Genomic DNA, 213,642 nt, shown 5'->3' on the forward strand with positions numbered 1-213,642 from the left:
TGTCAAGCAGCACATCTTCATTTTTTTTAACTGCTCATTAGCATTTGCCTCTTGCTGGAAACTGTCTCCTCCAGGCTGCTGCAATGCCACCCTCCTGCATGGCGTGCCTGCTCACTGGCTGCCCCTTTCAGTCTCTTCTGCCAGCTCCTACTCCTACTCCCTTCTGCACTAGGCTCCTTCTGGGGAAACTCTTTCTTTCTAGATCCTTTGTCTTGTCTAGGCAACCTAATCTGGTCCCCAAGTTTTATTTAAAAAATTTATTATTATTATTATTATTTTATTTTGGAACCAGGGGCAAGCAATTTATCACTGAGCTACATCCCCAGTCCTTTTTTTAAAATATACCTTTATTCACTCATTATTTATTTATCAAAAAATATTTATTTATTTATTAGGCGTAGATGAACACAACACAATGCCTTTATTTTTATGTGGTGCTAAGGATCGAACCCAGGTCCCACCCGTGCCAGGTGAGCGCTCTACCGCTGAGCCACAACCCCAGCCCCCCCACCTTTTTTTTGTGTGTGTGTTTTATTTAGAGGCAGGGTCTCACTGTGTTGCTTAGGTCCTCCCTTAGTTGTTGAGGCTGGCTTTGAACTTCTCCTAATTCAGCCTCCCGAGCTACAAGGATTACAGGCGTGTTCTACCATGCCCAGCTCACAGGTTTTAAATATTAGTCATATCATAACAATCCTAATATGCCATAAAATTCCCTCTGAGCTTCTGACATATCTATCTGTCAAGTTGATATTCACCTCTGGGCACTGTGGTGCATGCCTTTAATCCAGTGACTTTGGAAGATAAGGCAGGAAGATCCCAAGTTCAAGGCCAGCCCTAAGCAACCTAGTGAGAACCTGTCTCAAAATAAAACATAAAAGAGGGCTGGGGATGTAGCTCAGTGGTAAAAAGCCCCTGAATTCAGTCCCCACCTAGTACAGGGAAGAAAAAAAAATGTTGATATCACCCAACTTAAACCTACATTCAAAATATTTTTTAGTTGGGCTGTTGACTTTCTTATAGTAGAGTTTTAAGAGTTCTTTGTATGTTTTCATAACAGTTCAGATCAATGAAGCTAAATTCAGTAGCGTACATCTATAATCTCAGATACTCAGGAAGCTGAGGCCAGAGGATCAAAAATTCAAAGTCAGCCTGGGCAACCTAGTGAGACTCCAGGCTAGGAATGTAGTTCAGTGGTAGAGAATTCCTGGGTTCAATCCTCAGTACTGGGGCAGGACAGTGGGTTGAGGATCATTGACGTAAAGGCAAATTCAAAACTCCTTGAAGATAATAAAGGAGAAAACCTAGATGACCTTGAGTTTGGTGATAATTTTTTAAATAAAACATTAAGGCATGATCCTTGAAAGAAAGAATTGGTAAGCTGGACTACACTAAAATTAAAACTTCTTTGTGAAAGACATTATTGGGAGAATAAGAAGACAAGCTGCAGAGTGGGAGAACAGATTTGTCTTGATTACTATAGCTTTATATAAGTCTCAAACTCAGGTAGTGCCTTGGGGGGTGGGGCAGGGATTGAACCCAGGGTCTTGTGCATGTGAGGTAGGCACTCTACCAACTGAGATGTATCCCCAGCCTCAGAAGAGATTCTTGATTCCCACCTCCACACACATTCCACACCTAATTCACCGCCATCTTTTTCCTCTTGCATCCAGTTGCTCAGGTTAAGAACCTGGAAGTCAATTCTTGATTCTTTCTCTCCCAACTTGCATCTAATCTATCAGTATGTCTTGTCAATTCTTCCTCCAGCAAGCAGAGCAAATCAGGCTACTTCTTTCTATGTCTGCATATTCCATGTCAAGAGCCATTTGTGGGGCTGGGATTGTGGCTCAGTGGCAGAGCACTCGCCTATCACGTGATCCTCAGAACCACATAAAAATAAAGGCATTGTGTTGTGTCCATCTACATCTAAAAAATAAATATTAAAAAAAAGAGCTATTTGTGCTACTGTGACTGGTAGCACTTGCCCTCCTCTCCACAATAAGCAGCTCACCTCTTAAAAAACAAAAACAGAAATGAAGATTATTCACACTTCTTACATTCAATCTTAAATGGAAACACAACCAGTCTGAGCAAAATGTTTTATAATAAGGTGTTAAAATGAGATGGGGATAAGAATTGAGGTAAATCCTGGGAGAAAAGGTGGAGCCCTGACAGGGCTCATAGCCATAAGCCACATAAGGTTGTAAAGCCCTGGAAACAGGGCTGATCTGAACGGAGATGTGCTATTGAAACCGGAGTTTTGAGATGAAACCTGACTCTTTCTTTGCTTCTGTTGGAGGGTGAGACTGGAGTTTGTCTGCTTCTGCTGGCAGGTGGGGTGCCCCTGCAGCTGAGAAGTGTCACAGCTCTTAATGGTGGGCCATGCCCCCCAGTGTTGCAGGAGACCCCAGCAGCTCACCATCAACTTTTTGGGTTCTTATTTCCTGAATTTTAAGAATGAAATCCACAGGCCCGGATGAGTGAGAGTAAAAGTAGGATTTATTAAAGAATAGAAAGAGAACACATAGGGGCTGAGATTGTGGCTCAGCGGTAGAGCACTCACCTAGCACCGGTGAGGCCCTGGGTTTGATCCTCAGCAGCACATAAAAATAAATAAAGATATTGAGTTCAACTACAACTAAAAAATAAATATAAAAAATTTAAAAAAGAAAGAGAACACATAGCACAAGAGTAGAAGCACAAGAGTAGACCCCACAGCAGGTTTTCTCCCCCAGAGCCTGCCACTGTAGGGGTTTATATAGTGCTTGGGTCCAGATATGTGCTAATTAGGACTTCTATAGCTATTGGTCCAAATTTATGCTGATTAGGTTTTGGAAATGTACTGATGTTATCGGTCAACTTTCAAGTCCTGACTGCCATTCAGGTCATCCCCATTTCCATTATCTCACCGCAGGTCAGGAAGCAGAAATTTGAGGTCAAAATGTGATAGTCTATGCTTGTAGGTTCTGGGCTGCAGTACTGCTACAGAATGGCTTTTGCAGTAAGGGTCCACACCATGCCCAGGCCTGGTGGTGGAAGGATGACCGGTCTGCATGCCTTGGCTCTCCTCTGTGCTGACTCACTGCACCTTAGGTCCCCCACGCCACGACACCTGTGTGGTTGGCTCCATGCTACTGGGGGTGCTGCCTACCACCTGCTCCCTTCCACCTTGGCCAGTAGGCTCGCTGTGCAGCTGGGGAGCCATATCACTATGAGTATAAAATAACTCCAGATTTCAAAAACTTAGTGCGGGTTCAGTATTCCTTATCTGAAACGCCTGGAACCAGAAATGTTTCAGATTTTAGAGTTTTTCTTTTTCTTTTTTTTCCCTTTTTTTCAGATTTAGGAATATTTGTGTAGACTTCACTGGTGTAGCATCCCTAATCCAAAAATCTGAAATTGTAACGTTTCAAAATCCAAATGACTTTCACTTTGGTGCTCAAAAAGCTTTGGATTTCAGAGCATTTCAGATTTCTGGCTTTTAGATTGGGATGCTCAATTTGTGTGACAGAAAAAAAAAAAAGAAATCTAAAACATGAATTATTTTCAGGTTGATCACACATTAAAAGGGTAAAATTTGGCTGGGATCTTGGCTTCGTGGTGAAGTGTCCCTGGGTTCAATCCCCAGTATAAAAAAAGAAAAAAAAGGTAATATTTGGGGTATGTTGGGTTAAATAAAATACATTATTAAGAGGAATTTTCTTTCTTTTTAAAAATGTGGCTTTTAGAAACATCTAAGCTGCACACCTGACCCCATTGTATTTCTTCGGCAGTTCTGTGCTGGTCAGGGTGCTGTGTCGGCTACAGTGCTTCCGTTACCCTCTTCCTGCTCCTGGGGCCTCTCCACTTCTCTGTACTCCATTTAGCACATTGCTTCTTCTCACTGTTGGCTCTTACTGGTTGGTCTCATGACTAGGATGACTGGACAAGATGAGGAGACCAGGTGACCTTTCAAAATTTACATTAGAATGTATGACTCTGATTTAAAACCTTTTAATGGAAGTAGAATCGAATTGCAGCCCTGTATTACCCAGAACCGATCACCTTTGCTCCTTCCACTTCAGCAACCCAGCCTCCAAAACCTTGCCTCACAGCCTCTGCACTTTCCATCCTTGTGCTTGGGCTGCTTGGCCCGTATTTGCTCTGATGGTCGCACCCCAACTCCTCCAGTCTTAGCTTACATAAATAAAGGTCAGTTCTTCGGCATAATGGAATTCTAGATGGCTTTACATTGCCGTCAAATCTTCAATTCAATACTTTAAGTGAAAAAATTTTTGAAACAATATGTATAGGATGATCTCATTTTTGTGAAAAATGAACGTAGACGTACACATGTGTGTAAACACTTTCATAACTATTCAGAAGGATACATACCAAACAGTTACCAAGGTCACCTCTGGGACCATATTCTACATATTGTTCTGCAACTTCGTTTTTCACAAAGCAATATGAATAAGAAATCTTCCTATTCCAGCTCATATAGATGTGCTTTATTATTTTTAATGGCTGATAGTATTCTTTTATATGGATGTATTATAATTCATTTCACCATTTTCCTATATTGATGGATATTTAAATTGTTTCCAATTGTTTTTGCTGTTACAATTGAATCTTATTACAGCTGATACGGATTTCAATTCCTTGGATCATAGAAAATTACCTTTTCATCTGTGGGAACCAGTCTTTTCTCATAGCTTCTGCAGTAATATGTCCTGTTCAGTTGTGAAATGTGGCCATCCTAAGCATTAACAAATTTTTATGAGTTTATATATTGATATTATCTCCAACTTAACAAACATCTTTAAAATTTTAATGTACATAAGCACTATGTGAAGACTTAACGTTTAAGTAATGTTGTGCAGATAGGGGCTCTACCGACCAACCATTTAACATCTGGATGCAGTTTTTCCCTTTCTTTTTTAAAATTGAGGTATCATTTATATAAAATACACAAATCTTGATTGTACAGTTTGATGAAATGTTTACATATGTATACATCTGAATAACTGCTCTCCAGATAAAAATATTTAACATTTCCTATATCTTAGCAAGGCTGAGAGATAGCACTTTCTTTTTTCTTTTGGGGACTGTGTCTTGCTTTGTTACCTAGAACTCCTGGGCTCCTGGGATTACTCCTACTTTAGTCTCCCAGTCATTGGGACTCCTGGCCAGGGACAGCACATTTCAAGTAGAATGGTTTACAAGCTTTTTTCCCCGCTACAAATTTCCACAATTCTTTGGGATGAATACTTCTTTTTGATTCTTATGGTACTAACAGTTTTAAGAAAGTGTAACATGAAGAAACAGAATCACAAGCCTCTGTTTAGGTATTTTCTTGTTTTTACTTATTTGTTTTTTTTAAAAGAATTGCTCATGAGTAAAGGTTGGAATTAATGGGAAAATAATGATTGCTGAAAACTTTCAAGTTTCTTTGATCAAAGAAGATGGGATTTTAAAATTTTAATCTCCTAAGTTTGTTTACATTCATTAAGGCTAATATGGGTCATTCAATGCAAATGCTATTCTGTGCTGGTTTTTAAATTATAGACTTTTTTTTTTGACACAAAATAATGAGCTGTGCAATTTTGGTTAAGGAAGTTAATTTCTTTTTTTTTTTTTTTTCCTAAAATTTAACCTTTATTTTAGTTGTTGTTGTTTCTTATGTGGTGCTGAAGCAAGCACTCACCAGTGCTAGGCAAGTGCTCTACCACTGAGCCACAACCCCAGCAGCAAGGAATGTAATTTCTATGTCCATACAAGACAAGGAATAATGGGAGAGAGACTTGGAGAAGTAGGCTTTTAGGCTTTGGCTAGATCTCAGATGGTCTCAATTGTCAACTGAGAAGTATGGGCTCCCAAGCCTTTTTTTCTTTTTAAGATACCAGGGGTTAAACTCAGGAGTGTTCTACCTATATCCCCAACCCTTTCTTCTTCTTCTTCTTCTTATTATTTTTTTAATTTTGAGATTGGGTTTTGCTAAATTGCTGAGGCTGGCCTTGAGCTCATGATCCTCCTGCCTCAGCCTCCTGAGTCACTGGATTACAGGCCTGTGTCAATATGCATGGCCCAAGCCTTTCTTTATTGTTTCTTTCGTAGGCCGTCCAAGAGCACCTACAGTACTGCAGTTAATTACATTGAAATAATTATACTTTGAAAATGTAACCACAATTTTCTGTGAGAAAATACCAATTTTCAAATACCTTAAACATTTTAAAATGGTTTATTATGTCAAAACTTGTCATTTTGGTTAGTGTTGCTTATTCTAGTTGTGTGAACTCAGGTAAACCACCTAATCTTCCTGTTGCTCAGTCACTTCTTTTTTTTAATATCTTTATCTATTCATTTGTATGTGGTGCTGAGGATCGAACCCAGGGCCTCACATGTGCTAGGCAAGCACTCTACCGATGAGCTATAGCCCCAGCCCCATCAGTCAGTCACTTCTGATTCACAGAAATATGTAAGTTAAGCAAGATATTCTCAAATGACATTTTTAGTCTGGAAATTCAGTTATTTACAAGAAGTCCTGGCATGTTATTAGCAAAATGCCAACACTCAATCTAAAAATCTTTCAGAATATTCTTCAGCAACATTAAAACATTAACAATGTTTTTGCAGAACAAGTATTTAAATAATCAAAGAATATGCCCCATAATTTTCTTATGTATAGTACAGAAGGATTGAGCCTGTTCATGGTGTTTACTTTTAGGTGATGACAAACTATACAGGAATTGACATTTGTTGAGTGGCTATATATCTGGAAAGACTCTCCTCAGTCCTTTCATAGTAGGACTTTTTTTTTTTTTTTTTGGTACTTCCCAGGGGTGCTTTATCGCTAAGCTACATAACAAGACCTTTTTATTTTCTTATTTTGAGACAGTCTCACTAAGTTGCTGAGGTTGGCCTTCAACTTGCAATCCTCCTGCCTCAGTCTCCTAAATAACTAGGATCACAGGTGTGTACCACTATGCCTGGCTCCTACAAGGCCATTTAATCTACATGTTGATAACATTAGCATTATCTTCATACAGAGACTCTAAGGCCAGAAGAGTGTCTTGTACCAGGTGAAATCTAAGTGGAACCCAGATCTGATCAAAACATTCTTCATGGGGCTAGGGTTGTGGCTCAGTGGTAGAGCACTCATCTAGCATGTGCAAAGCCTTGGGTTCGATCCTCAGCATCACATATAAATAAAGGTATTGTGTGCAACTACAACTAAAACAAATAAATATTTAAAAAAACAGAGAAATGGCATAAAACCAAGCTATTCTTTGGTTTGGGAAGCATAAACTCAGTGAAAGAAAATGCTGGATCAGAGAATATTGATTTATGTGACCAAGTTCTTTTCATGTTTTATTAACAAATTTGTAGCTCACCCTAGAGCTGGAAGTCTGGGATGCTGATAAAGCAAAGAATTATCTCTGTTCTTATAAGAAATACCCAAGCTGAGTGTGGCAGCACATGCCTGTAATCTCAATAATTCAAGAGGCTGAATTGGGAGGATCCATAATTCTAAGGCCAGCCTCAGCAGTTTGGCACAACTCTGTTTCAAAATTAAAAAATAGGGGCTGAAGTTGTAGCTCAATGGTAGAGTACTTGTCTTATAACTGGTGAGACACTGGGTTTGATCCTAGCACCACATAAAAACAAATTAAAAAATAAAGAAGCAAAGGATGTAGCTCCGTGCTAAAGCACCCCAAGATTCAACCTCCAATACAAACAAAAAAACCCCAAACATCCTCCCCTAAAAAACACAAATCTCAAAATTATTTCTGCCCATCTTTCACTGTGACCTTATAGAAGCAAGACTAATAAATTGATATTGATCTGCTTGAAAAAAATATCAATTGGGGATACCCTACATTTTTCTCTTTCTTTCTTTCTTCTTCTTCTTTTTTTTTTTCCATGTGTGGTGTTGGGGATTGAAACTAGGGCCTTGTGCATGTGAGGCAAGCACTTTACCAACTGAGCTCTATCTCCAGCCCCATCCATTTACATTTCTAATTTTATACTTTCCAAGCAATTTTCTATTCTGTAATTGTGAGTAGGTAGATACCAGAAAAAAGTTACAATTGCTAATATTTACTAAGCACTTAATAAGTGCTAAGCAATTTTAGCATTTTAATATGTAAACTTAATCCTCACAAAAATCCTATGAAGGAAAAAGGTCCAGACTCAGAGTGGTTAAGTCACTTGCATAACCAAGACCACACGGTCGGTCAGGTTTCAAACCTGGCTTCCTGACTCCTGTGTGGATCGGCCTTCACCACTACCATCTGCTAAATAAATAATGTAGCATTCTAGTTTACAAATTAAACTTTGAGAAATAAGTTGTAACAGATATGTGTTTTGTGGTGCTGGGAATTGAACCCAGGACTTCACACACATGAGGCAAACACTCTATATTCTACCAGAGTTACATCCCCAAACTTTTACTTACAAGTTTTTGAGACAGGGTCTTGCTCAGTTGCCCAGGATGTCCTTGAACTTGCCATCTTTCTACCTCAGCCTCCAGCATACTTGGGATTATTGGCGTGTGTCACCCCACCCAGCCCAGATGTGTTTGAGAACTGTGCAGTGCTGCCTAGGTGGTCCAGTGGGTCCCTCTGCCTTTTAAAAAAATATTTCCTAATTATAACATGGAACTTTTCACTGTACTAATTTATAAGTGCCTCAGTATATTCGAAGACTATGAAGGTTATTCAAGAACTGTCAATTTTGGGCACCCAGTTGCCTCACCTCTTCCGCTGTGGAGTCTCTGTAATACTTGAGGCTTGAATCTGTCAGCACGAACCAGTGCTTCCTCCACTGTCGGGGAGAGGGGAGGTGAGAAAGGGCTGAGGCTGCGGGAGGGTGGACGGAGGGGGCTGTGCACGCCATCCTGCTGGCTGACCCGGGAAAGCAGCCGGGTCAGAGAGTCAGAGCCTCAAGCACCTCCCAGGTGCAGATGAGGGAGGAAAAAATATCACTCAACAGTCAAACCTCTTTTATTCTACGATTATTCTGTATCTCTACACACTTAAATGCATTGTGATCAACTTTTTTCCTATTTAAGGAAAAAAATCCAACATTTATTTTCTTTTTATTGGGGATTGTGAGCACAGAGGTGCTTGCCATTCCCAGCCCCACCTCCCTTTTGGAGACCATCTCACTAAGTTGTCCAGGATGGCCTCAAATATGTGATCCTCTTGCCTCAGCCTCCAGAGTCACTAGAATTACAGATGTTTACCCGGAAACCTGGCTTTGCTTTTTTTTTTTTTTTTGCAGTACTGGGGATCGAACCCAAGGACATGCGCTTTCCATTGAGCTATTCCCTCACTCTAGCCCTTTTAATTTTTTGTTTTGAAACAGAATAAGTTTTAAATAAGTTGCTGAGGCTATCCTCAAACTTAAGGTTCTCCTGACTCAGCTTCTCAGATAGCCGAGATTAAAGGTATGTGTGTGCCATGGTGCCTGGCAATAACTAACTTTTCTGAAGTCTGGCAAAACAAAGAGAGTATTAAGTGAATTTAAGTAGATTAGTCAGAAAAAACATGAGAGGCTGGAAAAGAGGAGATTTTCTGTCTCTGACTTTGAATGAGAGAAGGCAGAGTTGTGACCAAGCAGCTTTGGAAGTATCAGACAATCAGAGGTGAGAATCAGTGTGGAATTCTAATATAGGAAGTTAATTAATCATGAGTAAGAAGACCTACTCTGTCATGGCGCTGGTGAATAGGGAACAGAAGCTTCACTCCGAACTAAGTGATGTGAAGTATTTGTGCTTCTCCAAGAGACTTGGTTCTGACCTGAGCCATGCCCAAAATGCAAATTATGAAGGCAGTGTGAGAAAACTCAACTTAATGGAGGTCACAAACATTTTTCAAGCTTTGTGCACAAATCAAATGTCCTTTAACAAAAAACAGTTAAGATGGAGCTACTTATGTGCAAAAATATTTATTTATAATCCTAAAAAATATGAACTATCACTAATCTTTTTTCAAATATTTATTTATAAATGGATATCATAACTTTATTTTTATGTTGTGCTGAGGATTGAACTCAGTGCCTCACTTGTGCCAGGCAAGTGCTCTACCACTGAGCCACAACCCCAGCTCATATCACTAATCTTAAAGGAGACACCTTATGGGGCTGGGATTATAGCTCAGTGGTAGAGCACTTGCCTAATATGTGTGAGGCCCTGGGTTCGACCCCCAGAACCACATAAAATAAATAAGCAAAATAAAGCATTGTGTCCATCTACAACTAAAAAATATTTTAAAAAAGGGGAGACACCTTATATATAGGAAGCAGTTCTTGAATGGTTAATTCTGAACATTTGTAGAAAATGCAATTTTGCACATACATATATAGAATGTTGCAGAACTTCCAACCAAATTAAATATTTTTAATATTTTCAGTCCCTAATGAATGCTGTTGCCTCAGAACCAACTCCTTTATCTCTTTAATGGTTTTGTTCTATAATGTGCAATTATCATATCAGAAATTGGATAAATAAAATTACACAAACTTAAAGGTTTCTTAGTGAGGTTTCAGACTTCTTTTAAAAAGTATGCAATTTACTTTGGAGCAGACTCAAAAGTATTTTATTTCTTCTTATACTGCTGAATTACCTAATAATAATCCACTAATCTACCCATTTCTCCAATACAGAAATATAACAAGAATTTTCCACAGCACTCTATATCTGATTTCACTTACTACACTTGGTTTCATTTACGTTTTACTTAGTTCTTATTTTTAATCCCTTGCTTAGTTTTCTTCTTATTTGTTGCCATTTATTCTTTTTTTGTTTTTGGTACTGGGGATTGACCCCAGGGGAGCTTAACCACTGAGCCACATCCTCAGCCCTTTTTCATTGAGATAGGGTCTCACTGAATTGCTAAGTGCCTCGTGAAGTTGCTGAGACTGGTTTTGAATTTATGATCTTCCTGCCTCAGCCTTCCGAGCCACTGGGATTAGAGGTGTGTGCCACTGTGTCCAGCCATTTATTTATTTTTATGTTAGGAAAAGGATATCACTATTTGATACTCAAAAAAATATCCTTTCTTAGGCATAGCCAGCTTTTCCTGAGAAACCACCTATTTTCTTGTCCATTGTGTGATGTAGATTTCTGTATCTTACTGTGACAAAGTAATACAGTGAAGCAAAAAAGCTGGCCTGGGGGCTGGGGATGTGGCTCAAGCAGTAGCACGCTCACCTGGCATGCGTGCGGCCCGGGTTCGATCCTCAGCACCACATACCAACAAAGATGTTGTGTCCGCCAAGAACTAAAAAATAAATATTAAAAATTCTCTCTCTCTCTCCTCTCTTAAAAAAAAAAAAAAAAAAAAGGAGAGCTCAGGGATGAAAGAATTCTAAGACTTTCGTCATCCGAGAAGAAGGCAAATAGTCTCCAAATAACTAATTTGTTATTATTCTTCTTTCTGAATCTTTCTGCTACAATTTAAAAAGTGTTGAATTTATACATACTATAATTTCAACTGGCCCATAGTATTTATTAGCAAGTATGACATTTTAAAATGATAAAAGTCTAATCTTTTAGCAGTTTCACAACCAGTGTATAAACTTTTGTACACACTGCTGTATTGAAACAAAAGTCTAACCCACCAGAAATGAATGGGCCAGTTTTCACAATTTAATAATTTCATAGAAAAGATTAAAAACAAAGACACCCTTTAATATGGTCAGAACAATAATAACAAACAAAATTCCTTAATTTTTGAAACAGATTTTTTTTTTTCTTCTGGTTAGAGTCAACTGTTATAGACTTTGTAATAATATTCCTATCATCTTTCAATAAATGTCCATCTACAAATTAATTAACTTTTTTGAGACAAATCCCTGGTATACTATTCTTCTGATTCCCATGAAAGACTCACTTTTAAGATACAATTGCAGCTGCCCCACACTGCCAGTTACTGTGTCATACACACGCCTTAAAATTCTGTAATCAGCAGCCACCAGGTGCCGTATCGCATTTAGCACACCACAGTCAGTCAATACAGACATCCCCAAACACACCAAGGCTGGTTTTGTCAAATGTTTTATTGAGTGTAGACATCTGGAGTACTGTAAAACATGCATTATCTGTAGATTCAAAAAGGAGCAAGCCACATTGTCCTCACTGTCAAATGTGTCAGGCTTGGCATACATGATGGAGATTAATGAAGTATCATGAGAGTAATATGGTTCCTGAAAAGCTTCTACAATTTGGAGTAGGGTCTTAATCACGTGAAAAGGAAAGCTGTTCACATTTAGTAACTTGCTTTTCATTGGAGGTACACAGTATTTTATAATTTTAAAACAAATAAAAATAATTTGTTTGTAGAAGATTCCCATCCCCCCAACTTTATTTATCTCTTTAGTTTTCAAAAATTAAAAAAAAAAAAAACATGTCTTTTGGAATTTGTGTTTATCTGAGCAATAGCTAAAATTTATTTCTTTTTCGGTTGCTGTGGTGTATTAAATTTGAAGAAGATAATATCTCCATCTTCAACAATATAATTCCTGCCTTGTTGTCTGTACTTTCCAGCAGCCTGCAAACAGGAAATACAGGAGAAATGGATTATTATTTGACAACCAAATACATACAGCAAATGGTAAGAGCAGATGCAAAGATATACTACTTGTGTAATAATTAAAAAACAGAAAAAGGAAAGTAAAAAAATAAATATAGAAGGCATACGAGTTGAAGACTAGACTTGGAGAGAAGCAAAGTATTTCTGACTTGGGCAGAACTAGATTTTCCATATATACATAATCATAATGTATTCTCCACTAAACTGTTGGTACATAAATGTAATTATACCAATATCATTAAGTTTCATTACATGCTGTTTATGGTACATTTCTGATGTGTCTGCAAACATCCAGCAAGTTGCTGTAACAAAACAGATCAAACGAGGCAGAAAAAAGACTATAAGCCATTTTACTTTCTTAAAGAAATTCTTTGGTGACAATGGTGATGCTAAAAAGGTAGTTGCTATATGAGAAAGTATAATTAATTGTATTGCATAGATTTTTGAACTACTTCCTTGTAATTTTTTTTAGTCTTGATAATGACTATTCATAGTGATGTATACTATAATTCATCATTGAAGAAGTTACTGAATAATGGTTCTATTTACAAGCAGACTCTAACAGGTTGGAATCGCAAAAACAGATACTTTTTTTCCATTTCTAAATTAGTCAGCAAAGCAACTGATTCCACCTGCTGGTATGCAGACCCAGACACACAATCTGCCATAACTAATACAAACAAGTGGCAGTTTCAGAAAACCAAGTTCACCCTGTGACACAGCACATACATTTAACCCTAAGCACAACAGGCTCTCTAGTACCCACACTTAACACTGCACACCACTGATATGGTCTCATGTGATCCTGCCACGGACTGCTCAACAATGAGAACTCAAGGATCTTTTGGAAAAAAAATCTCAAAAATGTTTTCCTTCTTTTATATTAAGAATATGAAATCTTTGTTCAATAAGATATGTTCTTATCATTGAAGGTATCAATAAGAATGTTCAAAAGTCAAGTGAAATTATACTAATAAGTAGCAAAAACACTAACAAAGATCATACTTCCAAGGTTAAAATCAACAAACCAAACTTAAGAGTCCTCATGAACATCTTTTCAATTATCTAGACTATATAGAAAATCACCTACTAATAGAATACGCTATTAAAATAAAAGCTTATTTTAAAAAAGAGAATGTACCCTACCATTCTACAAGGCATAAATAAATAAGTATTCACATGATTTTTATAAAGACATGTGATGTACTGAAAACCATATGCTCCTTATTTCTAGACTCTAAAGCCTACTGTTACAAAATTGTATAGACAATCTAAATCAAATACATATTGACATGACATATTAGTGTAAGTTTATATACTTTGTTACCACTCAAGTTTACTATTAATAGTGACAGTGTTCCTTTAAATTCTCCAGAGACCATTTAATCCATTTCCACTGCTATCAGAAACACTGGTTGAAAAAAAAATCAATACCCATTTGTGAATCTTGAGTATGTATTAAACAAGACACGTCTAACCAGTTCATTTGCACTTGAAAGCAGCCATCTGTAGAAGCCAGCTTTGCCTAAGCAGATATGATTGCTAATAATGTGATATCCCTGTAGACTACAAAGCCCACACAGAGCTATTCAGTATATAGTTCACAGCACTGGCATTAAATTAGTTATGCTGCACTGGTGTTAGAAATACATATACATATACACGCATATATATAATTCTGCTCTCAAATCTAAAACCTACTTATGATATGCAAGTAAACAGCTGTTAAATAAGGGAACATAAGGTAATTTATAAATGCTTCATTTTACTCAGAGTTCAAAAATTCAAGTGTTAGTTTTGGACATTAAAACTACATAAAATATTCTAGGTTGAAAAGTCAGAGGTCAACCATTTCCATTTATAATATAAAGCCTCAGTTGGTGTTAAATATTCTTATAAGCAGAAAATGTTTTTCTCTGAATTGTTAAAGTATTCACAATTCATGCTGTTTTCAAGTTTATTATAACCCAGACTTCACCAAGATTGGTAAGATAGACTTATCATGTAAGAATTTAAAAAAGAAGCATCTTACCTCTGAATTCTAGTAATAGAAAATAACCTTTACTCCATGAAAATATACATATGCCAATATTATGTAGCACGTTGACAAATAATTTGAGATTTTTCCTCCTGAAGTCTAATTAGTATTCCTGACAAAGTTCAATCTCAATATTTGCATACCTATCTCTATCAATATACATGACACCACTGGAAAATTAATGACTTTGCTTAGTTGTAAACTGGAACTACTTCTGCTCATTTTAAAAAGCAAAATGGCTCTCATTCAACAGTAAACCAATTATATCAAGATATCCACCCCCACTCCTGGGGTTCCAGCAGTCCTGCTGTCCAATATGATCACTCCAATGATACCAGTGAGAATAAATCAAATTTGAAATAAACTTTTTTGTATGCCTTTCAAATTATGAAATAGTAAACATAAGACAGTTCTCCTAAAATTCTATAACATTTTCTATGGTCGTCTTTAAATATTAAATTAAATTAAAGATAAAGAAGCCTTCCTAGAATTTCAAGTTTAATCAGCTGACCTATCCATTCACTGGAGATTACTAGATTTCTCTAAGTAAAATCTAATAAGAAAAAAGAGAAAAACAAAAGCAAAAATAAAAATTTTGCAACAGAATTTATATTTAAAAAATCATTTATGATTCATCTATTACACTGCTTCATTATTAGTGCATGAAAATCAAATCATGTTTATTAGTTAGAATAAAGCACAATTTTGGACCTGCCCTCTAGTGTTGAGAAAGCAACTCAAATTCTCAAATATCCTGAAATGACAACAAAAAAGTAAACCATAAAGTTTTAGCAATAACAGGTTTTATTTAGCTAAGTGTCTATCTCTTGATTTGAATTAATCATGAGACTTGTATTTCAGATATTCATATTATAATTTCCAAAAAATTCTTTAAAATTATTTACAATGAATTAAAATAGTTCATTTTAATTTTTAGTTAAGGAAAAAAATCTTACACAACTATTGACAACAAATTCACAATCTTTAAAAATTATCTAAAAGCATGTGAACATTTGAAACTCCTGAATCAGTTGGTAAGTAATACTAAATTCTGATAAGCTTATTTTAGACTACACTGTTTAGTGATAACTATCATTCATTCTTATCAGGCTTATCATGGATAGCATCATATTAGTGAAAAAATAGTGAAACATGAAAATTAAAAAAAATGTTCTTTACCTTGACTGCATTTTCAGACCCTTCCTCTTTAAAATCTTCGTATTTCATTACTTCAGCCATAATGAATCCCTTTTCAAAATCTGTGTGAATCTTTCCTGCAGCTTGAGGAGCCTTCGTTCCTTTCTTTGAAATGAAAGACCAGAGAAAACTAATTGCATTAAAGATGACTGAGTGTTAGAATTTCTTTTTTCTGATCTTCAATTGGCGCAACTAAAACTTACTTTAATACCAGTTAGGATGTCAGGTATACAATTAGTACATTTCAACACTGGACACTATCTGTGCAGCAGATATAGCACAGATAGATCAGGAGATATTAAAGAAGTGTAGCTTTGTTTTTCCTAACAGCCGTCTATGGTTTTATTGATTTAGATGCAGTGGTCTGGTTTTGGTGTAGGTTTCATTTCGATTTTCTATTCTTCACAGTAGAAAAAAATAAAGATTTTTAAGTAACTTTCAAGCTGAATTATCAAAGGTATTAAAAAAGATAAAACACTCTCAAAATTTCAGCTCATCTAAAGAACATATATAAAAATCAATATACAAAGGGACATTTTTAAGGCATTTCCAACAAATCAGTAACCTACATTCAGCAGATAATTTCAAAATTCTCAAGAAATTTTAATAAGACTTTTGAACATTTTGGATAATACACCCTGCCTCTAACCAATATGAAGGAAATTCAAGTTAAGATAGGAAGAGAAATATTTTATAATTACCCCCATATGTTAAATTATAAGGGCATACATTCCAGACACACAGAACCATAGAAAGAAATCTGAGAAATAATGGTGACCGAAAGTCTGCTTAATAAAGCATGTTAAAGTGATAAGGAGTCTGACACTATAAAGCACAGTTTTTACAATAAAAGATGTATTGGGTTAATATGGGTACTCACTGATGCTTACCTGACTAAATATCTTAGCACATTAAATCATGGATACTTACAATCAGTCTTAAGATAAACCAGCTTTCACGTTTTTAAGCCCAGAGCATGCTCTTTCTCCTGATTCACATACTTAAGTTGAAGTTTAAAATATATCTTTAAAATATATAATAAAAATAAACACTGGCAATTTGTTTACCAACTCATATTTGCTTTGACACTATTTTTAAAGTCTACATAAAAGGACGTTGGTTAGAAGTCAATCAAACATTTTTTTTTCCCTCCAAAGGGGAAAGGAGATTAAAGAAAAGTGAATCTCATATTCATACAAGGTATTTAACATTATGTTGAACTGCTTCCATATTTCTATGCATATTAAATCAAAACAAATGTAACAATAAATTATAGTAGTCAACTGAAAACAGAAATCAGCACTAAAATTTATTATGTAGCAGATATTTTAAAAAGCATAACAAAGACACTAAGTCTAAAAGTTCTCGCATTATTTTTATATTCTGTAACACATTATTTGGAACTTTATGTATTTCATAATATTTTTCAATAGTAACTACTATATTATAATATATTTACATCTAAAAGCAAACCATTACAGTTCAGTTTCTGTTGTCCTCTGGGAATAAATTAGTCATCCTCTCTGTTCATATTCCGTAGACATCAATATTTAAAATCATATCACATTTTTAAAGAAGATTGAACATATAACACTGAAAATAAATATCACTTTCATGAATTCAAATAAAAAAGGCACGAATTATTGTACACTGAATTTAGCTTTTTTGAGCCCAACTGTGTATCTATGAAGAGCATAATGATGTCATATTGCTTTTATTGCTGAAAATGTAATCCGAGCAAAGCAAAGGAGGAAAGAACCACCCGCAACCCAAACAAACTTAGCGAATACAAAATGAAAAGCAACATCAATTTCACTGCAGACAAACCCAGTCACACAGATTAAGCAAGCACAATACTGGTTCGTCTTATCTCTGACCACAGGAGGAGGGTAGACAGATTCTACAGGATGAAGAAATTCAGACTATGTAATAGGCAGAATCAATTGTTACCTGCCTCAATCAATGCCGCTCCACTTTCACTGTTCAGCAGCTCACAAATAATTAAAGTTATCCTGGACAAAAACCTCATCTGTAATGACTAGCTAACCGCCACCATGACAAACTTCAAAGTCAGTGATATCAATCTGAATTCAATAGTGTGGAACTGGATATAGCTGATGAATAAGTATGAATCTTACCCTGATGGTCCATGCACGCACTTCATCTGGGCCTGCAGTGAAAAAGTATTCTAACTGGAGTGCTGCAAACCCAGCCTTAATGATCTTTGGCAAAGCACTGAAATAAAATGAAACAAATTCACTCAACACATAAGTTGACTGTGCCACAGATCAGAATGAAGCTAAAATTATTCATTTCAAGCAGATAATGTTAAAGATATTAGCAAATGACCATTCATCTTTCATAACATACTTGAAGAGGTCAGAAAGCAGTGACTATTTCTAAAAATGTTCTTTGTAAAATTGGTTTTAATTGTATTAGCTTCAAGATGTCATTTTATATTATTTACTATTAGAAAAAAAGAAAAATTAGTTTAACCCAACCTATGACTATTTTCATCTAATATTAATTTTTTCTAGGACTTGGCATGAAAGCAAAATTATTTGATTGAAATCCAATAGTCTAACAATATATTACTGTTACTCAGAAAAAAATATGGCAACTGATTCACTCTTTCCCCTCCCCCACCGAACATGACGAAAGAGTTTTGGCGATCATCCCTCCTCAAAAATATACATAACTAATACCTATGTTATAATTAAAACACTGTACGGAGATGACAGATGACAGTTAAAAACTTAATTTAAAATAAATCTTTTCACTCTGTCTCATGGTAAAGAAAGGAGAAGATTCCCTCTTTATAATGGTAATTACTCTGTCATTTATTATTCTATCAGCGCAAGCAATTAAATTACTGCAAGGAAATAGTTGATAATAAAGTGTAGGGAAAATGAATGCTAATTAACCTTTGTGTCATGTTCGCTTCCAGATACTTCTGTCTCTCCTCAGCACTCAATTCTTGCAACTTGAGTTCCAAGGCCCCACTAAAAGGAATGACCAAGGCACCTGGGTCATACTTGTCCACCCACTCTTTAATTTTTATCAACCTGTAGACAAAAAAGGGCACAACATTATCTTGTAGTGCATGCATGACTGTACCACATTCATTATTATCAAGTAGCACATACATATTCATAAGAATTGCACGGTTTTATGATGCCATCTTTTTGTGTATAGCTTTCCAAGGTCAAGGCATTAACAGGCAGCAATTGCTTCAGGTGTATGCCATGATATTTTACTGTAATATAGTTTTACTTTAGCACATTATCTGTAGGAGCTGTTTTACAAATATTTTTAAACTTTTTAAAGTTACACTAAATTTGTTCAGCCTTAACATCATATCCTTAAATAAAGCCTCAATGTTATACTTTGTTTTCTTTACAAAGTCAGTTTTTAAAAAGAGAAAATATAAAGTTCGATTTGTATAAGGATCACACCTAAAAACGCCAGATAATTCTGAAGAATCTTTGACAAATAATTTGTTCCATCGAGATATTTATATGCCTGGTTTAGTTCATCCCCCAACTGCCTTACTGGGGATTGAACCCAGGTCCCTGTACATGCCAGGCAAGTGCTCTACCACTGAGCTATACCCTCTAGCCCTGGTTTAGTTCATTGTTGAACTAAAAGAACTCACTGGTTTTGAACTGTTTTTTTTTTTTTTTTGTTGTTGTTGTTGTTTTGTTTTAACTACAAAAAAACAAAACCAAAACAAATAAAAAGCACAGAAATACAGATTTACTAATATAGTCAATCAGGTACAAACTGTTCTTATGAACCAGACTTTTGTAGAATCATAAATAATAGAATTGCATAGGAAATAAATTCCTTTAATCACTAAGGTTTTGGAAAGCCAAATCAGTAGGAAATTGATACTAGTTGTTACCTGAAAAGGCATTATTAAGTAGGTTTTTTTTCCCTTTCAAAGTACAGAGTATTTTGGTAAAGCAGTAATTAGTACATAAATGAAATAAATGTGATAATAACCAAAAGGTTTCACTTCTAAGTTTTTTATTCCTGAGCAGATTTTACTGAGCCTTTTTTTAAAGTCTGTTTCCTCATTTGTAGAAATGGAGATAATAATATTACATATATTACAAAGAACTTAGAAAAATGCCCTATGAATAGTAAACAAATACTATTATTTTCATTCTCAGATAATAACAGTGTATAATCTTGTGCTTCTGGAACTGTGTTTCATACATATCTGACTAAATTCAGTTGACATTTATATTAAAAATTTTAATGTATGCCATAGCCTTACATAATTCTACCCACAGCCTATATTTAGACCAAGCTTTTAAAAGCTATTTCAGCAAAATACTATGCATAAATACTTTAAATGATCAATGTAAATGCCACTTTAGGGGAAAAGAAAAACAAGATCTAAAGCACAAATCTATCAAAACTCAACTATCAAAGAAAATGGCAGGGGATCATAGTTATTAGAAAATTAAGAATATGGCCCACTGGACAGGACTTAAAATAGGAAAAGAAATGAAAAAATTCATAAAAGTTTTTACATATTTGTTATACAACAGTAACTATTTAACATATTATTAGATTTTAAAAATATCTTCATAACTTGTTTCTTTTTGTTCATAACTTAAAAAAATAGATCAATCCCTAAGACTTACTTTGGAATAAAGTATGTAGCCTTAAAAATGAGAGTCAAACCAGATATTTTCTAACCCAAAATTATGAAAGAAAGAATAAAAGAAAAAAGGGGAAAATTTAAATTGGTACTTTCTGTCTAAAACGACATCACTGCATTCTAAGTTACATTAGAGACTTACTACTTTCAAACAAAACTCTATATTAAAATGTTATCAATGGTTTAGTAACACACTTTTATTATAAGTTAGAATGAAATACCTAATTTAAAAAAGCAGATCATAAACTGATTCAATGAAGTGAAATAAAACAAGCCCAGGTATAAAGATAAAATAAAAATGTCACACACATTTTGTTTCACACATACGGTCAACATAACTAATAAAACTAGAACTGTTATGAAACAAGAAAAGAAATAATTACTTTGGCTAAAACATCAATTCAGAATAACAATAGTTCTACCCTGTCATTTTAACAGCCTTTCCTGCAGAGACCTCAGAGGGATTATTTGCATTCCTCAGGTGTTCTATTGTACAATTCAGATGAATAAAGACTTACAAATCATTCCTCTACCGCCAATGTAAGACTTTGATCTGGTGAATACACCATTGTACCTTAACTATAATTGGCAAAAAAACCTGACAGTGTAGAGCATCACAAGCTTAATAACAAAGGAGAATATCTCAAAGTGTTGACAGATGATCTTCATAATGCAGAAGCAGAGCGGGTACATTTTAGCAGTAAATGAGCACTGAGGTCTAAAGGTCTCTAAAGTGACTGACATCAGACCTGCTATCGCCTCACTAAAAGAAAATGGTACCGTAGCACTCTTCGCAGAGTGAGTTGGGCTCTTTGCCTGCAAGCTTCACTTCTGTGACTTTCACTGTCACAGAAAACACAGGGAAGATGAAAAGTGAGTTAGGTTCTTTGGCTGTACGCTTTACTTTTGTGACTTTCACTATCAAACAAAAGTGAGAAATGTCCCCAAATGGTTTTTAATTACATATTTGAAATAAGCCTTGGATAATTGAAAAATGAGATTCAATTTCAAGATTATAGATGAAAATATAAATGCTATGTCTACTGGGTCTGATGGTTACAAAAGTGTGATAATGAGGCCAAGATCACAAGTTTGAACCCCATGAGAACCAGTACCTTTTGCAGAAAAATGTCTATTCTCTTGCTATAAACCAAATCCCAAACTATGGCTAGTCATCTCAAAAATGTATGCTACTAGCACATGAAGGATATAGAAAATTAAAGTTGAGCTCAGTTACCAGCACTGGAAAATCAATTCTAAGCACATTCCATCAAAGCAACTGAATAATAATTTCCACATACAAATGTTAGGAAATGTCTAAAGAAAGCTACTGAATTGCTAGTGAGCAAAATAATAATGATGATATTCACACAAATTTCAAGTTATATGAAGGGAGAGGAAGAGAAGGAATAGTAAAGAAAGTATACTCCCAAAGAGTTAAACTTATAAAATACTTATGTAGTATTCATTTTTCAAATTTATATGAACAGATATTGTAAGGGAATTCATCCTTCTCAATAAGGGTCAAAACTACATTTGGTTTCCTCAAAGTCTTATGAGTAAGAAATGGAGAAAACTGCCATTATTATATTTTTCTCCCTGGCAGTGCAGCAAAAGGACAAAGCAGGGACAACTAGTTTAAAAACTAACAAAGATGATGATACTCTGAGATATACTTTGGCAGGTTGTGAACTCTTAAGATCTTCAGCATTAAATTAAAAAAAAAAAGTCCAAAATTTACCTTTAGTTTTACAATCTAACCTTCTTAGCCAGTCTTGAAATTTTGGATCCCAAAATTTGATTTCCCTAGGGTTAGTTTACATTGTTTATATTTCTTTTCCTACTATTTTTTTTTCAATTAAAAAATTTTTATGGCATTGGGGATCAACTCAGGGTCTCATGTGCTAGGCAAGCAGTCTGCCAACAAGCTACATTCCCAGCCCTAGATACCAATTTTATCACTGAAAATTTTATTTGTTTTCCTTTCAAATCTATTTGCACTTTTTGGTCTATATTTACTTGTTTAATAAATTCTTTGTCCTTCCAACATAATTTAAAACTTCCTTTCAGGTTCTTTTTCTTTTTTGACACTGGGGATTGAACACAGGGCTTTTGTGCGTGTGAGGGAAGCACTCTACCAATTGAGCTTTATCCCCAGCTCTCAGGTTGCTTTTTAATTTAGTTTCACGGGTATAACTCCCTCACTCCTTCATTTGTCATCTGCTAATGACCTCTGGGAACACTGGCTTGTACATGTGCACATGCATATAGTGGGTATCATTCTGGCAGGAGCAGTTATGTTCCAAAGGAGACTGATGGTCCCTGGGTTGAGATCTATCTATGGGATAGTTTTGCCTTTTTTAGAGAAAGGGATATAGAGAGACCCAGGGTTTGGGTGAATTTACACATCATCCCAGTTTTGGGTGAAGGCCATGCACTGTCAATTTCATTCTCCAGTGTTACTGAGATTCCTTCTAATTTGGCACCCTAAGAAGTCCCTATTCTGTTTTCAAGTCCTGTTATGTGGTCTAAAACGATCACACCACCATCAATATAACCCTTTTTTGGTTATTTCATCTAGTGTTTCTATACATTAGGAAAAAGAGGGGAGCTTCCTGTGTTGTTTTATTTTTTAATTTAATTTTATTTTTTTTTAAAGAGAGAGTGAGAGAGGAGGGAGAGAGAGCTAGAGAGAGAGAATCTTTCATATTTATTTTTTAGTTCTCGGCGGACACAACATCTTTGTTGGTATGTGGTGCTGAGGATCGAACCCGGGCTGCATGCATGCCAGGCGAGCGCGCTACCGCTTGAGCCACATCCCCTGCCCCCTGTGTTGTTTTAGTCTACTATCTTGACTGAAATCTCTCAATGTTAAGAGTTAAATCAATATTTTATAGAGTTTTAATACAACAGCTTTCAAACATTTTGACCACAACTAACAGAAAGAGACAAATTTTATACTCTGATTCAAACATGAGTATACATATCATATTCATACACATAATCAAACTCAGAAAGGCATCACAAAACAATATTTACCTTAACAAAGGGAAAAGAACACATTTAACAGTGCTATTTGATATTGTACATAACAACCAAATCCTTGCAACTTAAAATATGTCCCTGAAATAGTACCCTCCCGCACCTTCTTTTCTTGGTATTCTGGATTAATCCCAGTGATGCTCTACCACTGGAGATACATCCCCAGTTCTTTTTATGTTTTATTTTGAGATAGAGACTCACTAACTTGCCCAAGCTGGCCTCCCAAACCTGTGATCTTCTTGCCTCAGCGTCCCAAGTTACATATTGGCATATTACAGGCATATGCCAATGTACCTGACTGAAATAGCTTTTCTAGCATACTTTGGTAAGAACTTTAGTATCATCTTTTCTATATCTTATGCCCTTCCAGCCTTTCCATGACCTCTAGCCACTAAAATTCTGATTATATTTTTAGAAAATTCTTTAAATATGGGTCGAGGGGGTGGGTTTGTGGCTTAGTGGCAGAACGATCACCTCTCATGTGTGAGGCACTAGATTTGATCCTCAGCATCACATAAAAATAAATAAATAAAATGAAGTTACTGTGTCAATCTACAACAACAAAGAAATTTTTATAAAAAATGCTCAGTGGTTGAGTGCCCCTGAGTTCAATCCCTGGTACCTGCCCCCGCAATAAATAAATTAAATTAAATAAAAAATCAGTCCAGGGTTGGAAGTGTAGTTCAGTGGTATAGTTACTGCCTATACCACTGGTACAATCCCCAGCACTATGAAAGATGGCCCCATTCAGTACTAAAGCCAAGGTATATGGTATAAAATTATATAGCACTTAGGGTACCTTTTTTGAAACCTACTTATTCTATTATGGACTTTTAAAAATAAAAGCAAATCAACTGAAAGCATGAAAATGTCTGAGATGACTATACAAACCAACTAATAATGAAATGGATAGATGCTGACTACCTATTCTACTGACATTCAGAAGAACAAGAATGATAGAATAATTCCTGCTATGTCTCCCATGTCCAAAACCAGGAGAAAAATGTCACTAGAATTTTAGGGAGGAAGGAAAATACTTTGTTTGAATCCCCTGCAATGTTAAGGAAGTTTCAAATACACAGTTAAAAAAAATACTTTAGACAACATTACGATTATCAATAGTTTCTTCTTTTTTACTTATTTTATTTTTTTATGTAGTGTTGAGGATCGAACCCAGTGCCTCACACATGCTAGGCAAGTGCTTCAATACTGAGCCACAACCTCAACCCCGCTTCTTACTTTAGAAGACAAAATTATGTTTCTTTTATTCTAATAAGTCCTAATACCTAGAAAAACATCTGTAGAAAGTTAGCTTTGGAGTCCAGATTCAGAATATAAGTAATGATTCCAGCAGAGAGGACTTGGTGAATTTATATCAAGTGAAATATTGCCACGAACTGTTCTCTATAAGAACCTCACAGAACCACTATCTGAAAAATCTCATTCATTCTGCAGTCATTACAAGGCAGCATGTTTTTTGTGTGTGTTCTGATCAATGGAGTCAATGGGGCATGAGGAGAAGTCTGTAAAGGGGTTTGGAACAAGGTTTCAAAAGATTCATTTGGCTCTTAAAAAGAGAAAAAGAAGAGAATCTCTGCTGGACACTGTTTAGATCTTTCCCCTGAAACTCTAGAACTCATTTGTAATGAAAAGAATGGAAGTGGGGAAATATAGAAAAAATCCTTGTTCATGATGATACCATAGGAACTTTGAATTAACCATCCCAGGAGACCAACTACTGGATCTTAGTATGTATTAGGATTTTCCTTGTTATTTATAGCTGAAAGCATCCTGGTACTGATGCATCTTTAGGGTTATCTTTATTTAAGTATGTGATTTCAGCTCTTAGTTCTAATTTCAATTTATTCTTTAAGATTCAAGTGTCTCTAGAGCTTTCTCTGAGCTCCCACATAGGCATTATCATCACTTTAAATTGCCTATTAACCTACACATTACCTATTTTGTGCACTATAAATTGCCTATTTTTATTTTTTTAAAAAAAATCTTCTCCCACCATAGAAAAAACTTCTTGAGGTTAGGACTATGTCTTTGTTCCCTGCTATCTCTACAGAATCCTCCTACCACACACAGGATGAACAAACTTTTCTGAATAGAAAACAAGATAGAAAGAACTCTAGCTAATTCAGATTTAGCACCTTTAATTTGAAAATCTGAAGTGCTCTAAAATCCAAAACTTTTCAGTGCCATGATGCTTGAAAAGTTTCAATTTCAGAGCACTTCAGATTTTGGATTAAAGATGCTCAACTAGTAAAGTTTATGCAAATATTCCAAAATTTAAAAGAACTCTGAAACCTGAAACACTTCTGATCAAAGCATTTTGGATAAGAAATACTCAACCTGTAACTAGCAGAGTGACTCTAGTTGGTTATTTTAATCATCTGCAAATTGGTCTACATTAGTATACTTCAACTTGTTCTGAGTTTTCTATGGGATTTTCCAAGGTGCTAGGAGGAAAAGGGGCGGAGAAAACAATGATGAAGGAAGGAAAATTGAAATAAAATGATTGGGGATGTAGCTTAGTGGTAAAACATTCCTGGGTTCAAATCCCAATACCAGAGGGGAAAAAAAAGATTTCATCTGAAGATAAGAGTTCTGTTGTTTTGAGCCACCTCATTCACTGATTGAATGATCTTCTTCTGAAGTATACACTATTCCATCAGAAGAAGATCAAACAGTGCTAAAATCAAACAGTGGTAAAATCTTTAGGTACTTCATTTAGATTTATTTAAATGCTACTTTCCCCTCCCATCTTCTGCCACTCTCTATTCCCTTATGTTAACTTGTTTTTCTTCACAGGACTTACTACATTATATATTTAATGTTTATTCTTTCTAGCCAGCACTGATAGATCCTTTTTTTTTTTTTAACCCCAGCCCTGATAGGTCCATTTAAAAAAATGTCTTGTCAACTACAGAATCTCCAGCACCTCCTATTAAAGTGCCTATCATAGGCAGATGCTCGATAAATGTTGGGTGATCAATGAATTAATCTGAAATTTTGTCTAAAAAAATTAAGTAAAAGAATATTCAGAAGCACATATGATTCTTACTTTCCTTAACTAGCTAGCTTTTGCCAAAGTCGAACTTTAGAAACTAGTTTCCTTGATCACTTGAGGGAATTCTTTTTTTAAATAGCTAAATGGTGAAGTGAAAATCACAACAGAACCTGGGGATGGGGGGCAGTCACGGGGGGCGGGAGTGGGGGACAGGGGGAGCACATCTAATTGTTGTGAGACTACATCAACAAAAATCCAGGATTTTTGAAGAAGATCAAACAGTGTAGGATTTTTTCATTTCTAAGTTATAACTGTAGCTTGAACTACTACAATTCAAGTATGAACCATCACGCTACTATCTCTAGGTTCATTGTGAATGTACCAAAAGAAGCAAGTAAAACTTTTAGATGCTCCCTGAATCTCTGGCTTCATAACCCCTTTATAATGGCTACTAAGTTAAGATTTGTACTGATACTAAGTGGCCCTAAACAGAGTACATTTCTGAAACTATAGTCCAGTGTTTCTCAAAATACAGTTTGTGGATAACCTGTGAATCCAATAATTTATTTTAAAAACCTAAATTTATGACCTTTAGACGTGAAAGTTTGTACTTAATCCTTCCAACACTTTGCACTCTGATGTCTTACTATTTTTGAATCTGTATCTGTTCTTTGCAATTTTATATTCTGGTCTTAAATATCACACATAGAAATATTCTGCAATTACAGTTATCATGAGTTATGAAGTTATAACTATAAAACACTGTTAACCTGTAAGGAAATTTCCCAACTATATTAATGATCCTAAATGCAATATGAAATTACTAGGCCAGGCAAAGTGATGCATGCTGGTGATTCCAGCTACTTGAATGGCAGAGGCAGGAGGATTACAAGTTTGAGGCCAGCCTCAGCAACTTTGCGAGACCATGTCTCAAAATAAAAACATTAAAGGTCTCAAAAAAGAAATGCTTGGTAAATGTACAGTGTTAAGACAGTAATTTTTTGCGTGGTTCAGTGGCAATGCTTATAATTCCAGCAACTTGGGAGGCCGAAGCAGGAGTTTAAAGCCAGTGTCACCAACCTTATCAAGACCTCTCGGCAACATAGCAAGAAATATAGGTTTCCACTTATGTGAGGTATCTGAAGTAGTCAAACTCATGGACACAGAAAATAGAATAGAGGTACCAGTGTTAAAGAGGGATTTTATTCAATGGGTATAGAATTTCAGATTTGCAAGACGAAAAAGTTCTGGATATTTGTTGCATAGCAATGTGAATATAATTAATACTGAAGTGAATGCTTCTAAGGAAAGACTACTTGTTCCTGTCACAAACACATTTAGCACACATGGAACCACCATAGGCCCTGCTAAGATGTTCTTTCATTTTAGACAATCTTTTCAGGACTTTAGTTCTGGCAGCATGAATCCCAGGAAGTCTGCTTGGGCACACACCACATGCAGATTTTGGTGCTTTCCCAACTCCTTTGTAAAAAGGTAAATTCGATTCCTAGGGGCTCTTGACAGGCTAGTTTTGTCAGAGGCTTTACTGTTGGAAAGCCTACCAAGTTATGACAAAAAGACCATCTGGAGTGCCTCTAGACATCGTCCCAGGAAGAAGAAGAACACCCCTCCCCGTTTTAAACAGGCAGCACACATAGGAACATCTGACCAACACTGGCCAGTCACTCTGTCGACAGTCAAATGTCAGTTCTGCATCACTCTGTAGACAAAGGCAGACTCTCAAATCTTGCAAAGGATTTCGGAAACAGTAAGATGATTTCTCCCTCCAACTCGAAAATCATATATTTCAGTAAATTTCAGTAGATATGTGTCTTGAAAAACTTAGTTGGGAGTCCCTAAGAAGATGGTCTATTGTCAGTCCCTTCTTTACCAGCCTGGGCATCCAAAATTCTTCTGAAGGTAAAATGAATTTTTTTTTTTAAACAGTCTTTCCTGCTGTAAGAACTTTTATAATGGAGACTAGTCCCGCTACAGCTAAGACCTTTCCGTGCCATTGGAGTAATGCTGCACTGCTAATTTCTGTGGGCTTCTCAAACCCTTTATAAGTATACTTCATTAAAAAGTCAATGCCATTTCTGTACAGAGACTATACAGCCTGCTCAACTTCACTGCTCTTACGAGTTTGTCAGTACTTTTAGCACCACACCTTGGGCTTGCTCCTTCACAGCTTGATTTTTGGTGTTGACTGTTGAATTCTACAAGGCTACATGGAAGGCTCGAATCAGGCCCCCTTACCACAGAAGCCCATCCACCTCGCTAGGGCTTAGGGTCTGGGCCTGGCTTTCCTGCTAGCCACGGCTTCCTCTTGCTCCTCAACTGGTTCTCATCAACTCTTTTATGTCCACTGGATGGAATCACGAGGATAGCGTGTTCTGGGCTATGGTGGGAGTTCAAAGCCTGGTTCAGCCGGCTCCCCTCCACTCTGCTTGGCATCCTCTTAGTCTTGGGGATTGGAAGCAGCTGCCCACACCTCCTCTGTGCACAGACGCCAACACCCACTCACTTTCCTGGATTTCCTTCTTCTTGAAGGCTACATATATTCCCTTGTTTGTCTATCCTACATTTTCTTTATCCATTGATCTATGGATGGGCATCTGAACTGCTTCTCCCTCTCAGCTCTTATGAACAACATTGCAGTGAACACGAATGAGCAAATATCTCTTTGAGAATCTACTTCCAATTCTTTTGAAAGTAGGATTGCTGGGTCATAAAGTAATTCTATGTTTAGCCTTTTCAGAAGGTACTAAACTGGACCATTTTTTTTTGGGGGGGGGGGAGTAACCAGGGATTGAACTCAGGGAGACTCAACCACTGAGCCACATCTCCAGCCCTATTTTATATTTTTTTTAGGGACAAGATCTCACTGAGTTGCTTAGTGCCTCACTTTTACTGAGGCTGGCTTTAAACTCACAATCTTCCTAACTCTTGAGCCGCTGAGATTATAGGTGTGTGCCACAATGCCCAGCCCATTTTACGTTCTTACCAGTGATGTACAAGGATTCCAATTTCTTCAAATCTTTACCAGGACTTGTTATCTGCTAGTTTTTTGATAGTGGCCAACTTAAAGAGAATGAGATGATATTTCATTGTGGTTTTGATTTGCATTTCTCCATTGATGAGTGATGTTGAGTATCTTGTCATATGCTTGTTAGCCGTTTGTATAGCTTTTGTGGAGATATGTCTATTCAAGTTCTATGCTGTTTTTCTTTTTTTTTAAATTAGGGATTGAACACAGGGGTGCTTAACCACTGAACTATATTCCTAGACCTTTTTTATGTTTTATTAGAGATAGAGTCTTGCTGAGCTGCTCAGGGCCTCGATAAGTTGCTGAGGCTGGGTTTGAACTTGCAATCTTCATGCTTTAGCCTTCCAAGTTGTTGGGATTATGGGCGTGCACCACTGTACCTGGTTCCCATTTTTTAATTGGGTTACTTCATACCCAGTAGGTTATAAACAAAGGATAATAATAAGTGATTTATCCATACAATGGAATATTAGATATAAAAAGAAATGAAGTACCAACATGTTACAACATGAACACTGAAGCATTATATTAAGTAAAAAAAGTCGTACACAAATGCCACTCAAGAGTATGATTCAATTTATCTGAAATAGCCTTTATAGGCAAATTCAAATAGAAAGTAGATCAGTAGTTGCCAGGGGCTAGATGGAGAAGGCAATGGGGACTGTTTGTTAATGGGCATGAGTTTCTTTTTGAGGTGATAAACATATTCTGGAATTAGTGGTAATGGTGATACAATATTGTGAATATACTAAAACCTACTGAATTGTGCACTTTTGTGTATGAGAATTATATCTAAAAAATAAAAAACCCTGAAACTAAGCTGAGAACTAATTTAAAGATAAAAAACAGGAATATTAATATTACCCACATTATGATCCTATGATGTTCATGTTCCTGAGGAGATATATGGGTCAATACAAAAAGCAGAGATTTTGGAGTAAGGCAGATATCAATTCAAATTACAGTTTAACTGCATTCTAACTACACAATCTTGGGAAAGCTATTTAAGCTTCCTGAGCCTCTTTAATCACCTATAACAAAAATAATATACCTACACTCACAGGTTGATGCTAGGATTAAAGTGCTTTGAATTTAGGAGGCCTTCAAATGTTAGTCCCCAATCTTAGCTGTCTCCTATCAGTGAGTGGGCCATTCTCAATATTTACTGTAGAATTAAAAAATAGTATTAGGGGGCTGGGATGTGGCTCAAGCGGTAGCACGCTCGCCTAGCATGCGTGCGGCCCGGGTTCGATCCTCAGCAGCACCACATACCAACAAAGATGTTGTGTCCGCCGAGAACTAAGAAAAAATAAATAAATGTTAAAATTCTCTCTCTCTCTCTCTCTCTCTCTCTCTCTCTAATAAAAAAAAAAAAAAAAAAAAAAAAAAAAATAGTATTAGATTGCCTATGAGTAAAGAACAAGAACGCCTTTTAAAAGTCAGTTGTCTGTTTCTAAAAAGTCTTGCTTAATTGAATCTTTATAGATAGGAAGGTAATCGAAAGTGAAAGAATTCAATTACAGTGACTATAAAAATATATATTAAGAATAATGTGTGGGGCTGGGGTTGTAGATCAGTGTTAGATCACTTGCCTAGCATGTATGAGGCCCTGGGTTCAATTCCCCAGCACCACATAAAACTAAATAAACAAAATAAAGGTATTATGTCCATCTACAACTAAAAATATTAAAAAAAAGAACTATGTGTGGTGATGCAACTTTGAAAAAGCAGAGTAGGGAGTGGGAAAGAAAGAAAAGGCAAACATTCAATTGCAAAAGAACAGGACATGTTGTAATAGGGCAAATGCAGTGCTCCGAGAAGAGTAAGAAGGGGGTGCACAATCTTAATATTAGAAGATTTTGGCCTCAAAACCAGGAATTTGAAGAAAAGAAACCAAGACATTCAATGACCTTTAAGGACATTTAAAAAATGTTAGTTTATATAAAAAAAACACACACAAAAAGAAAGCTGCAAAGTGAAAATTAATAAATATTTAGTCAAATTTTAATTAAATGTCTACAGATGCATAACCTTATGTCAACTTCATTGTTAAAATTTGAATTCATAAAAAAATTCATTAAAAAAGTTAGTTTAGCTAGAATAAGAAAAGCAGAAAAGGAAAAGTTTTGTTCATAATACAGTTGGATTTTTTAAAAAAAATATTTAATTTTTAGTTGTAGATGGACACAATATCCTTATTTTATTTTATGTGGTGCTGAGGATAGAACCCAGGGCCTCACATGTGCTAGGCGAGCGCTCTACTGCTGAGCCACAACACCAGCCCACAGTTGGAATTTTTTTGCCAGGCACAATGGCGTAAACCTGTAGTCCCATGATTCTGGAAGCTGAGCCACGACAAGTTCAAGGCCAATTTCAGCAACTTAGCAGGATCCTTAGCAATTTAGTGAGACCCTGTCCCAAAATTAAAAATAAAAGGAGCATGAGATGTAGCTCAGTGGTAAGGTGCTTCTGGGTTCCATCCCTAGTACCAAAAACAAAAACAAAATAACCCCCCGAAACAAAACAAACAAAAAAACATTTGGAATTTTGTGGGGCTAATGAGACTGTAATATACTTCCAAGGGAATGATAAGTGATTGTGCACATCAGAATCCATTCACACAGACATCATTTCGCAAGTGGCTCTTTCTTCCTGAAGTTATTCTTAAATCAGTCTCTAGGGATGTTTCCTTATTGTAACCAAAGTGCATTTATGATCCTGTTTATCCACCTCCATTCAGTATTTACCACACGTGGATATACAAGTTTCATTAAGAGTAGACACATTAAAAATGTGGATGTGTAATCGATGTGATTCTGCAATCAGTATTTGGGGTAAAAATGGGAGTTCATAACCCACTTGAATCTAATGTATGAAATATGATATGTCAAGAGCTTTGTAATGTTTTGAACATCCAATAATAATAAAAAAAAGAGTAGACACAGAAGGATCCAAAATCAAGGCCAACAGTCATTGTAAAAAGGGGAAAGTTATTGTTTCTGTAACTTTGGAGAAAAGGGATTTAAGGGCAGGGGAAAAACAAGGATCACTATAAGATAAATGGTAGGTCTTATCCAAACTTCAGTAGGTACAAACAGGTATGAAACCACATTAGTTGAGAAAAGACGTGTCCTGGAAAAACTTTCTATTCTATCAATGGTGCATAACCTGTGGTGCAATTTTCAACTGCTTCTGAAAGATGATGCCTTATTCTTTCTTACATGAATGATAATCTTAATATAATTTTGTGTGTAGTCGTGTACAACATGTCAATTGGCTTAAAGGAATGTTTTGACACAAGAAAAGAAATAATTGGGAAATGTGTGGGATTAGAATCATATCTAACAAAACTGAAAGATGGGGTATAGTTTATCAATAATAAGCAAGAGCCCATCATTTTACTAAAAAGATACTATATGCAAATGAACTTTTGTAAATAAAATACAAAAACTAATTTAATTGAGAAATTCTATAATTAAAGAACTTCCATAGGTGGGAGCATGGAGGAAGGGAGGAGGAAGAATAGAAAGAAGTTCACTGGATTACACAAAGGGGAATGAAGGGGGATGGGAATAAGATAGTAGAATGAACTGGACATGACTTTCCTATGTTCATATATGAATATACGACCATGTAACTCCACATCATGTACAACCACAAGAATGGGAAGTTACATTCCATGTATGTATAATAAGTCAAAATGTACTCTGCAGTCATTACTGTCATGTATATCTAAAAAGAGCAATAACAACAAAAAGAACTCTCATAGGCAATCTGTTTGCAAAGAAGGCAGTATAAACAGTATATTTATAGAATACTGGAGCCAGACAGAGAAGGATCCTGGTGCCATTGTGAAATCTTCTAAAGTCTCAGTTTTTGCATTTGTATATGGAGATAATAATAGTACCCACTTCACAGGGTGGTTGTGAAGATGAAATGAGAAAGTACACATAAAATTGTTAGCATGGTATCTGATACAAGATAATTTCTCGGGGTGGGAGGGAAAGGAAGGGGGAAGGGAATTGGCAAGGATGGTGGAATGTGATGGTCATCATTATACAAAATACATGTATGAAGATTTGAATTTGGTGTCAACATACCTTATATACAAACAGATATAAAAAATTGTGGTATATATGTGTATTAAGAATTATAGGGGCTGGGGATGTGGCTCAAGCGGTAGCGCGCTCGCCTGGCATGCGTGTGGCCCGGGTTCGATCCTCAGCACCACATACCAACAAAGATGTTGTGTCCGCTGAGAACTAAAAAAATAAATATTAAAAAAATTCTCTCTCTCTCTCTTAAAAAAAAAGAATTATAATGTAAAAAAAGAATACATGTATAATGGCATAAATTGGCATGAACATACTTTAAATACAGAGATACAAAAAATTGTTTTCTAGATGTGTAATAAGGATTGTAATGCATTCCACTGTTGTTGTGTATTTAAAAAAGAAAGAAAGAAAAAAGATAACTTCTTAATGTGTATTAGGTATTATTATTATTATTTATAAGTGAAGAATAGCTTTGCCTTTTTGGACTACATCAATATTCCAATGACAATTTCTTACAAAATTGTATTGCATTTACCTATAACCTGCTATTAATCAGATTTATCTGAGAATGCAGGTCTAAGCATTAACCATTTTTTTTCTTCCTCCTTAAATTGTTCTGTCTGCTATGTAGACAGATGGCAAATTTAGCTACTCATTAAAAATCACTGTTTTCAGGATTGGGTTGTGGCTCAGCGGTAGAGTTCTCACCTAGGATGTGTGAGGCCCTGGGTTTGATCCTAAGCACTACATAAAAATAAATAAATAAAGTAAAAACAAACAAACAAACAAACAAGTAATATAAAGGTATTGTGTCCAACTACAACTAAAAAATATTAAAAAATCATTGCTTTCAGAAATAATTTCATGTTGCAAATATCATACAAAGAAATACATTTGAGGCAAACCAGTAGTAAGTGTATTTAACTTTGGTATATGTTCTATTATATCACTTTAAATAGCCAGACTAGGAACAATTTATTACTTGGCTGTGTGTATGAAGGGTGGTTTGACACATCTTATTCTCTGGTCTTTGGGAGAGACAATAACTGATAAAACATCCCTTTGTTTCCTCCCCCAGTATAAAGGTTTCTCTTCACCATCCTGGCAAATTGCCTCTTACACTTATCTACTATTTTCCAATAAATTAATTCATTTGAAAAGTAATTGCCAAAAATAATTTTATTATGAACATATTATAATTAAATGAAGATTCTTAAATGGTTTTTCTTTCTTTATATTAAGATTTCTGCTTATAGCATATATCAAAATAATAATTACAAGAAATCAAATGCTATGCAACTGACTTAAACCCATTTTTATTTTTGTTCTCAGTGCAGACACAGAACAGGTTTTCCATTTTCTAATAATTGATCCAACCGTCATTAAATGTACCCTACCTTTCCATTGTAATCAAAGAATTTGTAAAAGTGAAAATATATTTGTCTATCAAATTGGTAAAGATTAGAAAAAAAAAGAATAACAGTGTTGGCTGAGGCTAAGATAAAGGTAAATGTACTGTCTTGAATGGCTGCATGATGTTCACTATGGTTTTCTTTTTTCTTTTTTTTTGGTAATAGGGATTGATTGAACCAAGCCACATCCCCAGCCCATTTTTTACTTCGAGATGTGGTATTGCTAAATTGCTTAGGGCCTCACTAAGTTGCTGAGGCTGGCTTTGAACTTGTAATCCTCCTGCTTCAGCCACTAGAACCGCTTGGAATAAAAAGGCGTGTGACACAGCACCTGGTAGTATGTTTTTTTTTAAAAAGCAAAAGAGCCAAAAGAAAAAACACTGAGGGACCTGGATAAACATAGTACACTGTTATAATAATATACCACATAATAATTAGAATCAGTCTTCAAAAACATGTGGAATAGCACTCACGATGCATTGAGACCATTCATTCACATAACTATTTATTAAATGTTTATGTGTCAGATATTATGTTCACTAGGTGCTGGGCTGGTGTGAATAAGACAGGCATCGTCACAGCGATTACCAAGTTTGCCTGTTGATCTTTCTAGATTTTTTGTATAGTCATGCAACGCACAATGTTTCAGCCAATAATGGACTGCATATAGAATGGTGGCCCCATGAGACTTTATTGCCTAGAGACATCATAGCCATCTAAGTTTGTGTAAACACATTCCATGATATTTGCATGATGATGAAATCCCCTAATTACACATTTCTCAGAATCTGTCTCCATTGTTATGTGTTGTGTGACTGTGTATTTATACACTCCTGTAGGAAACAAGGGGGCACTGATAGCTTTTTCAAAGTTATTTTTTTAGTGAGGTAGAACTAACAAAGAATTAAAATGCACAGATTTTGGATATTCAGTTTGATTAGTTTTGAAAACTTCATATATACATATAATTACTTCCTACAAAAAGATACAAAGCATGCTCCGTTCTAGTTAATCCCACCTCTTCGACTGATGCTCTGTGTATTTACTGGGGAGGTGTATGATTTCCACCAGATCTACAATTTCCAAGATATCACAATTTATTTATTCATACTCTTATTGATGAACATGTGTATATTTACAGTTTGGGGCTATCTCAAAGCAGCTATTTATACTTTTGTGTAATAAAAACATTTATAACATATGAACATAGTTCCATTTCTTTTGAGTAAATACTGAAAGTTGGAATTACTGGATCACAATGTAGATTTATGCTAATTTATAAGAAATTGCCAGTTTGTGAAAGTTGTTTTACCATTTTCTATTCCAACCAGCAATGCATGACAGTTCTTATTGTCTTACTTCCTTGTCCACATTTGGTGATGTTAGTTATTTTGATTCTAGCCACTTTAGTGAGTATGAAATTGTATCTAATTGTGGTTCTAATTTGGTTTTCCATGATGTATTAAAGATGCTGAGTACCTTTTGATGTTTAACTATATATCTAATTCGTGAAGTTCACGTTCAAGTCGTTAAGCTGATTTTTAAAACTGGGTCATTGGTTTTTATATTGTTCATTTGTAGAAATTTTTTTTTTTTTGTACTAGGGATTGAATCCAGGGCCTTGTGCATGCTAGGCCTGCACTTTGCCAGTAAGGTACATCCCTAGACCTTTTAGATTTTATTTTGAGACATGAACTCACTGAGTTGCCAGGCTGGCCTCAAATTTGCCTCAGTCTCCTAGGTAGCTAGGATTTACAGGTATGTGCCACTGTGCCTGGCTCATTTGTAGAAATTTAAAAAATATATTCTGAATAAAAGTTCTTTATTGGACATACATATAGTAAATATATTTTCCCCAGTCTGTAGCTATTAATTTTCTTAAATTTTTTTATGAACATCCATTATAATGAGGTCTCTTTTTCTTGTTATGGTTAGTGCTTTTTGTGAATCATCCAAGGGATCTTTGCCTATCAAAAGTTGTACAGATATTCTCCTGTTTCAATGAAGGACTATGGAATAAAATGGCAAAGTGAGAATGTTTAAGTCTAAATCAGAATGCACTGCAGATGATAAATTATGAGGCTGTTACCTAAGTCAAATATGAAAAAAGGTTTTAGTATTGGTTGTTATGCAGTGTAACTGAAGAAGATGGAAAGACTATCTGAATAAATACCATCCAGATTTAGAAACAAAACAAAACAAAAAGATGAAACTTAGTGATGAAATAAATATGGCATATAAAAGAAGATATATTAGGGGTTGGAGTTGTGGCTCAGTGGTAGAGCATTTGCCTAGCATGTGTGAGGCACTGGGTTTGATTTTCAGCACCACTTAAAAATAAATAAATAAAATCAAGGCATTGTGTTAATCTATAACTGAAAAAAAAAGAAGACATTAAAATGATTTGAAGAACTTAAGCATAAATAATTCAGAGTGCTGATTTTACTAAAAAAAGATAGGAAAGTTGAAAAGTAGATTCCATTGTGGATATCATTATATGAAAAAAAAAGTTTAGTTTTATACATAGCATGCTTAGTATGATAATGAAATATCCAAATGGAAGTTTCTTGTTAACAATCAAAAACAGTAAAACTTAAAAAGGGAAAAGAGGAGAAAATAAGGCTGTAGATTTGTTAATCATTAGCATAGAGCAGTGCTTTTCAAAGTAGTATCCATGTACCAGCAATGTCAAGTTGGAACTTGTTAGACAACTCTCAGGTCCTATCCTGGAGTCACTGATTCAGAAACTCTGGAGGTAAAGCCATGCAACCTATGTTTTATTTATTTATTTATTTATTTAGCAGTGCCAGATATTAAACTCAGGACCTTGTGCATGCTATGCAAGTGCTCTACCACTGAGCTCTAATCTGTTTTTTAATAAACCCTCCGGATGATCCTGGTGCCTACTTAAGTTTGAGAACCAGTAGCACTGGGTTAGAGTTGAAGCACAAGTGAAAAAAGGTAAGAATCCCTCAATTATAAGTCCCTAGGGAAGAGCCATGGTAGGCAGAGAAAAAAAATCAGTAAAGATTAGATGTGAAAGGCTAATAGACTTGTCACCCAAAGGCCAAGCAGAACACAATGTCACAAAGTTTCTAAGTTCAATTTATTCTGATAGAGAAACAAGAACATGGAAGTGCTTTTTCACCCATTATAGACTTCACCTCAGCCCCAACCCCAAAATGAGAGTTATATTGTTTTGAGGAAAAATATTAATCATAACCTACTTTCCACACTAGCTTTCCTTTAAATAAAGGAAATCTGCAAAATAATAATCAAAAAGATACTGCTATATGATGACATTTCTTTGAAGGAAAAAAGAGAAACTGACAGCCATTTTGCCTATGTAATTTCATTTAATTCTTACTGGATTTAGGATTTAAGACTACTTGAGCTGGGTGTAGTGGCACATACTTGCAATCCCAGCAGCTCAGGAAGGTGAGGCTAGAGGATAGCAAGTTCAAAGCCAGCCTCAGCAACTTAGTGAGGCCCCAAACAACTTATGGAAATACTATTTCAAAATAAAAATAAAAAGGGATAGGCATGTGGCTCAGTGATAAAAGTCCCCTGGGTTCAATCCCTAAAACAAAAACAAACAAACAAAAAAGACTACTAGTCTTTCCACTATGTAAGTAGTGGATTGAGCTACATTTTCCTAATGATATTTATTCTTCATTTGTGCACTTTAGTTCCCAGATGCCACTTAGATACCAATATCTGAGATATAAAGTCTCTTACAAATAATGTAGTATTTGCATATAAACCTACTTGCATCCTCCTTTATACTTTCAATCAACTCAAAATTATTTATAATACCTGACATAATGAAAATGCTATATAAATAGTTATATACTATATTGTTTAGGGAATAATGGTTAGGAAAAAAAGGTCTATACATGATTATACAGATGTAATTTTAAAAAGTATTTTTGGGGCTGGGGGTATAGTTCAGTGGTAGTGCGCTTGCCTAACATGTGAGAGGAATTGGGTTTGATCCTAAGCACCACATAAAAACAAATAAATAAAATAAAGGTATTTTGTCCATTGACAACTAAAAAAAAATTTTTTAAAAGTACTTTTGATCTGTGGTTGGTTGAATTCATGAATGCAGAACCTGCTGATAAGGAAAGCCAGCTATATAACACTTTCAAAAATGAAGGAGAAAAATGAACTGTAGTGTGAAAGGCAAGTAGGGTCACAGTTGCTTTTAAGATAGGACAAGGGGCTGGGGTTGTGGCTTAGCAGTAGAGTGCTCACCTAGCACATGTGAGACCCTGGGTTTGATCCTCAGTACCATATAAAAAATAAATAAATAAAATAAAGGTATTGTGTTAACTACAGCTAAAAAATATTAGAGAGAGAGAGAGAGAGAGAGAGAGAGAGAGAGAGAGAGAGAGATATTGGATAGATAATACCACACTGCTATACTACCTGGGAACATCCACTAAGGAAGGACAAACTGATGATGCAGGAGACAGGAACTACTTGAATAGATGAATGGGATATATAATCTCATGTACAACAGACATGTTGTACTATGGTTAAGTATACTGGGGTCAGCAAGTCACTGCAAATATTTTTGTACAACTTACAGAATGTTTTTCACATTTTAAAATGATTTCTTAAAAATATTTTGTGAGAGTAAAATTATATAAATGTCAAATTTCAGTGTTCACAAATAAAATTTTATTGGAACAACGGCATGTCCATTTGTTTATGTATTGTTTATGGGGGCTTTTGCATTACAACAGCAAAGCTGAATAGCTACAATAGAGACTATGTGGTCCTCAAAGCCAAAAAATGTGATGATTCATAGAAAATTTACTGACCCCTGGCTTAGATAATTCTTCTACCTGTACTCTAAACAACAGATGTATTAACCAGAATAGACTGGCTTCCCATGATCTATATATTTTTATTAATGAAGACTAAAAGTGAGTGTTTAAACAAGTGGGATAAATTCAATGACTTTCATCCACCTAGCCATTCAATCAAGCATCAATATTTACTGAGTCCCCAGTGTCAAGTACTAGAGGTATAAAATAAACAAGAGAGGAATGGTCCTTGTTCTTATGGAAACTAAATTCTTAGAAGACAGAAAAACAAGAGACAAATAAGTGAAATGGTACAGTTTGTGATAAGGACTGGAAGGAAATACACATGATGCTATGATAGAGAAAAAAAAGGAAGTCTGAGGGACTATTCTAGGCAAGATATTTTTGAGGCAAGGGGAGACAACTATGTAGGGGTAAGGCAAATAATTAAATATTCTCATATTTCCACAACATTAGAAACAGGTGAAGATGGAGAAATATACATTGTGAATTGCATAAATGTGGACTATGTTCCCTGATGAACTTTCCAATGGCATGTTTGCTACAAAATATACAGAGTATAATTATATAATGGGTCCAAGTGGTTCATAAACAAAATGCAAAACAAAACAAAACAAAAAAACAAACAAACAAAAAAAACAATATAGTATAATTACTTTATTATCCCAGGAATAGGAATGATTCCAGAAAGTCAGTTCCGCTTATCAGGTATATACAGTAACTGTTATTATTTTTTTTAATGGAGGAAAAATATTCTACACAATGTAAGTCTTACAGGATACTGGCAAATGTAAACATGCCAAAGAAAGTTTACATGGTAGGCACTGCTTAAATAAAATTAAGCTTTTTGTATTCACATTAAAACAATTAAATATAAAAAGTGATCATAAAATGGTAAAAAATTTTAGAAAGAGCAGAATGTTCTTTGATTGTAATTCATACACAGCTAATGCAGCATAAAGTACCAGTTGACGTTTGATAAATGATAAGTAAGCTATGAACTTTGGAAAAAAGCTAGTGTTATGTGGCTCTTAATATTTTTTTTGGCATAACTGTTTTAAACACAACCTATCCATTCTGTGGGATGGCTATGCAGTTTTATGTCTTAAAATAATTTGTTATCTTGTTTCTAGATATAAACAACTTTCCACTTAAAATTTAAGCAGATTGAAGTATCACTAAATAAACTGTTCAGTAATCTTTTAGATATTTACAATTAGGCAATTCTAGTTTATTTCTCCTTATGAAAAAAGGAAAAAAAAATTATTTCCAACCATTTGAAAATCCAGGCACAGGTCTACCGAAATGTAAGGTACAGTTCAATGTAATGATTCATGGTGTCTCTAATAGAAAGATTCAGCAGTTCTCAATCGAGACCTTTATTCTTTCTCTGAATAAATGATGCCTGAAATTTTTATTCTTGTTCTAATGGAATTTCAATGGCCTTCACTGCAAATCTACTGGAAATTTTTGCATATTAAGTGGAAAAAATTAAATGATGTTAACCACATTTTAATGTGATTAAGGCTGACAGGGTCATTATTTCTGCTAATCACTCAGTTTAAAAAGCTCAAACAAAACTTTATAACAGACAAGGTTTTTAATTTTATGTATATTTTGTTGAAATTAAGAAAAAAAAAACTGTAAAAGAAAAAGAAGAGAAAAAAAACTACAGTCCTTGACAAAAACCAATGAGTAGTTCTTACAATTTGCAGATGGGTTTCATTATACTTAATCTGGTGATGTAAAAACAAAAATGCAAAACAATCTTACATTGCACATGCTCCTCTGGTTTCTTTCCTTTTAAACATGAAGAGGGTAAGAAAATGTACTTTGTAGAATTTTGAGTTCTGTGTTTCCTATTTGCTGCTAAATGGAAACAAATATAGTTTTTTCTTTAGATCTTATAGCAAACCAAAAACAGAATTAATGCATAAAACTGCCTTAAACAATTCTTCAGTTTCTATTTTTTAGATTAATCTATGCTATGTACAACAAATATTACAAATATATCAGGATAAACAAAATCTTCACTGATTAAAAAAAAATCTCCCCCAAAAGTGATATTGACATCAGCAGAATAATAGTGATCCTAATCATTAGTAGTACTTACAAATAATTCGTCCTTTCTATTTTCTGATAAGAAATTTACTTTCTTCAATGGTTATTCTATACTAGAAACTTAAATTAACTTATCTATCTATTTATTTATTTATTTTAATGTGGTGCTGAGGATCAAACCCAGGGCCTTGCACATAAGGAGGCAAGCGCTCTAACCCCAGCCCCTTCAATTAACTTTTTAAGCTCATAAGTGTATTTAGTGTAATCTTGGCATTCCATCTGCAAAGCATTATTTTTAAAAGCACACCATTATAATATTCTTAGTGCAAAAATGAGTAGGATACTAGCAAAAAATTTCTAATTTTCTGAGCATTTCAGTATTTTCCATAAAGAGCAATTAAGCTAGATATGTAACATACCAAACTGTAAAAGAATGTATCAAATATCTCCCTATCTCTTTTGGTTGGCTGTCAACTGCTTAATCAATAGTGGTTCTTGAAAATTATCTTTATTATATTTTAGCTACTAAACTGGAAATTTCTAAAAATGACTTGAGGATTGTAATTCATTTTGACACATGAAGGTAATATGACTATTCCTAATTCAGTAGTTATAGGTTTACAGAAACAAAATTAATTAGCTTTTAGAAAAGTATGATGAGCAAATGATTTTTAAAAAGAAACACACCTGAAGTTCAAGCACTCTAATTCATATTGATTCACCCCAATCTAGTAAACTTAAACCAAATTCATTAACCAAAAACAAAACATCTCATACATAAAAAAGATTAAATAAATACATTTTGCATTGTAGTTTTCTAAGGCAACATGAAACTATGATCATTGCAAATAAGAGACAAACGGAACAATTATAAAACTTAAGCTACAGGTGCAGTACCTTTATCCAAAACAGGATCATCCTTTTCATGGTAAATTACTCAATTGCATGCAAATAGATAAATGAGTTTACCTCGCTGATCACAATCTAAGCAGCTAACAAAAGCAGAGCACCTGGCCATAAACAAGTCCTTTGAAATGCAATTTAGTACTATAAAGTTTGAGAAATTGCTGTTCTGCTTTCATATTAAAAAGCATAACCAAACTACTTTTCAGCAAGAAGCTCAGCCTTTTGTGAAAAGAAAGAGATTAGAGTCTGTAGTAGATTATATAAATAAAGAAAAAAAGTCAATATTAACACTGTTTTGTGGCCATAATCCTTCTTGTCCATGGAAAAAATTAATACTATTGAACTTTTTTTTATTTAGTGTGATGCTATGCACTGGTGCATCAGCTAATAACCCTCCAGAATTTCTATGCTCATCTAAAAAGAGTCCCTGCTGAATGTTCTAATGCATCTTATTGTGAATCTTCAGCAAATAAAACTTCATGTATGAGCTCATGATGTGCTTTGCTGCCGGAAAGTCACAGACTCTGTGGGAAGCTCTTTATCTTCCCAGCAGTCAGTTCTCTGAGAACATCAGTGCAGCTACTGTAGTTACCTGTAGATTACTTGTATTTTCTCACATCTGTGTCCAGCAATCTAAACCATGATGATAAAGGGTCATTAGGTTTTGAGTGAGGAAGGGGATGGACTAGACAATTTGCTCTGATAAGCTCCTTGTTGGGAACTCCAGTTTAGAATGTGAAATGTCAGATATGTACAGTTTTATACTAAAAGGAAAAAGGAAATTCACTTTTTTGTACTAACAATTAAAAATGATGAAGTTAAATGTATCAATATGGTCTGCTGATTCACATTTTATTTGGGGGCTTTATAATTAAAAGTACTTAAGACAAATAATTTTCTGCTTGTAAAATAGATGTCCACGCTCTATTAGCCACAAAGAATTCAGGTACAATTACTAAGATAACTGCTGTTTGGTGCACAGCAAAGCAATTTCCCACAGTGGGACTTACAGTTCAATTTACCAGTTGGGCAAATATTTTGTGCTCTGTAGTGGCCTAGAGAGTTAAAAGCTGTAGGTAACATTCGAGTAGTGTTATACTTGGAGAAAACTTTCTTCAATCCAAATGGGTGGTTTAGATTTCAAAGTACAGATGATATACTAAAAACATTTCCCCAAATTAACAATATAAATTTTAAATGTAATGTACAAAATACTATTGTCACAGCAAGCCCTCTGACTTCTCATCACCCCAAAACAGAGGCTCAGAATTTAGAACTCAACGCTGTCATGTTATTTTCATATTTGTGTTGGTTACTAAATCGTTCTGATATATTTCTTTAGCAATTAGCTGATAGACTATGTTATATTCTTGATTATAGAATGGGGATGCTAATTAATTTTAAATGGCATAGAATAATTGTTTCAGATCATAGAAATATATTTACAATTTTTTGGTCATTCTTCAGATATTATACACCATATAAACAGGATGCAAAGGGGAAGTTAGTGAAAGATAGAAGGGTTTAATACACTCTCTAAATTTATATTGGGAATTTACCTCTTTATTTAGGTATGCTTATTCTAGCACTATTATGTCCTCTCAAATATCTACCTATCTTCCCATAAAAGGCATTTTTAAGAGAAACCAGTGACTGACACAAATAAAATACTGCCTTGCCTCAAATAACTATATTAAAATAACAAAAGTATGTGAATAAAAGCATATAATATCTTAAAATGAAACATCAAGCAGGGATTTGGTTTTTTTGAAATATATTTTTAAATGGTTGTTATTCATTTGAGCTGTCTGAAGGCTTTCCAATGTTTCTAGAGAAGAAAAAATAAAAATACTTATTTTCAAAGTTGTCTGCTAGCCTTAAACATAAGCAAGCATTATTTTCCAACAGATTAAAGTAAGCATTTAAAAACTCTTTCTTTTAAATACATGAATTATCTACAATTCTCTTATGAAACTCTGTAGGATGGAAGATATGTCACTATTATCATTGTAGACACATTTCCTAAAATAAAAATTATCATAAAATACAACATTTTCATAACCAATATTAACACCCTAAGGCAATATGAGAACAGAAATCCATAATAATTATTCATACACCAAGCCACTGTAAACCTAAATCATTTCTGAAGACCTGAATGTGTCAAGAACTTTGACAATTATGACTGGAGCCAGGAAACTGTAGCACTGCAGAATTTCTTATGAATTTCTCCAGTTACTTTTTATAAATGCTGTCTTGGATGACAGCTTAATGTGTACCACATGCAATATTTATTCTTCTTCAGTGTCAGACTGTCTAGCCATCCAAGGGAATACAAAGAATGTCACTTATTAGGATAAAAGCACAAGGAAAGTAATCAAGGACATATGTAACATCAGCCAATCATGCCCTATTTCAACATCCTATTCCATTCATAACAGTTCAACAATTATTTGCTTACTGATAACTTGCTTTCAGGCTGTTTGTGTTCACCATAATGGTGGTTTGCATTTATTTTGCTCTTTAGAATTGGACACTTGCTGTGCCATACGTGTTTGTCAAAACTTTATATCTTCTGTCAGAAATGGCTTAGAATATCAAATAATTTCTATTTGTCAGGAACTACTAACACAACAATCAGTAACCCTTGATGTCAACAGGGCACTGAAATAAACAATAAAACAACAAATGCCTAACTATTAAACATTTCACTGCAAAAAAAAATTCCATAAGTGATACATTTAAGAAAGACGGTATTGTTAGCTCAGCCACATTCACACACCTTTTCCTGCATAAGAATGCTTAATAGGCATGCTTTGTCTTTTGTTTCAGTTTTCCATGATTTATCTAAGAGAATTTCTCAATCTAATCTGGTGGTCTTGAAACTATATACTTCCAATGTCCAAAAAACAGAAAGTCACATTAAAACATATACTTTGGCCACTCATTCATATTTTACTTAATAATGGATTTTAAATAATATAATATTTCATCACATACCATAATCATGTACTGTGTAACTGCAGAAACATATATGGATTTAATTCTGTATTTTAGTAACATTTAAAAGCTTTGGATCCAGACAACTAAGATGGCTAACCTCTGAATACAGAAAAGAAACAAATATTTGATATTCTCCGTATTCCCTCTCTTGGTCTCTTCTGTTTCAGATTTGGCCTAAAGTAGAGTAAGTTCTACACATCAAGAAACAGCTTGCCATACAAACTATCTTATAAAATTTCTTAATATAAGATGTCAGAGAAAAAAACAACACTTTTTTTTTAAGAGAGAGAGAGAGAGAAAATTTTTTAATATTTATTTTTCAGTTCTTGACGGACACAATATCTTTGTTTGTATGTGGTGCTGAGGATCAAACCCTGGCCGCACGCATGCCAGGCGAGCGCGCTACCTCTTGAGCCACATCCCAGCCCCCCCCCAAAAAACAACACTTTTTTTTTTAAATAAAAGTATTATTGTAGATTTTTCTAAGCCTACATCTAAATACTATCTTATAAACCAGTCAACTTATAAGTGATATATATAGATATATATATTAACTTATAATTTTTTTAAATGTTTATTTTTTAGTTGTTTTATTTTTTATTTATATATTTTTATATGGTATTGAGGATTGAACCCAGGCCCTTGCACATGCTAGGTGAGCACTCTACTGCTGAGCCACTACCCCAGCCCTTAACTTGTAATTATTAATTGCTTAATCTACTAAGCAATTTTCTTGGTTATATAGTATTATGACTTAGCTGCTGGCTTGCAAGCATGCAGGACTGGGGTTGAAAATCCATTTGAATAGTATTGAAAAGGTAAATTTGATTAATGAAAAAAGAAGCACAGTAGGATTTTTCTAAGAATTGCTATTCTTATTTAAAAATCTGAAGTATCTACAAAACAGTAAGATATAGCTGCCATATTCTAATATAAGCAAGAACTCAAGTTAGTTAACTTATTATGTAATTTATTATGTAATTACAATGACAGACACTAACCAACTGACCATCAATCTACATCTATATGTATATATACATCATATACATATGCTCTTAGAATTAAGTAAAATTAGACTTCAAGCCAAAAGGACCTATTTTGGTCACGGAATTATTTCACTTAATATATGTAAAATATTTAAATTCTCACAATATATAAATATTTTAATTCTCACTTTTCTTTAAGAAAAGTATTATTCAATCTGGTAGGCAAAGAAATCAAGGGTTTTAACAAACACTAACCAAAATATCTTGAGTTCATATGAAACACTGCAATTATGTATGTTCTCTAGCAGGCATGGATTTCTGTATAATTTTTGCTAGAATATCAACAACATAGAAAATTCTTTGTGTGCCATTTTGCTGCATGAAAAGGATGCTAAAATAAAAAAATAAATCTTTGTACTTTCTCTTATGAGTTTGAGCTAAGAGAAGTCTTTAAAACATTTAACTGGGTTTCTTATTTCACTTCTCTAAGCCTTAGTTTCTCTTTACCAAGTGAATAGAAATTTGCCTTTCAAGGTTGTTACGAGGATTAATTAAACCAAATGATTGAACATATTTAAATTCCCCAAAGTCCAGTATATCAACAGATGGTAGTTACTGATATAGTAATTAACCAGAATACTGTGCAAATAATTCATTTGTACTTTAACTAATAAAAGATATGTATACACACATCTCTACTCCTAAAGTAGTTATCAAATATAAATCTCAAGTACTGAGACTGTAAGGAAATAGAATAAATTAGTATGTGGTTAAAACAAACTCAAATGAGGCTGGAAGTGTTGCTTGCTTAGCAAATACAAAACCCTGAATTTGATCCCTAAGCACCAGAAAACAAGCACACACACATGATTAAAGAAAGCAATTATTGTGACAAAAGAATCAATATGTATTTTAAATATAAAAACTATTTAAATTATTGTCCCTGCAAAGGGATATTAAATTGGAAAATAGATTTTAGAGATAAGTCCAGAACCACAAAACCAAAATTTTTGTATTACTTTTAGTTGGCATTCTCTATGTTATAATGAACTTTTTTTAAGAGAGAGAGAGAGAGAGAGAGAGAGAGAGAGAGAGAGAGAGGGAATTTTAACATTTATTTTTTAGTTTTTGGCGGACACAATATCTTTGTTTGTATACGGTGCTGAGGATCGAACCCAGGCCGCACGCATGCCAGGCGAGTGCACTAACGCTTGAGCCACATCCTCAGCCCTATAATGAATTTTTGATCTCTCATTTTGTTGAGCATGAACTGTCTAACAACAATAAAGCCTCATCAAAATGAAATTTAGAGTGATAAGAAATGTGACTAGTATATGATATATTTCTCAGGGCTTGTCTACCTTTCCAGCATCACCCACTAGTGCCCCAATGCTGAGATATAATGGCACAGTAGTAAAGAAGAATATGAGCTCTGCAGATAAATTGCTTAGGTTTGAATCCTGGCACCACTGTCCAGCTATTAATTTTGACCAACTACCTTCATCTCTCTGAACTTGCTTTCCTCTCCTCAAAATGTGGGTAATAATACCTACTTTATAAGATTATTGGAAGTCGTGGGACTGGGGCTGTAGATCAGAGGCAGAGCGCATGTATAAGGTACTGGGTTCGATCCTCAGCACCACATAAAAATAAAATAAAGATATGTGTCCACCTATAACTAAAAAATAAATATTAAAAAAAAGATTGCTGGGAATCTTAAATACAATTGACACATAGTTAAGGGTTTGGTAAGTGTTGACTGACATGACTACTAGCCCAACATTAGACACACAAATTATCTGCCATTATTCCATTTTCATAGTATACCCTCATTTCTCTGTTCATTTACACATCAATTCCCTTGTCCTAGCAGTGATATTTTTAACAAACTCTCTAGTTTGTTATTTAAAAAATAAGTCAAATCTTTTATTGTATTACTACACAAAAGTTAATTTGTAGTTACACTTATGTTTTTAAGGATCTAACCTGTGGCATTCCTATATTTTAGACTTGGAAGTTTAATAGAATTTCTAGTTTCAATAAGGACCGCTGTATCTTTTGAACAAAATTTTATACATAGTATATACTTAAACATGGATGCTAAAGTGTGTGCTAAAATATACTGCTGTTGTCTCTTAAAAATAGGTATTATATAGGGCTGGGATGTGGCTCAAGCGGTTACGCACTCGCCTGGCATGCGTGCAGCCCGGGTTCGATCCTCAGCACCACATACAAACAAAGATGTTGTGTCTGCCGAAAACTAAAAAATAAATATTAAAAAATTCTCTCTCTCTTTCTCTAAAAAATAAATAAATAAGTACACTAATTATGCAATACTTAATATAAAAAATAGGGATTATATAGTTAACAAAATTACAAGATAAAGCAAAAACAGCAGCAGCAAAAAACTTACTATCCTAAGACAAGCACACAGTTATCAGATTTCTGGAGGTTCACAAATATATCTTGTACTACCTCTTGGCCACAAGTCATCATGTGTGGAACAGGCAAAAATATAAGTCAAATGGATCTATTTTTACTACTTAACTTACAAGAACGTGGGCAGGTTTTGTAATTTCTCTAATTATCCTATCTGTAAAATGGGCATGATAATATCTGTTTAATAAATATAACATCATAAAACTTCTATTTAGTAAGTTTTAATATTTATGTAAATATGTTTCATCAATTCTTCTATTAACATCTCAGCAATTTCTAATCTCAGAGTTCCTGTCACATAGCAGGAACTCTCATGTATGTCTTTTGGTTTGGTTTAGGAGAAGCTAAATCAATGATATTAAATGGGGAAAAATTAATTCAAGCCCTCACCATGGCCTATTAATCTCTATACATATTGATCCCTCTATTCTTTTTACCTTATTTTCCTTTTTTATTCCATCTGGCTACCTCAGAGCCTTTGCACTTGCCATCTCCTCACCCTCAGATTTTCTCAAGGTGTATGCACTTACTTCTCAAGGCCTCCCTAACCACTGTAACTAAAATAGCCTCCCTGCTCTGCTTTTATTAATCCTGCTCTGCTTTTATTCATGGTGCTAATAATTTCTGGACATTAAACTTAATAATTTCTTATTGGATGCTTATTATCACATAAAACCAAAGCCCTATGGAAGCACAGGCTTTTTCTGTTCACTACCTAGAAAAGTACATGACACACAGAAGCTCAATGATTATTTGCTTAAAAAGAGAGGGAAAAAAAACGTCAATAACTATCTCCTCTTTGAGCTCAGAGTCTTCATATGTAACATATTTTTATGAAGTTGATTCCTTTTCTTGGTATAAAGCATTAAAAAAAACTGAATACCTACAGGTAGTCCCAACCTTTTAAACAGGGGTATACTTATAAATTGATAATTTCAGAGCAGGTTTTAAAGCAGAATTTTTAAAAAATGGTCACAGATACCTAAGTTGTATTATTTCTACTATATTGTGAATTAAATAAGCTTTTGAGGATGAGTCTCACAATCTTATGTTTTTGACAGGAAAATGCTTTCTAGGTCATGCAACAGTTTGAGTACCATTACTAGCCTCAAATACAGATATGCCAATTGTACAATAAGTTTTTTTTTGAGGTGGGGGGTTACAGGGGATTGAACCCAGGGATGCTTAGCTGCTAAGCCACATCCCTAGCCCTTTTTATATTTTGTTTCGAGACAGGGTCTCACTGAGTTGCTTAGCAACTTGCTAAATTGTTGAGATTGGCTTTGAACTCATGATCCTCCTGCCTCAGCCTCCAGAGCCCCTGGGATTATAGGCATGTGCCACCAAGCCTGGCCTCTATGAATAAGTTTTATTTTCAATTTGGTGTCATTCTAGTCATAGCAACAGCTGTCCACTATGAAGAAAGATTGTGAAGAAGATGGTAAGACTTAGACTCAAAAAACTTATTTCCAAGCAATTGCAATTTGGGAGAAGGAATTAGAATAGGAAAAGACCAGGTCTTATCTCCAACACAGTCCAGAAAAGCTGCTCTTAAACTGGGTCTTTCAACCTCAGGAATGTTCTGTACAGTTTTACAGTCAGGAAAAAAACATACCATCATAAGGCTATATGTGAGAGGTAAAAAGACAATAAATATCTGCCTGGCCATCTTTGCTTTCTGAATTTGGTATAGTTCAATTCATTAAAATCATAAAATTCTACAGTTTGGGGATGTAGCTCAATGGTAGCACATTTGCCTAACATGCACAAGGCATGGTTTTATTTCCAGCATCATAAGAAAAAAAAAAAAAAAAAACAACCAACCTTCTGCCCACAAATTTCTAGTACTAGAAGGGAACCTTAGGGATGATCTTTAATTCTTTACTTTCCCTGCCTCACCACCAACACACATGTACATACATATATTCAAACAACAGAGAAAGTAAGATATAGATCACAATGAAACTACTTAAAAAGACTTTTTAAAGAACAAACTCCTAATTTTAAAAATGATGCTACTGTGATAATTAACAAATAATTTACACTACTGGAAGCCATGGGGTGTAAAATAATCTAAGATGCACATAGTAAAATTACATTGAAGTAGATGGTAGGACCATAGGATCATATGATGGCAGCAATATTATACTGCTCTATGTGTATATATAATACATTTTGTTCCTCACTCTAAATAACAGAAAGAAAAACCAAGGGAATGTACTCAGAAAATACATTCCAAAGGTCAAACACATTCTTTCTCTATTACTGAGTTCTTTTTAAGCTTTGAAAATTAAATTTGGGAAATATTATTTATTTAGAACACATTTTATGTGAACAATACGGATGAACTACTTTCTACATGAAAGGCTAAGTCATTTGCCCAAAGTCAAAGAACTAGTGAGCAGCAAATAAAGACCACTGCACCAGTATTTCAAATTTTAAAATTATGTTCTAAGTAAACAAAAGTTCCTAAAAATATCTAGTCCCTAATTTATAAATAGAACACATTATCAAAGTTTCTCAAAAGTTCTTTTTTTCTTATAGAAACAATGTTTTTAATGGTACCCAGCATTTCAGTCTAGCCTTCAAAAGTCTACTTAAATCATCCAGTAAGTGAACATTAACTCCAAAGCTAGGTTTTGTGATGGGGGAACATAAATAAAGCACAGGCGAAAAGAGTAGGAAAAAACAATGTGCACAAGCAGGATATTTAAGCAAAATACTGAAATGGCTCAAATTAGCATCCTCTTCTAGAATCTTCTCCCAGGGAAACCCATTTTTCAGAGCCTGTACTCTGTCTTGAGGCTCCATTCTAAACCCCTCACAAGGCTCTACATCCAACAGTCCTATAATTTCTGAGCTTTAGAATTCTTACTTTTTACCTATTGCTAGGCAAAATTCTCATTCTTGAGTGTAGATCATTCTAACTCATTATTTTGGAAATGAAATTTGAACTAGAGGTCCTTCATCTCTGGTGCATAAAGAAATATGTCCTTCAATTATTCACCAAATTAAGAAGGGTTCTCTGTATACATAAATCATTTGTAATTTAAAGAACATTGTGTAGTTATAAACCAAATTTTGTCTTTCACTTCCTAGATCATAGGTGTATGTGCATGTATGGAGAACACTTGTTTTAGCTTAGTGTCAAATGCTAGGATATAACATTTTTTAACAGCTTAAACATTTTAATCTCTTAAAGCTAGGAAAAAAAATAAAACTTTTCCTGTTTATGTGGAGCATAGTTTAAAAAAAATCAAAGTCCCGACATATTTGATAAATCATATCACTCACAAATCACTAAGTCAGCAAATGATGCTAATGAAGATTACAAGGATACGCCCAAATGTACCACATTCTCTTTTCAGTGAAACATCTTGCAAACAGAAATTAATGGCTATAAAAAATATCGGGCAAATTCAAACAAATCAGAGAAAATTCCTAATACATATATATTGTGCATCAATAGCATAATGCTCATATAGAGATACACTTTCTTCTACAAGTATCTTTTTCATAATATGAAGTAAAAAGTATACTAGTAATTAGTACCTCTTGATAAGAATATGAAATTGCTGAGTAACCAAAATCATTTCATGTAAAAAAACCCCCATAAATTCACAAATATTATTACACATAAAAAGCACATCTGTAAAAAAGAATAGGAAAATAAGAAAACATTAGATCTATTCCATGATTTCTCCCCTAACTAGGTATACAATTTATAGTATCTCCGCACTGTTTTTAGTTTTGTACAAATTATATGAAAAACTACAAGACAGACAAGTGTGTGTGTTGGGGAGAACTGAATCATTGTATAAGAATTAATAATAAAACTTACTTGTATTTAAAATTTACTTTGTGAACTTGACACTGCCCTTGATTACAATGGTTTAAAAGACTCCAAGTATCTGTTTACCTATCTTGAATCAATTTCATCTCTTAGAATAACTCATATAATATTAACAAAAAAGAAAATATTATGTGACTACAAATCCACCAGGGTATAAACAAATGTGTTTATAATGAATGCATGTGTACAGACACACATATACTATGAGGAAGTCTGAATGTCTTAAATTTTATTTATATTTTCCAGGTGAACATGAATATGCAGTGTAAATAAATAATAACATAAGTCCCTTACCAATAATTTCAAGACAGATGGGGACAAGAGAATAAAAAAATGAAACATAATTAGTAGCTATTAGGTTTAAAACATATCTAAAATTAGTTTGTTCTGATTTCATAATTGGATAGCATACACTACTAACATAGCAGAAAAGTGCAAAGACTGAAATCTAAACCCTAATAAAGCAATGGTTTGACAGTTCAAGTGTTCTGTACCTGCTTGACACCATGACTCAGTAGGCAATCTCAAATGAAAATACTACATATAGTATAATCTTGTTTATAATTAACTGATAATATTTAGAAAATGAAAACCTCAATTGTTCAAAAATCATTAGCATCCACCAAGAATAACAAAAACTCCTACATGGTTTTATTAAATTCATCTGAGAAACAACAATTAAAAAAAAAAAAAAACTTCCAATGGATTCTCTCATCTTGATTGTAAAACAACTGCAACCAAGCTGGCTAACACATTAGTATCACTTCAGGGGCGAGGTCTTAATCATAAATCATCAAAATAATGAATTCAACATTGTTAAAACTAGTGAGTAAATGCTTGGACCCATTCCAGTTCTTGTCTTTCAAAAAGTCGGCAAATCTACTCAATTTCAAAATGCTTCCTTTTTTTCTAGAATTGAAAAATAACATGTTTCCATTTAAATTTAAAGCAAACTTTAAATAATATTTTAAATATTCATTACTTCTAAATGGTGACCTGTAAGATAGTTTTAGTTTTTTTTTCTTGTGGCAAAAGCCACAAACCTCTCCTCCTCTTTTCTGTTTAAAAGTTTTCTGCTTCCTGTATGGGTCTTAATTTGTCACAGTAACATTACAAGTTAACCTTAAAAAAACAGAAACTTTTTCTTTTGCTAAAGGAGCAACTAATACAAATGGAGCTTATATATAAACATTACCAAAAAACAAGATGTTAACACAATTAAATGGATTTAGTAGTTAAAATGAATTTTAACTATTTACATCTGCTTGCAGTGTTATAAATGATGAAAACCTAGTGTTCATATCCTTAATAATAAAAATTTATTCTGTAATTTAATACAAAGGCTATGTTGCATAAACAGAGGATTTAAAGCTGTAGCAGAGTGGCTGAATGAAAGGAAAATGGCAATCTTTCTGGCTCCAGTAGATGCCATTCCCTATCACACAATGTTTCCCACTCATAAATACATGACAAATACTTCCTCAATCATTTTTTACGAGCAGGGATGCACAGGGGGTAGTCAATGGCTAGCTTGAGGGAAAATAGGAACAGCAGGCGGCAGAAACTGTACAGAAAATGGCTATGTGGTAAATTCTCTTCTGGAACATCACTCAGTTACCCAGTCTTTGATCTTTCAGCTACAATTACACTAACTTCCACAAGATCTGGATCCACCCCCCCCCGCCCCGCCATACACATACCCCAACCTCAAACCAGATCATTAGTTACACATAAAACCTACTAAACTTTTGTTTTATAAAATATGATCATTCATACCTCTACATTGCTACAAATTAAAATTTGTTATTTAGACAAGAGCTTACTTTCAATTGGCTATAACCATATCATCATCACAACTGGTCTCACAAAAAACATGGGGTGTCTGGCGACAGCTAAATCACAGACTGGCGTCTCCTAAGCAGTCTGTCTACCATTAGGGTCTGGGAAATGGTATTTACTATACAATTAGAGCCATGGAGTTCTACCTGTAATCATCCAAATACAGGTGTGAGAAGCCCCTTTGGGCAAGGAAACTGACTCATCCCTTTTCATGTAAACTTTGATGTCTGTATTGTTTCACTCAGCCTCAGGAAAGCTTACCATTCATACTACCATGAGAAGATTTATTAACTGAGGTCAAATAATAAATTTTAAAATTCCTTCCTAAAGGTAACAATTTTTAACTCATTAATCATCAAATTTATAAGAATTGAAACAAGACAGAACCGATTATTTTAAAGTTAACTACTTGCTGGAGGACACTGACCAGTCTGAACAATGTTTTTAGGTTAAATTGTGTTTACTAGAACATTACCAATAAAAAGGTTAAATTCAGCTCCCTATCAGGAAAACAAAATGTCTTATAGTAATATCAACAGGGCATTTTTAGTTGCAGTAATTTCACAGAATTTATTCTAATGATTTATTGGAGTTAACCATCTGACATTAATTATTGTTTTGGCTTCTAGTCTATGAATGTTTATTTTTCAGTTTAAAGCCTTCTCACTCTTTGATATCATATGGAAATGAGAATTTTTAATGGAAAATTGAAACCATGTGCATCTAAGTACTTAATGAAGTACAGGGAGAAACTGACAATATATTTTAGGAGAATTCAGATATTTTGCTTTTGATAGTTTTGATCTATTTTATAACTCAACAGTATAAAATATTGAGGGTCCAGTGAGGCAAGTTAAAATGAATTCTATGTCAAATGTGGATATATGATTCTTTTGGAGTTTCTAAGACAAATCTTGTATGTTTTGATTACATGTCAAAAATGACAATACATTAATGCATAGTTTTCACCTTGGAACATTTTTAAAGTATTTGAATGGTACCTACCCCCACCCCGAGTTTATTTTAAAGCATTCAATCTGTACTTTAAAATTTATGACCAGCTACAAAACCAAAAGGATATTTTAAAGTCATTTAAAATATCAACACAGGTAGGAATTCCTAGCTTCAAGTTTTATTGCTCCAAAAACCTTTGATTTTCATTTTGCAATGAATAAAAACAATAATGCCCAATGAACTCAAATTTGCTAAATAAATATGTATGATTCAAAATTGCTGAACAGTTTTGTTTTTTTTTTTAAGTTCTCTCAGTATATCTGGAGAGGAAAAACTTACCATTTGTTTTTCTTTCTAATGTAGTCTTTTTCAGAGAGATTAACCAAGTAGACCATTGGTTTTGAAGTCAAAAATAAGTGTTTATTCAACACTTCAATCTAAAATTGAGGATAGAGAAAGAACACTTTGAAAAAGTTGGGTAAATATGAGCAAATCACTGAATAATTTATAAGTACACCTTCTTTAAAACAAGTAGGCATTTTCATTTTTATGAAATACCAAGAATGAGAAAATGAGGAAATGAGGAAGGTGAGGGATGAGGAAAAGGAAAAATTAATAAGCCTAGGAATAAACAAGTACTGACAGAAATAAGAAGTTTTATTACATATAATGATAAGTATAAAATAATGACAATTCTAATTTACTCTCTAAGAAATCAAAGGCAGTAACAGCATATTTATAACTTACCTCTTTGTCATTCCAATCATGATAGAATCGAACAGGTTTCTTTTGATCCATAACCCAGGATTTGACTTTGCACATTATGTCCTATATATGATTGAGAAAAAAACAAATATAAAATAAATACTAAGCATTTAGATATTAAATATTAAAAGTTTTCAAATCCTCAAGGATAAAAAATTTTTAAGTAAAGGGGAATTAAACCACATAATGATTTTCAGCACTGCATTAAAAAAAACACTACTGAAACATTAAGGCATTAAATTTTAATATACAAAATGAAGATGTTAGCAAAACTAGTAACAGTCTGAAAAATTTCAAGACAACTCAATCACATCATAGACATAATATTAGAGTTAAAAATATTTCTACATTACCTAGTGATGCCACATGCAAGACAAACATGCTATTAGGAAATGGGGGCAGAGGGTATATTGGAAAGAGACTAAATTATATTTTTTCCTAAAAAAATAAAATAAATGAAATTAAGCCTATTATTGATGATCTCCCTTCCAAAATATTAAATCAACTGACCAAAATCTTTTTCCTTCTGAATTAATTTTTACCCACACCTTCTCCTTCCCACTTCTTTTGCAGCTCCCCCACCCCAACCTGCCAAAGCCTCCATTACACAATGGCAAGAGCCCTGCACTGGTGACCTCCAACCAGCTGCATTCACTTTCAGAACATCTCTCTCTGCTGGAAATCTAAAGGCCTTTTAGTTAGCAAGCTAGTGTGCATTCAGAAGGAGTAACTGCAGGAAGAGCCCAATGTGCTTTGTTTCTCTGGCCTTTCTTCACAGAAAGATTAATCATCTGTGAAATGGAAACGGCAAACAGCAAGTGACACAAACTGAACCCTTCAAGCCTTTCCTCATCAGTTTTGTGGTTCTGAATCTAAAAGCTGCGTGTGGCAAGGTTCTCCTTACAGGCAGGTGTTAATAAAAGGCTCTCAGGTCTGAAAGGTCAAACTTGGCTCTCCCAGAAGAAGCACATTTGAGAGTCATGTGGGGCTTTTTTGTTATTGTTGTTGTTTTTCTGTTACAGATAATTTATGGGTATGTTTTAAATATGCATTTCTCAAAATGCACTGTAACAATTATTATTAATAGATTTCTCAGATTTCCATCAATGTGTTTTACTCAACCATAATCAATTATTCTCCCATAAATGTCTACTTATATAAATTATCTCAATATTTAGTATACTTTTCTTCCAAATCTTGCTGTTACCAACAGAAAAAATAAGGAAAAACCCCCATATTCTTAGATCCTGATTTGAAACCCTCCAGGAAAAGGACTTCCCACAGATTTTAACAAGGAAGGGGCAAGCTGAAAACTTTTAATGAAATCTAACATGTTCTGCTTAAGAATAATCACTTTTACTCTTGTATAACTGAATTTCACTCATAAATGTTTAAAAGTGGCTAATGTAACACCATTTCCTACAAGGAGAAGATCAAAGTGCTATATTACAAATGCATTATGATTAAAAAAGCCCTGTGCAGCCTTGCTATTAACTGTTCTTTAAACCCTAAAAGGCTTCCCATAGATCTCACTTGGCATTGCATATACAACCTTTGACAAGTAATGTAGACCATTTTTATTCATTGCCTAAAATTGTAGGCAATTATGTGCGTCACACTGGCCACCTGCAAATTCTGAATGCCTGCTCCAGTTGTCAGTGCAAAAAACTAATGTCGGAGGGGATTAATCTAGGGGGAGAGAGTCCTCTTTAATGGCTCCAGCAGGTGAAATGGCCCAGCTGGTTACTATGATGAGTGGCCAGAACAGCTTATGTAGAGACACGCAACAAGATTATACAAAAGAAGGAGAAAACAGTGGTACCATCTTTTTTTGGTTCCATCAGTTTTTTCAATTAAAGAAAGAAAATTTTAAAAATAGACAAAAGAAAGTCAATCCAAAAATAAGGGAGTTAAATTTTAATCATATAAAATGTGTAAAATACTATTGTAACTGTAAACACTTTTACAAAACTAACGGGCTTCAAAAAGCACAGAATCACTAGTGAAGGAATTTGAATACACCTCTTTAAATTAACTAGATCACTACTTCAAATATCTTATCACAATAGCATTTTGGCACAAGGTTTTCTTCTATTTTGTTTTTCTCCTCTCTTTTATGCCAACATATTATACTACAAATTAGGAAGGCCCCAATTTTGATTGACTCGTAAGTTCTCAAATAGTATATTCCTTGAAGTCACATTCAAATATTTTTAGAAAAAGTTACAAATTATAACCTAGTTTTTGAAAAGATGGAAATAAAATATTTGGCACTACGTGCTCTCAATTATCCCCTTAAAATATTTAACAACCAAGAAAAGACACCTCAGATTTACTAATGATGTCGGTTTTTACTTAAAACAGAAGTAGACTGCAACCACATGAGGTTACTGCATATAAATGATCGTATGTGGTATGATTTGTTTGTCCTTTTCTTATATAAAGTAAAAATTAATTCTAATGTTAGCAAAATGTTAAAAGACATTATATTCCCTACCTGAAAAACTCATAAGCAGATAAAGCATTTGCACTTGTTTGGATGTAATGCTTACTTGACTGAATTTTTTTACCCCTTGTGTTTGTATATAAAAGCAAATATATATGAATGATGGCTAGAACAATAAAAGGTTCCAGGTAACTGAATTTCATTAACTGAAAACATGCATACTTTACCCATTTTTAGAATATAATAAAATATAAATTAGAACATAATAAAAACATAACTAACACTTTAATCTTTAATCCATTTAAAGGTTACTTTGGGATTTCATATTTCTTTACTATTTTACATAGAAATATAGATGTAAGAGAATTAAATTGAACTGTTTTGATAACTAACAAATTCCTCATTTTGAAAATAAGTTCTATATATTATGGAGATACATAACAAAAAATTCCTGGTCATTTGAATTTTGGGGTTAGACTAAAGTTTTAGGAGTGTACTAATTCAAGAAGTAACAACATAATGTTTAAGTGTCAGAATAAATCCAACAGGTTTACCATTTACCAGGTCCATGGACCTACTCCACTGATAAAATGCAGATGATATCTACTTCTTGGGGTTTGTTGTATAGATCAAAATAGATCATACGCATAAAGTGTTTAGCACAGTTCTCAGCACAGGTAATAAATATAGTAGTTAGCATTGTTGACATTATTGTTGAAAGATTAAATACCAGGCTGGGGTTGTGGTTCAGCGGTAGAGTGCTTGCCTAGCACGTTCGAGGCCCTGGGTTCGATGCTTAGCACCACATAAAAATAAGTAAAATAAAATAAAGGTATTGTGTCCAACTACAACTAAAAAATAAAAAAATATATATTTTTTTTAAAAGAAAGATTAAATACCAATGGTCTATAAAATGGCAATATATTCTCTTGGATGCTCCTTTACAGCACATACACAACTCTCCAATATGTACATTACTCATTAGCACCACATAAATATAAATAAAATAAAGGTATTGTGCCAACAATATCTTTATTTTATTTTATTTATACCTACAACTAAAAGTATTTTTTAAAAAAACTGGGACAATAACTTGAACACATGGTAATCACGAGGATAAAGGTACATTCACAGAGTGGGAGAATAGGGACTTCAGCTAGTCTCTGCCTGCCATCTGTAATCCTAAGATTCCATGGCTAAATGGACAGACATGGCACAGTTCTAGGTACAAAATAAATATTAATATTTATGGTAGAATGTATAATGTAATTCCATCTGTGGTTTTGAAACTATATAATACATAAATAGGTAGACTATGTAATGAAACTGGACAGATATCACACTACATTATTAGTCACAGAAATCTCTAGGTTAGATTCCAGAGAGTGTTTCCCCTTCTTCCTTCATTTTAAAAAATACCACACTGTTTAAACTTTTTTTTAACCAATGAACATCATTTTGGAATGGGGGGTGGTGGATAAAGGTACATTCACAGAGTGGGAGAATAGGGACTTCAGCTAGTCTCTGCCTGCCATCTGTAATCCTAAGATTCCATGGCTAAATGGACAGACATGGCACAGTTGATCAGGGAGGTTGACTCATATTCCATAATAATGATAACTTCCAAGTCTGACATTTCTCTAGCCTAGCCAAACCTGCCACCCTAATATTTGATGATGATATCCCAATGAGATGACTTGTGCTGGTTACGTGGCTTTAACACAGACAGCAATGATGCACTCAGACCAAAATAATCGGAGAAAGTCTTCCAGCTCAAACTAGTCTCAACAGAAATCTACTAATACAGCTTCTTCCAACTCCTCCAGTTACCTCTAATTACCAAATTGAGGAAAACTCAAATTAATCTTTCTCTCATAAAACAGTCCTCTATTGTATACTCTAACCGACAGAAACATACATATACTATTTGAGTTGTGATTCTCAAGAAATAGTATTATCCCATTATTATATACAACTTTAATGCACCAATAAAAAATAAAAAACAAAATAAACAAGTATTGGGTCAATGAATATCCTTATGGGGAAGAAAAAGAATCCTTACTCATCTTCTACTATATACAAAATGTAAAGTTTTTATAGAATAAAAAGTAAAGCTCTTTCAGAATAAAACATCTATAAGGTAACATAGACTGTCTTTATGACCTTAGATTTGACGATTTTATTATTTTTTTTTCTCTGACACAGTTCGGAAGTGTAACTATGCTTGTTTGTCTTTTCTTTTTATATATACATGACAGTATAGTGTATTTTGATACATTATGTATACATGGAGTATAACTTATTCTAAATAAGATCTCATTCTTATGGTTGTACATGATGTGGAGTTTCACTGGTGGTGTGTTCATATATAAACATAGGAAAATTATGCCTGATTCACTCTACTGTCTTTCTTATTGATAAATGTTTTTTAAAGGAACAAAAAAGCAATAATAATAATAATGAAGATTATTTTTAAATTGGACTATGTTAAAATGAGAGCACTTCTGTTAAACAAAATCAAAGTAGGAAAATAAAACTCCAAACTGACACACAATTGGTACAGAAGAAGATAACCAATGGTCTATTGATAAGGCTTAAGAGGAGGAAATATTTAGTATAACATACAATCAGTAAAATGTAGGATATAGCTCAACAAACTATCATGGAATAAACACATCCCTATAATTACAACCCTGACCAACAAATAGAACATTACTAGCAGGGTAGTCAAATGGTTCACTTTTCTCTAGAGATAATCACTATCCTGGTTTCTTTGCATAACTAATTAATTTGTTACTGAAATATTCAAAACTGGACTCATACAATATAAGTAATATTTTGTGTCTGGCTTCTTTAGCTAAATATTGCTTGAGAAATTAATCCATGTTGTTAACCTGTAGCTCTAGTGTTTTTCTCTGCTGTATCGTATCACTATAGGAAGATTCCAATGTATCCATTCTATTGCTGATGAGCAGCCAAATTATATTTTTACACTATTTAGAATAAAGCTGCTGTAAACATTCTTATACATGCATTCTGGTAAATCCTTGCACCCATTTCCCTTGAGTATATACACAAGACTGGAATTGCTCAGTCATAGATCACATATTCATGTAAACTTAGTATATGTTGCTAGTCAGTTTTCAAAAGCAGATGTACTGATTTTACTTCTATCAGCCCTGGATGCAAATTCCATTTGTTTCAGTCTTTCCAACACTTGGTATTATCAGTCTTTCAACTTATGTAAGTACATGGTATCTCACCATGGTCTGAATTTCTGTAGTGACTAACAGGGAATTTGCTTCATTTTGCTACCTTTTTCTTATTTATTGGTAGGAATTCCTTGCATACTCTGAAGAAAAGTTCTTTATCAATGCTGCAAATACCTCTTTTCTGTAAGGCTTACCTTTTCTCTCTCTTGTGGAAAAAGAGAAAGTGGATAGGTAAGAATATCTGGGGAAATGTTCCCATGCACTGTAATATCAGTTCTTACATGAGTTTGTTCCTTTCCTCTCAGGGTATATATAAGTTGTTGATTCTAAAGCAGTCTGGTCTCAAATGAGTATAATATTAGTTATAATGCTCCAACACAATATGTACTTCTGTATTATCCTGGAACAGCTTTGTACTTCCTAACTACTATCCTCAAATAAATAACCGAGAACACTGAGGACCTACAAAGCTCAAGTCTCATTCCTTTTTATAAAGAATACTAAACACATTGTTCAATATGGCATGTGGCTCCCAATCCTTTTCCAAAGGAACATGACTCAGTTCACAGCTTCTGCTGAGAGGACAGTTCTAACAAAGACAGTCTCCTAGTCAGAACTAGTAGACACTTGACTCTATTTAGTTGTCTCCTGCAAAAGTTCTGCCAAAATGGGAATTCACTGAGGCAAGGTGATGCTTGACTTCAGGAATCTGAATTAGGAAATACCCAGAGAATAAATTTGGAGACTTAAGGTGAAAGGATACATTGAAAAAATACAGAGCAGAGTAGGCATAATGTTATAAATAACTAATTCTAAGTAAGCAAAAGTCAGGGGAAAAATGATAACACAAGTGATTAGTGGCAGTGCTGGGGATTAAACCCAGGGCTTTATGCATGTTAAGCAATCACTCTACCACTGACATATATCCCTAGCCCTCATTTTCCAACATTGTCTTTCTTAAATAGATTTAAGATTACACCTTATCTTAATGCTTTGGTTTTATGGGGTGAATTATGACCCCCAAAAGGATATGTTGAAATCCTCATCCCCAGTACACAGAATGTGACCTTATTTGAGAATCAAATAAGATGAAGTCATAGGATGGGTTCCTGATCCAGTATGACTAACGTCTTTCCAGGAAGAGGGAAATTTCAATAGAGACACAGAGAGTAGGTGGCCATGTGAAGACTAAGGTAGAGACTAGAGTTATGTCATAACAGGCTTAGAACACTTGGGGCCAGTAGAAGCCAAAGGCAAGGAAGGATTTCAACCCTACAGGTAAGTATCAGGGGCCCTGCCAGCACCTTCATTTCAGACTTTTAATCCTACTGAATTGCAAAATATTAATTTCTTTCATTTTGCAAGTCTTCCACTGTTGGCACTTGTTATGGCAGCCCTAGGAAACTAATACACTTACTTGGTGGATACCAAAATGAAATGCTTAACCCCAGTCCTACTTTCCTACAGTGTTTCAGTTTTACTTGAGACAGCAAACCCACTACTAAAGATGTCATCTATGTCAGACTAGATCTACTTTACCCTTAGGAAAGATTCTGTTTTAACATTTAAAAGTAGGCTTATTTTTTTCTACAGGATATCTAATTGAAGTTTTTTCCTGCTTATTAACAAAAATATAAATGACATTTAAATCTGGAAATTGGAAATTTCACAGTAAGAGGTTTGAATGTTTAATTTCTAAAAGATCATTCAGAAAATAAAGGAGACCCAATTAAATGAACAGGGAGAGGGGATCAGCAATATTAAAGAATAATCAGGTAAATACCTAGTGAACAAAATGACCTACCTACCTTTCTCATAACTTTCCCTTTTATATCTATCACATATACATTCAGACCATATTATGAAGAACATAGGAAACTTTTTTTAAAAAAGAAACTCCCCTATAACAAGTAGTTGATATCATAATCATATAAGTACCTTATTTCTACAGAGAAAACTAAAGATAAATCCAAAGAAAGAAAAAATATATAACACCAGCAAATTAAATTTGTAAAACAAATGAACAACTAAAAATAAGTAGAATGATTGTGACAAAAATGTAAATGTACACTGGGTAAAGAGATGAGGAACACAGACTATTAATGCCTTCTGCCCCCATCTCTATGCCCTCAAAAGTCCTGTACATGCTAATGGCTTTATAAGGCAAATATCTTTAACTTTGCCTAAGCACTGTGCTCTGATAACATAGATATCAAACTTCAGGGAATAGCACTCTTCTAAAAGTAGCCCATAACCAGTAACTGATGGAAACTGGTTGATAATCATGTTAGCTTCCTTGTCCTTTCAGTAGAAAATTACAAGTCAAAATGCTTACCCACAGATATCTACACTGTTTCCAGAGGTCTTCTGCAGGACTGAGTCCTAGCTATCCACTGTGGCAACCTGCTCATTTACATACTTTATATTGTTTTGTTTACTATCTCAGTAAATATACCTGATATATACCTCTCCCAAAGAAACCATTTGTACTCTAATCCTTGCCTCAAGGTCTGCTTCTGAGGAAATCCAACCTAAGATATATAGACTACATTAAATGAGTTATGTGTGTTCATTGGCTTTGTGCCTCAAACTGGCACACTCCTAAGAACACTCATCAGAAATTTCTTCTGGGTTTTTTTGTTTTGTTTTGTGTGTGTGTGTGTGTGTGTACACCACGGACTGAATCCAGGAACGCTCTGCCACTGAGCGACATTGTCAGCTCCATTTTTTTTATTGAGACAGGGTCTTGCCAAGTTGTTCAGGCTGGCCTTCAAGTTGCAATCTTCCTGCCTAGGACTCCAGAGTTGCTGGGATTACAGGTATATGCCACCAAGCCTAACAAGAATTTCTTCTTAATCTTTATTTATAAATTACATGGTCTCTACCATATTTCAAGTTAGTGAAGGTAGAAATGATCCTTATACTTTATGCCTTCTCATGTCTGCATATGCTTCACATCTCTTACAACATTACTTTTCCAAGTTCAAACAGAAACCTCAAAACACTTTCATTCAGTCCAAAGACAAAATTTCAGTTTGATGAATATAGGTCACAAATAGCAAAAGTCAATGTATATGATTTTAACTCTCTCTTTGGAGGCCACTGGAAGGAAATAATTTCCCTAAATAAATTAACATAAAAACAATACACTGCTATAGGAAGAGATCAAGTAACAGAAGTACAGCAGGTAGAGTCAAAGTGCCTACCTACAGATGTTAACAGGTAAGACACTATTAACTGTTTGATTTATGACAAAGACTTCTCTGAAATAGAGAAAGGATTGTCTTTTTAAGAAATGGACCTGGAACAACAGGCCTTCCACATGGGAACAACAGTAACAACAACAAAAAAATCAAATTGGATGACTATCTCAGCATCATCAACAACAACAGAATCAATTCCAGGTGAGAAGCAAAACAATGAAGATTTTATTAGACAAAATAGGAGATTATCTTGTTGACCTTAAGGTAGGAAAGATTTCTTAAGACAGAAAACACTAACCTTTAAATTAAGACCTGTTCATCAAAAAATACCATAAAAAGAAAAAAAGAAAAGCCAAAGAGCAGAAAATAATTGCAATCTGCTTACAACAAAGGCCTACTGTCCAGAATATATAAGTAATTTTCAAAAAATTAATGAGAAAAAGACATTAGTTCAATAGAATAATGAGCAAAAGAGTTAGAACAAATACTTTAACAAAGTAGATGTCCTCAAAGGTCCAATAAACATTTTCACAGGAGTTCAACCTTAAATAGTTAGGGAGCTGCAAATCTGAATCACAAATACCATAACTATCAAATTGCAAAACAAAAAATCTGACAATACAAAGTGTTGACAACAGGATAAATTCTCTTACACTATGAAAATAGTGCTATCCAAAACAGTTGATGATATATACACTACTGACTGACTTCTAGATACATACCAAACACACAAATATATACATACACAAATATACATATTACAATTCATATTGAATTCAACATCAGGCAAAACTCATTCATACTATTTTAGATGGTATATGTACCATCTGGTGATATTTAAAAAGTAAAAATAGTATTACTATAAAAATCAGAACATTGGTTAGTGATGGGGAAATGTAGGGGTACTCTTATTTCCTGATATGTAAGGAGTTTTTTTTTTAACTAGTATTTGTTTACAACTGCACATTAAATGATAAATATGCTATTAGTGTATGTTTTTGTATGTTATATTTTATAATTTAAAAAGAAAATGTTAAATAAAAAAGGCAGAACAAAACGTTGGCTCTATAGTTAGCCTGATCTGGTTGAAAACTTGATCTTTGTAAATGTTAATCTTTTTTTTTTTTTTTAAAGTATAGAGAAGGATGTATGTAGATGATGTGCAACTACTGTACCATAGACAAGGTACTTGATCATCTTTTTTTTTTTTTTTTTTTAAAGAGAGAGTGAGAGAGGGGGACAGAGAGAGAGAGAGAGAATTTTAACATTTATTTATTTTTTCTTAGTTCTCGGCGGACACAACATCTTTGTTGGTATGTGGTGCTGAGGATCGAACCCGGGCCGCACGCATGCTAGGCGAGCGCGCTACTGCTTGAGCCACATCCCCAGCCCTGTAAATGTTAATCTTCTCTTCAAATTGAATTACACATAAATAAAATTCTATTTTTAATAAAAATCTAAAAGAAAATTTTATAAGCCATTTGTTTTTACTGTATGTATAAATATTAAATTTGTTATATAGTATGCATTCTCAATGGGAGTTAATACCTTTCCAGGAAGGGAAAAAATTGGTTCTTGGTGTCAGGGGACATATATATGGTCCTCAAAAACTCAACCCTATTTGATAAAATCCTACTTATTAGGATTAAATACTTATTAGTATTTAACTTTTCTCACTAGGGAGGAATTAAACTAATTAATTTAAATTCAATTTTTTTCCCTAACATTGGTAATAATAACAAAAAGGTTGAAAAACACTGAACTACAATTTGTTTTCAAGCAAATCAACCTAATAATAAGGAAAAACAAAAGGTAGAATAACAACACTTCTTAGAAAAATTAGGCTATGTTTTCTATCTATCCAAAAGAGCTTGATATTGAAAGGGAAAATGATTAAGGAAAAGGTGTTTCAACTTTCCTGTAAACATAAGTTCAAGAGGTGCTTTACAAATGTTGTATGTGAATTTGAGGAAAATAGTTAAAAATGAGAAGGAAATGTTGTTACAAGCAATAACACATTCTAGCTTCGATAGAAAAATCGGAAAATGGTAGCCTAAGAATATCAGAAGAGTCTGATGCCCTTTTCTCCCATTTAAATAAAACAAAGACTGGCAAACTTACTTTTAAGTTAGTTAACATTTCTGAAAGATCTATGGATATCAGGTAGTTTCAAGGAACAAAAGGGGACCACAAAAAGGACTTACTCTGATTACAACCATGCTGGTTGGAACAAATGAATTACTTTCAATGCCAACATCTTTCCCATAAATTTTCCCTTTTTTTGAAAGGAAGGTGTGTGTATATTGATGTGTGCGTGTATAAGATTTTGTTTTGTTTTGTTTTGGTGGTGCAGGGTATCTAATACAGGGCCTTATGCATATTAGCTAAGTATGTTACCATTCAGCTACATCTCAGTCCCAGGAATGTTTACTCAAACTTGTAATACCCCTCGCCCTTCTAAACCTTGTACGATTTCTTCAGACAAATCTCTCCATTTTCCATTCTATACAAAGAGGAAATAGATGATTTTAAAAGTTAAAAGAAGTAAAGCAACTTGGGCTTGCTCAATACCAAGGAAAACAATAGCACAACACAGGTTTCTTTATCCCAAATCCAAGTGTTTTTTTAACCACTAGTTATTGACCATTAGTGTGCCCAAATTTAGAATTAATTCTGTAATTGATTTCTTCCTTAATACTGAAGTTTTGCAAATTTATTAAAAATAAATGAGGAAGGGGAAAGATGGGAAAATCACAATTTCTAAAAATAAGAAAATTAAAACAAGTGTATATATTAAACTTAATATAGAAAAATTAGAAAGAAATATCATCCCATGACAAAGATGCATTTAAAAGTAACAATGATTTTTAGAAGATATTAATAAGTAAGAAAATGGACACCTAAGGCATGGCCTTTTTAAAAAAAAATAATTTTTTTTTTGGTTGTTGTTGTTGTAGATGGACAGAATGCCTTTATTTTATTTATTTTTATGTGGTGCTGAGGATCGAACCCAGTGACTCATGCATGCTAGGAAAGTGCTCTGCCACTGAGCTACACCCCAGCCCACCATGGCTTTTTAAATGTAAAAGAATTCAATCATATTAAAATTAAAAACCTCAAAACTGATTTAAAACATCTATTACAATGTTACTAATAATGTGCTAGAAAACATATCTGAAAAGTAATGACAATGATGCATGTTTTCATTCCATAAAAGATAAAAATCATGTCTACTTAAAGGATGCACTCATTCAGGCAATCCCTATGGAAGACCAATTCTTTCTGTAAATCACTAATTAAAATCCAAGAAATTCATATCCTCAGTCATTTATTTAAATTTGGTGCTTTTCATCATAAAATCACACTTCATCAAACACTAAAATTCAAAGGTCTGCATTGTAACCACATAAACACTCCATATTACTAACTATGGCTTGCCAAGAACACATTATATAGACTATCATCATGACCCTTGGTTGCTCAAAAAAATGAAGTTTCTCAAAAAAATTTTTATCAGTAATAACTCTTGCATTCTAAAACCCTGTAACAATTAGATGATTTATGTGCTTTATTTTTATTATTTTTTAAATTAAGAAAAAATTTAAGTTTCTAAAGAAGCTGTAAATTTTTACTTACATATTCAGGTTTTAGTTTTTTATCTCCTCCTCTCACAGCCACCTTTTCTAGTTTATCTATAATGGGCCCAATCATTTCCTCATCTTTAAGCTGAAGCTCTTCATGTATTATTTCTATATCTCGAATGGGATCTACACTTCCTTCAACATGCGTGATATCATCATCTTCAAAAGCACCTAAAATGAATTAAAGGGAAGCAATTTAATAAACAAATACAGAAGGTCATTATGATTAAAGAGAGCAGAGTGGAAGATTTTTAGATGTGAGCAAATCGGTTTAGTGAATAAATTATTCTGAATTGTATCCAAGTAGGACAAAATATTTTTTTTTCCCCATTTAGTAATAGCACTGACAGCAAAACAGTTCAAGAGCCTCAACATTTCAAAAACTGACTGAAATAAATAAGTAAAAGTATAGTCCTTACAGAAAAAAATTATGTTCCAGAACTACTGGCATTTCCAAGTTTGGTACATTAAAGGTACTGAATTCCAGGCATGAAAGACTGAAGTTCTAAACCACACTATTAGGGTTTCCAAGGGAAACCAGATTTGGGGGGGTGGGGGCGGCTGAAATCATCTGGCAGACCTCTTCCCTGCTTCAATCTACTTTATCACTGTGGTTCTGACGGTGATTAGATAATGAACCACTCAGACACACAATTTACACAGCAGCTAATTTCATCGGCCTGATTTGAGGGTATGGTTTTTAGGGGGCTATCAAAGAAGCAGATGAAGGTGCATTTGTCATATATGAGTGACAACCATTCACACTATCTGAACAAAATGGTGCTGGCCCTTATTAGAAACACATGCTATTATCACATATTTAAAGTGCAGTTGAAGCCATAATTTCAAATTGCCAACTGGAAACATAAGGGTAAAACAACCAGATATTACTGAAGCATGTGTACTGACTTTATGCCCTTTTGAAGACATAATGTGGCAACATAATTCAACTGGGATTTACTCAAATTACCAGATAAAGAACAGTATCACAAAAAAATGAACAAATACGAAGAAATATTATAAACAGAAAGCAATGATATATCCACAAAACAATAAACACATTTATAAACAAATTAATTTTATTAAAATTACCAATTTGATTATACTCCCCAAACAATATATTTTCTAACATAAAGTATCTTTACTTTCAAGAGAGGTATCATAGAAATTATAAGAGTTTCCTTGAGTTTAGTAAGACAAACAGTAAGTATAGTTCATTCTTAGATACCAAAGACTTGGATGTTCTAAAGACAGGTTACAAAGAGTTTTAAAATAGCCAGGCATGGTGGCACATGCCTGTAATCCCAGCAACTTGGGAGGCTGAGGCAGGAGGATCACACGATCAAGACCAGCCTTAGCAACTTAGCAAGGCCTATGGCAACGTAGTGAGGCCCAAAGCAACTTAGCAAGACCCTGTCTCAAAATAAAAAATAAAAAGGGCTGGAATGTAGCTCAGTAGTAAAATGAGAAGAGAGAGAGGGTTTTAGAATATACCTTCCTAGAATTAAAAATAATGAAGTTGTTTGTATCCTAATGTGGATTATTCAGTAATAATAAGTATATTATTTCAATTAGAATATAACTATTTAAAATAATATTTGAGTACTTTTGGTATATAACTATCGCCTTATATAATGTCAAATATATATAAACAAAATTAGTAAGAAATAATGAGGTGTATTATATTTTACTAATAAGCACAATGGACCCCCCCCAAGCATATTATTTATTTATTTATTGTGATGATTTGAGGCATCTTACACAAATGATACAACCAAACAAACAAATAAAAATTAGCTTCCTGGCAATCTAAGCAAAATTAGTAACCTGGTCAGTTATAGAAATAATAGCCGTCAATGACATTCAGAATGAAAAATAGGGCCCAATGACTAGACTATAGTGATGTTTTCAACAATATTTTTACAGTGCATTAGCAGACTTAAAATGGCAATTTCTTCATTACAATCCTCAATTTTAACCAAGTAGGTAACAGAGAAGGAGTTAGTGACTGATTCTTTTGGAAGTATATATGTTTAGTCAAACTTCTTTGTCATAGTTGTGTCTCACTTTTAACTTTTTATAATGAACACACTTTTTTTTTTACAAAAACAAATCATTCTTTTGTTTTTACTTAAAAACTATTTACTTTTTAAAAAATATTGATTTTATTTATTTATATGTGGTTCTGAGAATTGAACCCAGTTCCTCACACATGCTAAGCAAGTGCTCTGCCACTGAGTCGAAACCCCAGCCCCCAAGTCATTCATTTTAAAACACAAGTAGCAAGTTTAAATCTTTATTTTTCAAATGATTGTTAGAAAATTACCCATAAACTAGGCTTAAATTATATTCTATCACAAAGAGTTCTTATCCAGGAATCCTACCATGTTTCCTCTCACAACAAAGTATGTCCTTTTTTTCAAACCATCTTGATTTCACTCCCATTTCCTATGCTTTCCCCTTCTCCTCTGCTACCTGGCAGATGACCTAGTCTTTCTCACTTCATAAGGAAAAATCATGTCATTTGTAGAGAACTAAATCTCCTTTCTGGTTTTCCTCAACCTTTTTCTTATTCCCAGCAGTAAAAAGGAAAACACTATTTATTATCCCTAGTCAATCTCTCTACCATTTCTGTTCTGGATCCTATTCCTTCCCAACAAAAGCTACTCTGTAAATGAAATGTTTCTTGTATTTCCTGAGACCTCAATCTATTACGCTTCCTTCTCCTCTATTTGCATCATCTCCATTTTCATTAAAACTTTTCCAAGAACATTCAAGTAGCTTAAGATTCTGCATAAAATCGTTTATGTCAGTCGCCCTGGACATTAAGTCCCACTCCAGCAACTGTTTACTTTCCTCCAGTTCAGAGCCATACTATCTGAAAAGCTGTCTATGCATACTCTCTCCACTTCTTTATTTTCTATTTATAACTCAACCCACTGTAGTCTGGCATTTGCCTCTACATTGCTACCAGAAATCAATCTCAGAAAGGACCCCACTGATTTAGCCTCATAATGCTAAATCAAACAGCTATTCTTTAGGAAGTGACTGTTCGGTAGCATCTAACTTCAGAGCTTTGAAAGTCTCTTTCATTGCTCCTTTTAAACCATATTCTCCTGATTTTCTGCTATTTTCTCTAGCTATTTCTTTTGGGGTCATTCTTTTTTCTATTTTTGTCATACTAGGGTTGAGCACAGGGATTCAGGAATCCTTAGCAAGCACTCTACCACTGAGTTACAATCCCAGTCCCTAGGTCATTTCTTTTCTTGCTGTACTTCCACATAAATGCTGATGTCTCTTAACTCTCTTCTCTTACCCCTTTTACATTCTAAGAAAATTTCCATAGAATTCTTCTGTGTTTCCAGTATATTTTGAGGCAACAATAAAATGAAACCAAAAGACTTTTTAGTTATATAAATTATTTCTAATATAAGATCTATTCACGAAGTGAAAAAATGCAAAGTGTCAATGTTTACACTAAAGTTGTGAGTTAAATGATGAATTGGCTATTTTCAGTGATTACAAATGGAGTGAAAATTGATTGGTTTACTCAATTCACAAAAGCCTGTTTTATTCCATAAAGTCCTTCAGAGTTTTATTTATATAATCAGAAATAAAAATATATTTTGAAATCCAGGTCTTCAGAAAACGAATTGCTGTGTATCAGTTCATACATTTAGGTTGTATTCAGTTTTCAAAGAAAACATCCTTGGCTGGACAACTAAAGTACATTGTAAAACACCTGTTGTATCTTTTCTTGCTGTCTAAGTATAAACTTTACAGCAATATTTTATAAACCATTTGTCACAGAAACTTTAATATGCCAAATAGCATGTTTAGAGTTTTTGTGGTGAATAAGAGGATATGGGGTCAAGATGGATCTATATGACTTGTGTTTTTTCTATACTCTATACCACTATAAAATGCAGAGATAAAGAATTATTTGGTATATTAACTTCCAGGCTCTCAATACATATACAAACCACTTAATTAATATTAACTAAGCAATGCTTGCTAAATGTAAGTTTCCTCAATGAAGAAAGCTCCCTTGTACATCCATCAGTGTGCTAAGTCCGTAAGAACTAAAAACAAAGATCAAAACAAAAGAATTTTTGGTTTTAATAACATATAATCTAGTCGGGAAAATAAACTAACCTATTAAAAAGGGAGAGCAACACTCACTAGCAAGGACCTTAAATATAATTAATAATAGGTAATCAGCAAAGCCTTTAAAAATGAAAAAATGTTAGTATAGGTAAATAAGTTAAAGGACATGACAAGTAACAGGGAAAAGCACTGGATAAGAAATAAAAGTATGAAATAAACAAAACTCATTAGTCATAGTGAGAAATTGTATTGGAGAGAAGTAAAAGATAAACATTCATTACATCAGGTATGGGTGCAGGACAGGGAGTCCAGATCTCAGTGTTAAGTCTGGATCTCATTTGCTAGTCACTAGGGAGCCAACAACGGTTCTTATATTAGTAATAAACAGAAAGCAACATTTTTAAAAGACCAGAACTAGGGAACCAGGTAAAAGGGAATTGCTGTACTTCAAATATTGAGAAGAATTGCACTAGGATATTGAGAGGAGACAAAAAGACAGGATAAAAAGTGAGAGAACTAAAGAAAACAATGTTATCTAGAGAAAATCAATAAGTAGGAGGTGAGGGGAGAGAGAAAGGGGGAAGAGGAGGGAGAAAAATCACCATAAGATTTCAAGTAAAAGGTCTTTATTTTCATTATTGTAAAGTCAATGTATGTAAAATTAAAAGCCCAAATCAGGAATGAAAACAAAAGGTGTTATGTAACCAAAGTATAGACTCTAAAAAAAAAAAAAAAAAAAAGAAAGAGGAAAAAAATATTACACAAATGTGAAGATCTTAATAATTCAAAATTTCAGGATATCCTGTATGCTACATTATTTCATATTACTTTCCAGTTCGTCCTGTAAATAGTAAATGTTGGGGAAAAAAATAGTAAATGTTGGGAATATCTATGCTGTAATCAAGAGTTCCACCAAAATCAGTAAAAGGCTTGGGGCTACATTTCTAAACCAGAAGACAAATGATTAAATACAATGTTAAAAATCAAGACGAATATTCTTCTAAAACAAAACAAAACAAAATTTGAATCTTCAAATTTCTAGACCATTCTTCAATGCAAAGTCCCATCTTATGTCTAAACTCTGGTTCCCAACTTCTTTATAATTGTGTGTGTGTGTGTGTGTGTGTGTGTGTGTAAAGTGATGTCACTATGGTTGCCTAGGCTGGTCTCAAACTCTTGGATTCAATGATCCTCCCACCTCAGACTCCCGAATAGCTAGGACTATAGGTGTGTGCCACCACATTTAGAAGCTCATTAATATTTAAAGAGAAGGGAGTTTTTATTTGTTTTTTGTAGTGCTAGGATCACACCTGAAGCCTCAGGCATACTAGGCAAGCTCTCTAAGAGAACCATACTTGCATTGGAGATTTATTTAACACCTATAGTGTCATTCATAAACACTGGAATATGCAAGTTATTATTTATTTTTCATAAATGAATGACAAAATTATTACACAGGAGAGGAAAGGAGAATGTAAGTTATTTATTGCGCATTCTAAGTGCTCTGACTTAGAAGTGCAGTTTAAGCCCCAATTTTCAGATGTACTTCAAAACTCTAGTCTTAAGATAAAGTCCCTGACATCTTGACAAAAAAAAAAAAAAAACCACCAAAAATCTTGTTAATTATTTTCTCCAAAATTTAAGAGTTCGTTTAAACTAAAAACAATATTTTAAAAGCAGTGAATAAAAAAAAATTGGGTAAGAAGGATGAGATAAAGTAGGCGAAAAAAATAAGCAGGCATAAAGACATAGAAAAAATGTTAAAATTGGAACTTACATCAGTGTAGCATCAAGCAAAAAAGCTTTTTGGTTATGACTGACATCATTTAACCAACAAGAAGCAATACATTACAATATTATACAATATAATTCTTTTAAATGTATAGAACACCAGAAACTTCTGCCTAACAGTTACTGGTATTATACTTATATTGTAGATAATTAGACATCCGTACCATTAAGGAATCCTTACAGTCACTTAAAAGTTATGAATTATAACCTAGAGTCAACACCTGTACTTAATTATATTCAATTGCTCAAAGATTTTACATTTTTAGTTGCTGTAACATATCAACTCTTTCCAAGGAAGTAGGCAGAAAAGAAGTACCTTAATGAGAACTAGCATTCATTTCTCAACAAGATTTTCACTTCTTATTCTATATTACATGATAGACACTTTAAATGTGTAAAAGGCAAATTTAATCAATGATATTTTGAATTATTACTAATTGAGATTCTGCTCTACTTCCAATATTGACCCAGTTGCTTTTGCTGTATTTACCCTTCTCGATAACTATCTCACTAACTTCCTAACAATTATTTGGTTTTCTGCCAGTAGAATAAATCCCTGTATAATCTGGCCTGTGCCACCTTCCATTTTCACTACCACCCACTGTCTACAAATTCTTACCTCAAGCCAAATTCTCAGTAAGCCCTGAACATTCCTCCCGTCTGTCATTGTATTATTTATTGTCTATTCCTATTTTGATGCCTTAAAGATATGCGTTTTCTCTTATAAATTACATCCATCCTTAAAATGCATAGCTTAACGTCACTCCATCTACAAAGCAATTCTGGAGAAGTTCAGATCCCTGCCATCCCTGACTTGCAGAAGAGCTGTAGAAACTTCTTTGGAATAAATTACAGTAAAAATGATGCTTATTAAATATATTGCCCTAAATATGACTTCTAGGTTAAATATATTACCCTAAAAAATGGTTTCTGAGAATTTTCCAAGGAGTAGTATAAGGGAGAAAAAAGGCAAAGAGAGATATTAACAAAAACTAGAAAAATTCTTAACCAAACTAAAAAGGTTTGGGGACATAGCTCAGTGATAAAGCACCCCGGGTTGAATTCCCCAGTACCAGTACTGTTAGCAATCAATGAAGGGGTCAAATAAAGTTGCCATCATTCAAGAAACAGACTAAACAGCAAATCAGAGCTTTAACTTTTCTAATGTTGATACCCATAATACCACACTGTTGATCTGAGTTGGAGTTTCTGTTTTTTAACTTCCATGCTGTTACTCATCCTTCTAATGGAAATGTTCTTCCTCCCCTTTTCTGCCTTTCAAAAACTTGCATATACAGTATGTACAGTCTCGTTCACAGCCTTAATTAAATGTCACCAAAATGACATCTCCATGACAATACATTCTCTGAGCATACCCTATATTTGAATTGCTACAATAATCTATTTATTTGATTTGTAGCAAGTACATCTAGTGTTAGAACAAGTGACTCTACTCCTAGTTACCTAAACCCTAGAATTATGTTGTGCCCCCGCCCCCCAACCCAAGACCATCCTAAATATCTGTCTGGTTCCCATCAGTCAATGCCTTGATCAGAGTTGATACACAACTGGGAATAAAGTAATGAATAAAGGAATCAATAAGTGCATAAATATTTCAAGCATTTACTAGCACTCAGAATTTAAAAAAATGTTAGAGAGGAACTATAGAGTCTAGATGAAGCTAAACATGTAGCACAACAAAGGATAAATTTCACAGCACATGGTAAGATATATAACAAGCATTTCAAAGAAACCAGTGCTAAGCATATCAACCACATAAATTAACAAAGAAGGAAAGCACAAAACTTATTACAGACTGCAGACATAAGCAGTTTCCTGTACTTTATCTCTTCACATCTGAACTCAACTATTGGTGATGGATATTCTTTTAGGTTATAAAATGCCTATGAAGATTTCCAGAGAAGTGTTCTTGTGACCCTGCTTTTGCTCACTTGTTTGCCCACACTCCCTTTAAATGATTCTGTTATTTATGTGTGAGATACATAAAGCTTGCAGAGGGACTGATCACAGAGTAGTGGATTGTTGAGTACTGAAAAATGACATGAGTTGGGCATAGTGGCACACACCTGTAATCCCAGCAACTTGGGAGACTGAGGTGAGAGAATCCCAAATTCAAGGTCAGTCTCAGCAAGTTAGCAAGGCCCTCAGCAACTTAGTGAGAACTTGTTTCAAATTAAAAAAACTAAAAAGGTTTGGGGACACAGCTCAGTGATAAAACACCCTGGGTTGAATTCCCCAGTACCAAACAACAATTAAAAAAAAACAAAACAGGAAAACGGCCAAATCTTAAAAATACAAAACTGAATTAGCACTGAAGAGCAGCAGCCATGCTACCCAATGGCTGTAGGCCTGAAGGAGGCAGAGAACATGAGCAAACAGAGGCACAGCTGTTGCCATGGGTGACTTGACAAGCATATCAAGTTTGTGTGGGAATGATCCTAAAAGTGTTCAGCTTTGCCCTATAAGAGCAGTACCTCATGTAGCTGCTCTGGATCTCCAAGGACACCCTCTAGTTCCCAAGAAAAGAGTGGGGACACACATTCATGAGGGCAAGTAAAGCTAAGAAATGTCCTGGCCACCATGAGGAAAGTGGTTGCCAACAAGGGCCAAGCCCCCTCTCCCCTCTGTACATTAAAAAAAAAAAAAAAAAAAAGCTGAATAGGATCAGTATCTGCTTTCAAAGATGTTTACAATCTAATAAGGTAGAACAATCAGCACATAATAAATAAAAGAAAGTAAACCCAAGTGGAAGGTGAGACAGGGAGTCAGTATTCAGTACAAGTTGATGGGGGAAAAAAAGCCTCAAGGTTTCAAAGTGGAACATTAGTGTTATACAGAAGCCATTTGAAATTTAGATTCAGATTCACATACAGGTTTTGATGGAAGTACAAATTATTTTTTAATCCCATATTTAAGTGTACTGATGCTGTGAGAAGAAATAAATATTATCTCTGCTTGAGTTTGAAACTGGTGTTTAAATGCTTGAAAATGTAAACAGTGACAGGTATTAATCAGTCAAGTAAATGGCTGGCTATTAATTTTTAAAATAACCATTTTATAGCCTTTGTTCATAATATCACTGGATTCTGACCTTTACTGAGTTTTCTAGGATACAGAAGGCAAAATAGAAGGAACGTAAAAGAGAGGACTCACCAAGAATATATGCTGCTAGAGAGGGTTTGACTACATCCACTTTACACAATGGGGATCACATCCTTGGATCCAAACATACAGTACTATGAAAAATAGATATCCTAAAACCAGACAACATCCTTCACAAAATAATTACATCTCTAAATACAATAACCTACTGTTCTGAAATGGGACTAGAAACATGAAAGGAAGAATGAGGCCTGGAGAGATTAAGGACAGGCAAGCAAATACATTCTTTGATTGTGGATTGTACAAGGTGGGTCACTGCACCCCGCTAATCTTTCCAAGAAACCCATTCTAATTGGCCCAACAAAAGGAGGGATTTTTTAGAATGCCTACTGTAATCTTAAAGTCCTTGACAGGTCACAAGATCGTCATCACCACTGATAGTTAAGCCAGAGCAAACAATCACCACCAGGTGGTGCCAAATCAAAGCCAGAACCAGAATGGATTTGGATGGGCTTGAACCTTGTGACATCCATCACATCCCTGTAGCTATCAGTGCAGGTTTACCCCTGTCATTTCAGTCATCTGGTGAAAAAGTAACTTCACATTTTATGTAACTGAAACTTCTGGACCCACAAAACACTGTAGCAGAGAAGGAGTGGTTACTGTGTTATATTCTTTTGGGAAGACGGGGGGCAGTAGAACTGGATTTGTGTAAGAATACTAGTTACAAATGAATGAATTTTTAAAAATTTGCTTTATGCCATTTCATTAATATAAACTCAGATATAGTCAGCAATAATCAAGAAATCACAAAGAAGAATTCAGTGTACAAAGAGTTAAGGCATAACTGATACTTTAAACAGTAAATATGAATATGATTAATGTTTTAAGGCTTTCACATGGCTCTACTAATTACCATGATCTTCAATTAAAGTGAAATGATATGGGGTTGGGGTTGTGGCTCAGTAGTAGAGTGCTTGCCTAGCATGCTTGAGGCACTGAGTTCAATCCTCAGCACCACATAAATGTAAAATAAAAATGCCCTGTCCACTTAAAACTAAAAAATAAATATTAAAAAATAAAGTGAAATGATATAATATCACTAATCCCCCTGAAAAGTTATGATTCTACTACGCTCTTTTGTCTTCACAACTGTTTTGTCTTTACAGCATAAAACATGGATTACAGTAATAAAGACAACCTCCTAATCCCCAATGTAAAATTGAAACCAAAAATTTTTTTATTGATTTAAAAAAATAAATAACAGTGGAATGCATTACAATTCTTACTATACATATATACCATAATTTTTCATATCTCTGTTTGTATATTAAGTATGTTGACACCCAATTCGTGTCTTCATACATGTGAAATCAAAATTTTTGATGTTTCTCTAAGCTCCTTTAAGAATCACCTCAAATTTTCCAGTGAAAGACTTCATAGAAACTTATTGCCTTGCATTTCCATTCTATCACCTCCACCACAAGATTTTTAGCACTGCTTATATGTTATACCTGTCAAGATCTGATGACTGTATGTTATGTATTCATCTGAACAGAACCACTACACTTAGTTACAGGCTATCATCAACCAATTCATTCTCTTGCTAAAATCAAGTCATCCAATTACTCCTTGACTAATCAAGGCTGTTTTGCCTTTTTCTTTTTTCAAAAGGTACTCAACAGCATAAACAGTTCACTTACAAGAAATGGAAAGGGGCTAATCAGCAGAATTATTGTTTTGCTGCTACAATTTGCAGTATTTAAATTTAGTTGCTGATTGGACTGAAAGTTTTATGATATAGCATATGAAACTAGTTTAATACAACTGTGATGCTGTGTAGCTTGTATTGTCTTGGCAAGGCTATGTTGTTCTATTTTGTAATATTCTTTATTCTTTAAAATAAGGATATTTAAAGGTAAGTTTCAGTCTACTTTCCCCTGTTTTATCAACAAAGTTACCTAAACTATTAATTTCAGAGCATTATTTTTAAAGTTAACAACCGTGTGCATACCTACACATTTGTTACATGTATATAAAAACCAAAATCACTTAGATTGTTTTAATCCAGATCTGTTTTTGGCTTCTAAGCAACAAAAACTGAGCAGATATTATTTAATTGTGATTTAAGAAAACAAAGTTTATCTAAAACACATCTTAAGTAAGTTACCTGTCATAGAATAGTGAATGTTACATTTTTAAAATGGGGAGTATTTGAATAATAAGAATAATCTGAGGCTGGGGTTGTGGCTCAGTGGTAGAACACTTGCCTAGCACATGTGAGGCCCTGAGTTCCATCCTCAATGCTCCATATAAATACATAAAATAAAGGTCCATTGCCAACTAAAAAATATTTTAAGAAATATTAAAAAAGAATAATCTATACAAAAACTATAAAATTAAATTATTTTCCATTAGTATTGCTACTCATATCTATACAGAATTACTGCAAGAATACATAACAAAGTGACTAAAACTGAAACACTAAAAGAAAATCTTTTTAGATTGTTGTTTATATTTATTATAAAAAAATTATTTAAAGAAAATTCATCAAACCATAATTGAAATAATCAGAAAATTTTGAAAAAAAATCGGGATACAGTCTTTTAACTGAGATTTCCTGCATTAAAAACAGAGACACCATGAGAATAAGAAAGACAGTAGGATGAAGTAGATATAACTTTCCTATGCTCATATATGAATACACAACCAGTGTAACTCCACAACGTGTTCAACCACAAGAAAGGGATCAGAATTTTAATGAGGTCTACCCTATATAAATATAAAGTGTCAAAATACACCCAGCTGTCAAATATATCTAAAAACAATAAATAATTTTTTAAAAATACAGAAATACCTTAACCAAAATGACAAATTTGACTTTGTAGAAAGAAGTAAATAAATTTTTAATAAAATTATAAAATGTAACACTAAAATGTCATGGCATTTTAAAAACTTTAATCATGAACAAATTCTTCATGTTGTAAAACAATCCTATGCACTAAACATCAACCAGAACATACATCAAAGAAGGAAAACACAACAGATGCAAATAGAATTAAAACAATTTCTGAGTCTTCTATATATGAATATAAACAAATAACATTACATGTAAGTAATTCTTCATAGGCTTATATTTTGCATACTAAGATGTATCTAGAAATGAATTCTATACAGAATTATAAAACTATACTTTCACTATATGTCTGATAGCCTTATTCAACACATACATAAACATTTCAGAAAAGTCTTAATTTCACAAATGCATTGATAAGGCATGTTAGTACATTTTAAATGATCTTTCCATCAACTTAAAAAATGCTAACATTTTAACAAATTTTTATAAAAGACTCAATCTGTATGTATGCTGAAATTCAAAGCAGCAAGTAAATTAAGAACCAAAATAAATTACAGAGCACTAATATTCTTTTTCTTTTTTAGCACTTATATTTTTTAACGAATATTTCTCAGAGCAGGCACACCTGCCAACATATTAAAAATAAGTAAAAATCAACTAAAGTGATAAATCAAATGCCATAGTAGACTTGACTTCTTGAGACAGCATTTTCAGCCGTCTTTTGTGGCTTTGTTTGGCGCCATAGTCCTTTAAGTTTTGTCTTCATAAAGCCCTAACTAGTTGTAATCATTTGCAGCCTAATTGTGGACATTTATCTGCTTTTCTTATGCATAGAACATAGCTATTAAAGCTGAATGGTGATGGTGTGAAGTATAGGTTAAATTGGGTGAAATTAAAGCAAATTACTCCGGGATGTGGAAATCTGAAAATAGAAACCACCAATGATTTGCAACCCTCTTGATGATCAGCTTCACAGAACCCTAAACGACAAGAAAACTTACATATTTTAAAGTTAACTAGGTTTTTAAAAATAATATGTATAAATGTATTTTTAACTACATGTACTGCTTAGAAATGGTGGAAAGATTATTTGTTTAACTCAGCTGCAATGTTAAAAAGACCTCAGGTTTCTATTTTAAATAGTGTAGTTCATTTTTAAAATAAGATTTCCTTTCCTCCATACAAATTTTTACTTATAAGAATGCATCCAATTATATTAAAAATAATAAATACAATATTATGTCTTATTTTGGTAAGTTTTAATTCTGAATAAAAATATTAACACTAGGGATAATAAAGACTGAACATAACACTGAAGTTATCATAACAAAAGCAAATTAACAATGTAAACATAAGTATTATATCTATACAGTTATTTATGCATGTCATATATAAATCTACAAGTAATTAGCATAAACATGTATATACAGAGACCTAGCAATACATGTAAAACATCAAAATTTAGGAACTTTATTTTTATTTATCTAAAATCTTACTGCTTGACTCACAGATTTGGATAAAGACAAAAAAGACATCTAGACAAGCTTACTTTAAAGGAGAAAGAAAAACATTTCATCAATGAAATGAATATCTTGCCTTCTTTTATTGGCAGCTACATAAAAAGTCCATTTTAGGTATCTGAAGGGAGACAAAATTATATGACATGGCCCATACCTTCAAAGAGCTTATAGTCTAGTTGGAGACTAAAGTAACTAACCCACAGCTCATGAAATGGTATCCACATAAAGAGGACTCCTGATATCAGAGATAAGACAGAAAGAGGAAAAGGAGGATGAAGGTAGGAGTTTCACAGAAAATATGACCCTTAAGGTACAAAACTTTGCCAGAGGTAGGCAAAGACAAGGGTGAAATCATAAGGTTCATGTAAGACACAAAGTATAAACCTGTCTGAGGAAAATTTAGGAAAATAAAAAAAGTGTGCCAGAAAACATATTAATATTTACAAAAATGAAAAATCTTGAATAACCAGGTAGAAAGTGGAATTCTCAGAAAGGCATGAATATTTTACAAGAGGCAGTAAAATAATCAAATGCAATTACTTTCAAGCAGTGATACGTCTAATTTCTCAACAGCCATATCAAAATTGAGAGTGATATGGCAAAAATGTGGTCCTCTGGAATATTACCAATATCACCAGATACTAGGATTTTCCCTTTTCCTCATACCAGGCTATGAAGGTACTGCTTCCTACTTAATAAATTTGTGCTTATGAGTTCATTATCTTTATGTTTTACAGTTAGCATATTACAAAACTCAGTACTTACTATAATATTCAGCTACTGGTAGATTTTCATTTGTGTGTATTTTAAAACCATAGCAATGATATATACTCATAAAGAATAAAGAATATTAAGTTAAAATTTAACAAAATGCATATAATTATTTCCTACTTTGTAGAAAGTAGACTTTCCCCTCCCCCTGTGGTATAGAACCCAACTCCTTGGACAAAATTACTATGGGATATAGAAATGATTGAGAACTGTGGCTCTTGAATGAAGAAACTGGAGGAAGAAGAGAATAGTGATTCACACTGATCAGAAACAAAACTCCAATAATAATTTATTATTAAGGTCATTTAAGTCATGGTGGAAATATAATGAAGAAAAAAAGAAGAGATGCACTTCCAGAAAAGAGGAACAGAACTTGATGATGGATTACATGAATAATATAAAAAACATCTGTATTATCTTTCAATAAAAGTATGAGTCACTGCTTAGAAAGCTAACAAAAAGGGTGGTTCCCCTCTTATTTGGAGTACAGAGCTATTATACTTAACCAAATAAATAAAGACTCTTAAACAGAAAAAAAACCTTTAAAAATACTGTATTTAACAAAATTTTGGATCTATACTCTGACATCTTTTTCCCATAAAAACAAGCATAGAATTGGCACTAAACCAAATCAAAGAACTAAGATACAACTGAAATGAATTTGAATACAATTCTGCTTTATATCAGTTTGTTTTCATGAACAATAAACTTTGCCACATATTTAATGAAGAGGAAACATTTTATTCTAGTAATGAAATTTTATCAGAATTATATTGCTTCAATTCTCATAATAATGTGATATTTTAAACTAGTATTATGAGGTATAACCATGACAAGAAAGATATTTTCCAGTCAAAAAACAAAGTATGGGGCTGGGATTGTGGCTCAGTGGTGGAGTGCTTGCCTGGCATGAATGAGGCACTGGGTTCCGATTCTCAGCACCACATAAAAATAAAATAAAGATATTGTGCCCACCTAAAACTAATAAATAAATAAATAAATAAATATTTTGAAAAAACAAAGTAAATTCGTTGCTAAATTTTTTTTTTAAACTTTAGTGGGCTCTTTTTCTCTCTCCAAATTAACAGACCTACAAATCAAAATGTTCAAGTTTGGCACTCATATGTAACACATTTGTTGTTAACTCCCCAACATTATAGCCTCTTCGAGTACCCCAATTTCTTCTCAGAAATTTCAATGGTTCAGGTTAGATTATTCTATTTGCCCACAATGACAAGCCAAGGATTGGACATGTGACCTAAGCTGGCCCAATTTTTTAAAACTGGAAGGCTGAGACAAAGTCACTCTTTCTATCCTAGCAGATATGAACTGAAAACCATGTCAATAGTGAGATGCTAGAAGCCATGTTAGAATCATAAAAGTAACCAGCAATAGGATGAAGCTGATCAAGGCAGAAACTAGAGAAATAAAAGAGTAAGTCCTTAGAGACAATTTTGAGATTGGGAATTACCATTGCCTAAAATCACGTATCTTGTCTTAGGAATGCAAGCCAATAGATGACCTTTACTTTTCAGCTATTTGAACTAGAGCTCTATGGTGACTGGAAGTATTACAACTCATACCTTATGTTTCCTACCACAGGTAAAACATTGTAATAATGAGTATCTACTATCCTATATTTAAAAATAGGATATGGCAAAAATAAGGGTAGAATGTATTAAGGTAAATTCAGGATACTAAGCAAATCTGTTAGAGGAAAATACATCAAATTGGTAGAAAGGGTGATGGAAAGAGTATTTGTTCAAGCCAACAGTCCTTGCTTCAGAAATTATGAGCCTGCCATTAACTTGCCCAAGGTTACATAGCTTACAACACTGTTTCTGACCTCAAATTTCTGCACTTCCAAATGCAGATAATATGTATTAGGGAGAAAAATACAGTGTAGTAAAATCTGTGACGCAAAGTAGGGAAAGAACAAATGTCGGTCCTTTTTCCTCCTTTCCTGGAGAGTCCATGTCAATATTTTATCTATTTATTTATTTTAAATTTTGAGAAAGGGTCTGCCTAGGTTGCTTCAGGCCTTGATAAATCGCTGAGGCTGGACTCAAAATTGCAATCCTTCTGTCTCAGCCTCCTAAGTCACTGGGATTATAGGCGTGCACCACCATACCCAGCCATGCCAAGAAAATTCTTGTTTACTTTCATGTGATCAAATTCCATCTCAAATTTTATATGTCTTAAACATAAAATGATTTGTTTATAATTTTAACCTTTTATTGTATATAAGAGTACAATCTAACAAAGAAATTAAATTAGCTTGTCTAAATAATTTTAGAAACAGAGAAAAAGAAACACAATTTCTAAGATAATGATATTGCCTTCTTCTTTTCATTGTCTGCAAATGACTTATCATTCACAGCTTAAATATCACCTCCTAATACTTATGATGAGACAATACCTAATATGTTTTTTAATCTACCTGATAAACATACTATTTTTGACTTAAGTTAGGGAATTTCAACTTACATACTAAAAGTAAGCTAATTATTTATAAGTGGAACACAAATTTACCTCCTATAGGTAAAGACACAACAAAGCCTCTGAGAAACAGTTTTCTACACAGACTGAGAACATCCAACAGTACGAGCAATGAGACACAGAGAACTGGGAAGCTCTTCTAGGAACCCAACTATGGGAGTGGTAACACTGGTTCACATACCTGGGAAACATGATCTGAACATGAATGAGGAACACTCAACAATGACTAAAGATTGGCAGCAATGTGAATTCCTTGGAAATACCACAGATCTAGCTAGCATTTATTTCAATGGAGTTCTGATCCCCAAGAAGAAAGTCATTTCTATTGCTACTACTACAAAATACAAAAGTACCTTCTTTCATTTTGCCAAGTATTGGCATCCATATAATTTTAAATATTCACAAAATTCTGTTATGATAATGTAGACTACTACAAAATTTCTATTGGTGATAATCACCAGTATTATCTATAAAAATAATAAGGCACAAACATACAGTAAAATATATTTCTTGTACTATTACCATATCCAGTCACTACTACAAATTTATGGCCCAAAATTACTGCTAAGATTCTATTAACTTAAATCTTCTTTAATAGGAAAATATGTTACGAGTTCTCCTTCCTTTTCCTATAACTCTGTTTAGTTAAGAATTTACTTAAAATCTTATAAGGGCTTGGGGATAGAGCTTAGCAACAGAGTTGCTGCCTAGTAGATATCAGGTGCTGGTTTTGATCTCAACACTGTTAAAAAAAAAAAGGAAAGGAAGAATAAGAAAAATGAAGGAGGGAGGGAAGGAAGGAAGGAGTATCTTAAAATACAATTCAACATTCCAGAAAGAAAAAAAGACCTCCTTATAATACAAGTTCAGCATCTCTAATCTGAAATTTTGAACTATGAAATCTTTTGAGTGACTTTCAGATTTTGGATTTTTGAAATTAATAATTCTTAACCAGTAAAGTACATGCAAATATAAAAAAAATCCAAAATATGAAACATTTATTGTACCAAGGCATTTCCAACAAGGGATAGTCAACTTGTAGTATCATAATAACTGTAATACAAGATAAAGATTAATGCATGTTAAAGAAAATCAATGATCTAAACATTTTTTTAAAAATATTTTTTAGTTATAGATGGGCATAATACCTCTATTTATGTGGTGCTGAAGTTCAAACCCAGTGGCCCACATGTGCTAGAAGAGCGCTCTACCACTGAGCCATAACCCCAGCCCTAAATAAATGTTGAATAAAATGAAAACAGGAAAAAAACCCTAGAAAACAATACAATATTTAGTTGGTCTCCAGTAAACAAAACAAAAACTTCCTTCATTAGAGATCAGTAAATATAATCTAGTTACAATTTAGTCACTAACATATTAGATTCAATCTTTTATATATTTTCATTTTATTTTTAGTATTGGAGATTTAACCTCAGGGGTACTTTACCACTGAGTCATATCCCTAAACCCTTTTTATTTTTTATTTTGAGTCAGGGTCTCACTTAGTTGGTTAGGACCTCACGAAGTTTCTGAGTCTGGCCTCAAACTTCTGATCCTTCTATGTCGTTGAGATTACAGATATGTGCCACTATGCCTGGCTATATCTTCTTTAATTCAACCTCAAAGGGTATATGAGAGACAGCACTCCAGCACAAGTAAATTGAGAATCTTTAGAAATTCAGTCTTTATAATTATCAACCATCATTCAATGAAAATTTCTTATATAAAAATTTAAATATGACTATTATTACTAATACTATAGATAAAATACTGTATGATTATGGTTATATTTTGGTAATAAGTTGAATTTAAATTTCAAATGCCTTCCCTTTTTTCCACATTTTTATTGGTGCATTATAGTTTACGTATTGATGGAATTAATTATTTATACATGTGCACAATTTAACAACATAATTTGGCCAATATCACTTCCCAGCACTTTCTCTTTCTCTCTGCACCTCCTACCCCTTGTTACTTTTCCTCTACTCATATTCCTTTGATTTTCAGGAGCTCTACCCCTAAATTTTCTTTTTCTTTTTCCTCTCTAGCTTTGGCATATGAAAAAAAACACATGAACCTTAACTTTCTGAGTTTGACTTATTTCACTTAACCATCCATTTCCTGAAATGACATTTCATTTTTCTTTATGGCTGAATAAAACTCCATTGTGTATATATACCATATTTTCTTCATTTATTCATCTGTTGATGAATACCTAGGCTAGTTTCATAGTTTGCCTATTGAAAATTGTGGTGCTATAAACATGGGTATGCACATATCTCTGTAAAGACTTTAATTCTTCAGGATAAATACTGAGGAGTGGTACAGCTGGGTCATAATCTGGTTCCATGCCTAGTTTTTTGGGGAACCTCCTTACTTATTTCCATAGTGGTTATAACTAATTTATAGTCCCAACAACAGTATAAAAGTGTTCATTTTTCTTCACAGCCTCTTCAGCATTTATTATGATTTGTATTATTGATGACTGCCATTCTGACTGATGTGAAATAAAATCTTAGTGTAGTTCTGATCTGCATTTCTCTAATTGCTAATAATGTTGAACATTTTTTCCATGTATTTATTGGCCATTTGTATTTCTTCTTTTGAGAAGTGTCTGTTTAATTCATTTGCCCATTTATTAACTGGGTAAGATTCTTTCCCATGCTCTAGGTTCTCTCTTCACATGCCTAATAATTTCCTTTGCTGTGCAGAAGCTTTTTAATTTGATACTATCCCGTGCATTAACTCTTGGCATTATTTTCTGAGCTTTAGGGTTCCTACTGAGAAAGTTGCTGCCTGCGCCTAAATGCTGCAGTGCTGATCCTATGTTTTCCTCTGGGAGTTCCATAATTTCTGGCCTAATTCCGAGGTCTCTGTTTCATTTTGAGTTGACTTTTATATAGGGCTAACGCAAAGAGAGATAAGGAGTCTAGTTTCATTCTTCTACATATGGATAACCAGTTGTCCCAGTGCCATTTATTCAAAAGGTGTCTTTTCTCCAGTGTTTGTTTTTGACACCTTAGTCAAGGACCAGATAGATCACTGTAGATGTCAATCCCACACGGGTTTGTCTCCATGTCTTCTATTCTGTACCATTGGTCTATGTGTCTATTTTTATGTTAGTACCATGCAGTTTTTGTTCCTATAACTCTGTAGTTATAGGAACTAATTTGAAGTTAGATATAATGATGCCATCAGCATTGCTTTTTTGGTTTAAAATTGCTTTGGCTATTCTGGGTCTTTTATTCTTCAAAATAAATTTTAGGACTTTTTTTTTCAGTTCTGTGAAGAATTTCATTGTCAAGTACCTTTTTATCTTAAGATTCAAAACCCATTGCCTAGAACTAAAGAATAAATCTGTTAAGAATAAACTGTATTCCAGTTTTGACTTACTAAGAAGTCCAAAATTCCACATAAGTAATGACATAGTAAGATTCTACTAGAAAACTACCACTCCCCACCCTGGTATGAAAAACATTATAAAACATGGACAAGTTATAAAAAGCAGTTACCCCCAAGGTCCTGGAGAACAAAGGGAATCAGGGAAGTTAAGAGCACATGCTCAGAGAGGAAGAGTTACAAGAAATCTGCAAAAGTAAACAGGGGCCAACTATTGGCAGCTCAACAGCTCAAGAAGCAGATAAACTATAATCTTTCTAGCCTGGGGAACCAGAAAATAAAAGCCAGGGAAACTATGGTATGAAACAATCCAAAGGGAAGAGAAAGGGAGGGAAAAAACAAAAACAAAACATAGAGGAAATTCCCAAAGTCAGTTTTCTCACCTCTCTGACTGATATCAGAACCATGCATAGTCAGGGCAGACCTCAAAGCAGAGCAGCAACAGGAAAAATATCTGAGTGAAACAGCCACTTAAGAAGTGGAGTTAGGGTGAATGGATAATTATGAATGTAATGCATTCCACTATTGTCATGTATGTAAGAAATAAATTTTTTAAAAAAGAAAAGAAATAGAGTTAGTATTTCAAATCCAATTGCCTACTAATAAAAAGGAAATAACACATATCAGAGAAAAATAGTGGAATCCAGAATCATCATAACTTAACATTAATAATGCTCAAGATGCAATCCAAATTTACCTAAGGAAGACCAAGCACGCTGTTAAAAGATAACATGTGAGACTAAACTTGAAAGGACCCAGATGTTGAAAGTAGTTGAAAATAAAATATTTAAGTGCCAATTAAAACTATCTCCTATATATAAATTATGCACACAATTAACAAAAATATAGGCATTTCTAGCAGAGAAATAAAAATAAGGAAAGAAAAGGAGAAGGGAGGAAGAATAAACAAAAGATCTTTAAGGGGGGGAAAAATCCCTAAATGGACATAACAGCCAAATTGAGATGACTATCAAGAGAGGATGTTAACTAGAAGACAAATCATTAGAAACTACATAGTCTGAAAACAAAGAGAGATAAGATTGAACAAAAATGAATAGAGCCTCAAGGACCTATTACATGAAATGGTCCAAAATGCACATAATTGGAGTCCTGGAAGAAGAGGGGAAAGAGATGGGGCAGCAAAAAAATTGATAAATTAATGAGAAAAATTTCCCAATTTACTAAAAGACAGAAGTTTGACGACCACCAAGGAAAATAAACTCAAGACCATGCTAAGACACATCTAATGGCTGACACAGAAAAGCAATGGCATGTCATCACAAATATCAAAGATAAAGAGAAAATCTTGAAAGCAGCAAGAGAAAAATGTCTCAATTAGTAGTTGATTTCTCATCAGAAAGTAAAAAAGACCAAAAGAGAATGCAACGACATTTTTAAGTACAGAAAGAAAGATAACAAAACTGTCACAAAGAATTTTATAGTCAGCAAAAATACTGTTAAGAATGAATCTAAAATAAATACATTTTCAGATGAAAGAAAAGTGAGAGAAATCATCACAAACAGCCTTGCATTATAATTAATGCTTAAAGAAAGGTCTTCAAATTTAAGGACAGTGTTAATAGAAACTCAGATCCAAAGGAAGGATGAACAGCATAAGAAATGGCAACTATCTCAGTAAAGGAAAATGACTACTTGTGGGTTTTTCATTTTTCTCCTTACTTCTTAATAATACAAATATGTGTTTAAAGCAGAAGTTGTTTATGGGATGTACCAAATATCACTAAAATGTACCTTTTAAATGGTTAATTTTATGTAATGTGAATATTATCTCAATTTTGAAATAATGTAGGGCTTATAATATACATATGACATACCACAACTACAGCATAAAGGGACAGAAAGGGAAAACGGGCTTGCAAGTTTTCTGTATTTTACATGAAGTGATATAATAAACACTGTATGTAAACTGTTAAAAAGTTAAGGACATCTGTACACAAACTGTGAAAAGTTTAGGATGTATATTGTAATCACTAGGACAACCACTAAAAAATGGTGGAGTAGTTAAATAAAATCAGTACTAAAATTTTAAGAAATATTCATATAATCAAAACCTACAGAGAAAGAAAGGAGACAAAACATGGAACCAACAAATAGAACACAAAGAAAAACACAAATGCAAACCTATGAGTAAGACCATTAGACAATGGACTAGGGCTAGGGAGGTGGGGTTGTGGCTCTGTGCCTAATCTAGCATGCAGACAACCCTGGGTTCAATTCCTAGGATTGTTTAAAAAAAAAAAAAAAAAAGACAATGGCTTAAGCACTTTAAGGGTACTATCAGAATGAATAATAAAAAAGGACACAACCATAAACTGTATATAGAAACAGACTTTAAATACAGACATGGATAGTCTGAAAAGTAAATGAATGAAAAACATAAACATAAGATAGCTATAGCAGTTAAATTAGTATCAGATAAAAAAGTTTTCAAAATAAAAAGTAATGCCAAAAGTAGATATTTTATGAGAAAAAGCAGAGTTGTCAGTCCTCCTCTGTAATTTCACTTTCTATGGTTTTAGTTCATGCATAGTCTGAAATTATTAAATGGAAAATGCCAGAAATAAACAATTCTTTTTTTAAAAAAAATATTTTAGTTGAGGATGGAACACACAGTATCTAAGTACTCATTGGTTTTTAATATTACTAAAAAATATTTTTATGTGGTGCTGAGGATCAAACCCAGTGTCTCACACATGTGAGGCAAGCACTTTTCCACTGAGCTACAGCCCCAGCCCAGGAATTTGTAAGTTTTAAACTGTACATCCTTTGGCTGGGACTGTAGCTCATTGGTGGAGTGCCTGCCTAGCATGCATGAGGCACTGGGTTTGATCCTCAGCACCACATAAAAATAAATAAAATAAAGGCATTCTATCCATCTACAACTACAAAAAATAAAAATAAAAAATAAATTGTGCATCCTTCTGGGTAGTGTGAAGAAATCTTGTGCTGTCCCACATGGGACATAAATCATATCTCTGTCCAGCATATCCAAGCTGGATATGGTATCTCCTCATTACTCACTTAGCAGTTCAATTGTCACACTATTGCAGTGCTTGTAATTCAAGTAATCTTATTTACTTAATAATGGCCCTAAAATGCAAAGTACAGTTATGCTGGCAATTCCCATATACCAAAGAAAAGCCCTTAAGTGTTTCCTTTAAGTATAAAGATAAAATTCTTGACTTAGGAAAAAACATAAATATAGGGTTTGGTATATGTGCAGTTTGAGGCATCCATGGAGTTTGAGGAACACTATCCTCCAAAGATAAAGAGAGATTACTGTAAATTCATCAGGTAGGCATAACAGATGCACAAGGCAAAATACACACACAATATATATGTGCCTAACAATAGTTTCAAAATATAGGAAGCCAAAATTGAAGGAATTAAAGATGAAATGGACAATTTTACAGAGTTGGACATTTTTAACACTACTAAATTGATAAAAGCAGTTTACAAAAAAAAAGTAAAGACATCATCTTGACTGAAATATTTAAAGAGCATTACATCCAATAAAAAAAAACAAACATTCTTTCCAAGAGCACAGTTCATCTGTCTCACACTGAACCAAATACCAAGTTTCAATAAGTTTTAAAATACTTAAGTCACACAGAAGATGGTCCCCGACTACAAAGGAATTAGATTAGAAATCAGGAAGAATACTAAGAAACCACCAAATAATTGGAAATACACATAACTTCTTAAGAATCAATGGATCAGAAGTTAGCCAATCCGCCCCCAAAAAACAAATGCCAAATGTTTTCTCTGATATGAGGCTGACTCATAGTGGGGTAAGGACGGGGAGCATGGGAGGAATAGATGAATTCTAGAGGGAAGAGGGGTGGGAGGTAAAGGGAGGGGGCAGGGGATTAGCAAGGATGGTGGAATGTGATGGACATCATTATCCAAAGTACATGTATAAAAATATGAATTGGGTGTCAACATACTTTACATACAAACAGAGATATGAAAACTTGTGGTATATATGTGTAACAAGAATTGTAATGCAAAAAAAGTACATTTATAAAGCCATGAATTGGAGTGAACATACTTTATATACAAAGATATGAAAAACTGTGCTCTATATGTGTAATAAGAATTGTAATGCATCCCGCTGTCGTGTAATTAAAAAAAATAAAATAAAATAAAAAAGAAAAAAAAGAATCAATAGATCAAATAAGTTTCAAGGAAAATATCTTAAATTAAATAATAGTGAAATATAACATCAAAATATACGAGGCACAGCTAAAGCAGTGCTAAGAGAAAAGTTTGCAACTTTAATTATACAGGCAAGAAACTAAAAAAAATCAATAATCTGAGTGTTCTTTGTAAGGAATTAGAAGAAAAAAATTGAAACTATACAGGTCAACAGCTGGTATGGTAACATGAAGCTGTAATACTAACTAATACTAGGCCAAGGCAGGAGGATTACTTGCACCCAGTTCAAGGCCAGGCTGGACAACAGAAGGAGACCCTGTCTCAAAAAAATGAAAAGCAAATAAACAAGAAAAACCAAAAAACAATAAAATAAGTATTTGTGTGTGTGTGTGTGTACAGGGCGGGGGGGGGGGGAGAAACTGAGAGAAAGAGAGAAAGGGAAAGAGGAATGGAGTGAGGGGGGAAAAAGTAGAAAACAATAAAGGTACGTGAAGAGTATGATGAAATGGAAAATGAACAAAGAAAAATCAGCGAAACCAATGTTTCTTTAAAAAGAACAATAAAATTAATAATCATCCAGATCAAGATTTTTAAAAATTACATTTCACTCCAATATCAAGAAAGGAAGAGGGTGCATGATTATAGATCCTAAGTCATAAAACATCACAATAATGTTTATGCCAATAAATTTGAAAACCTCAATCAAAATACTAGAAACAAATTAACAAAACTGAACCAAGAAGAAATAGAAAATATGAATAGTCCTATATCAATTCTAGAAATGGAATTTGAAACAAAAACTGGTTTTTGAAACCAGATGGTTTCACTGATAAATTCTATCAATTAGGGCAGAAATAGTACCAATATTTCACAAACTCTTTCAGAAAAATGGAGGAGGAAATAAGTATTTATAATTGATTTTATAAGATCAATATTGGTCTAGTGTCAAATATCACAAGAAAAGAAAATCATAGAACTGATAATCCCTTCTTAAAATAGATGCAAAATCCTTTAAATCAAATTCCAAATTATGCATAATTACGTATAACACTCACCATGACAGTGAGTTCATCTTGAGAATATGATTTATTACCCCAAATTCAATCTATGTAATTTGCCATACTAATACAATGAAAAAAGGAAAACCACATGACTACTTTTTTAATACATATTTTTTAGTTGTAGGACACAGTGCCTTTATTTTATTTTTATGTGGTGCTGAGGATCGAACCCAATGCCTCATGTGTGTTGGGAGCACTCTACCACTGAGCCACAACCCCAGCCCCCATATGACTATTTTAATAGATGAAAGAAATGCATGACAAAATTTTACTCTCATTCAGGATAAAACTGCTCAGCAAACTAGGAAAAAATACTTCAATCTGATTGGAGAGAATCTATAAACAACATGTGATATCATTTATAATAGAAAATGTGAAATACTTTGAGATAAATTTAAAAAATATGTACATTACTTGTACTCTGTTACCTACAGGTAACAGAGGAAAAGACCCAAATAAATTAAGAAATTAGCATGTGTGTATGTGTGTGTATATATATACATATGTGTATGCATGCGTGTGCGAGAGCACACTCTAGAGATTGAACCCAGGGTCTTTTCCATGCCAGGCAAGTACTCTACCAGCTGAGCTATATCCCCAATCCAAAATGTACCATATTTACTGATTGGCAGTCCCCATTACTAGTTTTAACACAAACTCAAAAATCAGTGAAATTGGGCTGGGGATGTGGCTCAAGCGGTAGCGCGCTCGCCTGGCATGCGTGCGGCCCGGGTTCGAGCCTCAGCACCACATACCAACAAAGATGTTGTGTCCGCCGAGAACTAAATAAAATAAATATTAAAAATTCTCTCTCTCTCTCTCTCTCTCTCTCTCTCCTCTCTCACTTTCTCTTTAAAAAAAAATCAGTGAAATTCTAGCAGATAGGGAGGGAAACAGGGTTGATGAAAGGAAGAAGGGAGGAAAGAAATAAGATGACAAGTTGATTTTAAAATTTATACAGAAACTTCATGATCCTAGAAAAGCTAAAACAATCTTGAAAAAACAAGGACAGAGACAGAAGACCTATAGCATACTGATTTCAACACTTAGTATTAAAGCTATAATAATCAAGAAAATATAAAATAGACAAGGCAGAAGAATAAACAAATAGATCGATGGAACAGAGCTGAGTGTAGAAGCAGACCTAACACCTGACTTCCCAAAATGGTCAACTGATCTTTAATAAGGTGCCAAGATAATTCAATCTTAGAAACGATATTCTTTCCAACAAATAATTCTGGAATAACCAGATATACACATACCTCATGCCATATGTAAAATTAACTAGAAATGATAGACCTAAATGTAATAGCTAAAATCACTGAATAAAAAGGATAAACGATCAGACAAAAAAAATAATAAACTGAAAAATCTAATAAAAACTTTCGTTTTTTGAAAGATATAATAAAGAAAACACAAGATAAGCCACAACCTAGGTGAAAATTTTGCAAACATATATTTGATAAAGGACTTTTATCCAGAGCATATAAACAACTTATTCCAGATCAAAATAAGACAAAACAATCCATGGGAAAATCGGTATAAAATTTAAACAGATACTTCACTCAAAAGATATATAGTTGGCAAACACAAGAAAAGATGCTTATTGCTAATTACTTGGTAAACAGAAATTGAAGACACAATGAAATATTCTTGAAAAATGAAGTTTACATGACTGACAATATAAAACGTGTTAGAATGTGGAGGAACTGGAACTCAAATATTGCTAGCAAGAAATCAAAATGTTATAGCTAATTTGGAAAATAGTGTTAACAGTATCTCATAAAATTGAAGCTAAGCACACTTATGCTTCAACAATCCCACATCTAGGTTTTTACCAGAATGAAATAGAAATACGTCCACGCAAACACACACAAATGCTCACAACACTACCAGGAAACAATTCAAATATCCGTCAACTCAAGAATAGATGACCAAATAGTGATATATCCATACCATTAAAGGCTACACATCATAAGTAGAAACATCATAAGTAGAAACAAAGTATTAATGCATACAATATGGGCAAACTTCAAAAACATTATGTCAGGTAAGGAAAGTCAAACATAAAAAACTATATGCTATATGATACTATGCAAAATTCTGAAAATGATAAAACTATCATGGTAGAAAGTGTATCAGTGGTTGCTAGAGGATAATAATTGGGGGAGAATCAACAGCAAAAGGATATGAGAAAGCATTTTAGGACAATGGAAAAATTGCATATTTTGATTGTGAAAATGGATATCTGACTGTACACATCATATTGAACACTAAGAGGGCTGAAGTTGTGGCTCAGTGGTAGAGCGCTTGCCTTGCACATGTGAGGAACTGGGTTCAATCCTCAGCACCACATAAAATAAATAAATGTGTGCTTCTGTTATAAGTACATTATGCCTTAATTATTTTTGAAGAAAACACAATAATTAGAAACTTCATATATAAATTATCTTTGATAAAATTTCATACTTGATTACTGAATCTCTCAACATTATAGGCTCTTATGAAATAAACTAAGATTGAGTTTCATCTAATTTGAAATCTTAACATGTAAAAATGCAGTTTACAATGAGTAACCACCAACTGAATTTCAAGATATCCTTTCAAGTTTCTAGAAATAAAATGAGAGTTGATTTTTCAAATTTAAGTTAAAAAAGAGTACAAAAATCAATTTAAAATATTATTGTCACAAATATGCATAATGAAAAATAAATTGTGGGAAATAATTAGCTATAAAAATCAATTGTTTTTCTAAAGATTTAGAGACTTTCCTAAACTCATTCTTAAAGATTTGGGGCTTTTCTAAGCTCCTCCTCAGGTGATCCTATGGTTTTGTATAAAGGCTCTTGACAAAGTACTTAGGCTATTAAAAGCTAAACATTTCACTGTGGTAAGGCCTAGGACTTAGATAAAGAGCTCTGTATCACAAACGTGTATGGGTGACAGTTTAAAACAAAGAAAACAAAGCATAGTTTCTGCACACCTTTATTTTTTTAAAAGGAACCACTTGATTTATATGTCAAACTCATCAATGGAATTTTTTTTCTAAAGATTTCCTCAATAAAGCAGTTCATTTCTATGCTATTTAGTTCACTGTATTTTTTACAAGCACCAGGCTGAGCAAACCATGATTGAGAGAAGCCATCTTATGCACATTGCTGTTGTCCCACATCATTCAGAACAAACCTTTTTAGATCGTTAACTACCACAGGAGTGCTGATTACACAGGCACCAGCAATTTCCTAACCAATGACCACCTGAACAATGATGTGTTCAGCTTCTCAGACCCTGCAGCCTTTCAAAGGTGAATCATTTCACAGTTTGGAACTAGATCTCCATAGCAACTTCCCTTTGAGGGTTTTAGAATCACCATCCAGTAATTCTATGATCATCAAGCTCAACCATTCCCAATGGTTCTTTTCACAGCAGATGGAAAAGGAAGCCTTGAAATTTTACAGTCTATTTCAAGCAATTCATCTGGCAGCCTATTAGAATTCAAAATATTTCGACCTTCAATCACAAAGCATGTTATCTGAAGCTGTGGTGATCTCAAGTCAAGACAAGCAGACGTTTTAGTCTAATCATCCATGATGAGAAGAGACTGACAAAAACTCTTAATTCAACCACCATCAAAATGCTTATTTTAACTGCATGAAAGTCTTTCAACAGGCAATGAAAACACACCATGTACCGTTTTATCACAACCTTCTGTTCAAGGAAAATATGAATTCCGAATATTGACATGGATCTCTGCACTTCTTAGACTGCTTGGAGCAAATATGTTTCTTAAAAGTTAGCATAAATCCAATTTAAGACCACTATTATTCTCTGCTGCAAAAGCCAGAAACCATAAGTAAATGACAGTGGACTTTTGATAAAGTCTGTCAGTTTAATAAAATCAAGTGCAGATTGCTTAATTTTTTTTCGTGTACACTCTAACATAGTCTATCAGAAAATTAATATCAACTCCACAGGAAATAACAGCAATTAAAAGGAAAAGATATAAACTTAAAAATTTTACAAAAAGTTGTTAACTTTCCTCAAATTCTCTAATGACTTCAAAATATACTAACTCTCTAATCTTTAAAATAATAGATTCAATCACATAAAAAAGCTGTACACTTCAAATTATTATTAAATTGCAGGTAGGTTATTATTTATTCAAACCCTTTTTTCCTTGAAAGTTCAACTATATGTAATAATTTCATTAAATAATTTTCAGTATTTATTCTAAATATTAGCCAAATATAAGTATTTATTTCAGCACTGAGATAGGATTTAGTGGCATATTGGAAGTCTATGCAAAACTTTTAAAATCTATTTTCTAATAAGGTCAAAACACAGTTCCTTATGAAGAACTAAACCAACTCTAAGAATGAACTAAATGAATAAACACTGTTTTAAATTCTGAATCCACCTCTTTCCACATAGATGCACTAAATAAATAAATACCAATCCAAAACCTTAATCCTTTAGAACAGTAAGATAAAAATTTAACCATTTCATGAGCAAACAGAAAAAAAAAAAAAAGACTTTCTCTCCTTCAAAAATTGTGCCAATTTAAAATGTCTGTATATGGACAGGCCTATGGACTAAGTATATTTCAAATCAAGTATATGTATAAATTCTGCTCAATATCTTTAATCTAAGTTTTATGTATGGTTTAAATATCCAATCACAAAATGAGAAGACATCAAAATTAATGTTCTAGAACTAGTCCCCCCCCCAAAAAAAAATCTTATACACTCTAAAATCCTGACTTCTGAAAACTAAGTACTAGTTTTAAAAGAAAAAATAAGCAATTTAACAATTCTTTCCAATAAGGACAACATTAAACTTTGCTTCTAAGTCTACTTAGTTTTAAAAATTCAACTTCCACCAGAAAGAAATAACCATAGCAAGAAAAATGGCATAACATTATGCCTTACTTTAGACTGGTTTGCTTTATGATCTGAACTATATACCTTACATTAAAACTGTCTTAGATATAAAAAGAAAAGTAAATGTGAGTAGATTATATTTAAACCATGAAAAATGCTTAAAAGCATAATGAGCAGAAAATTATATACACATGTGTGTATATTTTTTTTTATTTTTAACCATAAGTAGTTTATTTTAGTCATATCCACTGGTAAAATATAACAAAGGGAATGAGGAAAAAAGCTTACTAATAAAATTCTCTAATTCCCAAAATTCTCAAAATGCAATTTTATGGTTATAGTTTGACAACAATATGAGAAATTACTATTAGTACCATGCATCAAAGTTTAAATAAATAGAACTTCTCAAACTAGTTAGGCATGAGCATTCTTTGTTAATATCTGAGTTCAGTTCGGTTACCATTCAACACTTCATGTCCATATGTTGGATATTTTAATATATATCTTATTTGGCCTAAAGGCTCATTTATGGGAACTCAATGTTAACCTAAGAATATTCAAAAGCTCTTCACTAGCAACAATTATTGAATCTATAAATATTTTTGCTCATTTATCTGTAAAACGGAGGCTCGTGAGAGATTAAAAAAAAAGGTTTATAGACATTTCTACTGGTGGTAACAATATTATTATAAACTTCCTAGAATTACATGGCTCTAAGGATACAAGACAGATTCACTTATTGACTAACTCTGAGTTATAATGAATTTCAACATCTGTCTTAATTCTCCATTTGGCTGTAAACTTTTTAAGGACCAATATATTATGAATTTTACTAACCCAGACTTTAGGGCTTCCTATCTAACATTGTAGTCACTTAATAAATGTTTGCTATCAATTATTAGATAGTAGTGATGATTAATGTTTCATGCTCTTGAAACATTTTGGACTAGTAACTAAACTTACTTTTCACTTCTCAGTCACATAACAAGAATCAGAAACAAACAGATTAATGAGAAAACATAATAAAATGGAAAATATTTTTATATCTTTGTAAAAAAAATTTCTTATCTTCCCCTTTTCTCCCATATTTACAAGAAACCTAATCCTAGCAATAAGCTAACATACAACTATTGAGTTTAACAGCCTAGGGTAACCTTAAGTTTATTTTATAACATATAATCAAGCAACATACTATAATTTAAGCACACTGAAAACAGCAGTTACTAGCTAATTAACATTAGCAGAAACATTTTGCTCAATGAAGGTTAAAAAAAACCCAAAGATTCCATAATAAAATATAGTTTGTTATAAAATATTGTATTTAAGATACACAAAAAATAATTTTACACTTGATGTTACATTCAGATAATTAAAAACAAATATATCCATTTTTATTCTTATCAATAGCTTCATCTGCATTTTGACTGCCAAATGCTAAGAACATATAAATAACACCAGACTACTCAGCTTTAAGTACAGCATCAGAATCCAGTCATATAATCAAAGCACAAATTTGTTGTGTGTATGTGTTAGTGCTCTATTTCTTCAATCAATATACTCAAAGTGTAGTTACGATAGTATTTGACCTCTGACTGGGGCAGTAATCTAAAGCAAAGCACCTCTAGAAAATGTGTTATTCCTCAGCTAAAACAGCAGGATATAGTACTAGGGCTAAAACCTTTCCCTAAAGACAGTCATGCTGCTTCAGTGATATCCTGTCCCCATTGCCTTATAGACACACAACTTGAGAATCCTTTCTGTGTAGACCAACTGACTAGCCCTAGCAGAATATTAAAGTTTGAAAGTGCACGCTACATTGGAATTTTGGCATATGTTATTTGATCCAGACAATCTGAGAAAAGATATAAATCAAAAGTTGTAGGTTGGGGATATAGCATAGTGAAAAGTGCTTACGAAGCATGCCCAAGAGCCTGAGTTTAATCCCCAACACCACAAAAAAAAAAATTGTAGATATAAATATATGTATGTATATACATAGTAAGTAATATATATAGTAAATACCATATAAATGTAGTAAATACTTGTATTATTTTTACATATATATAAAGTACTCAAGAAGAGTTCTTTATGATAAATGCCAAAACTTTAAAAAATAAACATAGCCAGCCCTCCATATAGGCAGACTCCACATCATGGGATTGCACCAAACTCAAAATATTCTGGGGGAAAAACTGTTCTGAACATATACAGACTTTTTTCCTTATCACTATTCCCTAAACAATACAATATGACAACTATTTACATAGTATATTATAAGTAGGCAGGCCTGGTGGCACATACCTGTAATCTCAGCAACTCCTGAGGCTGGGAAGTTCAAGGCAAGCCTCAGAAATTTAGTGACACTCTAACAACCTAGCAAGACCCTGTCTCAAATTAAAAATTAAAAATCTCAAAATGGTGGCAAATGCCTATAATCTGAGCAGCTCGGGAGTCTGAGACACAAGGATCACTGAGGCCAGCCTCAGTCATTTATCGAGGCTGTAAGCAAACTGGTAAGACCTTGTCTCAAAATAAAAGATAAAAAGGGCTAGGAATGTAACTCCATGATCAAGCACTTCTGGATGCAATTCCAGAAGTATACATAGGAGGATGTACATGGGTTATATGCAAAAGCTATATTATTTTTTTATAAGGGACTTCAGCATCTATAGATTTTGATATCTTCAGGGGATCCTGAAACCAATCCCCCAAGAATTCCAAGGAACAACTGTACTAACAGCAAGTTTTCATTAAGGGGCTGGCTTCTTAACAAATAACAAAAGCCCTTAAAATGTACATGTTTGACTCAAGAATTTCTATTTTTAGGAATATATCCCAAGGGGAAAATAAAGTAAATAAACAATGGTACAAATGAGATATATACACAGAAGTTTGTAACATCATTAAACAAATATTGGGGAGCACCCATGTGCCCAGGGTCAGGAATTTACATTGCAGTAGGGAAAACCAGAAAATACACAAAACAATGATTTGCTTATACTTAATCTGAGAAACATGAAAAAGGAGTATCTGGCAATCTGGAGGTCACTGGTGATGTAGATAAGAGCATTTTAAAATGTTTTTAGTGAGACAAAGCTTTATTTGCGGCGGTTAAAACCCAAAAAAAGGATGAAACATGAAGAAATTGAGACTTCTTTCAGTTTTGCTGTGAAAGGGAACAGAGAAATAAAGTAGTACCTGGAGGTGAATCATGGGGGTCAAAGAAGTTCTCTGGTCTGAGTTTTGTTTTGTTTTTAAAGATGGGTGATGTTACAGTGTGTTTGTGTGCTCAGAGAAACAAACTGAAAGAGAAGAAATGTGATAGCAGGAACTCAGTCCTATGACAGAGAAGAAAGCAGATGTAAGGTATCAGTGGAGGGGTTGGCCTTGGCAGGGATAATTCACCTGTTATCATAAAAGGAAAGAAAGAGCATATGATATAAGGCCCTGGTTGGTTGTTGTCTCTGTTCACGAATGCATGATTTGTTCAAAGAGTATAGTGTTTAAAACTGTAAATCCACTAAAACACATTACTATTCTCCTTCCCTATCTTATGATTCTCCTTAGGATTATTACCATCTTATATACAAATATTTTGATTTTTTTGTGTGTGGGGGGGTACTTGGGATTGAACTCAGGGGCACTCAGCCACTGAACCACATCCCCAGCCCTATTTTGTATTTGATTTAGAGACAGGGTCTCACTGAATTGCTAAGCACCTCACCGTTGCTGAGGCTGGCTTTGAATGTGATCCTCATGCCTCAAGCCTCCAGAGTTGCTAGGATTACAGGCATGCGCCACCAAGCCTGGTCCAAATGTTTTGATTTTTAAATAACTTGTTTATTGCCTATCTTCCTCTTTTAGAATATCAGCACTTTGAGGGCACAGATTCTGGTAACTTTTATTCATTATCATATCACACCAAGTGAATGAACTATTGAAAAGGGAGATATAATTCCTTTTGAACTGCTTCTGTTTCCCAATAAAATATTCAATTCAACGTTTGTGCACTGATATGAAGAGCTCCATAGGACTCCCCCCCACACCTCCTGTTGAGGAACAAACCCACAGCCTTATGCATGCAAGGCAAGCACTCTGCCACTGAGCCATATCCCTGGCCCTTGTCCAGGAGATTTTAAATGCCAAAAGTAAGATACCTCACTGTATAGAGTAGGCTATTTTTCATTCAGGAAAAGAAGAATGTATTTCTTTTTGTCTGTATTTGTATAAAGAAAGTATAGAAGAAGAAACAAGAAACTGGTAAGAATAAATACCATAGGCATGAGGTGATAAGGCAGATAGGAACAAGGTGCAAGCTTCTTTGTACATACCTTTATATATAATTTTGACTTCTTTTTAAATTTTGGTACCTGGGATTAAACCCAAGGTGCTTAAACACTGAGCCACAACCCAGCCCATTTTTAATTTATTATTTTAAGACAGGGTTTTGCTAAGCTACTTAGGGCCTGGCTAAACTGCTGAGGCTGGCTTTGAACTTGCAGTCCTTCCGCTTAAACCTCCCAAATTGCTGGATTATAGGTGTGCACTACCACATCCAGCTAATTTTGAATTCTGAGTAACATATAATTAAGTATTCAAAACAATTACCTTTGGATATAAATTTGCACAGTATTTATCAGTATTTAGTGCTTAACATATATTTTATTTAATTTTCATGACTGTAAGTAAAATATGACAATTATTTCAATTTCACATATGAGGAACCTGAGACTCAAGGAGCAACTAATAAGCAAAAAAGCTAAAATTAGGGCTGGGGATGTGGCTAAAGCGGTGGCGCGCTCGCCTGGCATGCGTGCAGCCCAGGTTTGATCCTCAGCACCACATACCAACAAAGATGTTGTGTCCGCCAAGAACTAAAAAATAAATATTAAAAAAAAAAAATCTCTCTCTCTCTCCTCTCTCTTAAAAAAAAAAAAAAAAGAGCTGAGCTGACTCATGAACTTTGCATCCAGCCCAATCCTTAAAAAAAAAAAAGCTAAAATTAAAAAACAGATTGGCTTGCAAATATTGGGTAACTTCTACATTGAAAGTGAAATTCTACAAGGCAATATGCACTGTTTCAAAAGACTTACGTTAAAGTTACAGACACCATATTAAGGTTTTGATCTAATATCCAGTAGTACTTACCAAAGAGTAATGTGAAAATTTTCCTTTTGTTGTATACTCAGCAGTGTTCCAAAGGAAAAAGTATACCTAGCTCCAAACGGATATAATAGGTTCTATTTCACATACGCATTTTGAAAACTTCCTACCTTATAAAATGATTATTGTTCAAAGGAGATATTAAAAAATAATTCCTGATCAAAGGATACAAAATATCCGACTGGAAGAATAAATTCAAGGGCTCTATAAAGGTGACAATGTATTTGTGTACTTGAAAATTACTTAGTAAGTATATTTTTAAAGTTTTCTCACCACAAAAAAAATAGGTAAGGTAATACATATGTAAAATAGCTGGATTTAGTCATTTATACAAACATCAACCATCATGTTGTACACCATACACGTACACAATTTATACTTTAAAAATATAATAAGAAAATAACTCCTAATCAGACGTCATTTAGAAAATTGACAAGACTAAACAGCTTCAATGTATGTTTACAGTAATGCTTTCTCCTTTATTCCTAAAGTCTGAAATATAATGTGTCCTCTACCCACATTAACAAAGTCAGTTTTTCCCCCTACAATGAAAATATATATATTTAGTTAGCTTTTCATTGCTGTGACAAAATACCTGAGAAAAAGCACTTAAAGGAGAAAAGATTTATTTTGGCTCAGTTTTTTTTTTTTTTTTTTTTTTAAGTAAGGCAGATCATCAAGGTAGGGAGCAAATGGTACAATAGAGCTGCTCACCTCATCACAGCCAGGGAGAGGGAAAAGAAAAAAAAAGGTAAGACACAAAATACATTCCCAGGACACCACCCCAAGGACCTTCAACTAGGTCCCACCCCCTACAATTTCATCTCCTTCCAGTAGTCTATTCAGCTTGAAGTTCAAAAATGGATTAATACATTGATAAGGTTAGAGCCCTCATAATCCAAAAGCTTTCCCAAAAGCTCCACCTCTGAACATAATTGCAGTGGGAAAGAAGCCTTCAACACTTGAGCCTTTAGGGACTATTCCAGATAGAAGCTACAATGTATTTCTTCTTTTCTTTTGTCATATTGGGGATTGAACTCAGGGCCTTGCACATACTAGGCAAGCTCTCTGCTACAAAGCTACATTTCCAGACCACCCCCATATATTTCTTCAAGGCAAATTCATTTTGTGAATTCTTCCTCATGCATGTAGATAGAGTACCTAAATTCTAGATGCTTGAAATTTGGGAACCCTCTTGAGTACAGCATGTGTGTCCAAACAAATGACACAATTTGAGAGTAGTTTTGCAATTCTTAATCATTCACATTTGTCTTTATTGAAATGTTGAACTAAAACCTTTCATCTTGCTAGCTATTCTCTATTTGTTCCTTCTATTCTTTCTTCCTCTTCTTCTAACGTCTCTTGTGCTAAGAATTTTTTATGATTCAATTTTCTCTCTTCTACGTATGTATTATTTAGGCCTCTGTTTCAAAATTTTAGTATTTGTTCAAAGGTTTAAAATATAAATTGTCGGCTGGGTGCAGTGGCACACATCTGTAATCCCAGTGGCTCAGGAGGTGGAAGCAGGTGGATTACAAATTCAAAGCCAGCGTCAGCAATTTAGCAAGGCACTAAGCAACTCAGTGAGACCCTGTCTCTAATAAAACACAAAACAGGGCTAGTGAAGTGGCTCAGTGGTTGAGTGCCCTGAGTTTAATCCCTGATACCCCAAATTGTCAATTAACCTGAATGAACTGGTTTTTTTTTTGGGGGGGGGAATACTGGGGATTGAACCTAGGAGCGCTTAACCACTGAGTCACATCCCCAGCCCTTTTTAATATTTAATTAATTTATTTATTTAGGTACCAAGGATTTAACTCAGGGGCACTCGATCACTGAGCCACATCCCCAGCCGTATTTTGTATTTTATTTAGAGACAGGGTCTCACAGTGTTGCTTAGCACCTTGTTGTTGCTGAGGCTGGCTTTGAATTCTGATCCTCCTATTTCAGCCTCCTGAGCCACTGGGATTACAGGCATGTGCTACAGCATCCAGCTCCTTTTACTCTTGTAAATGCAGAAAACACAAAATACACTGATGCTATTTTTGTCTTAAGCAGTCAGTTATCTTACACAGAGCAGGAACGGACCAACTAGAGCCCACAGATTAAATATACTGACCAACCATATGTTTTCTGAAAATAAAGTTTTATTGGAACATACTATTCGATGTATATTCACAATAATATATTCACATTATATTAGCAGGGCTGAGTAATTTCAACAAAATGTGTGCCCCTCAAATCCTAAAATATTTATTGTCTATTCCTTTCTACAAAGTTTGCTGACTCCTGTTTTAGAGCAATTAGAAATATTATTTTTACTTCATTTATTTCATTTCTAGAGATCTTTCTGTAGACTGAAATTTGTATAGGTTAATTTCTCTAAATGAGGAACTTGCTTTAACATTTCTTATAAAGTAGGTCAGCTAGCAAAGAATTCCTACTTTTTGTCTTTCTAAGTAAGATTATTTCTCCTTCATTTAAAAAAAATTTTTTTTATTAGGTATAGATTTGTGGGCTAACAATTTTTTTCTTTGTCACTCCACTGTCTCCTAGCTTTCATAGTAGCTAACAAAAAGTCAGCCAAATTTCTTTCTTTTATTTTTTCTCTTTTGTGAAAGGATCTTGCTATGTTGGCCAGGCTGGCCTCAAATTCCTGGGCTTAAGTGATCTTCCTGCCCTGATCTCCCGAGCAGCAGGGACTACACACATATGCCACTGCACATGGCTAAATTCTTACCTTGCTTTCTGTATGTAATGTTCCTTTTTTCCTCTGAGTGTTAAGACTTTCCCTTTGATTTTTCTTTACAGCAGTTTGAGTATGTTATGTCTCTGGGTGTAAATATATGTGTGTGCTATTTATTCAGGTTATAATTCTCTAAGCATCTTGAACCTATGGTTTTATGTCTCACTAATTTTGGGAAATTCTTCATCATTGTTTCTTAAAATATGGTCATGAGCTGCAAAATGACATTTTGGTCAGCAACAGACTACATATATGACCATGTTCTCTTAAGATTGTAACGGAGGTAGAAAATTTCTATCACCCAGTATTTTTACTGAACCTTTTCATGTTTAGATACACAAATAATTACCAGTGAGTTACCACTGCCTACAGGTTTACAGCCTGAGAACAACTAGCTATACTATATAATCTAGGTGAGTAGTAGGTTATACCATCTAAATTTTTAAAAATATGTTTTATTTCACACAATTATGAAATCACTAATAAAGTACTTCTCAGAACACATGTCTACCATTAAGCAATGCATGATCATATTTCCTTAACCCCATTCTCTTTTTAGTTGTTAATTATGTAAATGTTAGAACTGTTTCCCACTGCTCTTGAATATTTTCAGGGTTTTTTCCCCCAAGTTTTCTTGTATTTCTGTTTTACTTTCAGTCATTCTAGTGATCCATCTTAAAATTCACTGATTCTTCCCTTATTGTGTAGATTTTAACGAGTCTGCTAAAAGCATTTCTTACCTGTGTTTTTAATTTCCAATTTTTCCACCATTTGATTCGTTTTTTGCTTTCATTTCTGCTACAAATTCCCCATCTGACCATACATGTTTCCCACCTTTTCTATTAGATCTTTGTATTAATTATTCATAGTTATTAAAATTCCTTGTCAGAGATTGTCAGCAGCACCTATGCCATATCTGAGGCTAGTTTTGTTTGTTTGTTTGTTTCTTGTTTTTGTACCAAAAATTAAACCCAGGGGCACTTTATCACTGTACTACTTCCCTAGTCCTTTTTTCTTTTTATTTTGAGATAGGGTCTTGCTATATTGCCTAAGGGTGGCACTGAACTTGCAATCCTCCTGCCTCATCCTTGAGTCACTGGGATTACATGCATCAGCACTGCACTTAGCTTGAGGTAAGTTCTAATCATTGCTTTTTCTCTGAGAGTGTTCTTCCTTGCCTCTTTCATGCCTCATAAGTTCTGTGGGAAGCTGAACATCTTATATGGAAAAGCAGAGACTCAATTAAATAGTTTTTATTTCTAAAAAGGTAAAAGTCTTTTTTCCTCCTGAGACTTTAGTGAGTTTACCAGAACTTGGGCTCTGGGCCAGGCACAGTGGTGCATGCCTGTAATAATTTCAGTGGCTCTGGAGGCTGAGGCAGGAGGATTATGAATACTTAGAGGGATCCTGTCACAAAATAAAACACAGAAAAGGGCTGGGAATGTGGCTCAGTAGCTAAGTTCCCCTGGGTTCAATTCCTGGTACCAAAAAAAAAGTTTCAAAATAATTGGGCTCTGTTTGAGGTTGGCACCATTGCTAATTCCTGGAGAGAGATTTTACAAAAGATAGGGCTTGGTTTATCAGAATAAAATCTAACCAATTATGAGTTTAAGTCTTTTCCTTTGCACTGTGCCTCTTTGTCTATTCTTTATTTCCTCTCTTCTCCTTAACCCAGCAGGACTCTTTTTTTATTTATAATTTGAAACATGTTAGTTGGTGATAGGAGGAACCATCCTGTTCTGACCAAGCTTCAGTCTTGGCCATGTGTTTCTGGATCTTGAGGTTGTAGCCTTTTCAGTTCTCTCCCTCCTTGCTCTTAAGTTACAGTAGTAGGTCCAGCATATTTCTAAGAAAATAGGTATGTTACACCTCACCCACCCACCAACTTTTCCCCCCAGCTGAAATGAATTTCATCAAGGTCCTAAGCCTTGTTGTGCTGATTGCCTCTTTCTTCCCCATCCTCTCAATCCACTGTTCACAGATAAAGGCTTTTGTTTTATAATGGAGATACAGGAGAAGGATACTGACACTACTGTTCTCCCCAGGTTATGTGCCACAAGGCATACTTTTGGGGACTCCTTCCCATCTGTCATCTCCTAGGATTCTTACCCCACCACTGTGTCATGGAAAAAGAGGACACAAAAGGGCACAGGCAAGGTATCCCAATTTCTGCAGCTTTCACATATTTCACAAATTCCTGTCAGCCTGTACTTGAACTTCACTAATCTGTCATGATTTTAGTTGAAGTCTTCTTTCTAGTGTCCAGCTGTGTCTACCCCAGGAGGGCACCTATGTCCTTAGATTTTGATGTCAGTCAGACTCTTTCATTATAAGGAGTGATACTCCTTCCAGCTCTCTACATCCCAAGGCAGAAGCTGGAAGTCTTCATAACTTTTTAAACCCTCTTTTAGAATAAAAATATTTCTGGATGACTAGACTAGTCTATATTTCAAAGATTTTTAAATCCCAATGTGTAAATTACCAAGTACCCAATTCTTATTCAAACCCCTATACCCTCCCTTAAATACACTCCTTATTTATTTGTATAAATGTTTAATTAAATAGCTAAGTACAAATTTTCTAAGGGAAGAAAGGAAGATTGTACCCTTTAGTGAAAATTAAATATGATTGTAAGATTTGTTCCTGTAGCTTGTTGATTACAAAGAATAAAATATACATGAGTACCACAACTTCTCTATGTCATTATCACAATTCGGTGTTCCACAATGTGCTTTTGTTAATTTTTACCTTGTATAAAACACGTGAACACACACACTCATTCATATTCATTCATTTCTCTCTTTTTCTCTCTCTTTCCCAATTTCCCCCTTCCCTCCCTCTCTGTTTAGGAGGGACTTAAATATGATTTTCTGTTTTAGTTATATATCCTATCTGAATCCTTTTGTGCTTTAGCCTCCATCTGGATTTCCCTCCTGTTGTGATACTAGTATTTGTAAGAATACTTCCTCTGATTAAAACACTAAAACTTATGTGTCTGTAATATAAAATCCTATCATAAATAACCATTTAAAGGCATGTAAGTTAAATTTCATATACTTCCTGCTATTCACTATCTATTACTATACTCAAAAAATATTGCCACTGTAATTTTTTATTCAGATATCACCAGCACAAATTTTCTAGTTCATGCATGAAAAAAAAATTAATATGCTGTCTTCATATAGTAACTCATCCAAAATAGAAAACTATCCTTGTACCAACTGAAGTCTCAGGGACAGATGCACTGATTAGAGATTTCAACAACATAACTCATGCTGTCTGAAAAGGCCTTCTAAGGCAGATGTTCCATCGTATGACTCATCTAACCATTTACTTATGTACTAATGTCCACTATATTATACCTCTCACATTAAAGTGACCATGTAGAGGAAAAGAAACTCCAAATTTTGTTCCCGTAAATATAAAGCTCCCACTTTAGATTCAGTTAATTCCTAAAAAGAAGAAAAAAGGCTTATTTGTAAGTGGTTTTTTGCTTCTTAATAACTGAATTCATGTAGTTTCTGTATACAAACTAGTGTTGAGGTTCGGCAAGCCAATTATATATAGCAGACTTATCAGTAGCGACACTAGAAAATGTCCTTATACTATACTTAACCTTTTACTTATTATTAAAATAAAAACTAAAAAATGACTTTAGAGTGGGGGCAATGTTGGGGGATCTATCCCAGGACCTCTCACATATTAAAAAAGCACTCTACCACAGAGCTACAGCACCAGCCCCAAATTACCATTACATCCTTAAAGCTTTTTAAAAAATATAAACTGAAAAACTTGCTTTAAGCAATTTTATGCCCTTAGTTCAGGAACCTATTCAATGAAATAATTAGCTAAAGAAAATACTTGTAAATTTAAATACTGTCAATATACTAATGCTGTTAAAATAAATTTTAACCAGAATTATTTAACAAGGCAGCAAAAGAAAAAAATTCAGACTACTTAGAATCCATTGGTAAAGTTCTCTAAGTATCTAGATTGCTGTGTAATGGTAATGTAAGTATAAAAGAAGTTATCTAACAGTCTAAATATTTATTCTAATATCAATCTTAAGTCCTGATCAAACAGTTATACTTTGTTCCTTTTTTAACAGAAGCAAATGAACAAAAATAACTGCAAAATGCTTTTAATAGGGAATTTTAAAAAATTAGAAGAATACTACTAAAGTGATCGCGAATGTATCATATTGGGACCATTAAGCTTCATTTTAAAATCAAATTATGTAATTGAAGGATTCTCCACACACAGGGCTTTCCACACTTTATCTCTTAATGTAGTATTTATTGAAGACAAATTTTTAAATTAGGGAAAATCTTTAGTAATATAACCACTTTCTTATTTGCCATCAAAATAAGGAAGAAAATTTTATAAAACTGTCATGTTAAACAGTAGTCAACAGCCATATACAATCAGTAAACAAATTCAGTTCAAGGGAAGAAGAACTGCATCACCATTTAGTGGTTGCAATTTAGATTATTCTAGCGTGTAATACTTTAATTGTATAAAACAAAGCTGATGTCACAAATAAAAAAGAACTTCTTGGAAAGCAAGTACCACAAGTAATTTCTATGTTGCCACTGATGGCTGACAAATGATGAGCACTTTGTTCAAATGTATACACTATGCACATAAGACAACAGGTGGTTAATAAAAAGAAAATACTGAAGAGAAACTTTAAAATTTTTTTTACAATCAATACTTTTATAATATGCCTTGTCAGAATATACTCTATAATTTTGCACAGTGAAGATTTCTTAGAGAAGTACAGTATTCTCAACCTAAAAAAGAAGCTGAATCAGATAATGTAGGATTAATAATGGGCTAAAAATGCTTATATGAGACATTGTATTGGTATTATTGACAATGTAGTCTATGAATTTAACAATTGTTACAATACTTTAAAATGCTTTAAACAATCTTTTTTTTATGTGGTTTCTTTAATTTTTTTTTTTAGTTGTTAATAGAACTTTATTTTTATCTACTTATATGTTGTGCTGAGAATCAAACCCAGTGCCTCAAACATGCTAGGCAAGCGCTTTACCACTGAGCTACAAACCCAGCCCCAAGCAATCTGTTCTTTAAATGGATATTTGGGTACTATTATTCAGTGTGGAGAAAACCTGCCAAAATAAAACACAAAGAAACAAATACCCTAGGCTCTTTAGGCCTAATTAGCTAGTGGTGATGGAGTTATTTTTCCACAGGTGGAAATAATCAAATAGATGGAAGTGTCCAAAATAACTATCATTCCTCATCTAATACTACTTTTCATAAGTCACTGGAAATTATATTGTTTTGATATTGTCACTTTTTAAAAAGGATAATGCAAAGTCAGAATGAAATAAAAATTTCAAAATTTTGAGATATAGGTACTCATTTCTCCATTCCCCATTCCAATGAATCTCAGGGAAAAAATATGATTAGGAATTGTATATACTATGAGTGATTCTTTCCACTTCCTTACCCCCAAATATTACTATACACAAATGACCCTTATATCTCTTAAAAGACTTTAGTTGTTCGAGTTCAAAGGGTAACAACTAGGGATAGAGAACAATGGAATTAAGCCACTAAAAAATGAAGAAAAATTAAACAGCCCAGTGTGAGCAACAATTTCTTTTAGAGTCACATTAATATAACCAAGCAATTACCATTAAAACTGCTTAATTGGGATATTTCAGTATTAATTTTACTGAAGCAATAGATATTCTTATATGTTGGGTAAAAAATTAGAAGCACACATAAATTTTGGGATATATTCCAGAATTAAGCAGTTATATATACATATAAACTCATCCAGTTTATTTAAACACTCTAGCCAAAACCTCTACATGGTCACTTTAAATATGTAAGCAAGGGACTTGAAACATAGTTTCCAGCCAAAACTTTTTCAAATGAGTATGTGGCTAAAAGCTCTGCATATCTGGTTGCAATGTTTGCAAAACAAAAATGGTAAAACTGAGTAATACATTAATTTCATTTACCTGGAATAGAGGAAATTGAAGAAGTTCAAGTTGAAGACACACAAACAAAACCAGGAAGATCTGTAAAGGTTAATAAACACTGGACATTTTTCAAATACTTTATCTGAGCATGAAACAAGGTAGTGTTCCAGTTATTGTTTTCTTCACAATTTAAAAAAATTCCATTTTCACTTAGAAATTTCGAGGTGGAACAGTATTAATTTTATTAAAGCAACACATATTTTTATATGCTGGGTGAAAAATTAGAAGCACACATAAAACACATTTGCTACATAACAAAATAATGGTTGTCAAAAGCATCTCAGGCTGAACTAGTCACTTTGTTGCAGAACACTGTTTATTCTTGAAAGAACATCTGACATTCAACTATGGTGATTTAATTTGCAGTATCTGGCCGATATATTCTATCTTTCTGTAGGGTGTAAAGTGGTTGAATCTGTATCCTTATTTATAAAAGTAATTTTGTCTAGAAGTTATAAAGAGGGACTGTTCAGTGAAACTCGTTAGCAGTTAAAAAACTGCACAGCACCCCTTTTGATCATGAGTGTTATAGTCAACTAACTAAAAACATACAATATAAATAGATAAAGGTTGAAAAAGACAGCAAGGATTCAACTCCAAGTTCTTTTACTAATTTGTGCAAGGTACTTAATATGTCTAATTGATTCTATAGTGTGTAAAATGGAAATAGTAGTGAACACTTCATGTAAATCTTGTGAAATATTCAATGATGTAACAAATATAATAATAAAACTTTAGTAAACAGCCTATATTAGTCCTCAATAATTCTAGTAATAGAACATTGTTATTATTCATGTCATGTGCGGGAAAGATGATGATGGGAAAATGTTGGTTAAAACAGTTCCTTTCACCAACTGTCAAGGGATATATCATCATCAGTTCAGTAAAGGTTAGCTACTATTTTTCAGTTAGACAGTATGGGGCAGTTATCAAAAATGACATGAAAATATAAATACAAATGTAGCCATATTTTCATAGAAACCAGATAAAAATGTAATATCTGAAAGGGACATCAACTTTCTCTTCTAGATTTCTTAATAAAGTGTTACCCCAATAAATCATTTAGAGTGTGTGTGTGTGTGTGTATAATATAGTGATAGTCATAATATAAATAAAACTTCTGAGTAAATACTCAGTATAAACCTTCTATTTACAAGTAAAATAGGCAAGTCTCCTATTCCTTCTCAAATCAAATGAAGTAAACTTTTTCAATTCTCAACCATGAATTAAAATGTTAGCAAAGAAAGAGAGGGAATATAACAATGAGGGAGTCAAATTCTAGCCTGCTCTTAAATTACAAATTCAACCCAAAGATTAATTTACAGCACCCTACCACTTACAGAAAACCAGTGAGACCATCACCCTAATGAACTCTAGAGCATTTTCCCCCAACAACTGTCTAGTCATCATCTCTACTTGTCTTCTTATAATGGTTCCCTTCCCCTTCAACAGCTTTCACTTTATTCCCTAGAGGGTAGACAATTGCTATTTATTTTCATTGAGATATACACACAAATTATTCCCAATTTGAATTGTATAATTTTACATTTACAGTTGTTTAAATATGGTAATTCTAAGAAAAGCAAATTCGGGCTGGGGATGTGGCCCAAGCGGTAGGACGCTTGCCTGGCACGCGTGCGGGCCCGGGTTCGATCCTCAGCACCACATACAAACAAAGATGTTGTGTCCGCCGAGAACTGAAAAATAAATATTTAAAAATTCTCTCTCTCTTTAAAAAAAAAAAAGAAAAGAAAAGAAAAGCAAATTCAAGAAATCCTTTTGGAAATCAACATGGCATTTTGTGGCAAGAGCTATTAAGAGAAATATTACTCAGCCATAAAAAAAAAAGAAATTATGGCATTTGCTGGTAAATGGATACAACTGGAGCCTTATTATGCTAAGGGAAATAAGCCAATCCCAAAAAACCAAAAGGTGAATGTTCTCTCTGATATGTACATGCTAACAGGCAATAAGTGGGGTGGGGATAATAGAACTTCATTGGATTAGACAAAGAAGAACGAAGGGAAGGGAGCGGGGATGGAATAGGAAAAAGAGTAGAATGAATCAGACATAATTTCCTGTTCAAATATGAATACATGACCAGTGTAATTCCACATCATGTACAACCCACAATAATGGAAAGTTATATTCCATGTATGTATGATGTGTTAAAATACACTGTACTGTCATGTATATTTTATTATTTTTTAATCTTTTTAAATATTTATTTATTAGAAGTAGTTGGACAATTTACAATACCTTAATTTTGTTTATTTATTTTTATGTGGTGCTGAGGATCAAACCCAGGACCTTGCACGTGCTAGACAAGTGCTCTACCGCTGAGCCACAATTCCAGCCCCGTCATATATATTTTAAAAGAACAACAACAAAAGCCATTAAAAGAAGTATATTATTTCACCACTAATTTCTCTTTGATAACTGTTTTATAAGGAAATAATCCAACAAAGGTGAAGCAATATGCAGATTAAAAAATTACTCACTGAAGAGTTATCTGACAGCAAAATAGCTGAAAACATCAGCTATCCAATATTTAGAGAATTACAAATTCTTGACCAAGGACACAATGAAATATTATCCCATCATTTAAAATCATTAACATTAAAGAGATTTTAAAATAAGAAAAATGTTTTATCATAATATTAATAAAAATAACTACAAAATAAAGGATAGCTGCAAAGATCCAAATTTTGCTAAAAAATGTTAATTCTGCCACTCAGTAGCTATGTAATCTTGCACACCTTCCTTACCCACCAATACTAGGGATTGAACCCAAGGCTTCAGACAGTGCTCTATGCCCAGCCCTGGATGCATTTTTAAAATTCCTTGATATTCAGTTTCCTCATCTCTAAAATGGAGTAATAATATTTAATTCACAGGAGAAAATATTTGATTCTTTCCTATAAGAATCAAATAGGGGAGTTGGAGCTATAGCTCAGTGGCAGAGAACTTGCACAAGGCCCTAGGTTCAATCCCTAAGACCACTGACTCCCCAACCAAAAAAATCACATTCAAAATAATTTCAATTGAGGGGCTGGGGTTGTGGCTCAGTGGTAGAACACTTGCCTAGCATGTGTGAGGCACCGGGTTCAATCCTCAGCACCACATAAATAAATAAATAGATAAATTTATTATTTAATAAATTATTATTAAAAATAAATAATAATTTTAATTGAGAGCTCTTTCCCAAACAAAACTGTTGTCCACAATACACAAATCAGAATTTAGCCTATACATACAAAAATAGAAAAAATCGAGTTAGGAAAATAGGTGGAATACATGCCAGCCCTGAACTTTTACATCTAATACTTTATTAATATTTGAACACTACATTCAAAGAAAAGAGAGAAGACTATTCCCAAAAAGTTTAAAAGTCATGGGAAATCAGTAATTTTTTGTTCTATTCCTCTGGAAAGCATGTAAGACCTCTGCAACTGGTCAAAACAGAAGGTGGCCTTTCATCTAAAGGACTAAGGAAGAGGAATAAGACCATCTTCCCCTGGCCCAACCTCTTACCTGTATGAAGTGCAAAATATCTAAAGTTTGGGTGGAACAATGAAGTCTTCTTCGAGTGCTAAGGCAAGAGCTGAGTCAGTCAAGCCTATGGGAGCCAGTATTTTAGTTAGCTTTTTCTTTTGGGGGGGGGGTGGCAGGAGGCTACTGGGGATTGAACTCAGGGGCACTTGACCACTGAATCACAGCCCCAACCCTATTTTGTATTTTATTTAGAGACAGAGTCTTGCAGATTTGCTTAGCACCTCACTTTTGCTAAGGCTGGCTTTGAACTCTAGATCCTACCTACCACTTCAGCCTCCAGAGCCACTGGAATTACAGGTTTAGTGAGCTTTTTGCAGCTGTGACCAAAATACCCAACAAGAACAACTTAGGAAAAGAAAGTTCATTTAAAACTCAGTTACAGAGGTTCATCGATGGACAGCTGACTTCATTGTTCTGGGCCTATGGGGAGGCAGAACATTAAGGATAAAAAGCCCAGTGGAAGAAAGCTACTAGCTAATGGCAGTCTGGAAGCAGGGATTGGGCAGGCAAGGGCCATAGGGAGGATCCACCCTTCCAGGGCAACCCCCCAGTTACTCACCTCCTCCCAAACACGATGAACCTGCCTACAGATACCACATAGTCAGTCCAGATGTACTGATTAGGTTACAGCTTTCATAATCCAATTCTCTCTCTGAATATTCTTCTATCAACAGAGGATCCTTTGGGGTACATTTCATAACCAAACTGTAACAGCCAGGTAGTAAAAGGACAGCAAAGACAGAGTTGGGGCGGGAGAAGATGGACCAGACAACATCATGGCCTTGAGCAAGCAAATTCCAGGCTCATGGCCAATTTGGGGAATTCTAAAATGACACCTTAAAGTCACCAAGGTAGAAAGAAAATTTCTGATTCTAAAGGACAAATGCTGCTGTATAGCCTATGGCCCTTAGAACCCTATACCCCTGCTTTTCCTTCAACTGCTAGAGCCAGCAAGTACACTACAAAGCCCTAAGATTGGTCACCGATGTGGGAAAACTGTACCTGGCATACAATGGGTAGTTTAAGGGTATCAAGTGTAAAATTTGCAAAAGGACAAGTTACAGGGAAATTGAAGAGTCATATAATAAAATCAAGTGCTCATCTGATTTCATTCATGGAAGTTAAGTGTAACGAATGAACTGGTTTTCAAAACCAAGTCAGTCTCAATGCTTTGACAATGTTCTGATAACTAAAACAAAACAGTTCAACCTTGATGCCTGAAGATCAAGAGACTCTCCAGGATCTTAAAAGTTGCCTCCACATTCCTGAGTAATCTCAACTTATTAGTGAAACAAGAGTTAAAAAGAACCCATACAGTTGGCTATTCTGGGCAGAGAAGACAGGAAAAAGAACCTCTAAAATATGTCAGAAAATACATATATTCAAAAAAAAGAACTCCTCAATCACCTAAAATAGATAAAAGACACACATGATATGTTCAAGCAATTAAACTGTAAATAGCTTTATACAACATTACAATGAAAAGTAGAAGAAACTGTTTCCTACTGCTATAATATTTTCCACAGTAAAGAGAAGTTGGTTATTAGAATGCATTGTATATGTAGATGAGAACCACTGTATAATTACTTAACCCATTGAATATGTACTAAAGGAACAAAGAAAACATGGTTTTTGGTCAAATTGTTTACTGCAATCCAATACTAAATTAATTTAATAAATACTGCTGAAAAAGAAAATTACAGGACTCAAGGGGAAAAACTATTATTTTAGAATACAATCAGAGAAAGCCTTATATTGGTAATTTGTGTCTAGGCAAAAATGTGTGACTCATTTGAAACTTTTAAATGATGGTCTTATATAGAAGGGGGGAGGGGAATCTTGAAAATAGTAATTTATGTTTACGGTAATTACAGATGATTTACTAAACATATAAACACCTAACTTAACCTAAGGGGGTGGGGCAATTACATGAAGGCCTTTTTACCTTCTCATTTAGCAGTTCAATAAAGCAGTAGTGCCTTGAGGACTATAATTCCATATAAACTAGAAAGGTAACTTAAAAAACTATTTTTTCCAACAGTTCCATCTTCATCTCTTTTTAGCCAAACACCCATAACAAAACTAAAGAAACTCTCTGGAATCTTATTGTTAAATTAAAGCTTTAACAACTTAGACATATGAAATTAAAACAGATACAGAGGGATAGTAATATAAACCAGAATGAAGACACATCTGTCATTAATAACAAAGGAGAAAGGATAAGAGCTTTTATTTTTTCCAGCCCCAAATTCTAACCATATGCACAGAAATCATCTACATGGATTGATCTTAGTTCTACCTGCATAATAATTTGCCTGACCAGCATAAGAGGGGTAAAAGTCAAAAGAAAAGTGTAGTCAGTCAAGGGTTTAAAATCATATTTGGGAGAAGAGACAGAGAGGAAGAGGAGTATTTTCTAAGAATTGTATAACTACACAGACATATCAAAATAAAAGAAATAGTATCAAAATCAAACAATATAACTAGCATTTATTCCCCAAACTGAAATGCTCTACTTCCCAGAGTGGTGTCTCTGTCTCTCTCTGTCTCTCTCTCTCTTTAAGAAAAGCAAATATTGAAAAGTTTAAAAAGAAGCTAAATTATTGGCTGAAATAAAAACTTAGCCATAATATTATGCACATCATTATAAATGAAAACATTTTTTTAAAAAAAAGAAGAAATAAAATTAAAACTGTATTTTCAGTAATAGCATCTACTTGGTCATATCTAATCAAAAGGGAGAGTGTAAAACTATTCATAAAGTATAAGGAAAAGAGATATGAACCCATAAATGAATTACAACTTTATATGTGCTATGGAATGACCCTTATTTTCTCTAAATCACAAGCTTTGTATCTAAATAGCATATAATCCAATCAAGTATATATAAGGGAATACTTTTCAAGTAGATGATTACTGATCATATTTCAAACAATAGTGAGCTGGCCTGTCTAGTTTCCCTTTGCTCTCATAAATAGGAATTTTGTTTAGATAATTCTGCACTATGCATATTAAATATATTGGCATAATGTTAATTAAATTGCTAAGAATCTATTTAAAAGGCTTTGTTTCTTTCCCTTAATATCATTCTTACTTTTCAAAATACCACATGAAATAAAGTATTGAGTTCTCAATGATGTTCTTTCGTCTTTGCATCTTTCAAAGCCCACTTGGGTTGGATGGCCTTACTGGAAGAACAAACAAGAACAAACAAGGTCTCCTTCACACTTCCATAGTGAAATGAGTAAGCTGGATAATATCCCCTCACCAAGAATATACAAAATAGGAAAGAGCTACACATAAAGAAATTAGTTTATTATTAAGACAAACAGGTTTAAGGGCAGCCCTACTTTCCTGTCAGCCCAACATATGCACATCCATACACACACACATGCACAGGTTGACTGCACTAAAGTTTTTTAGAATTATCCCTTTTTGGTAGAACACAGTATACAAACATAATGCTATGGGAACAATCAAGAAAGTAGCTTCTCTAACAACAGAACTTACTCATTTAGTTATCTGAAAGTAAACACCTTAACTAAATCATCCTGTTTGACTCATCTTGATTAGCCCAGCTTAAAAACATTTTACAGAAACAGAAAAAGATTACTGATAACTCTGACATTACAACATTCTAAGCCAAAGTAAGGGGTACTCTACCACTGAGCTACATCCCCAGTCCTTTTATTTTTAATTTTGAGATAGGGTCGTGCTAAGTTTTGGACGATGGTCTCAAACTTGTGACCTTCCTATCTCAGCCTTTAGGGTCACTGGGATTATGGCTTGCACTACTGTGTCTGGCTTTCCACCCCTGCCACCCCACCCCCACCATGTGTGTGTGTGGGGGGGGGGTGCTGGGAATACAGGGCCTCACATATGCCAGGCAAATGCTCTACCACTGAGCTACATCCCTAGCCCCTCTCATTGTATTAATGCACAATTCTTAATAATTTTAAATCGTTTTTGTATATCTAAAATTGGGATTAAGCAATCCTCTTGTCTTACCCTCCAGAGTAGGTAGGACTACAAGGGAAAATGCCACCACACACCCTGCAACGCATTCACCTATTAAAACCCTAAGGGTCTAAAGAAAAACAAGTCACCCATCACTCTCTGCAACTCAATTCTATAGCCAGGCTATCCCATACTGAAACCACGAGCCACATGCTATTAAGTAGTATTAAGTTATTAATAAGTACTTGAAATGTAGCCAGTCTAAACCAAGATGTGCTCAAAGTATAAAACACACACCAGATTTCAAAGACATAATACCAAAAAAGTAAATTATTTCAATTTTTCATATTGATCACACTTTGAAAATACTGCGATCAGGTTAATTTAATATATTATTAAGATTGATTTCAACTGTTTCTTCTTACTTTTTAAATAAAACTATCAGAAATTTTAACATATGTAGCTCACATTTATACCTTATATTTCCATTGGTCAGTGCTGATTAAAAATAAATACATAAAAGCTAATAGTATAGGTCCACAGCAGTGGTCCTCAAGTGTGAACAGTTTTGCTCCCCAGGGAACATTTGGCAATGTCTGGAGACATTTTTGGTTTTTGATGGGAGGTGCTATTGGCATGTAATGGAAAGACATCAGGGATGGTGCCAAATGTCCTGCAGTATACATGAGCCTCTCCCACTTCCAAGAATGAGCTTCCCTAAAATGCCAATATTGCTGAGATTGAGAATAATCACACTTATTTTGAGCACCCAAACTAGCAGAAATTTCTTTTCAAAATATTTTTAAATCACCAGTTATTTGAAGAAATGTATAAAAACTTAATATTACTAAATATCCCTATGTGTAAATGATGTCAACCATAGTCCTCTCACTTGCGTATATAAGAATTCTCACTGGGAGAGAAACCCTAGTGTTATTTTCCAGTGATTGTAGAAACACACTTATCAGTCCTTTGTCAAGAAAACAGACCCTAAGCTCAGTAATTTCTAGTCTTTATTTTTAAGGTTATGTTCCTCTAAATAACCCTTAGGCCTCATCTCAAAAAGTTTGTAAAATAATATTTTTACTAATGAGGATAAGAAAACAGGATTTCTTGATCCCAGATTCATTCTTGATACGCCTAATTTCTTTTTCGATAACTTACTTGACCAAAGGCAAATTTACAATTGTGTTACATACTGGATAACATGGGTATTTTATAGTACCTATTACTGGTATTTTATTTCAAATGCAATATGACCAAATCATGAAGACACAATCACATGGATCCGTTGGTATGTTTGTGGCCTGTTCTCCAGACAAGAATGATACAGACTTCTAGGGGCTTCCCCAGTACACTCTTATCTTCTATAGCAAAAGAATCCAAATTTCAGATTAGTAAAACATGATATTTTAAAAAATCTCTTACACATTTTCTTGCAGTTAGTACTGTCCACATTCTTATTCCTGGCCATTGAAAAACAAGCGGAGACCATGTGGGTTTCTTAAAAAATGGTCCTTCTTACCTAGATTCTTCATTCCACATTTGGTTCTTTTCTTCCTACTTCTCACCTTGCAAGGAGATCCAGACCTAGTATTAAAAGATCTATTGTGACGATGAGGACGAAAGCCAGTCTAAGGAAGACACTGCAGCAAAGTCACAATGTGGTCTCTTTAAGTGTCTGTACTAGCCCTAGATTTATTTGTACTTCCAAACTTCCCACTGATTATTGGTTTAAAAAAAAAAGAAAGAAAGAAAGAAAGAAAAGACACAACCCATAATTTCTCTCCTTGTCTTGACTACTGTGATGCTCAGGAGTAAGATTTATTCCTGATTTCAATATTTCATTTGGCACAGTCTAATATTTAGGCTCCTGACTATTAATCTACCTTTTTAATTTTTACTTTTTCTTGGCTCTCATCATTTTCTTGGTTGTTTTAATGTCTGTCTTTTGGAGAGCTAAAATTTCTTTTAGAAATCAGCAAGGCAAAATAATACAAGAAATTGAAATTTCACACAAAAATAAGTCCATAGACAGAAATTTTAACTATAAAAAGCAACTGGTGAATACAAAGTACAGGCAGTATCTCCTCTTCCCAAAATCACCTCCACCATCATACACATAGACATACATACTATCTTAGCTGAAAAAAAATAAGCTGCATTTAAAATTTTGTCCTCTAAAATTATAAGTAATTATACACTTTATATATAGTTAACAGTTCAATATAACAGAACCTCCCATATGTGTCTCTAAATTGGGAACAAAACTATCCCCTACCTCAGAAAGCAGAACTCTTATTACTAGTCCATAAAGTCATATTTCTAAGTACTACTGAGAATCTTTAACAAGCATTATCAATAAATAGCTGTCACTAGATAGAGTAATCCTGCCAAAGATCCAGTCCTTCAGAGAATACACAAATGTCTTAGCTTCTTCTTGAAATATAATTTTAAAACTTCTAAGGTCAAGCTCTACAAAGCAAAGAAATCAGTGAATTCAATAAGCTCATCATGTTCAAAGCTTTAAAAATCTAACAATAGGAAGTTATATTGCTTCTAAAAATTGATAAAAACAGTGATAATTTAAAAAGAACTCAAATTATAACTATTTACAAATGATATGATTCTATACCTAGAAGAACCAAAACATTCCACCAGAAATCTCCTAGAACTAATAAATTAATTCAGCAAAGTAGCTGGATATAAAATTGACACCCTTGGGACTGGGGTTGTGGCTCAGTGGTAGAGCACTTGCCTAACATATGTGAGGCACTGGGTTCAATCCTCAGCACCACATAAACATAAATAAATAAAATAAAGCAGTAGAGCGCTTGCCTAGAAAGGGCAGGACCCAGGTTCGATCCTCAGCACCACATAAAAATAAAGGCATTGTGTTGTGTCCATCTACACCTAAAAAAAAATATATATATATATATATTTTAGATTTTTTTAAAAAAAGATATTGTGCCATCTACAACTAAAAGTATTTTTAAAAAATAAATAAACACCGATAAATCAAAGGCATTTCTGTACATCAGTGACAAATCCTATACATCAGTGACAAATTCTCTGAAAGAGAAACTAGGAAAAACCACTCCATTTACAATAGCATCAAAAAATAAAATAAAATAAAATACTTAGGAATAAACTTAATGAAAGAGGTGAAAGACCTCTACAATGAAAACTACAACACGCTAAAGAAAGAAATTAAAGAAGACCTTAAAAGATGGAAAGATATACTTTGTTCTTGGAGAGGCAGAATTAATATTGTCAAAATGACCATACCACCAAAAGCATGATACAGATTCAATGCAATTCCAATCAAAATCCCAATGACATTCCTCATAGAAACAGAAAAAGCAATCATGAAAAATAAGAGACCCAGAATAGCCAAAGCAGTCCTTAGCAAGAAGAGTGAAGCTGGTGGCATTACTATTCCAGACCTTAAACTATATTACAGAGCAATATTAACAAAAACAGCATGGTACTGGCACCAAAATAGACCTGTAGACCAATGCTACAGGATAGAGGACACAGAGACTAACCCACATAATTACAGTTATCTTTAATATTAGACAAAGGCACCAAAAACATACATTGGAGAAAAGATAGCCTCTTCAACAAATGGTGCTGGGAAAACTGGAAAACCACATATAACAAAATGAAATTAAACCTCTATTTCTCACTCTGCACAAAACTCAAAGTGGATCAAAGACCTAGGAATTAGACCTGAGATCTCGTACTTATTGGAAGAAAAGATAGGCCCAATCTCCATCATGTCGCATTTGGCCCCAATTTCCTTAATAAGACTCCTGCAGTGCAAGAATTAAAACCAAGAATCCATAAATGAAATGGATCCAAACTAAAAAGCTTCTTCTCAGCAAAACAATCAATCAGTGAGGTGAACAGAGAGCCTAGAGAATGGGAGCAAATCTTTACCACAAGCACATCAGATAGAGTACTAATCTCTAGGATATATAAAGCACTCAAAAACCTTAACACCAAAACACAAATAACCCAATCAATAATGGGCCAAGGAACTGAACAGACACTTCTCAGAAGAAGATATACAATCAACCAACAAACCTATGAAAAAATGTTCGAGAATTAGAGAAATGCAAATCAAAACTACTCTAAGATTTCATCTCACTCCAGTCAGATGGCAGCCATCAAGAATACAAACAACTGTAAGTGTTGGCGAGGATGTGGGGGGAAAAGACACAATCATACATTGCTGGTGGGACTGCAAATGGGTGCAGTCAATCTGGGAAGCAGTATGGAGATTCCTTGGAAAACTTGGAATGGAACCACCATTTGACCCAGTTATCCCTCTTCTCGGACTATACCCAAAGGACTTAAAAACAGCATGCTACAGGGACACAGCCATATAGCACAAGTCACCATAGCTAAATTATGGAACCAACCTCTAGATGCCCTTCAGTAGATGAATTGATAGGAAAACTTTCGTGTATATATATACATGATGGAACATTACTCAGCATTAAAAGAGAATAAAACCATGGCATTTGCAGGTAAATGGATGAAGTTGGAGAATATAATGCTAAGTGAAGCAAGCCAACCCCCAAAACCAAAGGCCGAATGTTTTCTTTGATATGAGGATGCTGACTCATAATAGCTATGGGTGTGGGGAGCATGGGAGGAATGGAGGAACATTAGATGGAGAAAAGGGGAGGGAGAGAAAGGGAGGGGGAAAGGGGATAGGAATGATAGTGGAATGAGTTAGACATCATTACCCTAAGTACATGTATAAAGACATGAGTAGTGTGAAAATATTGTGTGCAATCAGTGACTTGAAAAATTGTGCTCTATATGTGTAATATGAAATGAATTGCATCCTGCCATCATGTATAACAAATCAGAATCATTTAATTAAAAAATTGATGAAAACAAGTCCTACTGGCTCACTAAACCCTAGAGGAAAAAATATATCATTTTTAAAATAAGACATCTATTTTTTTAAAACTTAATGTATGTATGAATTTAAAAACAATCTGCTTCCCATAACATGGTAGCTGTTTCCTTATTTTGGATTTTTTTTTTTTTGGTGGTGCTGGGGATTGAACGCAGAGCCTTGTGAATGCAAGGCAAGCACTCTACCAACTGAGCTATATCCCCAGCCCTGTTGCCTATTTTGTATTAAATCTTTGATAAACACTTATCTGAGAATTCAATTTGTTAAAGATAAAAGAAAAGTTAATCATTAAGTCATATGCCTTTTTCATAAAGTCTTTCAAACTTACTTTTTCCCTCTAGTATTACTGTTTTTTGAAATCCAGCTCTTATTATATCCTCCATGAAATACTTTAAAAACCTGCCATTTTTTTCTGCCCCCAAATTTCTTCCCACTCAAATCTACTGTATATGACAATATGGAGTTGCTTCTAGCAACTTCAACTTTCTGAATATCAACCTCAAAAAAGGATAAAAATCCAAGTTTCTGACTTAACAAAAATTCCAAATTATCACTACCAATATACAAAATAGTCTCGGATATTATGTTGAAACTAAGAAGGAAGCACAAAAGAATACAGAACAAACAATTACGTTTATGTGAAGTTTAAGAACAAACAAAACTAACTGAACATGATAGAAGTCAGAATAGTGATTACCCTGGAAAGGGTGGCAGAAATGTTCTGTATCTTGATCTACCTGGTGCACAAACATGTGTATAAATGCATCCTGATGTATACTTTAGGTCTGTGCATTTTTTCCCCATTCTAATATATTATATATCTCAATAAAAATAAAGGAAAATACACTAGAAGAAACCAGTAATAGTTTTTTAAAAGAAATTCAGTTAATATTATTTGACCTTGACCTTAGGGAGAATAAGAACTCCCAAGTACAAAAGGAGTAGAAGAAATCAACGGAAAAAAACTGCTCAATATTTTCAACAAAGATAATAGTTAGAATCAATATATGCCCATGTGTCTGTATTGCACAAAGAAAGTCTAGAAAAAGGATCAGCAAACTAAGAAATTGTGGCCTATTTTTGAATGATCCTATAGCAAAGAAGGATTTTTACATTTTTAAAACATTGTAAACACCTATGTATACACAAAAACACACACACAAAACATTTCATGGAGCAAAATATTTACTATATGGCCCATTAAAGAAAATGTTTCCTAATGCTATTCCAGAAGAAAACAAAGGAAATTGATGGTGTTTCATCACTTATGAAAGTAAAACAGAGGAATAAGCATCCAACCAGGAACAATATTTCTCAATCTGTACCCCAATACTACATCAGATACATTTTTCTGAACCTAGTTTTATCTATTCCAATATGTGATGTACCTAAAATTATTCAAAAAACAATAAATAATTAATAAAAAATTAATATCCACACACAGATGGAGAGTGAGGTTGGGATGAATCTGATAGCATTCTAAATGTATATTTTATATCCTTTCACCTTGTAGTACACAAAAGGTCTATATATAAATATTCATTAGCTGTATCATCTGTAATTGAGAAAATTGAGGTTCAGAGACACAGTATTACTTTCTTCATAGTTACATAGCTAGCAATTGAGAACTGATTTTTTTTATTCTCAGGTTTGATTATAAACCCATACACATTCCACTTTAAGGACCAGGTTGAAAATATAAAAAATAATTGTATTGTACTAATATGATTAGATTTTTCCCCATTATTCTTTTTAATAACATTTAAATAGTTTTTTTTTTTTTGGGGGGGTGGTGGTGCTGGAGATTGAACCCAAGCCTTCACTGGGCTATACCCCAGTTCCTGAACAGTTACTAACTTTTAAGAGATTACTTTAAAAAATATATCCTGACCAGGGATGGTGGCACACACCTGTAATCTCAGTAGCTCAGGAAGCTGACGCAGGAGGATTATGAGTTCAAAGCCAGTCTCAGCAACTTAGTAAGGCCTTAAGCAACTTAGAAAACCCTGTCTCAAAATAAAAAATAGAAAAGGTTGGGCATGTTGCTCAGTGGTTAAGTACTTCTGGTTTCAATCCCTGGTACCAAAAAAAGAAAGAAGGAAGGAAGGGGGAAGGAGGGAGGGAGTGAGGGGAAAGGAAAGGAAAGGAAAAGAAAGTGTGTGTGTGTGTGTGTGTACACACACACACACGTATGTATGCATATATATCCCGAACGTCACAATACACTTGAATTTCTGCTTCAAAGTGAATAAAGGTTTAGACAATTTTTTTTAAAATTTTACTTGGCTTATGTAAAAAATAACCTGAAGGAAAAATGTGGATAATTAACCTCAAAAAAATTTTAAAGTGAACCTGGTATTTAGCGTTTTAAAACAATTTCATGACAATAAAATCTTCCATAATAATAATGCATCGTAAGTATAATGTGCATTTATTTTGTTTTCAAAAGCAATTTAACCCATTAAATAATCTTTGGAATATTAATTTTCAGTGTTTTTATAAACACAGGAAAAATATTTCTTTACAATACTGGGAATCAAACCCAGGACCTTGTACATCTATGCAAAGGCTCTATATTAACCAACATCCCCATCCCTAATATGAGTTCTTAAAGATCCAGTATCTTCTTAGGTAAATAGAGACAAAACAAATCGAAAAGAATACATTCTAAATGCAAGAAATCCATCAAAGTCCTATACTGACTTTCTTTTTTTTAAATATATTTTCAATAACTTTATTTTTATTTATTTATATGTGGTGCTGAGGATCGAACCTAGGGCTTCACACATGGGAGGCGAGCACTCTACCTCTGGGCCATGACCCCAGCGCCTTTACTGACTTTCTACTTGAGAGAATTATCAAATTTCAAGTGTTTCATTCAGAAATAAAAATAACTGAAAAAAAATTCTACCCAGATAGTACTTATAGGATCATGCAAATATTGTAAAGTAACCAAATATTCCCAATTTAGTTCCATGGAGCTCTAACATAGGCATCAAGAGTCAAAGTAGAGAGTAGAATGGTGATTACAGAGGCTGGGAGTTGGAGGAATGGAGAGATGATCGTCAATCTCATTGAAATTGAAGAAATATGGGTGTGTGTATGTGGGGGGTATGTGTTATGTTTTAGTTCCATTGCACAGCATGGTAAATACAGTTAATAATATTAAGCATTTCAAAATTGCTACAAGAGTAAGTTTCAAATGTCCTTCCAACAAAAATTGTTAAGTATTTGAGGTGATGGAATGTGTGATTTAGTTTGATTTCATTACTCTACATTACATTCACAAATCATATCACTTTGTATCATATAAATTTAAACAGTTATAAACTATCAAGTTATAGTAAGAGAAATAAATAAATGTAAGCAAGCTACTTTAACCCTTAAAAAATTAGCTACTTTTCTTCCTGCATTGTCAGTTTTACCTTAAACATTATTTCTTCCAGAGGCTAGACAACAGAGTTGCAGTTAATGCTATGCTGTAACAGAAAGAATGTGGCAGAAAAGACTGAAGTCATATCAAGTTGGTTTAGTCATAGGAACTACCAACTTTTAGCTATGCAACTTCGACAAATGATTTTCCCTCTCAAAGCTTTGGTTCTGTCACATAAAAATAAGGATAATAGTAAGGCCTATATACCTCACTATGTTTCTACCATCAAGACATAACAATCTGAAAAACTATTAAGTAAGCAGAATGGTATAAAGTCATTATTATTATCAGTTGCACCTAGTTATTTAGTCAAATCGGCTTTTGGGTAAGTCTAGGGTATTTATATCTTAACATAAGATGCTGCCTCTCCAACTGGGGACTTCATACTGCTAGAAGAAAAAAAGAAAGTAAGTATGAAATTCCAAAAACTTTTGCTTAAAGCTAAGTATAGGAAATTACACCATTTACCAAAAGCCTTGATGTTCCTCATTACTTGTGGTGAAGGTCATAGGTAGAAAGTTTGACAAGCACAAAAATCTTACCCTTTTTATTACATTTTATATTTTGCAGGCATTTTACATGTTTTAGATATAGGGAACTCTATTAGTTCAAGACTTACTCTGATTTAAGACAGAATTTTAAAAAGGTAAACTTTGGAGGGTGAAAAAAAAAAAAATCAACAGAGGCTGAACACAACTAATCCAAAAAATTTAAAATCCAAAATCCTGCAAAATCTTAAACTTTTGAGCACTGATATAACACCACAAGTAAAAAACTCGCATCTGACTTCATGTGACAGGTCACAGACACACTAAAAATACTGTATAAAATTACCACCAAGGTTGGGGATGTGGCTCAGCAGTAGAGCACTCACCTAGCACGTGTGAGACCCTGGGTTCAATCCTCAGCACCACATAAAAATAAATAAATAAAATAAAGGTATTGTGTCCAACTACAACTAAAAAATAAGTATTTTTTAAAAAGAATTACTATCAGGATATGCATACAGAGTATATATGACACATCAATGAATTCTATGCTTAAGTTTGGGTCCCATCAACAAATATTTCATTAGGTATATGTAAACATTCCAAAATCTGAAAAAATACAAAATCCAAAGTACTTCTTGTCTCAAGCAATTCAAACAAAGGATATCCAACCTGTATTTAAAGAAAAAAAAAGTGAAAAAAAAAATTCGATGTTTAAAGACAAAGGGCTGGGGGTCTAATAAAATTTTGTTCAGTAGGAAAGCATTTGCCTACATGCACCAAACCCTTGGCTCAATCTCCAGCACACTGGAAAAAAAACAGTTACCTCCTCCTAGGATCCAGAAACATGTCTGATGAATGGGCCCAGAGATATTAATATTCTAATAACACCATTAGATTTCATCCATAAATATTTTTTTCAAAACTAAACAAAAAATGCACTTTTATTATTTCGTCTATGTACCATTCTCAAAAAGAAAAAAAAAATACAGTAACAGAAGAGAAAAGCAGTTACCAGGTTTAAGGGTAGGAACAGCATGGGAGTGGAATGGCATAAGGGAATTTTGGGGGATGATGAAAGTAATTGTTATGATAGTTTCACCAATCTGTATATATGTTTTTTTTTTTTTTAAGAGAGAGTGAGAGAGGGGGACAGAGAGAGAGAGAGAGAGAGAGAATTTTAACATTTATTTATTTTTTCTTAGTTCTTGGCGGACACAACATCTTTGTTGGTATGTGGTGCTGCTGAGGATCGAACCCGGGCCGCACGCATGCTAGGCGAGCGCGCTACCGCTTGAGCCACATCCCCAGCCCCCTGTATATATGTTAAAAGTCATAAAACTGTGCACCAAAAATGTACAACTAATGGATAATTTATAAAAATAATGTGCACATTCCTGAACTTAAAAAATGATATTTGTTTGTTTGTGGTGCTGGGGATCAAATTCACATTCTCATGCATGCTAAACAACATGCTTTACTATTGAACTACACCCCAAGCCATCCATCATATGATCAATATTTATTTGTTTGTTTGTTTGTTTTAGGGGGGGTTACCAGAGATTGAAACCACAACCCCACCCTTATTTTGTATTTTATTTAGAGACAGGGACTCATTGAGTTGCTTAGCGACTCATCGTTGCTAGCTTTGTACTCTCCACCCTCCTGTCTCAGTCTCAAAGCGTTGGGATTACAGGTGTGTGCCACTGCACCCAGTGGACAAAATCTCTTTTTTCTCCTTTTCTTTTGTTTACTTTTAAAAAAATTTTATTTATTTATTCTAATTTGTTATATATAACAGCAGAATGCATTTCAATTCATAGTACACATAGAGAGCACAATTTTTCATGTCTCTGGTTGTACTCAAAGTAGAGTCACACCATTCTTGTCCTCATACATGTACTTGGGGTAATGGGGTAATGATGTCCATCTCGTTTCACTGTCTTTCCAACCCCCTGCCCCCCTTCCTTCTTTTTTCAGACTGCCTTCTTCCACTCAGCATAATTACCTTAAAATTCACATTACTATGTGTAGAAAAACTTAAATATTGCAGCTTCATGCTATACGTAATTAGTTCACATTTGCTACAAATCAATGAATGTTTCATTTTTTAAACCTCTCCAACTTGACTCTATTTTCAGTTCTATTCCATACAAAAATTCAATTCCTTTAATATTCAAGTCGTTGGTTCTCTTGTTGCCATCTTTTCTCACAATTGCCTCACCAATCCAATTTCTATATATCTCAAGTACAAAAATTTTAAATAATGTCCCAAATAGAACCCACCATCTCTTCTCAATACTTGCTTCTCCTTCTATACTTAACATCTCTAAAAGGGGATCATGATTCTTTAAAGTAATACAGTCCAAAAACCCTGGAGTCATGTTTGACTCCACCTTGTCTTTAAATCCTCACATTAGTCACCAGAACCAGTGGAAAAACATAAAAGGCCTATGTTCAGGTTTTAGGTTCACTTCTCAACATAACTGAATTTCTCTTCCTTCTACCAAACTCATTCTTTGCCAGAAGGTCTCTCCATACATTTAACCAATAGGTAGCCATTTGAATCAGTGCTTCTCAAATTATCTGTGGTGAGTTTTTGTAAAATACTATAAAATGACTTTTTGTAGGCAAATGAAAATTTTAAAGACATACAAAAAAAATTAGCACAACTTTTTAATTATTTGATTCAAACTTTTAAAAAATTAATCAAAATGCCACAAATCTTTCTAAATGCTCATTCCCAATTACTATAATTACCTAGTTATGAACCAGTAACAAACAAAAACACTGAACCAGACCATAGCTGGAACCTACCTCTAACTTTTGCTTTCCTTGTTTGCATTAATTTGGGCATTATAATAGATTATTATAAAATGCAGTCTTGACCTGAGCCTTAACCTAAACCCATCTATTTTGCCCAAGAATTGCTATGTCCTTGGTTCAATTTTGCAGTCAAAAGAACTCAAGTCAACCCAAGGTTCTATGTGTTTTCTCTTTTTATATTATATCCCACTCTCCATAATGACTAGCTGATATACAGTTTCTCCTTAATCTTTTGATTACTCATAAGGGTGCCTTTCTCTCCTCTGAAATAATTAGAATCCCATTCTCTATCAGTTCTGCCTTCTCAACACATGGAAAAATTTAAAAGTGCAGAAAAGTTCCACAGCTTAAGAAAATTTCAGGGCTACAGGTGTAACCCAGTGATAGAGCACTTGCTGAGCATGCATAAGATCCTGAACTCAATACTCAAAGAAAAAAGAAAATTTCAAAATGTCTTTACACTCTACAGAGTTAGTTCCTCAAAGACACTTTTCAACAACTTTAATCCAGAACAGGGAATAAAATTCAACTAAAATATCATATCAGAATAGCATATACTCACTATGGAATTAAGTCTTCACAAGTGCAGATGATACTAAGTGACATTAAAATAACATATTAATCCGTGACTCGTCTTGCACAGCAAAGCAATCTTCTACTAATCAGTCATTTCTAATTTTTTTAAAGCAATAAAGGAAATAAAACACCAAGCTTAAATGAAATCAATGAATGAATAAACAACCATACTTACGTGTTAGATGAAAGATCCCATCACAGGCACTAATATGAGATAAAAAGGCATTTCCCAGGCCCTGCCCATTGTGAGCTCCTTTCACAAGGCCAGCAATATCTACTACATTTAGAAAGGCAGGAATTTTGCTGAAATACAAAAGATGGTTTCATTATAAAAGAGTTCTAAGAGCCTGGTTATCAACCAAATTAATTACCAATACATTTCATAAATTCTTTCCTTGATAGAACAAGGTTTAGAAGGTACTCAATAATGATGATAAATGAATACCCTTCCCACAAAAAAAAAAAAAAAAAAGAAATAACCTTTTAATACATGAGCCTTTCTTACCTAGGAAAATGAGGAATAAAATGAAAGCAGAATAGATTTTCTTATTGTATCATTTGAGATTAATTATTGGTAATTTTACTGAAAGTTCTGTTGGCACATGCACACACACAAACACACACACAAAAGCAGTGGAGAATGCTTCAAGAGTATACATAAACAAGGCAAGTTAATCATCAAAAAATGAGCCAACTTACTTGGTGTCAGGTACTAAACTAAAAACTTTACATGTATAATTCCATTTTGAAGTTCAAAACACCTCTATAAGATAGGTGCTATGCTACTATTAAACTACTTTGCAGATAAGGAAATTGTGTCTTAATGGGAGTTAGGAAATTTATTGTATCATTCAACTAGTAGTGACAAACAGGCTGAGTTTGAATTTAATCACCACATAGGCTATATAGTCAAAAAATAAATGTAATGATGAGAACCAGTTATCAGAATTGTAATGAACTAGTTAATAACAGCAAGAGAATTAGATGTATATACAAAACAACTTTTGCTTTTCCAATTAAAGGCACAGTTAACACAAGGTAGAAACCAACTAGAAAAATCAGTTTGCCATTTAAAAATGGAGATTCAAGCATATGAGCAAATAAAAGTTACTTCAATGTCCTGTGACAAAGATATATGATATAATGTCAATTTCATTCCCTGATAAACTACAACATAAAATTTCCACAAAAGACAAAACTATTATCTACATGAAAAAGAAATCATTTCAAAATAATTGTCCTATAAAAATTATTACAAATAGTAATCACTTGATAATTGTTACCAGCAAATCCACTGAAAATGTAAAAATGTGGTTATCTTTTGAAGTTGGATAGTGTGTTTCCCTCTCCAACATCTACTGCCCCTTCTCTTGGTAACTACAATGTAGTCCAGAGCTTTGAAGAAGCTTGCTATATCCCTAATTCTAGAAGCATAAAGTGCAGACCTATTATAAACCATTTAATCTCATTCCTAGACAAAATCAATTATTCTAGGACCTTTGTCTTGCCCTATTTGCCTTACAAGATTTGTGGACAGGTTTGTCATGAGGAGTTAAAAGAGGTTCTTCAATAGAAGTTCATCAGTCTCCTGAGAATTTCTAGAAGCAATTCTTTCTTTCACTCTTAACACAAGTGAGAGAGTATACAGTCCCAAGAGTTGAGAGATATCTTCTGAATACAGAGAAGGCAACCTTATGATCAAGCTGATGAAGAGAGTAGAGAGGGGAAAGAATTGAAGCCCTTGATGATACCACTGAGCTTTATGTCATACTACCTGTTAATAATTCAATAAATAATATGTTAGGAGCAACCAAACTCATCCTAAATGATAATATTTCTAAGTATGGTTGTTTATTCATTCATTTATTCAATAGGATAAATATGAAGTACAGTAGCATGCATATGGCTGGAAAAGCATTGGATTTTAAGTAAAAAGTTCTAAATTCTATTCCTAGTTGACATTAACTATTAAGCTTGCCTTGAGGCAAATTATTTGATCTTTCTGGGTTTCAGTTTTTTTTTATGAGGAAGCTAGACAAGAAGATTTCTAGCTCTGAGATTCTATTTCCTAATAAAAAATGTTTCTTAAGACAATGCAGTGGCACACACCTGTAATTCCAGCACTCCAGAATCTGAAACAGAAGATTGCAAGTTCAAGGCCAGCCTCTGTAACTGAGCAAGAGCCTTTATAAAAACAAAATGGGCTAGGGACATATTTCAGTGCTAAAGTGTCCCTGGGTTCAATCCCCAGTGAAAGAAGTCGGGGGACGTGGAGGGGGCGGGGGGAAGGAAGGAAGGAAAGTTTGTTTCTTTATTCTGACTCTTGACTTAGATACAGGATAAAAGTTTAACTTCTAACACAATATCTCAAATTCAAGGATTTCTAACATGTTATACCAATGATCTCATGAACGAGAAAAATAATATTTTAGATTTTATGAAATTCTAAGACTAAAATAATATTTAAAATCTTTTAATTACTTTACTGTAATTAGCAGAATACTAAAACATTTATAAATTTTTCTTCAATAGAAAAAGTCTAAATGATACTTCTAAGTAGAATTTTTTATTTAAAACAAAAAACAAACACACAAAAGATGAGGGTCTGCTAATAACAGAGAAGTTTGGGATAGGAAGAAGAAATACTATGAATTATTGGTTCTCTTTTTCTTTTTGCCTAAGCAAAAAGAGGCCAAAATTATCTTTTTATTCCCCTGAGGACATTTGATCAATGTTTCTTAGTAAAGGAAAATTTTAAGAAATTAATACCACTGCTGCCTAAAATTTCAACAAATTTAAAGTTCAAGAACTTTATTGTTGTTGTATTCTCCTCAAGTTACTGAAAACTTTTAGCAATGTTATATGACCAGTCTAGTGGGCTAGGGACACAAGGAGGGAGTCAAGAGGGAAATGAAGGCAGCATGATGTCAACTGAAGCTTGTCCAGGGAAGGTACAAGAATAGCCCGCCAGTAGCCAACACCCAAGGTAAGATGGGTGCCCAATCAGAAAGCAGCCTTGTAGGATCAAGAGAATGATCACATGTGAAAGGATTAGACAAAGGTATAAATATATTGAGGAAAACAAGAGCTAGGATTCTCATTGTTAAAGATGATAGGGACAAATATGAATAAGAAGAAAGGTAGAAAGAACCCTATAGTGTAGGACTGGATTAGAGGTGAGCTGTGGTCTTTAATACAAATACAGAAATATGTGGGATGGGTATACTGTATATATAAATACATGTAAGTGAATACACATTTATTTACTAGCTCTGTCCACTGTGAAGAAATAGGAAGAGTAGTGGCAACAAGCACAACTACATCCAGACTCTTTGTTTCCAAATAAGATTCTCTGCTAAAGGAATCAGGGCTCTTTGCAGAAATAGTTAACTCCAAGACTAAGGCAGACAAAATATGAGTGTGGAATATCTTTTCTGTTGTGGTTGTTTGTTTGTTTGTTTGTTTGTTAGTTTTATAGAACTGCAAATTGATCCCAAGGCCTTGCATATGATGGGTAAGTGCTCTACCATTAAGATTCAACCAATGAAGATGGAAAGTATTTGGGGAATGGCAGGAAATGTGCCTGTACTGAATGCGTAAAGATTCTATTTCTTGTCATTATTGCCTAAATAATATTAATTATTTACATAGCATTTACATTATATTAGGCATTGTAAGTAATCTAGAGATATCTAAAATATTTGGGAGGGTGTGAATGTACAAATATATGCCAATGAATTCTGCTATTGTGTATAATTATAGTGCACCAATAACATTTTAAAATTTTTTTTCCCTTTACACAGTGCTGGGAATCAAACCCAGGGCCTCATCTCACACTGCTGGCAACTACTCTACTGTTGAGATATATCCTCAACACCACAATTTTTTTTTTTTTTTTAAAGAAGTCTGGGGCTAGGGATGTGGCTCAAGTGGTATCGTACTTGCCTAGCATGCATGAGGCACTGGATTCAATTCTCAGTACCTCATAAAAAAAATTTAAAAACAAAGATATTGTGTCCACCTAAAACTAAAAAATAAATTAAAAAAAAAAAGAAGTCATGACAGTGTAAGAGTAGTGGACAGAAGGGATTTCTAAAATTTTTATTTTGAAACTTAAGTTAAAAAATATTTAAAGAAACCTTAATCCATTTTTTTAAAAAAGTATATAAGAGAATATGAATAAGTTATATACAAAAAATACACCATTTCAGTAAAAAATTTTGGTATCTGCAGGGGTCCTGGAACAATCCCTCCTCCCATCCCATCCCCATGTTGAGAGACCACTGTACATAGAAGTCACCTAAAAATTCTACTACTCAGAGATATCCAACAATGAGTTTGTGATCTTTATTACATACGTTTTCCCGTGCACATAAACATACACTATAATTTTAAGTGACATGAAATCATATAACACAAACTGATTACTTCCACTACTTCATACTGCCAAGGAAATAATAACTGCGATGTTAACAACTGGGTGTTCCTTCTTGCCTCTAGATTACTTTTATGATCACCCAAAACAATGTTACATTAAAAATTTTAAAAGAAAAATCCTTCTGCTTGACTTTGAATATATTACATCTATTTGTTTATTCAGTATGTACAGGGTCATGAAATAAATAATGACATAAAGTATTTCTTACCTTGCTGGTTTGTGATACTGGCAAAGAAAGTCAAACCTTTCATCTGGCACAGGTACTCTGCTCTCATTAGGATCGATAGTGCAGAATGGGAAGTTTTCTGCTGAAGCCTGACTATTGGTTAATACATTAAAGAAGGTAGATTTCCTAAAATGAAAAAAAATTTAAAAAAAGCAATTTCAAAGGTTAACACCAAGAAAAATTTATCTCGTGCTAATTTCAGAGCTCAGGTAAGATATTGGTTAATACATTAAAGAAGGTAGATTTCCCAAAATGAAAAAAAAAAAACAAGCAATTTCAAAGATTAACACCAAGAAAAATTTATCTTGTGCTAATTTCAGAGCTCAGGTAAGATCTATGAGGGCTATAAAACCAACATGGGGCAGGGACTGGAGGAGGAGGAAAAAAATACAATCATACTAAAAGAAATGAATGAAATTTACAATGATGCAGCTCATGATTTACAATTAAATTATATTACTATCTCAGTCTATCTGAAACTTGAAAAGAATGTTCCCAAAGAATCTTTGTTATAAAAGATAAAAGAGTCTCATGTCATACCACAAAATCTATTTTTTTCATAATGTACCATACCAGCATCATTTCTTCTATATCTAACATAACCTTTTCTGGCATGAAATGTTGAAAGGTATGTATTTAGTTAGGGCATCACTTCCCAAGCCTTCTGAATTGAAAGGGAATCTAATTGTCTCATAGGAACTACAAGGCCTGAGCTCATATTCCCTACTAATTGTTAGGACATTAGGATTGCTGGTAAATCTGGAATTGTGAATTGTAAAAGTCAAAATGTAAATGTTTTTCAAGGTATGGCTTATATCAACATATAAAATATATCAAAAACAATTCCACAAACATGAAATCAAATGGCCACTAGTTTTCTCATTATCTGACTCTTATCAAGTAATATATATGCTCAGAGGATGAGAACTTATATTAATACTAGCCACAGTTTTTAAAGTATATAGTCATACATAATAACTGGGTTAATTATGACAAAATCATACATGCATGGAATTTGATTTGCTCCATTTCAGTTCCCAGTGCCCACACGCTTTCCTTCCTCTCCTCTCTGTTCTTCTCCCTCTACTCTACTGATCTTCCTTCCTTTATTTACTTTTGATTGGTGCTTTATACATATACATAAAGGTAGAATTCACTGTGACTATGTTGAATTCATTCCACATTCCCTCTCCTTTCTGGTCACTCTTCCCTGCCTTTCTATATCACCACCTTTTACTCCACTGATCTTCCCTATATCTTTATGATATCTGATCTCCCTCCCCCTCTTTCCCTTAATTTGTTCTAGCTTCCACATATTAAAAAAAAAAAAAAATTGACCCTTGATTTTCCGAGTCTGGCTTGTTTCACTTAGCATTATGTTCTCCAGTTCCATCCATTAGTCAAATAATTGGACTGCAAATGCTACAATTTCACTCTTCCTTATGACTGAGTAAAACTCTGCTGTATATATCTACATACCACATTTTCTTAACCCATTTATCTATTGACAGGTATCTGAGTTGGTTCAATAATTTGGCTATTATGAATTGTGCTGTTATACATACTGACGTGCCTGTATTGCTATACTATGCTGATTTTAATTCTTTTCAATGACTAACCAGGAGTGGAATAGCTGGGTCATATGGTGGTTCCATTCCTAGTTTTTGTTTGTTTGTTTTTGAGAAATCTCAATACTACCTTCCAGACTGGCTATCCTAATATGCAATTTCACCAAAAATTGATGAGTGTACCTTTTTCCCCATATCCTTGCCAGCTTTTTTTTTTTTTATTCTTGACAATTGCAACGCTGACTGGAGTGAGAAAAAATACTAGTATAGTTTTCATTTGCATTTCCCTGGTTGCTAAAGATGTTGAACATTTTTTCATTTTGTTTTGCCATTTGTAACACCAGCCAAATTTTTGAAAATATGAATAATGACAGTGCCAAAATTATAGAGTTAAATCCAAAACAAAATGAGATTTTTAAGGTTATGCTGCTTTACTTTACACAACTTTTCAATTCCATCAATAACAGAGACAGTAGAGAATTCACACAGTGACTTCTCCTTGCTCTAGATATAGGTCACACTATGAATGAGAATCACCGTTATGTAATCTTTTTGTTTTGTTTTGTTTAAACTATAGGAATTGAGGAAGGAATTTAGGATTATTTGGCAACTGTGAGACCAGTACTTGTTAACTATGGTTAGACGTGATTATGTAAAAATGTGTGCATGTGGACTAAATTTGATAAGTATACTCAAAAAGTGTAATTGTTATGTTAGCATGGTGGGATTATAGATGACTATTTTCTTTTCAAAAAAAAAATTTAAGGCAAAATATTCAGATAAGATCTAATTAGCCTATATTCATCTGGAGAAATTTATACTTACTACAGTTAGCTCATTTGAACTTTTAAATCAAACCATGCCCTTTTTTATTTAATTCTGAGAGCCCTATAAAAGAGTTCTGAACAAAAGGCAACAATCAAGGATTATCTAAGCAAGAAGTATGTTTTAACTACAAAATATTTAACTATACCTGCCATATATCACCTTCAGACTAAACCTTTCAGAGTCAAGTAGAAATGTTACGTGGATAAAATAGCCACATAAATCATTGCTGTTTATTTAGAATACCACCAATCAAACCAGTACCTTTTAAATGCCTGTCAGTAAGGATAAATGCAGACATTATCAGGCTTCTTTGCAGATGTACCTGTGTAGGACTCTATATTTTAAATATGTTCAAGTGATACAGATAAGAAATCAGATTTTGAAGACCTTGGGCTAGATTCAGACTCAGCTAACAACCAATAGAATAACACCAATTACTGTAGAATTCATAGTAGCAATCTTAAGAGCCTAGTAACAATACCCAAACTCCAGGAATTATGATTAAGAGGAAATCACTGATTTCTACAAGACTGGCTTTGAATTTCAATCCTAATAAGACAGATGTCACAATACTTAACTTAATCTACTCTATATATTTATAAAGGTTTAGTCCATCTATTTCCAAAAATACTGTAAAGCTTAATACAATTTAAAATATTAACACAGAGAAGATATACTTTTTTTAAAAAAAAGAAGTCAAATTTAGACTATGATCTTTGTTATTTTGTTTTTTGGGTTTTTTTTTCTTTCAGTACTGGGGATCATACCTAGAACTTCACATGTGCTAGGAAAATGCTTTATCACTGAATTACATCCCCAACCCTCACAAATTTTGAGACAAGGTCTAAGTAGTCCAAGCAGGCCTTGAACTTGAGATTCTCTTGCCTCAGCCTCCAAAGTAGTTGTTATTACATGCATATGCCACCACACATACATCTTAAAATATCATGGTTATTAAAAATGATCAGGACTTAGAGAAAAGGATAGTTTCAGGTATGGCAAAAAAACATACATATACAAGACAAGTCTCAAACAACTTTTTCCAAAAGAAATAAGAAAGCTACTGAAGGACATAAAGTCCTATTAAAAGCATTCTACATCTATAGTCTCAGCTATTCAGGAGGCTAGGACAGGTGGATCACTTGAGCCCAGGGGTTCAAAACCAGCTTATATAACAGAAAAATCCTTGCTCAAAAAAAAAAAAAAAAATCTAGAGCCAATTTGAATAGGCCCACCAACCAAAGACAGACCATTATCAGCATCAATAAGAGTAACTAGGGGCTAGGGATATAGCTCAGTGGTAGAACACTTGCCTAGCATGTGTGAAGTCCTGGGTTCAATCCCAGTACTGCAACCAAAAAAAAAAAAAAAAAAAGAGTAACAACTACAATGGACTGTAACAAATCAAATAATTTTATTTAAATCTATAAGCTGTCAATCTTCAACAAACCAAAAATAAAAAACTATTACTGTCTCTCCTTTAAGGATGTTAAATGATCACTTTTGAAGACCTGTTGAAATATATATTGTGCCTTTTCTATATGAAGTGAACTTTCAAAGTAACCAAAGAATTGATGAAGATTTTTTACAGGCATATTCCAGCCAATAAATCATGGGGGGGAAATTAGAATTCTACCATTTTGCAACCTCTAAAAAAAGGAATAAATCTGGATAATGATCACTAATAACATTTAACATTGCAAAATGAGGAGAAAAAATAGTAGTAACTCCTAATAGAAATTAATGTCATCTTTCACCTTAATCTGATGAAGCCTGTAGATGTTACTACCATTTTAGAGGACAAAAGAACATATTAAAGGATACAACCAACAAAATCTAAAATATAGAAAAATCTATTAGATGATCAACCAAATTTCTTCAACAAACCAACTGTGATTAGAGAAGGGGGCTAAAGCTTTTGCTTCTAGATGAAATACAAAAGCTAACAATTAACCAGAAATTCCCTCCTAGAACTAAAAAAGTCACATAAAATGCAGAATTCAGAAATTATCTGTTTGAAGAAGCTAAGATTCTGAATATGGGAGGAAGGGATAATAAAAAACTTGAAGTGATTTGACCTCTATAGCCACTTTTACCCTAAGGACATTTGCTACTGTGGACAAAAGCAAGAGACAAAAATCTAGGCTTTATACCAAAGGAAAGCTGATGCTGCAGAAGAAAAACCAGCAAAATGTAAGGATTAAAATTAAGTGCTGCTGCATTTCCGTATAGACTAGTTATAAAACTGTATATCGCGCTATTACCATAGTCAAATGCAATCCTAAACAGACTAAAGGGATTTTTTAAAAATTTATGGCTATTTGTAAATATAATATTTTTGATCTACTTAGATAAAAATATGTTTTATAATAAAGAAAAAAGTTTATCCTTTAAAACATACACAGTAAAATACAGCAAAATAAAGTTCCATTACCTTTTCTCTGGGGGGGGAGTACCAGGGATAGAACTCAGTAGCACTCAAACACTGAGCCATTTCCCCAGGCTTTTTTTTTTGGAGACAGAGTCTCACTAAGTTGCTTAGCATATTATTATTTGCTGAGGCTGGCTGTGAACGCATGATCCTCCTGCCTAAGTCTCCTAAACAGCTGAGATTACAGGCATGCGCTACCATGCCTGGCAAGTCCCATTACTTCCTAGGCGGAAAAAATCCTGACATGGGGCTGGGGATGTGGCTCAAGCGGTAGCGCGCTCGCCTGGCATGCGTGCGGCCCGGGTTTGATCCTCAGCACCACATACAAAGATGTTGTGTCTGCCGAAAACTAAAAAATAAATATTAAAATTCTCTCTCTCTCTCTCTCCCTCTCTCACACCTCTCTCTTTAAAAAAAAAAAAAAATCCTGACATACATTTAAACTAAACTTGGAAAACAAATCTCCATTTTCAAAAGTTGTCTCATTTGAGATGTTTTAAAATTCATAATGCCCATGTAATCTGTACCTTCCAATAGATTTGTAAGTATACAAAAGTTAAAAAAAGGAAGAAAGAAGGAAAAAGGAAAAACTTGCAAGAATTATTATTATAGACTTCAGTAACAACTTCAGACATTTTGATCTATTCAAATCTATTAAAGAAAACTTTTTTTTTTTTTCGGGGGGAGTACTGGGGATACTTTACTACTGAGTTATATTCCCAGTCCTTTATACTTTATACTAATAGAAATTAATGTCATCTTTCACCTTAATCTGATGAAGCCTGTAGATGTTACTACCATTTTAGAGGATAGAAAAACAAATGATTTCTCACGAAATCATTTAGGTCCTCACTAAATTGCTGAGGCTGGCCTCCAATTTATGATCCTTCTACCTCCCAAAGTGCTGAGTATGTACCATAGCATCTAGCTGAAGAAAAGCCTTGTAAAAGCAAAGAACTTGAGTTTGGGCCAAAGCCTAAAGTGTTAAGGTCCATAGGTTCTTTTTGAAATGAGAATCTTACACACACACACACACACACACACACACATACACACCACATTTAGATCTCTTGAAGTTATTATAAGGTTTAAAAGTAGAAAAAAGGGTATATAAAACTGTAGAAATCCTCTCACGCAAGAATGGAGGTATACAAATTATTTCAGTAATGATAAAAAACAGTGGCTGTACTTTGCTTCACCTACTCAAGATTTAATCTCTTATTTTGAAAATTATATATTTTAGTATATTAAATAAATCTGACTTATGCAACCTTGTTGAGGTCTGTAGACAAGTCAAAATAACACGTGGTATTTTGCCAGAGAAATGTTAGAGTTCGTAAACAAGTCTGGATGGTGCCTGGCAAAATGCCAGAGGGAGTGGTTTGAGAAGTAACAAAAGCAAGCCATTAAGTGTGGAGATTCCTTATTGGTTGACTGATGCATCTAGTTTATGCTAATTAAGATAAGCTGTGCAAAATGTATAAATAGCTCTGTTGTCCTACAATAAAGGGCTTCCATTCCTGCTGTATCAATCTACAGAAGTTATTTGTCACCCCCGGGTTATTATGCTGCAGCCAGACTGCGGCACAACCTTATCTCTTGAAGAGATACTTATACACCCATGCATACATGTTCCTTGCAGCCTTATTCACAGTAGCCAAAAAGTAGAAGCAAATATCCATTAAAAGATGAATGAATGGATGGAAGGATGCCACCAACCCTGTTTCAAAGCATCTCTGAGCCTGCCAGGTAGACAATATGAGCAAAGTTCGCCCTCCTGAGCTGAAAAAAAATACAGACAAGAAATTATCATTGAAATTAAATGGGCAGACATGTCCAAGGAATACTTCAGAAAATTGACTCCTTTATGAGTCTTGTGATAAATGAATGTATGGAGATGACAACTAGGGGGCAACAGAATATTGGAATGGAAATACATGAGGAAATAGTATCATGTTAGAAGCTTTGGAACAACTATAAATAATGGCTGTTCAGTAGAGAAATCCATGTGCCCTCTTCAAAGGGCCTGTTTTTCTATGGCATAAAAACTGGGTCATGCACATTTTCATATTAAACTTTAAGTTAAATAAACTTTTTAATAATAAAAAAAATGGATAAAGAAACTGATATACATACAATGGAACATTATTTGAGCCCCCAAAAGAAAGGAAATCCTGTCACATACTACAGCATAGATAAACTTTGAGGACATTTTGCTAAGTAAAATAAGCTATCCAAAAAACGACAAGAATTGTATGGTATCACTTACATGAGATATATAGCAGTCAAAATCACAAAACAGAAAGTCGAATAGTGGTACCAGAGGTTAGAAGGATAGAGAACGGAGAGTTGTCTAATGGGTATTGAGTTTTAGATATACAAGATGGTGAATATATGCTACATTTTTTTTTTATCCATTCATCTACTGAAGGGCATTTAAGTTGGCTCCACAGTTTAGGTACTTTTTTTTTTTTTAAGAGAGAGAGAGAGAGAGAGAATTTTTTTTTCCATTTTTTTTTATTGATTGTTCAAAACATTACAGAGCTCATGATATATCATCTTTCATACATTTGACTCAATTGGGTTTTGAACTCCCCAAATACATAATGCAGACTCACTTCTGTTACATACTCACATTTTTACATAATGGCATATTAGTGACTGTTGTATTCTGCTACCTTTCCTATCCCCTACTATCCCCCCTCCCCTCCCCTCCCCTCCCCTCCCATCTTCCCAGAGAGAGAATTTTTAATATTTGTTTTTTAGTTTTCGGCAGACACAACATTTTTGTTTGTATGTGGTGCTGAGGATCGAAATACTTGGGAATCAACCTAACAAAAGAGGTGAAAGACTTATACAATGAAAACTACAGAACTCTAAAGAGAGAAATTGAAGAAGATCTTAGAAGATGGAAAAGTATACCCTGTTCATGGATAGGCAGAACTAACATCATCAAAATGACGATATTACCAAAAATTCTCTATAGGTTTAATGCAATGCCAATCAAAATCCCAAAAGCATTTCTTGTAGAAATAGAGAAAGCAATCATGAAATTCATATGGAAAAATAAAAGACCCAGAATACCAAAAACAATGCTAAGCAGGAAGTGTGAATCAGGTGGTATAGCGATACCAGACTTCAAACTATACTACAGAGCAATAGTAACAAAAACAGCATGGTACTGGTACCAAAACAGGCGGGTGGACCAATGGAACAGAATAGAGGACACAGAAACCAACCCACAAAACTACAACTTTCTTATATTTGATAAAGGGGCTAAAAGCATGCAATGGAGAAAGGATAGCATCTTCAACAAATGGTGCTGGGAAAACTGGAAATCCATATGCAACAAAATGAAACTGAATCCCTTTCTCTCGCCATGCACAAAAGTTAACTCAAAATGGATCAAGGAGCTTGATATCAAATCAGAGACACGGCATCTGATAGAAGAAAAAGTTGGCTACGACCTACATACTGTGGGGTCGGGCTCCAAATTCCTCAATAGGACACCCATAGCACAAGAGTTAACATCTAGAATCAACAAATGGGACTTACTCAAACTAAAAAGTTTTTTCTCAGCAAAAGAAACAATAAGAGAGGTAAATAGGGAGCCTACATCATGGGAACAAATCTTTACTCCTCACACTTCAGAAAGAGCCCTAATATCCAGAGTATATAAAGAACTCAAAAAATTAGACAATAAGATAACAAATAATCCAATCAACAAATGGGCCAAGGACCTGAACAGACACTTCTCAGAGGAGGACATACAATCAATCAACAAGTACATGAAAAAATGCTCACCATCTCTAGCAGTCAGAGAAATGCAAATCAAAACCACCCCAAGATACCATCTCACTCCAGTAAGATTGGCAGCCATTATGAAGTCAAACAACAATAAGTGTTGGCGAGGATGTGGGGAAAGGGGTACACTTGTACACTGCTGGTGGGACTGCAAAATGGTGAGGCCAATTTGGAAAGCAGTAAGGAGATTCCTGGGAAAGCTGGGAATGGATCCACCATTTGACCCAGCTATCGCCCTTCTCAGACTATTCCCTGAGGACCTTAAAAGAGGCACTATAGGGATACGGCCACATCAATAATTATAGCGGCACAATTCACAATAGCTAGACTGTGGAACCAACCTAGATGCCCTTCAGTAGATGAATGGATAAAAAAAATGTGGCATCTATACACAATGGAGTATTATGCAGCACTAAGAAATGACAAAATCATAGAATTTGCAGGGAAATGGATGGCATTAGAGCAGACTATGCTAAGTGAAGCTAGCCAAGCCCTAAAAAACAAATGCCAAATGTCTTCTTTGATATAAAGAGAGCAACTAAGAACAGAACAGGAGGGAAAAGCATGAGGAAAAGACTAACAGTAAACAAAAACGAATGGGGGGAGAGAAAGGGAGAGAGAAGGGAAAGCATATGGAAATGGTAGGAGACCTTCAATGATACACAAAATTATAAGAGGTTATGAGGGGCAAGGGAGAGGGAAAAAAAGGGAAAGAATTGAACAACAGCAGAGGAGGTAGAGAGGGAAGATGGGAGGAGAGAGGAGGGGAGGGGGGATAGTAGGGGATAGGAAAGGTAGCAGAATACAACAGTCACTAATATGCCATTATGTAAAATGTGAGTATGCAACAGATGTGATTCTGCAATCTGTATTTGGGGTAAAAATGGGAGTTCAAAATCCAATTGAGTCAAATGTATGAAAGATGATATATCATGAGCTCTGTAATGTTTTGAACAATCAATAAAAAAAAAAGAACAAAAAAAAACTTTTAAAAAAATGCAAGATGGAAAAGTTCTAGAGATCTACACAACAAAGAAGAATGGAGACCAGGTAAGTTCAATTCTCAGCACCACATAAAAATAAAAAATAATAAAAATAAAAATAAAGGTATTCTGTCCATCTAAACTACAAAAAAAAATTTTGTTGTTTTTAAAGAACAAAATTTAAAGGGTAATCTTATGTATTTCTTACCATAATTTCTAACACAAAAAATCCAGTTTGTCTCATGAAAAACCATGAAACAAACTCAAACTGAGAGATATCACACAAAATACCTGACCAATACTCTTCAAAAGAAAATGAAAAATTTCATGTCCCTTAAAAGGTCATAAACATAAGAAACACTGGAGGGGACTTAGACTTAGACATGTAGAGGGCTAGGGCTGTAGCTCAGTGGCAGAACGCTTGCCTTGCATGTGTGAGGCACTGGGTTCAATCCTCAGCACCACATAAAAATAAACAAATAAAAGAGATATGTGGATTTGCAGTTCACATGACACAAGCCTGAAATCCCAGCAGCTTCAGAAGGCTAAGGCACGAGTTCAAACCCAGCCTCAACAAAAGTGAGGTACTAAGCAACTCAGGGAAACCTTGTCTCTAAAATACAAAAGTGACCCTGAATTCAATCCAAAAAAAAAGACATGTGGACTAAATAAAACTAGTAATCTATACTGGAAAATGAAAAAAAAAATAGTGAAATCCAAATGAAGTTTATTTACTAGTTGCTAGCACAAAAGTAAATAAATTAATGAGCTACAAATTTATGTGAAATTATGTGGTAAATATACCAAAACACTAGAATTCTGAAAAAGAAACTTAATGAAAATTAAAAGACTTAAGCCACTTAATCTATAAAATATTTCTAAGGCATACAATTACTAATGAGTAACAGGAAAGAATGAATAGGGGAACAGATCTCTTATACCAAAGATCATTCAGAAAAAATTAAAAGGAGAAAGCAAATAATTCTCAAATCACAAAAAAAAAATCACATGAAAGAGCAGACGGGCATTTTGGACTGCTGACAAATATACAATAGATTTAAGTTAATTATAAAGAGTTAGGGAGTTTTGCTTCCCCTTCTCCTATGAAAACTGCCCTCCTGCTACAACAGCTAGAAAACCAGATAATATATATGAAACTACAGTTTCTAGACAGAGGAAATATAGCACAAAACTACGTTCCCTGAGAAAAGACTAACAAATGAATTAAGCAAAATTGGGGAAACCAACAGAATCCCACAGTCATGCCAAGTTAAAGAGACTAGGAGAAGAGGAACCTAAAGTAGTAGAATTTACAATAGTAGAATTTTCTGAAAAGACAGAAGTTGCACAGAGAGATTTTTGAAGAGGGTCCTCTCAAAATTATGACTGATTGGGGCTGGGGTTGTGGCTCAAGTTGTAGTGCGCTTGTCTAGCATGCGTGAGGCACTGGGTTCGATCCTCAGCATCACATAAAAATAAAATAAAGGTAATGTGTCCACCTAACACTAAAACAAATAAATAAATATTTTTTAAAAAATTATGACTGATTATCAATTTGTATATAATTAAGTTCCATCTCCACCAAAGCCAGGGAAAGAGCCGCCCAAAAGCAGTATGTTTAACAACTCTCAGTAGTTTACTTTCCTACTAGCCACAGTAGAGAGATCTCCTAACATAAAGGAATTAGATGGAGTCCTTAAGAGGGTAAAATCTTAGTACCAAGGCTATAGTAATGCCAGGACCAAATATATATATATATATTGAACTCATCATAAGAAAACATACTAAGAAGACTCAGAACAATCAAAATTATACACAAATAACTAAATGCCAGGCCAACAATCTTCAAAGGAGCAAAATTTACAGTGTCTAGAATCTAATAAAAATGACAAAGCATGCAAAAAAGCAGAAAAATAGGTACCAAAATCAGGATGAAAGTCAACAAATAGAAATAAACCCAGTAATGCAAAAGGTTGGAATTATAAGACAAATGTTATAAATGTTATAAATCTATAATTTTTCTGAAGGATATAAAGTGAAATATGAAGACAACAACAAAATGAAAGACACGAAAGGGAATATTATATAAAAAATATAGTATCTGAAATAAAATTGAAATGAAAAATGCACTGAATATAAATAATAGCAGATTGGCGACTGCAGAAGAAAAGCTCCTGAAGACAGGGCAATAGAAATTGTCAAAATGAAGCATCCACGGGCTTGGGATGTAGTTTAGTTGGTAGAATGCTTGCCTCAAATGCACAAGGCCCTGGGTTCAATCCCCAGCACCTCAAAAAAAAAAAAAAAAAAAATAGAAACGAAATAATCAGAGCTTCAGTGGGATACTATTAGGGAACTAATATACATGTAATAAGAGTCTCAGGAACAGAGCAAAGTGATATAGATTAAAAAGAAGTATTTGAAGAAATACTAGCCCAATATTTTACAAATTTAATGAAAACCATAAACCTAAAATCTCAACAAACCCCAAGGAAAACAAGCATAAGGAAAAAAACACCAATTCTCATGGAAATCAAATTTTTGAAAACCAGTATTACAGAGAAAATTTTGAAGAAAACCTGAGGGAACAAAAAACATATAGATGAACCAAGATTATAACAGAGTTCTCCTTAAAAAACTAAGAAAATGGAAGATAACTTCAAAGTGTTAAAAGAAAAATTTAACCTAGAATTCTACAGTGGAAATATCTTTAAAAATGAAGACATAATAAACATGTGAAATGATGCTCAATATAATTAGCCATTAAAGAAACCACAATGAGAAACCACTTAACACCTTGGCTATAATCAAAAAGACAATAACAAGTTTGGGTGAGGATGTGAAGAAATTGGAACCCAAATATACTTCTAATGGGAATATAAAATGGTATATAGTTACTTTGGAAAACAGTTTGGTAGTTCCTCAAATAGTTAAACATAGAGCCACAAAATGATCTAGAAATACCACTTTTATAAGTATATACCTATAAGAAATAAAAACATATGTCTACACAAATATTTGTGTCTTCTAAGGCAGGAGCAGAGAAAGTACAAAGTGCAAGCCTGAAACACACTGTGATGCCAGGAAGTTGAAAATACACAAAAAATAAAGAATACGTCAAAAAGAATATGAGAGAACATGAAAGGTTCTAAAGATCAAATCTAAGCAATGTGCACAAATAAATAACATATAAATAAATAGTAATAGGTTATTACCAACATAATAATAATAAATAAGAATCTATACTGGTAAATTATAATCAAATACATGAATAAGTAAGGGAAGGCTTTTTTACAATAGAATTCCATACAATAGAATTTCCATTGCTTCTTCTATAAAATTGTTCCTTCTATAAATATAGAACAATGGAAATGTAAAAATCACCATTTTTTTACTTATTTATTTATTTTTTATTTATATATGACAGTGGAATGCATTACAATTCTTATTACACATAGAGCACAAAAATCACCATATGGTAAACAATACAATTATAACTGTTTCAAGCAAAAGTTTTAATACATAACAAAATTAGGGGGCAAAAGTATGAGAAATAAGATGTACACATATCAAAGAATTATCCACAAGATGTTTATTAATTGCAATTGGAAAAATAAGAACTCTAATTTAGTGAAAAAAAAATCCATCAGACACCTCCTTAGACAAGTGATCAAAGTTAACATCAACAGTAACTAGACAAATCAGTGCTTGATATTACACTTCCCCCTCCCCCTCCCCCTCCCCCTCCCCCCCTCTCTCTCTCTCCCCCTCTCTCTCTCTCTCTCTCTCTCTCTCTCTCTCTCTCTCTCTCTCTCTCTCTCTCTCTCTCTCTCTCTCTCTCTCTCTCTCGGTACTGAGGCTTTAACCCAGGAGCACTTAACCACTGAGCCATATCCCCAGCCCTTTTTATTTTGAAACAGGGTCCCACTAGTTGTTTAAGGCCTTGCTAAATTGCTGAGGCTACCCTCAAACTTCCAATCCTCCTGCCTCCATCTCCTGAGTCCCTGGGATTACATGCATATGCTAACACACCTGGCCCTGGTACACTTCTATGCCCAAAAATATAGATCTTAAACTGAATCATGAGGGAATATCAGACAATCCCAATAACTACACAATAACTGGCCAATATTCTTCAAAACTCTCAAATATATGAAAGTCAAAGACTGAGAAACTGTTCTAAATTAAAGGAAACTAAGAAGGCAAAAACAATTCAATGCAACATATAATCCTGAGTTGGCTCCTGAACCACCACCCCCAAAAAAGGACAAACAGTTAATCAATATTTATTTCCTGATTTTGACCACTGTATCATAATTATAAAAAATATTAGTTAACATTAAGGGACTTATAAGTGTGAATTTTTTCTTTTTTTCTATCAGGAATTGAACCCAGGTGTATTTAAACACTGAGCTACATCCCCACTTTTTAAAAAAATTTATTTAGAAACAGAGCCTCACTAAGTTGCTGAAGCTAGCTTTGAACTTTCAATCCTCCTGACTAGGCCTCCCCAGCCACAGGGATTACAGGTATGTTTAAGGATGAATTTTTTTAAACATGAATTTATTTAATTTTTTATTCCTATAGTTATTTAATGGCTTTTGATTCAACTTTTTTAAACACAGTTGTCAGTAGACCTTTATTTTATTTATATGTTGATTCTGAGACTCAAATCCAGTGCCTCACACATGCTAGGCAAGTACTATAAACTGGGCAACAACCCGAGCCCTTGATTCAATTTTTAAGTTAATTTTTACTGGTACATTATAGCCATACCTAACAGTGGGATTCATTTTGATATATCTGTACATGCACATAACAATGTGATCAATTTCATTTTCTATAACCTTCCCTTTTCCTGCTCTCCATCCTCCCCTAGTCTTCTTCCACTACTCTAAAGGTCTCCCCTCTATTTTCATAAAGATTCCCCCAGATACACTTTCCTCCCACTTTTTTCTGTCTAGCTTCCATATGTGAGAAAACATACAGACCTTGACTTCGATATGTCACTTAACATGATGATCTCAAATTCCACCCATTTTCCTGAAAATTACATAATTCTCCTCTTCTTTATGGCTGAAAAAAAAACCAACTCCATGGTGTATATTTATCACACTGTCTTTATCTACTTATCTGCTGATTAGACACTTATACTGGTTCCACAACTTGACTACATAATGTGAATTGTGCTGCTATAAACATGGGTATGCATGTATCACTATAGTATGCTGACTTCAATTCTTTTGTATAAATACAGAAGAAAGTATGTGGGGTCATACAATGTTCCATTCCTCATCTTTTGAGGAACTTGCACACCAATTTCCATAGTGGTATACTAATTTACAATCCCACAAAGAGTGTATAAGTGTTCCTTTCCCTCCACATCCTCACCAGCATATTATTATTTGTAGTTTTAATAACTGCCATTCTGACTGGTGTGAGATGAAATCTTGGTGGTGTTTTGATTTTACAGATGCTGAACATTTTTTTTTACATATTTATTGGCCATTTATATTTCTTCTTTTGAGAAATGACTATTTAACTGATTTGTCCATTTATTGAATTATTTGGTTTTTTTGGTGGGAGGTTTTTTGAGTTCTTTATATACTCTGGATATTAATCCTCTACCAGAAAAGTAGATTTTCCCCCCTTCTGTAGGTTCTCTTGTCCTGTTCTTCTATGTTTTGTTGTTATGCAAAAGCTTTTTAATGTGATGCCATCCCATTTAATTGTTGGTATTATTTCCCAAACTTAAGAAATTCTATTAAGAAATTTTTTGCCTGGACTTATGGTTGGAGTGTTGATCCTGTTTTCTTCTAGTAATTGCAAAGCTCCTGGTCTAATGTGTACGTCTTTGATTTATTTTGAGTTGATTTTTTGTGTGTGTGCAAGGTGAGAGACAGGAACTAGTTTTGTTCTTCTACATATGGACATTCAGTTTTCCTTGCACCATTTGTTAAAAGGTTATTTCTCCAACATACATTTTTGGTTCCTTTGTCAAGGATCTGTCTGATTTTGTCTTTGTGTCTTCTATTCCATTTCATTGGTCTGTGTATGTATTTTTATGCCAGCACCATGTATTTCTATTACAACAGCTCTGGAATAAGTTAAAATTTTGTATTGTGATGCCTCCAACATTACTTTTTGTGCTTAGAATTGCTTTGGCTATTCTGGGTCTTTTATTCTTCTGTATGGATTTTAGGGCTGTTTTTTTTTTCTAGTTCTGTGAATAATGTCATTGGTATTTTGATGCAGACTGCACTGAATCCATGTATCACTTTTGGTAATATAGCCATTTTAACAATACTAATGTAACACTCTCACAAGCATCAACTGAACAAGATCATTACTCCCTTTGGGCAATTCCTGGGTGTTTGAATAGAGTATCCTAGCTGTCCCCAATATCCATTCTTCCCTTTTTTCAGGCAATAAAATTTTTAACTGAACAGACACCTGTCAAAGACTACATTTACTTACAACTAAATTCTTGTGTCTAAATTCTGGACAAAAGGATATTAGAGAAGTATGCTGTGGCAATTTACAGGGGGAAAAAAAGAGACTGTTGGCCACATCATTTCAAAACCTTGGGGCCATAAGGATAAGGCCACATCCTAGGGATTGCTGAGCTATGAGCTGAAAGAAGCTTAGGTTCCTGAAGACTTCATAAAGCAGATCTACTACATCAATCTATGACAGCAAAACACACAAACAGAAACTTCTGTCTATGCCAAGGTTATCTGGGGTTTTCTGACACTCTAAACTGAATGTAATATTATCTAATACAGTGGTAGCAAAAAGAGCCATCCCTGACAGAAGTCTAAAATGTCAAAAAGTAGTTTCCTCCAAGAGCTTCTAAGTCTCACACCCACAAACATACATTGGTTTAAGAGAAACTAATCTGCAAAGCATAGCTTCAATAAGAAAAACAGGGCAGAACTAGAAACGAAATCTCCATAGCTCTACTTTGGTATTCTTTTGTAATTCATTAAAAAGTGAACATTGAAATATGTCTCCTAGGGCTGGGGCTGTAGCTCATTAGTAGAGCACCAGCTTCACGTGTGAGGCACTAGGTTTAATCCTCAGCACCACATATAAATAAATAAATAGATAGATAAATAAATAAATAAATAGTGTCCAACTACAACTAAAAAAAATTTTTAAAAAAAGAAAGAAAGAAATATGTCTCCTAGCTGGACAAGGTGACACATGCCTGTAATCCCAGCAATTTGGGAGGCTTAAGCAGGAGGCTCAAGTTTGAGGCCAGCCTCAGCAACTTATCAAGACTCTCAGCAACATAGTGACACCCTGTCTCAAAATTTAAAAATAAAAAAAAAGGACTAGGGATGCAGCTCAGTATAAAGCACCAATGGGTTTAATCCCCATTACCAAAACAACAACAACAAAAAAGTCTCCTTATCATTAATTCATTAATATCTCTCTCTCTCTCTCTCTCTCTCTCTCTCTCTCTCTCTCTCTCTCTCTCTCTCTCTCTCACACACACACACACACACACACACACACACACACGAGTAAATCAATCTCTCTCTCTCTCTCTCTCTCTCTCTCTCTCTCTCTCTCTCTTACACACGAGTGTAAGCCATCAAAGGGGGAAAAACTACCCCATTCACAAATACTTACTGAAAGTCTGCTATGCTACTGACACCCTTCTAAGCACAAGAAATATACCAATAAACAGCAACAATACAATCCCTGCCTTAGTGGAATTTAAATTCAAATGGGGAGGGGGTTGTCAAACCATTTATTAAATTAGACAGTACATATAAAGCACTCAGAACAGAAATTGGCCTATACTAAGAGTTCATTAAATATCTAATATGACCTTTAAGTTTCTATGTAATTAGTCTTACACATATTAAAAAGCAAGCCTTCTTACCCACCAAGATCTTTAAATATCAAGAGATTCTTTAGATGTTTTCTATATTGAATTGTCCTTATTTTTGATAAGCAGATCATCTTTTAGAGAACTACCCTTCTCCAATAACCTACTTCTTGTGAACCTATCCAGAGATAGACATGTCCAATCAGATTTCCTTGCCCAGGAATTTGAATCACAGGAGAAGTAGCAGGAGATGAGAAGCACAAAGAAGTTCAGGAATCCAAGTAGCTGAGGTCCACATGGACCCATCTCTGACTGTACCACCATGGTTCCTGTCCCTCCTAAGCCTAGCTATTCAGCTTCTCCTTCTAGTCTATTCCTTCAGTAAGTCTCTTTTTCTTGCTTAAAATAACCAGGATTTGTGTTTATTACAAAGAACTCTATCTGATACAGTTGTATAAAGAAAAATCGTTGTACAAAAAGTTTTACAACCAAACACAACTGCCAAAAACTCATTCAACTGTACCTTTAAAATAAGTGAATTTGCATGCATGGGCCCTGGTTTCAATCTTCAACACCCCACCTTCCCCCCAAAATAAAAAGAGTAAAGTTTACTGTTTCTAAAATATACCTCAATAAAACTAGAGAGGAAGGAATATTTAATTTAAAAGCATAAACAGCACATTTATGCTAAACAATAAAATATTTTAGGTTATTTTCACAAACATTGATTTTATTATAATCCACATTTAAAAAGTTTACATACAAAACACTAAAGATGGCCAATTTTAAAGCAGACCCACTTAAGCCAGGCATGACTGTAATCCCATCTATTTGGGAGGCTGAGGCCAGAGAATTACAAATTTCAGACCAGCCTTGGATACTCAGCAAGACCCTGTGTTAAAATAAAATTAAAAGGGCTGAGGATGTAGCACAGTTTAGCCTACATGTGTGAGGCCCTGAGTTCAAACACTAGCACTCCCAAAATAAAAATATATAAGTAAATAAAGTAGTCCCATTTAAAGTCAAGTTGCATTGACTACAGTGATTCTAAAATAAGAGAAATATGTCAATATCTAAAAACTATGTCTTCCTTACTAGTGCAATAAAGCTCACAACAAACATAATGATCATATCCTGCTTTCACATTTATTGATAACACCCTACATACTTTGCTTAATTATTTGTTTTGCTTGTATTTCCACTCTATTTAGCCTTACTTTGCAAGCAGACTATATCACAGCAGGAAATCCCTTCAAAATGCAAACATCTCCAGCTCTAGGAAAGACTGAAATTAGGACGACACACTTGTTTGCATTTTACATTTCAAGAATTTAAGAACTGCCCAACTTAAATACCATGCTTCATTCAATGAGCAATCTCTATGACAGGGCCTCCAAGGAACACATGAAGAACATAATTGTTCCACTTGCCATCAAGGCTCAAAGCACATTCTGAAATGCCTTCAGTCACCATCATAAATCCATACTGAGTCTATTATCCATTAGTACACTCTAATCAGTTTGGAGACCGTTTATATTTTTAGTTTATATTTAGTAAAAGGTATATTACAGAAGTATTAAAAATGAAAAAAAAAAGTAGAATTGAACATTTAAGTTACAGGTATACAGATTTGTATGAGAACCCCACATATTTCCTATCACTGTCTATTTGCAAATACATTATTCACTTTAATTTTTAAAACATTATAAAACTCAACTTTTCCTCTCACACCTTTCAGATTTAGGCACTTTATTACAGAAATCTTTTACCTAGCAACTTCTACTATTTTAGACAAAGCTGTCACCTCCTCCAGTAAAAATCCACCCATCTGACCCATGATCTCCAAAGAAACTCATCAAATTTATAACGGGGCTTATAAGACTTTTTCCTAAAGTATCCTACTGTATGGTCTGTTGTAGACAGCCTGGTAGATACCCACATGTAGCCAATCAACATTGAAATCCATTTTAAACTACTCTAATTCCAATTAAATATAATATCCTTTCCCCCAACTGTGTTTCAGGCAAATATAGCTGCCTATTTCACTGATATTTTAGCTATTATTGTTTGTTCCTCTGAGTTTAGCAAAACAATATAAGTAACTCAAGATTCAATACAGTATCTGTGCAGAAAACAAAAATAAAATACATCTAACTAAAGCCTAGTTTTGCAACATTAATATTATTGCCCATTTTCTTCAAATTCAATTTTAATTACCTCATGAATTTTCATTTCTCAAAAGAACTCAAAATATTTACAAAATGGAAATAAGAAAAGCCCCAATATTCACCTACCCAACATTTGGCAATCCAACAATACCAATTTTCAGTGAGGTTCCAAATCTTCCAATGATTGGAGGTGGTTTAATTCCATCACCTCCCTTTTTGGGGGGCATCTGAAATATCAAAACAAATATGTACAAAACGTTTTACTACCTTACGGACAAAAACACTTTTCATCATATAAAATTATATTACTGGATAAGAAAGAGCAAAACATTTAAACACAGAGCTAAATCGGCTTAATATTTTAACTTAAAAAAAAAAAGTTGTCACAGAAGTCACTCTTGAGAAGTTCTGGAAAGATTGATCTTAAAACTTTGTGGCACCAGGAACCAAAGATAAAATTTAGTTCCAACCTTCCACCCAGACTACTCACACTTTCTCAACCTGACATGATTATATGAATGAAAATACTTGGAAACAAGTGATGGTACACACCTATAATGCCACCTATATGGAGGCTGAAGCAGAGGAATGGCAAGTTTCAGGCCAGCAACTTAGCAAGACACAGTCTCAAAATAAAACCTTAAAAAAAGAGCTAAGGAAGTAATTCTGTGCACTTGTCTAGCTTGCACGGGCCTTGAATTCAATCCCTAGTACCACAAAAAGAACAAATCCATTCTAGAACCACTAGCAACCAAGTCATCTCTCACCAAACCATTTTCTATTATCTGGAATATGTTCCTCCCCACGTCCCCACAATTCCAATTTTCACACAGATGAACACATACTGTATTAGGGTCCTTCCAACCAAGCCCCGACCTTTGGTACATAAGTAAAACACATCAACCCTATAAGCAAACTTCAAAATCTATACTCTGGTTACTTCTAATCCTAAACTGATCCACTCAAACCCATTCACCATCTCCGGTGCTGGGAAATATACCCAGAGCCTCACACACGCTAGGCAACCACTCTACCACTGAGCTACGCCCACCCTAACTGGAATTCACTCAACTTCCGCTGTCCCTTGAGATCCCTGGCTCAAAGTTCCACTGTGTAGAATTAATTCCACTTTACTACTGCCAACTGAACTCACGAGGCCGACTAATGTCTTAGAGGCTGGAACATAAATCTGCCCCTATCTTCTGGATGAGTACTCCAAGGACTACTCAGGGACCGTGCTCCTGAAGTGATATTCCAACCTCTGATCCCAGACTCTGAAAGCCAAGAATCTCCCTTCTCAGGGTCTTGACACCTGTTCTAGGCCAACCTTCAGGCCTCCAAAGAACAGCTGCCTGCAAAGAGCCTGTCCAGTCCTCCGGCCTACAGATGGGTGGTCCGCCGCCTCCCAAAGCGGGCCCCCGCCCAACAACATCTTTTCTCTCTGGACTGGGCCACTGGCCGTCCGAGTCCGGGAAGAAGGCTTTCGCCAGGGCGTGCGGGGAAAAGGAGTGGGCCATTCTCCCGACGCGCGGCCTAGTCCGAGAGTGCCTCATTCATCCACACACCCCACGCCGCCGGCTGCCCTGGCCCCATCCCAGCCGCCTGGCCGGGGCCTGGCGCCAGCCTCAAGAGACCGGGCCTGGACGCCCAAGATCGGGCGAAGCGCACGGCCGCGGGGTCCCTGAGGGCCTCACCGTGCTCGGGGAGGACGGTGACACCGGGTCCCAGGCAGCAGGAGACTGGTCTTGCCGGCAGCTGGAGGCGGGGAGGAAGGCGGAGAGAGCGTAGGCCCGGCCCCTCCGCCGAGCGGCACGCACGACGGCGGCGGCTGCGGCGGAACTGGCGGGCCCGGCGCCGGGCGGCACCTGCGCGCAGGCCCTGAGCCCCGCCCGCCGCGTGCCCCGCCCATTGGCCCTCCGGGCCGTGGGAGGCGGGAACAAGGTGGGAGGAGCGTTCTGGCGCCGAGAGAGTGGGAGGCGTCCGGACGCACGCGGAGACCTGGTCTTCCGCTCTCTCAGCACGTGGGCTCCGTACCCACAGGCCGACTCCTGTGGGCCAGCTCGCCCGCTTGCAGCCCGGCACTTGGCCCACTGGTTCCTGAGAGCACCCTCAGCTCTGACAGTACGCCCCGAGATCAGGGTCGCCCGAGGTCGAGCGAGCCGCCGCGCCAGGCTTCGCATCGCTTGGCCGCCAGCCTAGCTCCTCGGGAACCACAACCCTTGTCGCGCCTTCCCTTTCCTATAATTTGTTTCCTGACGGTGAGACTTAGTTAAACTTTCTTAAAGGGAAAAAGGTGTAAAGGAAGCTTATGCTCCAAGGATTCCTTCCCCACCTTAGAGTTCTGGCGTCTCACACAGGCAGTGGATCATGGAACGTGTTGAAAAAACCACCTCCAAACACGTACACCCTTTTCCTCTGGACGGTTAAATTGGGAAGCACAGCTTGAAATATGGATTCTGCCATTCATTACTCTGTGACCCAGGACAACTTCTCTGGCTCGGTTTATATTACGACGTTATTGTGAAGATAAAACAAGACAATGTATGTGAAGCTGGTACTAACCGCCCCCAGTACAGATAGGAAAGGCTCATAAACGGGAGCTTTGGTTAGTTTTACAGAGTTTTGTCTCGTTTCACCCACACCTGCTGACTGTATTCCATGAGCTCCACTGGAGAAGGGATTGTCCTCTCTTTCAGTGGGCGTTTAACTATTGCAATGAATGTAATAACTGTCCAAAAATTGTCCAAAATTTGTAGCTTTGTAATGTAATAACTGCCCCCAAATTGTACCTTTTCTCTTAAGATTCTAGTTATTAATAATGGAAAGAATGTGAGTTGATTGAGGGATGAGGGAATACAATATCAAAAAGGTAAAGTAATTTGGAGAAAGTTCCACAACTAGTAAATGCCATGGCCAGATTTCAAACCCCAATCCAATTGGCAAATCTCTTTCAGCCAAAACTCTTCAAATAAGTACTCATAAGCAGCAACTGAGCCACTATTTATAATATAATTGCATTAAGGTTTTTTCTTAATCCTATAAACGTGCACTACTAAGGTAAGTTAAAGAGCTTTATCTATAATTTTAGAAATTCTCAAGGACACATACAACTTGATATAGTTTTGATTTTATACTTTATCTTGGTATCATTCATAAATATGCAGTGTTTATACTCTGTCTAGTACCCTTGTCACCAAAACCATGTATTTATGAAATAGATGTCTGGGTGCACTTTATCTATGAAAAAGAGGGAAACTAGCCCACATTTTATAGCCACCATCAATAATTGTCCTAACAAAGCAATTCCTGAATCATTTACTGCTGTTTTAGTAGTGAAGTTCTATAGTTGGGTTCCCACTGCTACTTGTGGAAACAGAGAGGAACCATTACTTTAAAAACTCAAAAACCTTAAAGAGTCTTCTCTGCCCAGCAACCAGCCACTCCAATACTAATTGAAATCATTCTCCAGTTGTGGAGTAGTGAAATCATCTTCAACTTATCACTGTCTTTTGGCCAAATCTAGCTATTTCTTCAATCTCAATATCTCTCATATCTACCCATTCTCTTAAACTCACACTGTCAAGTTCTTGAATCAATTCCCTATTTCTCTTTTTACAGCTATATCTTCTTACCTTCACTTTTGACAGCCTTTAAAGTGCTATGACAAAGCAGGTCTGGCAGATCTTTGTGAGCTTTGTGAACTAAGCAGAGTTTCAGGATTGGCCAGTTACTGCTACTAATAGTTATAAAATTCTACTAAGGGTCCACTGCAAAGTAGGTAGAGGTCATATAATCAAAACCTCTCCCTACTAATTGAAGCATGCAGTTTTCACCCTAGCAGATATCTACTACCCTACATGATAAGAAAAGATTCAATGAAACAAACAAGATATTAAAGAGTTAACACTAATGTCAGGCTTAATGAAGTGACTTTGAATATGAGAAGAGGATAGCAGAATCCCAGCCCATGCCTCTTTTTCTCTTTTTGGCTTCCTGGTCATGAGGTGAGAGGTTTTGATCTGCTGTGCTCTGCTACTATGGTATTACTGTCTCACCACAGGCCCAAAAGCAGCAAAGCCCACTGATCATGGACTGAAACCTATAAAACTGTGAGCCAAGACACAAAATCTCAGCTACTTGGGAAGCTAAGGCAGGAGAATCCTAAGTTCAAGGCAAGTCTGGGTAATTTAGTGATACTCTATCTCAAAAAAGGGGGGAGCTGGAGATGTAGTTCAGTGGTAGGGCACTTACCTAGCATGTATGAGGTCCTGGCCTCCAATCCTCCATACTGCCAAAAAATAAGACAGCTAAAATAAACATTTTATCTTTATAAATTGATTATCTCAATTTTAGCCACAACCAGGGGTCAGGTAAGTTGACCTGAAGTCACAAAGGATCTGGAAAGTGCTTTGGGTAAATAATTTGTCCCCTAATACAGGGTAGTATAGTTGGAAACCCAGAGATTTACTGAGCCTGTATAGAAAGGTAAGGAACAGGAAACAAAAATTATATCTATATATATAGAGAGAAAGGATAGAAAAGGGAAAGAAAAAAAGGTGCTCCTTTTTTTTTTTTTTTGTTCATGTGCTTTAGGGCTTGAATATATCTGTATTAGTCCATTTTTCACTACTATAACAAAATAAATATGAAGTTGAATATAAAGAAAAGAGGTAAACCTGGGGTATAGCTCAGTGGTAGCATGCACACTTAGCATGCCAAGGCGCAGGTTAATCCTCAACTCCACAAAAAGAAAATATGTTTATTTAGCTTAAGGAAGTTCAAGGACATGGCACTGATATTGGCTCAGCTCTGGTGGGGACCTCATGGTAGTAGATAGTATCTCATAAAAAGAACAGACCAGGGAGGGACCAAGCCAGTCTTGCTGTTGTTTTCTTCCTGAAACAGGATCTCACTACGTTTTCCAGACAGTCTTGAACTTATGAGTTCAGTGTTCCTTCTATTGCAGCCTCCTGAGTAGCTGGGACTATAGTCATGTACCACTACACCTGGCTCCTAGTCTTGCTCTTTTGGGAGTAGGTGGATAAGAGGGCACTCAGGTTGGAACCCAAAATGTGCACTTATGTGCTGTACCACTAAGCCAGGTTCCCAACCCTTTTTAGCTGCTTGCTCAGTAAGTTTGTTTATTGTCTTTATCTGAAAAATCTTTGTATAAAAACTTTTATTTGGTTTAGATCTCAGCCCCTTACCGAGCTCTGAGGAAGCTTGCCTTCTTTTGGGCTACCCGATTGTTCTTCTGGGCAAGGGACATTTTAGGACTGTTCTACCTCTTCTTTTTAACTTCTCTCTTGGGCTTCTTCTCATAGACTCGATTCTGTCATCAAAATGATCTTTACATCTCCATCATGTCTGCGATAACATTCTTTATATACTGAGATAATTGTTTCTCTTAAGTATCTTCAGATTCCATTAGATAACACATATAATCTGCAACATTCTATCTAACCCATGATGTTCTCCCAGTGTATTTCTGTGTTGAACTCCTTGCTTTCAGAATCATTACCAGGGAATTGTTTAGTACTATGAAGGATAGACGAGCCTCCATCCCCATTCCCTTTAGGGCCCCCCAAAACTTTATTTTCAGTTGTAGTTCTGGCAAGACCTGCATCGAAATAGCAGGTGAAGGCACCAGGTTGATCATCAATGATTTCCGCATTGTATTCATCTCCAGCACCTTCACTTGGCCATTATATAACCTGTCCATGTCAAACCTATTGAGAAGGCTGAGGGCCAGTACAATATGCTGCAGCATAATTTGTTAGGCCAACTTTCACACCAAATTTTGGTAATACGTGTAGATAAGTTGCCCCAACTATTATATCTCCTTTTATATGGCTTATGCAATCTGATAAGTGATATCTCTTGTTAGTTACCTGAACTATCATCCTATATTTGGGTGTATTGTACTTATTTTTGTCCTCTATCACCAAGCATTTCCAAACCATAGTTATCAGTTTAGCCTCTCATCTTCCTCTAGATTTCACTTAATATTTCGTAAAGTAGGCCTGATTCTTGACAACTTTAACAAACTTCATCCTGCAGAACAGAGACTAGCATCTGTAACTTGACACAGACCTGCATTCCCTGCAGCATTACAGAGGAGAAAAATTAATTTTTCTTTTGAAACAGGATCTCACTAAGTGGCCCATGCTGGCCTTGAATTTGTGATCCTTCTTTCCTCAGTCTCCCCTGAGTCACTGGGATTGCAGGCAAGTGCCATCATACCCAGCAGAATAAGCTAGAGATTATGATACAATAACAGAGAACTCCAAAATTCGAGGGCTTAGTAGACTAAAAGTACCTCTCTTACATTAAAGTCTACTGGAGATCTACCAGCTGTGCACAAGTTTACTCAGCATTTTTAGGTTGCTTCCGTCTTAAAACTCTTCCATATCAAAGTGCTCTCATCTCAAGTGACATTTAATTGGCTAAATTATGTCATACAGCCATGTTTAATTTCAAGGGAATCCTCCTTGCCCACAAAAGTAGATGGGAATTAGATATTGTTAAATAATGAAAATACCTAACAGTATTTATTCACAAATAGATTTTGAGGACATCCTTTCTAAATAAATATATGAAATACAGTAATCCTTCCCCCCTTATTCAGAGGAGATGTTTTCTAAGACTCCCAAATGGATGCCTGAAACTCTTGATACTACCAAATATATGTGCTGGCTTTTTCTGTACATATATGATAAAGTTTAATTTGTGAATTAGACATAGGAAGAGATTAAAAACAATCACTAATAATAAAATAGAACAAGTAATATACCACAATAAAAGTTATCTGAACATGGTCTATATCTCAAAATACTGTACTTGCCCTACTTGTAATAATATAAGATGATACAATGCCCATGAGATAAGATGAAGTGAGATGAATGACAAAAGTATTGTGACAGGGTGTTAGGCTACTATGTAAGCATTACTTTAACACAAGCACTGCAATGCCAATACTACTGGTCAATTTAATAACTAAGATGGCTACTATGCTGGATACAAGGGTTGAAATCACATCTCTAACAGGATGGAGTGTACAGCAGAAGATTTCATCTCCCCACTTAGAATGGCATACAATTTAAAATTTGTAAATTGCCAAGCAGGTTGGCACTTACTTGTAATCCCAGGAATTCAGGAGGCTGAGACAGGAGGATTGCAAGTTCAAGACCAGCCTCAGCAACTTAGCAAGAATCTGTCTTAAAATAAAAAGGACTAGGGAAGGAGCTCAGATTGAAGCCCTGACTTCAATCCCCAGTACAAAAAGCAAAAACAAAACAAAACAAAAGAAAAAACTGTGAATTGTTTGTTTGCATTTTAAAATTCTTACATTGTAGTTGACCATGGCTAGCTAACTGAAACCATAGAAAGTGAAACCACACCATGCTACCAAAAACACTACTATACAGATTCAATGCAATCCCAATAAAAGTCCCAATGACATTCCTCATAGAAATAGAAAAAGCAATCATGAAATTCATCTGGAAAAATAAGAGACCCAGAATAGCCAAAGCAGTCCTTAGCAAGAAGAGTGAAGTTGGTGGCATTACTATTCCAGACCTTAAACTATACTACAGAGCAATATTAACAAAAACAGCATGGTATTGGCACCAAAATAGACCTGTAGACCAATGCTACAGGATAGAGGACACAGAGACTAACCCACATAACTACAGTTATCTTATAGACAAAAGCACCAAAAACATACATTGGAGAAAAGATAGCCTCTTCAACAAATGGTGCTGGGAAAACTGGAAATCCACATGTAACAAAATGAAGTTAAACCTCTAATTCTCACCCTGCACAAATCTCAAAGTGGATCAAGGACATAGGAATTAAACCAGAGACCTTGCACTTAATGGAAGAAAAAGTAGGCCCAAATATCCATCATGTTGCATTTGGCCCCAATTTCCTTCCTTAATAAGACTCCTGTAGTGCAAGAATTAAAACCAAGAATCCATAAATGGGATGGATCCAAACTAAAAAGCTTCTCAGCAAAACAATCAATCAGTGAGGTGAACAGAGAGCCTAGAGAATGGGAGCAAATCTTTACCACAAGCACATCAGATAGAGTACTAATCTCTAGGATATATAAAGCACTCAAAAACCTTAACACCAAAACACAAATAACCCAATCAATAATGGGCCAAGGAACTGAACAGACACTTCTCAGAAGAGGATATACAATCAACCAACAAACCTATGAAAAAATGTTCGAGAATTAGAGAAATGCAACTCAAAACTACTCTAAGATTTCATCTCACTCCAGTCAGATGGCAGCCATCAAGAATACAAACAACTATAAGTGTTGTCGAGGATGTGGGGGGAAAAGACACAATCATACATTGATGGTGGGACTGCAAATGGGTGCAGCCAATCTAGAAAGCAGTATGGAGATTCCTTGGAAAACTTGGAATGGAACCACCATTTGACCCAGTTATCCCTCTTCTCGGACTATACCCAAAGGACTTAAAAACAGCATGCTACAGGGACACAGCCATATAGCACAAGTCACCATAGCTAAATTATGGAACCAACCTCTAGATGCCCTTCAGTAGATGAATGGATAGGGAAAATTTGGTATATATACATGATGGACCATTACTCGGCATTAAAAGAGAATAAAATCATGTCATTTGCAGGTAAATGGATGAAGTTAGATAATATAATGCTAAGCAAATCAAGCCAATCCCCAAAAAACAAAGGCCAAATGTTTTCTTTGATAGGAGGATGCTGACTCATAATAGCTATGGGTATGAGGACATGGAGGAATGGAGGAACTTTAGATAGGGAAAAGGGGAGGGAGAGGAAGGGAGGGGAGAAACGAGTAGGAATGATAGTGGAATGAGTTAGACATCATTACTCTCAGTACACGTATGAAGACATGAATGGTGTGAAAATACTTTGTGTACAATCAGGGACTTGAAAAATTGTGCTCTATATGTGTAATATGAAATGAATTGCATCCTGCCATCATGTATAACAAATTAGAATAAATAAATAATTTTGACAAAAGAGAGCTGTGGCTGTGGCTCAGCGGTAGCGCACTTGCCTGGCACATGTGAGGCACTGGGTTAGCTTCTTGGCACTGCATATAAATAAATAAAGGTCTATCAACAACTAAAAAATATATACATATAAAAAGAAGAATTTTTTTAAAAAGAAAGTGAAACCACAGATAAAGGACAACTAACTATTGCACTATTCTTCTTTCTAAAATGATTCTTAGAAGTCATAATTAATGTTACTATTGTGGTACTTACTTACTCCACTACCCCTTTGTTCTAAGAGAGGTTCATTTCCCTCACCCAAATTCAAGGCCTAAGACTTCCTGTTTATAGCACATAGACATACCAGCCACAACAGATGGGACTAGGGGTGGCTGACCAAAGCTGGGCAAATCAAGATTCTCTTTCTCCCTAGGAGCCATTCTTAGAACATAGCAATAAATTCTATTGGACATTTAAAGGGAACATAGAATCAGTGTTATGTCATATGCTTTCTTGACATAAAGCTATTCTAAAGGAAGAGAAAAATAAAAACAGGAAGGAAGAAGGATAGGTAATTATATATATGGTCCTGGAAAAACCGAAAAGAAAGAGTAATCCCAAGAGTTTCCAATTCCAGAGTCTAATCCTTCTAAAAACCTATATATTTTCTGGCCATGGACCCTGAAATAATCTTGAGTTCTACCAAGAATTTCCATTTTCTGGGTAAAATCATTATACAGTGATTTTCTATTTCTTACAGCCAAACAATATTTACAGTGACTAAAACAGACAAGAACTTAAGACTGTCTGAAAACTGTTAATGTATGTTGGAGGCACATGGTCCAAGGTTCCTAATTTTAAATTATAAGACAGTGGGGCAGGAGCTGTGGCTCAGGGTAGCGCAGTTGCCTGGCACTGGGTTTGATTCTCAGCACCACATATAAATAAGAAAAATAAAAGTCTATCAACAACTAAAAAATAATAATAAAAAAAATTATAGTGTTTCTTAGAGTGTATTCTGTGGAACAGTAATCCTACAAACTGCTCATTGAACTAAGGGATTCAAGGGATCCAGGATCAGATAAGTTTAGAAAGCACTACATACCACATTGGGAGATTGATAATATATATTAGATATGTAAGGTTTTGCGATGAAAAGACTGGTTAACTCCTTAATTTAGCATTAACAGATGTTAAACTTGTGAATTGCCAAGCACAGTAGCACCTGTTTGTAATCCCAGCAACTCAGGGAGCTGAGACAGGAGGACTGCAAGTTCAAAGCCAGCCTCAGCAAATTAGCAAGAACTGTCTTAAAATAAGAAGGGCTGGGGAAGGAGCTCAGTAGTAAAGCCACTCAGATTGAAGCCCTGACTTCAATCTTCAGTACAAAAAAAGAAAAAAAAAACTATGGAATGTTTATTTGCATTTAAAATCCTTACAGTGTAGTTGACCATGGCTAACTGAAACCATGCAAAGTGAAACCACAGATAAGGGACCACTATTGTACTCCAGTCAAAGCTGCCCTTATTCCTAAGATGATTCTTAGAAGTGTACTCTGTGGATAGGAACTTTGTGGAAGTTGCTGTTATAGTGATTTACAATGAATTGAAAACTATTGGAGAATGCCTTTTTAACAACTAACAAAAGACAAAATGATCACTTAAAAAGAAAAAGACTATCAACCCTAAGGAAAGCATTGCTCCTACCAGATGTTTCATCATCAAGATGAAATTTAGAATTAGATTAAAAATGTATGCCTCATTTTCTTGAGAGAAAATATCTTTTCAAGTGCAGTAAAAGATCTCCAAAGAAACTTGGAGCTTTTTTGAGTGACCTGGGTAAATTATCTAGAGATTTCCCTCTATAAATTATCTTTAAGATGCCTTGTTTGATAGCCAACAGAACACCTGAATAGAGTTGCTGTGTTTTTATATTACCTTAATAGAAATTAGTAGGACTAAAAAGACTGTTTAATTCATTGGCTTCCTGGCCAACAAAAGTAAATAAGAACAATAGTTTGGTACTCATTTTAAATTAGAGGTAGCTTTTCCAAAATAACTTAAGAATTAAGAAAGGAAGTAAGAATATACTAATAATCATCTTCAAGGTTAAACCATTTTTTCAGTCTGTTACAAGAATGTTTTAGGTTAAAAGATGATTATTAAAACCCTATTTTGGGGCTGGGGATGTGGTAGCGCGCTCGCCTGGTATGCGTGCGGCCCGGGTTCTATCCTCAGCACCACATACAAACGAAGATGTTGTGTCCGCCAAATACTAAAAAATAAATATTAAAATTCTCTCTCTCACTCTTTAAAAAAAAAAAAAAAAACCCTATTTGGGGGCTGGGGCTGTAGTTCAGCAGCAGACCGTTTGCCTAGCATGCACAAGGCACTGGGTTCGATCCTCAGCACCACATAAAAAATAAATAAAACAAAGGCATTCTCTCCATCTACAAATAAAAAAATTTTTTTTTAAATCCTATTTGTGGTGTGAGGTTGTAGCTCATTGGTAGAGCACCTCCCTAGCAAGTGTGAGGCACTGGATTTGATCTTCAGCACTACATAAAAATAAATAAATAAAAGGTATTATGTCCATCTACAACTAAAAATATTTTTATAAATAAATAAAACCCCATTTGTGTGCCAGCCACTTTACATATGCATTTACTGCTCAAGGTAAGTATAAATGTGTATTATTACAGCCTTTTTACAGCTAAGTACACCAAGTTTGTAAAATGTTAAGCAATTTTGTTGCACTGCCATTGTTGGTAACTGTTAGGTTGCATAAAACCAGCTTCATCTGACTACAGAATTTTATTGTCTACTCAAATACGCCTTTCCCACAGTGGGCAAATGATGTGCTTTACATAGTGAATAGTGCAGTCTAGCTAACATTAGAGATGAAGAAGTGACTACTATTAGAATGGCCAAAATCAAGAATGGTAAAAACATCAAATGCTAGTAAGGATGTGGAACAAGAGGAATTCATGTTCATTGCTAGTGGGACTGCAAAATGGTACAACCCCTTTGAAAGACAGTTTGGCATTTTTTTGCAAACTTAAGCATCCTCTTACCATATGACCCAACAACTGCATTTTTTTTTTTTTTTTTTTTTTGGTGCTGGGGATCAAACCCAGGCCTTGTGCATGCAAGACAAGCACTCTACCAACTGATCTATATCCCCAGCCCAACAACTGCATTTTTTGATGTTTGCTCAAACAAATAAAAAACTGCCCACACAAAACCTGCCTATTATTGTTTTTTTTTAATTAGTTATACATGACAATACAATGACCTTGATATATATCATACATTTGAATCAGATGGGATATAATTTCTCATGTTTCTGAGTGTACAGTTTATAGAATCATATTGGTCATGCAGTCACATATATACACACAGTAATAATAATGTCTGTTTCATTCCACTATCTTTCCCATCCCCCTTCCTCTCCCCTCCCCTCTCATCACTTCTCTCTACCTAATCTAAGGTAACGATATTCTTTTTTTCTCATATCTTCATACATGTATTTTGTATAACAATGAGAGTCTCCTTCCACCATCCATGCAATTCCCCGTTTCCCTCCCTTTCCCTCTCACCCCTCTTCCTTATCTAGAGGTAATCTTCTTCCCATGCTCTTCCTCCCTACCCCATTTTGAGTCACCCCCCCCCTTATATCAGAGAAGACATTTGGCATTTGTTTTTTGGGGATTGGCTAACTTCACTTAGCATAATCTGCTCTAATGCCATCCATTTCCCTGCAAATGACATGATCTTATTATTTTTTAGTGCTGAGTAATATTCTGTTGTGTATAAATGCAACATTTATTATTATTTATATGAGCTTTATTTATGATTCAAACCTGGAAGTAACTAGTATGTCCTTCAGAGGGTGACTGAATAAACTGGTGTATCTGAACAATGAAATACTATCTGATGCTTTTTTTTAAAAGGAGCTAAAGCAATGAAAAGACACAGAGAAAACTTAAGAGAAAGGAGTCATCTGGAAAGGCTACGTGGTATAACTCCAACTGCATGACACTTCGGAAAAGACAGAACTATGGAGACAATGAAAAGCTCTGTGGTGTCCAAGGACACAAGATGGAAGAGAGAGATGAATAAGCAGAGCACAGAGGATATTTTAGGAAGTGATACTACTCTGTATGATACTGTAATGGCAAATACATACCAGTATATGTCTTTCAAACCTATAGAAAGTACTACAACACCATCTTAATGTAAACTGTGGATTTGGGATGATAATGATATGTCAGTGTAGGTTCAACACTTATAACAAGTATACCTCTCTGGAAAGTGATGTGGATAATGGGATAGTATGCAGGTGGGAACAGTTTAAGTGTAAAAATCCCTATATCTTCCTCTCAATTTTGCTGTGGATCTGAAACCACTGTTTGTTTGTGTTTTTTTTAAAGTATATTTTGAAAAGAAGTATGTGTTCTTTTTACTGAAGCAAAGATGAATTTCAAGTAATTTATGTAAAAATATTGACCCCTAAAGGGAAATTTCTGGCTAGGATTTCTGTTTCTAATCATGACTATTTCAGTTAAGTAAATATGACTATTAGCAGTGTTGGAAGACATATTCAAAATAATTAGTAGGCTTTGGTGTTCAAGGACAAACAAGAGCCTGGAAACTTTAAGGCTTCTGTATTTGTGACATGACCAGGATTACCTAAATTGAGGCAATGATTAAAATGTCAGATGTACAGGGCCCTGGGTTCGATCCTCAGCACAACAACAACAACAAGAAAAAAAAAGTTTTGTCAGGGAACCTTCTGTTAAGGAAATCTTGGATGAATTGTTGGGAAATCATTGGTGAATTATTAAATTATGCATGTAAGTAGGAAGGTGAGATCCTAGAACAGTTTCTTCTCACTTCTGCCATTTCGCCTCAATTCTCATTAAGCTTGAAGATAACTATTTTCTAAGGCTATTTATAAAATAAAATGAGCATTGTCTGACAGTGCCAAAAAGACTGTTCGAAAACAAATTAACTGTATATCAAATTGATGATATAACATTATAAAGAAAAGAACTATTTTCAGTTCTCTTAAAACACAAGACTTTGGGACTAGGATTGTGGCTTAGCAGTAGAGTGCTTGCTTAACCTGTATGAGGCACTGGATTTGATTCTCAGCACTGCATATAAATAAATGAAATAAAGGTCCATCAACAACTAAAACAAATTTTAAAAATAAGACTTCAATTTTGTAGTCTCAGAAATATATATGTTCTAAGGACAAAAGGCTAATTTAAAACTTTATTTAATAGTCTTAACAGAAAAAAAAAAATCTTTGTATTGCTAGGTGCAGTGGTGCAGGCCTATAATCCCAGCTAGGAGGCTAAGGCAAGAAGATTACAAATTTAAGTCCACCATTAGGAATTTAGCAAGACCCTGTCTCAAAATTTTAAAAATAGAAAGGTCTAAGGATGTAACTCAGTGTTAAAGCACCCCCAGGGTACTCCTAGTTAACGCAAACACACACACACACACACACACACACACACACACAAAATGATATGTTAATGTGTTAGGAGGTGAAAACTACAAATATAAAAATGAAGTAAACAGTGATAACCTAGTATCAGTTAGTAGCTATATGCCCAGATTATACTATTTTTAAAACCTATCATGTTCCATCGTCCTATAGATAGGACACCTATAAAAACAAATTAACAAGTTTATAGGTTTTTATAGGTGTCCTGGATATAAGACGATGGGACATAATGGATTACGATAGCTGATTCCATGTCTAAGACAAAAAATATATTACCTGAACCTGGAACATCTTGTACCTGAAAGCAAGGAAGTTACCAAAGACTGCTACAGTCATGTCAAAGATATACGAAAGTCATTTTCATCTAGGCCTTCCTCTGGCCAAGTATGGAAAAATTTATACATTGAATATCTAAAATCCATGTATTCATAGTGATGTGAAAAAGAATTAATTAGTTGGCCTGTAATCCCAGTGACTCAGGAGGCTGAGGCATGAAGATCATAAGTATAAGGCCAACCTCAGCAACTTAGCAAGGCTCAAAAAAATGAAAAGGGCTGGAGATGAAGCTCAATGTAGAGCACCCCTGGGTGCAATCCCCAGAATTGCAAAAAAATAATTAATAAGTCACTATTCACCATTAGAAGTAGATAGGGTATGTGTTTATTGACTTGGGATCACACAACAAAGTGCCATAAAGTCAGTGGCTTGAAAAACAGAAATTTATATTATAATTTTGGAAGCTGCCAGGCCTGGTGGCACTCACTTGTAATCCTAGCATCTGGGGAAGCTGAGGCAGGAGGAACGCAAGTTCAAAGCGGGCCTCAATAATTTAGCAAGGCCCTAAGCAACTTAGCAGAACCCATCTCAAAAAAGAGCAGGGGATGTGCCAGGGTGCTAAGTGCTCCTGCGTTCAAACCCTAGTACCAAAAAATAATAATAATACTTCTGGAGGCTACAAGTCTGAAAGCGAAATGTTATCACAACAGATTTCTTCTGAGACCAGTCCTTGGCTTATAGATGGCCTTCTATACATAGTCTTCCCTCTGTACCTGTATCCAAATTTCCTGTTTTTATAAGGACAATACTCATACTGGGTTAGGGCTCTCCCTAATGATTTTGTTTTAACTTAATTGCCTTTTTTTTTTTTTTAATACCAGGGATTGAACCCAAGGACACTTAACCACTGAACCACATCCCCAGCCCTTTTTATGTTTTATTTTGAGACAGGGTTTCACCAAGTTCATCAGGGGCTTGCGAAGTTGCTGAGGCTGACTTTGAACCCACGATCCTCCTACTGCAGCCTCTTAATCGATGGAATTAGAGGCGGTGCCACCAGCCTGGCTTAATTGCCTCTTTAAAGACTATCTCTAAACTTAGGTACTAAAGGTTAGGTCTTCAATATGTTCATTTTGGAGAACACAACTCAATATGGACAGGCACCAGGTGCTTACTTTGAAAATTACAAATTAAAAGAAAAACAAATTGGCGGGGCTGGGGTTGTGGATCAATGGTAGAGCACTTGCCTTGCACATGAGAGGCACTGGGTTCTATCCTCAATATCATAAAAATAAGTAAATAAAATAAAGGCATTGTGTTTATAAAAAAAGAAAATTATCCCCAAAAGCTCATGTGTGAGACAATGCAAAAATAGAGGTGAAATGATTGGGTTATGAAAGCTTTAATCCAATCAGCAAATTAATCCTCTAATAAGGATTAATTGAGTGGTAACTGAAGGCAGGTAGAATGTGGCTAGAGGAGGTAGGCATTGGGGGTGTGCCTTAAAGGGTATATATTTTGTATCTGGTGAGTGGAGTCTCTCTGCTTTCTGATCATGTGAGCTGCTTCCCTCCACCACACTCTTCTACCATAATGTTCAGCCTCACCTTGAGCCCAGAAGCATGGAGCTGGCAGTCTATAGACTGAGACCTCTGAAACCATGAGCCCCCAAATAAGATTGTTCTTTTAGTCTTTTAGTCACAGAAGGGAAAAACCAGACTAAAACACCCTAATTGAAGGAAATCTAGCTAATAAATGTAAAGGAATCATAGATTTTCAAAACCAATATTATGTGAGCAGTGCTCATCAAAGAATGATGAAACTATTAGAAGAAAGATTGATAGTTCACTATACAGTATAAAGATTAAACCAGGCTGGGATTGTAGCTCAGTGGTAAAGCACTTGCTTAGCACGAGTGAGGTACTGGCTAGATCCTCAGAACCAGATAAGAATAAATAAATTAAATAAAGGTATTATGTCCACCTACAACTAATAATTTTTTTTTTAGAGATTAATCTGGGGCTGAGGCTATAGCTCAGTGGTAAAATGCTTGCTTCGCATGTGTGAGGCACTGGGTTCAATCCCCAGCACCACATAAAAATAAATAAAGATACTGTGCATTCATCTACAACTAAATAAAAAAAAAAGATTAATCCATTACCACTTGAAACCACCAATTGAGAGTCACTAAAAGTGAGACGAGAGTCACTAAAAGTGAGACGAGAGTCATGCCCACCTGTAATCCCAGGAATTTGGGAGGCAGAGATAGGAGGATTGCCAAATTCAAGGCCAGCCTTAACAATTTAGCAAGGCTGTCAGCTACTTAATGAGACCCTGTCTCAAAACTTAAAAAAAAAAAAAAAAGGGCTGAGGATATGGCCAGGCATGGTGGTGCATGCCTGTAATCCCAGTGGCTCAGCACGCTGAGGCAGGAGGATCAGGAGGTCACAGCCAGCCTCAGCAAAAAACAAGGCACTAAGCAACTCAGTGAGACCCTGTCTCTAAATAAAATGAAAAAAAAAAAAAAAAGGTTGGGGGGTTGGGGATATGTCTCACTGGCCAAATGCCCTTGAGTTCAATCCCTGGTACCAAAAATAATAATAATAATAATAATAGGAAAGAAAGAGAGACAGACATTATATACCTCCTGATATGATGCAATAAAAATTACATTGCCTTGCCAACAAGAAAAGCTTGCTAAAGTTAAGGCTGAATCAGTTGAACTGTTAGTTCCAACTCCCAGTTTACAAATACTGTGAATAGAAGGACAAACTAAATGTCACTATAAGGAAGCAATTATCCCAAACCAGAGCATAGGGCACTGTATAAGATAACTGACCCGATTTCATCAATAGGCCAATGGCAGGAGAAGAAGGATGGGACTACTGTTCTGGACTAAAATATAAATATATTTTATAAAAAGAGTCATAATAGCAAAATGGGATGTGTTGACCTTGTTTGAATCTCATTTCAACAAACCAATCATAGAAATGCTTTTTTAAAAAATTGTTGATGGACCTTTATTTTATTAATTTATTTTATCATAAAATAAATTTTTATGTGCTGCTGAAAATCGAACCCAGTGCTTCACACACACTAGGCAAGTGCTCTACCACTGAACTTCACCCCAGTCCCCATAGAAATGTTTTTGAGATAATCAGAAAAATTGATGATTATCAGTTAGAAAACATTAAGGAAAACTCATTAACTTCTAGGTGTGATAATATGTAAAAAAAAAAACTCCTTATTTTTTAGATATAGAAGTATGGAAGTATTTAGGGGTGAAATGAAAAGAGAAATGTCAGAAATCTGCTTTTCAAATTACAGAAGAGAAGGAAAGGAAGCTATATATAGCATATACCTACCAGCTGCTGATCCCAAAGCCAATGTCACATGTTTTACGTTTTTGTTAAATCAACAGCTAGATCAGATATGCTGAGGGAAAGGCCCAGCTATCTATATGTTAACAAAGCCTTGAGGGGATTCTGATGCAGCTAACATTTGAGAATCATTGTAAGGGTGTTGGATATTTTTTAGTATGTTTTAAAACTCAATAAAGAAAAAGTTTCTGGGGCTAGAGATATAGCCTAGTGGTATAGCACTTGCCTAGCATGAGCAAGGTCCTAAATTCAATTATAAAATAAAAATGAAAAGAAATAAATTTATTTTATTTATTTATTATTTTATTTATTACTAAATGAAATTAAAATGAAAAAAATTTAAATCAACTACTTGTGATATATGTGATAGCCTGAAGGAATGTGGGTTTTTAGTTCCTTCAGGGGTTCATCATAACAGCATAAGTAACCCTAAGTGAGTTTTATTGCATGTAAATGATTTCTCAATAAAGAGAAATTAAGATAGAATTTCTATATGGTTCTCCATAAAGGTGTCTTTATAAGGGTTGTATGTATTGTGTGTGTATATAACGTATTGATATTATATAAAATAAGGGCTTGTTTGTACTTAATAATATTAAACACCTGTAATCCCAGTGGCTTGGGAGGCTGAGGCAGCAGGTTGGAGAGTTCAAAACCAGTTTTAGCAAAAAGCAAGTTGCTAAGCAACTCAGTGAGACCCTGTCTCTAAAGAAAATACAAAAAAGGGCTGGGAATTGGCCAAGTGGTTAAGTGCCCCTGAGTTCAATCCCCAGTACAAAAAAAAATTATATATATATATAATTTTGTGTATATATATGTATGTATGTGCATATATATATACATACATACATGTATATACACACACATACACATAAGGTATCCAGAATAGCTCTTTCTGAAATTACAAGTTATATTTTTCTCTATGTTAAACTTAAAGTTTTTCTATTAATTATGCTGTCTAGGAAGAGGACAAGGAGGAGGTAGGAGGGGAGAGGGGGAGAAGGAGGAAGAAGAAGAGGAAGAAGAACTTTGTGGGCGTCCTGCATATCAAATTATCATTTGATCCATGGATAAGAGCCACAAACCCATCTCCTTGAGACAGAACCCCCCTTTGCCTTGGTTTGAGAGTCCAGTGCTGTGAAACAATTCCCTTAAGATTCTTAGAAACACTCTGCTTAACAGAGAAAATCAAAGAGAGAAGTCCTACTATTTAGCTGGCAGCAACTTGGGTTTGGTCTTTGCCAGCAAAATCCTGTGTTGGATACTATATTTGTATTTCAGCAGCTAAAAGAAACCAATTGGTACTTGGAACAGTCTTCCTGGAAGTCTCCTTAGCCACATCCTCAAGTTCATTAGGTATGTTTTTTTTTTTTTTTTAAATCTTGCATGTTTCCATTGTTGACAGTATTGCTAAACTCAATCATGACATAAATGAGAGTTGCCTTTGTCCAGCATTCAGTAACAATTTTATTACTTACCTGCCCTCATTTATAGTCTCCTCAAGGCCTTCTGGCATCTACCTACCAGCTGCTGATCCCAAAGCCAATGTCACATATTTTACGTTTTTGTTACAGTGGTACTCCAGATGATTCCAATTTCTGTTTTTGTTACCTATTGCTATGCAAAAATCTCAAAACTTTGTGATTTAAAACAACAGCAATTTTAGTATCAAGCATTGAGCTGGGTATTGTTTCTTCCAATCTTGTTGGGGTCTTGTGTGTGGTTGTAGTCATACTGAGGAGATTTTGTTTAGAAATGAATGTCTGTGTTCCTCCACCATATTCATATGTTGAAATTCTAATCCCCAGTATAATGATATTAGGAGGTAAAATCTTTGGGAAGTAATTAGGTCACGAAGGGTGGAGCCCTTCATGAGATCAGTGCCTTTATAAAAGAGATACTAGTCACTTTTATAAAGTGACACTGATTGTCAATCAGACTTACTTCCTCTATCCATCTCTACCTCTGTCTGTCTAGGATATTAGTATATTCACAATATTGTAGAATTGTTACCATTAGTTAATTCCAGAACATTTTCATCACCTTGAAAAACAAACAAACAAACTGGATATCCACTAGCAATTTATCCCCATTCCCTTGTCTTCTACCCCCAACTCTGGAAACCACTAATCTGCTTTCTATTCCTATGGATTTCCTATTCTGGACATTTCATACAAATGGATCTGTGTGATATATGGCTTTTTGTATCTGAATTTTGTCAGTGTATTATAAGGGATCTCCAGAAAATAGAAACAACAGGATGGATGGGTAGATAGATAAGAGATGTTTATTATAGGAAATTGGCTCAACATGACAATGGAGGATGAGAAGCGCTATGATCTGACGACCCCTGCAATTCAGAAACCCAGAAAAACTGGTGTTGTAGTTCTGAGAATCATATAGTTGAGGTGTAAGTCCAGTTGAGAGCAGAAGTCTGATGTCCCAGTGCAAACACCCAGGCAGAGAGAAGAAATTTTCCCTTCTTCTAACTTTTTGTTCTATATATGGATATAGCACATATTTATTCACTTTTAGTTGATAGACTACACATTTTATCTATTCATTCATAGGTAATGGGAGTATTTTCACTTTGGGCTATTATGAATGCTACAGACATTTATTTACAGCTTTATTTAATTTAAACTAAAAATTCCTACAGAATATTTTAAATAAATGTTTTTGTTTTCAGTTTTTTTCTTTTTTTTCAGTTTTTGCTTTAAGATTGTGGACAATATTCTGGAAAATAAAGCTCTCTAAAAGAAAATTGATTTCTGGAGGGGGAAATTAGGGCAATAATGAGTACTTAGATAAAGCGTAGAGTGTGAAGTTAGAAATTATGGGTCCACTTTACTAATCAAACTCATAACCCCAGGAGGATGACAAGAACATAAAAGAGAATTCAAGCTGTTTTTCAGGGGCAGGGGGAATTTATATAACAAAACTTATATAAAAGTTCTCTTGTTTCAAGATTTATAGGAAGCATAAACCAAATAAAATTGCCTTATTATGAAGATTTGGGCAAAGAATTCTTTTCTAGCTAGTTATTTACCATAGCAAGAGGCAGAGTGCACACCTCCCCTGTCCTGTTTCTTGTTCTGGGCGTGTTTTTGTTTTTACATATAATTAATAGTCCCCAGATGTACTTGCTTTTCAGAGCCCTATCTTTTCACTTTCATCTTTCATAGGGAACAGAGGTTTTCAATATTTCCCTAAGCCCAAAAAAGACCAAACAATAGAGCCATGTTGACAGAACTTTTGGGAAATGTTTCCTTTAGGCAGAATGTAAATAAATCTCCCCTGTGTCATCTCAGCACACATGTCCTCTCATTGAATGCTGAGTTTTAAGATCTTGTCACTACCTGAAATTACTCTTCTGAAATCTTCCATTAGAAACCTCGTTTTTTTTTCGGCACCACCCCCTGTGCTCCTTCATTCCACATGTCCTTCCTGTTGTTAACCTACTCTCCAGCCTTTACTCTGTCCCTAGCATCTTAGATTTTCAAACTTCTAGCCCTCTTATGTTTCCTTCCTCTCAACCAATACCAACCCCCCCAACCCCTCCACTCTGTCACCCCCTCACCCCCCACCCTAGTCCTGTCTCAAACACTCAGCCTTCTTTTGTTCTTTCCCCTCAATTCCCTGAGCCTGGAGGCTTTGGCCTCCCAATCCTGTCAGCCATGCAAACAAAACCCTCCTCTGGTCTCTTTAGTCTTCCCTCTGCTGGGGCATCAAGGTGGCCAGAAATTATTTTATTCTCTTTCTATTCACAGTGGCTGCTCCAAACTTTTACTATTCTCAAGTCCCAGACTTCAGCCATGATTCTCTCAACAAAAAGAAAAAAAAAAAAAAAGAAAGAAAGAAAGAAAGAAAGAAAGAAAGAAAGAAAGAAAGAAAGGAAGGAAGGAAGGAAAAGGAAGAAAGAAAGAAAGAAAAAAAATGTCTTGGGCTGGGGTTGTGGCTCAGTGGTACAGCACTTGCCTTGCATGTGTGAGGCACTGGATTCCATCCTCAGCACCACATAAAATAAAATAAAGGTATATGTCCATCTACAACTAAAAGATATTTTTTAAAATAAATAAATAAATAAATAAATAAATGTCCTCAGGTTGAAGCTCCATCTTTTCCACCTACCAACGTCTCTGAATCTTCTTGATCCTTACATCGTTCCTCTGTGCTTTTTGTTCTCTTTCGGCCTCCTTCAGGACCTCATTCTGTCAACTTGCTCAGGTACAGCATCAGGTTCTTGTGTGCTTCTCCTCCTATATAGTCTCCACAGTAACATCCTGAAAATGCTCTCCTTTTAGCCTACCCAGTCTCCGGATCCACCTTGAACTTCCTAATTATTTCCCTGCCCTCTGACACTTCCCTGTCTGCAGTTCAGTCCCTTCAATGCAAATAGCACATTTAAAAGCACAAATCTGGCTGTGCCATACCCCTAATTTAATTTTTCTCATGGCTCCTCATAGTGTCCAGGATAAAATCCAAACTCCTTAGCTTGGTAGATAAGACCCTTAATCCTGTGAGCCCCAACTCCAGCCCCATTTCTCCTTGCTCTCCAAGGAGCGTTGCATTTTTCCTATAGCAAACTCTCAGTCACCATCATTTTCTTTCTTTCTTTTATTTTTTCTTTAATTCTCCCTTTTTTTCTTTCTTGGATTGAATACAGGAGTTCTCTACCACTGAACTACATCCCCAACCCTTTATTTATTTATTTTTTTATTTTGAGACATGGTCTCACTAAGTTGCCTAGACTGGCCTCAAACTTGAGATCCTTCTGCCTCAGCCTTCTGAATTGCTGGGATTACAGGCATGTGCCACCACACCTGGTTCATCATGTATTTTCATGTACTCATGCCCTCTCCCAGAATACTCTTTTTTAAAAACTTTTTTGTAGTTGTAGATGGACAGAATGCCTTTATTTTGTTTATTTTTATTGGTGCTGAGGATAGAACCCAGTGCCTCATGTCAGCTAGGCAGGCACCCTGCTACTAAGCTACAGCCCCAGCCCCCAGAATACTCTTTATGATGGGCTTAATTTTGTCCCACCAAAATTCATATGTTGAAGTTGGAACCTCCATTACCTCAGACTGTGACTGTATTTGGAGACAGGGCCTTTAAAAAGATAATTAAGGTAAAATGAGGTCAAATGATATCTTAGTCCATTTTGTGATGCTATAATAGAATATATGATGCGGTTACTTAATAAAGTAAAAGAAGCTCATTTAGCTCACAATTCTGCTGGCTGGAGGATCTAAATAGCATGGTCCCAGCATCCTGGGGAGGGCTCTCTGTCTGTGTCACAGTATGGCAAAGAAGCAGAAAGGGAACCGACTGGGTGAAAAAAATTACCAAACACCTGGGTGACATCATCTTTATAACAACGTGCTCTGGTGAGAAATCACTCCTGAGAGACCCAATCTACTCTGAGAATTTAGCTTTAATCTATTCATGAGGGTAGAGCTCCCGGTGCCCTAATTACCTTCTACTAGGCCCTACCCATTAAAGGTTCCACCACCTCAAAACATACTGGGGATCAAGTTTCTAACACATAAACCTTTAGGGGATAAACAACATCCAAACCATAGCAGAAGTGTGGCCCTAATTCAATGTGAATTAGGGTCCCAACCCTTATAAGAAGAAGAAATTAGAACATACATGAAGGAAAGACCATGTGAACATGCAGGGAGAAGATGACTACCTCCAAGCCAAAGACAGAGGCTTCAAAAGAAAAGGATCCTGACAACACCTTGATCTCAGACTCCCAGCTTCCAGAACTATGGGGAGATTAAATTTTGTTGTGTAAGCCACCCAGTCGGTGGTACACTGTTATTATAGCCTTGGCAAACCAATTCATTCCCCAGGTGCTCTTCCAGAATCTTCATATAAATACCTGGTATATATGGGTTACCGACTCCTTCCTTCAAACATATGGAATTCTCTCTTCTCTCCAACACTCTTTTCCTACTAACACTTGTCTTGAGCTCCATTCATCTAAGGGACTCTGCGCTTCCTATGGGCACCATTACATTACCACTGTCCTCCTTCACCAGTGTTCTCTATGCTTCTGTTGCTTCCTTAACCCAGAAGCAGCATCAGTATTCCTGTCATGCTAAGACTCTTTGTCTGGATACAAAATATCTAGAAGCATTTTTTTCCCCTTGATCAATAAACTCCAGAAGCCTTAGAAACTGACAAAATTTTATATAGATATACATCTATCAGTGTGTGTGTGTATGTATGTGTGTGTGTATATGTATATATATATACATATATGTATATATATATATATATATACTAGAAGATATATATATATCTTCTAGTATACCATCAAATTTATGTGGTCTAAAAATATTTGAGTCATACAAATGTTCTTTCAAGAAGTTTCTGTTAATCTTAAACACCCTTACCATGTATAATTAATAATATTTTTTATTATTATTAACCATGAGCTTTTCAGATTTTGTAGTATTTATGCCTCCTAAGGATGTTTTTGAACATAGTGGTTAAGGACCCAGGAAAATTGGATAGAAGGAAACAGGTAGTTGTAGAATTTTTGTTGTTGTTGTTATTGTTGTTTTTATTTGTACTGAGGATCAAACCTATGGCCTAGAGTGTTGTTTTTTTAAAAGACACCCTGAGGGCTGGGAGTGTAGCTCAGTGGTAGAGTGCGAGCCTAGTATGTCCAAGACCCCCGGTTCAGTCACTGGTACTGCAAAAAAAAATGAAAAATAAAACTAAAGATATCCCAAAATAAAGTTACAACCTTTGCCAGGCTAGCTGGAGTTCTTACAAGATTGCAAAAGACATCTTCCTTTAAAAATAGCACTTTCTGTAGTAACGATGGAGATAGAATCTGTCTGCATTCTATCTGAGGTCAGAGGAGTAAAGAGAAAGGAGCGGTGACATGTGTCTGTAGCCTCACTCATTAGAGCTGGCGAGGGCATCTTAGGGAGGCGTACAACAAAAGAGACGACAGGAAGATCAGCTCTATCATGATGAAGGCATTGGGAGAACTGGGCTCTTGCCATACAGTTTGAGGTTGGAGTCACCTCACTAAAGCTTTGCTTCAAGTGCTTTTCAAGGAGATTGTATGGCTATCCAGCTTTCTTGTGACTCAGTTCTTCTTTTTAAAGGAAATGAGATTTGGTGCACACTTCAGATATGGAATTTAAGGGCCAAAATCCTTTTTTAAGATGGACAGTAACCCTTATAAAAATCTAGTCTGTAAAAACAAACAAAGAGCAACCCAGAAAATCATGGAGGAAGAGCTGCCCCACATAATAATGCATGGGAGACTAGGCAGCCTCATCTTCATGGCTGTGAAATTCTCTGCAGCAATAAAGAAAGGTGATTCCCATTTCTTGGCCCATGGCTCTCTCATTGATCGCTTACGTTACCGTCCTCTTCAGTTGCTAGCAAAAACTAAATAAAAAAATCACAATCTATATCCAGACCGTTCCAGGTTGCACTTGCTCTATTTCCTTAACTGTTTCTGACTTTGCCCCATTCATCTTCCACCCCATATAAATCGTAGCATTGTATAAGAGTAGGGGAGGAGGGTGACTTATGCAATAGGAGAAGTCATGGTCCAAGAAATGGGACAGCCTCTCTTTATTGCCCCAGGGCTCTTTCACAGCAATGGAAATGAGATTATAGGTCTGTGTTTCTTCTTCCTTTGTAGTAATCAATGTCAGATTTCTCTCCCATTTGTTCTCACCTTCAAAATATCCCTCATCCCAGGGACGGTGTCTTCCCCCTTTAATCTCTAATTGCCAAAGGATTTGTTCCTAATCTTTAGATGTGAGGGAAGGGAAGTATCTGGGGCAAATTAACCAAACTGTGGTACTATCCACCAACCCTTCATGTGATATTATATTCTGCACATCCTCCCATCCTGTTGGTAACTTTATATCATATCTATGGAAAAGACCCTGAGTCTAACCTGGATTTAAAGTTCAAATTTGCTTTATTCCACTCTTGTGCCCTAATAACCACCCTAATTGCTGCCCTGTTGTGCATTGCTGGTGGTTAGGAGCAGCACACAATTTCACACCTGCCCTACTCATATTGTTACTGTGACATTCAAATGAGGCGATGAATGTGAAAGCTTCCTGTAAAATTTCAATTGCTATACAAATATCTGTAGTTGTTTTTATTGTTATTGTTACAGCATTTTTTGATACACTGGAAAAAAATAGCCTGTGATTCATTTGTTTCTTCACTCATTTATTCATGAAATAGATTACTGACCTTGGAGATACAGAGGTAAATAAATGAATATTTATAGTCAGATAGTATCATCACTTCTGCAAAAAAACCTGTATGAACCCTTTACATAATTTCTCACAAAACTCAGTGAGGTATTATTATTATTATTATTATTATTTTCTTATTTGCAAATGAGGAACTTGAGGCTGCCCTATAGTCCAAGATCTCATAATTTTTATTTTTTATTAATTTAGTTTTAACTAACACATAATGATTATTTATTTATTTATTAGTACCGGGGATTGAATTCAGGGGTGCTTTATTATTGAGCTACATCCTCACTCCTTTTTAATATTTTATTTACAGACAGGATCTCGCTGAGTTGCTTAGGGCCTTTCTAAGTTGCTGAGGCCGGCTTTGAACTTTTGATCCTCCTGCCTCAGCCTTCCCAGCCACTGGGAATAGAGGTGTGCACCACCGTGCCCAGCTGATTGTATTTATTTATGGAAAACAATATGATGTTTTGATCTATGTGTATATTGCGGAAAAGTCAATTAAGCTATTTAAAAATAGCCATCACTATACCAACTTCTCATTATTTTGTGGTTGAGGATATTAAAAATCAATTCTTTTAACAATTTTGAAATATATAATACATTATTATTAACTGTGGTCATCATGTAGTACAATAGGTCACTAAAACTTTTTCCTCCAGTCTAACTGGAACTTTGTACTCTTTTGTCAATAGTTCCCTTTCTCCATCCCTCTCCCCCCCTACCATCCCACTGTAACTACATTTTTGTGTGTATGTGGTGCTAGGGATTGAACCAACTGAGCTATAGCCCCAGCTCCTGGTAACCACTTTTAACTATTTCTGTGAGAGGAACTTCTTTAGATTTCACATCTAAGAGAGATCATACAGTATTTGTCTTTTTGTGCCTGGTTTATTTCCCTTAGCACAACATCTCTCTAGTTCCATCCATATGGTCATGAATGACAGAATTTCCTTTTTTAAGGCTGTATAGTATTCTATTGTATATATACATAGGGCATTTCTTTATCCATTCATTAATGGACACTTATGTTGCTTCCATACCTTGGCTATTGTGAAGAGCAGTACAATGCACATGGGAATGCAGAGTCCTTTCAACATACTGATATCAATTTCTTTAGATAAAAATCCAGAAGTGAGATTGCTGGATCATATGGTAATTTCATTTTTGGCTTTTATCCTAAGTCCTGCGAGGTACTATCATTCTTATTTGCATATGAGTAACATGTAGCTCTTATATAGGCAAAAAACTTTTCACTTTTAAGTGGCAAAAATAGTCCCAGAACTTTTTAAAAGAAAAACTGTGGTAAAACAGATGCATAACAAAAAATACCATTTAAACCATTTCTAAGTGTAAATTCAGGGGTATTAAGTACATTCACATTGTTGCACAATCATCACCACCATCCAGCTCTAGAACTTTTCATCATCCCAAATTGGGACTCTGTACTCATTAAACAAGAACTCTCCATTTACCCATTGGCAACCATTACTCTACTTTTTCTCTCTAAAAATTTGACTATTCTAGACACTTCAAAATAAATAGGGTCATATAATACATGTCTTTTTGTGTCTAGTTTATTTCACTCAGCATGTTTTTATGGTTCATTCTTACTAAAGCACATATCATCAAATTTTTATTCCCCCTGTTTTTTTTTTTTCTTTTGGATATTGGGGATTGAACCCAGGGGCACTTTACCAAAGAGCTACATCCCTAGTCCTTTTACTTTTTTATTTTGAGATAGGGTCTCACTAAGTTGCCAAGGCTGGTCTCAAATTAGATCTTCCTGCCTCAGCCTCCTAAGTAGGTAGGACTACAGGCATGCACCATCACACCTGGCTCATTCTTTTAAAAGACTGAATAATATGCCATTGAGTGTGTGGTATTTTGTTTATCCATTGATTGTATGATGCACATTTAGCTCAGGTCTTTTGAATGACAAACTTCTTAACCTATAAACCAAGCCCAAGTGTTTATTATAATCACTATTATGCTGTCAGAATAGGTTAAAGCTAAAACAATGCCTTTTGAACTTTACTCTGAGTTATTCTAAGAATCATTTAATTTTCTCATCATAATTGGACATTCAATTGAGTAAGTTTTCCAGTATAATATAATTCTACAAACTCAAGGGCAGGGTATGTAGCTCAGTATTATAACACTTGCCTAGCATATGAGAAGCATTGGTATAATCTCCAGCATGGCAAAAAAAAAAAAAATCTTCTAATAGTATAAACTCAGATTATCAAGGATGATAGAAAAAATATGCAATGAATTATATCGTTTTAAAATTAAAATTTATTTCGTAGAATTTTTTCTCATTTCAGAGTTAAAATCTACTACTCTAAGGAATCTTCACACTGCTTTCCAGAATGGTTGCGCCAGTTTGCACAATTTGCAGTCTCACCAGTAATGTATGAGTGTACCTTTTCCCCCACATCCTTGCTAACATTAATTGTTGCCTATATTCTTTTTTTAATATTTACTATTAAGTTTTAGGTAGACAAATATCTTTATTTTACATTTATGTCATGTTGAGGATCGAACCCAGTGCCTGGTGCATGCTAGGTGAGCATTCTACCACTGAGCCGCAACTCCAGCCCCTGTTGCCTATATTCTTAATGATTGCCTTTCTGACTGGAGTGAGATGAAATCTCAGTGTAGTTTTAAATTGCATTTCTCTAACTTCTAGAAATGTTGAACATTTTTTCATGTATTTATTGACCAACGGTATTTCTTCTGTGAAGTGCCTTTGTCCATTTACTAATTGGGTTATTTGTTTTTTTGGTATTAAATTTTTTGAGTTCTTTGTATATCCCAGAGATTAATGCTCTATCTGAGATGTGGATGGCAAAGATTGTGTCCCAATCTGTAGGCTCTCTCTTCATTGTTCTTGATTGTTTTCTTTGCTGTGAAGAAGTGTTTTAGTTTTATTCTATCCCATTTGTTGATTCTTGAGTTTACTTCTTGGGATTTAGGAGTGATATTAAAGAAGTCAGTTCCTAAACCGGCATGATGGAGAATTGGGCCTAGTTTTTCTTCTATTAGGCACAAGGTCTATGGTCTAATGCCTCAGTCTTTGATCACTTTGAGTTGAGTTTTGTGCAGGATGAGAGATAGGGGTTTAATTTCATTTTGATACATATGGATTTCCAGTTTTTCCAGCTCCATTTGTTAAAGAGGCTTCTTTTCTCCAATATATGTTTTTGGCACCTTTGTCTCTTATGAGATAACTGTATTGATTTGGGTTCGTCTCTGTGTCTTCTATTCTGTCCCATTAGTTTACCTGGCTGTTTTGGTGCCAATACAATATCATTTTTGTTACTATAGCTCTGTAGTATAATTTAAGGTCTGGTATTGTTATGCCTCCTGATTCATTTTTCTTGCTAAGGATTACTTTGGCTATTCTGGTTCTCTTATTTTTCCAAATGAATTTTATGACTGCTTTTTATATTTTTATGAAGAACATCATTGAGATTTTAATAGGAATTGCATTAAATCTGTATAACACTTTGGGTAGTATGCCATTTTGACAATATTAATTCTGCCTGACCATGAACATAGGAGATCTTTCCATCTTCTAAGGTCTTTCTCAATTTCTTTCTTTAGTGTTCTGTATTTTTCATTGTAGAGATCTTTCACTCTGGAAAGCAGTATGGAGATTCCTCAGAAATCCATTTGGCCCAGTTATCCAATTTTTCCCAGTTATCCCATTTCTCAGTTTATATCCAAAGGACTTAAAATCAGCATACTAGAGTGAAGCAGCTGCATCAATGTTTATAGCATCTCAATTCACAATAGCTATACTATGGAACCAGCCTTCAATAGATGAATGGATAAAGAAAATGTGGTTTACATACACACAATGGAAAACTACTCTGCCATAAAAAGAAATTAAATTATGGCATTTGCCAGTAAATGGATAGAACTAGAGACTATCATGCTAAGTGAAATAAGCAACCCAAAAAAAACAAAAGATGCATGTTCTCTCTGATATGTAGATGTCAACTCACAATGGAGTTGGGGTAGGGAAGGATAGATGTACTTTGGATTAGACAAAAGGAACTGAAGGGAAGGGAGGGGGAATGGGAATAGGAAAAATAGAATGAATCAGACATTACTTTCTTATGTTCATATATGAATACACAACCAATGTAATTCCACATCATGTACAACCAGAAGAATGGGAAGTTACATTCCATATATGTGTAATATGTCAAAATACATTCTACTGTTATGTATAACTAATAAGAGCAAATAAAAAATCTATCACTGACAAAAGTGACACTTGGTTTTAATCACCCCTTCTAATTGTATACAGTGTGAAATTTTTTTCATAATCAAAGGAAGATAATCTCATGGTAGAATCCAATCTGGTGGTAATTTCCAAGAGGAAGGGTGGTCTTGACTCTGACCTCTGTCAGATTCTGACCTCTTTGTGTTTAGCCGTCCACAAGAGATCTCAGCTCAGACAACTAATTATGATTTGGAAGAATTCTGACAATGTTATCAGACAATTACACATCAGCTTTTCAGAAATCAGATCTTTATGTTTTATTAACAATTGTATTGAGCTATAAATCGCATACAATGAACATCACATATTTAAAAGTGTACAACTTGGTAAGTTTTAATATATACATATATACCCATTCATTGTTTTGCATGTGGATATCATTACCATTTGTTGAAAAATTATCTTGAATTGCCTTTAAATTTTTATCAAAAAATCAGTTATCAGGGGCTGAGCTGTAGCTCAGTGGTAGAGCACTAGGTTCGATTCTCAGCACCACATATAAAAAAATAAAAATAAAGGTCCATTAACCCCCCCAAAAATTTTTTTAAATCAGTTATCAGTATATGCATGGGCCTACTTGTACACTCTATTTCATTAATCTATTTTTCTATCCTTGTGCCAATATATCTCACTGTCTTAATTACTAAATCTTTATAAGTCTTGAAATCACATAGTACAAATCCTTCAACTCTAATATTTTTTTTTCAGTTGTTTTGACTATTCTGTACCTTTTGCATATTTTTATTTTAAATTTTAAAATTAATTTGTCAATTTCTACAAAAGAGTATGCTGTTTTTAATGGGGAATGCATTGAAACTAGAGATCAGTATAGAGATAATCGACATCTTAACAATAATGCATCTTCAACTCCATGAATAAAGTATAGCTCTTTTTATTTTATCTTTTTTTTAAGATACTCTGCTTTTTATATTTCTATGAAGAACATCATTGAGATTTTAATAGGAATTGCATTAAATCTGTATAGCACTTTGGATAGTATGGCCATTTTGACAATATTAATTCTGTCCGTCCACAAACATGGGAGATCTTTCCATCTTCTAAGGTCTTTTTTATGTGACTTTATTTATTTATTTATTTTAGTTGTAGATGGACATAATATCTTTATTTTATTTATGTGGTACTCAGGATCAAACCCAGTGCCTCACACATGCTAGGCAAGTATCTCTACCACTGAGCTACAACTCCAGCCCTTTATTTATATCTTTATCCCTTAGCAATGTTATGGAACTTTAGTGTATTTCTTGTGTATCTTTAGTCAGAAAAATATTTTGCTGTCTGCATTACCATAGGAAATAACATTAGTACTGTGGTGATTTTAAGACATGTTCACAGATTCTTTGGGATTCTGCCCTTCAAGAGGTGGCACCTAATTTCCTTCTCCTGGATAGCTGGCTAGACTTCATGACAAATACATGAAGAAAATGATGGGGCGTGGCTTTGAAGATTGAGGCTTCTTTCTTGTTCTCTCATGAATCACTCACTGTGGGCAAGGTGGTTGCATTTCATGAGGACACCTGAGCAGTCCTGTGGAGAAGCCACGTGGTGAGGAACTGAGGCTTCTGTGAGCGGAGACCTGTCAAGAATAAAGCAAAGGGCTGGGGTTGTGGCTCAGCGGTAGAGCACTCGCCCAGCACAGGCGGGACCCGGGTTCAATTCTCAGCACTATGTAAAAATAAAGGCACTGTGTTGTGTCCATCTACACCTAAAAAATAAATTTTTTTTTTAAAAATCAAGCAAATGAGCCATGCTCTAGTCCCAGCCCACCTTCAGATGACCACAGCTCTAGCCAACATCTTGGCAAAGGTTTGGGGTGGGGTAGTGGTGGGGAGAAGAAAACAGATAGGAGACTGTTGAGAGCCACAGCCAAAGGGGCCCCAGCAAACTTCCAGCTGCCAGCAAGCTTCAGACTGCCCCAGCAACATCTAGCTGATTGGCTCCTCTGCGGTGATGTTCATTGGGCTGTTTCCCTGCCCTTCAGACTGCCAGCTGATGATTGGCTCACAGCTGCCCCAGCAACATCTAGCTGATTGGCTCCTCCACGGAGCTGCTCATTGGGTGACTTCTTTGGCTCTGCCCACGCAACCCAGCCAATCGGCCTCAAGAGGAGGAGGATTGTGGGAGGTTGAGAGGCTGGTGTGGGGGAGAGAGGCTTGTGGAAGCCGGTGGTGGCAGTTGGGCTCTGAGGGTTTTTCCCTGGAGCTGTTTTGTTTGGCGTTTGTAGTTCTAAAAATAAAGTTAGTTTCTTTTTGACAAGTGGCTCCTGATTTGTGCCAAGCCAGACTTCGGCAGGAGACGGCTCAGAATGATTCTCTTTCTCTACCATGCTTCCCCGACTAAACTTTCCTGTTCTCCTGCTTGTCATACCACCTCTCATTCTCAGAGAAAGTAGACACCATCTTGGTAATAACACACATTCAGCCCACATTGCACCTTTAATACTAAAAGCCTCTAACTTTAGTGGAAGGTTCACCTTACTCAACTCCTCCATCTGCACCCTGATTTCCATACTCTTCTGTCCTCAAAGAACTTAAACTATTACAGCTTTTTCCTACTTTTGACTTTAACCAATCTATTTCTATTGGCTCCTTCTGAACAACACTTAACCATCTCAATTTAAAGGTTTTTTGAAATACAAAGTAGTGAGTACAACAAAATTGAGTGAAACGATAAAGTTCAGACAGGGCTTAGATAAAAGATCTTGACCCTTCTAATTGTTCAAAGCTCTTCCCAGAGAACTTTTATACCCAACAGACTAACAACTTATTACTTTGAAACAAGTATTTGTTAGCATCTTTCAGAACTGTGATAAAAAACTGGACATGTGTTCATTCATCAGAAAAAGAACTTTTCTTTAAAATTCTAACAGGAATATATATATTTTTTTCATGCGTTTCCTAACTACAGAGTAAGAGAGAGAAGCAAGTTTTCTTTGTAGTTAGGAAGGTATAATGATAAAGATTGAAATGTGTAGTCATTTGGATGAAGACTTTCTACCAACACCATTTATTCTACTCCTTGTCAATATCAAAACAACAGGAAGTCAGAACTTTTTCAAATTCTTGACTTTAAAACATTTTACACCCAAAACTGGTGGCCCCACATTCTCATGCACCCAAATATTCTATAGTTAAAAATGAATTAATACAATTTAAGGATCTGATTTATTTTTTTAAAAAAGCATTTATAACAGCATCAAAAATCTGGAATAGCTAGGCCTGATGGCACACATCTGTAAATCCCAGCTATTTGAAAGGCTGAGGCAGGAGGATCTCAGTTTAAGTTCTCCAGTAATGCCCATAACTTCTCACCTATCCCTTTTGAGGGGGACTAGCAAAGAACCTGCCTTTACAGGGACTGTTTGGTGCCAGACACAACTTGCTTTTCTAATTGTGGATTGGAAGTGATCCTCACCCTTGCTCTTCCTTCCTTCCCCATCAGGCTTTGGCTCTGCTAGTGGTTAAGATAACTCAGTACCCTGCAATCATAAATGTTGTAGAGTTATAGGAAGAGAGAAGAAAGCTTGAAGTGGGTGTTCTTTTCTCCCTCTGTGGTACACATAGCAATGGAAATGTCATACGAAATTGCCACAATACACTGCTACACAGCCCCTTGGACTTGTCCAGCTAGAGGTCAGCACTCCATAAAACCAACAAGGATACAATCATTTGCCTTTTAGAAACAAGTCCTTCACGTGATAAAAATTTAGACTGCATCATTTTTCTAGGTAACTAACATTATTAACACATTTAAACTACTTATTTTGAAATTTGAGTTGTAAGGATGCATGAGAGATACATCTGCTGAATTCTAGGAGCCTGTCAAAGTTATAAAGCTTCCAAAAGGCATCTACAACCGGCAACTAGTTTAAACAGTGGAAGGACGGGGCTGATTCCGGTTGCTGCCTTGGCTGACAAGCTAAAGGGAAATGAGTAGAATACAAGAAGAAATCAAATTCTGATCTTTCTTCAAATGCCTATTGTCTATTTTATCAAAAACATTTGATATTGACACAGCGCAGACTATTGAATCTCAATAAAATCTATTCTTCACTTTCTTCTACCTCCTCTGCAGACTGTTGACATTTTCTTTTATTTCAACACTGATGTTTTCCTTTTACATTGGAGGTTTTAGCACTGATGTTGTAATTGCTTATCACACAGCTGGCCCCGTTATGATGTTTTTGTGAATGTCCCTTCATTTTCCTGATGGTTCTGTGATCCAATCTACAATCCATTTAAAAACAAAACATTCATGTGCCATTTTATGCTGTGGCTCTTTTGGAGTCCCATTTCAGCTTCATTAATATTGATGCTGTCTGTCTCCTTGCTTATTTCAGAAGATTCTTTGAAATTAATCTTCAGAATTCGCTGTGATTTGTTGCTGTTTTGTGCGTCAGCCCCAGTACATCTTGTCTCTCGTTAATTTTGTTTTTCTTTATTTTTATGCGTCTGCTATGACTGTTCTCCCACTTGTACTACTGGTGTGTGTCAAGTCCTTTATGGAATCCCGGTTTCGTCTCTGCCTTTCACTGTGATTTTCCATCATTAGGGTCCTCTTGAATAAAAATGTAGCCCTTGTTTCTGACAGAGTCCATGTTCCTTTTCTTTCCTTTCTGTGTGATTTTCCATCATTATGGTTCTTAAATTTCTTGAATAATGATATATACTATGAACAAATGGACAGAACAGTAATGGCTTCATCAGTGTTTTCTAAAATGTCTCTGTAGCTTTGAGAGGACACAGTACCATAGCGAATCTACTATGTATGTAAAAGAATCTTTTAAATAGATTTTGTGGTCTGTTGGTGACAACACTATGGTGCATTAATAATTCACATTCTTGCTTACAGCGGCTGCTTGTTAGAATGTCAGTGCCTTGGCAGTCAGGTCAAGAGTAGCCTTGAGTCCGGATGGCTCTGAGGAGTACAGGTATAATGCTATATTTGCTTATTTTTTCTTTAACATTTCAAAGATAGCCAATATTTCCTTGACCAGAAATGCTAAGTTGGAAATTGCACTCTAATTTTAAAATGTAAGGTATATTAAGCCAAACTTTTCCAATTTGAGATATTTTGTCTGTTGGCATGAGTAATTTCACTGACCACTTCTGAATAAAATAAATCCATACTTCTAGTTGCAAATAGACAAGGAAGCATTATGGGTGATAAAAGAATAGTATTCGAACCTAACAACTACAATTGACTAAAGCTAAGTCAATAAATGCCATGAAATAAGCGTGTAAAGCTGAAATTATTGGCTGTCCAACCATTGCTATAAAAATGAGAGAAAGTAATGCTAAAAATGAGACATATAAAATATACTGTTCACTATTGGTGAAAAACACACTTGATTCATATTCAGAATACCAATTACCAACTGACGAATTCAGAGTCAGTACAAGCAGTTTGCTTTCTTTTCTTTTCTTTCTTATTTTAGTTTTGTACTAGGGATTGAATTCAGGGGCACTTAACCACTTAGCCATATCCCAAGCCCTTTTTTTGTATTTTATTTAGAGACAGGGTCTCACTGAGTTGCTTAGCGCCTCGCTAAGGTGCTGAAGCTGGCTTTGAACTCTGGATCTTCCTGCCTCAGCCTCCCAAGCTTCCAGGATTACAGTCATGCACCACGGTTCTTGGCCAGTTTGCTTTTTGAAAATGCCCTATATTAACTATCAGAATCTACAGGCAGCTGGGCATTTCAAAATATTGTACAAATCTATGAGGTGCTCAAATGATTACCAAGTTAAGCAAAAGAGACTTAGTAGTTTCCTTTAGAAGAAAACCAGTGTAATTGGGATGTAAACCTGGAAATCAAAAAATTCTGAGTCCTTGTTTTATAATTAATATAGTCATGCATTGCTTAATGACAAGGATATGCTCAAAGAAATGCACCAATTTGTCATTATGTGAACATGATAGAGTATACTTACACAAACCTAAATGATAGTCTATTACATAACTGTGCTACATGATAAACATACATATACACACATATATACTATATATACATATGAATCTCTTTATATATATGGCATAGCCCATTACTCATAAGGATAAGATGAACAAAACAATATAAGATTAAATCAAGCACAGAGAAAATGATGTAATCAGAACACATGGTAAACACAAGATGTGTGCAGCTGCTGCCAATATAACATGACATATTGTTTTAAAGTAAAAACAGTCTTTTTTTTTTTTTTTTTTTTTTGCAGTATTGGGGAATTGACCCCAGGACCTTAGGCATGCTAGGCAAGCACTCTGCCACTGAGCTACATCCCCAAATTTTATTTTGAGACAAGTTGCCCAGGCTGTCTCAGAAGTTGAAACCTTCCTTCCTCAGCCTCTTGGGTAGCTGGGATTATATGTGTGCACCATTGGGCCTGAAATACAGTAAACTTTTTATAAATAGGGGTGTACTCTAAAATAACTATGTATAGTATAGCCAGGCACAGTGACACATGCCTGTATTCCCAATGTCTTGGGAGGCAAAGACAAGAGGATTACAAATTTGAGGCCAGTCTCAGCAACTTAGAAAGGCCCTAAGCAACTTAACAAGACCCTGTCTCAAAATTAAAACTAAAAAGGGTCAGGGATATAACTCAATGGTAAAGTGCCCTAGGTTCAATCCCTGTCCCCACTCCGCTCCAACCCCAAAATGGTAAAGTATAGAGCTGATGTGGCTCAGTGTTAGCTAACAACGACATGAACAATGACAAGTGAAGCACCGAGGTCAAGCCAGGGCTTGAGTGTTTAAACCTGGCAAAAATGGCAGAATTGGGAATAGAATATAAACCAATATTTTTAGGCTACTTTTACTTTGTCCTTGTAATGGTTTGGATGTTAGGTGTCCCCCAAAATTTCCTTTCTTAATGCAGGAATAGTCAGAGGTAAAATGAATAGATTGTGAGAGCTATAACCTGATCCTAGCTTGAATGGACTAACTCCCGAGGTAACCACAGGCAGGCGGGGCATGGCTGGAGGAGGTGGGTCCCTGGGAATGTGCCCTAGAATGGGTCATGTTCCCTGTGGTCCCTTTACTTGCTCTCTGTTTGCTGGCTGCGCTGTCCCGAGCTGCTTTCTTCCACTACACCCTTTCCCCATGGTGCTCTGCTTCATCATGGTGCTCGTGGGCCCAGAGCAATGCACTCAGCTGATCGTGGACCGAACCTCTGAAATCTTGAGCCCAAAATAAACTTTTCCTTCTCTAAGTTGTTCTTCTTGGATGTTTTGGTTAAAGCAATAAAAAACTGACTAACACAGTCCCCATGAAAAAAGATTCCAGACGTATAGATGTTGATCCTTACTTTTTTGACACTTCATCTGATATGTAGGCCTTAATCTCTTTCCTGGCAAAATCCATTGTTGGATTCACCTTTGGACCTATCTTTTTTCTTTTTCTTCCTTTTCTTGGGGGGTTGGGGGGAGACTGGGGATTGAACCCAGGGCTTGTGGGTGCCAAGCTACTTTTCAAGTATTATATATTCAATAAATATTTGTAGAGTTACAAATGCAGAAATAGTCTTGATCCATCCAAATAAGAGTGAGCTCCAACCATCACTCAAGCAAGAAATTCTAGGAAAAGCAGTTGCCATTGTTGATTCTAGACAAATAAACAAACAAAAGAAATACAAAGTAGATTCTTCTCAGATATGAACAAAGATTTTTTTTTTTACCTGAAGTAATCATATTCACAATTGTTGGATCTAAATTCTGACATAAATCAGACATAAGGAATGGGAAAGTGGCAAATTCAGTTCACAGTCCTTCTTTGAAGTCTCTAGCAATGCTCTCAATTATTCAGTATTGTGTTCCTTTCTTCCTGCTCCCAATATACAAGACCACTGAATGAGCAGAACATTTTCTGGTGAGCAGCTGAATTCTAGGGCTACCATATGGGCTTTTGGCAAAAGGTGACAGTTTCCTGATGGACATATATCCAATGATCTTAGCAGGTAGCTCCCCATCACAATATCCTCCCTCACTATCACAACAGACTTCTCTCACTGGGTCAGAAAGCTTGAAAGTAGATTCCATATTATACTGTTAACCTCACACCCGATTTGTCCCCATTATGACTTTCAGGTCACCTTCCTCCCAACACAGATTTGTTGAGGGAAACAATGTACAGGGAAAGTCTGAATGCTATAGTGATTTACATGATGTAGTCCTTTTATCTACCCCAAAATAGACTGCAGAAAGCCAGCAGCAGACAAATTGCCATCTTATGTGGCACATCAAAGAGGACAGGATAGTTGGGTGCAACTTGCAACTATCAACCAAATTAATTTGTAGTATTCACCCATCATCAAATGCACCTTCTGGAATCATGTGCCTCCTGGATATAATCTTTGTGACAGCAGAAATGGAGAATATGCAGGGAGCAATATATATTCATTATTCTTTCAAAGAAAAGGCCCGCTGGGATAGGAAGGGCTGTGGAACAGCTGTTTTCTTCCCAGTTTTACACATAAAAGAAGGCTATATGTAAAACACCTGTAGAGTAAGGATTATCTAATATGTTTACCATAGGTCCACTGCTCGGTATATTGCTTATTCTATCCTGAGTCCAAGCAAACATTTTTAACAAATGGAAACCTACCACTTGTAGACCTGGAATCTGACCACCACTGAACTTATTTGGTAGCCCTGAAAACCCTGCTATTTTTCTTTGATGTTACCCATGGGAGAATGAATTAATTCTGTCTAACCAACAGAATGAAGCTAGATTAGAAACAGGTTCAGGTTGATGTGTTCTGTTCTTTGAAATTTCCAGAGTGCAAGAAAGATTTTTTAAACTGCTTAAGAAGATAGGTAATTTTACTAGGGCTAAGCAAGACTATTCCAAGACTTATTTTCTGGTTCCTAATCCCTTAACCTAGAAACCAAAGCTTATAGTGAAAAGGACAGAGAGAAAGATAATTCAGTCTTCCCCGAGGAGACAGGTATGGCTCATTTTATTTCTTTGCTGCATGAATGAGGAGAAATTATGAAGGAGGAAGAGGAGGAGGAGGAGGAGGAGGAGGAGGAGAATGCAAAATACCTGGGTGTTTGGAGCAGAAGGGGAATTTCACTGTATGCAAGAAGCAAGGAGGAGAATTAAATTCATGTCTTGAATCACATTACACTGCCCACAGGTAATTGGGCACTAAGTTTCTTGAAGTCTACCTAGAGTATCAACTCCTTCTCTGAAGAAGGACCAATTTCTCTTTTCCTTTCTATAGTTTACAGAGCTTGATTTCTTATCTAAAACACTAGCATTCAGCACTGGAATGGCTTTGGCCAACATAGCCTCTTCTTTTGTGCCTGTTCCTGCCCACTTAGTGAGCCCCTGTCTCAAAAACAAAGGGCTGGGGATGTGGCCTGGTGGTGAAGTGACCCTGAATTCAATCCCCAGTACTATGGAAAAAAACAAAAACAAAAAACAGCACTAGAAGCCAGACAGTTTTCCATGGATTCTATATCTAATGAAGATATAGACAATAATTATTCTCTCTATCAGTTATATTTTGTCCTAAAAGTCAATATTTTAAAATAATTTCTAGGGTATGTCTTTAAGGCCAATTATTGTAGCCAAATTATTGTAGTTTTTTTTTTTTTTTGGTTGTTGTTTTGTTTCTTGTTTTTTTTTTTTTCCAGTGTTGGGATCAAACCCAGAATTCACATGCTTAGACAAGTGTTCTATCACCAAAAAACACCACTAGCCCTGTGTAGCATCAATTTTTGAAAAAAAAATTATTCAAATTCTATTATTTTAACAATGTCAAAATGAAGAGTCAAATCAATAAACATAGTTGGCAATTCTGTCATTTGATACAAAGTCAGTCCCAAACGGTGGTAAATAAGGCCACATTCCTTTTTTCTGAATTTGATCTTAGGTTTAGAAATATTTTTGTTTCCTTCTGGTTATAAAAATATTGATCATATTTTTCTAGATTCTCATGTCAGGGAAAAAAAATTTTTAAAAAGGTTGGGAAGCTGGGCGCAGTGGCACACACTTGTTATCTCAACAGCTCTGGAGGCTGAGACCGGAAAATCTCAAGTTCAAAGTAAATCTCAGCCATTTAGCAAGGCCCTAAGCAACTTAGTGAGAACCTGTCTCAAAATAAAAAGTGAAGAAAAGGGCTGAGAATGTGGCTCAGTGGTTAAGGGCCCCTGGACTCAATCCCTGGTACTAAAAAATAAAATGAAATAAAATAAAATAAAAATAACAGATAGGAAATGTTGGGGAGAGCCTGCTACAGACAGAGCCTACCTGCCCATTAGCTTCACATGGGACAGCAGCACACTAAGTCTGAAGCCCAGCATTAAGGATGTCTCTTTTCATTACTAAGAGTTTGGCAATCAACAAGAGGACCTCAGGGAAGCTACTCCCTCTAGCCTGTCCATTGTGTAATATGTCAGGAACTCCATGTGGGCAAAATAATCAGTGACAAGAATAGCCTGAGGAAAAAAAGTTATCTTTGTTCTTGAGATTTGCAGGACTAAAAAGCATCTCATGACAAGGCAATTAGGACCGGATGCACATCATCTGGCCTACCCACTGTGAGAGGCACCCACCAGTCTGGGAATACCCACCAACTGCCTATTATAAACCATTTCTAAATCAACTTCCTGACAAGACAGACTTTGAGCAAGAGTTCTCCATCTTCTTGTCAAGTGAGCTTTTCAAATAAAGTTGCCTTCCTAACCCTAACACCTTGTCTCTCAACCTGATTGGCCTATCATGTGGTGAGCAGCTGGACTTGGGTCTAGTAACAAGCCAGGTTTGGCTTTGCCATCTGAGTATGCTAATAGCATGTCCTCCTGACTTGAGGAAGATGAGTTTGCTAGTTTCTGTTCTTTGCCATGTTCCCTAAAAGGGAAACTTCCTGAATTCCCTAATCTCAGTCTACCATAGACCAGGCCTACCTGCAAAGCTAGTTATTTTTACTTCCAGGAAGATATTAAATTTAACATGTTCAATTCTTCCTCTAGGTCAGAATTTCTCAAAATTATTATTGGCAATTTGGGATAGATAAGTTTTGTTATGGGAGGCTGTTCTGTGCATTGTGGAATATTTAGCAACATCTCTGGATTCTACCTACCTGTGCTAATTGTACACCTACTCCCAATGCTGAGAGCCATAGCCAAGTAGGAATGATGCATGGCATTTTTGGTTGAAAGGTGACCCCAGCAAGCCATTGAGATGATAATGATTATATTAAGATGTGCATCCAATTGGAGATTAGACCCCTGCTGTCTGCCTAGGCCTGCTACTTTGGAACTCTTGCAGGACTCCAGGAGAGTTCCCATTGGTTGGGGAAGTGCGGTAGGAGGGAATTCCGGAGGAGGGATTTCCTGTTGGTGTAGTGTGTCCCGGGAGAAAGCCACGTGCGTTGCATTCCCGGGAGTTTTGTTCCTGCTTGAGTGGCACTGTGGAATATTTAACAACATCTCTGGATTCTACCTACCTGTGCTAATAGTACACCTACCCCCAAGTTGTGACCAAACTGTCTGCCTGTCTTTCTTTCCTTCTTTTTTTTTTTTTTTTTTTTTTTTGGTGGGGGGAGACTTGGGATTGAACCCAGGGTGCTTAAGCACGAAGCTACATCCCAAGCCTTTTTATGTATTTTATTTAGAGACAGGGTCTCGTTAAATTGCTGAGGTTGGCTTTGTGCTTGCAATTCTCCTGCCTTAGCCTCCTGAATTGCTAGAATTATAGGTGTGAGCCACCACCCCTAGCATTTCTTTCTTTCTTTTTTAAAAATATTTTTTCAGTTGTTTATGGACCTTTATTTTATTTATTTATTTTTACATGGTGCTGAGGATCAAACCCAGGCCTCACACGTGTCAGGTGAGTGCTCTACCACTGAGCTGCCACCCCAGCCTGGCCCCTAGCATTTCTTTCCTTCTTCCTTTTTCTTTTCAGTGCTGAAAATCAAACCCAGGGTCTCTTGCTTGTTAGTCAAGCTCTGTAGCACTGAGCTGCATCCCCAGCATCCATACTGAATTTAGATATTGCCAGATGTCACCTGAGTGTGGGGGTGAGGATCACTGCTATTACAATTACTTTAGATTTGGGAACATAAGGAACATTGAAAGGGTAAAGTTTCTAAGCTGCAAGGCCTGAGTTAAAAAGTGAAGGACCAGGTATTATTAAGTTCCTCTGCTACACCCAGAACCTGAAATTCCTGAGACAGTTAAGACAATGCCCTACTGGCCATTTAGCCTAGGGCCCTGTGCACCTTGTCACGTAGGCATACAGGGCCCGAACCAATCAGTTTGAATGTGTACCCCTCCCCTTAGGAGTGACCAATCACCCCTGCCCAACCTGTTCCCGCCAATGAATGTGCTAATCATGTATGAGAGTTGTTGTTCAATTTTCCCACGCCTCATGATGATTTGTTCTGATGTATGCAAAGCCTCCGCCCTCCCCAAAAAGTGTACTTAAGCACTGCTCCTCCCCAGCTCTGGGATGCTCTCCCTTCTTGAGTGAGCACGGAGCCCTAGCATGCTGGAAAGGATCCCCAATAAATCCCCTTCTGAAATTGCATGAGTCAGTCTCTTGGTGGTCTCTTCCTCCGACGCTTCGCCGGACCCTTACACATAATTATAAAAATTCTTTTAATGATCTTGTCTACTAATTCCATCATCTGTGTCCACTTTGTTGAGTTTCAATTGCTTTTTCTTCTTATAAGTTTTTACTTCTTCATATACTCTATAGTTTTTTTATTAGATATCGGACCCTATGAATTTTACTTTCTTGGGTGCTAGATAGTTTTATATTTCTACAACTATTCTTGAGCTTTCTTCCTAGATTCAGCTAAGTCACCTGGGAGAAGTTTGATTTTTTTTTCAGGTCCTGCTTTTAAACTTTGTTAGGTGGGACCAAAACATTTCATCTTGCTGCAGTCTGGCTGGGCACAAATCATGAGCCACTGAAGCAGGAACAAACTTTATTTCTGAACTCCACCAGCACACTCCACACACGCTCCCGGAAAAAATGCCAAACCACACCACGCAGCTCCTCCCGGGACACACTACTCCAACAGGAAATCCCTCCTCTGGAATTCCCTCCTACCGCACTTCCCCAACCAATGGGAACTCTCCTGGAGTCCCGTGAGAGCTCCAAAGTAGCAGACCTAGGCAGACAGCAGGGGTCTAATCTCCAATTGAATGCACATCTTAACATAATCATTATCATCTCAATGGCTTGCTGGGGTCACCTTTCAACCAAAAATGCCATGTGTCATTCCTACTTGGCTATGGCTCTCAGCATCATCTAGGGTTAATTTTGTTTTATTACTCAAACAAAACTTTCTGGGTACTCTGCACAAAATCTGCTGAATTATGAGATTTTTCCAGTCTACATGGTAGGAATTGGGCCTGTGTGAACTCCTTATGAGTGCTTTTTTCCTCTAGGATCTAGTGTAGTTTCTTCACGTGCATGTGCTGATAAGTACTACAGCTGAATACCTGAAAGAGGCCCTGGACAGTTTTGGGTCACCCCCCTACACCCCCACCTCACCCCTCTCTAAGAAGCTTTCTCTTCTCTAGTAATTTGTTTTGTGAACCAGCAGCTTTATTTCCTCCCAGCTCCCTAGACTCTTCTTGGGTCTCCACCCCTCCCCTGTGCTATAGCTTTGTACCAAGCTGGGGCAGTCACTGGGTTCATTTGACTTGCTTCTCCTCTCTCAGGGGTTATTGTCCTTCATTGTCTTATGTCCAAAGTCTTGAAAATATTTTTTAATAAATATTTTGTATTACACATATTTTTCTCTTAGTTTTTTAGGGCAAAAGGGAAAATCTGGTCTCTGTTACTTCATTTTGGCTAGAAACAAGTATGTACTACATTAAAGTTTTTAATTTATTTGGAATTTATATGGGTGCTAAACTTTCTGAGTTATTGAATTTCGGAGAATAACTGTGCCTCCCGTTCTCACTGTTTATTGAAAAATTTTAATAGAAACAAAATTCTACACTTAATAATAACTTTTACTCCAAACATATTTCCTTTGTTTTCAACCATTCATTTTTTTTTTAAGAGAGAGTGAGAGAGGAAAGAGAGAGATAGAGAGAATTTTTTTTTATATTTATTTTTTAGTTCTCGGCAGACACAACATCTTTGTTGGTATGTGGTGCTGAGTATCGAACCCGGGCCGCACGCATGCTGGGCGAGCGCGCTACCGCTTGAGCCACATCCCCAACCCCAACCATTCATTTTTAATAATAGGAAGACTAGTGTTTGATTCTTATTCTTTTGTAAATAACTTATTTTTTCTTTGTACAGAATTTTAGAATCATCTCTTATGATCTTCTTAGGTGTAGATTTTTGAAAAACAGTGTCTGTAAAGTCATGAATTTGATAGAGTAATTTTAATATTACAACCTACTTACTATAAAATAAATAAATATATGATGATTGAGATAGAAAATTTGTTGATGCCATCTAAAACCATCTCCAGTGTCATCAGTGTTACCTCTGTCATCTTTTGGGAAAATTTGGGCTGAACTATAGAGTTAAGAAAAATTATAACTGATTATCAGAGAAATTTCTGAATGGGTTAAGATTACTGGAAATATTCTCCATGGGTTTTGATACTTTGGAGTTTTCTGTCTAGATTTTCATTATCTTCGACTGGACAATGTTACATAGAACTATTTTTTTTCTATTTTTTACATAGAACTATTAAATTACAAAAAACTGATCATGCAGGGCCTGGGGTTGTGGCTCAGTGGCAGAGTGTTCGGCTAGCACATGCGGGGCCCTGGGTTCCATCCTCAGCACACAGTTATCTCATTCATAAAAAGGGTTAATGATGTCTCATATGGTGGTTGTGAGAATTAAATAAGCCACTTTATGTAAAGAGCTTAGTACCCAGAACAATGTTCATGTTGCTATTGGATATGGACAAATTTTGGAAAGAACAGAACAATAATAGCTATGACCAATTTGGTAACCCTCAAAATAAAGTCTGATATCTGCTGCCAGCCTGCCTGTTTTCAAACTTGTCTCCATTATTCCTGTACATTTCTCTTCTTACATTTCAAGAAATAAAAGCTGTTTGGTTAGTTGCAACACTCTAAGAAATCTCACTAAAGCATCCCTAGTCAAACCCTTATCCTTATTGTGCTAGACTGATTATAAAAATTCCTCCAAATTTATCTCCTCCCAGCATCTTTATGATGTGACTATGTAGTTTCTCTCATCTAGAGATGGAGTCTATTTTTCCTACCCTTAACTCTCTATTGGCCTTCCTACTTTCTACAGAATGCAACAGCAATTTCTGACCTGAATTCTTCATTCCTTTCTTGTGCTTTTTTGGAACTCTACCTTACCATAATAGCAAAGCCTGAAGATAAACCACTGGAGGATGAGGGTGCAAAGATGAATTACCTTGGCTATGCCCTCATCTCCCAACTGAACTACCAGCTGATCACAGTCACAAATGAACTCAGCTGAGAACAACAGCCAAGCCCAATCAGATCCTCAGAACTGCCTAACCAACTCATAGACTCATGAGCAAAAATGTTTCTATATGCTAAAATATATAAGTGAAAAAACTTCTAATAATTTCCATAATTGATTCTTGGCTATTGAATGATTATTTTTGTTTTGTTTGTGGTATACAGGATTGAACCCAGGGCCTTCGCACATGCTAGGCAAATGTTCAACCGCTGAGTTACATCCCATCCCTAAATAATTGTTATCTGGGGCCATTTGCTTGGGGATTGTTGAGCATACATATCCCACCCATCAGAATAAATTGTTCATCTGAAAACATGCCCTTGTTGTATCAGGACATTGCCAACATGATCAACTCATATGCATACTCAAGTAGGAGATTTCCTCCATAATGTTTAGACAGAATTCACAGTTCTTAGCCACTAAGATTATGTAACAGTATCATAAGAAATTTTAAAGAAAAGAGTGTAAGTAGTTGTTCCATCTGCAGGACGAATTCTTATAATTGGGACCATTAGAACCAAAATGTTTGCATCACAAAAGGATTTGAGACCCAACTGGTTAGCCTCCTGTTTGGAAACAGTAGTTAATAGAACAAAATCTGAGCACTGCTGGAGAATGCACTGTTTCTTGGGAATAGTCCCTTTATTTTTATTTTGTAACAAGAAGTGATGTGATTATATTATGGCACATTTTCTCCAAGGTAGATGAAAACAGAATAACATTCTCTCTGGGTTGCTGGCATTTCCCTTATGATTTTAAGGATGATTATGACTTTTTCTCTTTCACTGAACTGAAACTCTGCCATCCTGTATTTTTAGGACTGGTCTTTTGCTCTGGGCCTCAGTTTCCTCATATGTAACATAATGTTATTCCCAGGTCTCTTCTATCCTTGTGAGTTCATGTCAATTTCAGAAACAATTTTTCCCTTAATTTTTGCTCTCATCAAACATTTATTTTATATTTATTATATTCCAGGCATTTTCCTAGTCACTGGAGATACAGCAGTGCATAATGACACATGACCTCTGCCTTCACCTTATTATAACAAAAATGGCAGCATGCACATCAACAACAATATCTAATGCTGTGTTTCATTATAGGTTCCAAAACACTTGGTTTTTTTTTTTTTTTTTTTGGTATTGGGGATTGAACTTGGCCACGGGCACCGAACCACTAAGTCACAAACCCAGATCTTTTTTGTATTTTTTATTTAGAGAAGGGTTTTGTTGAGTTGCTTAGGGCCTCACTAAATTTATGAGGCTGGCTTTGAACTCTCAATCCTCCTGACTCAGCAACCCCCAAGCTACTGGGATTACAGGCTGCACCATTATGCCAGGCTCCAAAGCACTTTCACAGGCATGTTTATATTTGACCTTCATTGCAGTGCTGTTAAAGGGCTAGGACAAGTATTATAATCTGCATTTAACCTATGAAAAAAATCAGAAACAGAAATATTAAGTAAATTGGCCAAGGCTATTTGAAACTGTAGCCTTAGAACCACTTAGGAGCAAGATTTTTTCCTGCTGTATTTGGGATTGAACCCAAGACCTTGTGCATGCTGGACAATCACTCTACCACTGAGCTACACCTCTAGGCTCAGAAGTTAGAAATTTTGGTCCTGATTATTATTATTATTTGGTGGGTTGTTTTTGTTTTTGTTTTTGGTACAAGAGACTGAACTCAGAACTCAGAGGAGATTAACCACTGAGTCACATCCCAGCCCCTTTTATTTTATATTTTGAGACAGTGTTTCACTAAGTTGCTTAGGGCACTAAATTGCTGAGACTGGTTTTGAATTTGTGGTCCTCCTGTCTCAGCTTCCCAAGCCACTGGGATTAAAGGCTTGCACCATTGTGCCCACCTCATCACAATTATTTTTTAAAATGAATGTTATAAAATATTTCAACCATGTTCAAAACTAATAATACAATAATCTCATATACCTATAACCCCAAATTTAAGGCTATCAAGATTTTGGCCATATTTTCCTTATTTTCTACTTGTTTTTCTTTGTGGAAGTATTATAAGCAAATCCCAAAGATCCTGCCATTTCAACACTTTATACTCAAATATAAATCTTTAAAAAGTAAGAGTATTATCTTAATGAGACTATAGTTCCACTTTCAAACTTAATAATATCAATGAAAATAATTACTTTGTCTCATTTAGATATGTCTTTGTGGGTGTGTATGTATGTGCAACGGGTATTGAACTCAGGGGCACTCAACCACTGAACTACATCCCCAGATCTTTTTGTATTTTATTTAGAGACAGGGTCTCACTGAGTTGCTTAGTGCCTCGATGTTGCTAAGGCTGGCTTTGAACTTGAGGTCCTTCTGCCTCAGCCTTCCGAGCAGCTGGGATTACAGTTGTGCGCCACTGCACACAGCTAAATATAATTCTTTTTTTTTCCAGTTTTAAATGGACACAATACATTTATTTTATTTATTTATTTTTAAATGGTGATGAGGATCAAACCCAGTGCCTCACACGTGCTAGACAGGTGCTCTACCACTAAGCCACAACCCTAGCACTAGATATGATTCTTGATGCTCCTTTAGGTAGAATGAAGCTCAAAAATCATTTTGCTATTCAGTCACACACTGACTGATTAACTAGCTAAACATAATATAAATTTGTCTTAAAACAGTAGCTTATTGGTTTCATCTCTCCTTTCCCCAAAGCCTTTATTTTATGTTAGGGAATGCTGCCTCCCTTTTTTCCTTAGTGTCTCAGTCTAATTATTCTAATGTAAGAGAATACCTGAGACTGGTAAATTATAAAGAAAAGGAATTTTTTTATCACAGTTCTGGAGGATGAGAAGTCAAGGATCAAGGCATTGGCCTGTTTGGTGTCTATTGAGGGCCCAGTCTCTGCTTCAAGATGAAGCCTGGAGCTGGATGCGATGGTGAACAGCTGTAATACCAGCGGCTGAGGCAGGAAGATTGCGATTTCAAAGCCAGTCTCAGCAAAAATGGAGGAACTAAGCCACTCAGTGAAACAATGTGTCTAAATAAACTACAAAATAGGGCTGGGGATGTGGCTCAGTAGTTGAGTGCTCCTGAGTTCAATCTTTGGTACCCTCCCCTCCCCCCCCAAAAAAAAATATATATATAGCCTTGAATGCAGGTGCAGTGGCACATACCTATAATTCCAGCTACTTGAGAGTCTCAGACATTAGGATCTCAAGTTCCAGGCCAGTCTGGGCAACTTAGTGAAACCCTGCTCCAAAACAAATGGAGCTAAGGAGGAAGCTCTGTGGTAGGGTACTTGCCTAATATGTACAAGACTCCACCACAGAAAGAAGAAGAAAGAAAGATGAAGCCTTCAATGTCCACTCCTGCAAGCTCTTTTTATAGCACCATTAAGTTCTTTTAATAGCAACATTAATCCATCCTTGAGGGCTGAACCTTCATGACCTAACCTTTTCATGAGGCCTCATCTTCCAGCACTGTTGCAATGGAGATTAAGCTTCCAACACACAAATTTAGAGGGAACAAAAACACTCAAATCATAGCACTTAGTGACAGAATTTTTAGCTAGAAACTTGGTCACAAGGAATAAAGCCTTCCTGCAACTAGATGTAGCTAGAGGAGTAAATTTTAGTACATGAAATGTTAACTGAAGTGTTGAATTGAGCTTCTGGAAATGTTCTGAAGGAGAGAGAGCACATTTTCTTTGCTGACTAGAAGGTAGAAGCAGTAGCTGGAATTTAAGCATCATAACCTAAGTAAAACAGGTGAGGCGTTCCAGAAAGAAACAGATTCCTGAAGGTCATGAAGTTATCATGTCAGTTTAGAAGGATATTTCTATCCTCTGAATTTCAAGCCAGTGTTATTTATCTTTATCTAATTGTTTTGACATAGGTAGCCAAACACACACTAGCTTTTACATATTTCTGTATAGTTTTCTCCTTATCCCTCAATTTTGGTAGAAAAATGGGTTAATTCTTGAGCTAATGACTCTTCAACTAATGTAACTGTTAACTGAGTTGTATTCCATAAAACTTAATGTTTTAAAATGATAAATGTTGGGCTGGGATGTAGCTCAGTGGCAAAACACTTGCTAAAATGATAAATATTAGCCGGAGGTAGTGGTACACATCTATAATTCCAGTGACTCAGAAGCTGAGGCATGAGGATCAAGAGTTCAAAGCCAGTCTCAGCAACTTAGCTAGATCCTAAGCAACCTAGTGAGACCTGGTCTAAAATAAAAAATAAAAAGGGCTGGGGATATGGCTCAGTGGTTAAGTGCTCCTGGGTTCAGCTCCCAGTACCAAAATAAAGAAGAAAAGCAAAAAGCAAAAAGGGGGGGGGGAATCAGGGAGGGAGGGAGGCAGAGAGGGAGAAAGAAAGGAAAGGAAAGAAAGAAAAATGTTCACCTTCCAAAACCCTTTTCCCCTGGGACCAGCCTTGCTATATAATGAACATCATTTCCACCTTCTTAATTAATAAACTACACAAATATACCTATTGTTCGCTTCTTAAAAGTGTTCTGTTCCTAAAGTTTGCAGAAAAAGATTTGGAAAAGGGTGGGAGAGGCCTGAAATTCTGAATAACAAAAATTGGATGTTCAAACAAGCTCAGACTCATGACCTGCCTCAGAGCTCTGAAAGCAAATCACAGATTTCAGAGCTAGTCTGGGTGAACTACAGTGAGCTGTCACAATTGATGTAGTCATTATCAGAAGATCACAGTATATGTACAGAAGTTCAAATATTGTCAACAGTTCTACATTTAAAAGATTTTTTTATGTAATTTTACAGCTGGTAAATCAACCCCTGATGGCATAGTGAAATAGGGCCAGAATATTAAAGCATTTAAACATGGGTTTTTAATTTATTAACCAAACATTAGGCCATTTCCTCAGTCATAAAAGAAAAAGGAAAAAAAATGCAAAATATCAAAGAAAAGTATGAAGTTTTCTTTCAAAGATGCAGGCTGATTTCCAACATTCCAAATCTTTGGATTATGTCATCAAATGGAAGCTAATAAAAAAAATGTGCAACCAAGATATTGATATTATTTTTAATCAATAATTCTCTACCAGAACAATATAGCAAATTTTATTTTAAAGAGATATGAGTGATTGAGTGATTAGATAATCACCTTCAACCGTTCTTTGAGCCAATAAGAAATTCCAGTAGAATTCTGGACTGACTGCCGTTCATTTGCTTATGAGAAATTCAAAGAATTGTAATGCACTTACTAAACTATACATGTGAGAACATAATGTTAATTAAAACATTGCGAATCTTACACTTTTTAATTTTTAAATACCTGAAACAGTAAAAAATCAACTGTCAGATGGCAATCATCTGCACTCAGGAAACTCCTTTTATATATATATATATATATATATATATATATATATATATATATATATAAAGAAAAAAGAAAAAAATTCACCTTCCAAAACTCTTTTCCCTTGGGACTATCCTTGCTATACAATTAACATCATTTCTGCCATCTTAATTTATAAACTACACAAATATACCTATTGTGTGTGGGTATATATACACACAAATTTATGCCAATAAATTTTAGGGTATATATACACATACATACAATAGGTATATTTGTGTAGTTTATACATTTATATATATATATATATATATACATACACATACACACACACACACACACACAATTGCAGACTGTATTTTCTAAAAGTGGTTATTTCCCAAGTGTTTCTTTTTACAATGTGACCTTAACATTTCTCCCAAAGGAGAGATGGAATTTATGTCCTTTTCCCTTAAACATGGGCAAAGATTTGTGACTGCCTCAACCAAGAGAGTACTGGAGAACCATGCTATGTAAATTTTGAGGTCAGATCACAGAAATGCCAATTGTTTCATCTTGCTCTCTGGGAGCAGTCTCTGTAGGAAATCATCTGCATACTATAAGGAACTCCAAACCAGCCCATTGAGAAAGACCACATTTGAAGGTGGTCCAACTGATGGTCAGCATCACTGGTCACATATGGAAGTGAAGATGCATTTAGTAATTTCAGCTTCCAGTCCTTGAGTCCCTTCCCAGTCTGTGCCCCACTCTAAGTCTTTGAGACTTCCCTGATGGTGTTTTATTTATCTATCAATCAATTGATCAATCTATGCATTTACTTATTTAGTTTTGTTTTGGTACTGTGGATTTCAACACAGTGATGTTCTACCACTGAGCTATATCACCAGTCCTTTTTTATTTTTTGTTTTGAGACAAGGTCTTGCTAAATGGCCCAAACTGGCCTTAAACTTGCAATCCTCCTGCCTCAGCCTCCTGAGTCACTGGAATTATAGGCATGTGCCATCATGCCCAGCTCCACTGAAGCTTTAGATGTCATAGAGCAAAGATAAGTCATTCCACTGAACCCTACCTGAATTCCTGACCTACAGAATCTGTGAGCATAATAAAAACGTTGCTTTATGCCAATAAGTTTTAGGATGGTTTGTTATTCAGCAACAGCAGTTGGAACATACATGTTACTTATAAGCAGTATTAAAGATAACACTTTTAATTTCTATAAACTTCCCCTGGATAGAATCATAATAAACTTCATATATTTTCAAAGTAGCCTTCAAATGTAAAATAAGAAAAAGGCTGGGAGTATGGTAGTGCTCTGTGGTAGAGCACTTACCTAGCATATGCAAGGCCCTGGGTTCAATCCCCAGCATTACAACAATATTTGACCCTTATTTTGCCCATTAAAGAAGACCAAGGCAAGGAAAAGTTGCCATTCATCCACCACATGCATTATTATTAGCTAGAACTAAGACCTTCTGTCTTTCAGAAATCTTTTCTCCAAAGTAATGCTGTCAGCCAAATTAGTCATATTTCATTTTTTTTTCAAATTTATATCATTATGAGTAATTTCTACCTTGAGTTTTAGGCCCTTGACTCCCAATGTCAACTGAGCTTTCTACTTGAACATCCTACCATTATTACAAACATAGCTGGTCTCAAACCAAACCGAAGGTCTTCTTTGTAAATCTGAAAGAGAATAATAAAGAAAATGATGCAACATGTTAAAATCTGGTGACTGTGAATATGATAAAGGATAAACAAAGTGTATCTTTGTGTAATTTTTTTTTCCAGTGTGAGGATTGAACCCAGGGCACTCTACCATTGAGTACATCCACAGACTTTTTAAAAAAATATTATTATTATGGAAATTCCTAATTTCCTCACTCTTCTACCTAATTAATTACTTTGTCTTTATGTTATTGTGGACATTTTATTTTCTTGATTGTCTTCCCAATATCTAGTACCCCTTCTTAACAGTGTAACAGTGCCAGAGCCATGATTTTCCTTTGGAGAACCATTCTTCTCCAATTTTGATCTTGTATAAGGGTGTGATTCTATCCCTTCTCTGATTCCAAGGATGGAAATTTAACTCAGGTGTAGCATCTCCCAGAAGGTTAATAAAGAAGCAGGTTTTTTTTTTCTTTTAATTGTTCAAGTAGTTAAGAAAAAGTCCTGATACTATACTGGTTCTGCTCTTTCTTTCTTGCCTTAGAAGAAGAAATATGCATATATTTGCTAGCAAATATTGTTCATGGTAGGCTTACTATGAAAAAAATATTTTTTGCAAATAGAATTGATTTTCTCTCTCTTTTTTTCAGTTGTCAGCCTGGCTCAAAATATAATTCCTCAAGTTGAAATATTATACTTTAGTAGGGCAATCTAAAATATAGTCCCAAGCTGGACTCTTCATTCTTTCAAACTTGGTTGAGCCATTATATTGCAAACAGTGACTTCCTTTTTCAGAATTTTAAAATTTATTTATCTTTTCTTTTTTTTTAATCTTCTGCAAAATGACTAAATAAATAAATCCCAGGAGGCACTTACCCCGAAAAAGGAGACATCTTACTAACAGAAGCAGAACCAGCACTTCTTTTGCCACTTTTGATTTATGTACACCATAGCTTCAGGTTTTGAAACTTACCTTCCTTTTGAGGTTAAGGCAGGAGGATCACAAGTTTGAGGTCAGCTTGGGCATTTTTTTTTTCTGATTTTTTAAAATTGTTTTATTTGTTCTTTTTAGTTATACAAGGCAGTAGAATATATTTTGACATATCATACATACACGGAGTATATCTTCCCATTTTTGTGGTTGTACATGATGTGAAGTTACACCGGTGTTGTTCATATAAGAACATAGGAAAGTTATGTCTGGTTCATTCTATTGTCTTTCTTATTCCCATCCCTCCTCCCTTCCCCTCATCCCCCATTGTCTAATCCAGTAAACTTCTATTATTTCCCCTTGACCTTTCCTTTTTGGGGATTCAGCCTGGGCAATTTAAAAAGGGCTAGGGATGTAGCTCCATGGTGACGTGCTCCTGGATTCATTCCCAGTACTAAATGAATTAAATAAAGAAGGAGAAGGACCTAGAGTTATCTGCAAGGGGGATTTTGTTGAAATGCAACAATTGTTTGCCAACATTCAGAGTCCAGTTGCTCCAGGAAGTCCTAATGCACACCTTGTTCTCCTTGTTTATTCTTCTCTACCTCCTTGAAATGTCAACACATAGCTTATGAAATCTACAAAACTCAATGCAGTATGCACCACACCCTCTCTCATTCTGTTCTCTCACTAACCAACACCATTGCCTTCTTTGGCAATGGCACACCTATCAGGTATTTCCAGAAAGATTTCACAGTAGACTATTGGCTCTTCTACTCCCTTTTTTCCTCTTGCTAAGTCCCCAGGGACTGATCCAATGCCCTTTAAACATCCCCCCTCTTTTTTTCTTTTTGTTCACTTTCTTTTAATAAATGAAGCCTTTAGATTGTTTTAGTTTTTCTTCTCACCTAGAAGCTCCACTGTCAGGTGGAGGCCCTTGTATGGTATCCAGTGATCAACACTGAATTCCATCCTCACTGGTATTTGCTCCTTGGAGGTGAAAAAATAAATGTTTTATAAAGCTCAAATTGGCCTTATCAAACAAAACATCTGCTAGATCAGTGAATGACTGGTGACAGCAGGAGACAGCAGTGCTGGCCTCTCCAATAGAAGTCACTGCAGTTAATGGAAGCTATTATGGGAAAATTCTGGCAAGAAGTTTTCTTTTTCTTTCTTCCTTTTTTTTTTCTCCTCCAGACAGCTAAAAAAAATTTTTTTTAAAGAAAAAATGTATTCAGTTGCTAGGGTAACTGTGGTTTCAAAACTACTGTAACAAAAGCCAGATATCACATATCAAACTACCAAATTGTTAATTTGACTGGTATTATAAAATAACTACTTGAAAGAGATGTTTTCTCCTTATCTAGCTATAGAGAACAGAAGAAAGTAGAGAACAAGAGGAAAATGAAGGAAGAGGTAAAAAGGAAACCGGTGAATTTGTTTAAGAAGTGTTTTTTGCCTTTCTAAACATTTGTTGGAAATAAAAATCCCTTTCTGTTAGATACATTTGCATTCAGGAATTATTTAGTCAAATTCAAAATATGAGGAAGGTACTGGGATATCTTGTTTCTGATGTTCTCTACACAAATTTCAAACCCTGACTGAGTTTTACCGGAATGATTTTCTGTGGGTGCTTGGTCAAGAAACTGGGAAGAGACATGCATGTTCTGAAATCTCTTATGGATGATTGTGTTTTTCTGGGTTTTGCTTCTCATTTCTTGATTTAAAGGAAATATAATAAAGCTGTTAAGTGCTCGGATTCTAGAGTCAAACATAGCTAGGTCCGAATTCTTTTTCAATCCTTTACTAAATTCCTTTAACCTCTCTGAGCCTCAGTTTCTTCATTTTAAAACAGGTATCAGAGCCAGGGAATAGTTGGGCACCGCTGCAATCCTACCTGCTCTGTAGGCTTAGACAGGAAGGCTGCAAGCTCAAGGCCAACCTGGGCAATTTAGTGAGACCTGGTCTCAAAACAAAAAGAGAGGGGGCTGGGAATGTAGCTCAATGGTAGAGTATCCCTGGGTTCCATCCCAGTATGGCAAATATGTAAATGAGGCTATCAGAACAAAGGACTGACTTCAACAAATTAATTGTAAGGAAAGAAAGAGAGAGAGAGAGAGAGAGAGAGAGAGAGAGAGAGAGAGAGAGAGAGAGAGAGAGAGAGTGTCTCAA

The 213,642-nt window shown here is 35.1% G+C and overlaps 1 protein-coding gene, 2 non-coding genes and 3 pseudogenes across 5 annotated transcripts; 3 read left to right on the plus strand and 3 right to left on the minus strand.

The window, feature by feature from the left end:
- Positions 1-12,021: 12,021 nt before the first annotated feature.
- On the minus strand, positions 12,022-159,232 carry Ola1 (Obg like ATPase 1). 3 transcript variants are annotated; one of them, XM_005324607.4, is made up of 11 exons: positions 159,061-159,232; positions 157,493-157,593; positions 137,727-137,870; positions 133,256-133,383; positions 69,189-69,364; positions 56,674-56,754; positions 56,266-56,363; positions 18,732-18,872; positions 17,946-18,042; positions 15,790-15,912; positions 12,022-12,530 (listed from the first exon to the last, which is right to left on the minus strand). In XM_005324607.4, exons 2-11 carry the CDS (start codon positions 157,591-157,593, stop codon positions 12,429-12,431), a joined length of 1,191 nt encoding a protein of 396 aa, XP_005324664.1. In that variant the 5' UTR covers positions 159,061-159,232; the 3' UTR covers positions 12,022-12,428. The 3 variants fall into 3 exon arrangements, with proteins under 3 accessions (XP_005324664.1, XP_077873747.1, XP_040150422.1); XM_078017621.1 differs by lacking the exons at positions 133,256-133,383; positions 137,727-137,870; positions 159,061-159,232; XM_040294488.2 differs by lacking the exons at positions 133,256-133,383; positions 137,727-137,870; positions 157,493-157,593; positions 159,061-159,232 and adding an exon at positions 122,347-122,365.
- LOC144365352 (actin-related protein 2/3 complex subunit 5-like protein pseudogene) lies at positions 27,372-31,917 on the minus strand (annotated as a pseudogene).
- On the plus strand, positions 137,135-137,194 carry LOC120883832 (small nucleolar RNA SNORD75). Its single transcript, XR_005726022.1, has one exon. It is a non-coding gene; the product is annotated as a small nucleolar RNA SNORD75 (small nucleolar RNA).
- LOC110598086 (putative small nuclear ribonucleoprotein G-like protein 15 pseudogene) lies at positions 144,330-144,551 on the plus strand (annotated as a pseudogene).
- Positions 149,580-149,652, plus strand: Trnal-caa (transfer RNA leucine (anticodon CAA)). Its single transcript has one exon. It is a non-coding gene; the product is annotated as a tRNA-Leu (tRNA).
- Positions 159,233-162,569: 3,337 nt separating the features above from the next.
- LOC101956656 (large ribosomal subunit protein uL18 pseudogene) lies at positions 162,570-163,428 on the minus strand (annotated as a pseudogene).
- Positions 163,429-213,642: the final 50,214 nt, after the last annotated feature.

The sequence above is a fragment of the Ictidomys tridecemlineatus genome, chromosome 7 (assembly GCF_052094955.1).
Source record: "Ictidomys tridecemlineatus isolate mIctTri1 chromosome 7, mIctTri1.hap1, whole genome shotgun sequence".
NCBI classification, from domain to species: Eukaryota; Metazoa; Chordata; class Mammalia; order Rodentia; family Sciuridae; genus Ictidomys; species Ictidomys tridecemlineatus.

Bases quoted from the DNA above. Each gene is read 5' to 3' on its own strand.
- Ola1 (XM_005324607.4), bottom strand. From the start codon at position 157,593: ATGCCCCCCAAAAAGGGAGGTGATGGAATTAAACCACCTCCAATCATT. The intron at 137,871-157,492 runs GTAGGTGAATAT...TTTTCATTTTAG, and splicing joins GTTGGATTGCCAAATGTTGG to GAAATCTACCTTCTTTAATG. The intron at 15,913-17,945 runs GTAAGATTCATA...TTCATTTCAAAG, and splicing joins TGCGTGCATGGACCATCAGG to AAAGGAACGAAGGCTCCTCA.